We start from the raw sequence: 280,068 nt of genomic DNA, 5'->3' as shown, positions 1-280,068 counted from the left end.
TTATCTTGCCCCTCCCCACTTCCCTCTCCCCACTGGTAGCCACTAGTTTGTTTTCTATATCTGAGAGTCTGTTTCTTTTTTTGTAATATTAACTAGATTCCACATATAAGTGATAATATACAGTATTTGTCTTTCTCTCTCTGACTCTTTTTGCTTAGCATAATACCATGCAAGCCCATTCATGTTGTTGCAAATGGCAAAATTTCATTCCTTTTTATGTCTGAGTAGCATTCCACTGTAAATATATGTACCACATCTTCTTTGTCCATTCATCTGTTTACGGACACTCAGGTTGCTTCCATATCCTGGCTATTGTAAATAATGCTGCTATGAACATTGGGGTACATGTATCTTTTCGAATGAGTGTTTTTGGTTTTCTTCAGATACATACCCAGGAGTGGAATTTCTGGATCATTTATTGTTTTGATTACACTTTAATTTGCTTCTGTGCAAGGAGAACCATACTTATGGTAGGATCCACTCATTTACTCAATGATTGCTTATTGAGCAACTTCTCTGTGCCAGGCACTAAGAGTAAGATGAAGAATACTGTGGACTTTGTCCCTGACCTCAAGAATCTATAGTAAGGACTTCCCTGGTGGCGCAGTGGTTAAGAATACACCTGCCAATGCAGGGGACACGGCTTCGAGCCCTGGTCCAGGAAGATCCCGCATGCCATGGAGGAACTAAGCCTGTGCACCACAACCACTGAGCCTCGCACCACAACTACTGAAGCCCGCACACCTAGAGCCCATGCTCCGCAACAAGAGAAGCAACTGCAATGAGAAACCCGCGCACCTCAACCCAGAGTAGCCCCTGCTCGCTGCAACTGTAGAAATCCTGTGCACAGCAATGAAGACCCAATGCCTCCAAAAATAAATAAATTTAAAAAAAATTAATTAAAAAGAAAAAAGAATCTATAGTAAGAGTGGGGTTATGAGGTCAGGGTACGGAAAAACCAAAAAGCAAATCTTTGAGGCAACTGGAAACCACTGCTATTGGTTAAATACGCCCATACTTTGAGTTAAATTTTCACTTTCCCCCAAAACATTATCTTGACAACAATATAGTCCCAGAAAGTATTAGGGAAAGCAGTAATGAAACTGTGGCAGATCTTGTACCTTTGTAATGTTTGCCTTACTTGTGACCTTTGTGCATAAATGCTTCTGCCCACATGGCCAGTCAAAAAATAATCTGGTTGAACTGTTTTTCTGAAAGACCTTTGTCCGAATCTTTGATGGACAAACAGAGAATCATGTTTTCAAGAAAGAACTACTTACAAATACATGTTGAATGAATTGAGTGCATTCTAACTTTTCATGACATTAATTCAAAGAAAAGTAACTCAATGTTAAGTTTCTAATAGGGTAAGTCTCCTCTAAAAGTTAAAAGTTCAACTCAGCCCCTCACTACTGCTTATTGTTTGCTCAACTTTGGTCCACATGTCTTACTTTATTCTTTAATACATAACTACAAATGTTGAGGAGATAGAGAAGAAAAATGGACGAGTGCTAGGAAAGCATGGAACACAGAGACCTGATGCAGGGTAGAGAGGGAAGGCTCTATGAGGAAGTAGTATCTTGAAGCAGAGACCTGAAGGATGAGTAAAAAATGGTCTGGTGAAAAAGACTGAGGGGAAGAGATTTCCAGGTAGGACAAGCAGCATGGGACAGAGTATGTTTTGACTTTAATAAATTTCATATTGTGAAAAATCCAAAGTCCAAAATAGAAATTCAGCATCCCGTGACATGAGAAAATCTCATAACTTTGCTTTAGACTGGCCAGAAATGTGTCAGGCAGAAAACTTCAAAGAGGTAGATTTCATCTCTCTGGTTGGTAAACAAAATGCTCAGAACACTTCCCCAGCACTTGAGGTCAGTTTGTAATTACTCTTTTTCATCATCCCAGATGAATTCCCAGACTTTAGTAACCTAGTAAAACTTTTCTTCTGCCTTTGTAAATAGAGACACCACTACGAAATCTGGCTCAAAAGATAAAGCAAAGGGCAACTCAGGTCTTCAAAACATCATGTAAATATGAGTTACTCCCAAACAGTCATTAAAAACAAAAAGAATAAAATCAATTCACCAATGGCATGCTAGTGTGAGGTAGTAAAATGAAGCAACTCAGACCAGATGCTATAATTCACAAACAGGGCTGTCATCTGGGAGAAGGGTGAAGGGTGCAGTGGCCAAAGAAATATTAACAAGCAGTCATGCTGTCTGTCCTTTCTTTTTCCATTTTTGCCCTATTCAACTAACTTTATCCATCTGGGTTATTTAGCTGTGGCTATAAATCTTATATATGTATATATATATATATATATATATATACACACACACACATGATTGATGCCAAAGTCACCTGCTTAACAATACAAAGACTTCTTGCTAACCTGGGATTATAAATAGTCCTTTACTTTGCCAGACTTATGGAAAGGGTGTGTCCTCGAGCCCGTGGGGAGTGGGTAAGATGGTGACAGTGTCTGCATGTACTCACCTCACCCCACTGCTGCATCTCAAATCGTGGGTGGCACTGATGGTTAGTCAGCACGTGTTTGGAGATGGAAGAAAGCACACCTGTTCTTATTCAGAATCTCAGCTTTAAAAGGGACCTCAGAGAACACCTAATCCAAATCCTTATCTAATGCAGCGCCGTATTCTCCTAAAGGGCATGTATAAGTTGACTAAGCGTCATTCCCCACCTCCCCCCTATTCCAGCCCAGAATGGCAGTTCACTATTTCATGAGGCAGCTAATTCCCTTTCTGACAGTTGCCATCTTTAAAGGTTCTTCCTAATATCAAGATAAAGTCCATTTTCCTTTAACTTCCACAAAGAGCAGTAATAATACTATCTCTCGAGTACTTCTGTGCAGAAGAACTGAACCAAGGAGCTTCACATGCATTGTTTCCAGTGCTCCCAGCAATAGTGTCAGGAAGGGATCATCATGCACATTTTACAGGTGGGGAAACTGGTGCAAGGTCACACAGCAAAGAGGGGTGGATCCAGTCTGGCTAACTCCAACACCTAGGCTCCTGCCTCAACACCATGCATAATTCTGTTTCATATTTGTGTGTTTTAAGGCGTCTCAAACTCTTTTTCTTCGTTTTCTCATTCATATCTTATATGCATGCTTTCCGACGCTCTCAGGATAAACTGTGACTGAATCTTTATAAAAGGTATATATAGATCAAAAAAGTTATTGATTCCCAGAAAAATGCACACAGTACTCCAATAGAAAAGTGAGCATTGCAAAGAGACTTCTTCGAGTCTTTTATTAGTGGAATTTATTTTTCAACAATAACGGTAGCATATTAGTTAAGGCATGGATTTAGGTATGTTTAACTCCTGGGTTTTTTTTTGTTTTGTTTTGTTTTGTTTTTTAACTCCTGGTTTTGACACTGATAAGCTGTTGGACTCTGGAAATTGTATTTCCCAAATTATTAGTTTTCTCACCTATAACATGGAGATTATGATAATGATGCTGTTGATGATAGAGCCCACTTTTTTCAGAATTGTTGTGAGAATTGATATAATACATGTAAAGAACTCAGTATGATGCCAACTACTATGTTCAGTAAATATTAGTATTATTATCTCTTTATTTGCAGTAAACCAAAATCCCTATGACTGTTGTCAAGCCAGTCTTCCCCTGTACCATGATTGTAAATTTAAATCATAGATACACATATATAATTTTATAAATTCATGTTAACTTTCATCTAGCCAATAGTTCCACCTAGAATCTTATTCCTGTCATCTGACATGTTAGTAATACTTCCCATTTTGTGTCACCTGAAAATTGGCAAACATATTTTCAGTATTTCCTCCAAGTTGCTGCTAAGAGTGATTGCACAATGAAATCTATGTTTGTTTCCATTTAGTTAACTTAAGCTGTTCTATATTTGTGCCCATTTACTTATCAATACACTGGTCTCGGGATTTTGTGCTTGTTCTACAGCTACATATGACATTTTCTCTGTGCTTTTCTGTCTGTACCGTACACTTACTTGTTCTATCCCTTAGTGATCCCTGAGTTTTAAGCTGCCTCTGACCTATGATGCTGTAGATCTCCTGATATTGACATAGCTGAATCTATTAACTAGAATGGAGACTGGGACACTTGGGGCCTAGCACTAGCCCCTTCCCATACATGTACTTCAAACTCTCTGTAGCTCCATTTGTATACTTGTCAAACTGAGAAAATATTTGCCCTTTCCTTCGTTTCAGTGCTATGACGAAGAAGAAATAAAAAATGATAAAAGAACATCGTGTCCTTTTAAAAAAATGGAAGCATACCATTTACAGAGAAATTCCTCATCTAGTTGCTATCAAATCAGCTAAACAAGTAAACATTAGCAAGATAAGTATCTGAGCAGCAATGTAGATGACACCAAGTCTGTGTTTATCACCTGAATTTTACTCATAGACCTATACTCACTTATAGCCTCATTATACACATACATCTAATAAGCTTGTTTCTTTCATTTCCTAGTCCATAGCCAAGTAGAGGAGGAAAGTAAATTAAAAGTAGTGAAGGGCTTCCCTGGTGGCACAGTGGTTGAGAGTCCACCTGCTGAGGCAGGGGACATAGGTTCGTGCCCTGGTCCGGGAAGATCCCACATACCGCGGAGCGGCTGGGCCCGTGAGCCATGGTCGCTGAGCCTGCGCGTCCGGAACCTGTGCTCCGCAACGGGAGAGGCCACAACAGTGAGAGGCCCGCGTACCGCAAAAAAAAAAAAAAAAAAAAAAAGTAGTGAAGTAGGTAAATTGAAAGTACCCAGAGGAGGCAAATTGAAAATAGTGAGAAAGAAATAATCATTTTAAAAGAAAAAGAGAGATAAAAGAATTATAAAAATTAGAACTCCCAGAAGTACAGAAGTCTGAGACCATTAAGTGAAGGGGAAAAGTAACCTTGAACAGATGACTAGGTTCCAAGAACATCACTGGATTATACACTGGTGCTATAATTGATGTTCAAAATGATCACTAATTCTTGTGTTGGACCTCTGTGTTTTCAGGTGTCCAGCTTTCATTCTGCTTTCTTTTGGAAGCAGCACTGTGAGTTCCCTTTGGAAAACTACCCTTCCCAAGTTGTACTCAGTTCCAGTGGAACCATCACTTAAGGTGTCCTCTCCTCTCCTGGATAAGGTCGAGCATATCACCCAAGCCAGGTCAGTTGAGCTGTTTTCTTGCAGGAATATGGGTGTTGAGTAGAGTGACTCAAAGCTAGTGGAGCTGCTTTATCCTGGTGGTGGTACCCTGAAGAAATACTTCATTCTTCCCTTGCACGTAGACCACAGCTTCCTGCATGGTCCCTAATCTCTTCAAGGTTGGTTGTCCAGTTTTCCTTTAACTTGGGGTACTACTCTAAAACATCCCGATAAAATACTTTGCTTGTTTAAGGTAGCCAAAGGTATTTTTTGGCTGTTCACAATTTGTGATCCGTGATCGACTCAGATTCATTAAAGGAAAGGCTCAATTTTGTTCTGTATGCCACAGTATTTGGAATAAAATTTTTAAATATTTCCATCCAACTTTGTTAAAATAAAATTTAAACATTTTATATTAAAGAGATATTTCCATTCTAAAGAATTTACTAATTTCCTAATCATGTCAGATAAATGAATTGTTATTGCATACAAATCCAACAAATGATTACATTTTATTTTATTATTATTATTATTTTTTGCAGTACACGGGCCTCTCACTGTTGTGGCCTCTCCCGTTGCGGGGCACAGGCTCTGGACGCGCAGGCTCAGCGGCCATGGCTCATGGGCCCAGCCGCTCAGTGGCATGTGGGATCTTCCTGGACCGGGGCATGAACCCGTGTCCCCTGTATCGGCAGGCGGACTGTTAACCACTGCGCCACCAGGGAAGCCCTACATTTTATTTTTATAGCTTGAGGGTATCTTGGTTAACGCCTTTTCTTAGCATGGCTCTGGTTAGCACCTTATTTAAATGATGACTGATGTCATAGAATGACTTTAGGACACATCTAAAATGGACACCTTTTTGTTGTGGTCAAAATACTTTGAGCACTCAAATAATATCTGTATCTCTTTTGTGTGCTGTGCTAAGTTCCGGGATAAAGCAGTGAACAAGGTGGACGCAGTCCCAGCACTTGTGGAAGCTTCTGGTCTAATAGCCCAGCAGTGTATACGGAATGAAAGGAAGAGTGCCTTTGCTCATGATCAGCTCATTGCCCATGTCTTTGGCCTTGCATTTCTCCTGCCTAGAAAATCCAATATCTGACCTTTAACCACATCTTTTACCCATCCTTATCCCATTCTTTTTTCAAGGTCTGGGTCAAATAGCTTATTCTCCATTAAGCCTCATACACTAATAACAACAGTGATGGTAGCTAAACATTTATTGAGCAGGATGCCAACCTCTTCACTTGAGTTACATCATTTATTTGTCACAGTGCACTATGAGGTATTTATGTATGACTCTTTAGAAAACTAATTGATGGGAATATTAGGAAGATTTAAATTATCTAACTCGATGTTTTGTGACAACCTAGAGGGATGGGGTAGGGAGAGTGGGAGGGAGACGCAAGAGGGAGGGGATACGGGGACATACGTATACATATAGCTGATTCACTTTGTTGTACAGTAGAAACTAACACAGCATTGTAAAGCATTTATACTCCAATAAAGATGTGGAAAAAGAATAAAATATTGAATTCAGTATGCTCAGAATTATTGAGATCTTTATTTAGAATTACCTAGAATCTAAAATATGGGGTGGGAAGGAAACAGTTTTATATCTGACTGTGCCATCAGAATTGCCTTGGGGGACCTTTCAAAAAATAGAGATGCCTGACATTCTCAAAAATTCCCGTTTATTAAAAACACACAAGCACACAGACATAGAATACAGCACACAAAAAATCACCACAAATCCCATCTTTTTAAGATAATCGCAAAGAGCACTTGGTATGTTTCCATTAGGTCTTTGTTTTTTGTAGCTATAAACTTTTAAACATAACTTTGGAGTAAATGTTACCTTATCCTTGAGATCTTCACTGAGCACCTTATTTAAAACTATAACCTACTTCCATTCCCTCCCCCATTATGCTTAAGTTTTTTTCATAGAATTTCTTACCTGTTACTTATTAAAGACATTTTAATTCATTTATTTTTCTCCCCCAGAGTATCTTATTTCCTCCTGCCCTTTCCACCCTTGCCACTAGAATGTGAGCTCCAAAAGGGCAGAGAGTTTTTGTCCGCTTTGTTCATTGCAGTATCTACAGCCTCTAGAAGAGTGCCTGGCATGGAAAGAGGGCTTAATACGTCTTTGTCGAATGATGGATAAATGGATGAATGAAATTGCCAAATTGTTCTTCAGAAACGCTGCACTATTTCCACTCCTACAAGAAGTGTAAGGCAGTGTCCACGTTAGAGAAATAGTTTTGCTCAGTAGGACTCTGAGGCCTTGCTTGAATGCTTCCTAGGATCTCTGTGGAGGACATCAGGAGTCAGGAACCCTGCAGTACTAAAGCAGCAGGCGGTGCCTGGGGCCGCTTGGCCGACAGCAGGGGCTATGCACGGGGCAATGCCATGCGGAAGATCACCCGCCCTCAAACGAGTTCAATAGGAATATTTTTAAAAACATGTTCAGCCAGTTATTGGTTTCAGCATTGGAGAACATAACTTGTCCACATTATAAATTTTGAGACTTGCTCAGGACTATGTCCTGGTTCCTTTAGTTCACTTCTTTCTACCACCCAGATTGACTAATTTTTGAACTTTGGTGAGTAGAGTACTGCTTTCTGTGCTATTTAGTCATTTCCCACCACTCTCTGTCGCTTTAGAATAGCTTTTAAAGTCACTTGGGCCATTTCAGTAGAGTACATTGGATGACTATTTTTGTGCAACTAAATAAATGGGAGGCTTCTTGGTATTAGTAATGTTCAAAACATGCAACCCACACTCATATTATTCAACTGGAGGCTGTTTTGAGGGCATTCTTTAATTACAGAATTTCCAAATCAGGATCTATATCTGAAAATAGAAATTTGGAACTAATTACACAGAAAATCATGAAGGGCTTTTTATAAGAATTAAGAGGGGTAGCAGAGTTTAGTGGAAAATCAGCAGGGCTAGGACTCAGGAGATCTGAGTTCCACAGGCATCTCTGCCCATTATTAGCCCTGCAAGTCCCCCCATTTGGTTGGGAAATGGGGCTGCTTATCCTAACTCGTGAGCTTTGTTGTGGGGGACTTTATAGTTCCCCATCCACATATTTATATATGTGAAACACATGAAAACTGTAAAATTATGTTACATCTGAAAGGCTGCACAAATTTTCTTAAACACTGGAGAATGATGGTAGGATGGTAGAAAGAGGAATTTTGAAGGGTGTTAGAGTTCATTTTCTCAAACTGCTTTGCATGGCACGCTACTTTAGGGAGACGTGTTCAGTCAGCTTTTGCTGACTGCCAGCCTCAATATCACAGTGGCTTATCCTCCATGCACATTTATTTTTATGCTTACGGTCGGCAGTTCAACAACAGTTAGGCTGATCTAGACCGGGCTCCAACGGGTGGCTCTACTTCAGAGTTCCAGTCACCAAGGCTTCATTCCAAGCTACTGACTGGTTGGGTTCTGATCTTCTCTGTGTATCTGTCATCATTCTGGACAAGTGTCTAACCAGGACAGGTTCTCAGGGCAAAGGGAGAAGTGCAAGAGGGAAACTGATCTATGCAAGAACCATCTGAGGTCTCTGTTCTAATCATATCCCTAACATTGCATTGACCAAAGCAAGTCACATTTCCAAGCCCAACATCAATGGCTTTGGAAAGTATACTTTAGCTACAGTAGATGCAGAGGGAGTGACTGTTTGCTAAATATTAATCCAAACTTTCACGGATGTCCTTTGGAAAAAATAATGGGAGCGTGTTTGGGAATTTCTTAAATATTCCCAGTATACAATGGCATATTAAGTTTCTGAGGACTCCTGGTCTAAATAAACTTGTTTGCTTTTGCTTTGCATAGTGCTTCCCAAATTTATATGACCATAGTATCTTTCACCTGTACTTCACAAAGCCCATTTATATTTCATGGACTAGATGTTTGCTGAATCACTTTGGGAAATGCTTTTCCCAAGTATGCAATTAAACAATTATCGAGTAAGCTAGCTTTGGATCAACTAGACCTTCCTTTGACTCCTGGCTCTGAAATTATTTCAAGTATCTGGAATTCTTGCAGTAGACAGTAGGTTGTAGTAGAGTTGAAGGGTTTGTTTTTGTTTTTGTTTTGGAACAGAGAAAGGTTTATTGCAGGGTTATGCAAGGAGAATGGGTAGCTTGTGCTCAAAAATCCCCAAATGCTTTCAGCAAAGCAATTTTAAAGGCAAGGTGAGGGAGTAGAATTGAGTTTTGATTCTGGGAAGTGAAGATGGCTGTGTAACCTGTGCTAAAGCAATGAAAAAAAAAAAAAAAAAGAAGTTAGCTTTGGTAGTTTAGACCAGTGTTCTCATGATAGGTTCTGCACAACCCTAGTAAAAAATACTCTGCCATCATGGGGTTAGGTCCTAACTTAGGTAATATGGGCGATAAAGCCTCATCTTGGTAGGAGAAATTATATATGTGTAACTTTTAAGATTATTTTGACCTCTTTCCATTCCCAAATTTCTTTCACACATATTTAATGATGCCTGAGATTCCTTTACCAGGAAGACAAAGCTCTAGATAGTCTAGTGAATAAGAAAAATTTGATTTCATAGTATGACTAAAGTATTCATACTATATACTAAAATATAATTAGTCAATGAATTAATTGGTACAGGAACTAGCTCAATTTTGAGAAGAAAGAGTAGTGAGATGATAAGGAAAAGGACCCAGGAATTTGAAATGGAAGGTGCTATGGAGTAAATGTTTATGTGCCCCTGAAATTCATAAGTTGAAACCCTATGATACAAGATTATTTGTGTCATAAAAAGACCTGGGCTGCAAAAAATCACACTCACACACTGTTGTGGCAAATGTTGCATGTTTTATGTTATAGTTATGTGTAACTGCATGGTATGTATGTATATAGTTCATACACACATATATATATATAGTTCATACATATATATGTTATGTTATGGTAATGTGTAACTGCACTATATATGTATGTATAGTTCACACACACATATATAGTTCATACCTATATATGTTATGTTATAGTAATGTGTAACTGCGCTATATATGTATGTATGTAGTTCATACACACACATATATATAGTTCATACATATATATCACATGTATTTGTGTGTGTGTATCAGGCAATCAATTACATAATTAGCATTCTGTATTTCTACAGATCAATGAGAGAAAGACAAAACCATGAAAATGTACTCAAACTCATTAGTAATCTTGGGAATGCAAATTAAAACCACAATAAGATATTATTTCAAGCAGAAGCCTGGTGTTAAAGATGCCAGGCAGAGAGAATACGCTTGATGTGGAGCTGTATTCAGTAGTCAGAAACTAGTCAACTTTAAACTCCTGGTTTAAAACTTCTTGGGTTGAAATTCCAGTTCTGTCACTCCCCATCTGACTTTGAACAATTTACTGAACACCTCTAAGTCTCAATTTTCTTATCTATAAAATAGAATAGAACAATAAGAAAATGTAGGCAAAGCTGTCAGCACATTGCCCTGCGCATAAAAAGAACACTCACTGCATGTTCACTATTATGTAAATTTTGTAACTAGAGTATGTTGAGTGCTTGCCATGGACCAGGCACTGCACTGGGCTAAGTGCCATAGATGTATTATTCTCTTTTAGTCATCTGTGATGTAATTATATCCATTCTACAGATGAGGAAACAGGCATAGAGTAGAGAAGAGGGAGCCAGAACTCAAACCCACATCTGGTGGCTCCGAAATCTGCGTGTAAAAATCTTGGCTTTTTGTGCCTTCCACTGTTGCCATAGAGAGCATTGCATCTTAAGGGTTACAGATGATCTCCAAGGTTGCTTACGTAAATCCTTTATTACCATCACATGCACGCCCGTGCACACACACACAGCCTATTTCCCTTTCTGGTTAGAAGTTGTGTCATTTTTCAGTATTGTTCTAAAAACAGATTACTGACAATAGATCCTATAGTGCTTCTATTACCAATTTGTACAGTCAGCCTACAACATTACTCATAAAAATGTTGTTTTGGAGCCACTGTGGGTCTCTTTGAGCATATCTGCAATGCCGTCTGTACAGAGAGTACATCTGAGAAGAATGAGGATGGGGAATAACATAATTAAGCCTGTTGGGAAGCCCTCTCTCTGAGGTAAACTGGAGGTTCAGATGTGGGTATTATGATTGTGAACTCCGTTCCCTGATGCTCCATTTTGGAATTTTAGAGTTATAAGGGACTTTAGCAAGTATCTTAGTGCAACTTTTCTCCTCTGCCAGAATCGCTTTGACAGTATTCCTGATAGTTATATCACCACTTGTGATAGCTGGGGAGGGAGGTGCAATCTCATGGGATTTTTCATTTCATTTTTGGATTCCTCTGATGGTTAGATAGTTCATTCTTCTATCTTCATTTCTATAACTCTCACTCTCTGATGAGTTTTGCCTTCTAAAGCAGCATAGAATAACTATGTATTTTATACATGACAAACCTTTAAAATTTGAAGAGAGCAATCAGGTTTTGATCGTGAGGCAGGTTTCCTATGTGAGAAAGTTGGGTCTCATTTTGTGCTCCATTATAACCACAGCAACTAGAACAGTGTGGGAAATAAAGTAGGTAGGTACTCGTGAAATTTCTTGATGAATGACTGAATGAGTTTTCTCTTTTCTACACTAACAGCCTCAGAGTCTTGAACAATTCTTCATGAGATATGGCTTCTAAATTTCTCATGGACTTAGTGATTCATTTATGAACATGGTCTACTTTCTTGACATCTATTTCTTTGAATGTGAAACATGAAATATGACCATTAACTCTTCTTAAATGTGAGCTCTATGTGGTGAGGGAAAAGGTGAATGAGTGGTTGAATGAATAAATGCTTATGGGCTCTAGGCAGTTATTGGGTAACTTTTAACCCTGCCATGCTTGGCCACAACTGGTTGAGATAATGGTAAATATCTAATTTTGTTTGGGCCAATTAGATTCCTTTCCTGGGAATTTGGAATAAAGACCTATCTCTAAAGGAGAGGACCTGAAAGGTCTAGCATTGAGACTGAAGTAGAGACATGACTAGTTACAGCCTCATGGAGCAGAACCAAGAGCAACAGTGCAGTTCGACAGGGAGAAACACAGGAGAGACACAGCCCTATTGAGAAAAGACCACATAGCTGCCTACAGACCACGTGGCTCCCCAGTGCCTGGCTCCAGTTTCTATGAGGGTCAGCTCTCTCCACTTTGTGAGATCTCTGAATTCTTGCAGTAATCACTGTCCCACTCTGACAGAGGGATACACACACACACACACACACACACACACACACACACACACACACGCATTTATTAAAGGTTGCTTAGGTTAATTCTATTCCTTCCAAACTAGCATGGAACAGTTTATTCAACCTAATATAACATGAATTCTTTTTTAAAAAATTTTTACTGGAGTACAGTTGATTTAAAATGTTGTGTTAGTTTCAGGTGTACAGCAAAGAGAATCAGTTATACATATACATATGTCCACTCTTTTTTAGATTCTTTTCCCATATAGGCCACTGCAGAGTATTGAGTAGAGTTCCCTGTGCTATACAGTAGGTCCTTATTAGTTATCTGTTTTACATATAGTTGTGTGTACATGTCAATCCCAATCTCCCAATTTATCTCTCCCCTTCCTTTCCCCCTGGTAAACATAAGTTTGTATAACACTAATACTTGATTCATATTCTGAACACAGATAACTAAAAGGCCCAGGTTTTTTCACATGAATTGCTGCTAAAATAATTGTGTATTTGATTTTTTGGGAAAGTTTGCTCATTCACCCATTCTTTCAGCAGCAGTATATTAAGCTATTTACTATATGCGAATGTACTCTTTATAGTTTAGCTATTTGCCTGTCAATTGTCACTTTTTGCCGCTGACAAGGACTGTTGCCTCTAATAATATTCCCTTTCTATTAACTTCTTATCGGCAGTGGAAAAACAAACAAACAGGTTACCAAATACCGAGGTCGTGAGCAGTAACGAGTGGGATAAGAGCTCTTAGTGTGGGCACGCGCAGGGGTGACACAGTGCTCAAAGCACCTGATGTTTACTCTATTTATTTTGGGTGCAAAGAGAACATTTTGCCTACTTCCTGTTTTCCTTTTAGATTTTGGATTGTTGAAAGTGTAGTAAATGAATAGTGGATAACTGGAGTGTTATGTGAGATTTTATACATGCATATACATACACACATATTTCATATAAATGTCTACCTAAATGCATACACATAGTTAGGGAAAAACTGAGTAAGGTTTCTACCAGAATCCAACAGTGAGGAAGTTTCAATCACATTTAAATAAATTAAATTGGTTACATTTATGGACCAGCAGATGTACTTGGGACTTTTCCTCTTTTTTTTTTTTTTTTTTGCGGTACACGGGCCTCTCACTGTTGTGGCCTCTCCCGTTGCAGAGCACAGGCTCCGGATGCGCAGGCCCAACGGCCACGGCTCATGGGCCCAGCAGCTCCGCGGCATGTGGGATCTTCCCGGACCGGGGCACGAACACGTGTCCCCTGCATCGGCAGGCGGACCCTCAACCACTGCACCACCAGGGAAGCCCACTTTTCCTCTTTCATTATGCATCTTGAATAAAACTGAAAATTAAACTTGGCCCTTCATACCATTCTTTACTTCAGTCGAATTAACCAACATTGAAACACCCATTTCCAAGCTGCTTTTCAGCAATTCCAATTTGTATGGGACCCTCCTGGCCCCCATCACTTGTAGGTTCAGTTTTAGGGGTGAGAGGGACATGAGGAAGAAGCCTTTTTTTTTTGTAGCCCAAATGGCAGTGCAGTAGTCAAGCTTGTACTTGGTCCATCCTTCATTTTCATAGCAATGAAAACAGTACCGTGCTGGGATAAGAGATGAATCCTAGCTCTGTTATCTCTTAGCCATACAGCATTTCTGCAGTTCTCTTAATTTCTTCGCACTTCAGTTTCTTTACATCTAAAATGGAGTTAACACTACCAACTTATAGGAATTGCTATGAGGGTTAAAAGACTTCATGTTTATAAAACACTTAACATACTACCTGGCACCAGCAAGTGTTCAATAGATGGTGAGAGTCTGCTGTCAGTGCCCCCAAAGATAAATATAGAAAACACCATGTGAGGTAGAGGACTAAGAGACACATTTTATAAGAGGATAGTACATTTTCTGATAGTCCTGATGTTAGTTTAGAAAATCTTAAAAATTTGTCAGTGGTAATACAATTTATTTAGAGGCCCATCCTAGGGATAATGTGAATTCTCTTACGAGGACTGTCCCAGGCTTCTTCTTCTGTGAGAACAAATTCCCTTGTGCTTCTTAAATTTCTGTTTTTTGGTAGAGAGTCTGTTTTCCCTAATGCACCATGGGCTTTCTCAATGTTTCTCTTTTCAATCTTAGTAGTTTCAGTCTGTGCTGTGGCAAGAATGATATTTAGAGGAAAGAGGAGAAATAGTAGCTCTTTACCATGAACACTGTCTTAAGACCCCACATCATTTTCTACTAATCTTTTATCCCTTCTTAGACATTTTGCAGGAAATGGCCTATCCTGTGTATTTTTAATCCTTGGATCTAAGAAAAAGTTCTTACCAGCTAATTGCTGTGCATTTCAAGGCTGAAGTGCTTGTATTTACGTTTGCACCCTCTTGGATGACTTGTGGAAGTATTTTCCAACCTCCTGACGGAGTGAGTTTCCTCAGACTTCAACTAAGAATCAGAAAGGACTGTGATGATGTAGTTGATTTCAGAAGTGTAAATAATTGATCAAGTTCTTGGAATATTGGACCAAACTTGTAGGGGAGGCTGAGGAATCTGGATGTCCCTCGACTTTTAATAATAGGATGGAACACTATTTGGAACGCAGGGGATTGGATAAACCAGATGACTACAAAGTTACCACTACAAGATAAAAACTGTTGGTTGAGCAATATACAATCATATATATGGGTGTATCATGTGCTTCTGTTCCCTTACTCCAAACAAGTCCTTGCTGCTGGCAGGGAGATCAGCCTGGTCATCAAAATTTGCTGCTGCTAATTCAGATGTGAAGTGGTTAATATTTGTTATGCACTTAAAATCGCTTTATGGTAAATGGTACAGGGAATTAATTTCCTATATACACAGAATGTATCAAGGAGATCAAAGAACTTCAGAAGAGGTCCCACATCCAGCTAACAGGTCTGTATCTGTTTGTGCTTAGATTATAAAACTTCAGAGAAACCTCAAATTTCTCATGTTACTCTGAAGCAAGAAATGTGCTTTCTTGGTGAATATCTCACTAAGTAACTCACTTTTGTTAAATAACAGACTCTTAAGATAACCTTCACCTGCCCTTTAGTTTAAGACTTCAAAGAGAAGTGTCGTCAGATTTATCAATGTGATTCATTCTCTAACATTTTCTTTGCTAGGAGAGAGCCCCATTTTCCTCTGACTGACTGCCTAGGGGAATCTCTGGTATAAAGAGCAAACATCCTTTTTAGCAAATAGCCAGATATGACGGTAATGAGTATGTAGATCATCTTGATTATTTTGTCATCCATCAGGGCAGAGATGGAAACATTGTGAGCTGGGAACGCTGAGTTTCGTTTTTACCGGTATTCTTGCCTTTTAGAAGGTATCTGTTAGGAGTAGTTAAAGTAAAATGGATTGCTTCTAAAATTGTGAGATGAGCTATAGGGCAGCATTTCTATTTAATTAGCTTTTTTTCTTTTTGTATTTTCTGCTGAGAAAAATGGGGTGGGACCTAAGCTATCTATTCATTGAAGCATTCAGGTTGCTTAGAATCCTTTTAGGTTAAAAGGTTAGGTTCTTAAGTCAGCTAGGAACACTGTTTATGGGCACTCTAAAAAGTGTAGCTAGACAATTTGTAAATTCAATTTCATGTCAATTATAATCTACTTTTGTGCTTCTTTCTGTGCTGTAGGTATTTACCAAGCTCAACCAGAGTTTCTACCTCTAATGAGAAAGATTAGAGGTAAAAAATCTTTTCTACCCACAGGTGGAGATGGAAGACAGCATCTTCTCCCTTCCTTCTCAAAACATCCAAGCTCCTAATTTATTTATTTATTTATTTATTTATTTATTTATTTATGGCTGCCTTGGGTCTTCATTGCTGCGTGTGAGCTTTCTTTAGTTGTGGCGAGCAGGGGCTACTCTTTGTTGTAGTGCTCTGTCTTCTCATTGCGGTGCCTTCTCTTGTTGCGGAGCACGGACCCTAGGTGCACGGGCTTCAGTAGTTGTGGCACGTGGACTCAGTAGTTGTGGCTCGCAGGCTCTAGAGCACAGGCTCAGTAGTTGTGGCGCACAGGTTTAGTTGCTCTGCAGCATGTGGGATCTTCCTGGACCGGGGCTTGAACCCATGTCCCCTGCATTGGCAGGCAGATTCTTAACCACTGCACCACCCGGGAAGTCCCCAGGCTCCTAATTTCAAAATCATATATTCTTTCTCCGCTTCTAATCTAATATTAAATTACATTGATTTTGTCAATATTTTTTCTATTTGTTCCCCCACTTTCCATTACTATTGTCATTATCTTAGCCCAAGCCCTCTTACTTCATTCATTAAATGTGTACTCTGCATTAATTTATTCATTCAACAAGTATTTATTATTTACATACTATGTACTAGGGATTAGCAGCTGGAAATACCAGCAATAATCAAGATGAAACCTCATATCAGGTACAATCTTCTTAACTGAGTCGCTGCAAAATCCTTCAGATAGGTCTTTTATGTAGTCTCTCTACCTACATTACATTAAAAATACTACTGCCAGTTTAATTTTGTGTAATGCTTCATTCTGGCTTGCAGGACCAAGACTGTGTGGCTCTAGTGTTCTTTCCAGGGTAATCTGACATTATTCTCTTAATTTTCCTGCATTTTGGGTAAATTCATCTGCTAGGTATGCCACCATGATCCGTGGCCTTTCCTGGTTTCAGTGGTTATGTTGTTCTTTTCATATGGATTTCCCCTCTCGCATCCCATACGACAAAATCCATCCACTTTTAAAGTTCACTTTAATGATCACTTTCTTCAGAAAGATTTTCCTGATCTCCTTCCTCCTTCCTCTTTGGCAGATCCTTGGGATTTGTTTTCCAGCATTGGTTTTTATTATCTAGCTACCTAAACTCTGTCCCGACACATTCTGAATTGCTTACGTAACAACCTAGAAAGGAAGCTAAACTTGCCCTAAGCAGTTGTCAGCGACTGCCCCAGCAGTTTTTCTCTTATTTCTGGAACACTCTTGTTCTCTGCCAGTTCTCCTCAGACTCTGCCAGTTCTTTGCCCATCTCTGTCCTCTTTTCTCTGCACCTCTGGTTTTTTTTTTCTCTGGGTTTTAGGTATTTCTACTTGTTCTCTTGGCATTTGATAGTTGATTCCCCATACTGGATTTTGAACTAGTTTGTGTGTCATTTTTTTCTTAAAGTGGATACTCTTGGGTAAGATCCTCGTTGTCTTCCAATCTCTTCAAATTCCAATCTTCCTTGGAGCCAAACCAATGCTAACCTTCCCCTCTGTATTCCCCCAAGGTGGGGAGGTGGTCAATCAATTATCTTTTTCTCACACTCTTTTCCCTCTTTTAAAATCAAAAAAATTAATTGTGGGAAAATGCATGTAACATAAAATTTACCATCTTTATCATTTTTAAGTGTACAGTTCAGCAGTGTTAAGTACACTCATATTGTGCAACCAATGTTCAGAACTCTTTTCATCTTGCAAACTTACTTTGTATTTTTAAACAGCTATTTATTTGCTTGCTTTACCTCGCTTATTAGACTGGACATTTCTTGAGGACAAGGCTGTGTTACTGACTCTTGTATGCCTTATCAAACTACCTGTTATAATCAATGAATAACTGCTTCATAAAGTTGAATTGACCCAAGCTTCCCCTGTGTTCTCATCTAATGTGCTCTCCACAGGAACGTTGCTTTGCTAACAGACCTAGATTCTGCCATCAGTGAAATAGAGTGCATCTTGAAAACATTTCCACTTATGTAAGAAAGGGAGATGAACGTCAACAGAGTTAGAAGTTGGCCTAAGCGGTATTGCCTCTGCTTAGGAGGTTTTGCTTTTTGGCTTAACTGTTACATGGCGCTGTTGTGTTTGTTCTGGAAGATGGGAAGGCTGTTTTATTTATTTTAAGAAGGCAGAAAGCCAGGAACACATAATTGAAAGGAAATTTCTGTGCTGACATCTTATTATTGTAACTAAGATGGTTACAAATAAATTGAAACTTCCTTTTGTTTGAAGTGGTTGCTGTGAACTGGAGTTTAATATTTTACACTCGTGAAGTTGCCAAGTGACAAATACTTTCATGATTCCTGTTTTTTAAAAAAGCCTCTAAATTTACACTCTACTAGTAATGTGTTTCTTTACATAACAGCCTCACAGAATTATACTGTACACGTCACCCCTGTTCTCCAGACTTAGGGGAAACCCGTTATCTCCCTGCTTCCTGTCCATATCTTTGAAGGTACTCAGAGGGCTTATGTCTCACATAGTCACCTCTAGTTCCGTATTACTGCTTCTGGAATTCTTTTTTTAAAAAAATAAATTTATTTATTTATTTTTGCTTGCATTTGGTCTTTGTTGTTGGGTCTTCATTGCTGCATGAGGGCTTTCTCTAGTTGCGGTGAGTGGGGGCTACTCTTTGTTGCGGTGTGCGGGCTTCTCATTGCTTTGCCTTCTCTTGTTGCAGAGCCTGGGCTCTAGGCACATAGGTTTCAGTAGCTGTGGCACACAAGCTCAGTAGTTGTGGCTTGTGGGCTCTAGAGCGCAGGCTCAGTAGTTGTGGCACCCGGTCTTAGTTTCTCCACGGCATGTGGGATCTTCCCAGACCAGGGCTCGAACCCGTGTCCCCTGCATTGTCAGGTGGATTCTAAACCACTGTGCCACCAGGGAAGTCCCTGGAATTCTTTTTCTTGTCTGCATTTTGTCTCTTGTGGCTTTGTTCTCTTTCCTCTACCCAAAATGTGCCCCAAAGCATCCCATTTTCCTTGATTTCTCAAAAATACCAGGCAGCTGTCTAGAAGAGGTATTTAAATGGAGAAAGAGGTAGCACAGAGGTGGAGGTTACCTTACATAATGATGGTGCAAAACATTTTAAAATCAGATTTTAGGCACGATGTTCTTAAAATTCCTTAACCATTTTTACCACTGGAAATATTTTGGGGACTGACTTCACCCTTCAATTTCCAGGGTCTCTTGAAATATCACTGATTTCTGTCCACTTCCTTTTTTGCTCACCTCTGGGCCCCTAATGTCCTTCTGCAAGTTGGTTCTTGGAATATCACTCCCTCCAAATTTTGTCCTCTGTTTATCTTGCCCAAATTTCTATCTATCATGCCCTGGGACTATCATTCCATAATTATAGTGGCAAATATTTTTTGTTTGTTTTTACTAAAAAGATAATTATCTTCCTGAAAGGAATTTAGTTTTAAAAAACTTTTGTTTTAGAACAATTTTAGATCTAAAGAAAAATTGCAAAGATAGTACAGAGAGTTTCCGTGTACCTTGTACCCAGTTTCCCTTATTATTAAGATCTTACATTAATATGGTTCCTTTGTCACAATTGATGTGCTGCTATAGATACATGATCATAACTTAAGTCCACACTTTATTCAGATTTCCTTAATATTTTCCTAATGTCCCTTTCTGTTCCAGTATGCCATCCAGGATACCACATTACATTTAATTGTCACGTGTACTCAGACTCTTCATAGCTATGACAGTTTCTAAAACTTTATTTTTGATGACCTTGCCAGTTTTAAGAAGTACTGGTCAAGTATTTTGTAGAATGTCCCTCAGCTGAGATTGTGTGATGTTTTTCTTCATGATTACACTGGAGTTATGTGTTTTTGGGGGGAAGACCACAAAGGTAAAGCGTGATTTTCATCAACGTGACTTATCAGTGTGGATGTTGACCTTGATTACTTGGCTGAGGTAGTGTTTATTGGGTTTCTCCACAGTAAATGTACTCTTTTTTCCCCCTTTTCATATTGTACTCTTTGGAAGGAAGTCATTATGTGTAGCCTACACTTAAGAAGTGGGGAATTGTGCCCCACCTCTACAGAAATTATTTAGAGTCCTTCTGCATGGTAGATTTGTCTCTTCTCCCTCATTAATTTATTTATTCAATCATTTATTTATATCATTTGGACTCATGGATATTTATTTTATGCTCTGGGTTATAATCCAATGCTATTTTACTTATTTTATTTACAAAATTTTACTTATTTTGTTGCTTAAATTATTCCATTTTTAGCCATTGGGAGATTTTTCCATTGACTCCTGGGCTCCTGGTTCTCTTTGACATGCTCCTATCATTGTGGGGTTTTTGGTTTTTTATTTGTTTTAGGACTTCCTTACTTTCTGGTATTATAAGATGTTCTGCTACATCTTGTACATTTCCTGCTCCAGCTACAGAATCATTCATTTCTCCAAGGATTCTTGGTTCCTTTTATTGGATAATGGTATTAGAAACCTAGATCTAGGTGCTAGGTGAGTTCATTGCTACTGGGTTGTCATGGCTTCTAGGCCCTTTCAGCTGACAGAGCAAGGAAAAATATGTGTGTATACTAATACTTGTGTATACTTATATCTATAAATATTTACGTTTGTATCAACCTATATCTGTATTAAGCTAAACATGAGTTCATACTGATGTCTCCAGCTCTAATCCATTACCACATGGATCATTCTTCTCCTCCCACTCTGATGGTGAGAAACCTGGCTCTTGCCATCTGCTGTACATTTACTTAATTGTTCATGTATAGTAGTTTCAGAATTGTTAATCTGTTCCCCCATGGAATGCAACTTTATTAGCTAGAGTGCAATGCTTATGTTCAATTTCTTTTGCCTTTAGAGGCAAAAGTATCTCTTCCTCTCACTTCCAAAGATACTTAAGGCTGCACCTTTCTCCCTAACTCCCTTCAGTGAGGTAGTTTCATATATTTGTAATATAGTTAGATTGTTTTTTCACATTCTGAATTCCTTTCTGAGGTCACCTAAATAATTTTCTAAAATTTGCACACATAAAAGTTCACTCATCATGCTTAAAGTTCCATGGATTTTGACAAATGCATAATCCAAATGATATCCATGAGTACTATCATAAAGGATAATTTTAATGTCCTAAAAAGGTCCTTGTGTTTCACCTATCCATTTCTTGTCGCCTGCCTCTGAACCCTAGGAACCACTGATTTTTTACCATTTTATACTTTTGCCTTTTCCAGATGTCATATAATTGGTATATAGTATATAAAATTTTCAGACTGACTTTTTTTACTGAGAAATATACATTTGACATTAGTCTATGTTTTTTTCATGACTTGATAGCTCATTTCTTTTTACTGTTGAGTAGTATTCCATTGAATGAGTGTATGTGTATCATTTCCCTTTCCCCCTGAAGAACTTGTTATAATATTTCTTGCATCTCTAGTTCTGCTGGAGATGAATTCATTCAGTTTTGTCCATTTGAAGTCTTTATTTCTCCTTCACTTTTGAAGTATAATTCCACTGGATATAGAATTCTAGGTTTTTGGTTTTTTTCTTTCAACACTGAAATATTTCATTCCACTTTTTTCTTGGTTGCATGATTTCTGATGAGAAGTCCTTTGTAATTCTTAACCTTGTTTCTCTATACAGGTACATTGTTTTTTCTCTTTTGGCTTTTTAAAGATTTTGTCTTTGTCTTTGCTTGTCTGTAGTTTGAATATGATATGCTTATTTTTTAAAACAATGTTTTCTGCTTGATACACTCTGAGCTTCCTATGTTTTGGTCTGGTGACCTTCATTAATTTTGGAAAATTTTTATCCTTTAGCAATTTCTTCTGTTCCATTATCTCTTTCTTCTCTCTCTGCCATTACAATTTCACAAATATTACCCTTTTGAAATTGTCTCACACGTCTCAAATGTTCTGCTCTGGTTTTTTATTCTTTTACCTCTTTGAATTTCAGTTTAGGGAGTTTCTATTGACCTGTATTCAAGCTCATTCTTTTCCTGGCTGTGTTAAGTCTGTTGATATGCCCTTGGAAGGCCTTCTTCATTTCTATTACAGTGTTTTTGATTTCTAGCCTTTAAAAAATTCTTTCTTAGATTTTCCATCTCCCTACTTATATTACCGACCTTTGCATGTTGTCTGCTTCTCTTTTTCCCATTATACCTCTTAATATATTGTTCATAGTTGTTTTAAATTTCTGGTCTGATAATTTTAACATTTGTGTCATATTTGAGTCTGTTCCTGATAATTGTTTTCTCTCTTTAGACTGTGTTTTTCTTGCTATTTGTCATGTCTTGTAATTTTTTGTTGAAAGCTGGACATGTTATATTGGGCAATAAGAACTGAAATAAATAGGCCTTCAGTGTGAGGATTTATATTAACCTGGCTAAGATTAGGACTGTTTTCAATATTTGCCATAGCAACATGTACCAGAAACTTCAAATTCCTCTAGTATTCTTGTTTTTGTCTCCACACTTGATTTAGGGCTTCCCTAACTGCTGCTTCTCATAAAGAGTGTGTTGTGCAGCCATGCCTCTGGAAGACCAATCAGAGACTTGAAGCAAGTTGATTATATTGTACTTCATTCATCCTGGAAGGAGAGCAATTACATATTTATTGTAATTGACACATAGTCCAGGTATTGTTCTGTCTTTCCTACCTATAGTGTGTCAGTCAGCACCACTCCATGAGGGCTTAGAGAATGTTTAATACACTGACATAACAGCTAATAAAATACTGCATTGGATTAATGGACGCACTTTACAGCAAAGAAGAGGTGGCAGTGGGCACATGACCATGGGACCATTGGCTCTTTCATATTCTGTACCATTCAGAAACTGCTGGCCTGATGGAGTGTTGCAATGACCTTTGAAGGGGCAGCTGTGGTGACAGCTTAGAGATGATATCTTGCAATGATGGAGTGTTATCCTCCAGGATATCCTGGATATCCTCCAAAGTTCACTGATACACACCCTGCAGTAATTATTATTATATAGTGCTGTACTCTCAGTCAGTAGAATACGTGAGAAGCAAGGGGTAGAAGTAGGAATTTCCCTGTTTACCATCACTCCCAGTAATCCATTTGGTAAATTTATGCTTTTACAAGGGCTAGAGTTCCTGGAGGTCACACAGGGAACAATTTCTCAGCAAGTCCCTTTAAATGTTATGCTTCAGTTTACTCTGGCCGCTTTAGGCTTCTCATACCAGGAGACAAGCAGCAAAAAAGAGACACCATCCTGGTAGGGATGATTAACTCCTGGAAGTGGTAGGACTGTTAATGGTGACGTCAGGGAAAAGTAAATTTAGCATCCAGATAAACCACTAGGTTTCCTCTTGATACTCTCCTGCCTAAGTTGATAGTAAATGTACACGTGAAACAGCCATGGCCTGAGAAGGAGGTCATGGTAATCAGCGGCTCAGACATGTTAAGAATGCAAGTCTGGGTCACCCACGAGTTAAGCTACCTAGACTAACAGAGAGGCTAGCTGAGGAGAGGGAATTGAGAATGAGAAGTAGAGGAGGGTAATGATAAGAATCAACTGTGGTCCAGAGACCACCTGCAGTAGTGGAAGCTAGAGTCTGTCTCACAACCCTTCATCTTGAAAGTTTTTCCAAGAGAAAAGACTAACCAGAATTCTGGAAGAGCTCTTCCCAGGTGACGTAAATTTATTACATGAAGCAAATGGATTCAAGCAGCACAAGATGTGGATTGTAGCAGATGCTGTGTTATGTTGTACAGATTATACCCTGAGAAACGAGACTCTCATCTCTCCAGCTGCCAGGGGTGCTGACATCACACAGCTGAGTCCAACTCTAAGACTAGCCATTGGAGAGAGGAAGCCAACACATCCAAGATTACACCTCAGGAGCAACCGCATCCCATGGCTGATCAATGTGGACAGCATAAAGCCCTTTCCCCTCTCCTCTGTGAGGGACATCTCATATGGGTCACCCCAGCTTCAGAGTTCCTTTTTTTTTTTTTTTTTTTGCGGTACGCGGGCCTCTCACTGTTGTGGCCTCTCCCGTTGCGGAGCACAGTCTCCGGACGTGCAGGCTCAGCGGCCATGGCTCACGGGCCCAGCCGCTCTGCGGCATGTGGGATCCTCCTGGACCGGGGCACGAACCCGTGTCCCCTGCATCGGCAGGCACTCTCAACCACTGCGCCACCAGGGAAGCCCCAGAGTTCCTTGTGAAGTTGTCTCAGGCATCTGTGGCAGCTGAGTTGCGCTTCTTTCCCAGCTGTCCAATCCTGTTTCCCTCATTCCTTTGCAGGCAGTGTTCTGTGGATCACTCCCCCGTAAATCACCTGCATATCAATCTCCATCTCTGGGTCTGTTTCCCAGGAAACCCAATCTTTGATACACAACTAGGGGACCTGAGAATATATAAAGATATTTCAGCTTATCTTAATCTTTTCTTTAATGAATGAGCTTAAATCTTATATGGTAGGAATGGTGGGTTGAAGGATAGAAAATAAAGATGATATAGGGAAATGACCAAAGTATTGGACCTTGTGGTAAGAATGAGACAAAATAAGAGGATATTAATCAAAAATGGGCCTAGTGGTACTGAGTCTAGAAACACAGATAAAATATGATGGAGATCATCCAGGGAATTATTGAAGGGATTGAAAAAGAGTAATAGTGAGGTGCTGTACAGACCAGATTGTTGAAGAAAGAAATTTCTGGGTTAACTTTACACCAAAACTGAACACACAAGTGATATCAGCCTGCAGTGTCTTCCCCTGAGGTCTGTCTGCCTATTTTTGCTGTACGAAGGATTCTAAAGGGTCTAATGGGAAGTCTCTGTCCCATCTTACCAAGTGGGGGTGTGTGTGGAAAGGGTAGGTCAGCTGGTCAGGTAGTGAGTAGGTGGTGTTTTGAGAGTTTCTGTTTTGTTTGTAGACATTGGGGTGATTTAATCCTTGCTAATATCATACTTTCTTGGAGTGGGGTGAAAAGATAGCCTGTCAAAGTGTCAGGGTCATGCTGTCCATCCTAATAGAGCCAAAACTCCTTGGGAAATTCAGCAGTGCTCTTCTCTGCACTTGACACTTCAAATGATGGGTAGTTTTCCCCACCTTTTCAATTTCACTGTCATTGTCATCAGTTTCTCCTGATCATAGAGTCTTTGTCTGATAACTCAATGGGCTAATAGAAAATGAGATTTATCACATGGGTGTGCTGTGTACTATTCAGCTCGACTGTAACCTTTGGAAAGCAGGAATCATGTCTGTTTTGTTCATTGCTGGTTGTCCAACCCTAGGCCAGACCTTGGTTATGAGTAAGTGCTCAATAAATTCATTGTAGGACAGTGAATTTTGGGCAAGTCATTTAACGTCTAAGATCTTCTGTTTCCACATCTATTGAAGTGGGAAGAAAAGACTCATTTTACTTTCTTCATTATCTATGTGCAGCATTTTAATATTTAAAAGAAACAACCACATGTAAATCAATTCTTTTATAAAAAGCCCTGAATCAAACCATTTAGATTTGAAAGGGAACATGTAGCCCACTCTCACATGTGGTGCAGAAATACTTTCTGTTGTATTCCTGACAAATAGTTATTCAGCTTCTACTTAATAAATTGTTCCAGTAACTGGCAACCCAGTCTGTCCTAATGAGCTCCACTGTCAGAGAATTCTAGAGCAGTGATACATGAGATGTGGTCCTAGGACCAGCAACACCAGCACAACCTGGGATCTCATTAGAAATCAAGAATCTTGGGCCCCACACCAGGCCTGAGTCAGAATCTGCATTTAACAGGATCACCTGGTGATTCATCTGCACATTAAAATTCAAAAAGTATTGCCCCAGAGTTTTTGTTTATAATATCGATCTGCAAGTTTATTCTTTATAGTCTCCCCTCATTATCAGTCTCAATTTAGTTTCTCTTAACTTTATACAAATTGTCTATTCCTTATTCCACATGACAGCTGTTCAAATATTTGAAGGCAGAATTCAAATTGTTCTTGGGCTGGACTCTTCTCAGATTGTAAAGGCTGGAACCCTTCCTGTCCTGAGCTTTCCCATAGTACCTTTGTCCTGCAGGATTGTTTTAACAAGACTGTCAGTCTGTAACTGAAGCATTTATGAAAGGAAAGGCAGGCTACCTCATCCCTTTGCCTTCAAGATTGGTGGAATGCAATGAACAAGAAAGAACATTTGAGCTGATTGTTTATACACTCAAGCTTCGGGGCATATAAACAGGATGAAACCACTTATCTCACCCTATCTCACCCCTACTGATTGTTTCCTACAGATTGTGGCATTTTCCTAAATTTACTATCTTTTCAGGGACAGTTGTTCGAGTTCAGTCTTCTCTTTTCTAAACTAAAAACACCCTGTTTATTTAAGTACCTCTTGTATAGCAGGATTGGAATGGAAACTTTTTGAGAGAAGGGATAAAGTCTTACTCATATTTATATTTTAAATTTCAAGTTAGGTCAGTGCACTTAGCACATAATATGCTATTAATAAATATTTTTTGAATACACAAATGAATTAATGAATAGGGGAATAAATGTAGTTGTAGGCCTTTGTTACCATCTTTCAAAAACATGTTAGTGTGTCATGGCCGTGAAAAAATGTGACATCATGAATTGGGCAGAATACTCCAATGTGTTGCATGATTATTTTAAAGTAGTGGTATTATTAATTCCCCTAATTTAGACTTTATGCTTTGATGAGCTCAGCCTAATAATGACGAAAGAGAATAACTGTGTTTAGAAAGCCCTAATAGACCGCTACAAAGTTGATTTAGCTTATCAACAAGGTGAAGTTTGCTTTAAAGGGCATTTTTAGAGTTTTTTCCTTTTGGATCTGAGGGGGCTTTCCAAGATTAGGAATGCTTTTCTGGCTAAACAAACTGCTGAGATATTTCCCCTTACCTCCTTCTTTGCTTCCTGATTCCTCTGTCTGAAACCACTTCCTTCACCTGAGATCACTTCTTCACTAAGTATTAACTATGAAAAGAAACTGTGGGGAGAGTAGTAAGTGCAGAGCAGATGGGTAAACATAATGGTTCAAGAAAGGTGATGATGAAATATGACATTTTCTGGTGTTGGATATAATAAAGAGTAGAGACAGAGGAACGGGAAACAGACTGGCTCCTTTGCCATGGCAACAATAAGTGCATTTATTATATAAACAGAAGGAGGAAAGGCAATTATTTGGTCCCTATGTTTTTCTTTCCTAATCCTGTGTTTCTCTGGTTTTCGGTTTAGATTTCGGTTTAGATTCTCGAAAGATGGCAGCCAGTTACCTTGCAATGACATTGATCATTTCCTTAAATGCCCAAGATGTGCAGGTATACACTTGACTTTAATATTTTACTATTAAAAATAAATAAGGATTTCTTTAAAAGCTCATCAAAGAATAGCTTGTGTCCTATGTTGTCAAGCACAGAAGAGTACCCTCTTTAAAAGTTTGTATCTTTATTTTGATACAATAAACTTACAAGCAGAAATCAAGGTACCTTTTTCTTTCCAATTCAACATCATTAGAAAATTGTCTGATTCATTCAAGTATGTCTCAAGGTTAAATGGTCATCAGTGAGTGTGCAACAGAGAAACACTAAGTGATTCTAGTTTAAAAGGAAAACCAATGTGCATTGAATAGCTGCACTTGATACATAGTTCAAAAATGTACTTTCCTTTGCTATGTCAATATGCACCTGATGCTCTGTGGTACCAGTGGGAAAAGGAAAGCTATTAAATGTTTATGATAGTGAAACACTGTACTTTAGGAGATCGGATAAATGATGGGGACTGGGGGGTATACAGCAAACCAACTGCAATCCAAGAATACAGTACGTTTCCCAAAGAGAACTGGCATGTTTTCACAATATTCTTCCCTTCCTAGAAGGGGCTGTGCAAAATTGAAAAATGAAATAAGTTTTCTGAATAATTCAAAATTTGCAACATGAGCTGTAAGATAGATTGGGGTAAGTTTCTTACACAGCTAAATATAGTATTACCATATGATCCAGAAATTGATTCCTAGGGATTTACCCAGCTAATTTGAAAATTTATGTCCACACAGAAACCTGCCTGTGAAAGTTTATAGCAGTTCTACTCATAATCATCAAAACTTGGAAATAACCAAGATGTCCTCCAATAGGTAAATGGATAAACAAACTGGTAAGTACATACAATGAGGTACTATTTGGCAATAAAAAGAATGAGCTATCAAGTCACACAAGATATGGATGAATGGTAACTGTATATTTCTAGGTGAAAGAAGCCAGTCTGAAAGGGCTACATACTCCATGATTTTATATTCTGGAAAGGCAAAACTATATAGACAATAAATAGATCAGTTATTACTGGAGTTTTGGGACGAGGGAAGGTTAAATAGGTGAAGTACAGAGAATAATGGTGGTGAAATCATTCTGTATGATACTGTAATTGCGGTACCTGACACAATGCATTTGTCAAAACTCATAGAACTCTACAGCACAAAGAGTGAGCCTTAATGTATGCAAATTTAAAAAAATATTTAGGAGGTCAAGGGGTCTCAGGATGGAATTCAGACCATGACAAAATAATCTAACTATGTTATAAAAGTATGAATAAAACCTCAGTGTAAGGGGATTAGGGGAAAAGTTGGCTGACCTAAAAAACTTTGGAAAAGAGTGGAGTAAAAAAACCAATTGTGCATAAGCACTGTACTCCAGTTGATAAAGTCTTCCATGGGGGAATGGGTTGACAATTCTGAAACTACTATGATTGTATAATGGAATTAAAAAATTAAGTAAATGGATGTCAGCTAGTAGGAGCCAGGTTTCTTACTGTTGGAGTGAGAGTTTATGGGCAAGCAAGGGGAGGAGGAAGGAATGATCCCTGTGAATATGGCTTAGATTTGGAGACATAAGTATGAATTCATGGTTACCTTACCATAGATACAGATGTTTACATATACATGTGGGGATTTTATATATGTGGATTAGCTATATACACATATATTTTATTTTTTTGTTCTGTCAGCTGAAAGGGCCTAGAAGCAAGGTCACATGTATCACCCATATATTTGATTCTAATACTATTCTCCAATAAAAGGAACCAGGAATCCTTGGAGAAATGGCTGATTATAAGGAAATATACAAGATGAGCCAGAAGCATCTTAGAGTGCCAGAATGTGTAGACATGCCAACAAAAAAAATACCAAGAGTAATGGGGCATATCAAGGGAGACAAGAGCCAATGGAAGCAATTCCTAATGGCCAAAGATGGAACAATTTGAGTAATAAAGTAAAGTAGTATTGGATTATAATCCAGAATATTAAATAAATATCCATGAGTCCATGCTAATGTAAATAAATGATTGACTAAATAATTGTGAGAGAATAGATAAATCTCCCAGGCAGAATTCCAAATAATTTATATAGATCCTCTGTCCTTAAGGAGGTGGAACAAAGCTCCCTAGTTCTTAAGTGTGGGTTATGCATATTGACTTCCTCCCTAAGAATGCAGTATGGAAAGGGGGAAAAAGAGAAATTTTATAGTGGAGAAACCTGATCAAAACTATGTCAACCAGGTGCTCAGGATGGTAATGTCATGTTGATAGTATGTACTCCTGATATGATGTGATGAGAACAGCCCTTTACTTGTGATCTTCCCACATAACCTATAACCATGGTCTAAGCATGAGAAAAACATTAGACAGATCTAAGCATGAGAAAAACATTAAACAGAGGGATATTGTACAAAATAACTGACAAGTATTCCTCAGTGCTGTCAAGGCCATCAAAAACAAGAAAATTTTGAGAACTTATCACAGCCAAGAGGAGCTTACAGAGATGTGGTGACTAATTGTAATGTCGTACCCTGGGTGGAATCCTGGAACAAAAGAAGAACATGAATTAAATACTAATGAAAGCTGAATGAAGTATGGACTTTAGTTAAAATTATCTGTCAATATTCATTCATTGATTGTGACAAATGCATCGTACTAATGTAAGATGTTAATAACAGGGAAGTCTAAGTATGAGGTATATGGGAACTCTACTATCTTTACAACTTTTCTTTAAAATCTAAAACAGAAATAGAACATTTATTTAAAAATTCCTATTCCAAGTTTCACCCCATAGTGTTAAATCAGAATGTCTGTGGTGTGAGCTAGGCATCAGTATTTTATTTTTTAAGGTCTCAAGTGATAACAGCATGTAGCATAGTTTTGGAACCTCTGGGGTAGAAGTCTCTGAGGCATAGAGGCTGTATTTTGGCATTCCTTAATTTGCTCAAAATGTTCCAAACTAAATAAAAGTGTTGAGTGTTGCTTCTATTTTATACCTACATGAAATTGAATTTTTAATAATGAGTGTGGTAAAAATAAAGTACTGGAACAAGTTGCCTGTTTGAGCACCACTTGATGTCACACTATTGACTATGGAGCCACTAATAGACAAATGTATCAAGCATATAATTACAAACAATATTGTATCTTAAAATAAAATTTCTCTTGTAATTTTCCTGCAATTGAAGTGAAAAAAGAAATTCACACGTATACCCTTTCCTCTGTCTGGCCCCAGTCCCCCTCACCAGAGTATTATCATTATGTTCTAGTGGACCCATTTCCCACCCTTTTTTGACTTGTTCTGTGCTCCCTGAGGCTGACTCTATCGGTTGCAATAGGCAGGGCCTCTTGCCCTCTGATTTCCAGTTGGGTTCATGCAGGATGGAGGAGACGGATAGGTTATTGTGAGCCCCACTCTTTCCCTTCCTCATCATGGTTCTGGCAGTGGCTGCGTTTGTCCTAAGTCCAGTTTCTGTCATCTCCAGCTCTCACTTGGCTCTGGGGACACTGTCTTCTTTCTTCAGCCCTTCAGGCCCCAAGGAAGTAATGGCTTCCTGCTGTGGCTAGTCTCTGGGTAACTCATCATCTTTTGCTGGCTTTTTAAAAATTTTTGCCTGCACCTCAGTAAATAGTCTCTTCACTGAAATAGTTTTAGTTTAACCCTTAGAAGATGCCATCTGTTCCCTGTCAGAATTATGATGGAAACAGTGCACAGTTGTCTACTCTTTGTACTTGGAAATGATGAGCACTGCCCCCTTTTTAAAAAAAAGTTGGTATAATGTCCTGCATACTACTTTGGCCTTAAAATGTCCTTTATTTTGTGAAGGGATGTGAATAGGAGAGAACATTATTTTCCTTAAATCCTTACTTGGCAAAGAAAAAGTTGGCAAACCTATGCTGGTTCACCACACATTTTTGAAATTTCACTTTTGAAATCCAGAGTCTGGGAACTATTGATCTAAATGAGTATTTGACTTTGAAACATTCAGAGAATTCAGCTGTAACTCATCTTACCACAAGAATCTACAAATCTAGTGAAAGTTGCCAATGTGAAAGTTGTCATGGCAGGCGCTCAAGTTACTGGGGTTCTGTTGTTTGCATATCTGATTGTCCCACTCCTGATAAAGAGGGAAACAGTATCAGGGGAAAATAGAAGGAACGATAAAAATTGAAGTGGTTATCTTCTGCATCTTTCAGTATCGCATGTCATTGGATATCTGATTGGGGAAGGGATAGAGGAAGAAGATATGGGTGCATCTGGAAGTTTTTGCGAGAAGTTGAAAATACTCTTCCATCAATTGTGGAGTTTTGGTGATAGTGACTTAGAACTTCTATCTTCACAGATCCAGAAATATTTGTATTTGTTTTATTATAAATAGTTACGGAAAAAACATGGCAGGTAATATATCAAACTATTCCTCCACAGAGGAATTTATAAACGACTCCATCACTAAGCAAAACGCATTGGACATTTGTGTTTATTGGTGTTTCAAATGGAGTATGTTTCATGATGTCAAGTACAGCCAGTATATAACTGAAACACGATCTTTGAAGTGCCCTGTGCTTGGGCTAAGTAGAGGAACATAGGGTATATATTTATCACAGTTCAGTCTCCTTGACTTTAAAATTAATCTATGTTGGGAGTGTGATATCCTTCTTTGTTGTATTTTATTACATTTAATTTGGACTGCGAAGGCATTAACATGTGATTGGGGTTTTGTTTGCTTGTTTGTTTTCATCCATTTAAAAACATTCTCTTGTTTTTATTCTCATTACTTTCTTTTTTCATTTAACATAAGAAAAGACACAAAGCAACTTTTAATATTCATTCTTTGCTTTATATACTTTTTAAAAATACATCTTTATTGGAGTATAATTGCTTCACAATGCTGTGTTAGTTTCTGTTGTACAACAAAGTGAATCAGCCATATGCATACATATATCCCCAAATCCCCTCCCTCTTGAGCCTGCCTCCCACCCTCCCTATCCCACCCCTCTAGGTCATTGCAAAGCATCGAGCTGATCTCCCTGTGCTATGAGGCTGCTTCCCACTGCTTTATATACTTTTAAAAGGGAGCTTTAGAAGGGCTTTGTCATAGAGAAGAATTTTTTCTTCCCACACAGTTAAAATCCAAACACAAGCTATTGTTCACATAACATGAAAGAAGAATTGGTAAACTCAAGGATTTTCTTTCTCTTTACATTTCTACCACTGAAACAAATGAATAGAAACTTTAAACCTTGATATATTTCCTCCTTCATCTGGTGGCAAAGACCAATAGATGCAAAGCCTGGAAATGTCAGTAACTATATTTCCTACCTTGTAGAGAGATTTAGTCAGTAAGAGGGAGTGAACCCCACCCCTGTTGGGAAGCAGAGATAAGACATAGAGAAATTACTTGTGTTTTTAGGGTTCTTGAAGATCAGCTACGTGTCTGCTCTTTCTATTATTTGACTGTTCAATTCTACCTGATTCCATGAAATAAAAATTCCCCTTCTTGGCTAAGCTATTGTGTTGGATTAGCTAATTTAGATTGAATTTGTGTAAGTAAAAAGAGAGACTTAAGGGAAGATCCTGAGGAAGTTCACAGAATTAAAAGAAAAGTTGATCAGCGAGGCTTCAGGCAGACAGGAGCTGGCACTCATGGCGGGGACCCAGTGCCTAGGGCCAGGAGTTAGGTACCATCAAGACTCACTTTTCCCTCATGTGGCCTCTGTGGAGGAATAGTTTGATATATTACCTGCCATGTTTTTTCCCAGGTATTTACCCCTTAGCCCTCTTCCATTCATGGGCATTTTTGTGTCCATTGCCACAGAAGGAGATGTTATAGCAGGCTGTGTTTGAGTCTCAGAAACACCGACCAGGAGCCAATTCAAGCTCTGAACATTAAGAGAGCTTTCCCAAGTTAGGGGGAAAAGAAGAAGAGGGAAGCAGGGAGAGCTAAGTCGGAGTACCCCTGAGAAAGAGACCCTGCACCCAGTAGATGACTCCATCACTAAGCAACACACAATGACAATTTGTGTTTATTGGTATTTTAAATCAAATATGTTTCATCCTATCAAGTACGGCCAATCTATAATTGAAACAAAAATTTTGAAGTACCCTATGAAGTTTATATCAGAGGATTGAACCCTAAGGAAGAGCAATAACAGACACTCCCAATGAATCTAGGGGGACTCCAAGAACGGAGGAATCACAGAGTAGGAAGAGCCATTGCCCTTTAACCTAGATAGAGCTGGGGGTGGAGAGAAGGCCATAGGGCTCTTGGCAACTTGGGGCAGCATGGGGTAGTACATAGGAATTGCTGTGTGATAAGGCAGTCAAATCTAAAGCAACCTCGTAGAGTTCCAACTTGACTCACTTAAGGTATAGGAGCAGTAGAATAATTCCTGAGAGTAGCATAGATAATGGTTCTGGGCCTAGTAAAGCCTCATCTATAGCCCAGAGTGGTATTTGGTGAACACCTCTTAGTGTACTTCAGAAAGGCTTCAGGGGCAAAGCAAGGAGAGTCATTGATCCTGAAGTGACCTTTGGCATGGACCCACGTAGATCAACACCTGACAAACAGACAGGATGACGATTCAACAGATGCCAAATTCAACAGATGACAAAGATCAGGACCTTTGCTTATCCTGGGTCCAGTTTTCCTTCCCCTCCAATTGTCCCCTGCTTAGAAGTTAAGAAAAGGAAATAGGACCCGCAGTTTATTGGGGTTTAGCTTCTATTAGTTGGTAAAACAGGACTTCGTTGAAGAAATTAAGCTCACTGGCATAAAAAGAATGGACACACTTTCTCAACACCTGCTTATGTGGCTTCAAATTCAAATTCTGTCTTCTACTGTAGACTGTGTTCAGTCATGAGGCAGAGAACCTGGCTGCTGGCAGCCGCAGCTCACAACCACACAGATTCACCATCTGAGGCGAAAAAGCTCTCGAACACCCCTTTGACTCCCACCCCCTGGAACCCCCATCCCAGCTCCTGTTGCAAAGCCTTAGAGAACAACATTGACTGCCCTTTCTCTAGTCATGTTCCCACCCCACTGACCGATTACAGAGCCAGGAGTGTAAGAGTCTATGATAGATCCAGCTTGGATGACACGCTATGTAGCCTCTGAAGCCAGGATGCTATGACGGGCAGCCCCAACTAGACGCACGTGCCTGGAGTTGGGGAAGAGCAGTTCCTCTGCCAAAAGGAAATACTTTGACCAGAAGAAGAGAAGGGGAGCTTGCTGATAAAATAGTGTGTCCTCTATAATCTGTTTGTATTGGGTATCTCTCTGGTAGGACCAGGCTAATAAAGGTTTCCTTACTGTTACATTGATATAATCAAGGCAAGTAACTAAAATAATGAACAGGATACTATGTCTTTTACAACCTAGTAGCTCAGAACTAGAATCTGGGCTCTGAAAAAAACAAACAGAAAACCCCACAACACTTAGTCTTTTTCATTGTAAATCTGTAAACTTTGCAACAGCTTAACTATGAGACTTGGTTTATAGGCCAGCGAATACCCTGGTGCTGTTTGCTCTTAAATCCCATTATACTCCTGCAGAGGACAAAGTGCTTTGTGCTATGTGAAAATTGGCCTATAGAATGTGAGTACCAATCATCAGGGTTACCACATATATTGATCATTTTCCTTTAAGGTCCATAGGGACTTAAACTGAAACGCAATTTTATGAAAACGTCATTTAGCTGCATGATTCTGAAATGATTCTAGTCAACTGTTCATTCATAGCAGCCTCCCTCAGGCAACTGTCGAGGAGTAATTTCTCCACGTTTATTCTCTTAACTTTACTTCTTATTGTATTCTTTCAGATGCAAGGAAATAATTACTTTGGCTTAAGCATAGAATTTGGAGAACTTTGTAATTTCTCTTACACCCTGATGCCCACTTCTGGTAAAGAGGTAAATAGATAATAAATATGAAGATATAGCATGAAACACTGAAAAAATGTAAAAGATAAATTCCTTGAGGAAAAGTCATATTTTAGTCCAGGTTCTGGTACTAATTTAAAGGTTGGCGTGAAATAAGTTTTATTCTTGGTAGTAAATTGTAAACAAATAATCCAATTGATTTGCCTTTCAACTCGTAATAGCTTTTAGGTCACAGTTTAAATAGCTGCTGTGAAACTATTGGGGTTTAGATAGGTGCAAGGATGTATTGTACAGCACAAGGAATATAGCCAATATTTTGTAATAACTGTAAATGTAAAGTAAATTTTAAAAACTGTATAAAAATTTAAAAAAATAAAAATAAATAGCTGCTGTGAGTTTCATTGGTGTTATATAGCTTTTTAGGTAGTTGGGGGTAATACAATTCTCCCTTATTTATGCTGGTAGCATTTTAAAGAGAAAAAAAAAAATGTTCCAATAGATTAGGAGCCTAAAGGAGTTACAGATTGGGTCTGCTAGCCAGTGAACAGCACCTGACAGTAACTGGGCTACCCCAGGCCTTAAGGATCATCTGAATGGCTCTAGTTCTCAGGAATAGTTTTCAAAGAACACATGATCTTACATTTCCTCTGATCATATTATCCTTTTCAATAACTTGGAAAGGTACAAATAACTAAGAAAACAATCTCCTAAATTAGGTAATCTAAAGATAGCCACTGGAAACATTTCTGTGTATTTCTTGTCTTTTTTCCTATGCATATATAATTTAAAATCCATTGAGATTATGTTACATATATAATTCCTATAATATATATGCTTTGGAAATTTAGAATAAAAATCTCCCTCTGGTATGTGACTTTTAAACAGTGCAATAGGTCAATAATCATTGTAAAGTACTTATAAAAAAATTTTTGTTTTTGTTCCTTTTAATTATGCAAATGAAAAACTACAAGATTTGCTTCTTATACTTCAGCCCAATGCATATTAATTGAGCAATTTCTACATCCAAGATAATGTGAAAAACACTTTGGGAGATTAAAAACAGAACAAAACGTTTATAAGACACAACTTTTGCCCTCAAGGCATTTTATATAGATATATGCACAACTAACCATTAGATGAATCAGAGAGTGTTTCTTTATAAAATAGAGACTAAATACATTTCCAAATGATCATAGGCCATAGATAGAAGAGCTCCAGTTTGGAAGATTACAAAGATGGGTCAGTTGAGTTGGATCTTGGTATATGGCTAGGATTTCAACCCACAGATGGTGTTGATGGGTAATGGTTGAAGGAAGGGTGATGTGGAATGAAGGAAACACGTTCAGGATGGGATAGCATGAACAAAAGCAAGAAGTGAAAAATAATGAGTTGACCTCTGTAGTAGAAGAAAACACTGGTAAAGTAAATCTCAGACGATACACTAAAAACAAATTTGAATGCCAGACTGATTTTATATGTATGTTTTTCCTGTAGGCAGTGTAGAACCACAGATACTTTTGAAAAGGGGCATAAAATGATCAGGGCTATACCTTAAGAATATTATATGGGACATAAAATTCCTAGAAGGTATGATACGTCATTTGTGTGTAGGTTGGTGTTCATATAATGGTTTTCTAAATACCCTTTTAATTTTTTATTATAAATTGATATGTTTTTTTCTTTCTATACCCCAAAAAACCTTTTTAGAACTACTTAAAAGAGCATAAGAATTGCCTAAAATATTTTAATGTCTAAACTTCCTTGTCATTAGTATTTGTTTTTTATAATTTGCAACTTAACAATGAAGTGTTCATTTTTTCTGTATATATTTATTCCCATTGTCTCTCTTTCATGAAATGCTTCATTCACTCAAAAAGCATTTTTGGACAACTATATGAATAGAATATTGTGTTACATAATGAGTATTACAGGAGCTATGTGCCCTGGATAATTTGGGATAAATTCTGCCTGAAGATAGCATTTTAGTAAGGGGAATTTTGAATATCATTCATTTAAGGAAAATGCTAGCACTTGAGATAACCAAACCTTATTAGTTGATACTAATTATCCTGGTTATTAAATATTTGGAAATTTAGATTTCTCTTATTCTTTAATTTCCTTTCTAAATTTTTAAAATGTTTTCTTTCATTGCTTGTTAACCACTTATGATGCATACACATCATAAGTTGTCAAATTACTTAGTGGTTCTTTGAATGCTGGACTGAACTGGTTAAAGTCAAAGCCTGCATATGTATGTTTAAACAATCTGCATCAATTAATTTTCTTGTTTTAGGTTTACTGATTTACCCCAACTGGATTGAAAATAAGACAGATAGATAGATATATGGATAGACCTAGATACAATGAAGAACAGATGCTGGCAAAGTAAGTAAAGCAATCGTCACCTTTAGAGGGAAAAAATTGTTCATGCTTTGTGACTCAACTGTACTGTGGGTGGTAGGTAACACTTAAATTATGTAACATCATTTATACACAAAAACTTCTACATATAAATACTCTGAAGTTGCAGCTCCAAATCATAGATTATTTGGTGTGCTGGGGGCCTTAATTACCATCACTCTAGTCTAACCTCTTTCCCACCCAGTGTTGTCTTATAATATTTCTGATGGACAGTCTTTTAGTCCCTATTTAAAAATATCTAGTGATGAAGGGCTTAATGTCCCACCAGGTTGAGCGGCCACTAGGAGTTGGTGCCCAAGCCTCTCCTATTTTCTCCCCAGGTGGCACTGGAACCTCTCCTTGCCCTCAGCCTGGGCCTTCCCCAGTGGTGTTAAAGATAAGCATGATTCCTTATCTTCAGCTCTTTTCAGAGGCATTCGGCCCACAGTGCCCAGTCCTCAAGGGGCTCCAGTCAGGTGGCCAAGATTATCACTCATGCAGTTCATGGGGAACCAAAAACTAGCACTAAAATAAAGCTGAATGGTGGAAACAAAATTTTTTTGAATGTTTGATGTTTTTATCATTCCTTTCATTACCATCCTGTTAAGCTCAGTTTACAACTGAAAAGAGAAAGATAAATATATATTATGCAGTTAACTTACTGAGCATTACCTACAGAATACGTATGTACCTGTATCTCACATAAGAAAAATGTGATTTCTCAGTATTCATATTGACAATTGTTCCATGTAGGAATAATAGTCAACATAAGTACAACTCTATTTTCAGGCCAATCATGCATATTTAGATCAGAGCACTCATGGGACATTGCCTCTTAATCCCTAAATTTGCAGTCAAAATGTTTTCAGAAATAAATACCATGAAATTGATAAGCTAAAATAAATTCTTAAGACAAATAGCTATGAAACCTGGACAGAAGTCTCCTTAGTTTCTCATCTTCTATAAACAGCTTCACAAATCACTAGGAAAATCAGCCTAGAGATAAACATAATAAACCACATTTCCCATCCCTTCTTGAAGTTGATCTTTCTTGAGATGTGATCAAACAGTACTGCTTGTTGAAAACAGCAAGGAGGCCGGACCCTGATACTCAAGCTCTGATTCTGGATCAGTTTGTTGGCCTGCACTCACCAGGAAGCCCCTTATCACTTCTAATGGCTGTGAGAGCTAGAAAGTTACTTCTTTGATTTGGTTTAAATCTAGCTACCTATGCTTTCTATTCACGGATTTTAGTTTGATTTACAGGAGCTATATACAGAAAAATCTACCACATCTTTTGATGATTGTCTTTCCAGTGTTTGAGGTAAACTGTAATTCTTGCTTGCTTCTAAAAGCAAATTTTCTCTAGTTTCATTTGGCGTGCCTATTAAAATATAGAGTTCTGGGGACTTCCATTGTGGTACAGTGTTAAGAATTTGCCTTCCAATTCAGGGAACGCGGGTCAATCCCTGGCTGGGGAGCTAAGATCCCACATGCTGCGGGGCAATTAAGCCCATGTGCCACAACTAGAGAGAGGCCTGGGCTGCAGTGAAGATCCCACGTACTGCAACTAAGACCCAATGCAGCCAAAAATAAATAAATAGATATTAAAAAAAAAATACACAGTTCTGTTTCCCCATCTCCGGAGGCTTTTATTCATTAGGTCTGTGGTGGGCTCCAGGATTTTTGTATGAGCTGTGTTTGCAACTGAGTAGTTTTATCAGCCTGTTTCCTGAATGTAGTAATTGGGAGGTCCAACAGCTTTCTTCCATTTTGTATGCTGTCTCTTTAATTCCAAGCTGGTAGTGTTTCTACTGGTATAAAATTGTCAAGAATCTGTGAGGTCTCCTGCATATGTTATAGGAATTCACTCCAGAAGAACAGAGGCTTGTCTATAGATGTTCCCCAGATAATCCCATCTCTATATTGGAGCTTTGAGGGGAGCTATGAGTCAATCTCTCCAGAGAGATTTGTGGGACTGAATACTCTGATTTATTAATCTTTCTGAAGTATTAGCCAAAGGTTGACCAGCCACATTCTTGGCTTTTTCTCTGCAGAATGCTTTCCTGGTAGTGAATCTCTTAATTTTTGTGGTTTTTTTTTGAAACTGGATAAGCTGAGAACTTCTCAAATCAAGTCTTGGTTCCATTTTTTTTTTTTTTTTTTTTTTTGGTAGGTGGGTCTCTCACTGTTGTGGCCTCTCCCGTTGCGGAGCACAGGCTCCGGACGTGCAGGCTCAGCAGCCATGGCTCACGGGCCCAGCCGCTCTGCGGCATGTGGGATCCTCCTGGACCGGGGCACGAACCCGTGTCCCCAGTATCGGCAGGTGGACTCTCAACCACTGCGCCACGAGGGAAGCCCCCTGGTTCCTTTTTGTTTGAGTTCTTTCCTCAAGTTGGACAGCCACATGTAAATCAATGAAGTTAGAACACACCCTCACATCATATACAAAAATAAACTCAAGATGGCTTAAAGACTTAAACATAAGACATGACACCATAAAACTCCTAGAAGAGATCACAGGCAAAACATTCTCTGGCATAAATTGTACCAATGATTTCTTAGGTCAGTCTCCCAAGGCAATAGAAATAAAAACAAAAATAAACAAACGGGACCTAATCAAACTTAAAAGCTTTTGCACAGCAAAGGAAACCATAAACAAAATGAAAAGACAACCTACAGACTGGGAGAAAATATTTGTAAGCAATGTGACTGACAAGGGCCTAATTTCCAAAATATACAAACAGCTCATACGACTCAACAACAAAAAGGAAAACAAACAACCCAATCAAAAAATGGGAAAAAGGCCTAAATAGACATTTCTCAAAGAAGAAACACAAATGGCCAAGAGGCACATGAAAAGATGCTCCACATCACTAATTATTAGAGAAATGCAGATCAAAACTACAGTGAGGTATTACCTCACACCGGTCAGAATGGCTATCATTAAAAACTCTACAAATAGCAAATGCTGGAGAGGGTGTGGAGAAAAGGGGAACCTCCTACATTGTTGGTGGGAATGTAAGTTGGCGCAGCCATTATGGAAAACAGTAAGGAGGTTCCTCAGAAAACTAAAAATAGAATTATCGTACGATCCAGCAATCCCACTCCTGGGCATATATCCAGACAAAACTGTAATCCAAAAAGATACATGCACCCCTATGTTCATAGCAACATTATTCACAATAGCCAAGACATGGAAACAATGTTAATGTCCATTAACAGATGAATGGATAAAGAAGATGTGGTACATATATACAACGGAATACTACCCAGCCATAAAAAAGAACAAAGTAATGCATTTGCAGCAACATGGATGCAGCTAGAGATTATCACACTAAGTGAAGTAAGTCAGAAAGAGAAAGACACATACCATGTGATATCCTTTATATGTGGAACCTAAAATATGACACAAATGAACCTATTTACGAAACAGAAACAGACTCATGGACATAGAGAACATTCTTGTGGTTACCAATGGGGAGGGGATTGGGGGAGGATGGAGTGGGAGGTTGGCGTTAGTAGATGTAAGCTATTATATATGGAATGGATAAACAACAAGGTCCTACTTTATAGCATAGAGAACTATCTTCACTATCCTATGATAAACCATAATGGAAAAGAATGTTAAAAAAAGAAGGTATATAAATGTATAACTGAATCACTTTGCTGTACAGCAGAAATTAACACATTATAAATCAACTATACTTCAATAAAATAAAAAAAGAGTTCTTTTCTCAATTCAGCTCTTTCTTTCTGCAATTTACTATAGGCAGTAAGAAAAAGCCAGGATGCATATTCAACACTTTGCTTGGAAAGCTCCTCAGTTGTATGTCCAATTTCATTGTATACAAGTTCTATTTTCCACATAACTGCAGGACACAATTCTGCTAAGTTTTCAGCCACTGTGTAAAAAGGATCCCCCTTCTTCAAATTTCCAATTACAAATTCCTCACTTCCTTCTTAGTCTTTACCAGCAGTCACTTTAACGTCCATATTTCTACCAACAGTCTATAAGTGATGATTTAGCTACTCTCTAAGGTGATATATGTTTTTTTCTGTCATTTTCCTCACTTCCTTTTGAGTTATCGCTAGCAGAGTTGTTATCATTCATGTTTCTACTCACAGCTTTTTTAAGGCAAGATAGGTTTTTTCCATCATATTCCTTGAAATTCCTCCAGTTTCCGCCCACTGCCCAATTCCAAAGCCATGTCTACATTTTCAGTCTTTTTAATAGCAGCACACTGCTTCCAGTTACCAAAATTTGTTAGGGTTCAGCTAGAGAAGCAGAAACAGTAGAAGATACATAGTAAGATATTTATTGCAAAGCTCATGTGGTTGCAGGGCCTGGCTAGGCAAGTCCAAAATCCATAGAGCAGACTGCCAGGAACAGCAAGCTAGAACTCTTGGTCATGGTCTGAAGCTTCTGAAGCTTCTGTCCACAGGTGGAAGTTTTTCTTCAAAAGGGAAGCCTCAGCTCTGCTTTTATGGCCTTTCAACTGACTGAACCAGGACCATCTTGATTATTTAAGGTAACCTGTCTTACTTAAAGTCAACTGATTATGGACTTTAAACACATCTACAAAATATCTTCGTGGCAACACCTACATTAGAGTTTGATTGCGTAACTGGGGACTGTAGCCTTGCCAAGTTGACACATAAAGAAACCATTACAGTATACTGTATATACTGTATACACATACACCTAGTAATTTTCATTTGGATATTCATGCTTTAAAAGGATTTATTCTCAGAGATATTTTAAGGATAAAATAAAACAATTCTACCTTATTAGCTTGTTGTACGTAATACTTCTTCAATTGGCAGTTGTATAAGCTGCCAATTATTTCTCCATGAGGATTTAGAAGTTTGATGTCCATTACATATAAATTTCTTTTTGTTGGCAATGGCATTAGTGGTATTTAAGTAGTCTGTTGTCCTACTGGGGACTAGCAGTACTGACATCACCTGGATGCTTATTAGAAATATAGACTCCAGGGTCTCACCCCAGCACTCCTACAGTAGAGTCTGTGTTTTAAATATCCCAAGTTTGATTCGGTTGTACATTGAAGTTTGAGAAGCACTAGTCTACTGCAATGGCTTAGTTTCTTCACTGTCATCCCTGGCTCTAGGCTTATCTTCTACCTTTTCCGCCATACTTAACACACCCGGGATGTGCTTTCCTTCCTACAAAACTGAAAACATAGTTCCTAAGTCTAAAAGTTTCCAACATTTCATCATGCATAACAGTTAAAGTCCAGATGACCTTAAAAATCCACATGACCTTCAAAGTTCTTCCTATTAGACTTCTAAGTACTTTTCCAGGTATACTTTTCTGAACATACCCTAAGGTCTCACTATACGGCTTGAATTTCCCTAAGGTACCATGCCTTTCCTCCTCTGTGCCTTTCTTTCCACACTCTGTTCCCCTGCATGGAGTGCCCTATACCAACCTGGTTGAACTCTGGGAATCCTCACTTTACTCTTTTTGGGAATAAAGGACACATGCTCTTTATCTTGGTAATTGTACCTGATACACAATAGATATTGATTATCTATTAAGGGCAAAATAAATTATCAACGTGCAACAATGTACCAAAATGTTTTCCAGAGATGTTTGAAGACTAAATGAGATGAATAACAAGCAAGCATAATAGAGTACTAGGTAATAAGTACCATTCCAAAGGCATAGTGGCTATCTCATTACTTCTGATGACATTTCAGAGAGGTGGTTATTATCATCTCCATTTTACAAAAAAGGAAGCTGAGACAGAAAGAGGGTAAGGAACTTATTCAATGTCTCATAATATGTGTGCATAGAAACTTAGGCAATCAGATTCCAGAGCCCACGTGCTTGACTCTATGGCCTCCAATGCATATAAAAGCATTTTTCAAAGTCCTTGTAAATGTAAAATTCTAAGATTTGTGTGGTAATCAGACACATAATCAATAGTCACAATTGTCATTTCTTTAAAAATAACTTTCTATGAAACATTTAGAACACCATAAAAAGGGTGAAGTGCCAACTGTTTCAATTAAAACTATGTTCAGTTCACAGCAAAACTTTTTGAGTGTCTACTCTAGTGGATACGTATCTGTGCTTCTTTGCCCACTGCTCCTTCAGTAAGATCACCCTAATTTTATTTTGAGGTACCACTTTTCCCCCACTGTAAGTTATTTGGTTAGAGTGAGATCAATTCTCTTCCCATTTCTTGTTTTCCAGGAGTGCACAGGTGACTCACACCTGTACGGTCATCATATTCGAAGTTACTGGCCACCATGACTGATTCAGAGATGGGCTCATGACCCAAGTAAGTCCATGAGTGGGACTCAGTTTAGTAGATATTAACATATTGGTTGATGGTTTATAATTGTACGAGTAGAAGAGTAAGAAGGAAACTCAAAGAGGAAAGAGGTGAACGAGGAGAGAGTGGAGTCATTGAGATCATTGTTTGTAAAGAGTTTCAAGAAGTAATGCATCGATATAATGAAATTAATAGTTGAAACGATCAACCAAAATACTTGGACAAAATATTTTATTCACTTTCAGTAACCATAACTTCAGTTATGATTGATTGTTCCCAGCAGGATTTGTATCTGTGTAAATAGGCACATATTGATTTTTTTAAAAAAGAGAAGATAGGTGATCTCATTATTTTCTTTTTTAAATCAAAGGTTTCCTTTTAGGGATTTTTCCTTCACTCAGGAAAATACTGAATGAGTCACGGTGTTAATCTGTTTTGCTCTAATGAATCTTATCTTCTTATTATGGAGATGTTTTTCAGTGTGGTGATAATTGCCTAGTTGATTGATAGTGATTTATTTGTACTCATCTCTACATTCAATAACGCTTTATCAAGTTTCAGGTATGCATCAGACACTGTGCCAGAGGAAATGAGTTTCAAATGTGTCCCATAACCTAGAATGTAAGCTGCATAGGAGCCCATGACTCAGAGCCTGGTGCCTAGCAGACATTCAGTATTAGATCATACTATCAGAAATCCATACATATGGATGTGGAGTGTATTTCTGTATTAATTTAACAATGGTAGCTTCTGGCAAGCTATGCTTGGCCTTCAAATATTTCCTATGACTCAGATATGAATTAAAGGCTTGAGCCTCTGTACTTCTTTTCCTTATTACAGTTACTCCTCATAAGCCCAGGTTTAATGACACATTTTTAGAAGTTCACAATAAAATCATTAATTGTGCTTAGTATCAGTACAATTTTGAATAGTGGTCCTGGAATGGCACCCTGATTCCACAGTAGGCAATGATTTTGGCCCCTATTAGTTTACTAGCTTTAGTGGGTTGAATGGTGGCTTCTTCCCAAAATATGTCCACATCCTAAACTCTAGAATCTGTGAATGTGACCTTATTTGGAAAAGGGGTCTTTGCAGATTTAATTAGTAAGGATTTCGAGCTGAGATCACCCTGGATTACCTGGATGGTTTCCAATTCCAATGACAAATGTCTTTAAAGGAGACAGAAGAGAAGAAGACACAGACACAGAGAGGAAGGCCATGTGAAGATGGAGGCAGAGGTTGGAGAGATTTAGCCATAAGCCGATGGAGTCCTGGAGCCGCCAGAAGCTGAATGAGGCAAGGAAGGATTGTCTCCTAGGCCTTGGGGAAGTCTATGGACCTGACGACATCTCGCCTTTGGACTTCTGGCCTCCAGAATAGTGAACAAATATATTTCTCTTGTATTAATTGTTGAGCCTGTGGTCATTTGTTAAGGCAACCCTAGAAAACTCATACGCTAGTTCATAGCAACTATCTAATTAAGGATTCTCTTGGGTTGTTTTATTTCACAATAATTTGAGGAAGTCAGTATTTCTACTCCAATTCTTATTTTCATCCAGTGAAGACATTTGTCTCCATTAAAGTGACACTGACCCTGGGACAATATTCCTCTGGGGGATAAGTTCCGTTTACAAAGCTCCACAGGTTGGCCAAGTGTCTGGGTCAGGGAGCAGGGAGACATTGCTTCTGGCTCTACCCATCTCTGGGCTAAGTTCTTTCTGTGTCTCTGATGCTTCTTCCTATGAGGATGTTAGGCAAGTTCCGTTGAAAATTAACCATCCACCCAATCCAGAGTACTCTACTCCCCTTTATTCTTTCTTCCTCACTCTGTTGGTTTCTTTCATATCATCCATCACAACTGGTAATTATATGAATACTTGCTTGTCATAACTCCAAGTTCAAGGCACATAATAATTGCAACCTAGCATATTGTGTGGCACTCAGTAGGGCCTCAACAAAAATGTATTAATGAATAAATCAGTGAGTGAACATTTTGAGTGGAGAGCAAGAAAATGATTATTACTTTGGGGTCAGAATCAGACTGTTCAAGGACGGATTTTTTTTTTTTTTTTTAACTTACTACGTCAAACGCCATTGAATTTCAAGATTGAAAAGAATCATGACTTCCTGACAAATACGACCAAAATGCTTGGCTGAAACATTCTCGGTGACAGGAAACTCACTACCTCACTACTTCTGGTCTTTTCCATTTCGCTTTCCTTTCCCACTCCTCCCGCTTTTTACAATCTTTATTGCAGCATTTTGCACACCTGATGCACAGAGGCCTGTTAGTCTGTAAGTGGGAGGGACAGAGGGAACCCCAGGGCCCAGTCCAGGGCCTGAGACCCCCGGGCTCAGAGTGGGCGCGCGGTAGCTGACAGTTGGGTAAGGTAGCGGCGCCACCTTTCTGCCGAGTTCGCCTCGAGTCTCGGCTTCCCTGCGGGCAGAGGGTCCTTCTCTCCGGACTCCTCGCTTTTCCTCCCCCAGGCCCGGCGCCACGCGCAGCCGCATCCCCGCCGCCGCCCCCGTCACCTGCGCGCCAGCCCTGACGGCTCGGGGGCCACTCCTGCCGCCCCGGGAGCGGTGGCGGAGGGCGCGGGGCGCGCGGGCGGCGACCCGACCTTTCCTCCCTTCTCTCCCCCAACTCCCGCCTCTCCCTCCGCTCCCCCTCAGCTCCTCCTTCCACACTCCGCTGCCTCCTCTCTCTTGACAGCTGCCCGGCACCTTCGGCAGGGAGTTTGGAGCCGCCCCACCGCAGAGCCTACAGCCGGCCGAGCCCCCGCGCCGCCGCCATCTCTGCCTCCGCCTGGGTGGGACCTGGGCCTCGAGGTGGGACCCAACTCTCTCTCTCTCCTCTACCCGCTTCTGCCACCTCTTCCGTCTCCCGGCCACGCGAGGAGCCGGGCGCCGGGGCGCGCGTGGCTGGCCGGAGCCCGCTGGCCAAGTGGGGACCGGGAGGCCGGGGCGGGTCAGCCGGCGCCACCGGAGGGGCCCGCGCCATGGGGGAGGGGCGGCGGGGGCTCTCGTTCCCCCGGGGCAAGGCGCATCGGGGCGCGCGCCCGAGGGCAGCCAGCCCAGCCTGGGCGCGCACCTGCCGGGCGCCCCAGAAAGGACGTGCCACCTGGCCAACTTCTTTTCCAGGTCTCCTTCCTACTTTGGAAACTGAAGGGACTGCGACGGAAACCAGTAAGCCCTGGGGCCCGGAGGAAGGATTTGTTGGTTTGGATGACAAAAGGAAAAAAAATGTGCTCTAGGAATGGTTTAGCCCGGAGCTTCTGTTTCCACCATCTCCGGCTTTCCCCAAGCAAATTAATAAAACAAAACAAAAACAACAAAACCCAATCCCAACCAAAGCACTTATTTAAAGGGACTTGTAGGGATGTGAAAAAGAGACCCAACCGAGGAATCATTTTGGAAACCCCAGGTAGGATGAGGCCATTTGAGAAAGTGGGAATTTGGGGGTGTTATTTCTAGGACTTGGGTTTGCAAGCAGAAGAGGAGACTGGCTCTTGTAAGCCTGAGGGAGTTCCTTATATTGAGGGACTGCCTGGAGTGTCCTCTGTTAACTTTCATTTCCTTAAGTATTAAAGTATGTTGAAACAAATAGCTCTTTCAGAGCTCTGGACTTGGAGTCAGAACATCTGGCTTTTGGTATGATTTGCCATTTATGGTGACAGCTGTGGTTAGTTTAATTTCTTTGGGCCTCAGTTTCCTCATCTGTCAAGTTCTGAGGGCCTTTTAATAATATCTAAGATGTTTCCCAACTTAAAAATTTATAATTCTTTAACTTTTTAACATGTTACAAACATTGCTAGATTCATAATTTCATGAAATTTTAAAAATCTATACTGATCTTGGGATTTTTGTTCATATGCATTTAAGACTTATGATTTTAGGGTTTTCCAACCAAAACTTAAAGAGAAAAACACTTATAAAAGAGCTCAGAAATATGTAGTTTATATGTAAATATTTAGATCATCTCTGAGTCTAGCTTGAAGAATCATGTTCAACTTGAAGTTAATATTTGCAACACTGCAACAAAAACATGTGGCTTTAGTATAAGTACTTATGCACTTTCAGTATTGTATGTTTGGAGGAAATAAAAATTGTTTTGGAGGAAAACAAAAATTGCACCTTTCCTATCAATTTCTGCTCTTGAACAGTGTTACTTTTTAGCATGAAGTTGTGTGCAGGATATTAAAAAAATGGTTTCAGACCACTTTAGAGCCTCTCTGAAATTAAGTTCAGTAGCAGAGGTGCCAATTTTAGTAATGCATTTTAGTTGTCTTGGGATGAATCCTAGAAAAATAGCAGAGTTAACTAAACAGATAAACCAGAAATTAGGAATTGACACACAGACACACACAAAGTTGTACAAGAAGTGTGTACTATAAAGTGTCAGCGAGATTTTTATTTCCTTTTGATAAAAAACAACAAACAACTGTTGACTTGTTTTAGCAGACAGAATGTTAGAATAGCTTTTGTTGTTCCTTGTAATTCAAAATTATTTGAGACTTAGTCATCAGTAGTTGGGATAGGTTTAGAAGTGTCTCTGGCTCTTTTTGGTGGCTTTGATCTGAAATAAAACAATGTGTTCCCACCTAGCATGTGCTTTGTATTCCATTTGGAAGAGTGGTATAGATTTGAAGTACTCTTTTATGAACACATTTAAATTTATTTTCATTGCCTTTTCACCTTTGGACTGGAAGTGTCATCAGTTATTCAGGCATTTGTCTTCCATGATAGACTCTGGTGACGTAGATGATCATCTCCTTTGAAAGAGATGCCCAGAATGTTAAAGAAATTGGTTGTTGAATGAACAGAGAGTAGTAGAACTCAAATATCCCGGCTTCTAGTCGCTTGTTGGAAAACAACTGAAAACAGTGGATGGATCTGCGCATGGTCCAACTCATTCATGGCTTGGGAGAGCCATCATGGTTGGCAGAAGCTCTATTCCTCTTTTGTAATGAACTTAGCGAGAAAAAAACAGTGTGTCTTCGCAGTTAGATCACTATTATATAACGAAAAGGTTTGTGTTTGTGAAGTGCAGTATCCCAAGGGGGTCTTAGAAATAAAACTTAAAAAATATCCAGAAAAAGAAAAGAAATGCCTTGGCAGATATTGCACTGCATTTTTCCTGCTGAGAGCCAAACACATACTAAAAAACATGTCCTGTGGAGTTAAAAATGAAGAAAAGGGCTTACAGTCTGCCCTAATTCTTCTGAGATTTTTATGTGATTTACAAATTCCACTTTTAATTAAATCAGAAAGGCACAAGTGTTCGCCTCCTGGCCAGACCTAGTACATATAAACTTTTGGAGTTTCAGTTCAAATTTGGTCTGCTTATAATTTGAAATATTCCTCCTCAAATATTTTTTAAAACTTCTGTTAACTCCGTAGTGATATTACCTGTTGTCTTTTCATACACATCATCTTATTAATCTTTAAATTTTTTGAACTATGACATATACAGGGAGAAGAGTACATAAAACAAATGTACTGGTTGACAAATAATATAGCAAATCATTATAACAGATAATTACAAGGCAAATACCCATTATTTACCATACAAGTAAGAGAACATGCCAATACCCAGAAACCTCTTGCTTGTTCCTTCCTAATCACAATTTTCCTTTTACTTAAAAAAATTATACGAATATAGGAGGCACTCTTTCATAGATTCTTTTGCTTAACATTATGCTTATGAGACTAAGCCATATCCTCTCCATTTGAAAGCATAAACTTTTAAAAAGAGATGTCTATATTCCCTATCATTGATTCATTTCTTCACATTCTCTCTTAAACCTATTTCTATCACTCTTCTGTTTTCAGTACTCTGCCAAAACTATTCCTGTCACTGTCACTGGTGACATCACCTCTCCCAAATCCAGTAGTCAGTTGTCACCTTTGATCTTACTTCACCTGTTGGTAGCATTGTCACAGTTATCACTCTCTGCTCCTTGTAATATTTCTTTGTTGACCTCCAGGACACCATGTACTCTTTTTGATTTTTCCTTCTTCTTCACTAGCCATTGCTTTCTGTCCCCTTTGCTGATCTCTCTTCTGCTCTCAGAGGTTTTAACCTTAGAATATCTTAAGCTGTGGTCCTTGCGAGCTCATTCCTTTCTACGCTCTTTGATGATTTCATGCAATCTCTACATTTGTACACTGATGCCTCCAAAATGATAGCTCAAGCTTTGAGTTATCTCCTTGAACTTCAGACCTCTATGTCCACCTGCCTGCTCAACATTTCCATTTGAATGTCCAGTAGACATCTCCAGTTCAGCATGCTCCAAATGGAATCTTCATCTTGCCCAAGCCCACTCTATCTGCAGCCTTCCCTACCTTCATCCTTCACGTTGCTCATGCCCCAAAACTTGGAGTCATCTTTGATATCTCCCATTCCCTCATACCTTAGATGTCATGTGTCAGGAAGTCCTCTTTGCTCTATCTTCAAAATAATTCCTGAATATAATTACTTTCATCACCTGCATGGCTGCCATCCTAGTCTGAGCTGACACCATCTCCCACGTGGACTATTGCAAGAACCTCCTAACTGGTCTCCCCATTTTCATTCTTTTCCCTCCATAATCCAGTCTCAAAATTGCAATTAGAGCTCTTTTCTTGCAACATATGTCAGATCATGTCACTGTTTTCCTCCAAAATCTCCAGTGCCTTTCCAGTTCATACAGAGTAAAGTCTTAAAGGACCCAAATCCTTAGAATTACCTATAAGGTGCTACGTGTTTTTTTCTCTCCCATTTACCTATCTGATCTCATTTCTTGCTGTTTTTCTCATTCACTCAGTTCCAGCTACACTGGTCTCCTTGGTATTCTTTGAGTATATCGGGGACCATCTTTGCTCTGGCTGGAACACTCTTCTCCCAGATACCACAGGACTTACTCTGTTACTTTCACTTCTTTTAAATCTTTGTTCAGTTGTCTCCTTTTCAATGAAGGCTACTCTGATTATCACATTTAAAATTGTACATCTTACCTTGCAAAACACTTTCCCCTTTCCTTTGCTTTTCCGCATGTACTTACTACCTTTAAAAATACTGTATGACTTAATCATTTTTCCTGTCTCATTTCTATTAGAATGCAAACTCCATGAGGGTGGATTTTTTTTTCCTGTTTTGCTCCAAAATAGGGCCTAGTACCTGAAATAGAGCCAAGCGTATAAGGGGAGCTCAGTAATTTTTTTTGATGATTGAATGCTGTTGCTGACAGTGGATGTTGTTTGTTTGTTTTCATTACTGGATATATTTTATTATATGAATATAATACCTTTATTTTTTACTCATTCTGTTTCAGGATATTTGGGTCATTTCTGTCCTTCTCTCCTTCCCTCCCTCCCTTTTTCCTTTCTTCCTTCTTCTTCCCTCCCTCCCTTCCTTCCTCCCTCCCTCCTTCTGTCCCTTTCTTTCTTTCACTACCATAAATAAACCACCTATGATTCTTCTTCTACAAATGCCTTGGTGCTTAGATGCAGGAGTTTCTTTAGAGTATAAAACTGCTAGTCAAATTACTAGAACACAGGGCTTGCAGATATCAGCTTTATTAGATAATGCCACACTTTTCCAGCATGGTTCCACCAATTTATATTCCTACTTTCATTCCTCTACATCCCTGCCAAAATTTAGTATTATCATGACCTTTAATTTTTGCCCATCTGGTAGGTATGTATTATATCATTACTGTTTGTTTCCTCAATTACTAGTGAGATCGAGCCTAGTATCTGTAAAAATAGGCTAGGTTATGCTGCGGTAACAGATTATCCCCAAATCTCATTGACTTAATGCAATAAAGGTTTATTTTTCATTCAAGAAAAGTTTCCTCTGGATTAAGGCAACTTTCCAGGGCAACTATTGTCAGGTCTAAATTCAGGGAACCTCCATCATTCTGTAGCTCTACAATCTGGAACACAGGACTTTCCCAGTTGGTATAGTATGGGAAAATAAAGTGGGGGTAATCATGAACTAGCTTTAAATGCCTCCATCTGGAAGTGACATGAATGATTTACACTCATACTTTAGATGCAAAAGAAGTCATATGGTATGCCTAACTTCAAGGAGGTGGGGAAGGTTAACCTCTGTTCTAAAAGAAAAAATAAATCTGAGAATACTGGTGAGCAGCAATGTATTAGTTACCCACTTCTGTGTAACAAGTTACCCCCAAATTTAGTGGCTTAAAACAACAAATACTGTTTTCAAATATCAAGAGTTGATAATATGTTGGGTCTGTTTTGGGGCTCTGTATTTGTTCCTTTGACCTCTTTCTGTAATTACTACAGGTTTAAATTGTCTTGCTATCTGGTAGGTAGGGGAGTAAATCCTCCCACTTGGTGCAATTTTTTCAGGAGTGCTATAGCATTCCTTGGCCCTTTACCTTTCCATATACATTTTTTCAATCAGTTTGTCAAGTTCTAAAAAATTTGTTAGGAATTTAATGGAGATTCTATTGAGATTGTTTTGAGTCTATAAACAATTAAAAGGAAATTGATACCTTGTAAATATTCAGTTCTAGAATCCATGACTGTCTCTTAATATATTTAGGTCTTCTCTAATATGATAAATGTAAATATAGTCTCATTTTTCCCTTAGGAGTCCTTGAACATCTTCTTGTTTGATTTATTCACAGGAACTGCATATTTTTGAAGTTATTTTAAATGAATCTTTTCAAAAAATTCATTGTGTTTCTGTTACTGCCATAGAGAGATAAACTTGACCTTTAAAAGTATTTTAAAAATAATAGCTTTATTGGACTATAATTCACATATCATAAAATTCATCCTTTTATAGTGTACAAATCACTGGTTTTCAGTACGTTAACAGAGTTATATAACCATCACCACTATCTAATTTTAGAGCATTTTTGTCACTCCCAAAAGAAACCCCATACCCCTTGGCATTCACTCCCCATGCCCCCTCTTCCGATCCCTGGAAACCACTGATGTACTTTCTGTGTCTAAGGATTTGCCTATTCTGGACATTCTGGACGAATAAAATCATGGGGACTTTAGTGAACAGATTCTTTCACTTAGCATGTTTTTAAGGTTTATCCATGCTGTATCATGGATCAGTACTTCATTCTTTTTATGGCCAAATAATATTCCGTTATATGGATATATCACGTTTTATTCATTCATTCGTTAGTTGATGGACATTTGGGTAGTTTTCACTTTTTGGCTATTATGAATAGTGCTGCTACCAACATTTGCATACAAGTTTTTGTGTGAATGTATGTTTTCATCTCTTTTGGGTATATACCTGGGAGTAGAATTGTTCAGTCATATGTAACATTATGTTTAACATTTGAAAATCTGCCAAACTATTTTCCAAAGCAGTTTTCATCATTTTACATTCCCACCAGCAAGGTACAAGGGTTCCAATTTCTCCACCTCCTTGTCAAAATTTGTTACAGTTCAGAACCTTGATTAAGCTATCATAGTGGATGTGAAGTGATACTCATTATGGTTTTGATTTGCATTTTCTGATGACTGATGATATTGAGCACCTTTTCATGTGCTTATTGACCATTTATATATCTTTTTTTTGAGAAATGTTCTTTGCTTATTTTTAATTGGATTGTTTGTCTTTTTATTGTTGTGTTGTGAGAGTTCTTCATATAGTGTACAATCGCTTTTAAGATACAGGATTTCAAATATTTTCTCCCATTCTGTGAGTTTTCTCACTTTTTTGATGGTATCCTTTGAAGCCCAAGGGTTTTAACTTTGTCTAGTTTATCTATTTTTATACTTAATTTCAGTCTAAGAAGCCATTACCTAATTCAGGGTTGCAGAGCTTCATTTCTGTGTTTTACTTATAAGAATATTAGAGTTTTAGCTTTTATGTTTAGGTTTTTGATTACTTTGAATATATGGAATGAAGGAAAGGACCAATTTCATTCTTTCACATTTGGGTATCTACTTGTCCCACCACCATTTGTTGAAAAGACCATTCTTTCCCCATATCTAAGTGTCTTGTCAAAAATCATTTTGCCAAAAATGTAAAGGTTTACTTCTGGAATCTCAACTCTGTTCCAATGACCTATACTTCTATCTTTATACCAGGTACCACACTGTCTTGATTACTGTAGCTTTGAAGCAAGTTTTGAAATCAGAAGTGAATCCTCCAAATTTGTTCTTCTTTTTCAGTATTGTTTTAGCTATTCCCTTGCATATATCAATACATATGAATTTTAGAATCAGCTTGTCAATATATATACAAAATGTAGCTATAAACTTGAAGGGATTGCATTGAATCAATTTGGGAAATATTACAATCTTAATAAAATTGTTTTTCAGTCTATGAACGTGGGATGTTTTTCCATTTATTTAGGTATTCTTTAATTTCTTTCAGTGATGTTTTATAGCATTCAGTGTACAAATAATTGCATTTCTTTTGTTGAAAATATTCCTGAGTATTTTATTATTTCTGATGCTATAGGAAATGGAATTATGTTTTAATTGTATTTCAGATTGTTCATTGCTCATGCACAGAAATAGAAGTGATTTGTGTACATTGATCTTGTATTCTGCAACCTTGCAGAACTTACTTATTAGGTGCAATATAGTTTTTGTGAATTCCTTATTATTTTCTACATACAAGATCATGTAGTCTGAGAATAGAGATAGTTTTACTTCTTTGTTTCTAATCTGGATGCCTTCTATTTCTTTTTCTTGCTCAATTGCCCTGGCTAAAACCTCTAGTTGAATAGAAAGTGCAGGTGAATAACTTTGTCTTGTTCCTGATCTTAGCAGGGAAGCAGCCAGTCTTTCACCATTAAGTATGATGTTAGCTATGGGTTATTCATATGCTATTCCTAGTTGAATGTTTTTGTCATGAAATGGCATTGGAATTTGTCCAACCCTTTTTCTATGGACATGTCATGTCTTTTATTCTATTATTATGATTGATTGATTTTCACATTTTAAATCAAACTTGCATTCCTGAGGTAAATCATATTTGGTCATAGTGTATAATCCTTTTTATACATTGCTGGATTTGGTTTGCTAGTATTTTTGCATCTATATTCATAAAGGATTTTGGTCAGTAGTTTTCTTTTATTGTGATGTCTTTGTCTGGTTTTGGTATCAGAGTAATACTGGCTTCATATAATAAGTTGGGAAGGGTTTAAAATGCTTGGTTTTAGGTAGTTATATTTTCTACCAGCAATCTTGCTAAGTTTTGTAATTAAGTTAAACAGCTTACATATAGATACTTCGGGATTTTCCACTTTTCTTGTCATTCATGAATAATGACAGTTTTGTTTCTTCCTTTATATTCCTTAAACCTTTTCCACTTCTCTTTCTGCCTTGCCTAGGACCTCAGGTATAATGTTGATTTGAAGTGCTCACAGGTGAAGTCATGTCACATTAAGAATGATGTTTCTTTCTTTGAATTTCCTCTCAGTACTGCTTTATCTGCATGAAATAATTTAAGTTTTGAGATGCTTTTTTCACTATCATCAGTTTAAAATATATTATATCTTTTTTGCCCAGTGGCTTACTTTTTTTCTTAATGTCCTAGTATATGGCATTTGTGTAGTTATATTTTTGCTATTTTTTCTGTTTTAAAAACACCGTGGACAGAGAACATGGTCTGTATGATTTTAGTCCTTTGGATTTGTTTGTAACATACCTTATGGCTTTGTACGTGGTCAGTTTTTGTAAATGCCCCATTGGTGATTAAAAATAATATGCAGTCTACAGTTTGGGGGAGAAGAGTTCAATCTATGTCAAATTTGTTAATGTTTTTGTTCCAGTATCATTTGTTAGTATTATTTCAATCTCATATATCCTCATGTATTTGTGTCTGCTGTTCTATTCATTCTTTAGGAGAGTGTATTAAAATTTTCTACCATATATGTGGATATCTGTCTTTTTCCTTGTGGTACTCTGAATTTTCACCATATACCTTTCAAAGCTACATTATAATAAATATATGTTATTTTGAGGTTATACTACATGTACACATTTAAAATTATTATGTATTCCTGCTGAATGGATGCTTTCATTAATTTGGAGTGATTCTCGAGTTATATTTCTGTTTTTGTAGGGTTTTATTAAAGGGATACTACTTTAAAATATGTATTTATATGTTTAACAACCTTTTTCAGTAGTTCTGACTTATGATTATCCTCATGCTTCCTGTTGGCTTTAAAATGAAAACCAGAAATATCCACTCTTGTAACCCTTCAATCCACGTTGCTGGTGTGCCAAGCTTCAAGATGTGATTAATGCCATTGTAATATTTTTAAGTGAGATTCAGTAGATTTTTATAAGAAATATCAGACACAGAAATACTGGTTATGTAGTAAAACATCCCTGTCAAATTTAAGTGCCATCAACTTGGAAGTTTAAAATCTTTTTTTTTAAAAAAATATTTATTTATTTATTTGGCTGCATCAGGTCTTCGTTGCGGCATGCGGGATCTTCACTGCAGCATGCGGGATCTTTCGTTGCGGTGCGTGGGCTTCTCTAGTTGCGGTGCGTGGGCTTCTCTCTAGTTGTGGTGCCCAGGCTCCAGAGCACTTGGGCTCAGTAGTTGCAGCGCACAGGCTTAGTTGCCCCGTGGCATGTGGGATCCCAGTTCCCCGACCAGGGATTGAACCTGCGTCCCCTGCACTGGAAGGCAGATCCTTAACCACTGGGCCACAAGGGAAGTCCCTAAAATCTTTTCCAGAATGTGAACACTGAATATGTCTAAGGTAGGCTATGTGGAATTTTTGTGGATATTGATTCTCACTGAATGAAAGTCAGCAAGTCTCTTATTCTTCCATAGAATTGATAGGCTAGATTCTTCCCACTTATACAATTTTATCGTACCAATAAAGTGTCCTCCAAAGTGAATACAGCCCACTTTCAATTTTGCCTGGCATCAGCATCTTTAAGTGGTCCAGTCGGCAGGGTTAAAGCTGTGGCTTTGCTGAGCGTAGATGGAGACTCGCTGAGGAGAGAACAGAGCTGTGGGAACCATTGTCCGTGGATGGTCTTAAAGGAGAGAGTCACGCATATGAGAACTATTTTAATGAAATTTTCTGGTACCCTGTGGACCTACTTAAATCAGACTAGAGTACTATGGACTAGCAAACAAAAATGACCCAAATGGAGATACCCTAAAGGGGCATTGTGATGTTGATATTAATTTTTAAGTCTTTGCCAATTAGAGAGAAAATTCAGAAACAGTACAGACTTACAAATCTGTATATATATATGTGTGTATAACAGTGAATGAGAAAGATAAAGAGAGAAGGAGGAAGGGAGGGAATGGGGGGAAGAGAGAGAGACAGACAGATTGACGGACTGACTGACCGACTCTACTCTTGGGCTAATAATTTCTGTAATGTTTATGGAAATGTATAAATGTTTTATCTAGTTGTACTAGATAATAGCTAAAGATGTGAGCCAAGTAAGGATTCTCAGCGGCGTCTATAATGGTATTATAATAGGCTTTAAAATGTGAACTCATGTTTAAGAACAGCTGTTACCAAATAGCTGTTTGGTGAAGGCATAGGACAACTTAGTTTTTCTCAGAATTATATTTTCTCATTTTACTTTAGCACGTGTTATTTGGGTGTCTAAACCTATGAGATAATCAAATAATTAGACTTCTGTATGCACCAACAAAGTTTCTGAACCAAACTGGTCAGTGTGTAGGAGATGAAAGAGAAAATAAATTATACACACACATATATGTGTGTGTGTATATGTGTTTATGCATAAACAGAGAGAAAACATACTGGCACATACATAATAAGCACCTGATAATTGTAGTTGCTGTTATATTATGAAGATGTTATCTGTTAGGATCGTGACCTACCCAGGAGGTAGCTGAGTATTTCTCTAGTGACCTGGGTGTCTTGCGGTAACACTGCTGGTTACAGGTCTGATCTGAGAGAAGAAAAAGTTCTATAAGAAAACCTTTTAAAATAATACTTACGATATGCTTCACATTCCTCCCCATTCTTCAAGAGGCAGTTAAATCCTCACTCCTCTCTGAAATCTGTTATGATTTATCCAAATTAAAAATAATCTCTGATTCCTCCTAGTTACCGCTCTTTCTAGTTAGTTGTAATTCTTTAAGACATTGTGGATTTTTAAGATACACCACTGCTTTTGCACTGCTAAGAAAGAAAAAGCTCTGCCTATTTATTTTACAATGCTTTCTCATTGTTTAGAATTTTTGTTTTATGTCTACTGAAAGAGCTCTTTTAGAATTACTTAGGTAAAGATTTTTGTTTAAATCATATCACTCTCATAAGGAAAGTAAAAGTCAAAGAAATCCATTGAGGAATTCGTTTTCTTATTCAGAATCCGGTTTTTCTGAATCATTTTTCAACTCAGTGTTGTTGATGTCAGTATTTTCCCAAATGGTATCATACTCTGGGTTATCAAGACTATTTGTTATATAGCACTTCAAAAAAGAATGCTTCACTATGGTTTCTGAGGTTTTCTTTTTTTTTTTTTTTTTTTTCCATCGGTTCCCTTGGGAGAGGGGGACTGTGGCCCAGGGGAACGCTGTTTGTGGGCTCTTATTTTTTTTTGAATTTTGTTTTATTTATTTTTTTATACAGCAGGTTCTTATTAGTCATCCATTTTATACCCATCAGTCTATACATGTCAATCCAAATCTCCCAATTCATCCCACCCCCACCCCCACCCCCCCACTGCTTTCCCCCCTTGGTGTCCATACATTTGTGCTCTACATCTGTGTCTCAATTTCTGCCCTATAAACCGGTTCATCTGTACCATTTTTCTAGGTTCCATATATATGCATTAATATATGATATTTGTTTTTCTCTTTCTGACTTACTTCACTCTGTATGACAGTCTCTAGATCCATCCACGTCTCTACAAATGACCCAATTACGTTCCTTTTTATGGCTGAGTAATATTCCAGTGTATGTATGTACCACATCTTCTTTATCCATTCATCTGTTGACAGACACTTAGGTTGCTTCCATGTCCTGGAGATTGTAAATAGTGCTGCATTGAACACTGTGGTATATGACTCTTTTTGAATTATGGTTTTCTCAGGATATATGCCCAGTAGTGGGATTGCTGGGTCATATGGTAGTTCTATTTTTAGTTTTTTAAGGAACCTCCATACTGTTCTCCATAGTGGCTGTATCAATTTATATTCCCACCTACAGTGCAAGAGGGTTCCCTTTTCTCCACACCCTCTCCAGCATTTCTTGTTTGTAGATTTTTTGATGATGGCCACTCTGACTGGTGTGAGGTGATACCTCATTGTAGTTTTGATTTGCATTTCTCTCATGATTAGTGATGCTGAGCATTCTTTCATGTGTTTTTTGGCTATCTGTATATCTTCTTTGGAAATGTCTATTTAGGTGTTCTGTCCATTTTTGGATTGGGTTGTTTGCTTTTTTGATATTGAGTTGCATGAGCTGCTTGTAAATTTTGGAGGTGAATCCTTTGTCCGTTGATTCATTTGCAAATATTTTCTCCCATTCTGAGGGTTGTCTTTTCATCTTGTTTATGGTTTCCTTTGCTGTGCAAAAGCTTTTAAGTTTCATTAGGTCCCATTTGTTTATTTTTGTTTTTTTTTCCATTACTGTAGGAGGTGGGACAAAAAAGATCTTGCTGTGATTTATGTCAAAGCTTGTTCTTCCTGTTTTCCATTAAAAGTTTTATAGTGTCTGGTCTTACATTTAGGTCTCTAATCCATTTTGAATTTATTTTTGTGTATGGTGTTAGGAGTGTTCTAATTTCATTTTTTTTTGTGTGGTACGCGGGCCTCTCACTGCTGTGGCCTCTCCCGTTGCAGAGCACAGGCTCCGGATGCGCAGGCCCAGTGGCCATGGCTCACGGGCCCAGCTGCTCTATGGCACGTGGGATCCTCCCGGACTGGGGCACGAACCTGCGTCCCCTGCATCAGCAGGCGGACTCCCAACCACTGTGCCACCAGGGAAGCCCTCATTCTTTTACATGTAGCTGTCCAGTTTTCCCAACAGCACTTATTGAAGAGACTGTCTTTTCTCCATTGTGTATCCTTGCCTCCTTTGTCATCGACTAGTTGACTGTAGGTGTGTGGGTTTATCTCTGGGCTTTCTATCTTGTTCCATTGATCTATATTTTGTGCCAGTACCATATTGTCTTGGTGATTGTAACTTTGTAGTATAGTCTGAAGTCAGGGAGTCTGATTGCTCCAGCTCTGTTTTTTTCCCTCAAGACTGCTTTGGCTATTCGGGGTCTTTTAGGTCTCCATACAAATTTTAAGATTTTTTTGTTCTAGTCTGTAAAAAATGCCATTGGTAATTTGATAGGGATTGCATTGAATCTGTAGATTGCTTTGGGTAGTATAGTCATTTTCACAATGTTGATTCTTCCAGTCCAAGAACTTGGTATATCTCTCCCTCTGTTGGTATCATCTTTAATTTCTTTCATCAGTGTCTTGTAGTTTTCTGCATATAGGTCTTTTGTCTCCCTAGGTAGGTTTATTCCTAGGTATTTTATTCTTTTTGTTGCAGCAGTAAATGGGAGTGTTTCCTTAATTTCTCTTTCAGATTTTTCCTCATTAGTATATAGGAATGCAAGATATTTCTGTGCATTAATTTTGTATCCTGAAACTTTACCAAATTCATTGATTAGCTTTAGTAGTTTTCTGGTGGCATCTTTAGGATTCTCTATGTATAGTATCATGTCAAATGCCAACAGTGACAGTTTTACCTCTTCTTTTCCAATTTGTATTCCTTTTATTTCTTTTTCTTCTCTGATTGCCGTGGCTAGGACTTCCAAAACTATGTTGAATAGTGGTGAGAGTGGACATCCTTGTCTTGTTCCTGAACTTAGAGGAATTGCTTACAGTTTTTCACTATTGAGAATGATGTTTGCTGTGGGTTTGTCATATATGCCCTTTGTTATGTTGAGGTAGGTTCCCTCTATGCCTACTTTCTGGAGAGTTTTTATCACAAGTGGGTGTTGAATTTTGTCAAAAGCTTTTTTGCATCTATTGAGAGGATCATATGGTTTTTCATCTTCAATTTGTTAATATGGTGTATCACATTGGTTGATTTGTGTATATTGAAGAATACTTGCATCCCTGGGTTAAGTCCCACTTGATCATGATGTATGATCCTTTTAATATGTTGTTGGATTCTGTTTGCTAGTATTTTGTTGAGGATTTTTGCATCTATATTCATCAGTGATATTGGTCTGTAATTTTCTTTTTTTGTAGTATCTTTGTTTGTTTTTGGTATCAGGGTGATGGTGGCCTCATACAATGAGTTTGGGAGTGTTCCTTCCTCTGCAATTTTTGGAAGAGTTTGAGAAGGATGGGTGTTAGCTCTTCTCTAAATGTTTGATAGCATTCACTTGTGAAGCCCTCTGTTCCTGGACTTTTGTTTGTTGGAATATTTTTAATCACAGTTTCAATTTCATTACTTGTGATTGGTCTGTTCATATTTTCTACTTCTTCCTGGTTCAGTCTTGGAAGGTTATACCTTTCTAAGAATTTGTCCAGTTCTTCCAGGTTGTCCAGTTTATTGGCATAGAGTTGCTTGTAGTAGTCTCTTGAGATGCTTTGTATTTCTGTGGTGTCCGTTGTAACGTCTCCTTTTTTTTTCACTTTATTTTTTTTTTGTGGTACGCAGGCCTCTCACTGTTGTGGCCTCTCCCGTTGCGGAGCACAGGCTCTGGACGTGCAGGCTCAAGCGGCCATGGCTCACGGGCCCAGCCACTCCGCGGCACGTGGGATCTTCCCGGACCGGGGCACGAACCCATGTCCCCTGCATCGGTAGGCGGACTCTCAACCACTGCGCCACCAGGGAAGCCCCGTAACTTCTCCTTTTTTATTTCTAATTTTATTGATTTGAGTCCTCTCCCTATTTTTCTTGATGAGTCTTGCTAATGGTTTTTCAATTTTGTTTATCTTCTCAAAGAACCAGTTTTTAGTTTTATTCATCTTTGCTATTGTTTTCTTTGTTTCTATTTCATTTATTTCTGCTCTGATCTTTATGATTTCTTTCCTTCTGCTAACTTAGGGTTTTGTTTGTTCTTTCTCTAGTTCCTTTAGATGTAAGGTTAGATTGTTTATTTGAGAGATTTTTCTTGTTTCTTGAGGTAGGCTTGTATAGCTATAAACTTCGCTCTTAGAACTTCTTTTGTTGCATTCCATAGGTTTTGGATCATCGTGTTTTCCTTGTCATTTGTCTCTAGGTATTTTTTGATATCCTTTTTGATTTCTTCAGTGACCTCTTGGTTATTTAGTAATGTGTTGTTTAGCCTCCATGTGTTTGTGTTTTTTACGTTTTTTTCCCTGTAATTCATTTCTAATCTCATAGCATTGTGGTCAGAAAAGATGCTTGATATAATTTCAATTTTCTTAAATTTACTGAGGCTTGATTTGTCACCCAAGATATGATCTATCCTGGAGAGTGTTCCGTGCGCACTTGAGAGAAAGTGTAATCTGCTGTTTTTGGATGGAATGTCCTATAAATATCAATTAAATCTCTCTGGTCTATTGTGTCATTTAAGGCTTGTGTTTCCTTATTAATTTTCTGTTTGGATGATCTGTCCGTTGGTGTAAGTGAGATGTTAAATTCCCCCACTATTATTGTGTTAGTGTCGATTTCCTCTTTTATAGCTGTTAGCAGTTGCTTTATGTATTGATGTGCTCCTATGTTGGGTGCATATATATTTATAATTGTTATATCTTCTTCTTGGGTTGATCCCTTGATCATTATGTAGCGTCCTTCCTTGTCTCTGTTAATAGTCTTTGTTTTAAAGTCTATTTTGTGTGATATGAGAATTGCTACTCCAGCTTTATTTTGATTTCCATTTGCATGGAATATCTTTTTTATCCCTTCACTTTCAGTCTGTATGTTTCCCTAGGTCTGAAGTGGGTCTCTTGTAGAGCGTAGCATATATATGAGTCTTGTTTTTGTATCCATTCAGCAAGCCTGTGCCTTTTGGTTGGAGCATTTAATCCATTCACGTTTAATTATCAAAATGTATGTTCCTATGACCATTTCGTTAATTGTTTTGGGTTTGTTTTTGTAGGTCCTTTTCTTCTCTTGTGTTTCCCATTTAGAGAAGTTCCTTTAGCATTTGTTGTAGAGCTGGTTTGGTGGTGCTGAATTCTCTTAGCTTTTGCTTGTCTGTAAAGCCTTTGACTTCTTCATTGAATCTGAATGAGATCCTTGCCGGGTAGAGTAACCTTGGTTGTAGGTTCTTCCCTTTCATCACTTTAAGTATATCATGCTACTCCCTTCTGGCTTGTAGAGTTTCTGCTGAGAAATCAGCTATTAACCTCATGGGAGTTCCCTTGTATGTTATTTGTCGTTTTTTCCTTGTTGCTTTCAATAATATTTCTTTGGCTTTAATTTTTGCCAATTTGATTACTGTGTGTCTCGGCTTGCTTCTCCTTGGGCTTATCCTGTATGGGACTCTCTGCACTTCCTGGACTTGGGTGGCTATTTCCTTTTGCATGTTAGGGAAGTTTTTGACTATAATCTCTTTAAATATTTTCTCCGGTCCTTTCTCTCTCTCTTCTCCTTCTGGGACCCCTATAATGTGAATGTTGTTGCATTTAATGTTATCCCAGAGGTCTCTTAGGCTGTTTTCATTTCTTTTCATTCCTTTTTCTTTATTCTGTTCCGCAGCGGTGAATTCCACCATTCTGTCCTCCAGGTCACTTATCCATTCTTCTGCCTCAGTTTTTCTACTATTGATTCCTTCTAGTGTAGTTTTCAGTTATTGTATTGTTCATCTCTGTTTGTTTGTTACCTTAATTCTTGTAGATCTTTGTTAAACATTTCTTGCATCTTCTTGATCTTTGCCTCCATTCTGTTTCTGAGGTCCTGGATCATCTTCACTATCATTATTCTGAATTCTTTTTCTGGAAGGTTGCCTGTCTCCACTACATTTAGTTGTTTTTCTGGGGTTTTATCTTGTTCCTCCATCTGTTACATAGCCCTCTGCCTTTTCATCTTGTCTATCTTTCTGTGAATGTGGTTTTTGTTCCACAGGCTGCATGATTGTAGTTCTTCTTGCTTCTGCTGTCTGCCCTCTGGCGGATGAGGCTATTTACGGGGCTTGTGCAAGTTTCCTGATGGGAGGGAGTGGTGCTGGCTACAGCTGGCTGTTGCTCTGGTGAGCAGAGCTCAGTAAAACTTTAATCCACTTGACTGCTGATGGGTGGGGCTGGGTTCCCTCCCTGTTGGTTGTTTGGCCTGAGGCGACCCAACACTGTAGCCTACCCAGGCTCTTTGGTGGGGCTAATTGCTGACTCTGAGAGGGCTCCCGCCAAGGAGTACTTCCCAGAACTTCTGCTGCCAGTGTCCTTGTCCTCACGATGAGACAGAGCCACCCCCTGCCTCTGCAGGAGACCCTCCAACACTAGCAGGTAGGTCTGTTTTGGTCTCCTATGGGGTCACTGATCCTTCCCCTGGGTCCTGATGTGCACACTACTTTGTGTGTGCCCTCCAAGAGTGGAGTCTCTGTTTCCCCCAGTCCTGTTGAAGTCCTGCAATCAAATCCCACTAGCCTTCAAAGTCTGATTCTCTTGGAATTCCCCCTCCGTTGCCGGACCCCCAGGTTCGGAGGCCTGACGTGAGGCTCAGATCCTTCACTCCAGTGGGTGGACTTCTGTGGTATAAGTGTTCTCCAGTTTGTGAATCACCCACCCAGCAGTTATGAGATTTGATTTTATTGTGATTGTGCCCCTCCTACTGTCTCATTATGGCTTCTCCTTTGTCTTTGGATGTGGGGTATCTTTTTTGGTGAGTTCCAGTGTCTTCCTGTTGATGATTTTCAGCAGTTAGTTGTGATTCTGGTGTTCTCGCAGGAGGGAGTGAGAGCACATCCTTCTACTCCGCCATCTTGAACCAATCTCCGAAATTTTCTTTTAAGTTGGTTCATTTTGCAAATTTTATGCTGGCTCTGTATTGATCTTAGCAAAAGATGTCCACAGAAGGTTTTCAGATAGCACACAGGGCTCATATTCCTTCCTTCCTCAAATGGTCTTTCAATAGTTTGTTAACTGAAATATTGATGGATTAAAATTGTCCTGTCTGTCATTAGAAAAGCACCCCAGGTTTCTGTGTATGCAATCAATGACAACGAGATCACAGCTGCTACCAGGCCATCAGTGGTTGTAAGATGACATCGATTTTAACAAGGATCCTGGTGTCAGAGGTGTTAAAATATTGTGAATCTTAGAATAGAGGAAATACAATACTACTCTCTCCCTTTGTATTGTATTTCTTGGAGTTCAACTAATATGTCATTTCTGTGAACTTTTAATTAGCTCCTAGGACTTTGTTAGTAGCTACTTTCTTTGAAATCCATTAGCACTTAATTTAATTAAAAGGACAAAATAATAATTCTGCATGAAAAGAATCCATGCACATGGTTACAAAAACCTACTGTAATAAAACACAGTGGTTCCGTTGCCCCACTCCCTTCACTTTTTTATTCCTGACTTTGAGAACAACTAACTTTAATCATTTCTGGGTTTGTTTCCTCCATTGGCTACCTCTGTAGGGCTAAATAATATGCTTATATTGACTTTTTTTCCTTTTATTTTCATTTATCAACTTTAAACAGGTACCATAGTAGGAAAGAATTTAGCTTACTAATTTCACCTTCTTTCTCTGACCCTCTTCTACATATAATTATATTAATTTTCTGACCTCTTTTATTGGTTCCGTTTATAATTCCATGACCATTTCTTGTTCCATTCAGTACAGATGGTTTCTCTTGACTCCCTACTTTATGAGGTTGGGATATTTCACCCTTTGCCTTCTCACCATCTCTCCTTTTATAATTATACTACTCCAATTTTGACAGCTGTACAGTGAAAATATTGATAATATTTTATGCTAAATATTTGCAATTAAATTTTTCATTTTTGTCTATTGGTTAGGCCAAAAAGTTGAAAAATAAATAAATAGCAACATTAGTGTTATTGTGACTTTTTAAGTATTACTCATTGCAGAACTAGGAAGAGTTCTAGGATTATTTCATTCAATGTGACTTCTCAGCCACCCAAAGGAGAATGTTCCTAGAATCAAGGTTAAGGGGATTCTTTCTTCTTTCAAATGGATTTTTTAATTTCAGCATTTGCTCAAAATTGTGCCATATTTTATTTCAATTCGTATTTAGATCAGGACTTTTTAATAAGGCTTTTTCCATTAAGCTGAATTTTTTCTTATTGTGAGAAGATATGTGAGCCTTGTTCATTATGTCTTTAATTTTAAGTTTTTTCCTCATTCCCTTTATTTTTTGGAATCCATTTCATTCTTCTTTTTGAAGCTTATTGAATGCATATTCTTATTTGGACTAGTGGCTTCAATTTTGAACTAAGGCTTCCTTTTTTCCCTCATGTTATTCTGGTTTTTTGTTTGTTTTATTTTCAAATTTTTGCAGCTTCAGAATCATATTATGCATTAAGTTGCCTTCTGTCCTCACCTTTTTCTTGGCCATTTCCTTTCAGTGGTCATCTGTACCCCATCTACTATCTGGACAGTTCATTCTCAAGCCTGCAGAGTCATCAACTGAGTCGTAGTCAAGCTTTCCTGTATCGTGAGTCCCTGAATCCCTCTTTGTTGGTTTATTCCTCATTTTGCTGGAAGACGTCATAAAATTACCTCTGAGAAAGAGATTCACGGGATATAAATTTTCTAAATCATTGCATTATTGAAAATATATTTGTTTTGCTCTGATACTTGCTTGATTGGCTAATAGAATTTTAAACTATAATTTTCCATCAGCCATTACTGGATTGTTTTCTAGAATTCAGTGTTTTGAGATGAAACATTTGTTTTAATTCTGTTTACCGTTCCTTTAGTGATTTTTTTCTCTCTGGAAACTCTTCCTATCTTCTCTTCTTCTTTGCTCTTCTGCAATTTCTTAATGATATGCTTAGGAATGTATTTTTTTTTCCATTCCTCTTTCTTGGAAGTTGGTAGAATTTTTTTTTTTTTTTTTTTTTTTTTTTAAGTTTGAAGACTTATGTCTCTTATCAGCCCTGGGAAATTTTCTTATATTATTTCGCTGATCATTTTCTCTTTATTCTTTTTTTCTGTAAATGCTATTGGTTGGATATGAATCACTTGACTTTATTCCCCTCCCCCCACCTTGGGGAGGAATTAATTATGCCAATATGTTTTCTAACCTTTCCATTGGAAAAACTTTTTCGCAACTCTTCCTTTTTTTTTCCCCAAAGCTCTTTCTTCCTCTGATATTCCTTTGTCAGAACAATCTTTGAGTTTATGGGTGCAAAGTCTTTTGACACGTCCTCTTTAGCATTTGTTAAAGCTACTTTTTTTCCTCTGATTTATCTCTGTGTCCCCTGTGGTAGGTTTTCTTTTTTCTATCTTTCTTTATACAAAATTTTTCCATTATACTGAAGACTTTCTTCATGTCTTAGCTCATGTCTCCATTCAGGGTGGCTTTATGTGAAGAAATAAGAATGTGAATTCTGTGTGTATGGGCATTGTTTGCCATCTGACAGGCTTCATTTTTAGGCCCTTGAGTAAGGAGCTGCCATTTATGCTGAAGGCTTATCCCCTTAAGTATCAGGATGTGTAAGGTCTTTATCATGTTGGTGCCAAGCCTATACTAGAAGCCCAAGTTCTCCTCAGATAACTTGTATTTCCCCCCTTTATCATATAGGAGTATAAAGGACAATTCTTTATTTTCTTTGGCCATTTGACACCTTTGAATACTTTGCTTGTCTTTGGGAATTCCCCACATTATAGATCCATATTTTACCAAGTTTTCTGGCTGTCTGAAGGTAGATTGTGAATTAGGTTTTACCACTTAGAGGCATTCATGCCAGATTTTAGTTGAGAAGTGTGGGACATGAAGGGGCAGATGAGCTCAGAAGAACTCAGAGGTAGTAGGCACTATGGTTTCAGTCATAACATACAGTGTCCTGTTGTGGTGTCAGGGCTGTCTTTTCTAGAGCAATTCTACATTAGATGTTGGGTATGGTTCTTGACTGTGTGCTTTACTGGCTGGGTTCTCTGGTCCTCGCTGACGTTCTGTGAGGTACCCAGTAATCTTTAGTAAGTTCCTTTTCTACTGTTGACTAAAAAAAATGCACAATGTGAGAGTTGTAAGTTAAGTTTTATTTGGGGCAAAATGAGGACTATAGCCCGGGAGAGAGCCTCTCAGACAGCTCTAAGAAACTGCTCTGAAGAGGTGTGGGGGGCAGTATATATGTGATTTTGGTGAAGGGGGTACATGCAATCAAGCACACATTTTGGCAGAGGGTAGCTGCTAGTCACGAGGATCAGATGTCTCTGTTAGTGACTGTGCTTTTCTAGATGTGAGAAGATGCAAGAAATTGGGTTCATAAAGTCTTTTGAAAATATCTAACTATCTGAAGGCCTGTTCTGCCAGGTTTTCCCAGAGCACAGAGTGCCTCATTCCTGATCTCCACCCTGAACTCACTTCAGGGTGTGTTGAAGGTCAGCGACTACAGTGGCTAATGACTTCATTCCAGATGGCAAGTGACAATTTTCAGTTGGCACTACTTAAACTAGGCAGAGTTGATTTTGGTTATTTGTAAACCACTCCACTGACAGTTACAGAGAGCTAGATTTTGCTGTTTATGAGGGGATAAAAAAGTCAAACATTACATATAGAGACCAAACGATCCAACATCCAGGGTTCTCCCAAGCAAGTTTGTTTCCTCATTGATGACAGAGCCTTACCCAAATGTCCTAGGTAGTTCCTTCCTTCATTCTACTTTGTTAGTCTTTGTTTCATCTTCCAGAAGTTTAAATCTCTTTTTTGCTGCTGGTCCCGTCATTCTCTCGTTCTAAGTGGATTGACTTTACTATAATTCTAAAAGCATCTCAGGAGGAAAAGAAGATCAATTTGTTTAGTTTGCCATCTTGAATCTGAAGTCCCATGACACTTTATTCATACTGGAATTATAGTACTTTGACATGTAAAATAATAAAATAATGTCAGTATAAAATAAAAATTAAAAAATAATATTATTCTTAAAGTAAATGATGATTTCTTCTTAATTTCTGTATACGTAGTACCCCACGTAATAACTTACATTTTACCAAGTATTCAACTAATATTTAAATGAGTTGATTTATGTACAGATTTTAAGTTACTTCGTATATTGGTAAGATGCCTATTTTGACTCAGCTGTGTTGACTTTGGTACCTAGGTTAATAAATCATAGCTTATTAGTCTAATTTCAAGGAATCAATTTGCAACAAGAACACACAGTTAGAGTCATATCAGGAATTAAACTCAAAATTATGTTTTCAAAGGGACAAATGCTTATACCAGGATGAAGGAAGAAATTTATTGTTTAATAAAAAAACTAATTTAAGTCTATAACAGCTACTTAATGGGAATAACATGACCAATTTCCTTCCTAAGTGAAGAAATAAAAGTAAACATACTTAAAATAATGAGGTTAATAGAAATAGACCAGAGTATATTTGCTAAATTTTGACACTCTAAGAGTGTTTTTCATTTATATTTAAATAAAATGCTTAAATGTTGTTATTTAGGTGAAAGATACATGGCTGCTTCTCTAGCAGAAAGTAAAAGCAAAAATTAGTGGCAGATGGAGCTCATTGAGTTTGTTCATCAAAACAACAGTATTGCCAGAATTGCTTTTCTTACTTGTAAAATTTTCTACAAATCTAGAGACTTTTTGAGATCATTGGAGAAAGTTGTAGTTAATTTCTTTTCTGCCCAGAGATTCATTCAAACACTAATTGAGACTATTCTGTTTATATATAAGTAGAATTTGATACATAAAAATAACACAAAAATTCTCTACAATAGATATTAAAGTCTGATAAAATAATTTATGTAGAGTACAGATTTTAATTTTTCCTTTTGTTTTAAGTTTAGTAATAACTGAAGAGTTAGTGATATGTTTAATATGCTTTACTATGTTTGGTATATTATGCAAATTGAATTAGTGCCTGTACATCCAGATATAATGGATGTGTCATTTAGATCAGACTATGGGTGAATCTTTGTATAGTTTACTAAAGATTTCTTCAGATATTTCAGATAAGACACATTACTCCTTTTAACTATCAACGTAGAATGATTACATTCCAGGAGAAATGCTAGGCCGTATCATCTCAAGCTCCTCATAACTTGATGTCTATCAATGACTCAATTCATGGAGCTATAATTATAGAGGGATGTGCACTTCATTTACCTACATTAGGAATTCTTAATCTGGGAGCTTTGGATAAATTTCAGAGAGTTTATTAACCCCTTGAAATTATAGCCCTAATTTTAGGTATATGTGCCTCCTCCTGCCAGTTGGTACATTGCTCTCACCAAATTCTCAACAAGGTCAATGATCCAGAAGTAGTTAGGAATCACCATTCTGAAATTCTCTCTTATATTACGACAGTTTCTCAAAGAGCTGTATCTGGATGATTTAGAATGCCTCTTTTAAAGATTGCTTTTATTCAATTTTGTCTTGGTGTGATACCACCAGCCTGTTTCGAAGGCTATTTCAAGAAAGAGTCTTATCTTGACACTCATTTATTTATTTCTTCACTCATTCATTCAGTTACTACATATGGAGCACCTTCTGTATGAGAGGCAGGCTTCTATGTGGGAAAGATATCATGAAAAGGACACAGTCAAAAAATCCCTTGGTCTAGAGGAGTTTACATTCTAGCAGGAAGAGTTAGAAAATAAGCAAGAAAAATAATGAACCATATTCATGTTAGATAGTGTTAAGTAATAAGGAGAAAAAAAGTAAACAGAACAGCAGATATGACATGATGGGGTGGGGAAGGTGTTGGAATTTTAGGTAGGCTGTTCAGGGAAGGCTCCTCTGAGAAGGTGACTCGAGCAAAGGGGAGAGCAGCAGTTGATGAGATCAGAGGGGCACTAGAGATCCAGGACCTTGTAGTGTTGCACAGGACTGGGACTTTTACTCTGAGTGAAAAGGTGAGCACTGCAGTGTTTTGTAAAAGAGACATGGGCTGACCCATATGTTACCAAGACCATTCTGGCTGCTGCATTGGAAACAGACTTAATTGGGGAGCAAGGGCTGCAGCCAGCAGACCAGTTAGGAGGCCCTTCTCAAGAGACAATCGTGGCCTGGAGCAGGGTTTTGGCAGTGGAGGGAGTGAGAAATGATTGAATTTTGAACTTCCCGTGAAACTAGGTGCTGTTAGGATACCTATGAGGATGTTACTTGTTATCTTATGAAGTTACTCAGGCAAAATTTCTTTCTGTTCTTAGTGTTAGACTATTTTCCTAGATTATTCGTACTTTCCCCCTAAACTGTTGGTTTCACTTTTTCTCTGAATTTAAAAAAAACTTAAAACAAATTAAAAGCTCATCTGTAGGAAGTGAATTTCAATTAATGGCGTTTTGTATATTATACTCATTTTGGTCACCTTACCATTAATTTTTCCCTTTGCTTGATTTTTTTCCTCACAGTTTTGAGATATGTCATTTTTTCCCTATTATTTACGTTTTTATAAACCTCCTCGTATATTCCTTTCTGGTACAATTTAGGGTGGATATAAATATTTCTTTCTTTGTGTCTATGTAAATATCACCTTTCACAGTCTCTTCAATGTTACGGCTATGCCCTCTTGACGCTTGTGATTGTTACTCTGTTATAGAAGAGTGAAACCTGATTGCAGGAATTCAAACCTAAGAGTAGTTTGTGTTTCGCCTGGAACGTTAAATAAAAGAATGGTTGTCTTATGTAAGGAAGAACAATATGATGTATTGTTGATCCACTTGACTCAGTAGAACAGTTGAGTTAACAGTGAGTCAAATCAGTTGTTGGACTGAATTACTTAGTCATTAGTCACTTCAGTCGAAACACTTAGTCTAGTGATATGTTGCATTTATGACACATCCTGATTATGCAATTGACCTTGGGTTTGTTTATGAGACAATGTTGTATCAGAAACAGATAGCATAAAAAACCTGGGAGAACTTTGCACACATTTAATACCATTAGATAATTAAGATTGCACACTGAACTGATTTCTAGAAACCGTAAAGATACATTCTGATGTCAAGTGTGTAAAGAACCAAAATCCTGGTGAAAAACTCAGTCTGACAAACAAATTTACGAGACTACAAAATGGTCGTACTCATCCATCTTTTTCCTAAGAGTCATGTAAGTTGTGAACTAAACAAACACGTTTTTCTGTTTGCTCATCACATGCTACCAGTTCTCAAATATGACTTATGAGACATGTTTCTCACTCAATACTTTATAATATTCTTTGTGCTCAAGCTGTGATTACTGTTTTAAACCAAAGTCTCCCCAGAATCATAGGCAGCTCTGAAAGGGATTGTAGAGATCGTCCTTCAGTCTGATTTGTAGATGAGGAACCTGAGGTCTAGAGTGGTGACGTCCCAAGTCCTATAGCTGATTAGTCAAAGAGCCTTGATTGACACCCAACATTCCTGACGCTTAATTCAGGGTGTTTTACCTCAGATTAATTTTCATATAGTGAACTGAATTCCAAATATGAGATAATGAAAAAGACTCGGACATCAAAAGCCTTTAGTGTTTCCTTACAAATCTAAGTCCAATATGTTAACATAGTAGTACAAATAATCTTATTCATAATATATTCAAATTGAATAGAACTCATGGGAAAGTTTGTCTCTGAAGTCATCCCTATCATCTGCATATATGAAGCCATCAGACTTTCCTTCAACTACTGATAACTCGCCAATGTGAATGAATATTACCTCATTTACAAATGAACGGGGGTTTCTAAAAGCATATGGGAAAATGTCCTCATCTTTATTGGAAATAAATGTGCAGTGCATTACCTATGCTATAATCATTTGGCTTTGTAGTATCATAGTGAAGATAAAGGCTTTAGGAAATAAGAGAAATTTAAGAACTGAGCACACACAGAAAATGAAGAGTGTGATACTTATAATGTTAGATCAGCTGTACATATTTAATTAACATTGTGAGCACTTTTCTTTAGTTAAAAATTCAATCTCATCTGTGATACCTGTCCTGGTTTGTCATGTCATAAAGGAACATTGCCATTTTTTTTATTAAGCCATGTGTCAATGTATCGCTTATATTTTAACTAGGTAAAATAGCATGTGCGTAGGAATGAATCTATAACTTACAGTTTTACGTTAATGTTAAACACTGATACTGATCCAGAGTATTGTAGAGGATTACAATTTAAAGAATTCTTAATTATAATCCTTTTCCTTTTATATTTTTCCACAGACGGCTTGTGTATATGTCAGTTTTTTTATGTGCGTGTGTATTTGTTTTAGATTTACTGTTTTTCAGGTGCACTTCTCTGAAGTAAGATGAGTTGTCAAAAATTCTGTGTGGCTTTTTTACATTGGGGTAAGTTATTTGCTTTTTAAATATCCATATATGAGGTAGAGATTTTGCCCTTAGAGATGCTGTTTCCTTTAATGGCTAATCAAATTTCCCGTTTCCAGTTAGGAATTCTCTTGCTCATGGTTAAAAATGCAAACCAAACAAACGTATAAGTGTGAAAATGAGAACTCTTCCCAACCTCCTGGAAACAATGTGATGTGTATCCTCCCAGGAACATAACACACACACACACACACACACACACACACACACACACACACATTCATATCTCTAGTTGCAAAAATAGAACTGGTCTATACATTCTGCATTTTTCTTTCTTCCACTTAACAGCTTTTCAATTTATCATGACAACTATTTTGCCAGTGTTTACTGATTTACTTATTTGTTTAATGGTTGCATGACAATGAACTGTATGAATGTACCTTAAATTATAAATTTATTTGAACAACTCCCATTGATAGACAATTCTTTTTCCATAACAGATAATGCTACATTGAAATTCATATACATATATCTTTGTGTATTTAGAAGAGTATTTCTATAGATTAATTCCTAACGAGGAATTTCTGTGTTGAGTAGTAAGCACATGTTTGAATTTGATAGATACTGTGAAATCTTCTCCACAAAGCTCTGTGCCTTTTGCAGTCCCAACATGAGTATATGAGTGGTATTCCATTGTATTCCTGCCAAAGATGCATGTTATCATTCTTTTACCTTTTTGCCCTGTCAAAGCAAAATACAACATCTCACTTTAATTTTATTTATTTGGTTATTTGTGAGATTGAGTACTGTTTAGTGACCATTTCTATTTTTTTATGTGATTTTCTAATTCACATACTTTGACTATTTTGTTGTTGGATTTTATTTGTCTCAATTGATTTTTAGAAATTTCTAAAATGTAGATATTTAGCTCTGTATTAGTCAAGGTTCTCCAGAGAAGCAGGACCAATAGGATTTATATATATCTAGGATGAGGTTTATTATAAGGAATTGGCTCGCATGATTATGGAGACTGAGAAGTCCCAAGATTTGCAGTTGGCAAACTGGAGACCCAGGAGAGCTGATGGTGTAAGTTCCTGTCCAAACAATGGCAGGTTTGGGACCCAGGAAGAGTAAAGCTTCAGTTTGAGTCCAAAAGAAGGAAAAGACTGACGTCCCAGTTCACCTGTCAAACAGGAGGAGTTCCCTCTTACCCAGTCATTTTTGTTCTATTTAGGTCTTCAATTGATTGGATGAGGCCCACCCACATCAGGGATGGCATCTGCTTTACTCAGTCTACTGGTTCATCCAGGAACAGCCTCACAGACACACTCAGATTAACGTTTGACCAAATGTCTGAGCACCCCATGGGCCTAGTGAAGTTGACACATAGCATTAAACATCACAAGCCCTAAGAATTTATTATGTTTTGCAAATTTTTTTTCCTTGCCCATCATTTATTTTCTAACTTGGTTTTCTTTTACAGTTCAGAATATTTATACATACACATTAACAGCCTTATACATACTTGGAAACAAGATATCATGACATTTAAATATTTTAATTTTATTTAGCAAATGCAGCATTATTAAATTATGAATACATATATCAGATGATAGTCAAAACTTTAATTGTCTGTATCCAGGAGCAGTTTACTTGGTGATAATATTTAAAATAAATGGCTACCATACAGAATAACAGATTTGTTCTAAAATGGAAAGGAAATGTCATTTTAAATGGTATTCCCCATTATGACTAGTAAACAATGACAAGATAATGTTATAAGGGGATATTATCAAGGGATGGTGTATACCTTGGGAATTCCCACCTTGACTATCACCAGAAGAATGCTTTCAAAAATTAAATGTATACTAGTCTTCCTCCTACCTATTCCTATCTCTCGAATATCCTCGAGAGAAAGCTTAATAGACATTTTTTTAGAATCTTGTGTTTTAAATTTCTGTGAAGCATAGCAGGCTTCTGTTGGAAAGTAGTCACACAATGCCAGTGACTTTTGAGTATATAGTTGACCCTCGAAGAGCATGGGTTTTCGCAGGTCCACTTATACTCAGATTTTTTTCAATAGTAAATACTGCAGTACTGCACGATCCAAGGTTAGTTGAATCTGCAGATGCAGAAGAACTGTGTATACAGAGGAACCGTGTATAGGGAGGGCCAACTATAAGTTATATGCAAATTTTCCACTGCTCAGAGGGTCAGTGCCCTTAACCTCCGCATTGTACTATTCTCAGTTGTTTCTTACAGCATTCTAGAGATATTTTGATTTTTTTTAACTCAACTCATTTATTTAGACTGTGTTCCAAGTTTTTGAAATTAAAGTCAAGCCATCTTTAACAAAACCTGTTTTCTCTGGCAACGATTACCTGTGTGTCAGCTAGTTCTGGGCATCTTTTTGGCTACTCTAATCTTTTTTTTAATTTTTATTTTATATTGGAGTATAGTTTATTAACAATGATGTGTTAGTTTCAGGTGTACAGCAAAGAGATTCAGTTATACATATACATGTATCTATTCTTTTTCAAATTCTTTTTCCATTTAGATTATTTCAGAGTATTGAGCAGAGTTCCCTGTGCTGTAAAGTAGGTCCTTGTTGGTTATCTGTTTTAAATATAGCAGTGTGTACATGTCAATCCCAAACTTCCAATCTTTAAAAGTGCTCTTGGAGCTTTCCTTGTTATATATACTGTTCTTTGTCATTTTAGCCGTATATATATTTACTGAAAATATCCAGGATAATTCCACTGTTACAAATTTCAGAAAAACTAGACCACAGGGGGCTATCAAAGAGTGGTAACATTCTCTCTTACATTCTCTATCTAATTTTTATTAGGCTCCATGCTAATGTTTCACATTGGCTTTCCAAAAGGTTTGTGGTTTTGTCAAGCTTTGTGAATTGGAAGAGGTCTGGGGCCTTGTATAACACATGATAGGATGATAACAGGTGTCATATGATAACATGATAACATAAGCCTCCAGGTGAATATATATTTCCCTCTTTGGAGGGAAAGAAATATCATTTGCAAAGGAAGCATGTAAACAAAATAGAATCATCTTTTAATTAAACTGATTCAGTAGTTACTATGTCTAAGACATTCATTATTACATTTTAAGTTTTAAATAGTTCTTTGAGGATTTTAGGCTAATTTCAATTCAGCCAACCAAATCTTCCATGTGCAGCTATAAAATATAATGCTTTTAATTAGTACCAATACATATTCTTGGTTTTGTAAAATGGAAGAAATACCCAGTTCTCTTTTTAGTGAGTTCTAATTTCAGAAATAAATGTTAGAAGGATTGAAGTCCAAAGGAACATAGTTGCAGTGAGGATTCACTTTTGGTGATGTTATAATACCTAATTGTTATCAGTGTGGGAAAAATAATGCTAGTCGTGTTAATCATTTTTGCCTTAAATTTTGCATCTGATACATGTTTATATTAATTAACATTAATAGAAAGTTCTAGAAGCCAAATTGTTAACAGTCATTGTGTATTTGAATATTTTTACATGTATTACTTTTGTAATTTAGAACAATACTTTTGTGAATTTTAAAAAAAATTTCTATTTTCTTACATTTTTATGTTTACCATAATCCTTCAAAAGTCTCATTCTATACAAAACCATGAAAAATTCTTAGAATTTTCATTCTTCATTACTTTGTATATGAGGAAACACAGCTGTTGGATCGTTAAGGTAACTTATAAAAGAAAGAATTATGGAGAATTCATTATTTTATTATCAAACAACTACTCATTAAAATACAAGTATCACTTCTGAGGATTTTTGCGGGGGGTACAGGATTATAAAATTGTTCTTAATTTTATGTGTCTAAAAAGTGATAAATTGTCTTTAATCAGCAGTGGACGTTTCCTGTAAGAAGTCTGTCATTGTGCATCAATTATTGGAGAATGCATTAAGGACATGTCTTATATGATGTCATATATCTGGAGAACCATGGGCAGATTCAGGAAATCATCCAGCTGTCCTGATGTTGAAGACAAACCCTTTCTAAAAGCACTCAGTGAAAGTAGTGTTAACATTTTGGTGTTATTCTCATTAAGAAATATTAAAACAGCACGTTAATGTTTGCTTATATAATTGCACATCCAGATACTTACCATTTATGCTGGAAGTTCATTAGAATAATTTATTTTTTACAAAAGGAAATTGGAATATTTAGCTATAATTTCCTATCATTAAAATATAATTATGAGATGTTAGATTAATGAGGAAAATGAATTGTGAATTTCCAAAAAAGGGGTGCTAAGGAGTGAAGTTACCTCTATAAATAAATGCACCCTCTTAAGTGTAACACTTTGTTCAGTGGAAGCACAGAGCTATGCATTAGGCACTGATTGAGCACTTAGAAAGTTAAGTAATTACTGTTGAGCACTACGTGGCTTAATCTTAGATACTTCCTATTTATGTCTAGTCAAAATGATTAATTGCTTTTCTGTGTGTCTTTTAAATGTCCTAACAGAATTTATTTATGTGATAACTGCATTTAACTTGGCATATCCAATTACTCCCTGGAAATTTAAGTTGTCTTGCATGCCACGAAATACAACATATGACTTCCTCTTGCCTGCTGGAATCTCAAAGAACACTTCAAATTTGAGTGGACATTATGAGGCACTTGTTGAAACTAAACTTAATTCAAGTGGTACCTACTTATCTAACTTATCATCCAGAACAACTTTCCACTGTTGCTTTTGGAGCGAGGAAGATAAAAACTGCTCTGTACATGCAGACAACATTGAAGGGAAGGCATTTGTTTCAACAGTAAATTCTTTAGTTTTTCAACAAACAAGTAAGTATTTTAATGTTCCAAACATTACCTCTTACTTAACTGTATTGAACAAAATGGTTCTGTTCTCTGAAACCTGTGTGAAATAGATGTATTATGGATGTGATTCTGAGCACACATTATTATTTTATATTAGTAATAAAATTAGGACCAAACTAATAAGTCCCCAATTATTTTCTATCCCCTAAAAATAAAATAAAAATGTAATGAGGGAACTTTTTAACCTTAACATACATTTCTTGTAGTCTTCTAAATTGGCTTTAAAATAGAAAAAGTACAACTTATTTTTGTTAAGTAGATAAAATATCAAATGGCAGATAATACTGTTGAGCTAGTTAAAGCAAGCAAGGAATCTCTCCGTAACCAAGGAGAGATCAAAAAAACCAAATCAAGGTTTTTTTTGTTGTTTAAGTATAATGCATACTAAGTATAGCTCATGTTGTTAATAATTCTGCATGTGGAAATCTAAACAACAAAATTATCTCCAAGCCTCTGGAAAAGCTAAATAGAGCAGAGACAATTGACTTAACATTGTAGAGACCTACAGTATGAAAATAAAGACGTACGTAATATAACACTCCTATGTAGGGTTAGTCAGAATTTCTCAACCTCAAAATTATTGACGTTGTGGGCCAGATAATTCTTGGTTATGGGGGACTGTTCTGTGCATCGTGGGATGTTCGAAGCATCCCCGCCTTCTGCCCACTTAATGTCTGTTAACACTCACTCCCCAGTTGTGACAATCAAAACATATCTCTAGACTTTGCCAGATGTCCCTTGGAGGGCCAAAGCACCACTGATTAGATGGAAGAAACACTCAGTTTGTTGAAATCAGGTTAGGAGTAAGGATAAAGCATAATTGTGCAATAAAATCAGAGGTTTTTTTTGTTTGTTTTGTTTTTTGCGGTACGCGGGCCTCTCACTGTTGTGGCCCCTCTTGCTGCGGAGCACAGAGGCTCCGGATGCGCAGGCCCAGCGGCCATGGCTCATGGGCCCAGCCGCTCCGCGGCATGTGGGATCCTCCCGGATCGGGACACGAACACGTGTCCCCTGCATCGGTAGGTGGACTGTCAACCACTGCGCCACCAGGGAAGCCCCTAAAATCAGAGTTTTAAAACAAGTTAGAAATAATAACTCCCAGTGTCTCCAACTGACTCTATAAGCATTTAAGTTAATTTTAAATGACACAGTTCTTTAATTTGTAAGGGAACTTAACTTAGCCATTCCAATGATTATTAAATATATTAAGAATGAACTTAAAATGTTAGGGTCCCTGTGATGAGCTGTAAAATGATCAAAAAATGTTAGCACTTTTTTCGATTATCAAGTGAAATGATTTTGATGCAGATTTTAATTTTACGTATATATATAAAGGCTAATAATTCATTATTTTTAAATGAGTTTAAGTTTTTGTAACTAAAATTACTAGGTTAAGTGGTGGTTATTCAGGATTTCCATTTAATATTCTGCCATATGGGCTGTTTGCATAGGGCTCAACCTATGCAAAGTCCCTACTAGCTAGAAATCCTTCAAATGGGGAAATATGTTAGTGGTGCTTAAAGATAAGTATTAGTGTTGTCTTAAGTTAGTCATGATTTTCAACTATTGCTATTCTTGCTCTCTAAATTACAAATCACTAATAGTTTATCATTGTCAGGTGAGTTTTTCAGTGTACAGTGAAATATACTCATATAAGTTGTATGTGGGGTCTATAATATTACAATAACAAGAATTTGAGGGTTTCCCTGGTGGCGCAGTGGTTGAGAGTCCGCCTGCCGATGCAGGGGACACGGGTTCGTGCCCCGGTCCGGGAAGATCCCACATGCCGTGGAGCGGCTGGGCCCGTGAGCCATGGCTGCTGAGCCTGCGCGTCTGGAGCCTGTGCTCCGCAATGGGAGAGGCCACAACAGTGAGAGGCCCGGGTACCGGAAAAAAAAAAAAAAAAAAATTTAAGATGTGCATCTTAGTTCCAATGTGAATCACCATGCTTTATTGCTAAAGCAGACACTTAAATACTGCCCCAAATGTGCTTGTACCTTGATATTTCATGTTCTCTCGTCTCTTGGAAAGTGAGGATGAACTGAGCTAGGTGAGTTTTGGGGTCTTCTGTCCTACTTAAGTGGTTCAGGATTTTAAAAATGTTTGAGAAACAATAATTGAATTTAATTATCTTACTTTCTGAAAAAGGAAACTGAAGGCCAAAGGGACTAAATGGGCAAACACACACGATCAGTTAGAGCCTGTTCTTTTTCTTTCAGAATGGGCAGTGAAAGTTGTATTGGAACACTGGTAAATTTAATTTAGCTCTTCTCTTTCACTGAGTTGTTCAGAATGTTTTTCTCGGGTTTCATTTAGTTTATTTTTAATTCAGGTGCAAACTGGAACATACAGTGCTGGATGAAAGAGGACTTGAAATTATTCATCTGTTATATGGAGTCATTATTTAAGAGTCCTTTCAAGAATTATGACCTTAAGGTCCATGTTTTATATCTTCTGTAAGTACCAAATAAATAAATTTGGACATTTCCATGACACAAGTTTTTTTGAAATGCAAGAGTTTCCATATACAGAAGTAGATTATGAAAGCTCTTCTATCTCTGCATTTCCTTTTATATCAATGTACATTTCTGTACTTTTTATACAACCTTCTTCTCCATTAGGTTTCCTCTTTTCTCCTCATGTTGGTTCAGGTAGCAAAGCATTGCAGATGTGGATGGGCATATATTCTCAAAGAAGCGTGAACTCAATTCAGTAGTGTTAGATATTTGAGTGGAGAAGGGGAAATAGTTTATATTTATTTTTCTGGTGGATTTTTCTCTCATATTTGATCTTTTTATTATCTTAAAATGTTAGTGCTTTTTATTTATTTGTGCTCGGTAGAGAGCCATGATGGTGGTTTCAAACAGCCATACACTTATGATTCTAACAGCTAATATGTCATTCAAGTTTTCTAATAATTCCAGTGATAATACATACCATTTCTATTTGAATTTTAACTCTTTAAAATTCATTCTCATTTGTTCTTTTATTTGATGCTTGAGAAGAATGTCGCTCACCTCCCTCAGTTCTGCAGTTATTGAGGTCATATAATTAAGGGGCAGTGTGCTAGAAACTGTCCATATAAAGATGAATAGAGACAGAAAGTAGAATGATGGCTACCAGGGACTAGGGGAGGGGTAATGAAGAGTTCTTGTTTAAATGGGTTCAGAGTTTCAGTTTGGGGAGATGAAAAAAGTTCTGAAGTTGAATGGTAGGGATTGTTACCCAACAATGTGAATGTACTTAATATCATGAACTGTACACTTAAAATGGTAAATGTTATGTTATGTATATTTTACCACAGTAAAAAAATTTTAAAGAAACAAAGATGTCAAGAAAAAGATGTATTCATAGACTTTACTAAATGTGTATTTTTTTAATCAATTTATTTATTTATTTTTGGCTGTGTTGGGTCTTCGTTTCTGTGCGAGGACTTTCTCTAGTTGTGGCGAGCAGGGGCCACTCTTCATCGCGGTGCACGGACCTCTCACTGTCGCTGCCTCTCTTGTTGCGGAGCATAGGCTCCAGACGCGCAGGCTCAGTAATTGTGGCTCACAGGCCCAGTTGCTCCGCAGTATGTGGGATCCTCCCAGACCAGGGCTCGAACCCGTGTCCCCTGCATTGGCAGGCAGATTCTCAACCACTGTGTCACCAGGGAAGCCCCACTAGATGTGTATTTTACATCAACTTTTTAAAATAACTGCAATGGTTGCAGTTACATCAACTTTTTAAAATAACTGCAAACTTCACTGTTTTGCCGTATGTTGTTCTATGTATTTTTAGACTATGTTGTTGGGTGGATCTATGTTCTTAGTTGTTACATCTTCTTGATGTATTTTCCCATTAACCTTTATACAACATTCTTCTTTGTTTTGTATCTTGCCTTTAGTTTTAAAAATATATTTTGTCTTATATATATATATTTTATTATTTTTGTTTATATATTTATTTATTTTTCGGTACACGGGCCTCTCACTGTTGTGGCCTCTCCCATTGCAGAGCAACAGGCTCCGGACGCACAGGCTCAGCGGCCATGGCCCACGGGCCCAGCCGCTCTGTGGCATGTGGGATCTTCCCGGACCGGGCCATGAACCCATGTCCCCTGCATCGGCAGGCGGACTCTCAACTGCTGCGCCACCAGGGAAGCCCGTCTTATATTTTTTTAAAAAAAGAATAGTTATGATCTCTGCTCTTGAGCCACTCACAGGCTAGTGGTTGGGACAGATATGTACAAATATGTATCAAAATAGGGCTTCAGTTTTAGTGGTTACTGATGTGCACTTGGTAGGCACATGAAGGTGTGGGAGCACAAGAATGGTGTGAGAGCCTTATGTGGGGATGTCTAGAGCACTGGTGGCAAGAGGAGTGAAGGTTTCCCAAGGAGGGAGATAGCTAAGTTGAAACTTCAGGAATGAATAAGAGCTAATAACAAAAATATGTGGGCAGGTAGCATTGAGAAGCATATCAACATCACCTGGAAATATTTTAGAAATTTAAATTTGATAACTCTGTCCCAGAACTAGAATCAGAAATTTTGGGAGTGAGGCCCATCAATCTGTATTTTATCAAGCCCTTTAGATGAATCTGATGGAACTAAAATTTGAAAATTTCTGGTGTGAAGGTAAATAAGACAAATTTTAGAAGAAAATTTGCATAGCTGCTACCATCCTCATTATGTACTGATTATCAGACTGTAGTTAATATTTATAACTTACGTTAGACTGCTGGACTAATTTTTTTTTTGGCCTCGCTGCAAGGCTTGTGGAATCTTAGTTCCCCACCAAGGGATTGAACCCGGGCCTCCAGCAGTGAAAGTGCTGAGTCCTAACCATTGGACCTCCAGGAAATTCCCTGGACTAATTCTTAAAGTCACCCCGCAGGAGTAGCCCAGATAGGGTGCCCCTGCTGTCACATCTGGTCATTGAGTGTCTCTGTGATGATTTCCACCTCTAATGCTGGTCACTAGATGAATCTAGAAGCCCCTGCTAGCCCCTGCTGCTTTAATGAGTGCAGTTCTCATTAGGGCCAGTGTCTTGAATGGGAGTATCCGATTGGTGAGAATGTGCCGTAGCTGCTAGTGTTTCAGCCTAACAGAAGAGTAGATTTCCCAGGCAGATGCTGGGCAGCCAGGTGGATAAATGTTCACAACAGAATGACTGGGCTATAAATCTCTAGAGGCCCAAGAAGCCTGCTGAAGTAGTAAAGTGAGAAGGTAGAGGAGTAATGGGCAAATGCACAGCCAAAGGTGAACATGTAAAGGATGGGAAAGAATGAGCTCGTTTCTAGTCTATAGAAAATGACCCAGCAGGGAGAGAAAAATTGAAGATGTGGTAGAAGGGGACCCATTGAAGATACATGACAGAGGGTGAATGGTTCAATAGGCAAGTTCCAGAAAAAGAGCACAGATGAAGGGTTGGTCTTAAAACGTATTGAGATAAGAAAGGAAGCACTGTGGTGGATGAGGATATATTTGACGTCTGGGCAGAAAGTTTCCTGCTTTATTAACCAAGACAGATTTTAGCTCAGAGAAAAGAATTCCTTTGCGATGTAGTACATTTTTGTGATGACCTGAATACTTTGGTTAAAAGTATTTGGTTAAAATCTCACTAGGTGCCTATTCAAGAGAATTTCAAATATTGTCAGTGGGCTAGGGTAATGTGCTCAGTTTTAAAGCTCTGTGACTATGTGTAAGGATTTATATTTTATAATTTTTATAATGTATAGGCCATAGTTATGTCTGAGGTCTGCATTTTCTGAAAAAGATATTATATATGAATATGCCAGAACATTACAAAATTGCCTAGTAAGTTAGCTACAGCTGCGAATTTGAACTTCAGTCAGCTAAGTAGTCATTGGTCTGTTCATCTAAATGGTAAGACCCAGAAAAATGAGAAAATTATGATAAACTAAATAGATTTTTCAACTTGCTCATATGATGAACTTAGTAGATTCTTCTGACCTGCTTTTATTTGAACTTAGGTTTCTGAAAAATATTAATACAGGAAAACCTAATTGCATGCAATTTGAGAAGCATTTTCTTTTCTTTTCTTTTTTTCTTGCCACTTTAATTGTTCTCTCCATTGTATGATTTGGTTAGTTTTGCCAATTGTCACATACTATTTCCACCTTGAATTCTATTTTTGTGTGCATCTTTGGGCAATATATCTCCAAAAATTTAAATAAGACTCTTCAGATCAGGAGGAAGAGCTGGCCCATATAACAAATGAAACCTCGGTGGAAGAGGAAATCCATAAGGATGGTTACTATAGAAAAGTTTTCATCAAAATCACCTCCCCAAGACATTAGAGAATTCATGAGAGAAGTCTTTCAAATGCTTCCATGTGTAAATAAGTATGTATTTAAAAGGAACTAAAACCTAATGTTTATAAGGGACCTAAAGCCCTATAAATATGTCCCTTAAGGGGAAGCATTGTTTAAGGTCAGATATTAATGTTTGTCCGAGAAACTGAAGGAGAGATACCGTACAAATGTGTTATTTTTGAATTTTCTCTTAGACCTAGGAAGGAAATCCTCTTCTTCCTTTGTGAGGTGCCTATGTGTACATCAGACACTGAGCTGAGTGTAGGGAACAGTGTTAAACAGCTCAGACTCAACCCTTGCCTTCTTGGAGCTGATAGTAAAGACAAAGAACATAATAAAGTTTGAAAATGCTGTGATGTAATAAATATGGGGACTTTGAGAAACATATGCTAGAAGTATCTGCCTAGATTATAAGGGGGCAGAGAAGAATGAGCCAGAGAGAATGAAGAGCATTTGCAAAGGAACACAGTCACGTATAGACATTTGAGGACTTGAAAAGTTCTGTGTTTGGGAAGCTGGGGAATGAGGAGAAATCAAGGTGGATGAATAAGCAAGGGTTGTCCAGGGAGTTTGGACTTTTGTAACTGCTAATACCTAGTTTACTTTGTCTCTTCACTGTCACTCTTGTCAGCATTCTTGGTGATTTCAGCATCAATCTGGATGATCTTCAATTTCTTGAAAGCTTTACTTTTACTCTTCTCTTTTTCATCCAGCCTAGCTTACCCATTCTCATGGCTCTTGTCATTAGCTGATAAGCTTGCTCTTTCTTTAATCTCAGTTTCAAGGATCCCACTCTTTGACCTTCTCTCCCCCTACCCGTCATGTCAGGCCTAGTCCCTCTGTCACCTCAGCCTCAGGAGTAAATCTCCATGCCCTTGGCTCTGCTCTCTGGGCCCTTGCTTCTGCCCTCTGATTCGCCTTCCATTTTTTTAATGAAAAGTTACACATCTCTGCAGCTGAGTAGTTTTCTCAGCATGCTTCCGGTTGGCACAATTTTGGGAATCCAGTGGCTTTGTTTCATTTTGTACTCCTTCAGTCTAAGCTAGCAGTGTTTCTGCTACTGTAATTCTCTCACAAGATCGCACAGCCTCCTGGGAATCTTACTGGGGTTCACTCCATTAGATAAAAGCCCGCAGGTCTCTTAGAAATAAGCTCTTCTCTTTGCTTAGAAGCCATTTCAAACATCCTTAGCCATCTGGAGAGGCTGGGAATTTTACAACTTTCAAGTCCTACTTCCTTTGTTTAACAGCCCTTTTGTCAATGAATATCTCTCCTCTTGAAACAGTAAGGAACCAAGAGGCATTTTCAGCACTTGTTTGGAAGTCTCCTGAAATAGATCACCAGATCAGTGGGCACATTCTACACTGTCCACAGAACTGCCGATGTGTTACTTAGCTTTCGACCACTATGTAAGAAAGATTCTCTTTCCTCCAGTTTCCAATATCATGTTCCTCACTTCTTTTTGTGTCCTCGCTGGCAGTGTCCTCAAACTGTAGACTTCTACTAACAGTCTGTTCAAGGTGTTTTAGGCTTTCTCCATCATGCCTCTTCAAATACTTCCAGCCTGTGTCCATCACCTAGCTCCAAAGCCACACCCACATTTTTAGGTATTTGTTATGGCAGCATCCCACTTCCAGGTACCAATATCTTCCTTGGCTATCTATGCCATATGATAAATTACCCAAAATTTAGTGGCTTAAAACAACAGTTATTCATCATTTCACAGTTTCTGTGGGTCAGGAATCTAGGTGCAGCTTAGCTGGGACATCTGCCTTAAGGTCTTTCACAAGGTTGCATTGCAGATGTCAGGTAGGAGTGCAGTTATTTCAAGGTTCAACTTCAGGAGGATCTGTTTCCAAGCTCACTCCCTAGGCTTCCAAATTCCTCATGGGCCACTAGACAGAAAGCCTTAGTTCCTCCCAGGCTGTGACTGGAGGCCTTCTTCAGTTCTTTGTCCTGTGTATTCTCCATAGAGCATCTTACAACATGGCAGCTGGCTTCCCTTAGAGAGAGCCAGAGAGACCTGCTGATGACCTTGTTTTTGATTTTCACTGGGAAAGCAGGAGGTGGAGGGGGCGGGTTCAAGTTTTTGCTTTTCTCACCAAAATCTACCAGCCTGCTCATGTCAGTGCCTATGCAGTTTCCTTGTTTTCTTTAGTTGCTGATGAATTCTCTGGGTTCCAATAGAAAATGAACCCTTTCTTCTGTGTTTTGAGTCCCATCCCCTGTTGTCACTCAAGGACTTTGTTCTGGCAATTATCCCCTCTCTCTCCTGCATCATCAAGTTTTCCTCTCAGCCGATACACATGCTGCAGTAACTCCCACTTAAAACATAGATTTCCTTGATCACACATTTCCATCAAGTCATCACCCCATTTCACTACTCCCTTTAAAGAAAACCAAGTTTTGAACTATGTGAATACATATCTTCAGAAGTTAATATAAAAAGTCAGCAAAAGTGACTTCTGGCCATGAGGGAATAATAAGTTCTAGGATTACTCTTCTGTCATAAACAACTAGAAAAGTCGATAAAAGTAGAAAACATCTATTTTCAGATATTGGACAAAGGCAGAACAGAACGTGATTCCTGAGAGGAGGAAACAAAGTAAGTTCTATTTTACTCAGGTTTTCCGGGCTGGAGGCAATTTCCAGGACATGGCACAAGGCTGGGGAACTCAAGCAGAGCCCAGCAATATTGCTGAATTGAGGAGACAGAGAGAAGAGTTCAGAGGGTAAAAGGGGGCTTGATTCATAGGGCAGGGTACCTGAAGCAGGGAGGTACACAGGAGTTAGCACTGGGGTCCCCTTGATTCTTTGGCTGAATACCCGTCTGTCTATGATCTTGGGCAAGAAAACTTCTAGGAAGAGAACAACTACCAGGAGCTGTAATCTAAGCAATTCCCAGAGGTCACACAGGGCCAGGAATAATGAAAGTTTCCAACAGGGAGACTTGGAGAGACCTTGTTGAATATCACTGACATTCAGTAGAAACCCCATAATAGCCACACTTTAAAAGTGGGGCCAGATTAGCCCTACAGTCAAGGCTATTCTATACGCCCCCCAAAAAAGCTTAAAAGAAGCTTAAAAGGTTCACACTTAAGTCACCCAAGTAACTTAGCTGATTGTCAGAACAAAATCCAACATTCTTTAAGGCAAAACAACATAATCCAACACTCAATTGTAATATTCACAATGTCTGGCATCCAGTAAAAAATGGTACATATATGAAGGAAGAGGAAAATATAACCCCAAAAGAAAAAATAGACAATAGAAGCAGACCCAGAAATGGCAGAGATAATAGAATTAGCAGACAGTTAGTTTTAGCATGCTCCACATGCTCAAGGATATAAAGGAAAACATGAACATAATGAGGAGAGAAATTGACAATATAAAAAAGAACAACTAAAATTTTTAGAGAAGAAAGATGCATTATTTATAAACAAACGTGCTCAATGTTAATTGGGACATTTTAGGCATAGTGTTATTTAATTAAGAAACAGTGTGTGCAGGCCACAGTGCTAGTCTCTGTGAGAAGTACACTTTCCATTCTTTCTCTCTTACCTTTTTTCTTTCCTTCCCCCTCCTTTTTTCCTCCTCCCTCGCTCCCTCCCTTCCTTCCTTCCTTTCTTCCTTCCTATCAAGATGGACTCATGGATTATTATTTTATTTTGTGAGCTATATTTAGTTACTATCATTATTCATTTTATTGCTTACACTGTCCCATATTTGGCAGTGGGTGCTTATGTAAACTGGCCTCTGTGTCCTTTTGATGTGTTAGATCTTTTTTTTTTTTTTTTAAATAGGACTCCTTACTTTCTAGCACTACAAGATGTTTCAGGTTGATTTTATACTTTTCCTGCTCTGACACTGGTATCAGCCATTTTTCCAAGGAGCCCTGATTCCTTTCTGTTGGAGAATGATGTTTACAAAGTGGTATCGGGGGGCTAGATGCTCACTGTTACTTGGGTGGTATTGTTTCTAGGCCCACTCAGCTACATAGTTATATGTATACATACACACAGTACACACATAATGTGTATATATAATACTCACAAGTCTATATTTTTATATCTCTCTGTATATACACATATTAAAAGCATATTAAAACCCAAAGAATGTTGGATTTTGTTCTGGCAATACTAATGTCTCTTGTTCTAGTTCAAAACCACAGGATCTATCCTAGCCTTTCTTTTCTTTCTTTTTTTTTTTGTAACTCCTTTTTCTAGCAGTGAGAAATCTTGCTTCCCTTTCCAACAATATATTACCTAGTTGCTCAGTCCTAGAATACACACAAAGTAGTTTTGGAATAGCTAAGCCATACCACCATAGAAAACAAATAGAGTAACTAGAGTGCAATGTTTGTTTAGACTCATTTTGCCTTTGCTAAAATTCTGTGTTCTGAAGTTAATTAGGATATCCCCTCCCCTTCTGCCTCAGGTGGTTGTATTGTTAACTTGATGTACATTTAGGTCTATTTGTTTTCGTTTGCATTCCTTTTTTATTTTCTTTCTTTTTTCTTCCTCCCTCTCATCCTTGTTGATTTTCCATTTGTTTGGTGATGTTGTACATCTGATGAGTACTTTGTGTTTTACAGAATGCTTCTTAAATTTGTCTCCTTGATGAAATACATCTAAGTCAACTTCTTACCTGGGCCTAATTCATGAGGTCTGGACAGGATTTGCATTTCTATCAATTTCCAGATGATGCTGATGTTACTGGCTTGGGGACCATACTTTGAGAACCGCTGGTCTATGACACTTATTAAAAACAGATTCCTTGGCCCCAGACCTACTGAATTCTCCATGGAGGGTCCAGGAATCTATTATGATGAGACTAGTCTGGGACACTAACCTGTTCTTTGAAATTACTTGGGATTGGTAAACTAGATTTTGGGGAGTAACATTTGTATAGGTTACCAGTCTGAGATTTAAAATGTGACTTGATTAAATTATACACAAAGCTAATGCTAAATTTTCCAATTCATGTTTATTGGTTTGCCCACTATGTTTTGCTCTCAGTTTATGTCACAATCAAGAACACTCATTTGGTGTTATTCCTATAATAATTTAGTATAGATCTTTGCTTAGAGAAACATTAATATATTCATAGAAAAATTTGAGGGGAACAAGTAATTTGATCAAAGGTCAGATGATAGAATGTGCTTTCTATAAACCATTTGTGGCTAAAAGATGAAATTTCAGTACTAATTATATATCTAATTTTTGAGTAGAAATATTGCCAAAATTGTGAAATTTGCAAAGAAGCCAAATTTAAAATTTATTTGACCATTTTTTTCACTATTTTCACTTGCAAGTAAAGTTTACTCACATATAGAGAAATTAAATAAATAGTGACACTGAATTTGTGTGTGTGTGTGTTGGCAATGCATAAAATATTTTGCTGCATAAACATTTTTCAAGAATTTCAGAAATTCTTAAGTTTTGGTTATTTTAAGCCAGTGTATCTCTTTCTTATTTTAAAAATTTGATCACCATTTTAACTTATACTACTTTAAAATTTTGATGGTTTAAAAATAGCATTATCAAAATTTTAAAGTATCATTTGATGTTCATGAATACTTAAAACTTTTTTTTTTTTTGCGGTACATGGGCCTCTCACTGTTGTGGCCTCTCCCGTTGCGGAGCACAGGCTCTGGATGCGCAGGCTCAGCGGCCATGGCTCACGGGGCCCAGCCGCTCCACGGCATGTGGGATCTTACCGGACCGGGGCATGAACCCGTGTCCCCTGCATTGGCAGGTGGACTCTCAACCACTGCACCACCAGGGAAGCCCCTGATGTTCATAAATACTTAAAACTTTAAAAAATCTTTTGGAAGGTAATAGAAGTTCTTATGCTGACTTTGGCAAGTAACAAGGCTGGTGTATTACAGGTTTCACACAAACTTGGAAAAACTTCTGCTGTCATGAGAAATATCTAATGTTTTCCTCAAGGAAAAAATAATTTGAAATAATTCTGTAATTCTCTAATATTCTGATTTATAGAAATATTAACATAATTCAGATTATAATTATTCTTTAGTTGTGGCCATTAAAGTTTTTATCAATCCCCTAAATAAGATGACAATGGTAAAAGTGAAAGTTATCTTGTAATGATAAGACAGCTTGTAATGATAAGACAGCTTGGGTGTGATGAAACAAGCACTGAACGTGGAAGTATGAGACTTAAGATGAATTCCAGGTCTACGTTCTCTTTGAGCTCAGTTTTTTACTTGTAAAGTAGGTGTTATTAGTTCCCTCATAAGGGAACTAATAAGGTGGCTTGAAAAATTGAATTAGTGATCCTCAAGGTGTTTCGTGTACATTGCAAATATGTTATATAATGAAATTTGATGATATATTTAATGTGGTTTCCTTATTTTTGTGTCTTTTGCCCATCAAATACCCACCTGTAGGGAGTACAAAATGTTTTTGGCCTATAGCTGGGATTAAAAATTTTTTTCTTAAAAGTCTAGAGAGTAAATATTTTAGACTTTGCCCACCATACTGTCTCTATCACAACCTTGTAGTCACAATTAATATGTAAATGAATGAGCACGACTGTGTTTATGGACGCTGAAATTTGAATTTCATATAATTTACGTGAATCATGGTATATTCTTCCTCTTTTCTTTGTATTGTTTTAAACCATTGGTTAATGTAAGAAGTCCTTCTAAAAATGGGTGTTATTTGGGCTGCAGGTTTCTCACCCCTGTTTAGAGCATTTGAAAACTAGGTTTAGGTTCATTCTTAGACTTTCATGATGGGGTTATCTGTTGGAGTGGTTTGGGAAATTACTGAATGGAGTTTGTTTTTTTTTTAAAAAACACAAATTATGAAATACTACAATATATGTTGTATATATACATACTATATAATATATAATCATTGTATATAGTCATTATTATGAATATATATATTTGCGTATATTTAAATTGTAAAGAAAATGAAAATAGATTGATTAAATAGAACACAACAGTGAAGTGGTAGAGAAACCACAGAGTTAATTTCATTGGTAATCAGCCGTATTCTACAAATGTCCACTGTATTTAGAAAAAGATGGCATTGGTGAGACCGTGTAAAGTAAGACAGTGTGATTCTAACTTTTCTTTTTGTTTTAAAAAAGAAAAATATCACCAGAATTTCCTATCCTTTAAAAAATATTACTGAAGTGTATGTGTCTTGTTTTCTGTTCAGTTCTATTTGTGGCTTAAAATTTGGGAGTTCTTCAGTCAAAGCATAATACAAGCTGCAAGCATATTTCTGACATAAATAACCACAATTCATTTAATTTGTTCCATACTCTTCTGATAAAAGCTTTTATTTTAATATTTGAAAAACACATAAAAGCCATGGTGTGATATTTTTAAAAATAACATTTCATTGGATTTGTTTAAAGATTTAGATAAAGTTGAAAGTGCTAAGTCATTCCACCTCCAATTCAAAATGGAATTTCATGGGTGTATAGCCCTTTAAAGTTTTTAAAAATACTTTTATGGGGCTTCCCTGGTGGTGCAGTGGTTTAGAGTCCGCCTGCCGATGCGGGGGAAGCAGGTTCATGCCCGGGTCTGGGAGGATCCCACGTGCCGCCGAGAGGCTGGGCCCGTGGGCCATGGCCGCTGAGCCTGCGCGTCCGGAGCCTGTGCTCCGCAAAGGGAGAGGCCACAACAGTGAGAGGCCCGCGTACTGCAAAAAAAAAAAAAAAACTTTTATGTAATTGTCTTTTATATTCACAAAAACTTAATAAAGACAGATGGTTCAGGCATTTTCTCTGTTTTACTGTTTAAGGAGACCAAGGCTTACAAAGATGAACTTACTTGTCTATGGTCTTATGGTTCATAAGCAAACAGAAAAACCTGATTTAGGTCTCAATGTTAATTTAGTGTGCTTCTTACAATAACAGTATCCCTTCCACAGTGCCCAGGATATTGCTTTGCACATTAAAATGTCTTGTAAATGTTGTTTCCTGATTGATGTTTTTTCTTTAGGACTAAAGGAATACTAAAGTCTAGCTCAGGAAACTTGAAAACATCTATCATAATTCAAAACACTTAATAATTCGTGGGGTGTGTTTGGAAAGGTTAGGGTCCGTTTCTCTCATGTGTTTATATCTGAATCCTCATGTATAGGCTAGTTAGCACAGTTTCTAAAGCAACACTTTCTCCACGTTGAATTTTTAGTTAGTATATTTATCTCTTACAGCTTTTTCCTCCAAAAGGACTGAGGTCTTTTCTGAAGGCAGTGATCATGCCTAAATATTAATACTCTCTCCCTGTCCCCAGGTTCTTTAAAAAGCGTGCAGTGGCTTGGATACGAGGCAGCAGGTGTTTATGGACAGAATGGGGGTAGCTCAAGCAAGACAGGGAATATGAGGCATGGATACTCCCCGCCCCTGCCATGAACTTCCACCCTAAAGACTTCTCGTTTATACCAAGGCTTAGACTCTCCATGGGATGAGGCAGATTAAAAAAACAAACATGAAAAAATCAGAAATAACAACTGTCTGTGTCTTGGTTGCAGGCTGTTATTCTCTATGCCTTGAGTTGGGTAACCCTATAAGATAATTACAGTTATTTTTTAAAGTTAACCCATTCATTTGTAGGTTTACAGTGATAGGCAAAGTATTGCTTAAAAACTTTTCCCTAGATTTCCTTTTTTTTGTAAACAGCTTTTTTGCCATATAAGAATATAAAATAAACTGTACATATTTAGTGTAGACTTATAAGTTTTGATATATGAAACCACTCATAAAGTCTTCACCATAATAAAGAAAATGAATCTATTGTCAATCACAAAATTTCTTCTTGCCCCTTTGTAATCCCACCCTCTACTCCTACCTGTGGTACCCTACCACCAGCCCCACCTCCCATCCTCCACTGTCCCCAGACAATGACTGATCTGACCCTTTCTGTAACCAAAGGTTTCTTTGCATTTTCTAGAATTTTATATAAATGCATTCCTACAGAACTTTTGTCTTGCTTTCACATGGCATGATTATTTTGAGATTCATTAATGCTGTGTGAATCTACTGGCAGTCCATTCCTTTTCAGTGCTGAGTAGCATTCCATTATATGAATATACCACAGTTTGTTTGTCTACTCACCTATTGATTGATAAATGAGTTGTTTACAGGTTTTGGCTCTTACAAAGAAAGCTGCTACAATTCTCTGTACTTGTTTGTGTACATATCTCTGTAAGGATATATGCTTTTACTTCTCCTGGATGAATACCTGGGAATGGAATATGTAAATTATATAGTAGGTGTATGTTTAACAACTTAAGAAATTGCAAAACTGTTTTCCAAAGTTGTATCATTTTACATTCCTACCAGCAGTGTATTAGAGTTCCAGTTCCTGCATACCTCTTCAATATGTGATATGATGAATCTTTTCAATTTTGACCATTCTAATATGTGGATAGTAGTATTGGGGTTTTAATTTGCATTTCCTGAATAACTAGTGATTTGGGGCTTCTTTTCACATGTTTCTTTTCATTCTATGTATTCTGTGGAGAAGTGACTATTGACATTTTGGCCTATTTTTAATTGGATTTTTTAATATTATTATTGAGTTATGAAAGTTCTTTATATCTTCTGGATTCAAGTCCTTTATTAGAGAGATGACTGGCAAATGTATTCTCTCAGTCTGTGACTTGTCTTTTGTTATTTTTTATCTTTCACAGTGTCTTTTGAAGAACAGAAGTTTTCAATCTTGATAGAAGTCCAATTATCAATTTGTTCTTTTTCTTTTTTAACATCTTTATTGGAGTATAATTGCTTTACAGTGGTGTGTTAGTTTCTACTTTGTAACAATATCAATTTGTTCTTTTATGGATCATGCTTTTGTGTTTCATCTAAGAAATTCTTATCCAAACCAAGGCCACAAAAATTTTTTCCCTTATTTTCTTCTAAAAGATTCATAGCTTTAGACTTGACATTTGGATTGATGATCCATTTTGAATTAATTTTTAGGTCTGGTGGGGGGTATGGATTAAAGTTGCTTTTTGGGGTGGGGAGCATGTAGATATCCCACTGTTCCAGCACAATTTATTGAAAAGATTACTTTTTCTCCACAGAACTGCTTGTACCTTTGTAGAAAATTGATTGTACATATAGGTGCTGGTGCCTCTTCTGTTCCATTAATCTATTTTCCTATCTTTACACTCATACTCCAATGGCTGATTATCGTAGCTTATTAGCTGTAACTTCTTGTTTTATGACTTTAGTGGTGGCTTTAGGATTTAGAATATAGGTCTTTGACTTATTATAGTCGAACTGATATTATACCTCTAGCTGCTATGACACCACTTTGTGTATAATAGAAGAACATTACAACTGTGTACTTACAGATCTCCCCCTTCCCCAAGTTTGGTACTAATGTCATACAGTTTACTTCTACCTATGTTATAAACCCAACACTACACGGTTATTATTTTTGCTTTAATCAGTCAATAAAGATCTACCCTTTTAGTTAAATTTCATTTCTTTGTGTGGAACCAGACTTCTATCTACGATCATTTTCTTTTTGCCTGAAGGACTTCCTTTAGCATTTTTTATAATGCAGGTCTGATGATAATGAGTTATTTCCATTTTGGCGTGTCTGAAAAAGCCTTTATTGCATGTTTATTTTGAAAGATATTTTTACTGCATATAGGGTTTAGGATCACAATTTTTCTTTCCTTTCAGTACTTCACTGTCTTCTTGTTTATATTATTTTTTCTATTTTTTCTTTTTTTTTTTTTTTGCGGTACGTGGGCCTCTCAACTGTTGTGGCCTCTCCCGCTGCGGAGCACAGGCTCCGGACGCACAGGCCCAGAGGCCATGGCTCACGGGCCCAGCCGCTCTGCGGGATGTGGGATCCTCCCAGACCGGGGCACAAACCCGTGTCCCCTGCATCGGCAGGCGGACTCTCAACCACTGCGCCGCCAGGGAAGCCCATTGTTTATATTATTTCTGATAGCTAACCTGCTTTAACCCTTGTCTTTGTATCCTTGTTATAATGTATCTTTTTTCCCCAGATGCTCTTTAAGCTGAGTGTGCAGAATAGCTGCCCTCAATTTGGATATTGTGTCCTACATTTTAAATATATCCAGTGCTTTCACATCTGTGTTAATATTTAGCTCTTCTTTTTCCATATAGGCTTGAAGTATTAGAAGAGTCACCTCTGCTCCCTCAGAAAAGCAGTTTTCAGATTGTTCAGTGCAACTGCAGTGTTCATGAATGTTGTGAATGTCATGTGCCTGTGCCAACAGTCAAAATCAATTACACCCTTCTTATGTATTTGAAAATCACATCTGGTGGAGTAATTTTTCACTCACCTCCAATGTCAGTTCAGCCCATTAATGTTGGTAAGTTGTGCATAAAAAAGATAATAGATATCAACATCAGTCATACAAACAGGTTGAAGATTGCTTACAAAATTTTTCACTAGCTTATCTTGCTTTGACCAACACTCTAAAGATGGTAAGTGTAGTTCTAGGGAGTATTAAAAGCAGCTTCTGGAATGATTTAACAGCAGTATAGATATCTCTGCAATTGTAACTTAAATTCTTTTTGAAAACAGTTTGATTTCTTTAAATCCTGGATCCATCTAATGGATATTTATTGCTTGGTTATTACTTTTTCACATCTTGGATAACTATTTCTGAAAATAATTGAAAGCTTGTTATTATCTGAATTTATGCCTTCAGTAAGCATTTCTTAGAGGCTCATGCGTGTCAGCCACTGACCTAGGAGCTGGGGAAACAATGGTGAATGCCTCACAGAACAGGGGCAGACGGCAGAGAGAAACAGTAAAAACATAAATAATTTGCTGTACAAATCTGACCTTAAGAAAAACTCAAATAATAGGCAAAGGCCCATATTTTCAGTGCAAAGATTCTCCAAATTTATTTGATCAACTGGAATGTATAATTACATATATTCAGTGTATTCAGTTATTCAGTGTGAATAATATAGGCAAATGTTAACAAACTATTTAATTTATTAACTCAGTTTTTTATGTGTATGTTAAATTATATATTACATATGATACATAATTTAATGGTGTTACTATTTTACATTTACATTTCCTGAAACGATTGTATACAAACTCTTTTTTTTTTTTTTTTTTTTGCGATACACGGGCCTCTCACTGTTGTGGCCTCTCCCGTTGCGGAGCACAGGCTCCAGACACGCTGGCTCAGCGGCCATGGCTCACGGGCCCAGCCGCTCCGTGGCACATGGGATCCTCCCGGACCAGGGCACGAACCCGTGTCCCCTGCATCGGCAGGCGGACTCTCAACCACTGCGCCACCAGCGAAGCCCTTAAATTCTCGTTATTGTAATATTATAGACCTGTATACAAACTCTTTATATGCATCTCTGCATCATTGATTTTGACATCACTAGAGCCACTTTTCCAAGTATCTGACACACTTTCCCACACAGCTTTACCTTCACTTCTAAGTTACTGAGGAAATAGCACTTTTTGAATCTGCATATGACATCATATTTAACATTAGGACTTTAAAATAACTTGTCCTCTAGGGATATATTTGTGATCTCCACAATGTAATTACAATGATATCCAAGGAATTCAGTCATGACGTTATACCACAGGGAAAAATACAAAATCTATAAAGTATCATCATTTTCTCTTTTTAAAACCAGTTCTATCAGGTGATTTTTAGAAATATTTAGAGCCAGCATTGAATTAAATTGTTTTTAAAAGTAAAGTAGTTAAGAGAAGTTGCTGCGATAGACTTTATAAGAACCTTAAAAATGATTTTGTCTTATTTCGGATAATTTTGGGGAAAAAAATCTTTCCTCGTATTGGGATATATTTGATAATATTTTTAAAAGTGCTATGAAAGAAATAAGAGAAGTTGTGTGATGGAGAAAGTCAGGTGTAGGGGCTATTATCTCAGTTATAGATGTCCTCTTTTAGAAGATAGCATTTAAGCTGAAAGAAAAGAGATAGCCATGCGAAAACAAAAGGTGCTCCAAGCAGGAAGAATAGCACTCATAAAATTCCTGGGATGGAATGAGCTTGGAAGTTGGAAGAACCAAATACAAGACTCTTTTGCATGGAATGAATGAAGTAGGAGAATATTTAGAGATGTGGTTAGAGAGTCATCTGGGTCCAGGTCATACCATAAACCAGGGTTACAACTTTTGGATTTTATTCTAGTTGCAGTGGAGGCATTTGAACCAGGAGAATGATATGATCAAGGGTGTGTGTGAGTGTGTGTGTGCATGTGTGCGTGTGTAAGCATGCATATGTTTAAAATTTATGCTGCATGTGAAGAAGGAAATTGATGAGGAAGGAAGGAAGGATAGTTGCAAGAGTAGAAGCAGAGGAATCAGATAGGAAGCTGTTGGAATTGTCCCATTGGCTTAGGGTTGTTGCAGTGGAGAAGTAAAGAAATGATCAGGCTTGGGATCTATTTAGGAGATGGTGCTGACTGAACGTTCTAGTGGATTGGGTATGGAGTGTGAAGGACAGAGAGGAATCAAGGATAATAGTTAGGCTTGGACCTGGGTGGTACCAGAATAGTGGTACCAGATGCTGAGATGGGGATATTAGAGAGGATTAGGTGTGTGACATATTATGGTTGAGATGCTTATTAGAAACCGAAGAGATGTTGAGTATGTAGTTGGATATATGAGCCTGGAGTTCAGGGGAGATATATATTTGGGAGTCTGTAGCATACAGATGTTTATGGGATTGTATGAGATCACATATTTAGAGTTCAGTGAGAGAAAGACTGAGGGATGATCAGAGAGAAAAGAGGAGTAAAGGAGGGTGGTGGCCTGGAAGCCAAGTGAAAAAAGTATTTCAGCTACTCACGGAACAAGCAGTAGGAATACTGCTGAGAGATGGAGTAAAATGAATCAGACAGTTGACATTGGATTTGGCAAAGTGTAGTGACCTTGGTAAGAGTAGTTTCAGTGGACTAGTGAGAAGAAAGACCTGATCAGAATAGGTTGCTCAGGAAAATGGGATGCAAAGTGGAGAAAGTGAGTATGCCAGCTCTTTGGAGGAATTTTCCTCTGAAAGAAGCAGGTAGATGAGGTCTGGGACTGAGTACATAGGGGGTCCAGGGAAAGATTTATTTTTAGATTTCTAATATGAAGACATATATGTATGCAAATAGGAAGTGTAAAATAGTTTATAATTTTGTGATTTCATGTCTGTTTGGTGTCTTTGTTTTCTGTCTTATTGGTCACGAGAACTCAGTGAATTTCACCTGTTGTTTCTGGACTTTACGGTTTAGATATACCTGCTTTAAAGTAACTAAAATTTGTAATATGTCACAGAAAGTAAAAACTTCATTAATTTTGACTCAAGGAAAGAAAAAAAACTATGACTAAATTCATGAAAATATGGAATGTGTAAAGAATGTGGCATTTTTTTTCTTGAAAATAAAAGTCAGTAAATATTCCAATGTAATGGTGATTTCTGTGTTCATGAATAATTCCTGTTAATCACAAAAATCTTGAAAGCATAGAGATGCACAAAGAAGAAAAATTATTTTATTCATTTATTATCTACTATTTTGGCATTTATTTCTATTTTACAAATATCCTTTAATTTGTAAATTTTAATAAATCAGGAATCCAACTATAGATGTTGTTTAATAAACTTTTAAAACTAACAGTATTAAACATTTTCAATATTATTCTCTAATATGATTTTTAAAGGCTGTATAGATTTCCCTTAAAGGGATGAATCATTATTTATTCAATCAATCCTTTATTGTAAGATGTTTGCTTTGTTTCTACAAATGATTTAAAGGTTATATTCTATGTTTAAAGCCACACACACACAAATCTCCATGTATTAATATACACAAATGCATAGGTGTACATAAAAACACATATACACATGAACTCAGAAATTATAAACTGAGTTAAATACCCCATTAGGATAAGAAACTCCATCCCCATTTCTGGTGACAAGCCAGGGCCTGCTAATGCTGTGTTTACTGCGTGTAAACTGTGCATGGTTTGGGCTATTTGAATGGGTATATCTGGATTTGTTGTATTTTAAAAGTAATAAATATACTGAATTTGCATGCATATTTACATGAATTTGCATGAATATGTGCATTGATTTTTGCATGCAAAATTTATATGCATTTTCCAAATAGTGCTCTGTAATATACTTTTCCACTTGTCATTTGCTAAAACAGTGGGTTTTGTCAGGGGAGGATTCAAATAAGCATAGCAAAAGCTAGGTTAAATAAAGTAAGGCAGGCTTTTTTGCAGCAGGAATTCACATTTATCAAATAACATCATTTACTGATTTATAGTTTTTACCATGTAGGGAAAAGGAAATGAAGATACATGGATTGCTATAGTAAGGTACAGGAGTAGAACCAATATTTTGGTTCTGTAAGTAGCCTTTGAATAAAGACACTTTAGTTGAAAGAATAGGATATGCTAAAAACTCATTTTGACTTCACTTTATGATTATCATGAAAATGACATGACTTAAAAGTGTTCTTTTTTTTTTCTTAAGTGAAGCCTGATCCACCATTAGGTTTGTGTATGAAAATCACAGATACTGGTAATTTAAAGATTTCTTGGTCCAGCCCAACCTTGGTACCATTTCAACTTCAATATCAAGTGAAATATTCAGAGAATTCTACAAAAAATATGAGAAAAGTAAGTATATTTTAGTAAATAAAATGAAAAGTTGAGAAGCAATTAAGGAAAGATGAGATCCCCTTCAAATCCCATACAGAACACCTCTGCATACCAAATGTGCATACTGCTTCTGGAGCAGAATCAGTCATAATTTAATGTCATACCATTGGCTTTCATTCAGGAGCAGCGTAAGAAATGAGCATATATACAGCATTTCTGCATCTTCCATAAAATGATTTTAGAAAAATTGTTTGATGTTACTCAATATGTCTTACATGTAGATCCATGTTATATTTTGAGGAGCATGACAAATTCCTCCCAGAATTTACTGCGAGGAAAAGTTTCTTTTCCAAAAGTTTATGTATATTAGATTAATTCTCTGTCTCTCTCTCTTTCTCTTCTTCACACCCTTCCTCTCACTCTCCTTCTCCCTCTCCCTCTCATTAACACCACACACACACACCACACACACACACACACACACACACACACACACACACGCACAACTAATGGCTACAAGAAGTCCAGATACAGAATTATTGAATTCATAACTATAATATTTTCACCTAAAGACCTTCTCTGGTTTCTGATTTTATATGTCATCCTTATTTTTTCTTATTGCTCAATATATTTGTTTACATGCAGTACAAACATGTATAGTGTGTCAAATCCTTTCTTCGTTCTTTCAGTAAGTATTGAGCGCCTACTACGTGCCAAGAACTCAGGATCCATTGTGTAGTAGAACAGGATGAGGGGAGCTTGGGAATGCTAGCGGGAGAGGGTGGGTTGAAATATTAAATGGAGGTAGGGGAAGCTCTCCTTGAGAAGGTGATATTTGAGCAGGGATTTGAAGGAAGTGGTGATGTAGATATCTGGGAGAATTGGAGTCTAAATAGGGAAAATAGCAATTCAGAGGCCCTAAGCTGGATGAGAAGCTGGAGGCCAGGGTGGTGAGTGAGGGCAATAGTATTAGTGGATGGTCAAAGAGGGGGAGCGGAGGAGGAGGTCATAAAGAGCCTTGTGGGCCATGCAAAGACTTCGGCACTATAATTTGTGAAACTAATTGTTATCTAATTTAGAGGTAAAGACCTGTCTTTTTAGATCTGGGCTAATTTTTTAAGACTTTACATTCATAAAGAACAGAATGAGAATCCAGTGTCATGTATGGAAAAAGCAGTTGAGGCTTCTCTGGGCTTTAGCTTTCTCATCTGTAAAATGGAGATAATAGGATTTTAACTACAGGTGATCTGAAATTGTTTAATGCATTTCTGATGCTTTTCGCCATTTTTAGTCTGCGGTGCTCCACAGTCTTAATGAGCCAGGGAGTTCAATATCTCTGGAGTACATCATTGGTTGTTTCATGCAGTTAGGTCTCTTCGATATTTTGATTCACTATAGCTGATCATCAGCCTTGGGTCCTTAAAATTATTCATGCCCTCCTTCTGGGACACTTTGCTCTAGGAATGCTTATAGTTCTCTGTTCACCCCTGTGCGTCATCTTCTACCATGTGTGTTACAGATGTCAGCAGAGGCTTGAAGCTTCCCACTGACTTTAGCTGTATCTCTCAAATTCTGAGAGGTCAGCATTCGTTATCATTCAGTTAAATGCTGATTATCATTGTGATTTTTTTCCTTGGACTTGCAGGCTATTTAAAATTTTATTGACTATTGTCAGTCAAACATTTGTTATTGGGTTATTGATCTCTTTTAAATTCCACTGTGGCCAGCTAACTACTCTGTAAGATTTTAATTCTGTGAGATTAGTTGAGACCTGCTTGTGATCAATTTTGGTGAAGGTTTCACACCGACCTGATGCTCTGATGTTTTCAAATAATATTTAACAGGCTGATGAGATTGTCTCAGCTACATCTCTGCTAGTAGACAGTGTGCTTCCTGGGTCTTCATATGAGGTTCAGGTGAGGAGCAAGAGACTGGATGGCCCAGGAATCTGGAGTGACTGGAGCACCCCCCTTACCTTTACCACACAAGGTAGGTTTTATAAGAGTCACTTCTACTGACAGGGGAATATGGTTCTTGAATTTGCCTTTGGCATATTATATGCATCTTAAATTTTGTGGCAGTAAACCTAAAGGAGGAACACCATATTAACTTTTAATTTAAATTTTGAACAATTTAAATTTTTAACCTGTTAATGAAAACTTGTGTGAGAGCTCCCACATTTATGTGCACCCATAGCAGTATCTTGCTGAATTACTCTTTCTTACCCAAAAGATAGAGTTAATATAATAGTTCCAAATTTACAAATTCAGAACACTACTTGTATTGACAGCTCCTGAATTTACACTTGAAAATCAGGTATATTTATTTGGCAGAGATTTTTAAGTATTAAAATTTTATTTGAGTATTACATATATAATTAAGCAATTCTTTTCACTCCAGATGCTTGCTTTTCAGAGTTTTTACTTTCAATTTTCTTCTCTTTTTTTTTTTTGTGGTACGCGGGCCTGTCACTGTTGTGGCCTCTCCCGTTGCGGAGCACAGGCTCCGGACGCACAGGCTCAGCGGCCATGGCTCACGGGCCCAGCCGCTCCGCGGCATGTGGGATCTTCCCGGACCGGGGCATAAACCCGTGTCCCCTGCATCAGCAGGCGGACTCTCACCACTGCGCCACCAAGAAAGTCCCAGTTTTCATATTTTTAAAGGTATCTTTAACATCAGAAAAACTGCAATTTATTCACAGCTCCCTCGTGGAGTTGAGGTGCAATATTTTACATAGAGGTCCAGGAGTCTAATGGTGCTAGCCCTGGCACAAACCAGGTTGTGACTATAGGAAGGCAGTTCATGGTCCTTTGACTAGTTGTCTGATGTGTCAAATGTGCAAAAATTATTCCTACTCAAACTCACTCAGGTTGATTATGGATATATGGAGATAGCAAGTACCATGTAAAACACTCAGCAGATATTCAACACGTTTAACTTGTGCAATATCCAACAATATTACCATTAACAGCTAGCCTTTTACTTATTCAACACAGGTGTGTCCCTCTAGTGACTGTAGACATCCCAAACAGAAAAACCGGAAAATAAGTGAGAAATAAATCCAGACAGTGAGCAAACGGCTGCTCCAAAGGGCAGAATTTGTTGATTTAGCAGTGAGCGTAAAGTTAAGCTTACTAATTTAACAAACTTGGATAGCTCCTATGCCACTAAGTGGTACCATGCGATTATTAAGGGAAAGACAGAAACTTGCCAAATAGAAAGTAGACTAGGACACCAAGAGTGGGGAGAAAATCTTATACATTTTAGTATCTCCCAAGCACATTTCTCTATCACAGTATTGTCTACTGTAATGATGTAATGCGTATTGAATCACAAATAAAAGGTAGAAGTAGATTGATAATTCCTTATTGATTAATAATAATAATATTGACAATTATAGGGTGCCTCCTGTGTTTAGGCACTGTTCTAAGTGCTTTGCACGTACTATCATTTTATCCTTTCAACAACCCTGTGAGATAGGTACTGTTATTCCTGTTTCATAGACAAAGAAATTGAGAGTTAGATAGGGTTAAATAACTTGTAAAAGTTAATGCAGTTAGAAAGTAGCCTAATTCCAAAGTTCATGTTTGTAACCACTAGTAAAACAGTTAAGTGCATAAATGTATAATTATGCAAGATTTCTGGTGGCACTAAAAATTGATTCTTAGGGCTTCCCTGGTGGCGCAGTGGTTGAGAGTCCGCCTGCCGATGCAGGGGACACGGGTTCGTGCCCCGGTCCGGGAGGATCCCACATGCCACGGAGCTGCTGGGCCCGTGAGCCATGGCCGCAGGGCCTGTGCGTCCGGAGCCTGTGCTCCGCAGCGGGAGAGGCCACAACAGTGAGAGGCCCGCGTACCGCAAAAAAATAAATAAATAAAAAATAAAATTGATTCTTAAAGCTAGTAAGCAGTAAGCTTAATTACATAGAGCATTTTAGTGGAACACCTCATTTCCTTCATGATTCCTGGTAAATGAGGTTTTAGTGCTGCTTAGGTTTTTTAGGTTTAGGTTTGCTGAGTTACGTTGGCTGCAATGTCTGCACTTCACAGTGCTGACCACACTTGAGGTTTATTCCCTGAAAGGTGTGCAACAGCAAAGTATGTCTCCAAACTCGGGGACTTCCTGTTCTTGTGTAAAGGAATTTGAATCCTTGTCCTTTAAGTCTAGTTACCTAATATTATTAGATTCACCTCCATTGTTCACTAATAGGTGCTGTAACGGCATCCACCAAACAGAAACATTCTGTAAGATTGAGGTGTTAATTTGTTTAGAATGAATTAGCACACCCACCTTATCATTTTCAAACAGTTTGGGTTTGTTTTTTTTAAAAAAAACAGAGGTTACTTGATGTATTACTGCAGACAGAATGCTAATTCTCAGTACCTTTGTAACTACTACTTTTTATTCATTAATATATTAAAAGTGAACCTACCAAGTTCACAGTTAATGAAGCATTGACTATTCCTAGTCAAGGAATTATTATGGATTCTTTTATTTATTTTTAAATGGGGTATGAATCCCTTTATTTTCTAATTTTGTAGGTCTTATGTCTTTTTTAAAAAAAATTAGTTTGTGTTTTTGGTCACCCGCCATGTGGGACCTTAGTTCCCCAACCAGGGATGGAACCCGCGCCCCCAGCATTGGAAATGTGGAGTCTTAACCACTGGACCGCCAGGGAAGTTGCATCTTATGGATTCTTTTAAAATGAATTGGATAGGTTCTTTCTCTATAGCTGTTGGGAGATCTTGGGCTTTTAGAGGAAAACTCAGGACCTTCCCAGAACTTATAAAGTACAAGAATATTGCAATTTACATACTAAAAACAACTTTAGAATTGCTGAATTCTTGTAGTACCTTTATTAACTGCATTCTTGTTGCTGTGAAAGAAGAGGAGAAACAGATATTAGATAATTTCTACACTTCCTGTGCAGCTCTTATACCAGGTTAAAGAAAATATTTTGTCCTTAAAGAAAGATAGGTAATCTTCTCCAAGAATTAAAAAAAAAGCTATTTTCTGGAGCTATGATAACACATTTTAAAATAACTTATCTAAAATGTTTTGATCCATGATTTATGTTCTTTTGAGTAATTCACTAATATTTATCAATAGAATTTCCTTTTTTAATAAAATTTATTAATGTAGGTCCTGTAAAGGTATTGATACTTGGTCATGAGAAGAAAATCATTATTGTTTCCTTATTTTACAATAAAGAAATAAATTTTTTCCTGTTTATGCTTGACTGTAGACATACAAGATGCAAATATCTTATATGGATTATAAATATAAAGGCATTGGAGTTTAACATGCTATTACTGAAAAGAGAAAAATAATAAAAACTAGTCAAGGCTTTTTTGGACTTGTTTTGAGGGTAATCCAAATATGTATGAAAACAGATATTCATATTATATCAGCAGAAAATAGCTTACCTTAAATTGTACAACTGAAATACCCTGTCTTTGTAATACACTATGGCAGAAATAATTCCGTCCTATGTAAACATTCATTTATTTTTATTGTTTCTAATAAAACATAGAGACAAACTATGTTTCCAACAATAGGAGACTGAAAGAGTAGTATGGAATAGTGTATAGGCATTGAAAATGATATTTTAGAAAAATACGGATTCCCCTTGTCCTCAACCACAGGGTACTGGCACTAAATAACTTAAAATGATACGACAGAACAGTATTTACAGTTTTGCCTGCTTTGTTTACTGGTGCATCATTGATTTTACATTTCCTAACAAGTTTTCTTATTTAAAGCTTATTTCTCTACCTGCTTACTTGAAATTTTCATGTATCCAAACGAGACAGTGGCTATCACCATTTATTCTTCAGGATTTTGTTTTGTAGGGATTTGACTTAAGAACTTGCTCTAAGGTTCACTGATTCTGAAAGCAGAGTCTGATGGAAGACATACCATTGTGGAATTAGACTACATTTCATTTTCATTAATTTCCTGCCTATCAGTTAGCAAGTGACAATTACTGTCTAAAACATATTTTATAATGCATAAGTCTCTGTGTTTAGAAAATACTGAGGACATTTATGGAGGCTCAAGTCACTTGGGAATGGGAGTACTTGGGACACTTACTAACTGTACACGAACAGGCAGCTACAGTTCTGCAGTCTCTCAGCGCACTCATTTTATTTTGGGCAGTATAATCCTGAATGCCTTGTGAATCTTTTTTACATGGTATCAATTGCTTACGTGATGTTTTCTGTCTTCATCTAACATCCTACCTTTGTTTTCCCCATTACAGATGTCATATACTTTCCACCTAAAATTCTGACAACCGTTGGGTCTAACGTTTCTTTTCACTGCATCTATAAAAATGAAAACAAGATAATTTCCTCAAAAAAGATTGTTTGGTGGATGAATTTAGCTGAGAAAATTCCCCAAAGCCAGTATGATGTTGTGGGTGACCATGTTAGCAAAGTTACTTTTCCTAATTTGAATGCAACCAAACCCCGAGGAAAGTTCACCTATGACGCAGTGTACTGCTGCAATGAGCATGAGTGCCACCATCGCTATGCTGAGTTATATGTGATTGGTAAGAATCCCGGGATTTTCTTCATTTTATTCCATGAGATACATTTTTATTATGGGCTCTATCTTAGAGTCCCATTGAAGATGTTAAGGAAATTTTATTTTCATTAAAAATGTTTTGGTGCTTTTGCTTTATAGTAATATTTTAATGTGTTTTAAATAGATGTCAATATCAATATATCATGTGAAACTGATGGGTACTTAACTAAAATGACTTGCAGATGGTCACCCAGTGCAATCCAATCACTTGTGGGAAGCACTTTGCAGTTGAGGTATCAGAGGTATGTATATTTTTGCTGTTTTATTTTTCTGTGGATATGGTGAGATAAACATCTCCTGTAGAATATCACCATAGCAGTAGTCTTGTAGATTTATTCCCAAAAGAGGAAGGTAGAATATTCTTAATTAGGAAATTTTTAGAGGGTTAAATAAATTGGTGATTCTTGAAAAAATTCACACACAAAAAGATTGTAATTTGTTTTTGCTTCAGATTATTTTTTTCTGATGATCAGTTAATTCTCCACAGTTGCATTTTAGTTAGTAAATGAAATCCAAAAAATTAATGTCTATACATTTTAATTTGACTTGGAGAATTGGCTAGAGGAGAATATCAAGGATTATAGAAGCCTTGTATCATTTGCTGAAGATTAATGTTTTAGAAAAAGGTTGGAGGTAGTGGTACAGATATTGTAAGAGATAATATGAATGGTCTTTAGAAATAGGTAAGATTATTATTATTTTTTAATTGAAATATAGTTGATTTACAATGTTCAGGTGTACAGCAAAGTGATTCAGTTATATATATATATGTATATATATATGTATCTATTCTTTTTCAAATTCTTTTCATTATAGGTTATTATAAGATACTGAATATAATTCTCTGTGCTATATAGTAAATCCTTGTTGTTTATCTATTATATATATAATACTGGGTATCTGTTAATCCCAAACTCCTAAATTATCCCTCCCTCCCCGCCCTTTCCCCTTTGGTAACTATAACTTTGTTTACTTAATAAGGATTAAACAATTCTAGTAAAGAGTAATTTGCGTGGCTTTTTTTTTTTTTTTACCATTCTCTGATTTGAAAAGAATTAAAGTCATCGTCTTCCTATAGTATTCTTCTCTCTACAGAGACCTTTATCTAAAATAATAACACTCTTGATTAGGACAATTTTTATAACATTCTTTAGTAGTTTTCAAGTGTGTGTACTACTCTTAAACACCCTGTCTCAGTTTGTACTGGGACTTTCAATTTGTATAGCTTGTGCTCATTTATTCTTAAAATCTAAAATTTCTGCTTGAAAAACAAATCCATTTCCTCAAATACTGTGTTCTGATTCCTATTGCTAATGCTCCCAGTCTATTCTTAAGTAATATTAGAAAAAAATGAGGCAATTTCTTTGTTTCTCACGTGGGAATCATAGCTGTCTTCATCTTACCTGATATGAGAACTTTAAAATCAATAGAATATTCATGGCATACCATTTTACTTTTGTAATCTGTCTTTACTTTCTTTCCATGGCATTTTCACATTAAAAATGGTGTTTGTGGACAACTATTCCATAAGCATTTGGACTCATTTATCTTCCTAATATTTATAGAAGAACCATGAAACTAGCTGAATATATGTGTTCAAGTTTTTTTAACCTCTCTAAGGCCTCAATTTCCTTGTCTGTAAAATGGAATGAATAATAGGACTTGCAGGGTTTCTGTGAGAATTAATGACATTTTATTTAATTATAGTTAAGTGATATGATTTCTGCTGGTAAACATTCAATAAATGGTTATATCTGTCGTGACGATAATGATGCTAACCTTTGGATTCCAAGTGGACTATTAGTGTGCTTCTGTACAAGGTCATGGTTCTTATTTTTTATGCACAGATGACTCTTCATCCCTCTTTCTCATTTAACCCCACCCACCACACTGATTCTCACACACACACACACACACACACACACACACATACAGACAAACACTTGTAATTTTGAGGAAATAGGAAGAAAAAGGAGTCACAAAAAATGGAAAATGAAAGACAGAAAAATATAGATTTTTCATTTTCTTGTAACCTCCTTACTCCCATTCTTATGGAAACAGTAACTGCTACTTTAGCCACTTAAATACCATATTTAAAGCAAATAATGGCAGAAGGGCTATTGCAAAGAAGAAGAGAAATGCTTTGTATTCTCTGAGGTGGAGTGTTGATTGGGATGTAGTGATAAAAAAATATTTTCTTAATTTTCTTCTCTGAGAAAATAAGTGATATACCTGACTATATGATCCATATAGAAGTCAATAATTAATATTATTTTAATTATATTGCTTTGAGCTAGAAAAGATTAGGACAATGTCAAGTAAGCTACAATCTACTATCATTATGTTTTCAATTTGTTTTGTGGAATTTAAAGTGCAAGGAATTTATCTTCCTTTCCATATCAGGAATTCCCCATTACCACTTGTGATCTTTATTTTAAAAATTCGATCACTTCGGTATATTAGCGTAGCTTCCAAAGTGTTGTAAGTTCTATCTCCAATTGGATCCCTACCTCCCCGTTAGAACATTGCCATTTATTTCATTTGCGTACCCACTTACTGTCTAGTGATATATTTAAGAAGGGTTATTTTCTCTTTTCATGGAAAGATTGTGATATAGCTGAGAATTCAAAAATGCCTTTCTAATAAGAACAACTACTTTTAGATGGAGCAAAAACTGTCTATTTTAAACAACAAAGCAGAATTCTCAAATATTGCTTTCATCAGTGTTGTATATTTATTGATTGTTTTTGTATCTTTTAAGGAGCAGCCTTTACTGTTCTGATGTTCCATCTATCCATCCCATATCTGAACCCAAAGATTGCCACTTGCAGAGAGATGGTTTTTATGAATGCCTATTTCAGCCAATCTTTCTATTATCCGGCTATACAATGTGGATTAGAATTAATCACTCCTTGGGTTCACTGGACTCTCCACCAACATGTGTCATTCCTGACTCCGTGGGTATGTCAAAAACTATATGTATGTCTTCATTTTTATTAGCATATTTGGATTCAGGTTGGTTCAGGGTAACTGTTGAATTTTCTGATCACACTAGATTAAAAAATTTTTTTTCCTACTTACAGTGGAATTGAAAAGACAGTTAGCCTTAGAAAGTTTTATACTTTTGGCTTTATTTTAAATCAATAATAGGAAGATTTTCAGCATATAATTTGATGAATTATATTGATCACTGGGTATAAATTTAGTAGTAATATTATTCTAAATAATGCACTATTTTATGTTTTTTTCCCAATGTACTTATGAAAATATTTGATGCTTTTAATCTAAAAGTTTAATTTGGATATTCTGACGGCTTTTGTAATCTGAGTAGTCATAGCTCAAGGCTTTAATTTGTAAGGCTGGGTAGGAAGCAGAAGGATTCACAATAACTCAAGTGAAATAAAGAGAAAATAGACAAGGATGATGACATCCATTATAACATTTTAAACATTCTTTTAAAAGGATATTTTGATTTCAAAGGAATAAGAGACCCCTTGGAGATTTTGATATGCTACTCTAAGTATCACTGTGAAATCCTTTTTTTTTTTTCGGTACGCGGGCCTCTCACTGTTGTGGCCTCTCCCGTTGCGGAGCACAGGCTCCGGATGCGCAGGCTCAGCGGCCATGGCTCACTGGGCTCAGCTGCTCTGCAGCATGTGGGATCTTCCCGGACCGGGGCACGAACCCGTGTCCCCTGCATCGGCAGGCGGACTCTCAACCACTGCACCACCAGGGAAGCCCCACTGTGAAATCTTTGGGAAATGATCCATTTATGATTTTGCAGCAAATGTAGAAGAGTATCTTTTGATGCTATATAATATTTTGTTGGCGAATTGTACCAGAAATTAACATTTGATCCATTGTATTTTCAAATAATTAGTACACATCTGAATTCAAATCTACATTTTGTTAAATATAGCATAAAGTTGTCATAATTAAAAAAAGTTTTTCAATATGAAGTCCCAGTTAATTGATCTGCCCTCTCTGCCCCTTCCTGTTTAGTTTCGTTCCATTTTAAATGAGTTTACTGTAAGCAATACTTCTCTGGTACTAAATATCCTAAGATAGCAAGGAACTGTCCTACTTCCCTACCCTACAGACATGCACAGATATACCCTCACATGTATTATACGACAACTGCAACATGGATTCAGTTCGATATCTGAACAATTTTTGATGTTATTCTTTTCAGTACTAACATAAGGCATTTAAATTGCACTTATATTGCCTACCGAGTACTAGAAAACAATGTGAAAATTCAACTTTGGAATCCAAATGCCAGCTCCACTTATTACTAGCTTTGTAAACGTGGGCTGGTCACTTAAGTGCTCCGTGACTATTTTGTCACCTATAGAATGTGGAAAGCTCCTTTTACCTCCCTAATGTGGGTATTGTGGGGATCACATAAACCATTGTACTTCAAAGCATTCTTTCTATAAACTAGATATTCATGGAATATATACACGTGATAGCCATATGATTCCGTCAAGTGCAATCACAGCTTTAATGTGTTTGGGTCTCTTGAATGCTCATACTTCCTTTCCTGAAGAGGAATTATCTTTTCAAGAGATGAAATATATGTCATCTTACTGGTTGGTGAAGAACGTCTTCTTGGCATATGAGGAATTGAATAAGCATGAGATACTGTATAGTAATTAAAAAGTTTAGGTGTTTTGGCCATCAGTAGTCTAAGGAAGTATTGTTGATGAAGTCTGTAGCTTCAGAGGTTCACACTGTTGTGCTTGAGCTGTGAGATGTTAGTTCCCAAATACGTTGAGTTTGCATGTTGCCTTTTATTATTTTTTAAAGCCCTTGCTGTTCTGTTCATCTTTGCCTCTATTTCTACCCTTTAAAAAGCTTATTTTCCTCAGATTGTAGAGAACCAAGGCTTTACTCTGGAAGACTTCCTCTGACCTTGACCTAGAAATACCTAACAACAGACAGTAGAAGATTTTGAAAATCACACATGTGGAAATGAATGTGGTGTATAGTTTTTTGCTTTTAATGAAAGCTCTATATAGAACAGAGTTTGCTACTGATATTCTTCATATGATCAGTATGGTATCTTTTGCATGCAGAGCCAATGGTTCCATTTCTAATCGGGTCTTACAGTTAACGTGCAGAGTGACGTGGACGATGCATTGATCTTTCTTCAATCAACCTCTCTATTTTCAAAATAGAGATAATCCCTTTCTTATGTATCACATAAAGTTGTAGGGGATCAAATGAGATAATGAAGGAGAAGGTTTTGAGAAAGAGATGTTACTTTACAAATAGAAGATATGGAATATTATAACATCATAATAACATTTTAAAAGTATTGTTACTGTTTAAATTACTGTTATATAATACTTTAAAAAAATTTTCTAGTGAAACCACTGCCTCCATCTAGTGTGAAAGCAGAAATTACTGTAAAAATTGGATTATTGAAAATATCTTGGGAGAAGCCAGTCTTTCCAGAGAATAATCTTCAGTTCCAGATTCGCTATGGTTTAAGTGGAAAAAAAGTACAATGGAAGGTACCTTTTACCTGGAAATTTCTTCAGCTTGCCTCACTAAATATTATTTCTTATAACTGTTTAAGAATTTTATTGCATAAGGTTTATTTTATTGGCATAAAAGTACATCCTCCTGTATTCCATAGCTCTTTTTATTAAATAGATTGATCTAATTCTAACCCTTTTAAGAAATGAACTTTCCTGCTATTTATCATTTCCCAAAATGTGTTTTGTAGTACATTGGTCCCATACAATGTTTCTTGAAGAAAGATCACATGGCTTAATAAAGTTTAAGAAACCCTGAATCACCATATGTCCCTAGTGTAGAATCATGGTATATTACATATTAAAGGTTTAGAGAAGTCCTGAATTTAAGAAACATTTGTAACTTTATTTCATCCTATGTTTCTCAAACTCATTTTACCAAGGAATCTTTTTCCCTTTAACAATGTTCTTTAGTACACGCATGTTCAGTGGGACACATTTTGGAAGAAGCTGCTTTTATCAAACAACCAGAATCACACACATAGTGGCAAGTGTGCATATGATGCCTTCCTGTGTCAGTTTTCTGATGGCAGCCTGCAAAGACCTAGAAATAGCAGGAACCCTAGAATAGAATTAGATCACAATGAGTTCAGCTGTAATAAATGTGACGGTTTACTTGCTTATTGAGGAGACTGGATATCAAAGATTCTCTGCAGCAGGCCCTTTCTAACCACTAGGTTAAAATTCTTAAAAGTCTTTGTGTATAGAGGATTAGTGGACAGAGATTAGTAATAGGGTAAAAGAGTGATTGGGAAGTGAGGTTGCAAGTGGACCAGTCCAGATCTTGTCACGAGATGGAAATAACAAGATGACTGAGGCAATCCTTAACTTGAAGGAGCTCATGATTCAAGCCTAATAAGAGTATTTATAAAGCCAGAAAACACAGTCAGTTCTCTCTTAATTTTGGAATAGTGTTAGGGTTTAAAATAAAATGCACTTCAGGGCCCTTTAGCTACATATGTGTTAGTAATGATCAATCTAATAGTTTGACTTATTTTATAGGTATTTGAGGTGTATGATGCAAAATTAAAATCTGCCAGTTTCCCGGTGCCAGACCTGTGTGCAGTCTATGCTGTCCAGGTGCGCTGTAAGAGGCTAGATGGACTGGGATATTGGAGTAATTGGAGTACTCCAGCCTACACAATTGTCACGGATATAAAAGGTTTGCAAAGATTTTGTGAACGTGTCTTAAAAATGCACAAGTATGTGCTTCCAATGTGACTGAAAGGTAATCCTTCCAAGAACACATATACAACTTGGGCTCCTTGTTATTTTGCAGTTCCTATCAGAGGACCTGAATTTTGGAGAATAATTAATGAAGACAACACTAAAAAAGAGAGAAATGTCACTTTGCTTTGGAAGGTATTCCTGATTTTTATGTTATTCTTAAATTTTACTTCTATACTCTTGAAAGATTTGTTTCATTGTAAAAAAGACTTCATTGTAAAAAAGACTTACTTAATAATTCTATCATTTTTGGTCTCTGCAATCCCAAGTTTATTTCAATTTGGAGAAGTGATTACAGAGAGCCAAGGTGTAGAATGGAGGGAGCACTGGCCTGGAGTTTGGAGACTTTAATTCTATTCTTGGCTTGACATAGTATAGTTAATCAGTGCTATTTTGACAAGGTCACTTAGACCCTTCAACCTCAGTTTCCTCATCTGTGTCAACATAAGATTGGACTGGATGATATCTAGTGTTCCTTCAAGTCCAAAAATTCCATTTGTATTTAATTCTAAACAGAGTAAACGTGGCCTTCCCTACATATCTCAAGGGCATTTAGATTATTCTTTTTTTTTTTTTTTTTTTTTTTTTTGCTACACGGGCCTCTCACTGTTGTGGACTCTCCCGTTGCGGAGCACAGGCTCCAGACGCGCAGGCTCAGTGGCCACGGCTCACAGGCCCAGCTGCTCCGCGGCATGTGGGATCCTCCCGGACCGGGGCACGAACCCGTGTCCCCTGCATCAGCAGGCAGACTCTCAACCACTGCGCCACCAGGGAAGCCCGATTATTCTTTTTGTATGATGGCAAATACACAATGGATATTTCCAAGAACAATGAGTATACAGCTTAGAAATTTTCAAAGTGTTCTCTCCCCCAAATGAATTGATTTCTATCCCAAGTGAATGTATTTTTTTTTTTGGTCCGAATTTTAGGGAGACACAAACATTCAATCCATAGCAAACATCATTTGTCATTAGGGAAATACATATTAGAACAACAATGAGATACCACTACACACTTATTAGAATGGTTAAAATCCAAAAAAACTGACAAATTGCTGGCTAGCATGCAAAGCAACAGGAACTTTTATTCTCTGCTGGTGGGAATGGAAAATGGTATAGCCACTTTTGGATATAGTTTGGTAGCTTCTTACAAAAAACTTTGGTACTTTCATACAATGGAATATTATTCAGCGATAAAAAGAAACTGCTCTAAAGCCACAAAAAGATATGGATGACTCTTAAATGAATGTTGTTAAGAGCTAGAAGGCTGCCTAAAGGGCTACATTATGATTCCATTTACAGGACATTCAAGAAAAGGCATAACTGTAGAGATGGCAAAAAGATCAGTGGTTTCCAGGGGTTTGGTTGATGGGGAAAGGTTTGAATGGGTGAAGAACAGGGGATTTTTTATGATGGTGAATCTATTCTGTATAATATTGTCCTGGTGAGTACATAGCATTATGCATTTGCCAAAACTCATAAAACCTTATACCACAAAGAAAACACCTTAGTGTATACAAATTAAAGATAAATCGTTAAGAGGTTGGAGAATCCCAGGATGGAATCCAGACTGCAGTAAGAGAAACTAACTGTATTACAAGTGTATGGAACAGTCTTACTGAAGGAGTTGGGAGAAAAAGGTTCAGGCCTAGGTAACCTTGTTAATGAGTAGATTCTTAAGACTAAAGGCAAAAGAAACTGTACCTAACCACCGTGTCCTAGCTGATAAAGTCATTTCTCTCACGAGGTATGGGTTAACTGTTCTTGTATCATTAGATATGCAAACTGGAATTGAACAATTAAGCATAGGATGATGGATGGTAGGAAGGACCCAGGTTTCTCACTGTCGAATTGGTTACAGACAAGCAAGGAGAAGACCGGAATGGTCCGTGTGGTAATGGATTAGGGTTGGAGACATCAGTATGAACTCATGTTTAGCTTAATATGGATACAGATGGATTCACTTAGAAAATTTCATAGATATGTGTGTATACAGATGTAGTATACACAGACGTATTTCCTTGATCTGTAAGCTGAGAAATCCATATTCTGGTAGTAAGGAGTATTCCCAGATTTGTTTCTAATACTATTCTCCAATGAAAGGAACTAAGGCTCTGTGAAAAAATGCTCGGTTATAGGGCTGGGGCAGGAAATAACACAAGATGAGCCTAGAGCAGCTTGTAGGACTAGAAAGTAAGGACTTTATCATCAATTTTACTTGATGGTTACGAAAGTAAATATTTGTATATGAAAACTGACAGATTTTTTAAAAAAACAAAATGTAAAATTTGCATGAGTTTTCGGACATTTATTTGTTGCAGAGGCTGCTAAAATCTTACCACCTACCCAGGTTCTTCCACGCCCTGCAGGGACATATTTATGTTTCTCAATTTCTGACTTAGAAGAATCTCAATGACAAAAATTGGGAAGCACTGTTCTAGTCTATTGTATAGAGTTAAGCTTTCTAAGCGTTTACAAGGGATTGGTAGCACTTAAATCTTACCTGAAACAGGTGAAGGTGATGGGGGAAGTGGGACATATTGTTATATTCTGTAGAACAGATGAATACAATTGGACTAATTATATATTTTACACTGAATCATCAGTGACCTGGTATGATATTTTTTTAACTAAAGACACAAATTCTGGGGTTCCATGTACACTGTCCTGATAGCCTCTGTTACTGGAAGGGGCAGCATATCAAGGGAAGAAAAAAAATGAGTGACCAGTCTCACCAGGATTAATAGAAGTGATGATTAATATCTTTTCAACTCTCTCTAGTTATTGCTTTATGAAAACAGAGGGTTATTCCTTTTTTGCTTTTTAGATGAAGAAACTCTCAACTCTCTTTCAGTCTTTCTTTTCTCTAGAATTAGAGTGAAACTTCCAGGTGGAAAAGTGTCCTATTTGTATCCATACTTCATTATCTTCAATTGATTTAGTCTTTGAGTCTTAAAAAAAAAAAACCAAAAGGGGGGAGATAAGTTTCCCATGCTCCATAGCCACCCAGACGGCTTCAGGGAGACTGTGGTCAGAGCCCCATACCTCAGCCTTGAATTCAGCAGTGCTTGCTCTGGCCCGGCCCCTGCTTACCAATGGGAAATGTTTAATAGGAGTTCCGTGAGCTCAGTCAGTATAAAAAGCACTGTAGCCCTTGAGCTAATCAATTTTTATGTTTACCGCAGCCCCTGATGAAAAATGACTCATTGTGCAGTGTGAGAAGATATGTGGTGAAACATCATACTTCCCGCAATGGAACATGGTCAGAAGATGTAGGAAATCACACTAAATTCACTTTCCTTTGGACAGAGCAAGCACACTCTGTTACCATTCTGGCCGTCAATTCAATTGGTGCTTCTTCTGCAAATTTTAATCTAACATTCTCATGGCCTATGAGCAAAGGTAAGAAAAGGTACACCTCACTTTGCATTCACAGAGCCCAATAGATGAGACAAACATTAATCAAATAATCATGCAAGTTAATGCCTATTTACAAACTGAGAAGAGTGTTCCCAGGAAAAGAGTATAATTTTATAAAAGAAAAGAAAAGAAGAGCCTAACCTGGTATTGAGTGTCAGAGAAGCTTTCTTGAGGATACAGTAGAGGAATTAAACTTCCCCAGAAGGTCGGGGGAAGTGCTCCCGCGAGAGGAAAAATCTGACCAAAAGTCCTGTAGTCCAGGAGAGGATATGAAGGAAGACCTGGTTGGCGCTGGTGCAAAAAAAGTCCAGAAAGGCCGACAGAGGCTCTGAGGCATGGCCCTCAGGGAATTGTAGGCATGATAGGAATTTTGTTCTCACGTGCGGAAGTCTGGAGGCTTTTAAGTGGGACTCTGAGGAGAGTGTGTTAAAATGATCAGATTTGTGCTTTGAAAGCACTGACTCCATCAGCGGGAGAGAAGATTTGGAGGGAATTAGAATGATTCATAGGCTTGTACAGTATTACAGAGAGAACACCTTTTGACCATATCCAAAAATCTCTTTTTTGGATTTTAGGTAGAATCTTATTTCTCCTCATAGCGTATATTCCCACATCTCTCTGCTTATATGACTCTTGTGATACAAAAATAATTGCCATGTATAAATGTCTGCTTTCTCTTCCTTCTCCCCTTTTCAGTAGGTTATATGTTCCTAAAGGCAATTAGGAGATCTTCATTGATTTTGAATTTAAAAATAAATTTCCTTGTTTTCCCCACAGTAAATATCGTGCAGTCACTCAGTGCATATCCTTTAAACAGCAGTTGTGTAATTCTTTCCTGGATGCTATCACCCAGTGATTACAATCTGATGTATTTTATTCTTGAGTGGAAAATTCTTCATGAAGACAATGAAATTAAATGGCTTAGAATCCCTTCCTCTGTTAAGAAGTATTATGTCCACGGTAAGCTTACTGTACTTTAATTAAGTTTCTCCTATGGATTAGTATGACGCTACAGATTATTAATTCAAATAAGATAGTTGATGAAAACTTCAAAAATATAGATGATATATCTTGCTGCCTAAATTGTCATCCTATTACAAACATTTAATTCTATTTCATTTGATCCTTTTCCATTTAAATATTTTATGTAGTTGTAATCATATCATCTACCACTTTTCTTATGGTTTGTTCCTTTGATATATCACAAGCATGTTTCTATTTTGTTCACAATCCTTATAACTATTTTTTAAATGATTGTATAGCATTTTATTCCAGAATCTACATAAACCATTTATTTATTTGAGAATATTTATGTTGCTTCCAGCTTAACGTTTTTTTAAAACCATTTTAATGACTTTTGATAGCTACTGACAAATTGTTTTCCCAAATTGTGTACCAACTTATGATGCCACTAGCAATGAGTGAGAGGGCCAGGCTGAAGGTCTGAGGATCATAAGCCAGCATAATATTCCCAAAGAAGACCAGTTACCCCACAAGGTGATTAAAATACAAAATATTAGTGCACAATACAGAGTCTCCAAGTCTGAGTAAGGTTTAAGCAGGGAAGCTAAGGATTGACATGTTCTTATTTACAACATCATCCCAAAGGCACATACTTCTATTTCATTGCAAAGACCCTAGACTTTAGCATCAAGGTAGATAGAAACAAATTATTGATAGAGAACTAAATCCAGTTCATTACTATACTGTTGTCTAGGTGGTTGCTCTCTGTACTTCAAAGAGATTTATCTCTTGTGGAATAATATTTATATCTTACTAGCATTTGTAAAACTGATAGATCACTGATAGATCCATTTTGAGCTTTGCTATGAAGGTGATCATCCTCCGTAGATCTAGACGTCTGGATATATAAGGTAATTCCTGGTCCCCACTCCCATCTTCTCTGCATGGGATTTCATGAGACTTTAGTCTCCCAGCTGCCTTGAATGGGGAGGCTAAGTAAACTAAATTCTTATGAAAAGGGAATATTGCTGGCTTTGGTCTTAGGAGGTAGAGAGTATTGTCCTGGAAAGGGAAACAAAACAACTCCTACACCCTGAACTTGAACAAACTGGCTATCACTGGAACATGCCTTTGAAAAATTGCAATCTTCTATCTTTGGGTAAGATTTTAAAACATTATTTGTGAAATTATTGTCATTACAGTAGAATTGGTAGTGCTTAGATTGTCTTTGAAACTCCCTAATTATCAGTTTCAATCCATAGGTAACAATCATCAGTTTTTAATCCATCAGTTTCAACCCATAAGTCATCAATTTTACATCCATGGAAATATAAGAGTCACTTAACATTTTTGTACATAGATTTCACTCATTTATATTAATTCAGTGGGAATGACTCTTTAAAATATTTTTTCTCCTCAGATCATTTTATCCCCATTGAGAAGTATCAGTTCAGTCTTTACCCGATATTTATGGAGGGAGTGGGGAAACCGAAGATAATTGATAGTTTCACCCAAGGTAAAAATGTTTACTTTTAGTTTCTTTTTACACAGATTTGTGGTTTCCTCCTTAGCTAGCAGTAATGCTGCCATCTGATTCTTTTCTTTCTGATGGAATCATGGAATAGCCCAGAGTCTTATGTAGATGCTCATGGGTGACTGCAGTAAGGGTACATGGTTCCATGGTGGTGGTAAGAAGAATAATCAGGCGTGGTATTGTATTCTTGTATTGGTAAGTAAAAATTTCAGTCTAAAAGTTGATGGAAACAAAATAAAGGGAAGTATCCAGCTATACAATAAAATACATCATCATAAAGATTAATTGGAAAAATATTAATTTTCTGTACAATTAATATAAATACACCTACCCCAGACAATATGTTTTGACTCATATTTATGAGTCTTTAAATTTTAATCATCTTCTAAAGGAAATCTTTTTCTAAAAATAAAACTATAGCAATAATTATAGAAAAAAGTTCACAGGGTGTCTTATATTTCTGATTCACCTTACTGTACTTGAAGTGGGAACATTTTGATTCTGCTGTTACTTTTCAGATTGTCTTCAAATCCAAGCAACCCAATAATGAAGTTTCAAGAGAGAAACATTTCACCTGGTTTTAGAATTAAAATAATTATAAAGCTTCATTCATGTATTGTTCAACAAATATACACTGAACACTGTTCTAAGCACTAGGGATTGAACAGTGAACATAAGTCTGTGCCCTAAATGGAGCTTAAACTCCAGTACTCTAATAAGAATGACAGACAATAAACAAATCATGTATAATATAATGTCAGATAGAAATAAGTGCATGAAGCAAAATAAAATGAAGGGATGGAGTTAAAATGTGGTGCTTTAGTAAGGGTGGCCCCAAACGGTCTTTTTCTCTGTGAAGGTGATATTTGGGTAAAGCCCTGCAAGAACAAAGGGGAAGAGCATTTCAGCAAGGGGATAGCAAGTGCAAAGGCCCTGAAGAGTGAGCGTGCTTTGTGGTTCAAGAAACAGTAAGGAGGTCAATGTGTCTGGAGTGAGCAAGATAGAGGTTGGTGGGTGTTGTAGGTTGCCTTCTCTAAAAGCAGATGCTGAAACAAAGAGTCATCATAACAACTTTTATTGACACTTGGACTCATATAATCTAAAAGTGACCAGATGGAGAGAGCTGGCAAATAAATAATTTTGAAAAAATGTTTTGCTAAATTACAAGAAGCATAATTCTGACCAAAATAATAATTTTATTAATGTGATCAAAGCTATACTTTTATCTTCCTCTTTCTGATTTTTATATCTTTAAAGGTCATTCAGATTTATGTTGAAATCAGAAAAAAAGTCTATTATAATTTCTGATTCAGAAAGATGTTATTTCCTCAAGCTTCAGAGTTGTGTGAATTTTTTCTTTTTCAGATGATGAAAAACACCAGCATGATGCAGGTCTATATGTAATTGTGCCAATAATTATTTCCTCTTCCATCTTATTGCTTGGAACACTGTTAATATCACACCAAAGGTATTGTACTTGGTGTCAAAATCTTGAACATATTTAAACCTAGATTTTAGATCCAAATCAGAAACACTGAAGTGTTCTAAATATTTGTATATGTATTTGATGGCAATGAGATGGCGTAAAAAGAAAAAACCTGATTTCAGGAAACCACACTCGGTTTTGCTAGTACACATAAGCCTCAGGAAAGAAATTAGTTTTTTTGTTTTTTGTTTTTTTTTTTACTGTATATACATTCATGAAATAACAAGCTTATAATAGGAAATCCTAGGCGGTATGTTCTTAGAGGTGAGAAGAATGGCTTTCAAAGTTGTACAATCTAGGTTGAGAACCTTTAGTGGTGAAGATTTATCTGAAGCCGTCAGTTCACTTATGGTCAGTAGGCATTCTGCTTTTTAAACGTCAGCGCTGAATGGCTCCATTCTGTTTGGTTTGGCAAATGGCCTTGAATTTCTTGGATGGTTCTTTGGGTGCCCCATTACTCTGTGCTGAGAGGTCCGGACCATTGAGGTTATTTCACACATGCCAAATCTCTACAGAAAATTTTGTCTTCTAGCAGTGAAGAGGGAAAAGTGATTTTACAATCTGAATTTACCTTTCAGTCAAGTGAGCTGATCGGGCCATATCCAGTAGAATTGTTTCTGACACTCAATTGATGGCCATATTTAATATTTAATTTTCTCTGAGAAAAACCTGTGCAAAGCATTTAGCACAGTGCCTGGTAAACAGTTTTTAATAAGAGTTGGCTATGTTTATTATAGTGATCATTAACTTTGGTCTAGACAGAAAGTTGGTGGAGATCTTCATGGTAGAGCATGTGAAAGTGAATCTGATCCTACTGAGGCATAACCAGTCTGGTAGATAAATTTCTAGTTTGTACATTTATTAACTGTTAACATTTTCAATGTGAATGTTTTTCGTTACTTCTAATGCCTTGTTTATCTTTTGTAGGATGAAAAAGCTGTTTTGGGAAGATGTTCCAAACCCCAAGAATTGTTCCTGGGCACAAGGACTTAATTTTCAGAAGGTCCCTTTTTCAGTTTTTAAACCCCAGAATATATAAGATCACATTTTAGATGCTATATGCCTTCTAGAGCTTCAAACATTTTTAAGGTTTAAAACATTTTAAGGATAAGGTTTAAATCTTATTTTATTCAATTCATCTTAATATGAGTCTATTTAATCTGTTATTTGTTTTCAAGAATAGCAAGATGCAGGAATTTGAAACCAGGACAAAAAAAATTCAATAGGTAGTTTATCATCTGAGTTAACAAATACATATCTTTCTTCTGTGTCACAGTATATAATAAAATAAATATTAGAATATTAGAGTCAAATCTGGTGGAGAACAAATATTTGTATATACTTTTTTGGTATAAATTGATTGTCCTTAGGAAAAGGCTGGAATCAATATTTTTAACCCTTGTAATTATCTCCATAATTACTTAAATCAGTTAAAAACTATATAAATAATCCTTTCCTCAAATACTGCAATCTGAAAAATGCAATTATCATAATAAAACTTACATTTATGAAGATAGTTCCTTTCAAGCTACTTTATGAAACAATTAGTCAACTCTAATAAAATAATTTGCACTTTATAATAGAATTTCTCAGAAAACTCTAGAGTTTAACAAATGTATCATTAATTCCCATAATTTCCCTTGAAGCAAGGTTGGTTTTCCACCCATAAAATTGGGAAAATAGAATTCAATTTTCATGGCAAAGTATCTTCACGCTGTTTTGAACAATAATCATATGGAGGTTATGATGCAGTCTCAGTAATTGTGTCATCATTAGTCACTGTTACAAGTCTTCAGTGGTTTTCTTTTAGTTACAAGATCAAGTACTCAATGACTTCTCTCTACAATCTGTTATCAACCTACAGATTCATTTTTTCTGTCCGTGGGCCTTAGTCATGCCTATGCTATTCTCCTCATCTCTACAGACCCTTCCACGTCAATGAAGACCTTGCTCTAAGCTCTTCTTTCCCCAAGCCTTTTGTGAACAAATGTAGTTCAGAAGAATTTCTGCCCCCTTTAAGTTCCTGGAGCATTTTATTTTTTATTGTGAAGAGTGTTCCGAGTTCAAGGGCTGTGTTTTACCAATCACAACTATTGTTGAGCTTCTCCTGCTAAAGGCAAAGTACTAGGGTCAGGATTTATTAATGACTTGCTGCTATCTTATAATAATGTCCATTTATTTATGTGCAAATGACTGAGATATATATTCTTACACTCATTAAGATTTTTACTTCAATTCTCAGTATCTCTGTTTCCTCTCCTGTAAAATGAGGTTTAATAGAACTTACCTCATTGGGTTGTTTGGGGGACTAAAGAAGATAGTACTTCTAACATAGTATTGTCTCAACGAATATTAGTTATCATTATTTTACATATTTACATGTTTTATGTTATTCTTTCAGTTACCCTGTGGGATAAGTATTATAATCTCCATTTTATAGAAGAAAAAACCTAAAGCTTATAATGGTTAGGTAACTTGTTTTAGAGTCTGGCTTAGTTTTCTAATTTGTCTGACTTTGGAGCCTGTTCTATTAGTAAGTGTTCTCTCTGGCTTTCGATTTTTTTTTTTTTTTTTGACCATGACCCACAGTGAGAAAAATGCTTTACCTTGCAACCTAGTAAATGAGTAGATGTAGATAATATGCAAAACTGAAACAAAAGATGCTCAAAACAGTTTTACTATTTGCAACACCCTCTGTTTTCAAAATTCTGTTTCATTTCAAAAATACTGGTTACAACCCTCTACATTCATTCACATAGTAACAGATATGATTTGCGGTTAGAAAACACTGCTCTACAGTTTACCGATGAATGAATTAGTGAACAGATATGTAATAATGTGGGCAAAATAATGCAGACATTTAAATTGTAATCTTTCAGTGGAAGAGACAGTGCCATATCTTCAGACATGGTAGCAGTGTAGTTTTACATATGGTCATTCTCGTTATAGAAACTTCACTTAGCCTGAACCTAACCAGCCCCACACCCATACACTTCTCAGCTATGCCCTTACTCACTGTAAGACACGGAGTCTCCTTTCATTAAAGCAGAGCTGATGGTTTTTTCAATTAGTAAAGTATTTATTCCTCTTCTTTCTCTTCCGTTATGAATTCTTACAGTGACGTTTATTGTAGTGATAGTGATATTTCAGCCATATGTATTTGTTTGTCATTCATTCAGCAAAAAGCACAAAATGAGAATAAGTATTTACATGTAAGTCTAGGATGTTGCTAGGCTCTGGGAAAACAATTTGTAAGAGATTTTCCTTACCATCTAGGCAGTAAGACAGTGAGGTCATAGAGGAGTGACTTGGTTAAAAGCAGAATAGGAAGAACTTTTCTTTTCTCTCTCTAAAATGTTTTATTTTAAAATTCATTACTTCATTCCATCCATTCATTCAAGGGGTATTTATTGAATAGTTATCCTATGCCAGTCACTATGCTAGGCCTTAGGGTTAAAATGGTCAGAAAACAGGAACTCTTGGAGTGTGCAGTCTATGGGGAAGATAAGCATTAATCGATTTATAACTGAAATAACAAATAATATACATTATATATGTTATATGTAATATATATTATGATAATATTACAGACACTAATAATGATAAACTACGTGTTGTGAAAGAAAGGGCCCAGTGTGCTGAGTGTCGTGTGTGGGATGGGGGTGAGCTGAGATCTGGAAAATGAGCAGTCATTAACTAAGATTTGTGGTGGAGGGTAGAGCCCAGCAAGTCCGCTGGTGAATACAAAGCCCTGCGGTAGGAAGTACCTTAGCACATTTGCAAGCTGAAAGCAGGGAGATTAAAAGACAAAGAGTAAGGAGATTATTTTTCTTAAATATTGGGGTTTTTTCATCTTTTAATGTGAGAGGAGTTTTGTCTAAAAAATCTAAATACCTATCTAAATAAAAAATTAAAAGCTTCACCATGTCAGTACATATAAATGTAGGGAATAACCATCTTACTGTCTCTTTCAGAGAAGCTCAAACACTCTGTCTTCAATATGTTAAGCTCTGAAATCTCCTCTATGAACCACCGGGAAAATGGTTTCTAAGTGTTTACCAGGGCAGGGAAATGATTAGGCCCACCTAAGCAAAATGCAGTTTGAACCTGCACCAAATGGCTTTTCCCTTTTCCAGAAAATGCCTGACACAAAGGAACCACTTGGTGGATGTAGGTTCAGTCAGTGACTGTTTTTAGCCTATGCGCTACCCCGGCTGAGCTCCCTGAGGAGGAGTGTAATGCCACAGCAGATCATCTGGCAGACATATACAATAGACGGAAATATCATCACATTTCCCCAGGTTCTGGTAAACTGAGGAAGTGTGAAGAATTTTTTAAGTACAGTAGGTGTGAATGTCCTTATTTGTAAGACTGATTTTTTTTTTTTTTTTACTTTTGCCAGTGTTAGACTTCATAATCTTGTTAAGATATTCTTTAAGCATAACTAGCCCTCAAGATGCTTAGTTTATTACTAGGGTTTAACAGGTACACAATTAGGAATAAATCAGTTTTGGGGATATTTGAAGAGTAAAGAAGAATATAATTTCAAAGGTTTTACTAATGATAAAAATCTAATCTTCTAAAATTAAATAACTTCTTAAAATTTCATCTTCTACTTTAATCTCCTAAATAACTAAAATATATTTTTTTAGGGAAAAATAATATAATATAATTCACATTATATTTCTAAAGAGGACAAGACAAATTTACTATCTGCTCCGTACTTTCATATTCATATTATTTTATTTAATTATCTCATAGACCTAATAGCCTTATATTTTCTGATGACAAAACTGAGGCACAGAGTGGTTCTGTAGCTTGTCTTGATCATCCAGCCTGTAGGTGTGAAAATCTTGGTTAACCTCAGGTCCATTGGACTCACATTGATACCCTAGCCATCGATTCCATATTAACAATGTATTGCTTAATGTACTAATGCCCCTAAATTGTACACTTAAAAATAGTTGAAATGGTAAATTTTATGTTACGCATATCAACACGCAAAAAAATTGGCAAAGGAGCTGAATAGACATTTCTGCAAAGAAGATGTACCAATAGCCATAAGCACAAATGAATATATATGTGCTCAACATCATTAGCGATTAGGGGAATGCAAACCAAAAACACAAGGTAGCACTTTACACTAGCTAGGATGGCTATAATTAAAATGACAGATAATAAGTGTTGGTGAGAATGTGGAGAAATTGTAACTCTCCTACACTGCTGATGGGAATGTGAAAATGGTGCAGCGCTTTTGGAAAATAGTCTGACAGTTCTCCAACAGTTAAACATAGAATTACCATATGACCCAACAATCCACTGCTAGGTATATATCCAATGGAAATGAAGTCATATATCTACACAGAAGCTTGTATATGAATGTTCATAGCAACAGTGTTCATAATGGTCAAAACATGGAAACAACCCAAATAGCCATCAAATGATGAAATGGATAAGCAAAATTTGAGATTTCCAATTCTAAAACAAAAGGAAACACAAAAAACCCACAACGCATTGCAAAGCAAACAGACTATGGGAGCCCATTGTTTTTAAAAACAATTCAAATACAGTATTGTTTAAAAGGAGGTAATAATTTTTGTATAAACTATTTCCCTTAATTTGTTCTTCAAATTCGGATCTTTTTGAACATTGATTTTTATCTATACCTGTAATTTCTAGACAATAAACCCTGATTTCTAAAATGTCCCCTAAAATTAATTAATTAATTTCTTCCACTTTTTAAGCTATCATTCTCCTTCCCTTTATAGTAAATCAAAATCCATACTAAACCTGTAAGTATTCAAATCAAAGATGAAAAAAACCAGTATTCTGAGGTATTTCCCAAAAAACCCACATTTGTTTAAAACAACGTCAGTATAGGATGATACCATATGTGATGAAAATTCTCTCACATAATTTCCCCTTGATTTTCTTTCTTTTGTATGTTCCGTTTCCTTTTACCCTTTAAAATTATTTTAAGACAATATAAGTACATAAAATGGAGTAATATAAAAACGTCTGTGTACTAACACAATATCTTAAAATTTTCTCATATTTGCCTCATATATTTTTATTAATAAAAATTATAGATAAAGTTTGTCCTGCTTGTTGCCCTTACTAGTTTTAGTCTCTCCTTCCCTTCCTAGGGCACGCACTTTCAAGAATATAGTATGTATTTGTCTAGTTCATGCTTTTATACAACACCTTTTTTCTTACATCTGCATGTATGTATCCATGACCAATGAACAATAATACATTTGGTTATTGTTAATATTAATCTCCCATATCATTCAAAAATTATTATTTTCTCAGCATTCTTTTTTTTTCAGCATTCTTTTTGAGATATCTTCATGTTGATATATTTCATTTCGTTTAATAATTTGATCCATAATATTTCATCCTATGAATATATACCACAATTCATATATCCATTCCCCTGCTGATGGATAGAAAACTATTTTCTATTTATTATAAACAATGCTACAGGACACATGGTTGTATATGCCTCTTTGTTCTCTGGGAGTATACGCCTTGATATGTCCCATTATTTTAAAAAATCATTTTGCATTACAGTATGCCTAGTGTGCATGGTTTAATAGTGAAATAGTATGGAAAAACATTTATTGGACAGTATAGTCTCTTCTGCACCCTTCTCTACCTTTAGTCTTGCTTCCCAAGTGCCATTACTTTAAACTGGTTTGCTTTTAATTTTTCTGGCAGGTCACCTTTATATTTCTAAAAATAATATGCTTATGGCATTATGAAATGTAGACATTATTTACTGATCTCTGGCTATAATGAGGATTTACTTATACATATACTTTTTCTCCCCTTCTTTCCCCATGCTCCTACCATATATAGTTTGTCACTTTTTTTCAGTTCCTTCAGTAATCACTCTGCAACCTCAGAAGAATCTTCTTAAACTCCATTTCTTGTTCAACGAAATAGAGACTGTTTCTTGGAGCTCCCCTTCCCCCATTTTTTCTTTTTAATAAAATAAAGACATTAGCACTCTTACCCTTCCCTCCATTTCTCCCTCCACTTCCCAATCTCTGTCAACTGTAACTTTACACTTTTACTTAAGTCAGGGTTGATATGTTCTGTGCTATAATTTGTCTATGGGTTCATTTTAAAAAATAAAAAACCCAGTAAACTGCATTTGCATTTTTATGAGTATGTAAGTATTGTTCCTTGCAGAAGCAAGTAATATGTGATTATATTACCACACTTTTTGGTGGTTCCAGTGTCACAGGAGAATGTTTTTCAAAAAAATTTTAGAAACATTCCACCCTGTTGATTTAAATTGTGCCAAATTTTACTTGGCTTCATTTTTAGTTTTTATGTTTTGTTTTGTGTTTGTTTTGCTTTTTCTGGAGTTTCTAATTGCTTCTTTTAAAAAAAAATTTTTTTAACCTTCTGTGTGCTGCTATTATATAAGCTTCTTCACTGAGACCTGTTCCCAGGGCACCCTGTCCAGGAAACCCGTTATCCTCCTGCTGCAATCTGGATTAGGCCTTTTCTAAAATTGCTGCAAACCATCACTCTGAATTTTCCCTTAACTGGTTTCTAACGGATACTGTTTTCTAGATATTTTTCCCTTCCTCCTTATTGATTAACTAATTCCTTATATGACCTGCCAGGAAATATTGTGTAAGTCGGAATCTGTGCATGCCTGAAATTCTTTTTATTGTGCATTCCTCGCTTGATAGTTTGGTGGAATATCAATTTCCAGGTCGACGAGCCTTTCCAATAAAACTTTGAGACAATTCCTGCCTTATCATTTAGCATCAGTATCACTTCTGAGAAGTCAGATGCCATTCTGATTTTTACTCCTCACTGGTTACTTGCAGATTTCTGACTTTTAAAATATCCTCCCCATTATTGATGTTCTAAAATTTTAGAGATAGGTCTAAATCTATTTAGGGGGGTTCTTTTTCATGTAACTTTGTCCTCATTTGAAGACACTTTTGATTCCATGTCTCCTGTCAACTCTAAGCAATTATATTATTTCTTTGATAACTTCCTCTCCTCTTATCTTTTTGGATCTCTTTCTAGAATCCGTATTAGATGGATGTTAAACTTCTGCATAGATCTTCTATATTTCTTATCACTTCACTAATATGTTTGTTTTACGTTTGAGACCTTGCCGTACCCTGTTTTTTCAGTGCTTCTATTAAACATTTATTTGCTATTTATATTTGTAAATTTCCAAATATTCATTTTCATTGTATTCTGTTCTGGTTTTATGCATGAAATATTTTCTTAAGTCTTACTAGAAATACAAATTTAGAGGATCATTGTTTGTTTTAGAAATTCTCTTTTCTTTTATTCCCTGAATTCTCTGTTTCTGCTAGGATCATGTTCTCCTCCTATTTATCTTGGCTTTATTTTTTTTTAATCTCACAATTTCCCCATATATCTAGAAACCCTTTGTTTTTCTTTCATGTTTAAGAATAAAATAATAGACAGGCTGACTGGGAAAGCATGATGCACATAAGCAGGGATTGTTGGCCTAAATGGGTGGACAGGGCTCTGGCTAGATGAGGAGAGATATGGTCATAGACACCAGTACCTCACAGCTGCTAGATTCCTCCCCAGATAATGTCCTTTTTTTTTTTTTTGTATTTATTTATTTAACATCTTTATTGGAGTATAATTGTTTTAAAATGGTGTTCTAGTTTCTGCCTTACAGCAAAGTGAATCAGCTATACATACACACACATCCCCATATCTCCCCCTTCATGTGTCTCCCCCCAACGCTCCCTATCCCACCCCTCCAGGCAGTCACAAAGCACCAAGGTGATCTCGCTGTGCCATGCGGCCGCCTCCCACTCGCTGTCTATTTTACATTTCGTAGTGTATATATGTCCATGCCAATCTCTGACTTTGTCCCAGCTTATCCTTCCCCCTCCCTGTGTCCTCAAGTCCATTCTCTACATCTGGGTCGTTATGCTTGTCCTGCCCCTAGGTTCTTCAGAACCTTATTTATTTTTTTATTTAATTCCATATATATTGTTAGCATACGGTATTTGTTTATCTCTTTCTGACTTACTTCACTGTATATGACAGACTATAGGTCCGTCCACTTCACTACAAATAAATCAATTTTGTTTCTTTTTATGGCTGAGTAATATTCCATTGTATATATGTGCCACATCTTCTTTATCCATTCATCTGTAAATGGACACTTAGGTTGCTTCCATGTCCTGGCTATTGTGAATAGAGCTGCAATGAACATTGTGGTACATGACTCTTTTTGAATTATGGTTTTCGCAGGTTATATGCCCAGTAGTGGGATTGCTGGGTCATATGGTAGTTCTATTTGTAGTTTTTTAAGGAACCTCCATACTGTTCTCCATAGTGGCTGTACCAATTCACATTCCCACCAGCAGTGCAGGAGTGTTCCATTTTCTCCACACCCTCTCCAGTATTTATTGTTTGCAGATTTTTTGATGATGGCCATTCTGACTGGTGTGAGATGATATCTCATTGTAGTTTTGATTTGCATTTCCCTAATGATTAGTGATGTTGAGCATTCTTTCATGTGTTTGTTGGCAGTCTGTATATCTTCTTTGCAGAAATGTCTATTTAGGTCTTCTGCCCAGTTTTGGATTGGGTTGTTTGTTTTTTTGATATTGAGCTGCATGAGCTGCTTGTAAATTTTGGAAATTAATCCTTTGTCAGTTGCTTCATTTGCAAATATTTTCTCCCATTCTGAGGGTTGTCTTTTGGTCTTATTTATGGTTTCCTTTGCTGTGCAAAAGCTTTGAAGTTTCATTAGGTCCCATTGGTTTTTGTTTTTATTTCCATTTCTCTAGGAGGTTGGTCAAAAAGGATCTTGCTGTGATTTGTCATAGAGTGTTCTGCCTATGTTTTCTTCTAAGAGTTTGATCGTTTCTGGCCTTACATTTAGGTCTTTAATCCATTTTCAGCTTATTTTTGTGTACAGTGTTAGGGAGTGATCTAATCTCATACTTTTACATGTACCTGTCCAGTTTTCCAGGCACCAGTTATTAAAAAGGCTGTCCTTTCTCCACTGTACATTCCTGCCTCCTTTATCAAAGATAAGGTGACCATATGTGCATGGGTTTATCTCTGGAATTTCTATCCTGTTCCATTGATCTATCTTTCTGTTTTTGTGCCAGTACCATATTGTCTTGATTACTGTAGCTTTGTAGTATAGTCTGAAGTCAGGGAGCCTGATTCCTCCAGCTCCGTTTTTCTTTCTCAAGATTGCTTTGGCTATTCGGGGTCTTTTGTGTTTCCATACAAATTGTGAAATTTTTTTGTTCTAGTTCATTGAAAAATACCAGTGGTAGTTTGATAGGGATTGCATTGAATCTGTAGATTGCTTTGGGTAGTAGAGTCATTTTCACAATGTTGATTCTTCGCATCCAAGAACATGGTATATCTCTCCATCTATTTGTATCAGCTTTAATTTCTTTCATCAGTGTCTTATAATTTTCTGCATACAAGTCTTTTGTCTCCTTAGGTAGGTTTATTCCTAGATATTTTATTCTTTTTGTTGCAGTGGTAAATGGGAGTCTTTTCTTGTTTTCACTTTCAGATTTTTCATCATTAGTATATAGGAATGCAAGAGATTTCTGAGCATTAATTTTGTATCCTGCAACTTTACCAGATTCATTGATTAGATCTAGTAATTTTCTGGTAACATCTTTAGGATTCTCTATGTATAGTATCATGTTATCTGCAAACAGTGACAGCTTTACTTCTTCTTTTCCAATTTGGATTCCTTTTATTTCCTTTTCTTCTCTGATCGCTGTGGCTAAAACTTCCAAAACTATATTGAATAAGAGTGGTGAAAGTGGGCAACCTTGTCTTGTTACTGATCTTAGTGGAAATGCTTTCAGTTTTTCACCATTGAGGATGATGTTGGCTGTGGGTTTGTCATATATGGCCTTTATTATGTTGAGGAAAGTTCCCTCTATGCCTACTTTCTGGAGGATTTTTATCATAAATGCGTGTTGAATTTTGTCAAAAGCTTTCTCTGCATCTATTGGTTTTTCTCCTTCAATTTGGTAATATGGTTTATCACATTGATTGATTTGTGTATATTGAAGAATCCTTGCATTGCTGGCATAAACCCCACTTGATCATGGTGTATGATCCTTTTAATGTGCTGTTGGGTTCTGTTTGCTAATATTTTGTTGAGGATTTTTGCATCTATGTTCATCAGTGATATTGGCCTGTAGTTTTCTTTCTTTGTGACATTCTTGTCTGGTTTTGGTATCAAGGTGATGGTGGCCTCGTAGAATGAATTTGGGAGTGTTATTCCCTCTGCTATATTTTGGAAGAGTTTGAGAAGGATAGGTGTTAGCTCTTCTCTAAATGTTTGATAGAATTTGCCTGTGAAGCCATCTAGTCCTGGGTTTTTGTTTGTTGGAATATTTTTAATCACAGTTTCAATTTCAGTGCTTGTGATTGGTCTGTTCATATTTTTTATTTCTTCCTGATTCAGTCTTGGCAGGTTGTGCATTTCTAAGAATTTGTCCATATCTTCCCAGTTGTCCATTTTATTGGCATAGAGTTGCTTGTAGTAATCTCTTATGATCTTTTGTATTTCTGCAGTGTCAGTTGTTACTTCTCCTTTTCCATTTCTAATTGTATTGATTTGAGTCTTCTCCCTTTTTTTCTTGATGAGTCTGGCTAATGGTTTATCTATTTTGTTTATCTTCTCAAAGAACCAGCTTTTAGTTTTATTGATCTTTGCTATTGTTTCCTTCATTTCTTTTTCATTTATTTCTGATCTGATTTTTGTGATTTCTTTCCTTCTGCTAACTTTGGGGGTTTTTTGTTCTTTCTCTAATTGCTTTAGGTGCAAGGTTAGGTTGTTTATTCGAGATGTTTCCTGTTTCTTAAGGTGGGCTTGTATTGCTATAAACTTCCCTCTTAGAACTGCTTTTGCTGCATCCCATAGGTTTTGGGTCGTTGTGTCTCCATTGTCATTTGTTTCTAGGTATTTTTTTATTTCCTCTTTGATTTCTGCAGTGATCACTTCGTTATTAAGTAGTGTATTGTTTAGCCTCCATGTGTTTGTATTTTTTACACATCTTTTCCTGTAATTGATATCTAGTCTTATGGTGTTGTGGTCAGAAAAGTTACTTGATACAATTTAAGTTTTCTTATTTTTGCCAAGGCTTGATTTGTGACCCAAGATATCATCTATCCTGGAGAATGTTCCATGAGCACTTGAGAAGAAAGTGTATTCTGTTGTTTTGGGATGGAATGTCCTATAAATATCAATTAAGTCCATCTTGTTTAATGTATCATTTAAAGCTCATGTTTCCTTATTTATTTTCATTTTGGATGATCTGTCCATGGGTGAAAGTGGGGTGTTAAAGTCTCCTACTATGAATGTGTTACTGTCGATTTCCCCTTTTATGGCTGTTAGTATTTGCCTTATGTATTGAGGTGCTCCTATGTTGGGTGCATAAATATTTACAATTGTTATATCTTCTTCTTGGATCGATCCCTTGATCATTATGTAGTGTCCTTCTTTGTCTCTTCTAATAGTCTTTATTTTAAAGTATGTTTTGTCAGATACGAGAATTGCTACTCCAGCTTTCTTTTGGTTTCCATTTGCATGGAATATCTTTTTCCATCCCCTTACTTTCAGTCTGTATGTGTCCTTAGTTCTGAAGTGGGTCTCTTGTAGACAGCATATATATGGGTCTTGTTTTTGTATCCATTCAGCCAATCTGTGTCTTTTGGTGGGAGCATTTAGTCCATTTACATTTAAGGTAATTATCGATATGTATGTTCCTATTCCCATTTTCTAAATTGTTTTGAGTTTGTTACTGTAGGTCTTTTCCTTCTCTTGTGTTTCTTGCCTAGAGTAGTTCCTTTAGCATTTGTTGTAAAGCTGGTTTGGTGGTGCTGAACTCTCTCAGCTTTTGCTTGTCTGTAAAGTTTTTAATTTCTCCATCAAATCTGAGATGAGATGAGATCCTTGCTGGGTAGAGTAATCTTGGTTGCAGGTTTTTCTCCTTCATCACTTTCAGTATGTCCCGCCACTCCCTTCTGGCTTGCAGAGTTTCTGCTGAGAGATCAGCTGTTAACCTTATGGGGATTCCCTTGTGTGTTATTTGTTGTTTTCCCTTGCTGCTTTTAATATGCTTTCTTTGTATTTAATTTTTGACAGTTTGATTAGTATGTGTCTTGGTGCATTTCTCCTTGGATTTATCCTGTATGGGATTCTCTGTGCTTCCTGGACTTGATTAACTATTTCCTTTCCCAGATTAGGGAAGTTTTCAACTATAATCTCTTCAAATATTTTCTCAGTTCCTTTCTTTTTCTCTTCTTCTTCTGGAACCCCTATAATTTGAATGTTCATGCGTTTAATGTTGTCCCAGAGGTCTCTGAGACTGTCCTCAGTTCTTTTCATTCTTTTTTCTTTATTCTGCTCTGCAGTAGTTATTTCCACTATTTTATCTTCCAGGTCACTTATCCGTTCTTGTGCCTCAGTTATTCTGCTATTGATCCCATCTAGAGTATTTTTCATTTCATTTATTCTGTTGTTCATCATTGTTTGTTTGCTCTTTAGTTCTTCTAGGTCCTTGTTAAATGTTTCTTGCATTTTGTCTATTCTATTTCCAAGATTTTGGATCATCTTAGTATCATTATTCTGAATTCTTTTTCAGGTAGACTGCCTATTTCCTCTTCATGTGTTAGGTCTGGTGGGTTTTTATCTTGCTCCTTCATCTGCTGTGTGTTTTTCTGTCTTCTCATTTTGCTTATCTTACTGTGTTTGGGGTCTCCTTTTTGCAGGCTGCAGGTTCGTAGTTCCCGTTGTTTTTGGTGTCTGCCCCCAGTGGCTAAGGTTGGTTCAGTGGGTTGTGTAGGCTTCCTGGTGGAGGGGACTAGTGCCTGTGTTCTGGTGGATGAGTCTGGATCTTGTCTCTCTGGTGGGCAGGTCCATGTCTGGTAGTGTGTTTTGGGGTGTCTGTGGACTTATTATGATTTTAGGCAGCCTCTCTGCTAATGGGTGGGGTTGTGTTCCTGTTTTGCTGGTTGTTTGGCATATGGTGTCCAGCACTGTAGCTTGCTGGTCATTGAGTGAAGCTGGGTGCTGGTGTTGAGATAGAGATCTCTGGGAGATTTTCGCCTTTTGATATTATGTGGAGCTGGGAGGTCTCTTTTTCACCAGTGTCCTGAAGTTGGCTCTCCCGCCTCAGAGGCACAGCACTGACTCCTGGCTGCAGCACCAAGAGCCTTTCATCCACACAGCTCAGAATAAAAGGGAGAAAAAGTAGAGAGAAAGAATTAGTAGAAGTAGGAAGAAAGAAAGAAAGGAGGGAAGGAAGGAGGGAAGGAAAGAAGGAGGGAAAAAAGAAAGGAAGAAAGAAAAAAGGAAAGAAAGAAAGAAAGGAGGGAGGGAAGGATGGTGGGAGAAGGGAAGGAAGGAGGGAAGGAAGGAAAAAAGAGAGAAATAAGATAAAGTAAAATAAAATAAAGTAAAATATAATAAAGTTATTAAATTAAAAAATAATTAGTAAAAAAAATAAAAATAAAAAAAACGGACAGATAGAACCTTAGGACAAATGGTGGAATCAAAGCTATACAGACAAAATCTCACAGAGAAGCATATACATACACACTCACAAAAAGAGAAAAAGGGGAAAAAAATCATAAATCTTGCTCTCAAAGTCCACCTCCTGGAGGGAAGGAAGGAAAGAGAGAGACAGAGAGAGAAAGAAAGAAGATAAAGTAAAATTAAAGTTATTAAAATTAATTATTAAGAAAAAATAAATTAAAAAACAAACAAAAAAAAACAGATGGATATAACCCTAGGACAAATGGTGGAAGCAAAGCTATACAGACAAAATCTCACACAGAAGCATACACATACACACTCATAATAAGAGGAAAAGGGGAAAATATCATAGATCTTGCTCTCGAAGCCCACCTCCTCAATTTGGAATGACTCGTTGTCTATTCATGTATTCCACAGATGCAGGGTACATCAAGTTGATTGTGGAGCTTTAATCCGCTGCTTCTGAGGCTGCTGGGAGATATTTCCCTTTCTCTTCGTTGTTCTCACAGCTCCCAGGGGCTCAGCTTTGGATTTGGCCCCGCCTCTGTGTGTAGGTCGCTGGAGGGCGTCTGTTTTTTGTTCAGACAGGACGGGGTTAAAGGAGCCACTGATTCGGGGCTCTGGCTCACTCAGGCCAGGGGGAAGGGAGGGGCACGGAGTGATGGGCGAGCCTGTGGCGGCAGAGGCCGGCATGACGTTGCACCAGCCTGAGTCCCGCCATGCGTTCTCCCGGGGAAGTTGTCCTTGGATCCCGGGAACCTGGCAGTGGCGGGCTGCACTGGCTCCCCTGAAGAGGGGTGTGGATAGTGACCTGTGCTTGCACACAGGCCCCTTGGTGGCGGCAGCAGCAGCCTTAGCGTCTCCCACCCGTCTCTGGGGTCCATGGTTTTAGCTGCGGCTCGTGCCCGTCTCTGTAGCTCCTTTTCTCCCATTCTGAGGGTTGTCTTTTGGTCTTGTTTATGGTGTGCTTTGCTGTGTGAAAGCTTTTAAGTTTCATTAGGTCCCATTTGGGTTTTTTTGTTTCTATTTCCATTACACTAGGAGGTGGGTCAAAAAGGATCTTGCTATGATTTATGTCATAGAGTGTTCTGCCTGTGTTTTCCTCTAAGAGTTTGATAGTGTCTGGCCTTACATTTAGGTCTTTAATCCATTTTGTGTTGATTTTGTGTACGGTGTTAGAGAGTGTTCTAATTTCATTCTTTTACATGTAGCTGTCCAGTTTTCCCAGCACCACTTATTGAAGAGGCTGTCCTTTCTCCACTGTACATTCCTGCCTCCTTTATCAAAGATAAGGTGACCATATGTGCGTGGGTTTATCTATGGGCTTTCTATCCTGTTCCATTGATCTATCTTTATGTTTTTGTGTCAGTACCATACTGTCTTGATTACTGTAGCTTTGTAGTACAGTCTGAAGTCAGGGAGCCTGATTCCTCCAGCTCCGTTTTTCTTTCTCAAGATTGCTTTGGCTATTCGGGGTCTTTTGTGTTTCCAAACAAATTGTGAAATTTTTTGTTCTAGTTCATTGAAAAATGCCATTGGTAGTTTGATAAGGAATGCATTGAATCTGTAGATTGCTTTGGTTAGTAGAGTCATTTTCACAATGTTGATTCTTCCAATCCAAGAACATGGTATATCTCTCCATCTGTTTGTATCATCTTTAATTTCTTTCATCAGTGTCTTAGAGTTTTCTACATACTGGTCTTTTGTCTCCTTAGGTAAGTTTATTCCTAGGTATTTTGTTCTTTTTGTAGCAATGGTAAATGTGAGTGTTTGCTTAATTTCTGTTTCAGATTTTTCATAATTAGTGTATAGGAATGCAAGAGATTTCTGTGCATTAATTTTGTATCCTGCTACTTTACCAAATTCACTGATTAGCTTTAGTAGTTTTCTGATAGCATCTTTAGGATTCTCTATGTATAGTATCATGTTATCTGCAAACAGTGACTGTTTTACTTCTTCTTTTCCGATTTGGATTCCTTTATTTCTTTTTCTTGTCTGATTACTGTAGCTAAAACTTCCAAAACTATGTTGAATAATAGTGGTGACAGTGGACAGCCTTGTCTTGTTCCTAATCTTAGAGGAAATGGTTTCAGTTTTTCACCATTGAGAACGATGTTGGCTGTGGGTTTGTCATATATGGCCTTTATTATGTTGAGGTAAGTTCCCTGCATGCCTACTTTCTGGAGAGTTTTTATTATAAATGGGTGTTGAATTTTGTCGAAAGCTTTCTCTGCATCTATTGAGATGATCATATGGTTTTTCTCCTTCAATTTGTTAATATGGTTTATTGCATTGATTGATTTGCATATATTGAAGAATCCTTGCATTCCTTGGATAAACCCCACTTGATCATGGTGTATGATCCTTTTAATGTGCTGTTGGATTCTCTTTACTAGTATTTTGTTGAGGATTTTGCATCTATGTTCAACAGTGATATTGGCCTGTAGTTTTCTTTCTTTGTGACATCTTTGTCTGGTTTTGGTATCAGGGTGATGGTGGCCTTGTCGAATGAGTTTTGGATTGTTCCTCCCTCTGCTCTATTTCAGAAGAATTTGAGAAGGATTAGTGTTGGCTCTTCTCTAAATGTTTGATAGAATTCGCCTGTGAAGCCATCTGGTCCTGGGCTTTTGTTTGTTGGAAGATTTTTAATCACAATCTCAATTTCAGTGCTTGTGATTGGTCTGTTTATGTTTTCGATTTCTTCCTGATTCAGTCTCGGAAGGTTGTGCTTTTCTAAGAATTTGTCCATTTCTTCCAGGTTGTCCATTTTATTGGCATATAGTTGCTTGTAGTAATCTCTCATAATCCTTTGTGTTTCTGCAGTGTTGGTTGTTATTTCTCCTTTTTCATTTCTAATTCTGTTGACTTGAGTCTTCTCCCTTTTTTTCTCGATGCGTCTGGCTAATGGTTTATCAATTTTGTTTATCTTCTCAAAGAACCAGCTTTTAGTTTCATTGATCTTTGCTGTCGTTTCCTTCATTTCTTTATCATTTATTTCAGATCTGATCTTTATGATGATTTCTTTCCTTCTGCTAACTTTGGGGGTGTTTTGTTCTTCTTTCTCTTAGGTGTAGGGTTAGGTTGTTTATTTGAGATGTTTGTTGTTTCTTGAGGTAGGGTTGTATTGCTACAAACTTCTCTGTTAGAACTGTTTTTGCTGCATCACATAGGTTTTGGGTCATCCTGTTTTCATTGTCATCTGTTTCTAGGTATTTTTTGATTTTCTCTTTGATTTCTTCAGTGATCTCTTGGTTATTTAGTAGTGTATTGTTTAGCCTCCATGTTTTTGTATTTTGTATGGATTTTTTTCCTGTAATTGATATCTAGTCTCATAGCATTGTGGGTGGAAAAGATACTTGATATGATTTCAATTTTCTTAAATTTACCAAGGCTTGATTTATGACCCAAATATCATCTATCCTGGAGAATGTTCCATGAGCGCTTGAGAAGAAAGTGTATTCTGTTGTTTTGGGATGGAATGTTCTATAAATATCAATTAAGTCCATCTTGTTTAATGTATCATTTAAAGCTCATGTTTCCTTATTTATTTTCATTTTGGATGATGTGTCCATGGGTGAAAGTGGGGTGTTAAAGTCCCCTACTATGAATGTGTTACTGTCGATTTCCCCTTTTATGGCTGTTAGTATTTGCCTTATGTATTGAGGTGCTCCTATGTTGGGTGCATAAATATTTACAATTGTTATATCTTCTTCTTGGATCGATCCCTTGATCGTTATGTGGTGTCCTTCTTTGTCTCTTGTAATAGTCTTTCTTTTAAAGTCTATGTTTTTGATATGCGAATTGCTACTCCAGCTTTCTTTTGATTTCCATTTGCATGGAATATCTTTTTCCATCCCCTCACTTTCAGTGTATGTGTCCTTAGGCCTGCAGTGGGTCTCTTTTAGACAGCATATATATGGGTCCTGTTTCTGTATCTATTCAGCCAGTCTGTGTCTTTTGGTGGGAGCATTTAATCCATTTACATTTAAGGTAATTATCAATATGTATGTTCCTATTACCATTTTATTAATTGTTTGGGGTTTGTTTTTGTAGGTCTTTTCCTTCTCTTGTGTTTCCTGCCCAGAGAAGTTCCTTTAGCATTTGTTGTAAAGCTGGTTTGGTGGTGCTGAATTCTCTTAGCTTTTGCTTGTCTGTAAAGGTTTTAATTTCTATGCTGTATCTGAATGAGATCCTTGCTGGGTAGAGTAATCTTGGTTGTAGGTTTTTCCCTTTCATCATTTTAAATATGTCCTACCACTCGCTTCTGGCTTGCAGAGTTTCTGCTGAAATTTCAGTTGTTAGCCTTATGGGGATTCCCTTGTATGTTATTTGTTGTTTTTCCCTTGCTGCTTTTAATATTTTTCTTTGTATTTAATTTTTGAAGTTTGATTAATAAGTGTCTTGGTGTTTTTCTCCTTGCATTTATCCTGTATGGGACTCGCTGTGCTTCCTGGACTGGATTAACTATTTCCTTTCCCATATTAGGGAAGTTTTCAACTATAATCTCTTCAAATATTTTCTCAGTCCCTTTCTTTTTCTCTTCTTCTTCTGGCACCCCTATAATTTGAATATTGGTGCATTTAATGTTGTCCCAGAGGTCTCTAAGACTGTCCTCAATTCTTTTCATTCTGTTTTCTTTATTCTGCTCTGCAGTAGCTATTTCCACTATTTTATCTTCCAGGTCACTTATCCGTTCTTTTGCCTCAGTTATTCTGCTATTGATTCCTTCTAGAGAATTTTATTTTCATTTTTTGTGTTGTTCATCATTGTTTGTTTGCTCTTTAGTTATTCTAGGTCCTTGTTAAATGTTTCTTGTATTTTCTCTATTCTATTTCCAAGATTTTGGTTCATCTTTACTATCATTACTCTGAATTATTTTTCAGGTAGACTACCTATTTCCTCTACATTTGTTTGGTCTGGTGGGTTTTTACGTTGCTCCTTCATCTGCTGTGTATTTCTCTGTCTTCTCATTTTGCTTTACTTACTGTGTTTGGCATCTCCTTTTCACAGGCTGCAGGTTTGTAGTTCCCGTTGTTTTTGGTGTCTGCCCCCAGTGGCTAAGGCTGGTTCAGTGGGTTGTGTAGGCTTCCTGGTGGAGGGGACTAGTGCCTGTGTTCTGGTGGATGCGGCTGTATCTTGTCTTTCTGGTGGGCAGTTCCGTGTCTAGTGGTGTGTTTTGGGGTGTCTGTGACCTTATTATTATTTTAGGCAGCCTCTCTGATAATGGGTGGGATTGTGTTCCTGTCTTGCTAGTTGTTTGGCATATGGTGTCCAGCACTGTAGCTTGCTGGTCGTTGAGTGGGGCTGGGTCTTAACGTTTAGATAGAGATCTCTGGGAGAGCTTTCGCCATTTGATATTACGTGGAGCCAGGAGGTCTCTGGTGGACCCATGTCCTGAGCTCGTCTCTCCCACCTCAGAGGCACAGGCCTGTCCCCCGGCCAGAGCACCAAGACCCTGTCAGCCTCATGGCTCAGAAGAAAAGGAAGAAAAAAAGAAAGAAAATAAAGTTATTAAAATAAAAAATAATTATTAAAATAAAAAAATTAAAAAGTAATTTAAAAAAGAGAAAAAAAAAAAAGAGAAGAGAGCAACCAAACCAAAAAACCAATCCACCAATTATAACAAGTGCTAAAATCTATACTTAAAAAAAAAAAAAAAAAACCAAAAACGGGCCGAACACTAGGACACATGGTAAAAGCAAAGATATACAGACAAAATCACACAAAGAAGCGTACACATACACAGTCACAAACAGAGAAAAAGGAAAAAATATATACAAACTATATTAAAAAAAAAGGAGGGAGAGAGCAACCAAATCAATAAAGAAATCTACCAATGATAATAAATTCGAAATACTACACCAAGTTAAATATAAAACCAGAAACACATTAGATGCAGAAAGCAAACCCCAAATCTACAGTTGCTCCCAAAGTCCACTGCCTCAATTTTGGAGTGATTCATTGTCTATTCAGGTATTCCACAGATGCAGGGTACATCAAGTTGATTGTGGAGATTGAATCCACTACTCCTGAGGCTGGGGAGAGATTTCCCTTTCTGTTTTTTGTTCGCACAGCACCCATGGGCTCAGCTTTAGATTTGGCCTCGCCTCTGCATGTAGGTCGCCTGAGGGCGTGTGTTCTTCGCTCAGACAGGACGGGGTTGAAGGAGCAGCTGATTCGAGGGCTCTGGCTCACTCAGGATTGGGGGAGGGAGAGGTACGGAATGCGGGGCAAGCCTGCGGCCGCAGAGACTGACATAACATTGCCCTAGCCTGAGGCGTGCCGTGTGTTCTGCCGGGGAAGTTGTGACTGGATCACGGGACCCTGGCAGTAGCGGCTGCACAGGCTCCCCGGAGGGGAGGTGTGGATAGTGACCTGTGCTTGCACACAGGCTTCTTGGTGGCTGCAGTAGCAGCCTTATCATCTCATGCCCGTCTCTGGGGTCTGCGCTGATAGCCGCAGCTCGAGCCCGTCTCTGGAGCTCGTTTAGGCGGTCCTCTGAATCCCCTCTCCTCGTGCACCCTGAAACTATTGTCTCTTGCCTCTTCGGCAGGTCCAGACTTTTTCCTGTACTTCCTCCCAGCTAGCTGTGGCGCACTAGCCCCCTTCAGGCTGTGTTCACGCCGCCAACCCCAGTCCTTTCCCTGGGATCCGACCTCCGAAGCCAGAGCCTAACCTTCCAGCCCCCATCCGCCCCGGCGGGTGAGCAGACAAGCCTCTCGGGCTGGTGAGTGCTGGTCGGCACCGATCCTCTGTGCGGGAATCTCTCCGCTTTGCCCTCTGCATCCCTGTTGCTGCGCTCTCCTCCATGGCTCTGAAGCTTCCCCCCGCCCCCCTCCCCCCCCCCCCGCCCCCGTCTCCGCCAGTGAAGGGGCTTCTAGTGTGTGGAAAACTTTCCCCCTTCACAGCTCCCTCCCACTGGTGCAGGTCCCATCCCTATCCTTTTGTCTGCTTTTTTCTTTTTTGTTTTGCCCTATCCCGGTACGTGGGGAGTTTCTTGCTTTTTGGGAAGTCTGAGGTCTTCTGCCAGCGTTCAATAGGTGTTCTGTAGGAGTTGTTCCACATGTAGATGTATTTCTGATGTATTTGTGGGGAGGAAGGTGATCTCCACATCTTACTCTTCTGCTATCTTGAAGGTCTCCTCCCCAGATAATTTCTTAATTACTTTTGAGAATAAAACCTCAATTTGGGTGTGGCTCTTCCCTGTGCAGTAGAGTTAGAAGAGCCCCATTCATATGCAGAGTTTCCAGTTTTCAGCCAAAGGTCTCATTTCTTCCTGTGTTTTTACCTTCCATTTTTTCACCCCCCCCCCCCCCCCCCCCCCCACTGCCCTCCCTCCCATCTCCACTGTATTCAACAGGGCAAACTGTCTTTTTCAGCTATAGCCCACTCTGGAGATATTCTGCTCTGCAGCTTCCTTTGTTCATCTCCTTCGGTTTTCCATCTTTTAGAAATTCAAAATCTCATAACCTCTTAACCTTCTCAGACTATCTTCTTTGTTGTGGGTATATATTTGATTTATTCATGTACTTTCATCCTAACAGAGTCTCTACAGAGATAAGACAGCTTGAGCCAGAATACTTCTCTACACCATTTCTCATGATACTTTAGAAATCAGAATCTTTAAGAACATTGTAAATCAATTATACTTCAATAAAATAAATGAAAAAATCAGAATCTCTTAAAAAGCTTTTAAAGAGGATAAAAATAAAAATTTTAAACAAAGGTTGAATTCTTGTGGTAGGAAAATGTATTGCAGTGAGTCAATAACCTTGCTTTTCTTCTAATTCATATTTCACAGTGTTTAAAAGACTGTAGCCAATTTGTTTTTGTTTTACCTTTTTCTTTAGCATTTTTGCCTAAAATATTACTTTCTTCCTCTAAATCCAAGCCATCTATATTTGAGGTGGGGGGAGTCTATCCCTGCTCCTTTGTTGTCTACATTTATGACTATTTCCATAAGAGTGTACTCCACTTAACACCCTACTTTAGAGTGTTAAATCTAAAAACAAATGGATATTTTTTTTGTGGTTCAAAGACCATCCTAGATTCCTCAGCCTGTTCTAGCTCTCCAAATAAGAAGCTCAGCAACCCACAAGCTCCCAGAACACCATTCTCATGGATCTGAGGCAGAGCATCCCTGAAATTGCTAGAATGGCTTTACAGAAGTGTAGAAGAGCTGGTGCAGCTTTGAGTAAGAAGTTCTTTCTAGAAGGGCACATGACTGGGCTTAGAAGTATATATTTCACTTCCCTAAAATATGACTTCAGTTTTCTCTATTTTCTTGTTCTTCTTAATGTCTATATATATGCCCTTGGGTTATAAGGAACCAGAAGAGAGGATGAATTTAATCAGCTCAAATCTATGACAACAAATAGAAAAAGCAAAACAACATGTTCTCCTCCCTACTTGTGTTTGGAATATCTTTTCATCTTCCATTGTATTATAGAAAGCTTGTTGGAGTAGAAAAAAAGTCAGGGGCCTCACTCTGCTATAATTAGCTGTGCAACTTTAAGCCTTGATTGCTTTGTCTATAAAAAGGGAGAAATGTGGACCAGATGATTTCTTAGAACATTTCTCTAGATTTAAAAAATCATGATAATGATTCTGTCATTCTATTCTTCTTCACTATTTCAACTCTTCTTTCTTTTAATGTTTAAATATTTGTTTTCAGAGATACACTCTTTTACTCTTTCTTCTTCCAAACTCTTTAATAGTGCTGTTCCTCTACTTCCTTTTTATTTTTCCAGCTCTTTGTTTTTCCTCATTCTACTTATTCTGTTATTCCTCTATAGTTTTTCCTTTTCTGGGATCATTAAGGCTGTCCTTAGAGTGTGATATTAGGGCATGCATTAAGAAAACGCAAGAGGCCACCTTAATTCAGAATTTTATCTTTTCCTAAAAACATGCATTACTGTAGTATAACACAAGAATTTATAATCCAGAACTCATGCTTGACAGAACATCTTTTTGAAATCTTTTATCTTTTGCTTTCTGAGTGATTTTTTTATTTTTCTTTCTTATTTTGTTTTATTTTATCTGAACAGAGAATGGACATTCTTTGAAGTCTAATCATGATCACTACAGATGAACCCAATCTACCAACTTCCCAACATTCTATAGAGTATTAGAAGATTTTTACATTTTGAAGAAGGGGAGACAATCTAAAAAATTTTGGTGGAACTATTGAGAACTAAAATATGGTGGATTATGTTGATTTAGAACTTAAAATAGATGGGTAAATTTGGGGTCAAGGTATACGTCTGAGTCTAATTCAGTTTGGATGTATGATTACTTTTCAAGTCATCTAAAGTTTAACAAGTAATATTTATGATATCTAGCTTTTGATTTGTCATTTGGTCATAAAACATTAAAGAATTATGACTGTTGCTCTTACCACAGATTTATTAGACATCATCAAATATATAGTAGACTATGCTGTGACTAGGTGAAAACTGCAACTTCTGACACATAGCTTTGCAAATACAATGGCTCTAAATATAGAATGCAGTCAAAATATTTAGTTCATATTTTATGTCCAAAATTTTCCATTTTATATTCTTTTAGACACTTCAGCCTATAAACTGACCCATTTGGGTATTCTTTTGAATGTCTTATATTGATAGCTTTTATGTATGTCTAACTTTGATCAATATGGGAATTTTCATTTTCAATAGCCTTAAAAATGGCTTAAGTGCTAACTTCCATTTCAGTTCAAAGAAAGACAGTTTGTTCTGGTCAAAGGCCAGTAGAAGTTACAGTTTGTACCAGGATGACCTGACATATCCAGGTCAGACTGACCAGATCAGAAAACACATCAGCCTCCAATTCAACCTCCTCATGAAATTCTTTACTAAATTTAATTTATTTGCACTGAACCACCCAAAGCTTCTGGCAGTCAGGTAAGTGGGCAGTGATGCAAAAAAAGAGACTCTCTGGAGTTTTTAGAACTAGTCCAAGGCAAACATAGGACTTTTCTACCTGAAAAAAAGACCACCTGCTATTTCTATGAATTTAACTTGTGTGGTATATTGCTCACATTCAGAATAAACCAAAGCCTCTGTTTGATGAACCCAAATAACTCAGATTTAGGCTACATATATATTACTTACATTTAGATTTCATTCATAGTTTGATTTGAATCTAAAAAAAAAAACTCCAAAAATCAGGAAGAATGTGTCCTTTCCCCCTTCACTGACTTTTAATAGACATCATTGTAATGTAAAATTGAAGTGTGAAAATATGAAAGGATATTCTTTAATTCTTACCAGCTGAATACATATTCAATATGCTTCCAGACTGTTCTAAAATCTTGAAAAGTTAGATGCATATGGTGATTGAAATGATTTTTTAATAAGCATACTTTTAATAAATGTTTGTGACCCATTTATAAAATATACTTTAATAATATATGGATATGTGATTTCTTAATTATTAGTGAAATCTTTCATCAAATGCATTTGAAGACATGTAAATTATTTGACATAATAATTAGTTACCAATTATGAAGTTTTAGAGGGCATGAAATATGCCAAACACGTCATTTGAAGAACAGCTGTGAGTTTGACTGTATGCTATGTGCTATTTGTATTTTTTGTTTTCATGTTGATAGCATGACATTCCTTTATTTGGAGATCTTAATTTCTAGGTTACTTTAAATTTTAAGAAATTCTCTACATATGTAGTCAAAACCTTAAGAAACACAAAATAAGCAAGAAAATATTTGAAGGAAATTATAAATCTAATAGATTTCTGTCAGAAAGAAAATAGGCACAGGAGCAGTTTTCTCTTCACATACTATGTTCATAGAATAAGAGAAAAGGTTGTGTTAATATAGTATTTGTTATTATGCAGTATTTTAATATCTGTATAAGTCTATTCCATTATATTTGGTGTTTCATATATTTATTCCTTTATGGCTATAATCACCAATATATTTCATTTAAGAGTTCAAAACTATGTTAAATGAGTTGTGTTTTTATATGGAATATATTTGCCATTATGAAGAATAGTTGGTTATATTATTTCAAGCAATAAATCTGAATTCATTCTATTAGTTTAAAAATTGTAAAATTCAAAAGTTTAATTATATGTGTAACAAAACTTGAGCACATTTTCTATAGCACTTCATTTAGTTGTGTTAATTTTTTAATGTGATGTGTCTACAGTATTTTTTATTTTGCATTTATTTTTTCAACGTGTTTACATTGTATGAGTTGAGCTTTTTTTATGCACAGATTCTAGCTTGTAGCTGCTTGGCAGAATTTTTTGTTGTGATGTAACCACTGTTCTTATAAAAAATATGATGTGCATTTGTTTTGCATCTTTGTCTTCATTCCACATGTCCTATAGTTTGTATTTTTATATGAAGTTATTTATAAGGAATGGTAATTTAAAAGGCTATGATCATCTCTTTCACCTTCATTGTTTTCACAAACAGATATTCTTAGTTCTTACTTTCTGATAGTCATAAACAGATTTTTAGTATGATGTAAGGCAGATAAGGCCACATATAGTTTACCTTCATATCATATCTTATGTCATGGAGTACTTATTTTAGCTATCTTTAGACAAGTTGTTTTGCTCATTCAATTTTATATCAATTTACTTTTTAAACTTGGGTTAAATTTTCTAGTTCATGGAAGTGTAATTTGCTATAAAATATTAGGAATTCTTCTGAAGATAGCACTTTCTAATTACAGTAACCAATCTTTATTGAGAGCTAAGCACTTTCAGACACTATCTAATTTATTCCTTGCACAACACCATGAAGTAAATATTGAACACAATTTTACAGATGAGGAAACTGAAAGGCAGAGAGGTTAATGTACTTGTCCGTGGTCATAGAAACAGAATGACTCACGTCTGTCTCATCCCACTTTTAAACACTATCTTATACTGCCTCTCCCTTATGATTTTTGATCTGTTTATTTCAGACCAAAACCAGTTAATTTGTGCTTGACTTATATCCTTTAGTATTAACCTTTCACACTTCTATTTCTTCCATGATATCACAGTGAAGCAAAAAGAAAAAAAATGAACACAATTGAGTATTAAAATATGTCTTTTCTTTTAGCCAGAAACATTTGAGCATCTTTTTATCAAGCATACAGAATCAGTGACATTTGGTCCTCTTCTTTTGGAGCCTGAAACCATTTCAGAAGATATCAGTGTTGATACATCATGGAAAAATAAAGATGAGATGGTACCACCAACTACAGTCTCTCTACTTTTGATGACTCGGGATCTTGAAAAGGGTTCTATTTGTATTAGTGACCAATGCAACAGTGCTCACTTCTCTGAGGTTGAGAGCACAGAGATAACCTGTGAGGAGGAAAGTAGGAGACAACCCTCTGTTAAATATGCCACCCTGCTCAGCAACTCTAAATCAGGTGAAACTGAGGAAGAGCAAAGGCTTGTAAATAGCGCAGTCAGCAAATGCTTCTCTAGCAACAATTCTCTACCTAAGGATTCTTTCTCTAATAACTCATGGGAGATAGAAACCCAGGCATTTTTTATATTATCAGATCAGCATCCCAATATAATTTCACCACACCTTCCATTCTCAGGAGGATTGGATGAACTTTTGAAACTCGAGGGAAATTTCCCTGAAGAAAATCATGACGAAAGGTCTGTCTATTATTTAGGAGTCACTTCAATCAAAAAGAGAGAGAGTGATGTGCTTTTGACTGATGAGTCAAGAGTGTTGTCCCCATTCCCATCCCACTGTTTATTCACCGACATCAGAATCCTCCAGGACAGTTGCTCACACCTTGTAGAAAATAACTTCAATTTAGGAACTTCTGATCAGAAGACTTTTGTATCTTACATACCTCAATTTCAGACTTGTTCTACTCGGACTCAGAAAATAGTAGAAAACAAGATGTGTGACCTAACTGTCTAATTTCATTCCAGACACATCTCAGATTTATGATGTAATGAGTCATATGAAGGGTAATATATTCCACTATAGTGTTGGTTAGGGGAGAGAAAAGAAAACTGTCAGAGGCAAATTTGAAAATGATTGTTTCAAAACTAATGGTATCTGTTTGTCCTCACTCAGTAATATAGACAAAAAATGTGAGAAAGCCTTCAAGAGCCTAGCAGTGTAGACCGACTCTTATAATGATTAATCAGCACCTTGGGAAGGTCTCCAGTGGCTTGTGTCTAGCTAGCCGTAAACCCAACAGTACTATTTTCTTTGAACATTGAACCCATGTGGAAACAGCTAGTCATCTGAATTACACTCACATCTGAAAGAACACTTCACACTAACACTTGTGAAATGTAACTGTATTTTCAAGGGTGTGGTTATTTTACCTTGAGTTGTCTTTTCTGTGCACTAATTTACACATACACACAATTATACCTAATAGGCATCCTTGTGCATTTTAAAAGTGTGCAATGTATTTGTATTTTGTGCTACTAGACTGTGTGATTTGAAGATGTTTCGATTTCACATATTTTCCCTGAGTACTTACTCTGTGGTAGGCACTCAACTGAATGTTGCAGATAGATGATTTAGCCCTGGTCTAGGGGATATACTTGTGAAGATATACAAGAAACAAATGTTTATGTATCAAATCTAAGATCTGTACCATAGAATGAAACTACCTGTTAGAATGGTGATACCCACAACAAGTATTTTGATGAGAACACAAGCCCTTGTGAAAACATAATGTCTGCTTCACCTCTTCTCTATAAAAGATGTTGAAATGCTCACTTTCTGCTACAGTTAGACTGCTAAATGTTACTGTGTATCACTCTGGAATCATCTTCCCCATTCCCACTTGCATGTACATTGTTTTTTTCCTCACTGAGCATTCTTCCTGTATATAAATCAACCACTGTGCTAATATTTTCCATACTTTAGCTCAATTAATTATTGAAATAATTGTATGAGACATGTACTACTATTACATTCCTTTTAAAGATTAGAAGATTAAGTAATTTGCCCAAGGTCACAGAGTTAGTGGAATCCATATATAAACCCGGATCTTTTGAATGCTAGTGATTATGTTTTTAACCCATACCTTACATTATCATCCATTAAAAAAAACTGACTTGTAATCAAATAAAATTTATTAAGTAGAAATATAACACTGGATGAAAATTAAGTGAGAATTACGCAGATGTTGTCTTTGCCTTTAGAGACTTTATTGTTTATTTCAGTTCTTGGTACGGCAAGAAAACCCAGACAGCATATTGAACAGCAAACTAAATTAAGAAACCTGCAGAGATAGTTGCTCAATGGCAATAAGAATTTCAAGATTATCAGTATCGTCAAAATAAATACTTCAGTCCTCAAAAATATTCCTATGAGTTGTTAAACATCACTAGTTTCATACTTAGACTGAGAGAGGATTCCACTGATTTACTATTACCATAAACAAAATCCTCCCCCTTTCTCTATTCCAGTTGTGACCATATGAAATGAGCTGTTCAGACCCCAACTGATAGATATTTTTTCACACCTTTCATGATCATTTGCCAACTAGAAATCAATAAAGCTGTTTCATGACACAAGTATTGTTGAGGTATCTCAGGATCTCACACACTCAACCAGTGACTCTCTTACAAGAGAAAGGTAGAGGACCCATATCAACTCACTGAATAATTCTATACAAAGAGAAAAAATTTTTTTCAATGATTTTTCAGTGATTTATAGTTTCAGAAACAGAATTATTACATGTATTGAAATTTTAGTAAAATTGACCATTATTTTTAATACTGCTCACAGAATATACATAGATAGAAAATTACATTTTGCCCCATTCTGCATATAATTAGAGATTAAACACTCAGCAAGTCCTCTGAGATATGACATCCTCCCATTCTCCTGTGGTGTGGGACCCAGAACAACAGGGAAGAGAAACTGATAAATGTTCCAGTCAGCCCAAGGTTTTGCCATGCTCTGTGTACTCTGTAGTGAATTCAGACATCCCAGGACCACCGTAGTGCTGCAGGTCTGAGTTAAAGGAATTTTGTGACAGCACCTTAAACCTGAGATCACTGATACCATTCTGGTGCAGCTTCAGTTACCAAAACAAACAAAAACATTTCAGAAACTGAAATTCCAAGGGACTTTCTTTTCATAGAGCAGGTTGAAGTGGTGCAGTCTGGCCTATTGGTATATATAAATTTAGATCATATTTACTGTCAGTGTGCTAGGGCTCTGATTTTCACTTTCAAAAGTTCATTTCACTGTATGTATTACTGTATATTATTGGGTCTTTATGAAAATTACCATTTAGATGAAAATTTAGAATATTTTGTACTTCAGTTTGGTTAGATATTCTCCATTTCTTTGCAGAGATTCTGTAAAAAAAAAATTTTAAGGGAGAGAGGAGCTGAAATATAGGTTTGGACTTTTAAACTTAGGATAAATCTGGAATTTTGAGTATTTCATTTAAAGGCCTAAAATTGCAACACAAGCTGTGAATCAGTCTCTCTAAATCTGAGCTTCATGAAAATCAACTCAGAAATTAATAATTTGAGCTATGGCTTCAAGTTTAAACAGATTGTTTGAAGATAAATCATTTGTCAGGGTTAATGAGATTATAGATGTCCTAGGTTAAAGCCCCCAAGAACAAAGAAGAAGAAAGAAGACGAGATACACATCAGTATGAATAGGGGCCTCCTATTGGAGCCCTGTGTTCCCATTTAGAGATGAGCTACATAGTGACAAGAGGAATAGGAACAGATAGTCTTTTATTTTTAAACCTAGTCTCGAGTAGTAAAAAGACCTGGATGAAAGTCCCAAACCAGTGGGTGATCCTGGACCTATAATAAGGTTTTATGACCCTAAGCATGACATTCTTCTACCTCCTCTCATCCATTTCCAATGAAACCAACTCCCTCTTTCCATATATCAAACATATGGTCATATTCTCTTAGGAATATCCATTTTAACTACTCATAAGTTGACAGAAGATAAACTTCCTCCACAAATTGATACCAGATTCCAAAGCTACTTTCGTTGGCACAATATAAAGATTAGGCTGTAAGAGTTGTGCCCACGGGTCTCCCGTGGGCTTGGACGACGTGCTAAATGAATCAAGACATACTGCAACCATATGTCACGTAGACTTGCCTGAAAAAAAACCTCTCTCTAAATTATTTCCTGTAGTTTTTAAAAGAAATGTGTTCTACCTTTCATCTTCCAAGGGTCATCTTGATAGTTACAGACTCTTCTAAAGTGTTTACTATTGAGAAAACACATTCTCAAATTTTAAAACACAAAATTAAAATTGTCCACTCTATTATGATTAAAAGAAGCCACATTTGAGAAAAAAATTTAAACATAGTTACCAAAAATGTGAAGAACTGTTTATAAAAAGAAACTGGGTAAGTGAGTAGTTTTACTCCTTCTTGAACAATTGTTTAAAGCTGGAAAGTGTTCCTGTACCTCATCATGATGTTGGGAGAGCAGCTTAGAATACAACAGACTGCTTTAGAACTGAAATATTGTTACTTGCATTTGTATGAACATTAAGAAATTGTTTTCATGGGTTTTTATATTGAATGAAATATTTTTATACACAGTTTATCAATCAATATTTATTGTGGAAAGTTGCTGTCTATTTTTCAAAATTAATTATACGTAAAATGTATGGCATCAACTTCAATTTTGTAAGGATCTTTGACAGGATATTTTAAATAACATGTCCACTCAAAAAGTCTGAACTGAGAATAAAATTGGAAGATATTTAATTTTGTAGTGAAATACTTATATTGTAGATATTGTACTTTTTAAACTTGTCATTAAGTATTTAGCATGCAGATAACACTTTCTCTTTAGTCACAATTGGTATGTTAATAAACGTTATAAACATAAGTGCTGAGACATGCATCACTAATTGTTTTATAAAGTTTAATTAGCCTAATTCTCCTTTTTTGTCCCTAAAGTCATAAAGAAAGACGTGTAAATTATGACTATGAAATTTTTATCATTATAAATCATAAGCAATGTTGGAATTGATATGAGATCAAATATGAGAAATGGAAAGTCCAAGTAAAATTTTTATGAGTTTAAGTTATTTTAGGATTATTTTATGTTTGTATGATTACTACTTTCAGCAAAGATTTGGAAAATATGAAGTAATCCTTGTATTTTATGTGAATAGTTACTATATTATTTTTACCCATTGTTAGCATTTGTGTTTTTAAAATTGTTACAAACATGCCTTGCCTTTGGAAGGGATTTGTAAACATTTTAGATCCAGCTGTCTCTCTTTACTGTTATTCTCTCTGTATTCTCAATATATCACCCACACCAAATACTTGCTGGCATTACAGCCACTTGCAATGAAAAATTACTCATTTTAAACATCAAGAGCTCTGTAGTTTGATTCTTTACTTCCTTTAGAAATCTTGATTTACAGTCATTTGTGAACATTTGTTTCATCACTTAATTTTCTAGCAATTTGAGTTTGGGGGCTAGTATTTGGGCTAGGATTCAGATATGTTCTCCTTGCTTAGTTTTAAAATGTAAGTGAAATGAACATAAAAAATTTCAAATAGTACATGGAAATATAAAATAAAAATTGTTGTCTCCCTCCATTCTCAATCTTTAGTTCCTGTTCCCTAAAAATAACCTGTTATTATTATACCACATACATTTTAAGTTTTTATATAGTTGGGATCATATTCTGCTTGATGTTATAAAATTACCCTTTTCCCTTAATATATCTTAGTGATATTTCCATAGAAACTCAAATATACCTACTTTATTATTTTAATGGTTACATAGTTATTCCACTATATCAAAGTACAATGATTTATGTAAATGATTCAAACTTGGTGAACATTTAGGTTGTTTCTAATCTTTTATTTTTATGGACAATACTGAAGTGAGCATTCTCATACATAATTATGTCTTGGCATACTTTTACAAATCTACTTGTCAGGACTCTTGTGTAAGAAAGTGTAAGAAACTTACAAGTGTAAGAAACCAACTGAAATTGTCTAAAGTATCTTTTTGCTATTTTAATTTTAACTTGATGAATGAAGTTGAGCATATTTTCATGTTTATAAGCCATTTGTTTTTCTCTACCTTCCTATTCTTTGCCTAATTTTCTACTGGGCTATTATAATTTTATTGCTTTCTTATCATTATTTTTCATATATGTGATCTAAGTTTTCTTAATTAAGATATGACTTATGGGGCTTCCCTGGTGGCGCTGTGGTTGAGAGTCCGCCTGCCGATGCAGGGGACGCGGGTTCGTGCCCCGGTCCGGGAGGATCCCACATGCCGCGGAGCGACTGGGCCCGTGAGCCGTGGCCGCTGAGCCTGCGCGTCCGGAGCCTGTGCTCCGCAGCGGGAGAGGCCACAGCGGTGAGAGGCCCGCGTACCGCAAAAAAAAAAAAAAAAAAAAAAAGATATGACTTATGTACTGTAATGTACACAAGTCTTCAGTGTAAGCTTAATGAATTTTTACATACTTCATATCTGAGTAAAATCACTGAATCACAGGATAGGTTTTAGTTTAGCTTTAATAGATACATACTGCCAAATACATATGTAAATACATACTAATTTACACTGCTGTCAGTAAGGTAGAAGAGTTCTGTTGCTTTATATACCAATTCCTAATCAACATTGATACTGTCAGCCTTTTGAATTTTAGTCAGTCTGATGGTGTGTAAGGGTTTCTTAGAGTTTATTTTGCACTTCTCTAATATGTAATAATTTTGAGAGACACTTAACGAATCCCTCTCCTATTTCTGTGTATTTCATAAACATCTAAAATATTGTTACATTGCTGCTTTAGGCAGTACCGAGTCTTTCAAATTTCCCTTTTGTACTGTTTGTTTATTACTTCTTGCATCTTTGTGCTTCCATCTGGGATAATTTCCCTTCATCCAAAAGAACTTTCTTGTACTGTGGATCAGCTGTGACAAATTCTTTCAGGCTTTGTTTGGGAACATCTATATTTTATCTTCAATTTTGATAGATATTTTTGCTCAATATTGAATTCTAAGTTTGCAGTTATTTTCCATCTTTGTAAGTTGTCTTTTTATTGTCTTCCAGTGTCTGGTATCCATTGTTACTGTTGAGAAGTTAGCCATCATTTTAATTGTTGTTTCCTTAAGGTAATTTCTCCTTGTTTATTTGTTTTTAAGATTTTTCTCTTTATCTTTTGTTTTTAGTTGTTTGACTATTATAAGTCTAGGTGTGCTTTCTTTTTTACTTGTCCAGATTGGTATTCATTGAGCTTCTTTTATTTGACCACCAATAGGTTTTATTAGACTTGAAAATTCTCAGCCATTATTTCTTCACATGTCAATGTCGTCCCATTTTATTTATCCTTCCCTTGTGAAACTTGTTTTTTAACATCTTTATTGGAGTATAATTGCTTTATAATGTTGTGTTAGTTTCTGTATAACAAAATGAATCAGCTATATGCATATGTATATCCCCATATCCCCTCCCTCTTGTGTCTCCCTCCAACACCCCTAATCCCACCCCTCTAGGTGGTCGCAAAGCTCCGAGCTGATCTCCCTGTGCTATGCAGCTGCTACCCACTAGCTATCTATTTTACATTTCGTAGTGTATATATGTCAATGTTACTCTCTCACTTTGTCCCAGTTTACCCTTCCAACTCCCTGCATCCTCAAGTCCATTCTCTATGTCTGCGGCTTTATTCCTGTCGTGGCCCTAGGTTCATCAGAACAATTTTGTTTTTAGATTCCATATATATGTGTTAACATATAGTATTTGTTTTTCTCTTTCTGACTTACTTTACTCTGTAAGACAGCCTCTAAATCCATCCACCTCACTACAAATAACTCAATTTCGTTTCTTTTTATGGCTGAGTAATATTCCATTGTATATATGTGCCACATCTTCCTTATCCATTCATCTATTGACGGACACTTAGGTTGCTTCCATGTCCTGGCAATTGTAAATAGTGCTGCAGTGAACACTGTGGTACATGACTCTTTTTGAATTATGGTTTTCTCAGGGTATATGCCCAGTAGTGGGATTGCTGGATCGTATGGTAGTTCTATTTTTAGTTTTTAAGGAACCTCCATACTGTTCTTCATAGTGGCTGTATCAATTTATATTCCCACCAACAGTGCAAGAGGGTTCCCTTTTCTCCACACCCTCTCCAGCATTTATTGTTTGTAGATTATTTGATGATGGCCATTCTGAAAGGTGTGAGGTGATACCTCATTGTAGTTTTGATTTGCATTTCTCTCATGATTAGTGATGTTGAGCAACTTTTCACGTGTTTGTTGGCAGTCTGTATAGCTTCTTAGGAGAAATGTCTGTTTAGGTCTTCTGCCCAGTTTTGGATTGGGTTATTTGTTTTTTTGACATTGAGCTTCATGAGCTGCTTGTATATGTTGGTGATTAATCCTTTGTCAGTGTCTTCATTTGCAAACATTTTCTCCCATTCTGAGGGTTGTCTTTTCGTCTTGCTTATGGTTTCCTTTGCTGTGCAAAAGCTTTTAAGTTTCACTAGGTCCCATTTGTTTATTTTTGTTTTTATTTCCATTTATTTCCATTTCTCTAGGAGGTGGGTCAAAAAGGATCTTGCTGTTATTTATGTCATAGAGAGTTCTGCCTATGTTTTCCTCTAAGAGTTTCATACTGTCTGGCCTTACATTTAGGTCTTTAATCCATTTTGAGTTTATTTCTGTGTATGGTGTTAGGAAGTGTTCTGATTTCATTCTTTTACGTATAGCTGTCCAGTTTTCCCAGCACCACTTATTGAAGAGGGTGTCTTTTCTCCATTGTATACTTTTTGCCTCCTTTATCAAAAAATAAGATGACCGTATGTGCATGGGTTTATCTCTGGACTTTCTATCCTGTTCCATTGATCTATATTTCTTGTTTTGTGCCAGTACCATACTGTCCTGATTACTGTAGTATTGTAGTATAGCCTGAAGCCAGGGAGCCTGATTCGTCCAGCTCCATTTTTACTTCGCAAGATTGTTTTGGCTGTTTGGGGTCTTTGGGGTTTCCATACAAATTGTGCAATTTTTTGTTCTAGTTCTGTGAAAAATGCCATTGGTAGTTTGATAGGGATTGTATTGAATCTGTAGATTGCTTTAGGTAGTATAGTCATTTGTACAATGTTGATTTTTCCAATCCAAGAACATGGTATATCTCCCCATCTGTTCGTATCATCTTTAATTTCTTTCATTGGTGTCCTATAGTTTTCTGCATACAGGTCTTTTTTCTCCATAGGTAGGTTTATTCCTAGGTATTTTATTCTTTTGTTGCAATGGCAAATGTGAGTGTTTCCTTAATTTCTCTTTCAGATTTTTCATCATTAGTGTATAGGAATGCAAGAGATTTCTGTGCATTAATTTTATATCCTGCTAGTCTACCAAATTCACTGATTAGCTCTAGTAGTTTTCTGGTAGCATCATTAGGGTTCTCTATGTATAGTATCTTGTCATCTGCAAACAGTGACAGCTTTACTTCTTCTTTTCTGATTTGGATTCCTTTGATTTCTTTTACTTGTCTGATTGCTATGGCCAAAACTTCCAAAACTATGTTGAATGATAGTGGTGAGAGTGGGTAACCTTTTCTTGTTCCTGATCTTAGAGGAAATGGTTTCAGTTTTTCACCTTTAAGGATGATGTTGGCTGTGGGTTTGTCATATATGGCCTTTATTATGCTGAGGTAGGTTCCCTCTCTGCCTGCTTTCTGGAAAGTTTTTATCATAAATGGGTGTTGAATTTTGTCAAAAGCTTTTTCTACATCTATTGAGATGATCATATGGTTTTTCTCCTTCAGTTTGTTAATATGGTGTATCACATTGATTCCTTTGCATATATTGAAGAATCCTTGCATTCCTGGGATAAACCCCACTTGATCATGGTGTATGATCCTGTTAATGTGCTGTTGGATTCTGTTTGCTAGTATTTTCTTGAGGATTTTTGCATCTATGTTCATCAGAGATATTGGCCTATAGTTTTCTTTTTTTGTGACATCTTTGTTTGGTTTTAGATGGTGGCCTCGCAGAATGACTTTGGGAGTGTTCCTCCCTCTGCTATATTTTGGAAGAGTATGAGAAGTTAGCCCTTCTCTAAATGCTTGATCGACTTTGCCTGTGAAGCCATCTGGTCCTGGGCTTTTGTTTTTTGGAAGATTTTTAATCACAGGTTCAATTTCAGTGCCTGTGATTGGTTTGTTTATATTTTCTATTTCTTCCTGGTTCAGTCTTGGAAGCTTGTCCTTTTCTAAGAATTTGTCCATTTCTTCTAGGATGTCCATTTTATTGGCATATAGTTGCTTGTAGTAATCTCTCATGATCCTTTGTATTTCTGCAGTGTCAATTGTTACTCCTTTTTCATTTTTAGTTCTGTTGATTTGAGTCTTCTCCCTTTTTTTCTTGATGAGTCTGGCTAGTGGTTTATCAATTTTGTTTATCTTCTCAAAGGAGCAGCTTTTAGTTTTATTGATCTTTGATGTTGTTTCCGTCATTTCTTTTTCATTTATTTCTGATCAGAACTTTATGATTTCTTTCCTTCTGCTATCTTTGGGGTTTTTTTGTTCTTTTTATAATTGCTTTAGGTGTAAGGTTAGGTTGTTTGAGATTTTTCTTTTTTCTTGAGGTAGGATTATAATGCTATAAACTTCTGTCTTAAAACTGCTTTTGCTGCATCCCATAGGTTTTGAGTCGTCATGTTTTCATTGTCATTTTTTTCAGGTATTTTTTTATTTCCTCTTTGATTTCTTCCATGATCTTGGTTATTTAGTAACGTATTGTTTAGCTGCCACGTGTTTGTATTTTTTACAGTTCTTTTCCTGTAATTGATATCTAGTCTCGTAGCATTGTGGTCAGAAAAGATATTTGATATGATTTCAATTTTCTTAAATTTACCAAAGCTTGATTTCTGACCCAGGTGTGGTCTATCCCGGAGAATGTTACATGAGCACTTGAGCAGAAAGTGTATTCTGTTGTTTTTGGATGAAATGTCCTATAAATATCATTCAAATCCATCTTGTTTAATGTATCATTTAAAGCTTGTGTTTCCTTATTTATTTTCATCTTGGGTGATCTGTCCATTGGTGAAAGTTGGGTGTTAAAGTCCCTTAGTATTATTGTGTTACTGTTGATTTCCCCTTTTGTGGCTGTCAGCATTTGCCTTATGTATTGAGGTGCTCCTATGTGGGGTGCATAAATATTTACAATTGTTATATCTTCTTCTTGGATTGATCCCTTGATTGTTATGTAGTGTCCTTCTCTGTCTCTTGTAATACTCTTTGTTTTGAAGTCTATTTTGTCTGATATGAGAATTGCTACTCCAGCTTTCTTTTGGTTTCCATTTGCATGGAATATCTTTTTCCATCCCCTCACTTTCAGTCTGTATGTGTCCCTAAGTCTGAAGTGGGTCTCTTGTAGATAACATATATATGGGTCTTGTTTTTGTATCCATTCAGCCAGTCTACATGTCTTTTGGTTGGAGCATTTAATCCATTTACATTTAAGGTAATTATGAATTTTTATGCTCCTATTACCATTTTCTTAATTGTTTGGGGTTTGTTTTTGTAGGTCTTTTCCTTCTCTTGTGTTTCCTGCCCAGAGAAGTTCCTTTAGCATTTGTTGTAAAGCTGGTTTGGTGGTGCTGAATTCTCTTAACTTTTGCTTGTCTGTAAAGGTTTTAATTTCTCCATCGAATCTGTATGAGATCCTTGCTGGGTAGAGTAGTCTTGGTTGTAGATTTTTCCCTTTCATCACTTTAAATATATCCTGCTACTCCCCTCTGGCTTGCAGAGTTTCTACTGAAAGATCAGCTGCTAACCTTAAGGGGATTCCTTGTATGTTATTTGTTGCTTTTCCTTGCTGCTTTTAATATTTTTTCTTTGTATTTAATTTTTGATAGTTTGATTAATATGTGTCTTGGCCTGTTTCTCTTTGGGTTTTTCCTGAATGGTACTCTCTGTGCTTCCTGGACTTGATCGACTATATCCTTTCCCGTGTTAGGGAAGTTTTTGACTATAATCTATTCAAATATTTTCTCACACCCTTTCTTTTTCTCTTCTTCTTCTGGGACCCCTATAATTCAAATATTGGTGCATTTAATGTTGTCCCAGAGGTCTCTAAGACTGTCCTCAATTCTTTTCATTCTGTTTTCTTCATTCTGCTCTGCAGTAGTTATTTCCACCATTTTATCTTCCAACTCACTTATCCATTCTTCTGCCTCAGTTATTCTGCTATTGATTCCTTCTAGAGTATTTTTAATTTCAGTAATTGTGTTGTTCATCTGTTTGTTTGCTCTTTAGTTCTTCTAGATACTTGTTAAATGTTGCTTGTATTTTCTCCGTTCTGTTTCTGAGATTTTGGATCATCTTTACTGTCATTACTCTGAATTCTTTTTCAGGTAGGTTGCCTATTTTGTCTTCATTTATTTGGTCTTGTAGGTTTTTATGTTGCTCCTTCATCTGTAACATATTTTTTGCCATTTATTTATTTATTTATTTATTTTGATGGGTGGTGCTATATTCTTATCTTAGTGGTTGTTTGGGCTGAGACGTCCAGCACTGGAGTTTGAATGCAGTTGCATACAGCCAGGTGAGGACCTCCAGGAGGCCTCACTTCAATTAATATTCCCTGGGGTCTGAGGTTCTCTGTTAGTCAGGTGGTTTGGATTTGGAGCTCCCACCACAGGAGCTCGGGCCCAACCTCCAGCCTGGGAACCAATATCCCACAAGCTTTGTGGCACGGTAAAAAAGAAAGAAAGAAAAAAAGGAGCAGTACAATATCAAAGAATAAAAAACAAAATAAAATTAGAAAGATAAAAAAATTAGGTAAAATAAAACTATAATTGAAACAACTGCAACAAGGTCAAATAAAACCACAACAGAAAAAAGAAAAAAGGAGAAAAATAAAAGGAGGGGGGGTAACAAGCCAAAAGGAGAGAACAATAACAAAGTATTAAGAATAAAATAAAATTAGAAAAATAAAGATTTATTAGGAAAAATAACCATATAAAAGAATCAACAACAATGAATCAACAAGGTAAAACAGAACCCCAATCTAAAAGAGGAAGAAAGAAAGAAAAAAAAGCCTTGTCTATGGTGGCAGAGTTTAGGCAGGTGTGGGACTTAGGTGGGGCAGGGTTTAGGGTGGGAAGGGGCCTAGGTGGGTGGAAGGGTGACGTTTGAGCTTGAGGCGGGGCCTAGGCAGGGTGATGTTCAAGTGTGGGGTGGGGCCTCTACTTAGGACCTGCACGGAAGGGGAGATGCAGCATGTAGAAAGGAGGGCCTCTGGAGTGTGAAGTTCCTGAGTTTGGAGGTAGGGCCCTGAGTGAGGGTGTGTGGTTGGGATTTAGGCCCAGCACATTGAAGGGGGTCTCCGAGTGTAGAGATAGGGCTCTGGGTGGGGGTGTAGGGGTGGGGCTTGGGTTCTGCACAGCAGGAGGGAGACTCCGAGGGCAGAGGATTAGGCCCAGGAGCCCAACAGCCTCCCCAGTGCTTAAGTGGACAGGGAAAGCACTGGCCGCGTTCCCTTCGCACCACTCCCCCACCGTCTCCCCGAGGGTCTCCCCCATCGCCGCTGGACCCCAAACTGTGGGTGCATCCCACTGGGTGTAGGAACTCCTCCCCGCCCCCAGCCACCCCTCAGGGGTGTCAGTCCCAGAGGTCCGGCCTTTACTTTTGCTCCCCCTTCCCTCCCTCCCACTCCCTCAGGATGCACGTGGCTGGAGCAGGTCTTGGTGGGCAGAGGATCAGGCCTGGCATCTCAGCAGGTTCCTGGGGGCCCAAGTGAGCAGGGGAGACTTGGCCACACTCCCTTTTGATCCTCTACCCTCCCAATGGTTCCCCAATTTCCCCCTTCAGGTGTGGGATCCCTTCCCCTCCCCCAGCCGCCCCTCAGGGGCACCAGCCCCATCCCCCCTCCACTTCTCTGCTCCCTTCACTCCTCCCATGCCCCACGTCCTACCTGGTCACTGGGGGTTCCTCCCGTCCCATTAGGTGTCTGTGGTCCCCCCACTGGTGCCTGGTAGGTGCCTTAGTTGTGCCCCCTTCTGAAACTCTTGAGTCACATGTTAGTTATTCTGGTCTAGGTCCACATGTCTATTTCTTTCCCAATCTTTTTTTGTCCTTATTCTTAGTTTTGTTTATTTTTTCTTGATCTGTCTTTGAGGTCACTAGTTAATGTCATTTCATGAACACTGTGTAGTTAAAACTATCCAATGTGTTCTAGTTCTTTTAATTCTTTTTTATAGCTTTTAATAGTCTCTTGAAATGTTACACTTTTCCTCTACTTTGTCCAGATTTTCTTCTATTTCCTTTTTGTTAATTATAATTATTTTAACATGTTTCTCTAACTTCAATGTGTGAATTTCTGAGCCTGCTTCCATTAATTGGTTTACCTCCTGATTTCCTGTTTTTTTTCACATATGTAGTAATTTTTGCTTGTATGCTGGATATTATGAATAATATGCTGTAGGGGCTCTGGATTGTGTTATCTTTTCCCTCCAAATGTTGAGTTTCATTCTTTTTAGCAGTTAAAGAATTTATGGATCACTTGGATCTTATTTACATTTGTTTTAGGCTACTTGAGGAGGGTCTATTTCAGTTTTGTCCCATCCTAGGTTTTAGTCTTTACTATTATTCCTAGGTATGACCTTTCTAGAGTTACAACTAAATCTCCTGGGTGTTGTTCAGTGTCTTTTCATTATGGCTGGGATGAAATTCTAAACTTTCCCCAATATTGTGCTATTATTACTAATCAGCTCTTAATTCACAAGCAGCTCTTTTCTACTAGGGATATTAGAGTTTCACCCCGTAAATATACAGCTTAGAATTTGGCCAAGGACCCAAGGAACTGCACCTCATGTGGAGTTTTGAAGATTCTTAACAACTTGTTCCTATTGAGTATCTTGCCCTCTAAATACCAACTGCCTTACCACTCAAACTTTGACACTCCCAGAAACACTGATGCTCTCTTCTGGGCTTAATTTTCTTGTGCTTAGAGAACAAGGGAGAAAGCTATGTTAAATATGGGGTTTCTCCACGTGCTTCCTTCCCTCATCTCCTTGTGATAGCTTCTGTCTAATGCCAGAAAGCAGTTGTGTTAAGTTTTATAGTTGTTTATGGGAGAGTAAATCTGATAAGACTCTGCCATGGCTACTACTAGAAGTATGCAATAATTCTTTTATTAAAAATCTGTTCCTTTTCTTGAAACATTTGTTACAGTTTTTCACTTGTATTTTGACTTTGTAGTATTATTCCATTCATACATTTTGCATCCTTACATTTTTCAACTTTTCCTTCATTCCTTCTGGGTTTTGCATTATACTTAGAAAAATATACCAAATTCTAACACTTCATTGATAATTAATTTGTCTTATATTTATGCTGCTATTTGGGGGTTAATATTTTTCATTTATTTGGAATTAATTTTGACATAAGGAGTGGAATAATGAGTGGAATAATGATTTAGCTTTTATGTTTTCCAAGTGGCTAATCAGTTGTCCCAGCACAATTTGTTTCTGGGAAAAAAAACTTTTTTTCACTCACATAAAATGCCACATTTATCACCTACTAATCCTCAAGTATATTTTTATTTCCGGGCTCTCTATTCTTTTTTTTTTTTTTTTTTTTTTTGCGGTACGCGGGCCTCTCACTGTTGTGGCCTCTCCCATTGCGGAGCACAGGCTCCGGACGCGCAGGCTCAGCGGCCATGGCTCACGGGCCCAGCCGCTCCGCGGCATGTGGGATCTTCCCGGACCGGGGCACGAACCCGTGTCCCCTGCATCAGCAGGCGGACTCTCAACCACTGCGCCACCAGGGAAGCCCTCTATTCTTTTTTATTGATTGTTCAATCTATTTTCCTCTACTACTAAATTTATTAATTATCACCAGCTACTCAATATTTTAATATCTGAATGGTTGGATCCCTCAGCTCTGCTCATTATACCTCACTGATATCTTTCTAGACCAACTGTAGTTTAATTAAATTTTTGTAAAAAAAATTCTTTTGGTATTTCATTCAGAGTTAAGATAAAAATACTGAAAAATGTCATCACTGCAGTATTTAGTTGCCCAAGATTATCTGTCAATTTTTAAATGTTGAGAGCAAAATATTACTTTTATCTTCCTAAATAATAAAGACAAATAATTCATATCTATAATATTAAACTCTTCCCAAAATTCACCTTTGATACTAGAGAATAGAAATGTGATAGGTGCTCTAAACTTTGTGCTTTAGATGTGGAGTTATAAATAAGGTGATTATCCATCTCACTGTGTCTGGCCTACTCTCCCTTTATGTATATATGAGATGCCTTTCAAGCTTATAAGTGTTTCAGTTTCGACAACAGAGTATATGTTCATACTGTAAAGAACTAGCCTTGTTGACAATAATTGTTACCATTGCTTTTTTTCTCTTCTATCTCAGTTTTTATCAAATTTTTTCAGGTGTAGAACATTCGGAAATCATGGAACACTTTAAAGAACATCAAGATATTGCTTTAATTTTCTTGTTTTATCACCTGGAAACAACTGTCTATTAGCAAATTACTATTATTTGTATATATGTATCTCCTTCTCAAAAATAACATAAAAGCTCTCTTTATTCATCAATACAGTAAACTAGATGTTCAGAGAAATCTCTCCCAATATATAGCATAGCTAAGAAAAAATGCTAGATTAAAACATCATTTTAGGGCTTCCCTGGTGGTGCAGTGGTTGAGAGTCTGCCTGCCCATGCAGGGAACACGGGTTCGTGCCCCGGTCCGGGAAAATCCCACGTGCTGCGGAGCGGCTGGGCCCGTGAACCATGGCCGCTGAGCCTGCGCGTCCGGAGCCTGTGCTCCGCAACGGGAGAGGCCACAACAGTGAGAGGCCCGCGTATCGCAACAAAGCAAAACAAAACAAAACAAACAAACAAAACAAACAAACAAAAAACCCCATCATTTTAATGTATGGTTACACTGAAGAGAAAGTAAGAAAACCCCAGAGGAGTATGCTAACTTTGGAGTCAACTGATTTCCATGACCTTTAACCTAGTTTTGAGAGGGCGACATCTAGGGAGAGAAAGAGTGGGGAGACCTTCCCATGAGTTGAGGACCTCAGAGGTGAACAGGATAAAATCGTGCTCAGCAGAGAAAAATGGTGGGGTTTACGTTTTTATCTCAGCCATTGCTCAGGACTGAGTCGAAAAAAGAAAAGGAAAAAGAAAAGCTGCTCTGAGTATTCCTACCTCAGGTTTCCGTCCCCCTCAGATTTCTGTCCTCAGATTTCCCATCACATGGATTTGGGGTCAAAATTCATACTACTTGTGTGGCCCAGCAAAACATAAGCAGAATATTTAGTCTTAAGTGTCTCAGATTGGTTGAGAATTGCTTGCAATTTCACACAGACTATTTTGGCAACACATTGGGGTACATGACAGAGAGAAATATGTGTGTGTGTGTGTGTGTGTGTGTGTGTGTATAAATAGAGGTAGTTTTGTATGTATATATTTTAAAGCAAAATGATATACTTATAAAACAAGACACCAGAGTACATTAAATGAATATTGATGGCCTATCTTTATGAAAATCTCTTTACTAAATATTTTGTCTACAGCCTCAAAGTCTGATATTTCAAGACACTGTGAATTCATGGGAAGGCTATCAGGGAATATTTTTGAATCTGTAATGGTTTTCAAGTCCCTCTACCACCATTCTAATCCAGGCTTCCATGATATCTCATTACATGATGGCAATTGTCTGTTTATTTCAGGCATCTGGGTGAATGTGTAATAGTATGGTAGACCAATGTTTTGCATTTCTCTGATGAGAAATGAGATTAAGCATCGTTTCTTATATGTTTTGGTCATTCAGATAATCTTCTTTTTAAAAGTATTTGACTAAGTCTTCTGCCTATTCTACTTGGTCATTTGCTTTTGTTTTCAATTGATTTGTAAAATTTTTAAAATATATTCTGGATGTGAATCTTTTGTCACATATGTGAATTTACAAACATAATCGTAATATAGTATAGTTTATTATTTTTCTCAATAGTTAGCATTTTTGGAGTTCTGTTTAAGAACTTTTAACCTATCCTAGGGTCATCAATATATTCTTCTACTTATTTCCACAATCCATCTAGAGTTAGTTTTTTTGTGTTTGTTTGTTTTTCTTGTTTGTTTTTTTTTTTGTATGGTATCAGTTAAGATTCTCTGTATTAGTTTTTTATTTCTGTGTACAAATCACCATAAATATAGTAGCTTAAAACAACACATATTTTATTATCTCATAGTTTCCATGAGTCAGCAGTCGTTGAAATTGCTTAGCTGGGTCTTCCACTCAGAAAGCTACAATCAAGGTGTAAACTGGGCTAGGGGCTCATCTGAGGTTCGACGTCCTCTTCCAAGCTAATACGGCAGCAGCATTAATTTTCTTGCAGCTTTGAATCATGGCAGCTTGTTTCTTCAAAGTCAGCTAAGGAGAGGGGGATATTTGGCTTGTTTGGGTTGTTCACCCCTAGATCCTATTGTAAAAGGCTCTCTTGGTTAGGTGAGGCCCACTCAGGATTATCTGCCCTTTGGTTAATTTAAAGTCCACTGATTAGAGAACTTAATAACCTCAAAAAAAATCCCTTAACCTTTGCCATATTCTATTGATTAAAAGCAAGTTACAGGTCCTGCCAACAGTCAAGGGGAAGGGAATTTACAAAGGCATGGATACCAGGGGGTAGAAATCATGGGAGACCATTCTTAGTACTCTGCTTACCACAATTCTCTATTTTTTTCCCATGGTATAATAGACTCAGGTCCATTTATTGAAGAAACTATCATCTCCCTCACTGAATTATAGTATCACTTTGTCTTAAACATACTATGTGTGGGCTTGTATCTGGACACCATTCTGTTCCATTATTTTCTGTCTGCCCTTGTGCCAGTATCCATATTGTTTCATGACTGTAGCTTTACCATAAATCTTGATATCTGATAATATAAGTCCCTCACCTTTGTTCCTTCTCAGATTACATTGACTGATCTTGGTCCTTTATATTTCCATACAAATCCTATACAGTAGGTCCCCTACCTACGAATCTTCAAGTTGTGAACTTTCAAAGATGCGAACATGCGTTCCATCAACATCAGCATGAGTGAACTTGAAGCTTGCCCTCCGTCTCCTATTGCTGATGATCCTTCAGCTCCACCATCTCCCACCTCCTCTTCCTCTTCCAGTCAGTAACTCTTCTTGCCTGTTCACTCGATGCCAGCCCCTGTATGCCGGCTGTTGTACTGTACTACTGTGCTTTTCAAGGTGCTGTACTGTAAGATTAAAAATGTTTTATTTTTTGTGTTTGTTTGTTTTTTATGTATTATTTGTGTGGAAAGTATTATAAACCTATTACAGTACAGTACAATATAGTTGACTGTGTTAGTTGGGTACCTAGGCTAACTTTGTTGGACTAATGAACAAATTGGACTTACAAATGTACTCTTGGAATGGAACTGGTTCATATGTAGGGGACTTACTGTAATCAACTGGTTAATTTCCCAAATCAGTGTGTCAAAAATTTTGAGGGGAATTTCCTTGACTTTATATTTCAAAAGTATCAGATATTCAGGGCTTCCCTGGTGGCGCAGTGGTTGAGAGTCTGCCTGCCGATGCAAGGGACACGGGTTCATGCTCCGGTCTGGGAAGATCCCACATGCTGCGGAGCAGCTAGGCCCGTGAGCCATGGCCGCTGAGCCTGCGCGTCCGGAGCCTGTGCTCCGCAATGGGAGAGGCCACAACAGTGAGAGGCCCGCGTACCGCAAAAAAAAAAAAAGTATCAGATATTCCAATGCATGAACATGGTATAGCTCTTCATTCATTTAGATTTCCTGTAATTTGACTCAATAATTAATTTTTTCAGTGTGGAGGTTCATATATAATTTTCTTAGATTTATTACTAGATATTTGATGGTTTTTTGATGCTATTTATTGTAAGTGATATAATTTAAAAATATTTATTTCCTATTAGTATTGTCAGTATATAGGAATACATTTGGCTTTGTATACAAACCTTATAGTGTCTATAAATATATTGATTAATTCTAATTAATAAAAGGTCTGTAGATCCTTTTGGATTTTCTACATCCACAATGACTTAATTTGTGAATAGTGACAGTTTTATTTGTTCTCATACATTCTTTTTTTTAATTTTATTTATTTATTTTTGGCTGTGTTGGGTCTTCATTGCTGCATGTGGGCTTTCCCTATTTGCAGTGAGTGGGGGCTACTCTTTGTTGTGGTGCAGAGGCTTCTCATTGCAGTGGCTTCTCTTGTTGTGGAGCGTGGGCTCTAGGTGTGTTGGCTTCAGTAGATGTGGCACGTAGGCTCTGCAGTTGTGGTTTGTGGGCTCTAGAGTGCAGGCTCAGTAGTTGTGGAGCACGGGCTTAGTTGCTCTGCAGCATGTGGGATCTTCCTGGACCAGGGCTCGAACCTATGTCTCCTGCATTGGCAGGTGGATTCTTAACCACTGCACCACCAGGGAAGCCCTGTTCTCATACATTCTTAATCCATTTATTTCTTTTTCTTGTTTTATTTCACTGGCTAGCTCCTCCATTACAATGTTGAATAGAAGTGGTGAGAAGAAGCATCTTTATCTCATTACCAATACCGGGGGGATCTTTCAACAATTTACTGTTAAATATAATATTTTCAGTAGGTTTCTTCTGGCAGTTTCTTTTATCAAGATGAAATATGTAAGAGCTACACCTGATCATAGCAACCTATTTTAAACATAAAGACACAAATAAGCTAAAAGTAAAATGATGAAACAAGTTATATGACGCTAACACTAATTAAAAGAAAGCTGAAGTGCCTAAAATAATATCAGACACAGTAGATTTTAAGGCAAAAAAGTAATAAAGACCTAAGCAGAAAACAATGATTATAAACATTCTTTTCTCAGTAAAATCAGTACCTAGATGACATGGAAAAATTCCTTGAATGACCCAAACTACCAAAGATCCCTCAAGTAGAAGTAGATAATTTAAACATCGTAATAACTATTAAAGAAATTAAATTTGTAGTTAAAAATCTTCACACAAAGAGAATTCCTGGCCCACTTAACTTCACCAGTGAATCCTACTAAATATTTAAGGAATAAATAGTACTAATTCTACAGAAATTCCTCAGGAAAAATGAAAGTAGAGGGACTTTTTCCCTACTCACACAAGAAATAAAACCAGTTTTTCCTGATGCCAAAATCAAGAAAAAGACCTTACGACTAAATAAAACTACACAATAACATCCTCCTGAATGTAAATTCAAAAATTTCTAATAAAATTTTACCTAGTTATTTCAACAATATATAAAGGAATTATATATCATATCCAAGTGAGATTTATTCCAAACCTGCAAGGTTGCTTTAACATTCTTAAAATGTTATATACACTTCACAAATGATCCAGCCATTTCACCCAGAGAAATAAAAGCACATGTTCATACAAAGATTTGTGCACCAACGTTTTTAATATATACCAACGTCTGTAATATATACAGTAACATGGATATATCTTTTTTTATTGAAGTATAGTTGATTTACAATATTGTGTTAATTTCTGCTGTACAGCAAAGTGATTCAGTTATATATATATATATATATATATATATATATATATATATATACACACATTTTTTTAAAAATATTCTTTTCCATTATGGTTTGTCATAGGATACTGAATATAGTTCCCTGTGCTATACAGTAGGACCTTGCTGTTTATCCATTCCATACATAACAGCTTATATCTGCTAACCCCAACATCCCATTCCATCCCTCCCCCAACTCCCTCCCCCTTTGCAACCACAAGTCTGTTCTCTATATCTGTGATTCTATTTCTGTTTTGTAGATAGGTTCTTTTGTGTCATGTTTTAGGTTCCACATATAAGTGTATCATATGGTATTTGTCTTTCTCTTTCTGACTTACTTCACTTCGTATGATGATCTCTATTCGCATCCTAACATGGATGAATCTTAACATAATTTTATTGAGTGAAAAAAACCAGACCCCACCACCACCACCACCACCACCAAAACAAAAAAGAGTATATATCATATAATTTTATTTATTTAAAATTCTGGAAAATTCAAAGTAATTTATGGTTACAGAAAGTAGGACAACGTATGCCTGGGGTCAGTGGGTTGGGGAGGGGTGAGAGGAGGAATTACCAAGGAGCACACTTAGGTCTAAGTTCTTGTCAATAAAACATGAACAGAATAGAAGTATACCACTTCCAGGATGGAAATGTAAGGCTTATTCATAACTCCTCCATTCTCTCTTCTCCCTTCTAGCTATCTGGAACCCATGACAACTCACTACCCCATCTATAGATGAAAACAGGGACCTGGAGGATAGTGTATCCCTGAATGGCCAAATGAAATAGAGGCTCAACGTTTACCTTGAACACTCCCTCAGACTATTATGTGGGAGGAAAGTAAACTTTAGTCTCCTTTATGGCACTGAATTATTGTTGGATCTTTTTGTTAGAGTAGCCTAGCCTTATTGTACCAAATATTTATTGAATTTTAAATTTCAATGACATTAGTTTTTAACTTGAGGAATCCTTTTTCAAATCTTCTAGGCATTTTTATTGTATCTTGTTTTATGCTTATTTTAAAAATCTCAATACCTATTTTTAACATAGCTTATTAGTAATTACCTTATATTCGGTAGCTGATAATGTCAATATTTGGAGTCCTAGGTCATCTAAATCTATTTTTATTTCTGTTAACTCTAACTCATAGTGGCTTGTTTACTGTCGCATGTTTTTTAAAATTGTGGAATCTTTTTTTTTTTTTTTTTTTTTTTTGCGGTACGCGGGCCTCTCACCACTGTGGCCTCTCCCATTGCAGAGCACAGGCTCCGGACGCGCAGGCCCAGCAGCCATGGCTCACGGGCCCAGCAGCTCCGTGGCACGTGGGATCCTCCCGGACCGGGGCACGAACCCGTGTCCCCTGCATCGGCAGGCGGACTCTCAACAACTACGCCACCAGGAAAGCCCTGTGGAATCATTTTTGATTGAACTTCATTTTTGGAAACGATAAGAGATCTGAGTTAAACATGCTTTCCCTCAGAGTGAATTTGCATCGTCTTCTGAGCCAGGGGCTCTACCAAGCTTTTAGAACTTTAATTTCACCCACCAAACTGTAAATACAAATTGAATTCCAGTCCATGTTCTCATGGGGAGACTTACTAGGGTTATGTTTTTTTTTTTTTTTCTAATCAGAGATATAGGAGAGACAGACATATTTCCCTATTGGTTCCCTTGGACAGAAAGAGGGTCCTAGCTTTGTGTGAAGCTCCCAGGTTTAGCCCCCACTGTTTGCAAATACAAAGCCTAAGCCCAGTAGCATATAAGCAGTAACCATTTGGTCCTGGGACAGTGTTGTCAGACAAAATACAGGTCACTCGGTTATATATGAATTTAGGATGAACAATGGGTAATTTTTTAGTACAAGCATGTCCCATAAAATAATTTTTTTTCACCTAAAATTCAAATTTAACTGGATGTTCTATATTTTTATTTGCTAAATTTAATACCTGAAGTTTGATTTTCTTATCTTTCTTGTTTCAGCTCCCTCGTCAAGTTTTTAGACCTTGAGGATTTCATTAACTTTTTGTCCAGCATTAAGTGTTTTGCAGTGGGATGTCTATTTGTTTGAGAATCTCTAGTCTACACTCCTGTTTAAAGCAGAATCCCCACTTCTGCTTTATGTAATACTTTATTTAGTCTTGGACCTTACCTAATTACTTTAAGGTGTTATATATCTCTGAGTGAGATAAGCTCTTTGATTTCAAAGAATAGTTAGGAGAATTTAAGGAAATAAGTGTTTATTTTTAGGAAATAACCTTAGCCAGATAGATCTTCTATGGTATGTTTCCCAATTATTCTGGGAATAATGGAGCTACAAAAGAATCACTTTATCAACCTTACTATTTCAGACCTAATGTAAATCTCCCAAACTCAAGAAGTTTTTATATGCAAGAATCTTTCCTACTTACTACTTTAGTTGGCTCCAACTGTATGTAAAATCTTTCATCTTTGCAGAACTGATATTATTTGAATGAATGGAGATACTTTAGATTTAATTTTGAAAAATTACATTCTTAGTGACCTTAGTACTGAGCCCCTGGGCTCTTAGTCTGCCCCTTTTGATTTCCCTGTGATGATCCATGACCACCCACCTATCCGGCCAACTACTTCAGATTAAGATTGGAGCTGGCACTGGAACCAGAACTGGAAGCTTGTCAGCGACTGAGGCAGCTCCAGGAGATGCTAATTTCATGATCTCTGTCCCAACTCCAGGGCAGGTTGTCTTTCAGGCATCTCTTTTTCTGAATATGTGTAGATTCAAGGTCTTCTCTGTATTCTACTCTCTGAATAACAGAGGGAGATAGTTTGATTGGTTTCACTAATTTCCAGCACTCCTATTAGGCAGTTCTATCTGCTTGGATGCATGTCGCCTTTAGTCATGCACCCACCACTGATACAGTCGTTGGGTATCACTGTGGAAAGAATTACCTGTTGTTTCTTCCCTGGGGTAGGGTTGGGAGGAAGCTTAAAAGTAGAAGGTCACTTTGAGTGCTGTGTGCTCTAAAGCCCTCTGTGCCACATAGAATTATCACATTTTTATGCTTCTTAATATCATCAAAACATCAGAGGAAAGGATGATTGTATCTAACAAATGAGGTCATTTAAATAGGAAAATGCCGAAAGGAAATGAAAGCCTGGTGAAGTGGATGAGAGGTGCACAGGAGGCAGCTATACTTTCTCAGCTCTGAGGTACTGGATCTGCAGTAGAGGGCACTTGAAGTGAGAAGTGTTCATCATTTTCGCCAGGGCAACTGACCCATTAGAGTCCTTGTAGCAAATTGCCTGCCTCAAATTCCCCTTTCAGTAACTTCAGCAATATGTTCTCAGCATTTTCTGGTACAAGCCTATATGCCCTGCGTGCTCTGGTCATGAAGACTGAGCACAGAAACTGCTCCCAGCTGAGATTTGCAGATAGATTCAATAGCTCCACCAGATGTGTAGGCCAAGCCTGCTGGCGAGTAAGGGGATTAACAGGTGTTTTGGCCATGGAGAGTATAGCATAGCACAAGAGAGAGAATATTTAGAGAGAAAAACCAGACTGGGAAGGAGGAGATTCATGCTGTGTAGTACCTGAAAGTATAGAAATGCAGGTCAGCCATATCAGCCTTAACTTCATCAGAAATACGCACACTTACAGCTAAAAATAAAAATTCCTTACAGACATGTAATGTTAATCCTATATTAAATAGCTAACATATTATGATCATTACTTTTGAAATCTTACCCAGTTAAAGACTAGCATCTCAAGCACTGGGAGGCATATGCCAGGGAATTTAAAAATTGAAAAATGAAGCCATTGGCTTTATAGTCATGGCAAAATGTTAACTGGAGCTGAACTGTAGCTCTGAATGGCTTGATGTGAATCAGGCCAAGATGGTGTTTTTGTATATTTGTGTTGTCTGCTTTATTACAGCTAGGGTATACATCAGCTTTCTAGACCAACTCACTTATACCACTTGTGGCTACCTTAGGAGCTGGCTAGCTAGGTGCACATTCATGAAACATGGCTGGGAAATAAAGAGAGGCAGACTCAGGGCTCATGCCCTCAGTCCTAAGGTGACTATCACAGGTAGTTTTTGAAAGCCTAAATCAAAAGTATAACTATTCATTTTCTGTAATAATATCAGTTCTGCAAGGATTAAAAAGTTTACGTGCAGTTGGAACCAACTAACATTCTAAATAGGAAACATTATAGCATATAAAAATTTGTTGAGTTTGGGAGATTTATATTAGATCTGAAAAACTGAGGTTGATAAAGTGACTCTTGCAGCTCCAATATCCTCACATACTGGAAAATGAAGAATATTTATTTAGATTATATCCTTCTTTTCAAGGGCTTTTTGTACAAATAATGAAATAACCATCCCCTTCTTCCAAAGCTTTGTCATACTAAAAACATCCAATATCAACCAAGAGTGTTCTCTTTATCTAAAACTGCTAAGCGTGTGGGGAAATCTATAATACACACTTGGACATTTACAAATGGACTGGAAATTAGATGGTATCTGGGAATTATTGTTCAACGTTCTTAGGTTATGTAGGAAAATGTCTTTATTCTTAGGTGAGGTACAAAATGTCTACAACTTACTTTCAAATGATTGTATATAAGTATACATACAAATACATACATATATAATCTCTTTATGCATACATATCATTTAAAATGTAGAAAAATGTAAACAATTATTGAATCCAGGTGGTAGATTTGTAGGTGTGCATGATATCATTCTTTTAACTTTCTATTTGAACTTTTTGTAATAAAATGTTGAAAGAAAGAGAACCATATTTAAAAAAGAAGATACTGGAAAAGATAAGCCTTATTAGCCAGTATATTGTGAACTATTACCTGACATACTTTTTCTTCCCAGTAATCTCCTGACTTCCTTATTCCACAGCCATGTTCCTATTAACACTAAGTCATGGGCTAAAGTTCATTAGTCCAGGGAGTGGGGAAGATATATACAGCTCAAAGAGGTCACTTTTCAGCTTTGACTTTACAAATAAAATTTTTAAGACTGTGGCCAAAATAATAGTCTTTTAAGACTATGGACAAAACAAGAGTCTGGAAAGCCAGAACTTCATTTAAAAGAGCCATGCTTTGCTGGTGGTGATAAAGTGCTGTGTACAAAGAGCCATAGCTTAGAGGGTTAATATTAGAATTATATTCTAAATAATGCAGAAGGAGGTCTCTTCACCCAGCATTAGAGTAGGTTAAATAAGTTAAACATTCTTCTTATTAAAAAAACTAGAAATACTCATTAATTATGATAAATATCTTTTTAAATGCTTAGATAATCCCACAGAAATGAAGACATATCTTTGTGGGCTTAAAACAAATAGGAACTGAAAACCAGAACCGTAAGCACCTGAACTTCTGCTGCTGATTCTCTGCACTGTTTGCTGGTCTAACACAGGAGTTTGATGTTTTAGTAGCATCTTAGGGGCAAATGAGATGTCAAGTCTTTGGGAGACATAGATTTAGAACTAAGATCAGGTTCCTTGAAGAACTCCACCACCAGTGAAAATATTAGATAAAATTTTGCTATTAGCAAGGGGGAATAACAGTAACCTTGTCTATTTTGTCCTGGGATATGAGTAGGAAAAAAATCTTCCCAGAGAATTTATAACCAGAGTTCTGTCCTGGCACAAGTTTGGGAAATAAATTTACACCCTTTGCAAGGTCTATAACCAACAAGTCAAGATGTTAATATACATGTGGTCCTGTGTAATATCCTTACAGCTTTTGCCAAAAGCAAATTCAAAACTACTCTAGAGGGATATATCTTCAATCCAGACTCCACAGGATTACATAGATTCAAACCAGCCAAACATGAACTCACAGTCCAAAATTATGAAACACATGAGGACACAACCATCCATGAATAAGAGAGAGAAGAAAAACATCACAATTAGACCCTTCAAGAATTTAAGAAATTGGAATTATCAGACTCTAAGATGAATGAGAGTAACTTAATTGAAGTAACAAAGGAATAAAATATATGAGATAAGAAAGAGATATTAACAAAGATCAGGCAGATCTGAAGAACACACAAGTACAACTTACAGAAATAAAATATATAGTTATTGAAGTTAAAAAGTAGTGACTGCCACTGGTAAATCTAAGGTACACAGCAGGAGCAATTGCCTTCAACTGAGCTACACCTGATTCCCACAGATAACTTTCACTAAAGAGAAGCTCACAATCAAAAGAATAAACCATGCACTATGGGAATAAGTTATCATACCCAATGAAAACCAGGTGAGATACATAAGAACTTTAAAATTAGCGTGCTGATGATAACTAAAGATATAAAATAAAAAATGGAAAGTGACACAGAAAATCATTATTACTAATCAAACACGTGGATTCTAAAAAGAACCAAATTAACTTCCAGAAAGTAAAACAATAGTCATTACAATTTTAAAAGTAATGGAAAATTCAACAACAGAATAAACACAATCAAAGAGAGATTTAGTGAGCTAGGAGAGAAAGCTCATGCATTTACCCAGAATGTTGCCTCTAGAAACAAAGAAAAAGAATATATGAAAGAGGAGTTAAAAGATATGGAGGTGAAGAGAAAAGGTGTGTAATAGGAATTCTAGGAAGAGATAATGAAGAGAATAAAAGAACAGTACTATTCAAAGAGTTGTCTGACAGACAATGGCTCAGAATTAGAGAAAAACATGAATCTTAAAACCCAGGAATCACAAGGCCAAATTGTAAATAAAACTATATCCATACCCAGACATATGATGAAACTTCCAAACCATGAACACAAAGAAAAGATACTAAAAGAAACTGGAGAAAAAATGACAATCTATGAAGGAAGAACAATTAAACTTTAAATAGACTTCTCAAAAGCAACAGTGGGAACCAAAATAGAATAATATCTGTGAAGTCATGAGAGAAAAGAACAGAGCACCTAGAGTTTACCACTGACAGATCTTTGCTAAAAGAGCCACCCAGTAACATTGATAAGAAAGAAATGGGGCTACCCTGGTGGCGCAGTGGTTGGGAGTCTGCCTGCCAATGCAGGGGACGTGGGTTCGAGCCCTGGTCGGGGAAGATCCCACATGCCGTGGAGCAACTAAGCCCGTGTGCCTCAACTGCTGAGCCTGCTGTCTAGAGCTCGCAAGCCACAACTACTGAACCCGCAAGCCACAATTACTGAAGCCCGTGTGACTAGAGCCTGTGCTCCTCAACAGGGGAAGCCACCGCAATGAGAAGCCCGTGCACCGCAACGAAGAGCACCCCCCGCTCACGGCAACTGGAGAAAGCCTGTGCGCACCAACGAACACCCAACGCAGCTAAAAATAAATAAATAAAAATAAATGTATATGAAAAAAAAGAAAGAAAGAAATGGAATCCAGAAGGACAGAGTGAGATACAAGATGTATTCTTCAGCAAACAAATTGGTAAGCATATGGGTAAACTGACTGAATTAAACAATAATACAAATGCTGACTAACTCCCAAGGAGAAATTTCTGCATATAATATTAGAGCATTACCTTGCAAATTTTTTATATCCATAGGCACTGCAATGTAAACCTTAAACCTTACCACAAATTCCCAAGCTCTTCCTTGAAATCAACAAACTCAAATGGTGGGTATCCCTAACAAACCTCAGATATTTCTCATGTTCAAGACCATGACTGGGTTTACCTTCAGACTTTTAACCAAAGAACATTCTTTCCTCTTCTGTGATGTCAGACCTACTAATTTGATAGGGAAAGCAGAATTGCAGGATTGTTTTAACCACGAGGATCTGTGGTGATGGCTAACTGATAACAGTCGCTAGAAATGAAATGGATGGGCAGCCTAGTAAGCTGTTGCTTGACATATATAGGATGAAACTTTGGGGGTTTGCTGAGAAGACATGGGGGCCCATAGTGGAGATTCACGACTTCTTACCAGAATTAAGCCAGTTTATAGAACCAAAGACCATTGACAAAGAGAAGCTGCAGCCATGTACTAAGTTAACGGTGCACTGCAGACAGGTAAATACCCAGATCTTCCAAATGTTATTAGATACTCTCTGTAAATTTCCACTGATTCCCAGAGATCAGAAACATCACCGTGTTCCATGATTAGAGTTTATGGAGATCAGTGATGGGGGAGTCTTGGCCTGAGCCTCAGATTCACGTTATTTCTTTTCCCGGTCCCAGATTATGGAGTGGGCATAGACTTTCTTTGTAACTGTCAGAATCACCATGTTTGTTCTCCGACCCAAGGAGTGAGAGCTATTATGGTGGGAAAGGCCAAGTGGAAGGCCTTGGAGCTGCTCCACCCAGGAGGACAATTGTAGAGCTAACTGCCACCATGACAGCTGCAACAGTGGTGCTTCCTACCAGACCTCAAGCTGGGGATTCTTGGGAATCTTCTGGAAACCTATGGTCTCCTTTAAGATGACAGGTCTCACCCTAGACCCTCAAACCTTCAAACATGCAGATGACTGCATGAAATATATAAATCTTTTTCTCCAGATTCAATGAACAAGACATAGATTGTCATGCTTAAATCTTCATTCTTTTGTTCTTTATTTTCCTAGCTATCTTCTTTCTTCATTTTCTAGTTTAAGGCTACTGTTAAATACTCGGATTAACTCTCTGTCCGGCGGCTTACAGTAGCATTTGTGCCACTTTATTGCTTTTCTTTTTTTTTTGCGGTACGCGGGCCTCTCACTGTTGTGGCCTCTCCCATTGCAGAGCACAGGCTCCGGACACGCAGGCTCAGTGGCCATGGCTCACGGGCCCAGCCGCTTTGCGGCATGTGGGATCTTCCCAGACCGGGGCACGAACCTGTCTCCCTTGCATCGGGCAGGTGGACTCTCAACCACTGCGCCACCAGGGAAGCCTTGCTTTTCTTAAGTGCCATCTCCTGGCCTCTACCACACCCATATCTATTTTTCCCATTGAAGCCAGGAACCCAATTCCACAGCATCATACGGCATGGTCATTTCCAGTCCCAGAGGAGTCACCACCGAGCTCTTCAAGGATGCAGGTGCCTCTTCACAAGGACTTGGTTAGTGAAGGGAGGGTCCTCAAGTCCTCTGAGGGGGGTGTGATAAGAGATCCTGAGCAGGTCGCCCATCATATATCCATTCCAACCCACCTATTTCTCTAAGACTTTGGTCTCCTTTTTCAAAAGGATGCCATGAAAATAACAAAACTGTTACTGTCCTGGGTCCCAAGAGATGAGGGCATGGAGCTCCCACCTGAGAACATGAGAGAGAGAGACAGAGAGAGAAAGAACCAGCCACATTGAGAGGAGCAGTGGGGTTGGCTGAGGGACACAGAAAACTGGAGGCCTTGCAGCTCCCCTCAGTGAGAGATCCAGGGAATAACCACGTCAACACCGCTCTCCTCACCTCCCTCCAGTTTCCTCTCAGAGCTTCAACCAGCCAAACCCAACCTGAGAAAGAGGACTTGGAGCCCTGTTGCTGCAGTTCATACAGGTCAGCCTTCTGGGGCAAAGAGAAGTGTGGAAAAGAGGGGCGCAAGGCAAAAGAAAGGCAGAGAAATGTTTGTATCCTCTCAGAAGAAAAGAAATGGAAATTCATAAGTTAGTGTCTTTGTAGAAAGAAAAACGTTACATTTCTTCCAACATGGCAGTAATGTATGTTAAAATGGGCTGCATGCGTATTTTTCTGCTCTTCCTAAAGACAGCTAAAGAAAAACACAAATAAGGAGGACCCACAAAGGTCCTTGTCAAGAGGTCAGATAAATTAACCTGGATAAGGACATATTGAGAGTCAGACTGTCAGAACACTGACACCCTGGTTCTCACTTAGGACCTGTGAACCCGAAATGCTCCAATCTGTTTGTGGGTCACTGCCTCAATTCAGGCAGATCTCTGCTCAAGTTGATTGCCTCACTTCAGAGAGACCATCCAAAACCAAACTAGCTAAGGTGTGCCTTTTCAAGTCATTCTTCTTCTTTTTTTAAAAAATAAAACCATTCTTTAAAGTTATATTAACTTATTTTTTATAGCCTGTATATTTCATTAAAATGTAATCTTATAAGTTTCAAAGGGCATGGGATTGTTTTTTCAATTTTATATCCTTAATGCCTAGAACAGTGCCTGAAATAAAGTACACCCATCATTTTTTTCCCCCCAAATAAATACATATTGAGCTGCCAGAAGCCCAACCATAATCTCAGCGTCACCGGGCTCCTCACCACATTTCAAGTCAGGTGCTTTTCAAAGTCAGTCTTTTTCTAGGTGTTATTTTCTGCCCATTGTGCTCTCTGTTTAATAGCTCAGAGTGACACAACTCAATAAAAATTTAGAGAGTACAACAACTTACATGAATTTTACCAATTCCTTGAAAAACACAAACTACTAAAGCTTAGTCGAGAAGGAATAGTTAACCTGATCAGTTCTATATCTATTAAAGACATTGAATTTGTTGTTAAAAATTTTCCCACAGGGCTTCCCTGGTGGCGCAGTGGTTGAGAGTCCGCCTGCCAATGCAGGGGACACGGGTTGGTGCCCCGGTCCGGGAGGATCCCACATGCCGCGGAGCGGCTGGGCCCGTGAGCCATGGCCACTGAACCTGCGCGTCCGGAGCCTGTGCTCCGCAACGGGAGAGGCCACAACAGTGAGAGGCCCGCGTACCGAAAAAAAAAAAAAAAAAAAAAAAAAAAAAGTTATACATGAGGTGAAAAGAGCATCCATCAATTAAAAAAAAAAAAAAAATCATGATGGTTTCAACTTCTCTTTCCCAGATCTTGCCCACAGCCCTCCTGATTTGAGTTGTGCTCTGCTACCACCTGCTGGTCATCTATGGGAAGCATGTGAAGCTGTCATTACCAGTCCAGCCCTACAGAGTGACTACAGCGTCACCTGCAGTTGTTCTTAAGGGGCTGGTTTTGAAATCCTTGGCTTGTCTCTATTTTTCAGGTGTTTCTGAAAAATTCAGAGTGAAGGACTTCTCCCCAGAGTCTGACGTTCCGGCCGGCCTTCAAAAGCAGGATGCCGACGGAGGCCTCTCCACTGCGTCCCCTGAACCTTTGATATAAATAATGGTTCACTCAGCAGTGCCTGACTGGCACATAGTGGGCGTTTTCCAAATGAGAGTTCTTCATTCTTCTCTCCGTCCTCCCCAACTATCCCCCGCTCCAAAGGAAATGCTTGGCCCTTGTAGTCCTCCCATTTGGAGCACGCTTAAAGCCTGAAATAGTCCCAAGAATTTGGAGACTTCTTGCTGGCATTTAGGATTCCCTAGCTGAAAAAATCTGTCATGGACTTATGCAAGAGAGACCCTCCTCATTTGGGGTGTGTGCACCACTGCAGAGTTTGCAGGCAGCTGACCTGGTTATGCCAGGGCTTTAGCTAGGTGGGCTTTTGAGGTCAGCAGGGGACTCAGACTCCAGATTGTGCGGTAGGACTGAAAAACATCCATTAGTGACTTCAGAAGACTGACCATTATTTTTTTCCACCTAAAATCTGGGAGAAACATTAAGAAATAATGTGTGAATGCATATATTCACATATATACAAATAATATAAATTTCTGATAAAAGACAAAATATCAACAGTACTTATCTGAGAAGACAGGTGATGAGATTATTATTTTCCCTTACTGCATTTTCTAGGTGTTTTTTTTTTCTTTCCCCCTAAAGTGAACATTTATTACTGGTGAAACATTTTTTAACCTAAAAAAACCCCCAATATTTCTTAATCAGAGACCTGGCACTTGGGAATTTTTGCTGTGGGTAGGATGGATACAGGTCTCCCAGGCTGGAGATGGGAAAGCAGAAAAGGGAATTCTGGGGAGTTCCCTGGTGGCCTAGTGGTTAGGATTCCAGGCTTACACTGCTGTGTCCTGGGTTCAATTCCTGGTCCAGGAACGGAGATGCCACAAGCTGCACGGAGGCCAAAAGAAAAAAAGAAAAGAAAAGAAAAGGCAATTCTATTTCATGATTGCAGCTCACTCACATCAGCAATTTGAAGATGGTAGACAGTTATGCAGCCTCTTTTATGCCACCACTAGCTTGTCTTGGATGGCATGCTGCTGGCCCTGGAGTCCAGAGACCTGGCACTGCCTTGTGTCCCCTCCTGTTTTCATTCCTGCTTCACCCATGATCTCCTGCCACTTCCTCTGTCCCTAACCCTCCCTGCTAATGGTAATCGTCCCATCCTCACTATGACATCTCTTTCCATCGCCTGGGGAAATGTTCACAAACAAGTGGCTAGAGACAGACATTGATCATTCAGTATTAAGTCAAGGGAGAGAGGGAGGGAACCACAAGGACATTTTTTACCATTGGAGATGTTTGTGAATATCAAAGTCTAAGACTTATGAACCCATACAATTTAGCATGAGCTGAGAGAGGCTAAAATCGAGGATCTCCCCATTAGCAACTGAAATACCACGAGTGAAATTGGACCCAGCTTCTCCTCACTCCCAATGAACTCATTTTTTCTCCTCTTCGCCTTTCTGAAAATGGGGCCATCACCCTTCAAGAAACCTACGCATAAAGTCTGGGAGTTAGTTTTGCCTCTTCTCCCCAACTAAACAAGTATTCAGCGTTGAAGATTCTGTCTCCAGGATATTTGTATCTTCTCTCCTTCCCACTGTGCTTTCCTTCCTCCATTCCATTGCCTCTGCTCACCCCATACCACTGGTTTCCTAAGAGGTTTCATGTTCCCAGTCTGCCTTGGTCCAGTCCATCTAACTACGAGAAGGGTCAGTTTTCACCATGCTGTCAAAAACATTCGCAAGTTACCCAGTGTGGACTAAGAATGTCGCCTGCCATATCAGTAAAGAAAAGGATGTTGCGGCCATCAAGCCATCAGCCATGGCAGCTGCCCCAGACTGTGCACTCTGAGGGGATTCAGGATGAAGGAAAGCAGGATACTGGCCCAGCAGTTAAGGTGCAGATCAAAGGAATGATTTCAGTGAGCCCAGGCTTTTGCATCCTCCCATACATAGAAAAGCGCTAAATTCATTAACTTGAGATGTTTTATTTAATTATCGGTAGTCTTTTTTTTTGAATCTTATTATTATTTTTTTATACAGCATGTTCTCATTAGTTATCTAGTTTATACATATTAGTGTATACATGTCAATCCCAGTCTCCCAGTTCATCCCACCACCACCACCACACCCCCATCAGTAGTCTTTTACGTTCCTTTTTTTTTTTTTTTTTTTGCAGAAACTCCTATATCCTGGCTCCTCTCTTACCTCTTTAGGGCAGTCCCTCAGAACTATCTGAGAAGCTTCCAGGCTTAAGTCCTCAGCAAGTCCGCCAAAGAAAATATAATTCTCAACTTTTAGGTTGTGTATTTTTTTTCAGTCGACACCCAGTACTGACCAAATAAAATCTGAATTCCACAGCTGGACATATAAGTCCTTCCACAATCCAATCTCAGGCTTATCATCTCTACTCCCCTCCTTGTAACTTCTTAGTCAACAGCCAGATTTGACGATTATGTTCCGGGCATGCTAATGGCCCCTGGGGCTGTGGACACAAGTGAGACACAGTGCATGCCCACCAGCAGCCCCAAGTTCTGTTAGAGAAGCAGCCACAGTGTAATAAGGGATGCCCAAGGCTCTTCAGGAGTCCAAGCTGGAGAGTGTCAGGCTGGGGACAGGTAAGGAATGGGAATTAGCTCACCGACTTGGAGTAGATAAAGGGGCTGGGGAATCGGTGGACATTTCAGGCAGAGGCAACAGACGCACAGATGCGTGGAATTGGAAGAGTACATGGCGAGTACATGGCAGGTTTAGCATGGCTAAAGCAGTTTAGGATGCCAGCTGCTTCTCTGTTCGGTTTTGCCAATAGGAGGCACTAGAAAGCGCTGGAGAACGAAAGAAGGAGAAAGTTGACTTCTCCTGTTGTCCATGTTTCTCGAGAGTCATGGACAGTTGGCTCCAGCCTTTCCAAGGCCCCTTGGGTGCCAGCAGCTGCTGGGTTGTAACCCCTTTGACAATCAGTGAGCCAGCCCCGCTGGTCCTTCACCAGATAAGCCTTAAAATTCCTTGATAATTAATCGAAGCCTCTGCTGGATTCTCCTTCCTCGGCGGTCTGAGTACCAGCTTTGCAGAGCTTCCTCCAAGAAGTCTAAATTCCAGGCTCTCAGAACTCCTCCTTTAAGTTCTCTGGTTCTGGAAACATCATCTTTCCCTTTAGGTTCCCCGTTCTGAGGAGGAGCTCTTGCTTCCTGCAGTTCTCACTCTCCAGGTTATCGTCCTGTTCCCCTTTACACTCTCAGCCTGCCAGCACTTGAGTGACCAACTCCTGATCCTAAGTGCCTCTGTTTAAAAAACTTCATGTGTCCTGAGCAGATCTCAATTATTACATCATGTTCATGACTATTTCTCTGTAGGGAAAAGTGAGTTTTTGAAGACATTTAGGCAGAAAAGTGACTCCTCGCCGCAGACCTTATTTTATTTCATCTTTTGGCAGCATTTGACTCTGTGGGTAACTTTTCCTTCCTTTAAATATTACATCATCTTGGCTTCTATAATGTCATACTCTCATAGTTCCTCAATAGCTTGACTAGATGGATCAGGAGGCAATGCATGGAACTAGGTTTGACTTTGTTACTTCCAGTGACTCAGGTAGGGTACGGTGCTTTCTGTCCTCACAACCTTCAGTTCTGCTATGTGAGAGGTCCTGATTCCCAGGGGAGTGGGAGAGCCCCCCCCCCCCCCCTTTCAGGACAGGCCTCTGCACAGTTTCCTGAACTGGAAGCAGTGACAGCCACCTGGCCACATTGGGCGCCTCATGCATGTAAGCCGTCCAGTAAGTAAAGGAATTACTATATTGATTGTCACAGTGGACCCTGATTACCATGAGGGGCTAGTATTGCTGCTACACAATGGGGAGGGGTAGGAAGGAGTATGTTTGAAACTCAGAGAATTCATTGAATTTATTCAAGCCTCTAGATTAGCAATTGGCAAACGTTTTCTTGAAGGGCCAGAGAGTAAATATTTTCAGCGTTTCAGGCAATACAGTCTCTGTCATAACTATTTAACTCTACTGATGTAGTAGTCATAGACAAGACGTAAACAAACGAGCATGGCCGTGTTCCAAAAACAGTTATTTACAAAAACAGGTAGCTGGCCTATAGTTTTGGCCTATGGTTTGCTGACTTCTCCTCTAAATTTAACCTCAAGTAACCAAGAATTACAGAGCATAGAGGAAGATGTCAAATGATACCATGAAGTTGCCATCAGCCAAATCCAGAATGTGAGAAATTCCACAAAACAAATGACTTGTTTTCTTCAACAGATACGTGATATGAAAACAAAGGAGGAAGAGCTTCTATCTATTGAAATATACCTAAGAAACATATTAATAAAATTCAATATGTGGACCTTCAATTATAAAAAAATATCTTTATATTATCAGGAAAAATCAAACACAGGTTGGGAATTACATGATTTTGAAGAATTGAAAAAAATTTTATTAGATGTTATATTGATATTGTGGTTATGTTCATGTCATATATAGCGTATATGCAAATATATATACAGAGAAAGAATGCACTATCTGGGATTTGTTTTAATATAGTCCAGCCAAAGGAAAAAAAATTGTGTTTGTGTGTGTGTGTGTGTGTGTACTGTGTGTGTGTGGGTAGGTATCAGTGAAATAATAATAATGGCAAAATATTGATATTAGTTGAAACTGGTTGATGGACACTTCATTATACTATTCTCTCTGCTTTTGTGAATGTGTGAAAAATTCCATAATAAAGACTTTAAAGAACAGCGAAAATGATTTAAATTGAAGGAAAATGTTGAAGATGTTGCCATGCCAAATTTCCGATCACTTTGCTCATTTATTATTTAGGTACACACCGACCGAAAAAAATGTTGGATGCTCAATTCTTTAGGTGCACATCTTTCTCAGTTTTTCCTGTTGTAGTTGGGTTTCTGATCTAAACCTTTGAGTAAATAACTTATTCTACTAAATTGTAATTTCCACAAGGAATTCTTTAATCTTTTTATGAAGCTAAAGTATGTCTGCTGAATATGTACAAGAGGACATGAGAGATAACATCCTCTCCCTTCCTTGAGTCTCTCAGTGAAAAATTTAGGGAAAGAAAATGTTCATTCACTTGCTTTTTTCCATTTGAACCTTGGGCACATACACTCCCTGTGCTACACACTCCACATGTCCAGTTATTTTATAACTGGCCGTTTCCAACATTAACCTTACCAGCCTGGCCCCTAAAGGCATTTGAGCTTGGACCCCTCTGTGCTACCACCTTTGATACCTAGAAGGTATCTGTCCCTGCCAGGCTGGCATGTGCTCTAACGTTCAATCTCTTTTATAATGCCATTTTTAGATTAGGGAGACTCTTCATCTTTAGCTTCCCTCCCCCATCTTTTTAGTGATTTGTATTGACTCAAGCTTTCAACACCCATGATGAAGGTAATGAACCCCCAAGCCCAAGGATCTTTCAAGTACATATCTTGGGAAAAGTTCAGCCTTAGAGGTTTCAACCTTCATCTTTATTGAAAGCCAGAAAAGATAGAGAATAAAGGCTATTAATTAGAAAGTGAGTGGTGGGCTAAGGAATTTAGCCCCCCTGAATATGATTTGGAGGGACTGCCTGATGAAGGGCAGGGGGAATCCAGGGGAGAAGCCCAGACCTCTCAACCTTGAGCCTTTAAACTCACCCCACACAGAACCTCAGACCCAACCTCAGTCCTCCATGGCTTAGGAAGGCAGCTTCTTAGCTCTGACGCCCCTCCGCCTACCTTCCATCACATGCTGAATCCTAACTGGAAGTACAAAGGCCTTGAATTTAACCCAAGAAGGGTGAGCATTTTTAAAAATTCAATTGCCTAGAGGGAGGCACCTTTGTTCAATTTTGTAGGACAGCCCTAAAGCCAAAATCTCTAGGTCCAACTTGCCGAGAGCTTATGAAAATATTCAAGGCCTGAAGAACAAAACACATTGGCCTCAAAACACACACACACAAAACTGCAAAATTGAAATGAATAAATGAGTAATTACATGTCTTTCCCGGAAAAGTTTGCCACTCAACTGAAACATATTGCACTTGCATTAAATGTAATATGGGATGTGGGTGCTTGTAATATGCTTGGTATTTGAAGGGTGGGCTCTTCAAAAGTAAGAGAGCTCAGGCCTCTAAAGACTAGAAAACAGCCCCACAGGACACAACAACACTGGGGTCCCACTTCTTCTCTGGAGTCAACATAGATTCCATTATAGCCCTTCAGGAATCAGAACACTGAGTGTCTCACGCCAGGCTCAAAGTGAGAATTTTACTCTGCCCTGGAGTTTTGTCATCTTCCACTCTCAGTGTGGCCCTGGCTTCGTGTATTCCCCTTTCTGAGTTTCCATTTCCTTCAAGGAAGTAGACTAGGTTCAGAAGGAAGCCTGGGTGTGGGTTCAGGAAGAAGAATTGTTTTTTGTTTTGTTTTGTTTTTTAACATCTTTATTGGAGTATAATTGCTTTACAATGGTGTGTTAGTTTCTGCTTTATAACAAAGTGGATCAGTTAAGCATATACACATGTTCCCATATCTCTTCCCTCTTGCGTCTCCCTCCCTCCCACACTCCCTATCCCACCCCTCTAGGTGGTCACAAATCACCGAGCTGATCTCCTTGTGCTACGCTGCTGCTTCCCACTAGCTATCTATTTTATGTTTGGTAGTGTATATGTGCCCATGCCGCTCTCTCACGTTGTCACAGCTTACCCTTCCCCCTCGCCGTGTCCTCAAGTCCATGCTCTAGTAGTTCTGTGTCTTTATTCCCATCTTACCCCTAGGTTCTTCATGACCTTTTTTTTTTTCTTAGATTCCATACATATGTGTTAGCATATGGTATTTGTTTTACTCTTTCTGACTTACTTCGCTCTGTATGACAGACTCTAGGTCCATCCACCTCACTACAAATAACTCAATTTCGTTTCTTCTTATGGCTAAGTAATATTCCATTGTATATATGTGCCACATCTTCTTTATCCATTCATTTGTCAATGGACACTTAGGTTGCTTCCATGTCCTGGCTATTGTAAATAGAGCTGCAGTGAACATTTTGGTACATGACCCTTTTTGAATTATGGTTTTCTCAAGAATAGTTTGAAGGTCAGAGCTGAACGCAGCTCTCCAGCCAGTAGAGGTAATCTGGAGCAGAAGGCTCCTCCCACTCCCACAAGGAGTGTCAAGAAGCGAATCTCCTTCTCACACCTCCTAATCTTAACATCCACTTCACCTCCACCACACACACTCCAAGAAGTCTGTTCAGCTCTGGGTTTCTAGTGCAAATGAAGTGTCTTGGCTGAAATTGATCTGAAGTTTTGCATAGGACTCTAGCCAGGAGCCTTGAAACCAAGACCTGAACCCCAATCCCAAAGTGATATTCTGATTTCATTTGTCATCTCAGTGAGTGGCTACCTGGTGGTATCTTGGCAAAAGAAAAGAATAAAGTGGCATCTGAAAACAGCCTGTACTTTTAAATGTCTCATTTAACAAACAAATAGTAGCCAAACACCTACTCTGTGCCAGGTTCTTGGCTGCTCATGTCCCCTGTCTTTCCCAAGGCACCAAACCACTCCTTCCTCAGCCCTTTATTTACTTATTTATTTTAATTAATTAATTAATTTTTGGCTGCGTTGCATCTTCGTTGGCTATGCGCAGGCTTTCTCTAGTTGCGGCAAGTAGGGGTTACTCTTCGGTGTGGTGCCCGGGTTTCTCATTGCAGTGGCTTCTCTCGTTGCAGAGCACGGGGTCTAGGCATGCAGGCTCAGTAGTTGTGGCACGCAGGCTCAGTAGTTGTGGCATGTGGGCTTCAGTAGTTGTGGCATGCGGGCTCAGCCGTTGTGGCACGCAGGCTCTAGAGTGCAGGCTCAGTACTTGTGGCGCATGGGCTTCATTGCTCCCCGGCATGTGAGATCTTCCCAGACCAGGGCTAGAATCCGTGTCCCCTGCATTGGCAGGTGGATTCCCAACCACTGTGCCACCAGGGAAGCCCCAGCCCTTTATATTTTAATTTAAGTGTTTAGCACATCAATCCAGATGGTACCCAAAGGAGCAAAGGAAAAAGACTGGAGAGCCTGATAGAATATGCCTGTGTGGAGTTCGCATTTGTGGGCGCCTCCATTTCAAGGAGGTGGTGGGAGCAGGAGGGAGCTTGGAATTCAGCAGGTTGTGGGTGGAGCCCCTGCTTTGCAAGTTATCTGCAGCAGGGTCACATAGGTCACTTAATCTTCTTGAGTTCCAATTACATCCTTTAAAAATAGCAATGACTATAATAACTATCTAGACAGTAATTGAGGGATTAAATTATATATGTAGGCAAATTGCTGGGCCGTAGTAGATGCTTAACAAATATTAGATCCTTCCCACCCTTCCAACCTCCAGCATGGTCTCACTGAATATTTACCGTGCACCACAAAAGTGCTTTTTATTGAAAAGTTTAAACTGACCCTTCCGATGTCACCGAACTCAGGTTCGGCAGCTTGCTGCTTGAAAGCCAATTCTTGAGAGCCAAGTGTTAGTTGGAAAGGAAAGTTTGCTTTGTTCCGCAGCCCAGCAACCTGGGGAGAAGGTGGACTCATGTCCAGGAACCAACTCCCAAGATTCTGCTCGACCATGAAAGTTTTTAAAGGGAGAATCATTTGGGGAGTGGGGTCAGAGTCTTCGTTATCTTCCATCATGTGCAAACTTTCTTCTGATTGGTTGGTGGTGAGGTAACAGGGTGGTGGTCCAGGACTCTTGTGTTCAGCCTGAAGTCACCATCCTCCACCTGGTTGGGCCTTAGTTCCTGCAGAAGGACTCAAAGACAGTGTCCTGCTTGGTTTCACCAAGAGCTACCTAACAGCAAAGGTGGAAATTCACTTTCATACACACACTCCCAGTGAAGTGACAAGTGAACAGGACTAGGCAGAAAGTATTGTAGTCACTAATGGGAATGGACTAGAGGTGATACAAATTAATTGACCAAATACAAGGAATGTCATTTTATGAAAGAAATACATGACCAGAAATGCCACTGAACATTTGTGTCATTTTCCTCACCTCTTGGCTTTTATCTTTTCTTCTAGACATGGGATAAATTTTGCTGTGTCCCCAGTTAGGTATGCATTCAGGTTTCACCCACAAATTGTCCTTACTCTTGGACAGATGCGTAACCTCCAGCAAGTGCCTGCATTATTGTGATGAAAAATGACACCCAGTGAGTTCTCTATTTATAATACAAACTTTCTGAAGAGTATCTTTGAAACCAAGCAGGACCCTCGCAGGGGTCCTCCTGGGTACAAATCCTTTCTGGGTCTCCCACTTCCTGTTTGCCGGAAAAAAGCTTCCGCCTCCTAGACCTTCCCTGAGTTCCAAAGGGCCGATTCAAATAGTGGCTAATCAGAAAGGTGAGGGAATGCAGAAACAAAGGAGGAACAATGAAGAAACAATAATGCAGTGATAAAGCAGGGTCCTGGTTTCTCCTCAAGGGATACACATAACAATACCTTTGAGTTCTTCTGCAGGAACTAAGTCCCCCACAGAGGTAGAGGAGCCCAAGAGTCCTGGAGCACCGCACTCTTACCTCACCGCCAGCCAAACAGAAGAAAGTCTACGCAGGGTGGGAAGACAACGAAGACTCTGACCCCCTCCCCAAACGATTAACTGCGATCAACTTCCCCTTTCTCCCTTTAAAAACTTTCATGGTCAAGTAGACTCTTTGGAGTTGGTTCCTGGACATGAGTCCATTTTCTCCCCAGGTTTCTGGCCTCCTGAACAACAAAGAAACCTTTCCTTTCCAACCAACACTTGTTACACGAATTCGGTAACACCTTGACTGTACGTATACATCGAAAGCCTTAAAATGGATATACTCCTTAACTTGGCAATTCTAATTCTAGGAAATCATTCAAAGGAAATAATTAAAATGTGCTAAAAATGTATGAACAGCATGCTATTTATAAATTAACATGGGATGTTATGTAGCTGTTAAAAATGTGCTGTGGAAGAATAATGACATGGGGAAATATTCATAATGAACTTCTATTCTGAAAAGCAATTAGGCCTTATGAAGTCTAGAAAGAAATAGGCAAATTATTTAGTGATTATTTCTGGATAATAAAAATGTCAGGGAGAAAAATTTTCCTCTGTCCTCCTAGGTTCTGGCTTGTCTAAGAATTAAATTGATGTGAGACAAACAGGAGAAAAACAAAAGTTTAGTAACATTTATACATGGGAGAGTAGGGGAGTAGAGTTTGCCACCCTAAAATATGTGTCTTTGGCATACTCATTGTTTTAGTGTGGTTATTTTTTGAGAAACAGCAGACATGGGAAGGGCTCTGAAAACCAACTAGAAGTTGCCCTTTTTTAAGAAACACATCTGTAAAGGAAACCTCCACTTAAGTGTGTCTCCCTCTCTGTACCTGGAAGAGGATGATGACCAAATCTCTAGAAACTCTTATCACGAAGAAGGCTACAACTTAAATCTGCATCACAATCACCCTTGTTTACTGTGCTTCTCCTAGAAACCTCCCATAACTGACTCTCTCCACCCTCAACATTCTCTTCTGTCTTTAAGTACAGAATGAATATTTATTATGATAGAGAAGAAGTAGAAGGAAGGGGAGAAGAAGGAGAAAGAGGAAAGAGAAGGGGAAGAAACAAAGAGGCAGAACAGGAAAAATAGGATTGCAGAGAGAATAAAAAGTATGTGAAGCTTTGGGATCACACAACTGACAACCCACTCACCTCTGCTTTGCAGAAATCCTCATTCAGTGATTTAAAACAATTTTTTTAAAGCTTCAGACTTTTTTTTTTTCATCAAGTGACATGTTGTACTGAACACTAACATATAAAATGGATGAGACTGGGATGGAACTTGCTGTACTCATCCAGGTAATTCCTAGCCTGCCCTGGCCCTCCTCCAGCTCTGAGACACCTCTGAAGAATTGTTAGGATCTGAGAAAAATTGGAAAGCCACTGACTTAATTCATTTCTAGGTGATGGTCACAGGAGTGCCTTTGTGAGTAGAACCCTTATCTCCTATAGGATCAATGTTAAAATTTGTGATCTGTTTCTGAGACCCCATTTCAAACCATACTAAATCTAAGATCGGTCATTAAAATAAGGGTAAAGAAAAATGAAAGTTATGAACATGGAATTCACATTAAAAATGTTCCCTTTGGAAGACTTTTTCCTACATGAGTTTTATTGGCTGAAGAATTTATTTAACTTGAACCTGATAAACATTTCTACACCAAGTATAGGTCGTCTCATTGCTCCAAGGATTTTCAAACTGTTTTCAATATTAGTATTATTTATCCAGAAATTTTTTATGGTTAATTGATATGCATGAATGCCTCAGAAAACATTTGAATGAAATAAGAGAAGGTGAGGGAGATTTTCCAAGGTCACTTTACCTTCTTCATTGATTCCTTGCTCAAAACACAGAGTGTATCTGACTTCAACCAGGTAATCTATTTATTGCCAAGCAGGATCCATGATAGAATTGCCCAAAGTCATTAGCATTTATACATAAAAGTGCTGATCATTACAATGGGGTTTTATTTATGGTAAGGAAGATTATGGAAGCAAGATTTTTTGGGTCAAATTAATATACTGGCTTTATCCTGTACATTAGTCTATAGCTACTGAGTGAAGCAGATGTAATTTTATTTCAGCCATAACACGCATGGGGAGGTCTTGAGAATGGTATTTATAGATGATGTGGAGGAGATATTTATGTAACATAGGTTATGTTGCAAATGTCTTCTATACCAGTTTACACATCTGGGACATGATGTGTGAAGTATAATATAGCTTCCTTGATAGTAGGCTAGCTTGTGGTAAATTCACATCATTAACTAGAAAGGACTCTCCAAGTATCTACCTTATAATCATGTATCCTTTAAATAAGCACTGTATTTGCAAATTAACTTTGATGTATCTTTGATATTTCAATTGTTTTATGAATCAGGAAAATAGCTGCCATTTATTACTTTCTAAATGCAATCATGGTCTCATTAATTTGACATGCGTCATCTGATTTTTATCCTCAAGACAACTCTATGAGTAGGTACCATTAATGTCCATTTATAAAAATGGCTCATAGTCTTTGACTTGCCCAAGGTGACACAGGTGGTAAGAAGGGTAGGGGTGGAAAAATTTTCCCTTCTTCCCTTCTGGGTTCTTTGGCTGGTCTGATAATTAAATTGACATAAGACAGAGTAACAGAAGAAAAACAAATTTAATTTTGTATATACTGGAGTCCCAAAGATATGAGACCCAAGGGCAAGTTGAGACTTATATGCCATCCTGGGATAGGGGCCTGGGGCTTCAAAGGGGAGGAGAAAACTTCACAGAACAATAAAAAGAGCAGATGTTTGGTAATTAGATGTCTACCCTGCCATTTCAGATAAAAAAGTTATCTCTGGTATTAGCTCTCTTTCCGGGTCAGGCCCACTATATAAATTCTTTTCCTTTTTTTTTTTTTTTTTTTTTTGCGGTACGCGGGCCTCTCACCGTTGTGGCCTCTCCCGTTGCGGAGCACAGGCTCCGGACGCGCAGGCTCAGCGGCCATGGCTCAGGGGCCCAGCCGCTCCGCGGCATGTGGGATCTTCCCGGACCGGGGCACGAACCCGTGTCCCCTGCATCGGCAGGCGGACTCTCAACCACTGCACCACCAGGGAAGCCCAAGTCTGCTGAATCTTGATTGCCTTTGGTTCAAAACAATCCACATGCCAAAGTGACATATTTTGGGGTCACATATTCTGCTCCCCATTAGAAGCATGGTCAGAAATCAAACCAGTCCATCTGACTCTTACGCCCACCCTCTTGACTGCTCTGCAAAATGGATGCTTGCAATGTTTTCCAGTTAGAACTGTATCTTTATTCATTGTACTTATTCTTCCACAGTCTAGCACATATGCATTTAAGAAATATTTGTTTAGTGAATTAATGAATAAAAATGATGATTTGAATTGTGAATAACCAAAATAATATACCAATTACTTCTTAAATACATCTAGACTCTATTTACTTTTTTCCATTTGTATTGTCAACATTAGCCCAAGCCCGCATCCGTTTTGCTTAGACTTCTTCAAACTTGGCTTCCTCCAATCTATTCTCACTGTAGCAACCAGAAAGTACATTCCAAAATGCAAAACCTTTCCCCCTTTGATGCAGAAAAGAGAGTGGGGTGCGACAGGATGGTCCCAGGTCATGTCCTAGTCCTTGGGACGGCCACCAAGTGTGGGTTCTTAGCTTTGCACAGGAAAGAATTCAAGAATGAGCCATAGTAAAATGAAAGAAGATTTATTCATGGAGATGCACACTCCATAGACAGAGTGTGGGCCATCTCGGAAGGTGAGAGTGACACCAGGGTATGGGGGTTGTCAGTTTTTATGGGGGTGGGTAATTTCATAGGCTAATGAGTGGATGGAGTATTCTAGCCGTTTTGAGGAAGGGGGATGGACTTCCAGGAATTGGGCCACCACCTACTTTTGACCTTTATGGTCAGCCTTGGAACTGTCATGGCCCCTGTGGGTGTGTCACTTAGCGTGCTGATGTGTTCCAAAGAGCATATACTGAGGCTCAAGGTCTAGGGGAAGTCAACCCATCTTGGACCTTCTTGGTTCCAATCAGTTTATGTCATGTCCTTGGGCTATGTCATTCTTTTAAAGGTTGTGCCCTGCCCCCTTCCTGTCTCACCTTCACCCTCAGAAAAATTCTTAAATGGTTTTCCCTTGCCTCTAGGATCAAGTCCCAAATCCTTAACACAGGATACAAATGCCTTTCAGCCTCATCTCATACTGTGTCCCCTATGGCTCTCATAATCCCCCTGTTTGGGCCTTCGGTCCTCACGGTGCTGTTTCTGACCTCAGGAATTTGCCCGTGCTCTTCCATGTGTTGGAAATATACTTTCCTCTTCCTTCCATCCTCCACCTCTAGTAATTCTTCTTCATCTTTTAGATCTCAGGTCAATTGTCCTTGCTCAGAAAAGACCTCCTAGACCCCTTAGTCTAGATCACATTCTTCTAAAATTCCCCCTTTTGGCACCTTGAACTTCTCCTTGTTAGCACTGATCACTATTACAAATTCACACTCATTTGACTTATTTTCCCCCATTTAAAGGCAACTTCCAAGGGGCAGGGCTATGACCATTTTTATTCACTTTTATGAAGACCATCAGTGTCTGTCCCATAGTAATCACTCAATAGCTACTTAACATTCAAAGATTTGTTTGTTTGTTTTCTGCTGCACGCGGGCCTCTCACTGCTGTGGCCTCTCCCGTTGCGGAGCACAGGCTCCGGACGCGCAGGCTCAGCGGCCATGGATCACGGGCCCAGCCGCTCCGCAGCATGTGGGATCTTCCCAGACCGGGGCACGAACCCGTGTCCCCTGCATCGGCAGGCGGACTCTCAACCACTGCGCCACCAGGGAAGCCCCAAAGATTTGTTTGAATGTAAGAATACAATCAAGATATTGTGAGCTTAGGTTTTCTCATGTTCCCATCCTCCACCCTTATGATCATGATCGAACACTTCTGGAGCAACTATTTTGCTCAGGGCACAGCGATGTTTAGAGTGGATTTTAAAACTATCAGCACATCTGCTGCCAGGGCTCAATGCTAGGGAAGCTCACAGAGTTAGGAATAGAAAAAGCAAAGCACTTGTGTGATAGGCAGGTCATAAAGGGAGGCAACGGTCCCAGCATGGCTGGGTCACTGACCACCTGTGAGCTGCCTTCACTTTCTTCTCATTACCACCCTCTATTTTCCTTCAAGTGGGAGGAAAGGCAAGTACAGAATGCACACTGCCTGCTGGCCTGGGTGCTGCTGAGAGCCACTGATTAAAGCGGGGGAGGAAACTCTTTTTCTCAGTTTCATCTTCTTGATCCTCATACCAGCTGTGTTTCAAGCTGAGCTACCACACACCTGCTGGAAGCCGTTTGCTACCTGATGTTATGAAAAGGATGACATTTAGTCCTTCAAGTGAGAGAGATGATCAGCTCATTAGGAGGCCAGAGGAAGAAAAAAATTTTTAATTTGGTGTGCGTCTTTCACCCTGTGACCAGTTGAAGGGTTAAGAACAAAAGCACAAGTGTGTGTGTGCGTGTGCGTGTGTGTGTGTGAGAAGCAGTGTTGATGTGAGGTTCTCTATTTCCAAAGCATCTATCACTGTGGGCAAATTTAATTTCATGAAATTGAAATGGTGGGTATCGTGCTGGCTCTTGAAAGCGCCGCTGGCCTGAAGCTCTGGAGTCCTTCCTATGCTTTGTCTCTGACACCTCTGGCTCCACTTGTAGAACTAGAATCTAAAGAGGCAGAGTGTTCGCACCCTCCTTGACTACATTATCAAAAAGCATGATTACTTACCAAAAAGGAACAGAGAGAAGCCAAAGAGAAGAACAAAGCTTTTCTCTACTGGGCACAGCATGTTTTCTAAGACCTTTTAGAACTCACCCTAGAGAAAAGAAAGAATTCAATATGCAGTTATCTTTCTAAGGGAAAAAATGAACTGTGCTAAGATGGATATTTCTATTCAAATTTGCACATCATATCTGCCCTGAATGATTAGCGCTCTCAAGGAGTATGAATTTTCTTATTTTTACTTTTTTTGTTTTTGTTTTTGCAGTATGTGGGCCTCTCACTGTTGTGGCCTCTCCCGTTGCAGAGCACACGCTCCGGACGCGCAGGCTCAGCGGCCATGGCTCACGGGCCCAGCCGCTCCGTGGCATGTGGGATCTTCCCGGACCGGGGCATGAACCTGTGTCCCCTGCATCGGCAGGCTGACTCTCAACCACTGCGCCACCAGGGAAGCCCTTATTTTTACTTTTTTAAAAAAGCTTCTTTTAAGATTTGAATTTAGAAGTGTTAGATTAGGTGCTGCCTAGGGTTGAGAGCTTTGGGGTCAGATCGTGAAATTTATAACCTAAATATTTCCCACCCTGATTTCTAGGATACCAGCCAAACAAATTTGTGGAAGTCAGCAGCTCCCTTTCAAAGTAAAGAGCATTTACCTTTCTACATGGTCACTACAAGTTTTTAAGGGTGGTAAATTTGGAATATTGCGTAGTTTTCATCTGGACCTGCTAGACCATGTCTGTCTTGGTCTCTATTGCATTCCCATTGTAAAGCATAGTGCTTAGGTCACACGAAACCCTCAAGAAAATGTTCTGATGGGATGAATAATTAAATGATTCTTTCATCATCGTGATCATCATCAACACTATCCTCTTGAGCACCCAAATTTTGTAGGGAACCCAGGAAGGTCCTTGTTCCTTCCGCTCTGCTTAGCTATAGACATCAATGATCATCATCCCATAGATCAGTACCCTACTCCATCCCTGAGTTTGTGTTAGGAGACTTTGCCATATATCACTTCCTTACCAGGGGGTGGATTCTGGAGTAAATCTCGTTGCCGTAAGCCCAGCATCTGTTGTATCTGGATGAAACCTCAGAGTGAGATGCCTGGAGGTGCTTGACCTCCCAGTCTCGTTTCTGTGCTTGGGAGTATGTCCCTCTTTTACTGTCTAGCAGGGGTTTTGCTGCAACAATGGCTAACTAATAAACAGCCTTAAAAAATCTGACTGCAAGTTCCACCTCTGCCTGGTGCCTCCTACCAGGCTACGTGCACAGACTTGGCCTTGTAACTCAGAGAAATTAACAAACATAACCAATACTTACCGAGCATTTATATACTTGGTATAATTCTAAATGTGTTGTCTATTCTAGCATATTTAATCTTCTCAACAACACTGTGAAGAAAACACTATTTTTATACACCCTTTAAAGATAAGGAGATTGAGTGCAAAGAAGATTTTTCTATAGTTAAACAGCCACATGATTCAATGCAGTTTATTTAATTGAAGAGCTCATATCCCTATATTTATGCCATAACTAGTACCCCCTTAGGCAGAGAGAATATTCAGCCATTACATGCAGCCATTATAGCTGGTGTCCATTCTGATTGTTTGGGAGTCCATTCTGCTTCAGTATTTTGAGTATCAGCTCTTCTCCTTGTGAGGGAGATTCTTGGCCATCTTTCAGAACCTGCTGTGTAGCTAAGCTCCATGATGCCACTCCAGCCGGGTATTGATTTCATTCCTTCTCAACTCATTCCACACTGAGAGTATGTGGCTATAGGACAAATGGAGAGGAATGAGGCAAGGTCCTTGATCTCAGTGCTGTTAAGACAGGTCTTGAATATCAAATAATAGATAATGCTTGGTTAGGGGTAGCTACAGGTCACAAGACACCAGTTCAGAGGTATAGACAAGGCCACACAGAATTTCAGAGAGGGAGTTATCACTGAGACTTCTCACAAAGGAGGTGGACTTGAGCTGAGTGTTGGGGGAAAATTTGGGCCAATAGTATAGAGACTTGTATCTTTGGCATCAGCTATTTCTTAAGTAACTTTAATTCAAAATAATATGTTCCTGAGGTATATTTTGAGACTGCCTGCCCTGGGCTCCAACACTATCATTAAGTCTGCCATTGGGGCTTCCCTGCTGGCACAGTGGTTAAGAATCCGTCTGCCAATGCAGGGGACACGGGTTTGAGCCCTGGCCCGGGAAGATCCCACATGCCGCGGAGCAACTAAGCCTGTGAGTCACAACTACTGAGTTCCCGCATCACAACTACTAAAGCCCGCGCACCTAGAGCCAGTGCTCCGCAGCAAGAGAAGCCACTGCAATGAGAAGCCCACACACCGCGACGAAGAGTAGTCTCCGCTCGCCACAACTAGAGAAAGCCTGCGCACAGCAACAAAGACCCAACGCAGCCAAAAATAAATAAATAGCGTTATATATTAAAAAAATAGTCCACCATTTTTCTCGTAAATATTTTTATTTTTTGGAGAGGAAATAGTGCCCTTTTCTTGGATAAAACTTTATTTCTGTCAGGTCCCAAGAGACAATTCTCATTAATTTTCAAATCAGTCTGGATCATAAGTTTAAAATATCCAGTCCAAAATATTGATTTTCCCTTATAGGTTAACTGAAAAGTTGGACTTCTTCTAGTTGGTGAGCCACCAGCTTCCAGGGCTTCTGCTCTCTGTTCACTTCCTGCTATTTCTGACCTTGGCCACATAGTTTCACAATCTTCAAGTGGACTCACTTTTTGGGGGGCTTTTGTGGCCTCAGTGCAGCTCCCTGATGCAGGCAATGCTTTGCCTTTCACTCTCCACCCAATGCCACCATGCCATGCCAGTTCCTAGTTTTCCAGCCCTCTCTCCAGCAGATTCTCCTTATTGGAGTTCTTCACCCTTCTAGATATTCCTCTAGAAGGGGCTTAGCATAGCTCCAGGCTGGCCTTCTCTCTTGTCTGGTTCATATCAGACCCACAAGGGACAGGCACTCATGGCTCACCCCGACAGTCTGGGAGTGTTGGGTCATAAGAAGGCAGCGACTTTTATCCTTTACCTGCAGGTCATGTTAATCTTTCTCATATGAGGGTTAAGGCAACATTCCTTAGTGTTCTTCAGCTTTAGAGAACAATTTAAAGTTCTTGCAGGACTTGCAAGTAGCTAAAGGGGACAGAGATGAACCCTTTTTTCATTTTGGGTGGAGTAGGTTGGGGTATCACAGAAAAGCCAAGCTCTTTCCAAAGAAAACTCTCTACAAGTCCTGTCTCTATATCCACACCTCACCCCCTTTATAGGCTGAACTTGTAGTCTGATACCTGCTATGTACCACATTAGTCAAAACTGAGATAAAGGGCTTCCCTGGAGGTCCAGTGGTTAAGACTCCGCGCTTCCACTGCAGGAAGCACAGGTTTGATCCCTGGTCAGGGAACTAAGATCCCACATGCCACATGGAGCAGCCAAAAAAACAAAAAACAAAACAAAACCCCCCAAAACCCCTGAGATAAAAAGATCTCATTTTAACGTTCTGTCATTATTATTTTTTTTAATCACAACTGAGAACAGGAAAACCTACAGAATTATATTTCTCCCTTCTGCCATATCAAGGACCTGGAGATTCAGCTGAAGAAAAATATCTGGTACTCTTTCCAGTTTGAAGAATACTGGTGAAGAATCACCTATATAGAAGCAGTTAGAAGTTAAAAAAAAAAAAAAAAACAACGCTGGGTCAAATCTCAGTCAGAAGATGGTAGAAGTCCCAAGACTTAAACTGGCAGCTCAATTTAAGCTTCTTTTCTATGTTGCTTATTTCCTTAAACCACTGGGAAAGGATGCCAATATTCAGCCTTACAGACTTGGTTAAAAGCTTTTTAGATTGATAATTGCAGGATCTTGAAATGAATAGTATTCTCAGGTTTAATAGTGGCTTTGCTGTAAACAAACAATTCTTAAAACATTTCATTTAACTACAGGAATAATTAAGAATATGGATTTATATTACTATGAGTTAGAGATTGAGAGGGGGCTCCATGATGGTTCAGTAAATGGGGAACAACCAACAGACCTTTTGTAATTTTCAAAAATGATATGATCTTTCTTTCTTTGTTCTTTTAACCCATAGCAACCACTTTGATAATAAAAATATGCCCTTTAGGAGTGAATTAGCATAAGTATGTAAATACTTGGTATTGACGAAGTGTAGGTATATAGGAACTTTTACATAATACACGTGGAAGTGTAATTGTTACAACCTTTTGAAAGAATAATTTGACAAAATGCATCAACAGCCTTAAAAATTTCCTACTCTTAAACCCAGTAATTCTCTTCTAGAAATCTATCCTACAGAAAGAAAAAACATGCAGAGGTATTTTTTAAATGACATTTTTGTAAGTGAAGCAATCTTAGTGCTCAACAATAAAGGTTTTACTAAATTATCACATATATATATCATGAAATTTTATGGAATCCTATGAGTCTATATTTATCAATACAAAAAATGTTCAAATGAAAGCAGGTACAGAAGAATATGTAGAATCAAATATCATGTTTGTTTTACATATTGTATATTAATTCATGATACACAGGTCAGGAAGAACCAACATTTAAACAGGGGTTGTCTCTGAGTAGTAGAATTTTGAATGGTTCACCTTTTCTGTCTACTGGTATTTTATAATTTTTCCATAACAGATATGAATTAAGAACACTTAAAAAGAAGAAAGTAATTAGAAGAGGTTTTATGTGGTCCAGAAGCAAGAAAAAAAATCAAAAGATGAAAAAATACATCTACCTAACATTAAATAAGAGAAAAATATAGCTTAGTGCTCTGGAAAAAGCAAAACTGGCATCTTCTTCTCAATGAATGTTATTGATCACCTGTTAACTATATGGTTCTGTGCAGCAGAGAATCCCTGAGATACCTAAGGCAAAAAGGTGAGGTAAAAGGAGCTTTTATTTTTCTTAATAAGGACACATTTTATATTTGAATGAAGAGTTCAATTAAATTTCCTAGATTCTGTCCCCAATAATTCATCTACTAATGTCAATAGATTTTGAATTCTATCTTACTTTTTTTTTAACTGAATTAGGAACATTGGTCTTTTATTTTTGCATGTTTCCCTTCTACAATAGAAGATATCAGTTATGTATAATTAACATAGGGTGCATGGTAGTTTCATTCCATCTGAGTTCAGCTAAAGCCTCCAGAATGACCCTTATACCAAACTCCCATCTACAATGCAAGTGTATTCTTCTGCAAGGCAAATATTTCTAAGGAAACTTTATGGAAATGGAAAAGCTCCAAACATACCATCTTCTATCCAAAGGAGAAAATGACACACTCATTAATAACAAATGTGATTGTCTCAGGCTCAGTGAAGTAAGAATTTGTTGTTGCTGTTCAGCATGGAAACCAGTAATAAAAAGGGATTCCCTAGCTCTGTTTCTTATGCCAACGAGAGAAATGTGCTCACATTAAATCTTATCTATAAATCATGAAAAGGAGAAAGTGTTTGTGGGAATAAATGGAAACCATTAGCAGGTTTCTGTTAAGAGGGCAAGGGAGCTAATGCATTAAGGCCAAACTGGCTTCTCAAAATATGTTTATCAGCTCTATCACCCTCTTCCATCAACCTTCTCAGTCTCTTCGCTTTCTCTTTTCAGTTGATCTGAAGCCTCGGCCTGTAAGAGAAAGATGTTATTAATACCTAAATTCTATTGGTAAAATAGGTGAACCAACCCAGAATAGCCAATATGATATTGCAAGAGAAGAACAAAGTTGGAGAACTGACACTACCTAACATTAAGACTTATTATAAAGCCACAGTAATCAAGAAAAGTACAGTATAGGAATAGACCAAAAAAAAAAAAAAAAAAAAAAAAAAAAGAATAGACTAAAATATCAATGGAACAGAGTAGAAAGCCCAGAAATAGACCTTCATAGATATAGCCAACTGATCCTTGACAAAGGAGCAAAGGCAATGCAATGAAGCAAAGACAATCTCTTCAACAAATGGTGCTAGTACAACTGGACATCCACATGCAAAAAAAAAGAATCTAGACACAGACCTTACACTCTTCACAAAATTTAACTCAAAATGAATCATAGACCTAAATGCAAAGCACAAAAATATAAAACTCCTTTAAGATAACATAGAAAAAAACCTAGTTGACCTTGGTTATGGTGATGCCTTTTTATATACAACACCAAAGATATGATCCATAAAAGAAATCATTCAAAAGCTGGATTTTGTTAAAATTGAAAATGTCTGTTCTGCAAAATACAATGCCAAGGGAATGAGAAGACAAGCCATAGACTGGGAGAAAATATTTTCAAAGGCCATATCTGATAAAGGACTGTTATCCAAAGTATACAAAGAACTCTTAAAAGTTAACAGTAAGAAAATAACTTGATTAAAAAATAGGTCATGGACCTTAACAGATGCCTCCCCAAGGAAGATACATAAGTGGCAAATAAGCAAGTGAAAAGATGTCCCATCTCATATTTCATCAGGAAAATTAAGACAATGGGATACCACATCTATTAGAATGGCTAAAATATGGAACACTGACAACATTGAATGCTGGTGAGGATGTGGAGAAACAGGAAATCTCATACATTCTGGTAAAAATGTAAAATGATATAGCTACTTTGGAAGACAGTTTGGTAGTTTCTTACAAACTAAACATACTCTTATCATAAGATCTAGCAATTTCATTTCGTGGTATTTACCCAAAGAGGTTGAAAACTTATGTCTACACAAAAATCTGCATGAGGATGTTTATGGCTACTTTATTCATAATTGCCAAAACTTGGAAGCAACTGAGATGTCCTCCAGTAGGTAAATGGACAAATAAACTCTGGAACACCCAAACAATGGAATATTATTTAGTACTAAAAAGAAATAGTTATCAAGTCATGAAAAGACATGGAGGAACCTGAATTGCATATTGCTAAGTGAAAGAAGCCAATTTGAAAAGGCTATGGATGCATTGATTTCAACTATTTGATCTCTGGAAAAGGTAAAAATATAGATGGTGAAAAGATCAGTGGTTGCTAGGGCAGAAGGGATGAATTGGCAGAGCACAGAGGATTTTTAGGGCAGTGAAATACGCTACATGATATTATAATGATGGATACATGTTATTATATATTTGCCCAAACCCATAGAATGTACATCACCAAGAATGAACTCTAAGGTAAAATATGGACTTTGGGTGATTATGATGTATAAGATAGGTTCAACCTTGGTAACAAATGTACCACTCTTGAGTGGTGTTGATAATGGGGGAGGCTATGCTTGTGTAGGAGCAGGGAGTGTACATCTCTGTATCTTCTTTTCATTTTTGTTTTGAACCTAAAACTGCTCAAAAAAATTAAATTAAAAAAAGAAAAAAGCTGAACCACACAGTCAGTTATCTACACACCTGTAACTAAAGTAGGAAGAGAAAAGAACCCTCTCCTGGCAGTCCAGTGGTTAAGACTCTGCGTTCCCAATGCAGGGGACACTGGTTGATCCCTGGTCTGGGAACTAAGATCCCGCATGCCACAAGGTGCGGCCAAAAAAAAAAAAAAAAAAACCCTCTCCTTAGAATGGGCTTTATACAAAGTGATGTATTCTGAGATTAAAGGACGGAGAGACTGATCCGTGGTATGTGCACTATACAGGCGGTAACTGACAGATAATTTGGTCAGTTTTTAAGATAGATGACATTTAGTTATGGGACATAAAAGAATTTAAATCCATTTAGTGATGTATCTTGCTCCAAGATGGGAAGTTGCATTATTGTAAAAATGTTAACCATCCCCAGATCAATTTGACCCTTGATGGAATTCCAATGAAATTCCCCCACAGCAAAATGATTCTAATATATATTTAGAACAAGGGTCTGCAAGCTGAGGCCCAGGGATCAAACTTGGCCAGATATTACTTTTGTAAAAAAGTTTTATTGGAACACATTTATTTGTTTACGTATGCTCTATGGTGCCTATTGCTCTACAAATGCAGAATTCAGTAGTGTGACAGAAACCATTAGGCCTGCAAAACCTAAAATATTCACTATTCATAGAAAATTACTACAGCTCACTGATCTACAAGGAAAAACAGGTAAAATAGATAAGAATACATTGAAATAAAAATGAGAGGGTGCATGTACTTCCACATTTTAATTCACAATAAACAGCTTTAAGATCCAAAGTTTCTTGTTTCCCATAAACACATATTTTCTCACCATTTTAATGTCCTGAAACTAATGTGAATGTTACAATAGATATCAAAATAAACTTGTCATTCACCAGATAGAATAAGTGCCACAGTTGTTACTGCCTATACTTGTATAAATTTGACATTCTGTAGAAAATCTTTCATCTTCTCCACCTTATAGAAGTTACGCATGTGGTTAACAGTAATACACTGTTCAGTTGTAAAAAATTTGAGGTCACTTCTTTACATTAAAAACATAAACATTCTATAAATATGTCCTAAAGAAAAAATGACACAGGCATAAAGATGAATTTGTAAGGTTGATAATGAGGGAGCCTATGCATGTGTGAAGACAAGGGTACACGGGAAATACCTCCAATTTCCCCTCAGTTTTGCTGTGATCCAAAAATTGCTCTAAAAAGGTAAAGTATTAATTTTTAAAAAGTGAAAAAAAAGATGAATTTGTAAGGATAGTAGTGCAAATGTTGCAGACTACAAAACAGCAAATGTGATCCAGCTTTTATAAAATGATATATGTGTACCTGTTTGTACATACACATTTCTATATATCCATCTATCAAGGTTGGATGGATATACAACAAAATCGTATCAGTTGTTGTCTCCAAACTGGGAAATTACTTGAGATATCTCACTCTTTTCTTATACTTTTAGTTATTTTCTGATTTAAAAAATGGTACATATATTTTAAAAGGAATAAAAGCTAAATATTTTCATTAAGAAGTAAAAGGCAAATGGAAAATTGAAATTTTTCGTAATGGATATAGCAAATTATTATCCTACTTTATCATGTGTTACAAATCAACATCAAAAGATGACTCTCCAAATAAACATAGTTAAAAGTCAGGAGGAGAAAATTTACAAAATAATAAAAAGTTCATCCTTCTAGTAACCAAAGTAATGCATTAAAATGACCCCCTTTTCTAAGTGTTCTCATCACAAGGAAAAAATGCATATATATATATTTTCTATTTCACTAATTTTGTAACTATATGAGATAATAGATATTCACTAAACCTACTGTCATCATCATTTCATGATGTATATAAGTCAAATCATTATGTTGAACACCTTAAACTTAGGCAGTGCCACATGTCAATTATATCTCAATAAAACTAGGAAAAGAGGAAATCGACAATAACACAATAATAGTGGGGGACTTTAACACCTCACTTACACCCATGGACAGATCATCCAGACAGAAAATTAGTAAGGAAACACAAGTTTTAAGTGACACAGTAGACCAGATTTAATTGATATCTATAAGACATTCCATCTGAAAACAGCAGATTACACTTTCTTCTCAAGTGCACATGGAACATTCTCTAGGATAGATCACATCTTGGGTCACAAATCAAGCCTCAGTAAATTTCAGAAAACTGAAATCATATCAAGCATCTTTTCTGACCACAACATTATGAGATTAGAAATCAATTACAGGGAAAAAAACGTGAAAAACACAAACACATGGAGGCTAAACAATACGTTTCTAAATAACAAAGAGATCACTGAAGAAATCAAAGAGGAAATCAAAAAATACATAGTGACAAATGACAATGAAAACACGATGACCCAAAACCTATGGGGTGCAGCAAAAGCAGTTCTAAGAGGGAAATTTATAGCAATACAAACCTACCTCAAGGAACAAGAAAAATCTCAAATAAACAATCTAACCTCACACCCAAAGGAATTAGAGAAAGAAGAACAAACAAAACCCAAGGTCAGTAGAATGAAAGAAATCATAAAGATCAGAGCAGAAATAAATGAAATAGAAACAAAGAAAACAATAGCAATAATACTAAAAGCTGGTCCTTTGAGAAGATAAACAAAATTAATAAACCTTTAGCTAGACTCACCAAGAAAGAGATGGAGAGAACTCAAATCAATAAATTTAGAAATGAAAATGGAGAAGTTACAATGGACAGCACAGAAATACAAAGTATCATAAGAGAATACTACAAGCAACTCTATGCCAATAAAATGGACAACCTGGAAGAAATGGACAAATTCTTAGAAAGGTATAAACTTCCAAAACTGAACCAGGAAGAAATAGAAAATATGAACAGACCAATCACAAGTAATGAAATTGAGAGTGTGATTAAAAATCTTCCAACAAACAAAAGTCCAGGACTAGATGGCTTTACAGGTAAATTCTATCAAACATTTAGAGAAGAGATAACACCCATCCTTCTCAAACTCTTCCAAAAAATTGCAGAGAAGGAACACTCCCAAACTCATTCTATGAGGCCACCATCACCCTGATACTAAAACCAGACAGAGATACTACAAAAAAAGAAAAGACCAATATCACTGAAGAACAGAGATGCAAAAATCCTCAACAAAATACTAGCAAACAGAATCCAACAACACATTAAAAGGATCATACACCATGATCAAGTGGGATTTATTCCAGGGATGCACGGATTCTTCAACACATGCAAATCAATCAATGTGATACACCATATTAACAAACTCAAAGAATAAAAACCATATGATCATCTCAATAGATGCAGAAAAAGTTTTTGATAAAATTCAACACCTATTTATGATAAAAACTCTCCAGAAAGTGGGCACAGAGGGAATCTACCTCAACATAATAAAGGCCATATATGACAAACCCACAGCAAACATCATTCTCAATGGTGAAAAATTGAAAGCATTTCCTCGAAGATCAGGAACAAGACAAGGATGTCCACTCTCACCACTATTATTCAACATAGTTTTGGAAGTCCTAACCATGGCAATCAGAGAAGAAAAAGAAATAAAAGGAATACAAATTGGAAAAGAAGCAGTAAAACTGTCACTGTTTGCAGATGACTGGATACTATACATAGAAAATCCTAAAGGTGCCACCCAAAAGCTACTAGAGCTAATCAATGAGTTTGGTAAATTTGCAGGATACAAAATAAATGCATAGAAATCTCTTGCATTCCTACTCACTAACAACGAAAGATCAGAAAGAGAAATTAAGGAAGCAATCCCATTCACCACTGCAACAAAAAGAATAAAATACCTAGGAATAAACCTACCTAAGGAAGTAAAAGACCTGTACTCAGAAAACTATAAGACACTGATGAAAGACATCAAAGGTGACACAAACAGATGTAGAGATATACCACGTTCTTGGATTGGAAGAATCAACACTGTGCAAATGACTATACTACCCTAAGCAATCTACAGATTCAATGCAATCCCTATCAAATTACCGCATTTTTTACAGAACTAGAGCAAAAAATCTTAAAATTTATATGGAGACACAAAAGACCCCAAATAGCCAAAGCAATCTTGAGGGGAAAGAACGGAGCTGGAGGAATCAGACTCCCTGACTTCAGACTATGCTACAGTAATCAAGACAATATGGTACTGGGACAAAAACAGAAATATAGGTCAATGGAACAGAATAGAAAGCCCAGAGATAAACCCATGTACCTATGGTCAACTAATGTATGACAAAGGAGGCAAGGATATACAATGGAGAAAAGACAGTCTCTTCAATAAGTGGTGCTGGAAAAACTGGACAGCTACATGTAAAAGGATGAAATTAGAATGCTCCTTAACACCATACACAAAAATAAACTCAGAATGAATTAAAGACCTAAATGTAAGGCCAGACACTGTAAAACTCTTAGAGGAAAACATAGGCAGAACACTCTATGACATAAATCACAGCAAGATCTTTTTTGACCCACCTCCTAGAGTAATGGAAATAAAAACAAAAATAAACAAATGGGACCTAATGAAACTTGAAAGCTTTTGCACAACAAAGGAAACTATAAACAGACAAAAAGAATGGGAGAAAAAATTTGCAAATGAATCAATGGACAAAAGGATTAATCTCCAAAATATATAAACAGCTCATGCAGCTCAATATTAAAAAAACAAACAACCCAATCCAAAAATGGGCAGAAGACCTAAATAGAGATTTCTCCAAAGAAGACATACAGATGGCCAAGAGGCACATGAAAAGGTGCTCAACATCACTAATTAGTAGAGAAATGCAAATCAAAACTACAGTGAGGTCTCACCTCACACTAGTTAGAATGGGCATCATCAGAAAATCTACAAAAAACAAATGATGGAGAAGGTGTGGAGAAAAGGGAATCCTCTTGCACTGTTGGTGGGAATGTCAATTGATACAGCCACTATGGAGAACAGTATGGAGGTTCCTTAAAAAACTAACAATAGAATTACCATATGACCCAGCAACCCCACTACTGGGCATATACCCAGAGAAAACCATAATTCAAAAAGACACATGCACCCCAATGTTCATTGCAGCACTATTTACAATAGCCAGGTCATAGAAGCAACCTAAATGCCCATCGACAGACAAATGGATAAAGAAGATGTGGTACATATGTACAATGGAATATTACTCAGCCATAGAAAGGAACACGTCTTTGTAGAGACATGGGTGGACATAGAGTATGTCATACAGAGTGAAGTAAGTCAGAAAAAGAAAAACCAATATCGTATAGTAACACATATATGTGGAATCTAGAGAAATGGTATAGATGAACCAGTTTGCAAGTCAGAAATAGAGACACAGCTATAGAGAACAAATGTATGGACACGAAGAGGGGAAAGCAGGGGATGGAATTGTGGTGGTGGTGGGATGAATTGGGAGATTGGGATTGACATATATACACTAATATACATAAAATAGTTAACTAATAATATGTATAAAATAGTTAACTAATAAGAAAAATAAAATAAAATTAATCCATACTATGGAAAGAAAACCAAAAAATAAGAAAGGAAGTAGAGGAATGGACAAAATATGTGTATACAAATGTTTAGCATAGTCTTATTTATGATAGCAAAAATTGTTACCAAGCAAAGGGCTCACTGTCGACACCCACAGAAGTCAATAGCATGGCACTGGCTTTTGAGAAAAGAAAGAGCTTTATTGCGAGGTCGACCAGCAAGGAGACAGGAGAAAGGACTTAAATCTCTCTCCCCATCTGGGGTTCAATGAAATTTTTATAAGTTAGGGGAGGATAGTTGATATATGAAGCGCTGGTGGACAGATTTTGGTTGAATGGTTTGGAACTTGGCAATTTATGGTAAGGTATGGTTAAGAGACTTCAGCACCTGATCTTCCAGATCTGCCTTTAGGTTCTGGTCATATCCTAGTCCTTTGGTTACGTGGTGGGGGTCGGACGTGGGGAGAAAACTTTGATTCCCGTCATTATTCGAGGTCAAAATTTTCCTCTCTGCACATGCTTTTGCTGCATGACTTGTGGTTTTGTTCTGTTGTCTCTGAAAAACAACTCAGTATCTTGTTAGAAACAGGAAAGGACCAGTTTGGTCTGGTTCTGCTGTTACAAAATTGGAAAAAACAAATGACCAACTATGTAGGATAATTAAGAAAAATATATTTGTATATCATAAAAGGGTATTAAAAATCATGTTGTGGAAGAGTATTTTTGGTGGGGGAAACTGTTCACTATATATTGCTTTATTTTAAAAATGAGCTACAGAATGGTGCATGCAATATGATACCAACTTTGCAATGCATTTATAAATCTTATAAGCTTGAATTAAAAAATACTGGTGGGCTTCCCTGGTGGTGCAGTGGTTGAGAGTCTGCATGCCGATGCAGGGGACATGGGTTCATGCCCCGTTCCGGGAAGATCCCACATGCTGCGGAGCGGCTGGGCCCGTGAGTCATGGCCAGTGAGCCTGCGCATCCGGAGCCCGTGCTCCACAATGGGAGAGGCCACAACAGTGAGAGGCCTGTGTACCGCAAAAAAAACCAAAACCAAAAAAACCCAAAAAATACTGGTAGAACACATATGAAAATATTGATAGTAGTTACTTTTAGATTATAAGAGATAATTATTTCTCTTTTGATTTTCCAAGTTTTATAATGTATTAATAAGGTAATTAGAAAAATATTGCTCAAATATAATTGAATGTAGATATAGCAGATTAATAACCTTAATTTATTATTATATTTATAAAAGCTTTCTTTCCATAGAATACCAGTTAGTAATTATGTTCATGTTTAAAAGAATTTTTATATATAAGGAAGAAAAAATTCTAATTAAAATGACTGAATGTACCACAGATCAAAAAGAAGTGGGTTAATGTCCTGGCTTTGTTATTTGTATGAATTTATATCTTCTAAAGCTCAGGGGATTATAATACATACTTGCAGAACTGTGGAGGATGAAAGATCATTCATAAATCAGTGAGCCTGAGATGAAATATGATCTCAACAAATGGTTAACATATTATTATTAAAGCACAATGAAGGCATTTAGAAGAAAGGGGTGGCTTTCACCTGGGGTCTTTTTAAGAAAATGGGAATTCTTTTCCCATAAGTCTTCCGGCCAACTTCCTCTCATGTCTCATTTGCCAGAACAGATTTCCTTTTCTAAGCCTATGCTTAGAAAAAGGAATGAGGACTTCCCTGGCAGCACAGTGGTTAAGAATCCACCTGGCAATGCAGGGGACATGGGTTTGAGCCCTCTTCCGGGAAGATCCCACATGCTGAGGAGCAACTAAGCCCGTAGCGCCACAACTACTGAGCCTGTGCTCTAGAGCCCGTGAGCCACAACTACCGAGACTGCGTGCCACAACTACTGAAGCCCGTGTGCCTAGAGCCCATGCTCTGCAACAAGAGAAGCCACTGCAATGAAGAGTAGCCACCGCTTGCCTCAACTAGAGAAAGACCCCACGCAACAACGAAGACCCAACGCAGCCAAAAATAAATTAATTAATTAATTTAAAAAGAAAAAAGAAAAAGGAATGAGATGATTTTAGGTAGCTTACAGTACTTAGGAGTCACCCAAGGGGAGCTCATTTCTTCTGAAGCACATGGCTTTGTGGAGTAATGGTGGTTACTTGAACCAGATCAGAGTTGTTCTAGAAATAAAGAAAGTGAGAGTAATGGAGGTTGGGTAAGCAAGGAACTGTGTCTACGTCAGCTTCTATAGAGCTAAACACTAAGCTCTATAGGAACGAGGGAATACCCAGATGCTAGGGAAAAAGAGGAGAAGTTAGGAAAGAATGAGAGAAAAGATGGAGTATTCCCAAAGAGAGAACACAGAAGGGAACTCACGGTACAAGAATGGTGTACCAAAAGTGTTTGCACAGAAGGTGTGAGCCCTGGTAAAAGTGGTTCTGAGAAGGCCCTCTGAAGAGGCAGCAGGATGCAGAGAACTCAAGATTTAGAGAGATACAGGGCACAGTTGGAAGAGTGTCTGAAGAGAGATAAGGAATAAAGTGATGAAAGGAAAGGAAATAAAGGGATGAGAAGCCCTGCTGGCCTGTAATTAGTCAGGGGAAGGTGCTGTTGCTGGGATACCTGTTCAAGGGCTGCTGGGAATTACAGTTTCTGCCAGCTGGGTTCTGAAAAGAAGGAGTGGCTCTTAAATGGCTGGCATCCTTTGTGCCTCTGGTCATTAAAAACACCATTTAATAATGAGGAATTCAGCAGAGGTGTGATTCTGAGGCTATTACCTTGTGCTTACTGTCTGGTAAGAGAAGTTTCCCATTCTTCTGTTTTGCTCCTGGCTGAATTTAAAGCTGGAGCATTTGAGTGTGTGGGAGCTCAACACTGCAGTGAGTAGCATCTTAGTTTCTCCCCGAATTTTCCCAGAATGTCTATGTTACTAAACCATAAACCACCACTGTGTTCCTCTGGAACGCTTTCTGGGACTATCACTGTACAGATGGTTCCAAGGAACCTTCCAATCCTCAGACCTCCATCTCCTGTGATTTGTTATGTTGTATTTTAAGTTTAGGTCTATAGTACCTGACAGCATTAAGATCAGATATACAATGATCTGTGAATGCATATGTCAGCTTCATAGGTATCTTATGATCTAGGTATGATATCAAGTGTATAACAAGTGGCTATCTGGTGTTTGCATTTAAATGCAGCTGACTTGTCTAAGCATAAGGCTGCAAAAAGATGGGAAAAGCTAGCCTTAGAAAACAGCCCTTTTTCTGGTACCTGCTTAACCTATCATTGTTTGGCTCTTTGAGTCTCACATGTATATTCCAACTGCTATCTCCTGGCTGTGGTTTCATTTTCTGTAACCTGTTTAGATTCTGTAGATAGTCTTAATCTCTCAGTCCCATTCTCAACTTTCCATTCAAAATTTTCCTCTACTTCAAGCTCCCATGGGTTTCTATAAAAGAAATTTCCTGTAACAGCCCCGGCTATGACGGCCTTAGCTCCAGACCTTATAGAAGAAGGGTCAGATAGCTGGTATAAATGTTCCTGTTGGAAACATCTCTTTGCCTTTCAAGAGCCAAGCACTGAATGTATCCAGCAGATGTGTTAGGCTGATTGTTTTTAGGATGTATTTAAATTAGGATTGAACCATATGCACCACCTGTGATCTTGGGCACAAAGCAGGGGAGAGACTAGTTTTTCTTTGGAAAGTCAAGATTCATTACCAGGAGAAGAAAACACAGATGCTGGGCGTCAAGATAATAGGTAACTACCGTAATCACCCACATAGAAGTTTCAGTAATTTAGTGGGTTATCAGCCCTAAGTGTTTACATTTCAAACCTGCAACTGGATTTTTGAATTTTGAAATAAAGTTCAGATCATGGGGTCTGAGAAACCCTAGATCCTTTATAACCAGCGGTCTCCAACCTTTTTTGGCACCAGGGACCAGTTTCATGGAAGACAATTTTAAAGCGGAGGCTGGGGACCCCTGCTTTATAAAATACATCTTGGAAACCTCACCTTTCCTCTTGGTTTTATAAATTATGTATATAAAAAAGGCATTATATTTGACTGACTTACATTTTAAAAATAAAAAATCATGTTACATTCTTTGAGAGACCAATACTAATTTTTTCTTAGATTACAGAGTCAAGGAGAGCTTCTGCTACACCTCATTATGTTGTACAAATACATCGATTTCCACACTTGCTAAGTTGGAATAATTCCACAAAATATACGATACCATCAAAAGTGACAAAGCAAGTAGTTTAATATATATTTAAACTTTACTGTACACGTATAAAGCAATCTGGAGTTTAATTTACATGTATAATGCAATCTTCTCAAGAGAAATGTGGAGCTCATTGCAACCTGTGATTTAGTTTCACTGTATAACAGAGTATAACAGACTACATTTATTGCAAAGAAATACCTTAACTAATAGTGGGGTGTTATTATGCAGAAATTTGTATTTCTGATTAGAGAACAAATACCAAGTGTTTACCTGCTCTACCGAGACATTCTAGTTTTTCATACTGGGCACATACCCGGCTACATGCATGGCAGCACTCAATCTGGAAAGCACTATGCTACTTGATAACATCCCCATATCTGCTCCATAACAACTGAAGGGATTGCCAATCACACTCAGTCTTGACAACGCTCTTTGCACAAGCAAGAATAAGAACTAATGGTCATATCATCTTTTCTTTGCGAAATACTCAGGGTAAACTAGGCTTTAGGGCATAACGAGGTCTGTAATCTCAACAGCTCCTCTTTCCTATCTCTGGATGTTTGCAGAGGCCAAAGGGACTCCTCTGAAAGCTGAAGAATCTGGAGATAAATAAAATTCAGAGATAACTACTTAGTTAATAAAGTAGAATTTCTTTGTTTTCTTGTTTTTGTAGAATCCACATATGGATGTCAATCTATATCAATTACTTTTTTTTTTTTGGAAAGAAGATGTCAGGGGTAGGAGTTTATTAATTAATTAATTAATTTTTGCTGTGTTGGGTCTTCGTTTCTGTGCGAGGGCTTTCTCTAGTTGCGGCGAGCGGGGGCCACTCTTCATCGCGGTGCACGGGCCTCTCACTGTCGCGGCTTCTCCTGTTGCGGAGCACAGGCTCCAAACACGCAGGCTCAGTAGTTGTGACTCACGGGCCTAGTTGCTCCAGGCATGTGGGATCCTCCCAGACTAGGGCTCGAACCCGCGTCCCCTGCATTAGCAGGCAGACTCTCAACCACTGCGCCACGAGGGAAGCCCGACAGTGTTTTTGAAGTAGAGAGTCCAACAGAGAGGCAGAAAAGATCTTCAAAAATGTTTTTGAAATGAAAGAACCAAATATGAAGATTGATAAGTAGGAAAATCTATGTATAATGAATGACACGGACTTTTTAAAATCCCTTGAATATTAAGAAAAAAAAAAAAAAGAAGTGAGAAGTTGAAACCAGAAACCCTTAGAAAGAGTCTCCATGTTTCTATAGGATATACGAGTACTTCTCATGGATTGTTTTCAGCTTTGGGTCTTTGACTGAAATGTTGACAGACAAAAGCAAAAGTTCTGTTCTTTAATCTGTCCCCACACATATGTACAAGAGGTATTGGCTATTACATTGTTCTCAATGGGTAGAGGAATGTGACTCAGATATTTTAAAAAATTCCATGTATTATTTATAATGAGCCTGTAAAATGTGTTACAAAATTAATTTGCCATTATTCTTAAAAAATGTCTACAGAATATATAAACAATTTTCCTAAAATTGTTTTTGTACTTATATATAGAACAGTAGCTATTATTTACAATATCCTTCAAGGAGTCCTAGGAAAGACAAAAGAACTGAGCTCCAGTGTCTGCCTCTGCCAGCCTTCTGATAGTACCTTGGGCCAAGTCACTCACTCTTCCTGTTCTTCATTTTCTTTACCCGTCAAATGGGTAGGTATTACTATCCTCACTTTACAGAAGAGCAAACATGCTTAGAGAGACTGAATGACTTGTCCAAATGCAGACTAAACTTTCTGATTCAAGACATTGTGACTTATCCATTGTACTACGTGTACTACATTGTACTACGTGTTGAAATTAATGGTTTGAAAAGTGATTCTCAAAGGAAAACAATGTATGCAACGTTTATAGTATCAATTTTGTGGTGGCATTATAGTCAATGGAACTTAGAAGTAACGTCATGGTTTTTACCTTTTTATTTTATTATTATTATTTTTATAAATTTATTTTATTTTATTTATTTTTGGCTGCATTGGGTCTTTGTTGCTGCCCGCGGGCTTTCTCTAGTTGTGGCAAGCGGGAGCTACTCTTCTTTGTGGTGCGCAGGCTGCTCATTGCGGTGGCTTCTCTTGTTGTGGAGCACGGGCTCTAGGTGCATGGGCTTCAGTAGTCGTGGCACGCGGGCTCAGTAGTTGTGGCTCGCAGGCTTAGTTGCTCCACGGCATGTGGGATCTTCCTGGACCAGGGCTCGAACCTGTGTCCCATGCTTTGACAGGCAGATTCTTAACCACTGCACCACCAGGGAAGTCCCTATTTTATTATTTTTTTAAATATTAAAGTAAAGCCAAGTGCATGTTTCTATACCAATGTAAAAGAGAATATTTTCCTATTCATTTTATAGTGTTTTATGTTCTAAAAGAATTTTGGGAGCTGGACACTAGTAAGAAATACAGGTAAAAGATGATTTCCTTCTTATTTAAAACTGGTAAATAAAGAAGCATTGTATTTCTGTGAGGCTCATTTCTATTGGCTCCACTTACTCCCTAGACCCCAGCTTTAACCATGTAACAGAGGACACACTGTTATTTGTCCTCCTCTCCCTTTGTTTGTATGGAGCGATCTTCATTTATAATGATATCTGATCACAGAGAGCAGCAAAAATACATTCTCAGGCATGGGGGAAATGATGGCTCTTCCTGTTTCTTCTTTCCACTCCCAAACTGTAGCTACTTCACCCAATAGGAAGAAGGGAGATGGAGTTTACTAACACATCAATACATGGAATGGAAAAAAAATAAAAAAAAACCCACCAGGAAGAAGGCTTCCAGAAGCAACATTATGATAGCAACATTATGTACTTTTATTAAATAAAAGTACATTGAAACATATCTCATCCCTAAAAATCCAATTAAAACATACAGCCTTGATGAACTTGGTATTTCCGAACCAATTCTTGTCTTACTTTCTTGAAGCTATCCAGACAACACCAGTTTAGGATCATTGCAGTGTTGTAAACAAAACAAAACAAAACATCACTACTAACAAAATCCTGTGTTTTCTGTATACTGTTTAAAAAATGTTATTCTTGAATCATTCATTCAATTAATTCATTAATTCATATTCAATTCAATTCATGAATCAATCATTAAGTTCCTACTGTGTGTCAGGTACTAAATTAAATAAGAAAATTTTCATTGGCAGCAACATGGATGGACCTAGAGATTGTCATACTGAGTGAAGTAAGTCAGACAAAGACAAATATCATATGATATCGCTTATATGTGGAATCTAATAAAAGGGTACAAATGAACTTATTTACAAAACAGAAATGGAGTCATAGGTGTAGAAAACAATCTTATGGTTACCAAGGGGAAAAGAAGAGAGAGGGATAAATTGGGAGTTTGGGATTGACATATACACACTACTGTATATAAAATTGAAAACTAATTAGGACCTAATGTATAGCACAGGGAATTCCACACAGTACTGTGTAATGACCTATATGGGAAAAGAATCTAAAAAAGAGTGGATATATGTATCAATATATGTATAACTGATCCACTTTGCTGTACAGCAGAAACTAACACAACATTGTAAATCAGCTATACTCCAATAAAAATTTAAAACACACACACACATAAGAAAATGTTAATATATTCAACAAGGCACTCTGCCTGTTGCTAATGGGTGAGACTGATTAGTCTCATAGGGCTGATCAGTAGGGACTCTCTTGGCTCACCTACACCACAGAAGAGCCAAGCTGGCAGGAACTGTGTCCTGGTCTCAGGGGAGGCTGCATACAGGGACTTGACTGTTGTATTCCCTGTCTTTTTCCTCTCGCTTCCGTGCTCTCCCTCCTGTACTCCCTTTCTCCCTTTCCATCTAAAGATCTCCTATTTCTCTCTAGATGTTAACTTTGTTCTCCCAGGCTACCTAGTCCCATAAGCATACAACTACAGCCACAGGGAGTTCTGGATTTATATCTTTACAGGTTTGTTTCTGGAGAAGAAATTATACTTTTCCCAACCAGCTTTAGTTAAATAGAAGGTTCCTACATGACCTAAGGATGTGCCCAGCTTTTGACCGGTTGGTTGGGTACATTATTAGCCCACTCATTGTCATATGCTCACCTCCCTGGGGCCAGGAAGGTAGGGTCTGTTACCAGGCTATAAGGGTGGGGAGAGGAGGAAAAGGGTACAATGTTATGGAACGAATAGCCATCACAAAGACAACATTTCACTAGTGTTCTGTTCTAAGACATGCCATGAGAAAAACCATCTAAAATTATACATTGTCTGTTTAAAAGCAGATGCAAGTTTCAATTAAAAGTGTACAGAACACATGATCATGAAGTCTATAAATGAAGAAATAAAATTTCCAAAAACAATCTTAAAAATGTCTCACCAACTAACACTAATCACCAAGACTCAGCTTAACACTTTAAGTATTCACTCCACACCCAAGACTGGATAGGTCTTCCTTGTTATCCTGGTACTCCCTTGCAGTACCAGTACTTTTCTTCCCTCACTGTTGACACAATAGTAATTAATTAGTTATTTGTGTAAAGTCTTTCTCTGGTGAGATTATAACCTCCATAAAAGCAGGGACAAATCCAGAGTCTAACCTAATGCTGAACAGTAAGCACTCAATAGATGATAATTTAATGAATGAAATGAGATGAAAGCAACAGTTTGATATAATTCTTGCGTTCAAAATTTGCAAGGAGTTTTAAACTGATAATTTTCAGTGTTAGTGAAGTCATTAAAAAGGACATTCTTATACACTGCTGGTGAATTTGTAAATCGATGCCTCATCTCTAGAGGGTAATTTGACAATTGGATCTAGAGCTCAAAAACGTTCATAGCCTTTGAATTTTATTCAGAAATATAACTTAAGGAAATAATCAGAGTTACACAGAAGGCCATTCTTGCAAATGCAGTAACTTTCTCGCTGGTATCTTCTTAACCACCCCCATCCCCAGCTTTAAACATATTTAAGTAGAATATACCACCTGCTACCATTTCTTGTGCAATTTTTTAAAGATTGTGAATTATTCCCTCTCACTCAAAGATTTGATCTCCTGACTCACTACCAATATCTCAAGCACTGCTCCTGCATCAAATCTTAGTGACTTCAATATCTGTATCGACAATCCTTTCAAAACCCTGACCTCTTAGTTACTAAACCTCTTCTCTTCCAATGGTTTTTATCTCCATCCCACCTGAGATTTCCATTGCCATTGTTACCTCCTAGACTTTGTCATGCTGCCCAAGAGCATAGTCTCAGTTCTGAACATCCTAATTCTTTGAACACCACTTGTGTCTTTACAATTAATTCCCTCTAAGATAACTTTAGAAAGACTGTTAGCGTTAAGATAACCCAGTTCTAACAATTCATAAGCCCCTCCAACACCTACGACCTACCTTGTCCTTTTCATGTCCTAATTTCTTCCTCTCTCCGTTCAGTTCAATGTTCCTTCATTAGAGGCATTCTCCTGACTTTTTCTCCCTCTGCTGTACTCATGTGGCTCAAAGAGAATTCTGGTTGAAGCAACTTCTCCAGGTATTCCATCTTTGTATTCGAGCTGCTGAATTGGCTGGAGAAAAATGAGAAGTTTTGTGACTGCTCGCAGTTTAATTTTATGACCTGTAGCCACAAGGGGGCTCATATTGCCTGGCAATTCTATTATTGTACACTCAGCTTTTTACTTTCCCAACAGCTTGCTAAATCTCTATCATCCTCTCCTTCCTCCTCTCTCACATTTGCAGCTCTTGCTTCCCATATCTGCTCTTGATTTCTCTCCAGGGAGCGTTCCTTTCCACCACTCCAGAGAAATAGCTTTTATAAAACCCATCAGTGACCACCTTGTTTCTAGAGCTAGAGATCAATTCTTAGTCTTCAGCTTATTTGACCCAGCAGTAAGCATTTGACATAGTTAATCATTCCTTTTTGAACCACTTTTTTTCACCTTAGCTTCAGGAATATTACTCTTTTGGTTTTCTTCCTTCTTCAATGGTCATGCATGTCTCTTTTCTTTTTTTTTTTAAGAAGATGTTGGGGGGTAGAAGTTTATTAATTAACTAATTTATTTTTGCTGTGTTAGGTCTTCGTTTCTGTGCGAGGGCTTTCTCTAGTTGTGGCAAGCGGGGACCACTCTTCATCGCGGTGCACGGGCCTCTCACTATCGTGGCCTCTCGTTGCGGAGCACAGGCTCCAGACGAGCAGGCTTAGTAGTTGTGGCTCACGGGCCTAGTTGCTCCACAGCATGTGGGATTCTCCCAGACAAGGGCTTGAACCCATGTCCCCTGCATTAGCAGGCAGATTCTCAACCACTGTGCCGCCTGGGAAGCCCCTGCATTTCTCTTTTTCCTGGTTTCTCCTCATGTCCTGACTTCTAAATATTGGAATACCCTAGGACTCAGTCCTAACATATTTTCTCTCTGTGCTTCCTTCCAAGGTTATTTTATCCATCCTCATGGTTTTAAATATCATGTTAATGCTGATGACTTCTGAATTATTTCTTTATGCCAGACCAGTCCCTTGAACTCCAGGCTCAAATATCCATCTTCCTACTTGACCTCTCCACTTGGGGGATTAATTTGCATATCAATTTTATCTGAAGAAAACCTGCCCATATGATTGTCCCATCTTGCTCTTCCCAATCTCATTAAATGACAACTCGATTCTTCCAGCAGTCAAGGTCTAGACCTTAAATTTATCACTAACTTCTCTTTCTGTCAATATCCAGAATCTGACTCCTTCTCACTAGTTTCCCCACTATCTCTCTAGCTCCAACTATTTTCATCTCTTATCTAGACTACTGCACTCTTATCCCATTTTAGTTCACTCAGTACAGCATCCAGAGTGATCTTTTAAAAATGTAAGTCTGATCATATCTCTCCTATGTGTTAAACTTTCTAAGTCTCCCCATCTCCCTCAGGTTGAAAGTCTTAGTTTTCACCAGTGCTCCCTATTATCTGGCCACTAACTCTCTGACCACTACACTTACCATTTACTTCTTGGTCCATTTATCATTTACTCTAGCCACACTGATCTCCTTGTTCTTTGAACACATAAGTAAAAGCCCATCTCAGGACATTTGCACTGGCACTGCTTGAAATGCTTTCCATCAGACATACATATAGCTCGCTCCTTAACTCTTAAAGTTCTCTGTTCAAACAGCACATCAGATGACACCTTACATTACCAGGCTATTTAAATTGTAACCCATTTTTCTAGAAATTCTTGTTCCTATTCCCTATCTTGCATCTTCTGTAATTCTTATATAACATATATTTTGCTTGTTTGTTATATATTTTACTAGAAATGTAAACTCCATGAGGCAGGAATTTTGTCTCTATCATCTACAATACTGCCTGTTGCATATTGGCACTCGATATATTTTTGTCAAATAAATGAATGAATACAACATCTTTAGAGAAGTTGAAGAGTTAGAGATATTTATTTATTCAATAATATGATAAGGACTAAATGAATCATGGCATAGCTAAATGATTAAACAAATACATTCATCAAAATTAACATTAAAAGAATATTTGGTGGGCTTCCCTGGTGGGGCAGTGGTTGAGAGTCCGCCTGCTGATGCAGGGGACACGGGTTCATGCCCCGGTCTGGGAGTATCCCACATGCCGCAGAGCGGCTGGGCCCGTTAGCCATGGCCGATGGGCCTGCGTGTCCGGAACCTGTGCTCCGCAACGGGAGAGGCCACAACAGTGAGAGGTCTGCGCACTGAAAGAAAAAAAAAAAAAAAAAAATATATATATATATATATATATATATATTTGGTGAAAGGGACATGCACTATCTGTAAACTGAAGAAAAATAAAATTCAAAAATTTCTGTAGAATAAAAATTCTGTTAAAATGTGCAGACAAAATACTTTGTAAAATAATTTATAATATATAAATTTTATTATCTTTGCAAATACATAAGAATAAAAAGGTTGAAAAGAAGTACAGCGAAATAATAATAGTGACTACTAATTCTATTGTTTAATATTTCTGCAAAAGGATTAGTTAATGCAATTAGACAAGATAATTATGTTAGCAATATAAATGAAGAAAAAGAGGAAGCAAAATTATCTTTATTTGCAAATGCTATGATTATATAAAATAGAAAAACTAAGTATATCTGAAAAGCCATTAGAGGCAAAAGGAATCAGTAAGGTGATGGACTGAAAACTTATTAAACAAAAATAAATAACTTCCCAGTATACGCCCCCCAAAAAAGCCCCTGTCAATAAGAAAATAGAATCAAAGAATAAATACCAACCAGAATAATGGATATCTAGAAGTAAATCTTATAAGGAATGTATAGGACTTGTATAAAGAAAATGTTTAAGCTCTCTGAGGGAGGTAAAAGAACACTTAAGTAAATGAAGAACAAAGACCATGCAATATAAATTCTAATACAACAACAACAAACCTGGAGAATGAAGAAAATAATACTAAAATTAATCTGGAAAAATAAACGTCCAAGAATATCCTGAAAAACCCTGGGGGGAGGGGGAAAGATTAATGAGGATGGCATTGACTTATTACTTAACAAAATATCAAAACAAATTAGGACACTACAAAAACAAAACCATTTCAGAATAAGAAATAGAAGTTTAATGGAATAGGGTCCAGATATAGACTCAGATATATATCAGAATTTAATTTATTTTAAATAAGTAATTTCAAATAAAGTGGAATAAATGGGTTTATTCAATTAATGGTGCAGGAGCAATTGATTAATAGTACTTTTTTTTTTTTTTTTGCGGTATGCGTTTCCTCTCACTGTTGTGGCCTCTCCTGTTGCGGAGCACAGGCTCCGGACACGCAGGCTCAGCGGCCATGACTCAGGGGTCTAGCCGCTCCGTGGCATGTGGGATCTTCCCGGACCGGGGCACAAACTCATGTCTCCTGCATCGGCAGGCGGACTCTCAACCACTGCACCACCAGAGAAGCCCCAATAGTACATTTTTAAAAAGATCTATTTACATCCAAAACCCAAAGAAAATATCCACATCAAAAACATTTCAGATGAACTGTAATTTTTATGTGTACAAAATGATAAAGGTTTTTGGATAAATCATGGATAAATTTATTTTAATCTTGAAGTTGGGAAGGCTTTTCTAAAAGGCTATATAATAAAGAAACCATAAAAGATAGGACTGACACAGAAGGTTGACAAAGGGTTGACTCTTGGATTCACACATAGCACATCTAAATCAATAAGAAAAAATAAGAAATAGTTAACAGAAAATGTTAAGGGGGATAGCATGAAGAGAATGCTTATAGAAAAAATTAATGTCCAATGCACATACTGAAAAATGCTCATTCTCACTCATAATAAATCCAAGTCACAATAAATGTGACAATGAGATCATTTTTATTCACCTTTCTTAGTGGGATAAGTTACAGACTTTGATGAGACTCAGTGCTTGTGGTGACATGAAGAGTGCTGTCATAATTTTGGTGAGAATGGACATTATTGTAACTTATTTAAATTTAATAGTTCAAACTATTAAATTTATAGTTCAAACAAAATTTTATGTTGTTTTATAGTTCAAACAAAATTTTATTTAAATATGTCTTCTGAATCTGACTGCCAAGAATTTACTCAATGGATATATGCACAAAATTCAGTAAGATGCATAACGATATTTGTTAAAATATTATTAGTATTGATAAAATAAAATATAATTATAAATGTTCATCAGTGGGAAATTAGTTAAATAAAATGAACTTTCAAGTAATGGAATATAATGCTGCCAGGAAAAAAGAGTAAGATGGCTCCTTCCATGTATTAGCATAAAAGGATCAGCAAAAAAGAAACATACAAGATATGTTTTTATTATTTTATAAATTTATGTGTATATATGACTATTTTGTACAAATAATGAAAAATATATATGGAAATATATATCCTGGTGTATACATAAAATTTTTCTGAAAATAAACAAAGAAGTATTCCAAAGCTTTTCTTGGGAGGAGCAGCTGTTGGGAAGTGTATGGGAGAACTTAAAATTTTCATTTTCCACCCTCTGGATTGTTTGAATATTAAAACAACTTTCATGTTTTATTTTAATTTTCTTAACAGTGTCATCATGTGTTTCCTACATGATGGAATAATGGTCTTCTTTTACTTTTGTTTCTTTATATATGTAAGAATTTTTAAAATAATGAATTCTACTCAGTTTTTTTATTTTTCTTTTAAATCCCAGTAGTTTGGGGTCTGGATAATCCTACATCCTGTATACCCTTCAAGATAACTCTATAAGATGTGTATCTATGTTAATGAGTAGGGAAATCTGTTCTAAAGAACTTTAGAAGACAAATACAAAAAGATTAATCTTTAGTTTGAGAATCGTTCATCTGTAGCTGTTCTCTCTGCAATAATCAGGTAATAGGAATAGCTGATGTAAAAGTCACTCCTAGATGATGGTATAAAATCATTTTCTCTGTGATAAAGTGATATGAATCTTATTGTCCTTTATAGTAAAAAACATGCAATCATGTTATCCTAATAGACTCAAGTTCACTTAAGAACACTTAAAAGGTATAGAATTCCACATTAGAATGTTTTCACTGCCAATTTTTAACCTCTTTTATTGAAAATGGGCACTAAAGAAAAAAGTCTTCACTGATCTCATGTTCAAAAGCTAAAGAAAGCATATTTACCCAGTATATTATTGTGGTTTCAAAAATAATATAGAAATAAAGATCTTTAGCATACACTAATTCATTTAGATTTTCAGAACAACCCTTTGAAATTGGTATTATTATTTTATTATCACATCCCTTTTATGGATGGCAACCTGGGGCTTGAAGGAAGTAAGCCTTAGGGGAAGGTTTCAGCACCAAGGACAGTACCTGGAAACCACAGCCAGCAGTAATATATTTAGTGAATGAATAACTTCCTATTATCATAGTGACAGTAAACCAAGGGCAGAGATAGGAAACATATAATGATCACTGATTATGCATTATTAACATACTAAGCCTTTTACATGTGATAAATCATTTAATCCTCACAACAACCCCATGAAGTAAACACCATCATTACCTGATTTGACAAACAGGGAAATAGAATCTGAGCAAGGTTAAGTAAGTTGTTCATGTTCTCACAGCATATATGGGCAGCAGTGGCATAGCCAGAAGCCTCAGGCAGACCAGTTCCTTACCTATTCTCCTCACCCCATGTGCACATACACGGTGGGCCCCATGGAGCAGGCCATCCAGCAAACCAGCCACCTGACTTTTGTCTTGTGCAGCAGCCTAGACCCACTACAGCCTAAGCAAAACACAGAAGTTCACTAGGCTTATGAAGGAGGTCTTTCCAGTTCCCAGTTCTAGAAGCACCCACAGTGGCACCTTACTCCCTCCGCATGCTTATTCATCAGCCTTGGATTTACTGCACCACTGGAAATTTGCTTTCCATGCCCTTCTGATGCAGACATCGTGTGCTTCAGGGCACACATGGACAGTAGTTCTTGTTTCCTTCTGAACTCACTCTGTCTGTGTATCTGCCTCCAATCTCAGCTTGCCTGCATCCCACTAGGTCATTTGTCCTTTCCTAGAGATTAGGGGCAGTGAAACTCAGGGAACCTCTCCACTATCCATTACTTTCTTCAGTAAGGTATGAATTGCCCTTCCAAGTTTGTTCTTCTTTGAGTATTCTCCCTCAGTCCTAAAGTATCCTTGAGAGTTCTCTTTCCAACCTTATACTTAATCTCATATGGTGACTCAACAATTCTTTATATTAAAATGTTCCTGTTTAAATTACTCTAGTTTTTGTCTTCTGACTGAAATGTACCTATAGAGAGGGCTTGAAAGGACAGTAAAATCCTCATTTTTATGCTACAACACCCCAACCATTTTTCTAGACTCAAGCATTCATACCTGACTCATTGGTTATTGATCTTTAATATCTCTTTATTCCAACCAACTAAGGTAGAAACATATTGATAATTACAATTTACTTACTCCTTGCAAGATAATATACATGAAAATGATTGGGCAATAAATAAACCAGGCCTTTTAATCTTATTGCATACAAATTATGATTGTATTTCTTTAACAAACTTCAGGGCTATTTTGTGTTTATATTTAAGTCTCAGACATAATAATTAGATATGTTGGGCTTCCCTGATGACGCAGTGGTTGAGAATCTGCCTGCTAATGCAGGGGACACGGGTTCGAGCCCTGGTCTGGGAGGATTCCACATGCCACCGAGCAACTAGGCCTGTGAGCCACAACTACTGAGCCTGCACGTCTGGAGCCTGTGCTCCGCAACAAGAGAGGCCGCGATAGTGAGAGGCCCACGCAACGCAATGAAGAGTGGCCCCTGCTTGCCACAACTAGAGAAAGCCCTCACACAGAAACGAAGACCCAACACACCAAAAATAAATTAATTAATTAATAAACTCCTACCCCCAACATCTAAAAAAATAAAAAATAACTAGATATGTTTCTCAATAGTAAGTTCCTTTCCATGTAAATAGTGAGACAAGAGTTTGCAAATGGTATCCTAGTTGATCATTTCATTTTATTTCTGTTTTGACAGAATTAATGACATTTCTCGTTAGCCAAGGTTGCTGAACTGCAAGGCTGCTGAACTGCAGCCATGCTTAAGGGATCCCTAACAGTTTAATGTGGCTTGACTCTGATTAATCTAGCATAAAGTACAAGAGAGCTAAACAGCTTGATGTATTGTCAAAGAACACCTTTAGTATATTTAGGGTAGGATGTTTTGTTTACTATAGTTACACTCTGTAACTCCCCTTTATGTCAACATTTTTTGTTGACCTGTGCTGTCATCCACCAAAAGAAACCTCAAGACATTGGGAAAGAGATACAAATAAGCAAGGCAACGTATATCCTCCATCTGTTGGAAAGTCCAGGCAATGAAGATCACTGAAAACACAGGATAGTCTAATACTATGTTAACATCTATGGGGCATGTGCTCTGTGCCAAGCACTGTGTTAGCTCTTACAGGAAATATATCTCATGGATTCCTGCAAAGCTCATTTATTGTACAAATATTTCTGAATTTCCATTACGTATAAGACACTACTGTTCTAGGTTCAGAAGATATAGCAGTGAATTAAATAGAGTTCTTGATGCTATGTTTGTGCCAAAGTCAACTAGTCTACTAAAGACTAAGACCCCCTTCAAGAAGGTAGCAATATTATTGAATGTTGAGAAGTGGTTACTGAGACAGGGAATACGTCTTCCAATTCTCCCTCCCCCTCCAACCAGGAGGGCTCATGTGACTCAGTCTTGCCAATAGAATGTGGATAGAAATATTGCGTGTCCCTTCCAGGGCTAAGCCATAAAAACCTTCCATATAGTCTCCAAGTGCGCTCTCTTTCCCAAGCGACTGGCTAGATATTGCAGCCTAGAGCAACCATTAAAGACTACGAAGGCTTCAATGACTGGGTTCTTTTTTTTAACATCTTTACTGGAGTATAATTGCTTTACAATGGTGTCTTAGTTTCTGCTTTATAACAAAGTGAATCAGTTATACATATACATATGTTCCCATATCTCTTCCCTCTTCCATCTCCCTCCCTCTCACCCTCCCTATCCCACCCATATAGGTGGTCACAAAGCACCGAGCTGATCTCCCTGTGCTATGCGGCTGCTTCCCACTAGCTATCTATTTGACGTTTGGTAGTGTATATATGTCCATGCCACTCTCTCGCTTTGTCACAGCTTACCCTTCCCCCTCCCCATAGCCTCAAGTCCATTCTCTAGTAGGTCTGTGTCTTTATTCCTGTCTTACCCCTAGGTTCTTCATGACATTTTTTTTTTCTTAGATTCCATATATATGTGTTAGCATACAGTAACTGTCTTTCTCTTTCTGACTTACTTCACTCTGTATGACAGACTATAGGTCCATCCACCTCACTACAAATAACTCAATTTCGTTTCTTTTTATGGCTGAGTAATATTCCATTGTATATATGTGCCACATCTTCTTTATCCATTCATCTGATGATGGACACTTAGGTTGTTTCCATCTCCTGGCTATTGGAAATAGAGCTGCAATGAACATTTTGGTACATGACTCTTTTTGAATTATGGTTTTCTCAGGGTATATGCCCAGTAGTGGGATTGCTGGGTCATATGGTAGTTCTATTTGTAGTTTTTAAGGAACCTCCATACTGTTCTCCATAGTGGCTGTACCAATTCACATTCCCACCAGCAGTGCAAGAGTGTTCCCTTTTCTCCACACCCTCTCCAGCATTTATTGTTTCTAGATTTTTTGATGATGGCTATTCTGACCGGTGTAAGATGATATCTCATTGTAGTTTTGATTTGCATTTCTCTAATGATTAGTGATGTTGAGCATCGTTTCATGTGTTTGTTGGCAATCTGTATATCTTCTTTGGAGAAATGTCTATTTAGGTCTGCCCACTTATGGATTGGGCTGTTTGTTTTTTTGTTATTGAGCTGCATGAGCTGCTTGTAAATTTTGGAGATCAATCCTTTGTCAGTTGATTCATTTGAAAATATATTCTCCCATTGTGAGGGTTGTCTATTGGTCTTGTTTATGAGTTCCTTTGCTGTGCAAAGGCTTTGAAGTTTCATTAGGTCCCAATTGTTTATTTTTATTTCCATTTCTCTAGGAGGTGGGTCAAAAAGGGTCTTGCTGTGATTTATGTCATAGAGTGTTCTGCCTATGTTTTCCTCTAAGAGTTTGATAGTTTCTGGCCTTACATGTAGGTCTTTAATCCATTTTGAGCTTATTTTTGTGTATGGTGTTAGGGAGTGTTCTAATCTCATACTTTTACATGTAGCTGTCCACGTTTCCCAGTACAACTTATTGAAGAGTCTGTCCTTTCTCCACTGTACATTCCTGCCTCCTTTATCAAAGATAAAGTGACCATATGTGCGTGGGTTTTTCTCTGGGCTTTCTATCCTGTTCCATTGATCTATATTCCTGTTTTTGTGCCAGTACCATACTGTCCTGATTACTGTAGCTTTGTAGTATAGTCTGAAGTCAGGGAGCCTGATTCCTCCAGCTCTGTTTTTCATTCTCAAGATTGCTTTGGCTATTCGGGGTCTTTTGTGCTTCCATACAAATTGTGAAATTTTTTGTTCTAGTTCTGTGAAAAATGCCAGTGGTAGTTTGATAGGGATTGCATTGAATCTGTAGATTGCTTTGGGTAGTAAAGTCATTTTCAAAATGTTGATTCTTCCAATCCAAGAACATGGTATATCTCTCCATCTATTTGTATCATCTTTAATTTCTTTCATCAGTGTCTTATAATTTTCAGCATACAGGTCTTTTGTCTCCTTAGGTAGGTTTATTCCTAGATATTTTATTCTTTTTGTTGCAATGGTAAATGGGAGTTTTTTCTTGATTTCACTTTTAGATTTTTCATCATTAGTGTATAGGAATGCCAGAGATTTCTGTGCATTAATTTTGTATCCTGCTACTTTACCAAATTCATTGTTTAGCTCTAGTAGTTTTCTGGTAGCATCTTTAGGTTTCTCTATGTATAGTATCATGTCATCTGCAAACAGTGACAGCTTTACTTCTTCTTTTCCGATTTGGATTCCTTTTATTTCCTTTTCTTCTCTGATTGCTGTGGCTAAAACTTCCAAAACTATATTGAATAAAAGTGGTGAGAGTGGGCAACCTTGTCTTGTTCCTGATCTTACTGGAAATGCTTTCAGTTTTTCACCATTGAGGACGATGTTGGCTGTGGGTTTGTCATATGTGGCCTTTATTATGTTGAGGAAAGTTCCCTCTATGCCTACTTCCTGGAGGGTTTTTATCAGAAATGGGTGTTGAATTTTATCGAAAGCTTTCTCTGTATCTATTGAGATGACCATATGGTTTTTCTCCTTCAGTTTGTTAATATGGTGTATCACATTGATTGATTTGCGTATATTGAAGAATCCTTGCATTCCTGGAATAAACCCCACTTGATCATGGTGTATGATCCTTTTAATGTGCTGTTGGATTCTGTTTGCTAGTATTTTGTTGAGGATTTTTGCAACTATGTTCATCAGTGATATTGGCCTGTAGTTTTCTTTCTTTGTGACATCCTTGTCTGGTTTTGGTATCAGGGTGATGGTGGACTCATAGAAGGAGTTTCAGAGTGTTCCTCCCTCTGCTATATTTTGAAGGAGTTTGAGAAGGATAGGTGTTATCTCTTCTCTAAATTTTTGATAGAATTCGCCTGTGAAGCCATCTGGTCCTGGGCTTTTGTTTGTTGGAAGATTTTTTTTTTTTTAAGAAGATGTTGGGGGTAGGAGTTTATTAATTAATTAATTAATTAATTTTTGCTGTGCTGGGTCTTCGTTTCTGTGTGAGGGCTTTCTCTAGTTGTGGCAAGTGGGGGCCACTCTTCATCACAGTGTGCGGACTTCTCACTATCATGGCCCCTCTTGTTGCGGAGCACAGGCTCCAGACGCGCAGGCTCAGCAGTTGTGGCTCACGGGCCTAGTTGCTCCGCAGCATGTGGGTTCCTCCCAGACCAGGGCTCGAACCCGTGTCCCCTGCATTAGCAGGCAGATTCTCAACCACTGTGCCACCAGGGAAGGCCTGTTGGAAGATTTTTAATCACAGTTTCAATTTCAGTGCTTGTGATTGGTCTGTTCGTATTTTCTATTTCTTCCTGATTCAGTCTTGGCAGTTTGTGCATTTCTAAGAATTTGTCCATTTCTTCCAGGTTGTCCATTTTATTGGCCTAGAGTTGCTTGTAGTAATCTCTCATGATATTTTGTATTTCTGCAGTGTCAGTTGTTACTTCTCCTTTTTCATTTCCAAATCTATTGATTTGAGTCTTCTCCCTTTTTTCTTTTTTTTCTGTATGCGGGCCTCTCGCTGTTGTGGAGCACAGGCTCCGGACACACAGGTTCAGTGGCCATGGCTCACGGTCCCAGCCGCTCCACGGCATGTGGGATCTTCCCAGACTGGGGCACCAACCCGTGTCCCCTGCATCGGCAGGCAGACTCTCAACCACTGCACCACCAGGGAAGCCCTTCCTTTTTTTTCTTGATGAGTCTGGCTAATGGTTTATCAATTTTGTTTATCTTCTCAAAGAACCATCCTTTAGTTTTATTGATCTTTGCTATCATTTCTTTCATTTCTTTTTTATTTATTTCTTATCTGATCTTTATGATTTCTTTCCTTCTGCTAACTTTGGGGTTTTTTTGTTCTTCTTTCTCTAATTGCTTTAGGTGCAAGGTTAGGTTGTTTATTTGAGATGTTTCCTGTTTCTTAAGATAGTATTGTATTGCTATAAACTTCCCTCTTAGAACTGCTTTTGCCGCATCCCATAGGTTTTGAGTTGTCGTGTTTCCATTGTCATTTGTTTCTAGGTATTTTTTTATTTTCTCTTTGATTTCTTCAGTGATCACTTCGTTATTAAGTAGTGTATTGTTTAGCCTCCATGTGTTTGTATTTTTTACAGATCTTTTCCTGTAATTGATATCTAGTCTCATAGCGTTGTGGTTGGAAAAGATACTTGATACAATTTCAATTTTCTAAAATTTACCAAGGCTTGATTTGTGACCAAGGATATGTTCTATCCTGGAGAATGTTCCATGAGCACTTGAGAAAAATGTGTATTCTGTTGTTTTTGGATGGAATGTCTTATAAATATCAATTAAGTCCATCTTGTTTAATGTATCATTTAAAGCTTGTGTTTCCTTATTTATTTTCATTTTGGATGATCTGTCCATTGGTGAAAGTGGGGTGTTAAAGTCCCCTACTATGAATGTGTTATTGTCAATTTCCCCTTTTATGGCTGTTAGTATTTGCCTTATGTATTGAGGTGCTCCTATGTTGAGTGCATAAATATTTACAATTGTTATATCTTCTTCTTGCATCGATCCATTGATCATTATGTAATGTCCTTTGTCTCTTGTAATAGTCTTTATTTTTAAATCTATTTTGTCAGATATGAGAATTGCTACTCCAGCTTTCTTTTGGTTTCCATTTGCATGGAATATCTTTTTCCATCCCCTCACTTTCAGTTTGTATGTGTCTCTAGGTCTGAAGTGGGTCTCTTGTAGATAGCAAATATATGGGTCTTGTTTTGTATCCATTCAGCCAGTCCGTGTCTTTTGGTGGGAGCATTTAATCCATTTACATTTAAGGTAATTATCAATATGTATGTTCCTATTCCCATTTTCTTAAGTGTTTTGGGTTTGTTATTGTAGGTCTTTTCCTTCTCTTGTGTTTCTTGCCTAGAGAAGTTCCTTTAGCATTTGTTGTAAAGCTGGTTTGGTGGTGCTGAACTCTCTCAGCTTTTGGTTGTCTGTAAAGTTTTTAATTTCTCCATCAAATCTGAATGAGATCCTTACTGGGTAGAGTAATCCTGGTTGTAGTTTTTTCTCCCTCATCACTTTAAATATGTCCTGCCAGTCCCTTCTGGCTTGCAGAGTTTCTGCTGAAAGATCAGTTGTTTACCTCATGGGATTCCCTTGTGTGTTATTTTTGCCTTGCGCTTTTAATATGTTTTCTTTGTATTTAATTTTTGACAGTTTGATTAATATGTGTCTTGGCATGTTTCTCCTTGGATTTATTCTGTATGTGACTCTTTGTGCTTCCTGGACTTGATTAACTATTTCCTTTCCAAGATTAGGGAAGTTTTCAACTATAATCTCTTCAAATATTTTCTCAGTCCCGTTCTTTTTCTCTTCTTCTTCTGGAACCCCTATAATTTGAATGTTTGTGCATTTAATGTTGTCCCAGTGGTCTCTGAGACTGTCCTCAGTTCTGTTCATTCTTTTTTCTTTATTCTGCTCTGCAGTAGTTATTTCCACTATTTTATCTTCCAGGTCACTTATCCATTCTTCTGCCTCAGTTATTCTGCTATTGATCCCTTCTAGAGTATTTTTAATTTCATTTATTGTGTTGTTCATCGTTGCTTGTTTCATCTTTAGTTCTTCTAGGTCCTTGTTAAATGTACCTTGCATTTTGTCTATTCTGTTTCCAAGATTTTGGATCATCTTTACTATCATTATTCTGAAATCTTTTTCAGGTAGACTGCCTCTTTCCTCTTCATTTGTTAGGTCTGGTGGGTTTTTATCTTGCTCCATCATCTGCTGTGTGTTTTTCTGTCTTCTCATTTTGTTTATCTTACTGTGTTTGGGGTCTCCTTTTTGCAGGCTGCAGGTTCGTAGTTCCTGTTGTTTTTGGTGTCTGTCCCCAGTGGCTAAAGTTGGTTCAGTGGGTTGTGTAGGTTTCCTGGTGGAGGGGAGTAGTGTCTGTGTACTGGTGAATGAGGCTGGATCTTGTCTCTCTGGTGGGCAGGTCCACGTCTGGTGGTGTGTTTTGGGGTGTCTGTGGACTTATTATGATTTTAGGCAGCCTCTCTGCTAATGGGTGGGGTTGTGTTCCTGTCTTGCTTGTTGTTTGGCACAGGGTGTCCAGCACTGTAGCTTCCTGGTCGTTGAGTGAAGCTGGATCCTGACATGGAGATGGAGCTCTCTGGGAGATTTTCACTGTTTGATATTACATGAAGCTGGGAGATCTCTTGTGGACCAGTGTCCTGAAGTTGGCTCTCCCACCTCAGAGGCACAGCACTGACTCCTGGCTGGAGCACCAAGAGCCTTTCTTCCACACGGCTCAGAATAAAAGGGAGAAAAAGTAGAAAGAAAGAAAGAAAGAAAGAAAGAAAGAAAGAAGAGAGGATAAAAGAAAATAAAATAAAGTACGATAAAATAAAGTTATTAAAATAAAAATTAATTATTAAGAAAAAAAATTTTTTTAAGTAAAAAAAACAAAAACGAACAGATAGAACCCTAGGACAAATGGTAAAAGCAAAGCTATACAGACAAAATCTCACACAGAAGCATAAACATACACACTCACAAAACAAGGAAAAGGGGAAAAAATAATAAATCTTGCTCTCAAAGTCCACCTCCTCTATTTTGGATGATTCGTTGTCTATTCAGGTATTCCACAGATGCAGGGTACATCAAGTTGACTGTGGAGATTTAATCCGCTGCTCCTGAGGCTGCTGGGAGAAATTTCCCTTTCTCTTCTTTTTTTGCACAGCTCCCATGGGCTCAGCTTTAATTTTGGCCCCACCTCTGCGTGTAGGTCGCTGGAGGGCGTCTGTTCTTCGCCCAGACAGGACAGGGTTAAAGGAGCCGCTGATTCGTGGGCTGTGGCTCCCTCAGGCCGGGGGGAGGGAGGGAACGGAGTGCGCGGCGAGCCTGCGGCGGCAGAGACTGAGGCGCGCCGTGTGTTCCCCCCGGTGATGTTGTCCCTGGATCCCAGGACCCTGGCAGTGGTGGGCTGCACAGGCTCCCCTGAAGGGAGGTGTGGATAGTGACCTGTGCTCGCACACAGGCTTCTTGGTGGCGGCAGCAGCAGCCTTAGCGTCTCATGCCCGCCTCTGGGGTCCGTGCTCTTAGCCGCGGCTCACGCCCGTCTCTGGAGCTCCTTTAAGCGGCGCTCTTAATCCCCTCTCCTCGCGCACCAGGAAGCAAAGAGGGAAGAAAATGTCTCTTGCCTCTTCGGCAGGTTCAGACTTTTCCCCGGACTCCCTCCCGGCTAGCCGTGGTGCACTAACCCCTTCAGGCTGTGTTCATGCAGCCAGTCCGCTGCCTGCGAAGCCCGAGCCTCACCTCGCAGCCCTGCCCGCCCCGGCGGGTGAGCAGACAAGCCTCTCGGGCTGGTGAGTGCTGGGTGGCACTGATCCTCTGTGTGGGAATCTCTCCGCTTTGCCCTCCGCACCCATGTTGCTGTGCTCTCCTCCGCGGCACCAAAGCTTCCCCCCTCCGCCCCCCGCAGTCTCCACCCGCGAAGGGGCTTCCTAGTGTGTGGAAACCTTTTCTCCTTCACAACTCCCTCCCACTGGTGCAGGTCCCGTCCCTATTCTTTTGTCTCTGTTTATTCTTTTTTCTTTTGCCCTACCCAGGTACGTGGGGACTTTCTTGCCTTTTGGGAGGTCTGAGGTCTTCTGCCAGCTTTCAGTGGGTGTTCTGTAGAAGCAGTTCCACGTGTAGATGTATTTCTGTTGTATCTGTGGGGAGGAAGGTGATCTCCGCGTCTTACTCTTCCGCCATCTTCAAAAGTCGGTTATGACTGGGTTCTTAAAGAAATAATTGGCAGAAAGCCTTTATCTGTTGCAGTGTTATCTGACATATTTTATAATGTTTATCTGAGACTTCTATGGAGAAAAGAATTAAAGAGGTGAGGCTGAAAGCAGGGATACCATGTAGAAGGCTATTGCAATAAAGTGACAAATGATGGTGGCTTGGTGCAGGAGGTAGTGGCAGAAGTGGTGGTAGTAGTGATGTCTTTTACTCTTAAGCCTGACCTATTAAACCCTTACATGAACTCTGCTTGCTATCTCCCTTCAGTCAGGTCTTTTGAAGGTAGACTTGACAGCTACCATCATTTTATAGACAAAGGTATATATACATGGTTACACAGTTGAGGAAGATGGGACTTGAACATAGGTCAGACTGTAGAGCCTGTGTATAATGAGTCACCTGAGTAAATCACTGTGGACATTTTAAAAGTAGCAGTTAAGTCTTGGCAAGAAAATGCTTATTTTGCTTCATTGTCAAATTGGGAACACTGCAGCAAGTGTAATTAATATACTCAGAGCATGACCTTGTTGCTCTTCAGCTTTTGGATCTGTCCATGTAGGCTGGCCAGAGAAACAATTGACTCTGACGTGATTCAACCCCTTAAAGCAGAGACTGTCATGAAGAAAGCAACACAAATCTTTAGTTGAGCATAGTTTCCAAATAGGCAACCAAGAGATGCACTTACTAATGTACTAGATGGACTACTGATAATCTATGAAGCAAATAGGCTATGTTTCCAAAGGTTTTGAAGCAATTCAGGAAAGATAACACTGAAAAGTTATAATTGGGCTCTTTGAGAGATGTGTTTTGATCAAGGAATCTTTTGGTGCCCTCATACTTGTGATTTCTTACATTTACGTAGCAAATTAAAACTTGGTTCTTTATAGTTTACTTGTGTTATCACATGGGTTTTCTCTCTTGAGCTGTGAAAAAATGATGTGAAGTAGGCAGGAAGGTATTCCTCCATAGAAGAGGAAATTAAGTTTAAGATGAGTTACATATTTGGTCCAAAGAGACCAAATGGAAACAGTACTCATGTCTGTACATTTCTACCCATGAATTCTCTCCACTACACCACACTGTCTCTCAAATACTACCACCTGGGCATCAGCCTGGCTTTCTTTTTCTCTTATGTAGGAAACCAACCCTGATTGCCAGTATCAAGTCATCCCACAGAGAAGGATTTATTATTGCAGAGGGCAACATATGCTATAAAACTCAGAAAATGTGAAGAAAGCCCTGTGGATTAAAGAAGTGTTTCACCTTTTTATTGGTTTATTATTCATACTCAGAGGCTATGATCTGCTGGTGTGCTATACACGGTGTGAGCCACATTCCATGTGGCTATCTATCTTATTAATTTTGTACTCAGTCACTTTTTCTCTCTTTCACTGCATACAATAACATTCAGTACTGCACACTCAAAATTATTCTGCCACCATGCTGTGAAAGCTCACCCCTTTAAAAACATGTGGACATTAATATATTACTGTTTAAAAACTCTGAAGAAGTTTGGATAGTATATATATAAATCATCTAGGCATTCAACAGGAATTAATTGTTTTCAAATTCCAAGAATGCTCAATAAACAGCTGATGAAAGATAAAAGGGTATCTTAGCAGAGGTAAATTATCAGGAAAGTGGGATCTTACTGTGTGATTGGTCTGTTATGAAAGCATTAGTGAGCTGTTTAATTCTTTATAAGATCTGACTCCAAGGGAATAAGAAACATTAACCTTTTATTTTTTGAAAATAAGAATTCTTATAAAATAGATCCTGAAAGGAATAATTTAATCATCTTGCTTTTTTCACTGAGAAATCTGATACAGCATAAAGAATAAACACCAAACTTACCAATGTCTTTTCTTTAGAGCAGAGGTAAGACTACAAGCCTTGATTTCTAAACCTACCAGTCATCATTTTAACTTTCTTTTATTGGTCTATTGGTTACCTAAATTTCCAGAGTTGTTTTTCTTAAATTAGTTTTTAAAGATCTACTCCTTAAGTATCACACCTAATTTATCTGTTCCATAGCCATCATTTCAAACACGTGGGTGTTCTCAACAGGAAACCATATAAGAACATCAGAATCACCTATGAAGCATTTCAAAACACACCTCTCTTTTCTTTTTCTCTTCTCTACCATGCTCTTACCCTACCCCTGAAGACCATTTCTGAAGTCACTTCTTATAAATGTCCTTGGAATAAATTAATGGAAACACCAGTTAGATCTTTCCCTCCTAAGCCTTTTTGACTGCATAATCACCAAGAGAGCAAAAATTTTTACCGACTAGGAACAAAAGTCACACATCACCCAAGCATAGTGAAACACAGACTATAAACTAAGATAATAAAATATGAGAAACAAATTATATTTTAATATTCTTTTCATGTTAATAATCTCTAAACTGTTACTGAAAATAGTTACAAAGAATTTTAAAATGTATTACCTCTGTACATTCATGCTCCAAACAGTTTACTATAATATTTTAATTTTGCAGAGTTTTTCTAATACATTCCTCCAAGATATCAATACTTTGCAGAATAACTAAGAGATAGTAAGTGCCTATTCCACATACTCTATGGTGTTCATCATTAAGCTCCGAATACCTAGACCTGGAGAGCTGAGCTCACTCACTATACTTAAAAATTAACTGGGTGGAAGAAAAAGTAAGTGTAAGTACCTTAGAGACAGCTTGGTGTTTCCCAGAAGAAAGGCCTTGAATTGGGTGTGGGCCAGGAAAAGTTAAGGAGGCAGGTTCAGGATGTATGAGAAGAGTGAAAAGGAAGCAGAAAGAACTAGTGTCTGATGTTAGATACCCCTGACTTTGCTTATGGAGTGTCCTTTTTCTAAGTCGGAAATATCTGAAAAGTCCTGCCCTCTCTGAGGTCTTCTTCCCACAGGTGACTGATTCTCTTCTTGATGTATTATTACTACATATATTGAACACTGTACCTGCCCTACTCTATCTCCTTACTTAAGGAACACTCTCCACTCACTGCCATTGCTGTCCCCCTGCCTATAGCTAATTAGACCAGAAGAAGAAAACGGATATAAAAGATTTCATCCATAGCCTGGCCAAACCCCCTGACTTCGAGTGAAAGTATGGGCCAGGGATTTTGGGATGGAAATCAAGTTCCTGGAAAGAGAGAGCCAAGATGGAAAATCATGAAAACTCAAAGGCTGAGTCGAAATCAATAAAAGAAAAGACTGTATACTTACTAATTTTATGCAAGGTAAAAAGTGGTATTACAACAGAAAATAGGGAATCAGAAAAATTATCTAAAACATAGAAATGTTTTAGGAAAAAGAGATTTTTGGGCATTCCTTCAGGGTGCTACTGGCTGGGTTTTTATTGACTCGGGTATTTTATAACTCAGTGGGAGCAGAAGTTAAGTTGTAGATTTTTGTATGGTATAGAGGCAAATAATTTCCATCCAGTGGAACAGATACAGCAAAGCTTACAATTTGTTGCCCTGGAAGACTTTAACCACTCTTGTATCATATCCAGCTATCTTATCCTAACATTTTGGATTAAATTCCCTATGTATATATATTGTTATTAAAGTGTTCTTTGGGCCAGTTTTAATATCTTTAATAACCTTCTCATTAATTAATGAATTAAATAAAAAATATGACATGTGTTTGTCTTGTATTTGTATGAAATCATGATTTTTAATCTCTCAAGAATTAGACCTTGGGCTTCCCCGATGGCACAGTGGTTGGTTGAGAGTCCGCCTGCCAATGCAGGGGACACGGGTTCGTGCCCCGGTCCGGGAGGATCCCACGTGCCATGGAGCGGCTGGGCCCATGAGCCATGGCCACTGAGCCTGCGCGTCCGGAGCCTGTGCTCCGCAACAGGAGAGGCCACAACAGTGAGAGGCCCGCATAGCGCAAAAAAAAAAAAAAAAAAAAAAAAAAAAATAGACCTTTAACAATTTTGGAGTTCATCCACCAAGGTGACCGATAAAACTCACCTGGCATAAACAAGTGAATTGTGTTGACAGAGATGTACACTTCATGGGCTACTAAGCCCACACACATCTTTTCTTGGCTCCTAGGGTGAATTTCAGTGACTTTGCCGAATCTCTCGGTGTTTTCCTCTCCAGTTTCATCCCCCACCTCCTCCCCTCACAGCCCCGCTTTGTCCTTTCCTGGCTGGTAAGTTATTCTTTGTGTGTAGCAGTTAAAATTGTGTATTTGGCTTTATGATCTGATCACTTGGAAAGTTGATGCAGATCTATTCTCTGCTGGGTGAGAGAAAACAGAATCCAGTTGGGTTGTGTTTTTTGTCTATTAGTGAGCTCAAATCAATTAAAAATTTCATGCACACTAGGAAGAAAAACAGTTGTTTGAGATCTAGACCAGTGAGGTTTTGTATTTTTACGTTGACATCTGACCTGTGACTGAGTTGTAAAACAAGCTAAAAACTCTCTGTTTCTGTGTGCCTGTGATCAGAAAAGTAGTTTCCTAACTGCAGAACGTGTTAATAGATTAGATAATTGTCTCTTAAAATATACGAACTTTGTTTGGATTCATTTGATGAGATAAATAAGTGCTTTATGAAATAAAATATTTACCAAATTCACAAATAAAAAGAAGCTCAATTTCTAATGACTGTAAATGTGCTAGACCGTTAAGGGAAAAAAAATTCTTCTTACATAAGCTGCTGGCTTAGGACAATGTTTGTAGAACTTAAGAACTTAAGTTTACTGGGACTTCCCTGGTGGTCCAGTGGGTAAGCCTCCATGCTTCCAATGCAGGGGCCCCGGGTTCGATCCCTGGTCGGGGAACTAGATCCTGCATGCCACAACTAAAAAAGATCCCGTATGCCGCAACTAAAGCATGCCACAACGAAGATCCTACATGCCACAGCTAAGACCTGTTGCAGCCTAAATAAATAAATATTTTTTAAATAAAAGAACTTAAGTTTACATAATTTTGATGAATATTTGAACAAATTAGACTGGTTTGGTGATTTTGGTTTTAAAAAACAATAATAGCTTTTTGCCTTTTCTTTAAATGAATCATTATGGAGTATGAAGTAAGCATACGTTAAAAAAATAAGGTTTGGATTTTTTTTTCTCATGAAAAGACTAGTTAAGCTAAATATTTTAAACTTCATATATTGGTTTCTTGATCAAATAAGTTAACATTACTCCTACATACAGTTTAAGGTTATGAATAGGGCAAATTTGTGTTCAACTGAATTGAATAATAATTCCAACAAACATTTTAATAGCAATAACCATGTTTTGTAGTGTGCCAACTGAAAATTAAGTTCCAAGATCCTTAGATAACTTAAATATCTGTATTAATGTCAAGTTAAGTTATTTTTGAATAATCTTTGAATAGCTGGATAATTTGGAATACTGAAACATTGATTACTAAGCATAATTGTAAGTTTATAAACTTTTGCTTCTTATTTTTACATACTCTACAGAGTGGATATATATTTTAGGATTATATTAATGAAAATGTTTATTTTTGTTTCTTTAAGAGAACATCAAATGGATGAAAAAAAGAGGCATTAAATTTATTGAATTATGTGTATTCATGAGATTTGCTGGTTGGCTAAAAGACTTGTGAATGATGGACTGTTACGAATTACCTACCTTTTGGTTTCTCTGTAAAATAAGAGTAGTTACTTTAATTAAAAGTTATAATCAATATGGGTGGTTGAGACTATCTTTGGAGACATACAACTGGGTATATGATTTTGTTTTTCAAGGAAAAGGAGAGTCCTTTTCTCCTAAAGTAAAAGCACATCCTGTTCCAGAACAAGAAAAAGCCTAGTAAAGGAGAAAACGTGGGGGAGTAGGTGAACGTAGGTTTAAAAGTGATGAATCTATTTGCTTTGATTTATAATAGTACATAAATCTGTAAAGGACCTATGAAATGTGTTAAATTTGGCAAATTTTATATAATTTTGATGGGCATATTCACAAAGTTAAGGAAGAAAGAGAGCTGATGAAACCTTTATTACTAAATATATGCATATATATATGTATTCTACTGTCTCTGTGCCTTCTCTTAGCTCCCAGGCCAACAGTGGCCAAATCCTTAGTGATAGACAGTGATGTCTGCCCACATCCCAGCCTGGTACCTGGACCTTCACCAGGTGAAAAGATGTGTTCTTAGAGTTGTCCCAGGAGGCCTGGAGCCTTGACAGTCAGTCTTCTCCGTGCCTTGCCTCCTGATGTTTTCTTAGAGCAAAGTCACTTCTCCATCACAACCAGATTTGAGGTTGGCACTCAGTGGCTGGGTCCTTGGGCTCAGCCAGTCCTCCTCTCAGCCTCTGACTGTAGAAGGGACCATTGGCGGAACAGGCCCTGGTCCCTGCTGTTCCTGGTGGCTAGGCCTAGCAGGGGAACTTGCTCTTGAAGTTCAGGACTGGCCATTGACCAAGTGGGTCTATGCTCACTCCCACGTGCTCCCATCCACTCAAGGCCACAGTTGCCCAAGGGATGCTCTTTTCCAGGACAGATGGGCCCCATGCCTTAGGGAGATAGCGGGGGCAGCTTTTAGAGGCAGCTTACTCCCACCTTCCCCAGTCATGCACTGGGATAAGATTTGGAGGGATGGGGAGGGTTTTAAGGATTAGGTATGTATCTTTTCTAAATGTTATTACTTGTAAATAAAGTCTATTTTTCTCCCTTGGGGGGAAAATGTTACTAAATACAAAACTAGAATTTGGCTATCTCTGTAAGATAATAAATTGGTGTTAGAGCTTTACTGTTCAGGTAATGCCCCCAAATAGCAGGAACTCTACATCTCACCAGAATAAGCTCTGCCTTGTCTTTGGTCGATTGTATCATATGCTTGTTTTGTTGCTGTTGCTATCTTTTATGGTTTCCTTTGCTGTGCCAAAGCTTTTAAGTTTCATTAGGTCCCATTTGCTATTGTTTTTAAGGAACAAAATTTCCTCACTTGTAAAAGAGCTGTTTCCACATTGTGCTTCTATATCTATTTGAAAATATTTTATTGTCAATTTGACTACCTAGGTAGCCAAGTGTTATTTCTCAGGGATCCAGGATGCAGTCTTTTTAAAACTGGGATATAATTGATGTAAAACCTTATATTAGTTTCAGGAGCACAATATAATGACTCAGTATTCACATATATTGTGAAATGCTCACCACAATAAGCCTAGTTAATGTCCATCACTGTATATAGTTACAAATATTTTTCTTGTGATGAGAACTTTTAAGACTTACTCTCTTAGCAGCTTTCAAATATGCAATACAGTATTAGTAATTATAGTCACCATGCAGTCCATGATATCCCCATGACTTAGTTTATAACTAGGAGTTTATATCTTTTCACCACCTTCACCATTTCATCCACCTCTGATTTGTCTTAATCAAACAACCACATTTTCTCATACTTTTGTTTTTCCTTTTTCATTCTCAAGACTAGATTCTAAATTTAAAAAAAAGAAAAAACAGAAAAAAATTTTCAGGATATTTTTCAAACCTGAAATTATTTTTGAGTTTTCTTAAAGCCCCTGGAATTTGCAAAAGTTGGTTATTGTGCTTTATAAAAATAGGAATGCTAAAAATAGGTTTGTTTGATTTGCTCCATATTTCTTAATTAGGTTAACACTATTGTAACTGCTTACTGGGAAGAATCCTCAAATTAGAAAAGATGCTCAATCTTTCCCACGTTAAGTTTATATAGAAAGCGTGCTATTCATAGAGACATTTCACAAAATTTACACTTCGTGGCAAGGCCCTGGAGATTTTTCGGTTTTCATAATCTATAATATGCTCTTACCCTTAAGGGGAATTTTGATTAACCTCCTGGAAAATAGTAATGTACTATCAATAGAAAATTTTACTTTCCTCCATTCTGAGATTACTGGTCACTGGATTAAAATAATCACAACCACTCAGTCTCATTCTCCAACAGGTTTTTGTGTCCCTCTCATACTGGCTTAAAGATCCTGCTATGTAAGCTTTAGTATAAAATTTATATCTTCAACATATATAGACACACATGGAACCTTGAAGAAAGTACTGTTCCAGGTTCTCTGAACAATTGATGCTTTGAAAAATAAAATCTTGGGTAAAGCCCTCTCAGCTGACATCACTTAGACAATTTTCAGACTGTATCAGTGTACTGAGTCAGCATTTTCAGGATTTTTTCCAGTCTAGAAGTAGATGTACTTCCCAAAAGCTGACTGCTTACACAAGATCTAGATCATAACAGGACTGAAGAGGGAAATTTAATTGGAGTTTGCTTGGATTATTGTTGTTGATATTACCTTTAATATCACTTACATTACCTATCATTCTCACCATAGCCTACATAGAAAGTATTTTCCCTGTTTTACTGGTAAGAAAATTGAGTCTCGGGGAAAATTGAGTCTCCAAGTTGTACAGCTTGTAAATGGCAAAACAGTTTTAATTCAAGTTTGTTTGATTAGAAAGCTAGTCTCTTCCTCTCTAATGATCGGTCTACTATGCTACTCACCCTCCATTATTCCAGTTCCTATTTTCAAGGTGCTCATCAAACAAAAAGGAAGAATTTTTTTTTTTTTCTTTTCGGTACGTGGGCCTCTCACTGTTGTGGCCTCTCCCGTTGCGGAGCACAGGTTCCGGATGCGCAGGCTCAGCAGCCATGGCTCAGGGGCCCAGCCGCTCCTTGGCATGTGGGATCTTCCCGGACCGGGGCACGGACTCGTGTCCCCTGCATCGGCAGGTGGACTCTCAACCACTGAGCCACCAGGGAAGCCCAAGAATTTTTTATGTGTGCAAAAATGTCTGCAATATCTACTTCTGGAATGATGGAATAAAGACCTCCAAATATCTATTCCTCCATAAAAGCAACAAGAACACTGGCAAAATCTGTCAAAATCAACCTTTTCAAACTCAGAAAATTAAAGATTTGTAACAATCCAAAGAGCGTTTATTCAAGAAAAATGGCTACATCTCAATAAAACTGAGCCTTTTAACTTGCACTAACCCCATATCCCTTTCCCCAGCTCCATGGTAGCCTTGAAAATAATCAACTCTGTGTGAAGAGAAAACAGCTATTTTGAGTTGCTGCCTAGGCACTTTACAGTATGACAACCCTGCTCACACCAAGCATGGACATTTAGATAAGGACCTGAGTTTAGGATTCCTGCCACAAGTTCCTGCCTTGTTTTCCCCAGCGCATCTTTTAAAATAACTGGAGGTGAGCCCATGAAAAGTCAGTGACTGTCGCCCCAACCACCTTGTAAGTAATAGGTGTTTGCTACTCTGCTCTCTTATCTCCAGCCCACTGGTGACCTGGGACAGAGGACTGCCCTTCCCCCTGCTCGTTGCACTCTCCCAACCCTACCCTCCCATGTCTAGAATTTGTAAGTAATAAATCTTGTGACTTTACTTCCTTTGTGTGGGTATAAAGAAACATCACTTTCAATCAAAAAGGCCCTGAAGTTTCCATTTCCCTGAAGTGGGAGCTTGGGCGTTGAGGGACCTACCTGCTGACCCCACGTGGGTGGCTTGTACCTCCTCATTTTACAGGTCATAATCTGCATAAGTTTAATTTAATGCACCAGCTACAAGCCCAACAACACACCCTGCAAATATAGTCTCTGTGAAACTAGCAACCTAGTAGCCAATGAAAGGTTCAGAACAGGTTTTGAGCTCTCTAAAAGCCCCATCTAAAGAGGATTGTTACTATTGACCTGTCTGGAAGTTCATTGAAAAACTCTGTTCTCCAGGTCTTTTACTTGGCCTGATTCAGAGCTCTGCTCTGTGCAAACAGCCTTCCCCACAGGCCATTTGTTGAATAGAATTAGCAGCAGTTATTTAGCATAACGACTGCCTGCAGTGGCATTACCAGTTGGGGCTAATAAGAAACTGACCAAAAATCTTTAAAGAAAACCTGGGGAAAAATAAGTCTATAAGAGTTTTGAAAAGCTCCAAATATTCCTGAGAATCTAGAAAATCACACTCATATACAGGGCTATGGACATGCAGCAGAAAAACTTGAGAAGGCCCTACACTCTCACATATAGTTGTCCTTGAGGCTTTGTGCAAGCAGGAAGTGAAGCTAAGGCAGAACATTAAACTGACTCTGGGGTGTTGAAGGCATGCCCCCATGCACATACAGAGTCCTTCAACAAAGGCTGGGAGACCGAATGAGTCAAGACATTAAAGAAATCCCTGTCCAGTAGTTACCTGACCACACTAAGATGACTGAGCAGAATGCAAAGTGGTTGTACATGATAAAGAATACAGATTTCATACCATTGGTCCAGGAAAGTCACTAAACTAACAAACAGAAAAGACAAAAACAACAAGCAGCAATAACAACAAACACTGAGGGGTGGGGGATCTGATTTCTCAGAATTAATACAATATATTATTTTAAACATCCAGTTTTCAACAAAAATTTATGATACATGCAAAGAAATGGGAATGTATGGGCCATACACAGGAAAATAAAAACACCAAATAGAAAGTATGCTGAGGAAGCCCCAATGTTGGACCTATCACACAAAGACTTTAAATGAGCTATTAATATCTCCAAAGAACTAAAGGAAATCATGTCTAGAGAATAAGAGGATAGTATGAAAAAAAGTACACGAATGATGTCTCACCAAATAGAGAAGATAAAGAGAACTATATAGGAGGACTTGGAGGCTTCAGGAGAGTGGCTTTCTCAGAGACAGCAAAGAAGCTCTGTGCCATTTCCCCAGACCTTGCCCTATGCATTGCTTCCATTTGGCTGTTCCTCTTTGTAACAAAAATAAGATTTCCAACTTGGGGAAAAAACCTGTTATCTTTCTGTGAAAATGGTTTAAAAAAACCAAATTTTGGAGAGATTGGCTCAAGATGGCAGAGTAGAAGGACGTGCGATCACTCCGTCTTGTGAGAGCACTGGAATCACAACTAACTGCTGAACAGTCATTGACAGGAAGACACTGGAACTCACAGAAAAAGATACCCCACATCCAAAGACAAAGGAGAAACCACAATGAGACGGTAAGAGGGGCACAATCACAATAAAATCAAATCCCATAACTGCTGGGTGGATGACTCACAAACTGGAGAACACTTATACCACAGAAATCCACCCACTGGAGTGAAGGTTCTGAGCCCCACGTCAGGCTTCACAACCTGGGGGTCCCGCAATGGGAGGAGGAATTCCCAGAGAATCAGACTCTGAAGGCTAGTGAGATTTGATTGCAAGACTTTGACAAAACTGGGGTAAACAGAGACTCCAATCTTGGAGGGCACACACAAAGTGGTGTGCGCATCGGGACCCAGGGGAAGCAGTGATGCCATAGGAGACTGAACGAGACCTACCTGCTACTGTTGGAGGGTCACCTGCAGAGGTGGAGGGTGACCGTGGCTCACTATGAGGACAAGAACACTGGCAGCAGAAGTTCTGGGGAGTACTCCTTGGCATGAGCCTTCCTAGAGTCTGCCTTTAGCCCCACCAAAGAGCCAGGTAGGCTCCAGTGTTGGGTCGCCTCAGGCCAAACAACCAACAGGGAGGGAGCCCAACCTCACTTATCAGAAGACAAGCGGATTAAAGTCTTACTGAGCTCTGCGCAACAGAGCAACAGCCAGCTCTACTCACCACCAGTTCCTCCCATCAGGAAGCTTGCACAAGCCTCTTAGATAGCCTCATCCAGCAGAGGGCAGACAGCAGAAGCAAGAAGAACTACAATCCTGCAGCCTGTGGAACAAACACCACATTCACAGAAAGATAGACAAGATGAAAAGGTAGAGGGCTATGTACCAGATGAAGGAACAAGATAAAACCCCAGAAAAACAACTAAACAAAGTGGAGATAGGAAACATTCCAGAAAAAGAATTCCGAATAATGATAGTGAAGATGATCCAGGACCTCGGAAAAGATGGAGGCAAAGATCGAGAAGATGCAAGAAATGTTTAACAAAGACCTAGAAGAATTAAAGAACAAACACAGGGAGGAATTAAAGAACAAACAAACAGAGATGAACAATACAATAACTGAAATGAAAACTACACTAGAAGTAATCCATAGCAGAATAACTGAGGCAGAAGAACGGATAAGTGACCTGGAAGACATAATGGTGGAATTCACTGCCACAGAACAGAATAAAGAAAAAAAATGAAAAGAAATTAAGACAGCCTAAGAGACCTCTGGGACAACATTAAACACAACAACATTCACAGTATAGGGGTCCCAGAGGGAGAAGAGAGAGAGAAAGGACCCGAGAACATATTTGAAGAGATTATAGTTGAAAAATTCCCTAACATGAGAAAGGAAATAGCCACCCAAGTCCAGGAAGCGCAGAGAGTCCCAGGCAGAATAAACACAAGGAGAAACAAGCCGAGACACATAGTAATCAAACTGACAAAATAACATACAAGGGAACTCCCATAAGGTTAACAGCTGATTTCTCAGCAGAAACTCTACAAGTCAGAAGGGAGTGGCATGATATATTTAAAGTGATGAAAGGGAAGAACCTACAACCAAGATTACTCTAACTGGCAAGGATCTCATTCAGATTTGACGGAGAAATCAAAAGCTTTACAGACAAGCAAATGCTAAGAGAATTCAGCACCACCAAACCAGCTCTACAATAAATGCTAAAGGAACTTCTCTAAGTGGGAAACACAAGAGAAAAAAAGGACCTACAAAAACAAACCCATAACAATTAACAAAATGTTCATAGGAACATACATATCAATAATTACCTGAAATGTGAATGGATTAAATGCTCCAACCAAAAGACACAGGCTCGCTGAATGGATACAAAAACAAGACCCATATATATGCTGTCTACAAGAGACCCACTTCAGACCTAGGGAAACACACAGAGTGAAAGTGAGGGGATGGAAAAAGATATTCCATGCAAATGGAAATCAAAAGAAAGCTGGAGTAGCAATACTCCTATCAGATAAAACAGACTTTAAAATAAAGAATGTTACAAGAGACAAGGAAGGACAATACATAATGACCAAGGGATCAATCCAAGAAGAAGATATAACAATTATATATGCACCAACATAGGAGCACCTCAATACATAAGGCAACTGCTAACAGCTATAAAAGAGGAAATCAACAGTAACAGAATAATAGTGGGGGACTTTAAAACTTCACTTACACCAATGGATGGATCATCCAAACAGAAAATTAATAAGGAAACACAAGCTTTAAATGACACAATAGACCAGATAGTTGTAATTGATATTTATAGGACATTCCATCCAAAAACAGCAGATTATACTTTCTTCTTAAGTGCACATGGAACATTCTCCAGGATAGGTCACATCTTGGGTCACAAATCAAGCCTCAGCAAATTTAAGAAAATTGAAATCATATCAAGCATCTTTTCTGACCACCATGATATGAGATTAGAAATCAATTACAGGGAAAAAAAACATATAAAACACAAACATATATAGGCTAAGCAATATGTTACTAAATAACCAAGAGATCACTGAAGAAATCAAAGAGGAAATCAAAAAGTACCTAGAGACAAATGACAATGAAAACACGATGATCCAAAACCTATGGAATGCAGCAAAAGCAGTTTTAAGAGGGGAGTTTATAGCAATACAAGCCTACCTCAAGAAACAAGACACATCTCAAATAAACAATCTAACCTTACACCTAAAGGAACTAGAGAAAGAAGAACAAACAAAACCCAAAGTTAGTACAAGGAAAGAAATCATAAAGATCAGAGCAGAAATAAATGAAATAGAAACAAAGAAAAAAATAGCAAAGATCAATAAAACTAAAACCTGGTTCTTTTTTTTTTAAACATCTTTTTTTGGAGTATAATTGCTTTACAATGGTGTGATAGTTTCTGCTTTATAACAAAGTGAATCAGTTATACATATACATATGTCCCCATATCTCTTCCCTCTTGCGTCTCCCTCCCTCCCACCCTCCCTATCCCACCCCTCTAGGTGGTCACAAAGTACGGAGCTGATCTCCCTGTGCTATGCGGCTGCTTCCCACTAGCTATCTATTGGACGTTTGGCAGTGTATATATGTCCATGCCACTCTCACAAAAGCTGGTCCTTTGAGAAGATAAACAAAATTGATAAACCATTAGCCAGACTCATCAAGAAAAAAAGAGGGAGAGGACTCAAATCAATAAAATTAGAAATGAAAAAGGAGAATTTACACCAGACACTGCAGAAATACAAAGCACCCTAAGAGACTACTACAAACAGCTCTATGCCAATAAAATGGACAACCTGGAAGAAATGGACAAATTCTTAGAAAGATATAACCTTCAAAGACTGAACCAGGAAGAAATAGAAAATATGAACAGACCAATCACAAGTAATGAAATTGAAACTGTGATTAAAAATCTTCCAACAAACAGAAGTCCAGGAACAGAGGGATTCACAGGTGAATTCTATCAAACATTTAGAGAAGAGCTAACGCCATCCTTCTCAAACTCTTCCAAAATATAGCAGAGGGAGGAACACTCACAAACTCATTTTACAAGGCCACCATTACCCTGACAACAAAACCAGACAGAGATACTACAAAAAAAGAAAATTACAGACCAGTATCACTAATGAATATAGATGCAAAAATCCCCAACAAAATACTAGCAATCAAAATCCAACAACACATTAAAAGGATCATACACCATGATCAAGTGGGATTTATTCCAGGGATGCAAGGATTCTTCAATATACACAAATCAATCAATGTGACACACCATAATAACAAATTGAAGAATAAAAACCATATGATCATCTCAATAGATGCAGAAGAAGGTTTTGACAAAATTTAACAACCATTTATGATAGAAACTCTCCAGAAATTGGGCATAGAGGGAACCTACCTTAACATAATAAAGGCCATATATGACAAACCCACAGGAAACATCATTCTCAACAGTGAAAAACTGAAAGCATTTCCTCTAAGATCAGGAACAAGACAAGGATGTCCACTCTCGCCACTATTACTAAACATAATTTTGGAAGTTTTAGCCACGGCAATCAGAGAAAAAAAAGAAATAAAAGGAATCCAAATCGGAAAAGAGGAAGTAAAACTGTCACTCTTTGCAGATGACATGATAATATACATAGAGAATCCTAAAGATGCCACCAGAAAACTACTAGAGCTAATCAATGAATTTGGTAAAATTGCAGGATACAAAATTAATGCACAGAAATCTCTTGCATTCCTATACACTAGTGATGAAAATCTGAAACAGAAATTCAGGAAACACTCATATTTACCATTGCAACAAAAAGAATAAAATACCTAGGAATAAATCTACCTAGGTAGAAAAAAGACCTGTATGCAGAAAACTATAAGACACTGATGAAAGAAATTAAAGATGATACAAACAGATGGAGAGATATACCATGTTCTTGGATTGTAAGAATCAATATTGTGAAAATGACTATATTACCCAAAGCAATCTACAGATTCAATGCAATCCCTATCCAACTACCAATGGCATTATATACAGAACTAGAACAAAAATCTTAAAATTTGTATGGAGACAAAAAGACCCCAAATAGCCAAAGCAGTCTTGAGGGAAAAAAACAGAGCTGGAGGAATCAGACTCCCTGACTTCAGACTGTACTACAAAGCTACAGTAATCAAGATAAATGGTAGTGGCACAAAAACAGAAATACGGATCAGTGGAACAGGATAGAAAGCCCAGAGGTAATGCCATCCACCTATGGTCAACTAATCTATGACAAAGGAGGCAAGGATATACAATGGAGAAAAGATAGTCTCTTCAATAATTGGTGCTGGGAAAACTGGACAGTGACATGTAAAAGAACGAAATTAGAACATTCCCAGACACTATACACAAAAATAAACTCAAAATTGATTAGAGACCTAAATGTAAGACTGGATACTATAAAACTCTTAGAGAAAACATAGGAAGAACATTCTTTGACATAAATCACAGCAAGATCTTTTTCGATCCACCTCCTAGAGTAATGGAAATAAAAACAAAAATAAAGGAGCTTCAAGATGGCAAAAGAGTAAGACGTGGAGATCACCTTCCTCCCCACAAATACATCAGAAATACATCTACATGCGGAGCAACTCCTACAGAACACCTACTGAACGCTGGCAGAAGGCCTCAGACCTCCCGAAAGGCAAGAAACTCCCCATGTACCTGGGTAGGGCAAAAGAAAAAAGAAAAAACAGAGACAAAAGAATAGGGATGGGATCTGCACCAGTGGGAGGGAGCTGTGAAGGAGCAAAGATTTCCACACACTAGGAAGCCCCTTCACGGGCAGATACTGCGGGTGGCGGAGGGGGGAAGCTTTGGAGCCACGGAGGAGAACGCAGCAACAGTGGTACAGAGGGCAAAGCGGAGAGATTCCCACACAGAGGATCGGTGTCACCCAGCACTCACCAGCCCAAGAGGCTTGTCTGCTCACCCGCCGGGACGGGCGGGGGCTGGGAGCAGAGGCTCTGGCTTCTGTCGAATCCCAGGGAGAGGACTGGGGTTGGCTGTGTGAGCACAGTCTGAAGGGGGCTAGTGGGCCACAGCTAGACGGGAGGGAGTCCGGAAAAAGGTCTGGAACTGCCGAAGGGGCAAGAGACTTTTTCTTGTCTCTTTGTTTTCTGTTGGGCGAGGAGAGGGGATTCAGAGCGCCGCTTAAAGGAGCTCCAGAGACTGGCGCGAGCTGTGGTTAACAGCGCGGACCCCAGAGATGGGCATGAGATGCTAAGGCTGCTGCTGCCACCACCAAGAAGCCTGTGTGCGAGCACAGGTCACTCTCCACACCTCCCTTCCGGGAGCCTGTGCAGTCCACCACTGCCAGGGTCCTGTGATCCGGGGACAACTTCCCTGGGAAAACGCACGGCGCGCGTCATGCTGGTGCAACATCACGCTGGCCTCTGCCACTATAGGATCGCCCCCAACTGCATACCCCTGCCTCCCCCCCGGCCTGAGTGCGCCAGAGTCCCCTAATCAGCTGCTCTTTTAACCCCGTCCTATCTGGCCTCGAACAGATGCCTTCAGGCGACCTACAGGCAGAGGCAGACCCAAATCCAAAGCTGAATCCCAGGAGCTGTTCGAACAAAGAAGAGAGAGTGAAATCTCTCCCAGCAGCCTCAGGAGCAGTGGATTAAATCTCCACAGTGAACCTGATGTACCTGCATCTGTGGAATACCTGAATAGACAACCAATCATCCCAAAATTGAGGAGGTGGACTTTGGGAGCAATGATATATATATATACTTTTCCTTTTTCTCTTTCTGTGAGTGTGTATGTGTATGCTTCTGTGTGTGATTTTGTCTGTATAGCTTTGCTTTTACCATTTGTCCTAGGGCTCTGTCTGTCTTTTTTTTTTTTTTTTTTAGTATAGTTTTCAGCACTTCCTATCATTGGTGGAGTTTTTTTGGTTTGGTTGTTCTTTCTTTCTTTTTTTTAAAATTACTTAAAAAAATTTTTAGTAATTATTTTTTGTTTTTTATTTTAATAACTTTTTATTTTATCTTATTTTATCTTTTTCTTTCTTTCTCCCTTTTATTCTGAGCCGTGTGGATGAAAGGCTCTTGGTGCTCCAGCCAGGCGTCAAGGCTGTGCCTCTGAGGTGAGAGAGCCAAGTTCAGAACATTGGTCCACCAGAGACCTCCCAGCTCCACGTAATATTAAATGGGGAAAATCTCCCAGAGATCTCCATCTCAACGCCAAGACCCAGCTCCACTCAACGACCAGCAAGCTACAGTGCTGGACACCCTATGCCAAACAACTAGCAAGACAGGAACAGAACCCCACCCATTAGCAGAGAGGCTGCCTAAAATCATAATACAGCCACAGACACCCTAAAACACAACAACAGAGTTGGACCTGTCCACCAGAAAGACAAGATCCAGCCTCATCCACCAGAACAGAGGCACTAGTCCCCACCAGCGGGAAGCCTACACAACCCACTGAACCAACCTTAGTCACTGGGCGCAGACACCAAAAACAACGGGAACTATGAACCTGCAGCCTGTGAAAAGGAGACCCCAAACACAGTAAGTTAAGCAAAATGAGAAGACAGAGAAACACACAGCAGATGAAGGAGCAAGGTAAAAACCAACCAGACCTAACAAATGAAGAGGAAAGAGGCAGTCTACCTGAAAATGAATTCAGAATAATGATAGTAAAGATGATCCAAAATCTTGGAAATAGAATGGAGAAAATACAAGAAACATTTAACAAGGACCTAGGAGAACTAAAGAGCAAACAAACAATCATGAACAACACAATAAATGAAATTAAAAATTCTCTAGAAGGAATCAATAGCAGCATAACTGAGGCAGAAGAACGGATAACTGACCTGGAAGATAAAATAGTGGAAATAACTACTGCACAGCAGAATAAAGAAAAAAGAATGAAAAGAATTGAAGACAGTCTCAGAGACCTCTGGGAGAATATTAAATGCACCAACATTCGAATTATAGGGGTCCCAGAAGAAGAAGAGAAAAAGAAAGGGACTGAGAAAATACTTGAAGAGATTATAGTTGAAAACTTCCCTAATATGGTTAAGGAAATAGTCAAATCCAGGAAACGCAGAGCATCCCATACAGGATAAATCGAAGGAAAAACATGCCAAGGCACATATTAATCAAACTATCAAAAATTAAATACAAATAAAAAATATTAAAAGCAACAAGGGAAAAACAACAAATAACATAGAAGGGAATCCCTATAAGGTTAACAGCTGATCTTTCAGCAGAAACTCTGCAAGCCAGAAGGGACTGGCAGGACATATTTAAAGTGATAAAAGGGAAAAACCTACAACCAAGATTACTCTATCCAGCAAGGATCTCATTCAGATTTGAAAGAGAAATTATAACCTTTACAGACAAGGAAAAGCTAAGAGACTTCAGCACCACCAAACCAGCTTTACAACAAATGCTAGAGGAACTTTTCTAGGCAAGAAACAAAAGAGAAGGAAAAGACCTACAATAACAAACACAAAACACTTAAGAAAATGGGAATAGGAACATACACATTGATAATTACCTTAAATGTAAATGGATTAAGTTTAACTTTATTAAACTTAATAGCTTTTGCACAGCAAAGGAAACCATAAACTAGACAAAAAGACCACCCTCAGAGTGGGAGAAAATATTTTCAAATGAAACAACAGACAAAGGATTAATCTCCAAAATTTACAAGCAGCTCATGCAGTTCAATATCAAAACAACAAACACCCCAGTCCAAAAATGGGCAGAAGACCTAAATAGACATTTCTCCAAAGCTGATATACAGATTGCCAACAAACACATGAAAGAATGCTCAACATCATTAATCATTAGAGAAATGCAAATCAAAAGAAATGCAAATGCAAATCATTAGAGAAATGTAAATCAAAAGAAATGCAAATCATTAGAGAAATTCAAATCATTTCTCACTGGGCAGAATGGCCATCATCAAAAAATCTTCAAACAATAAATGCTGGAGAGGTTGTGGAGAAAAGGGAAGCCTCATACACTGTTGGTGGGAATGTCAATTGATACAGCCACTGTGGAGAACAGCATGGAGGTTCCTTAAAAAACTAAAAATAGAACTACCATACGACCAAGCAATCCCACTACTGGTCATATACCCTGAGAAAACCATAACTCAAAAAGAGTCATGTACCAAAATGTTCATTGCAGCTCTATTTACAATATCCGGGACATGGAAGCAACCTAAGTGTCCATTGACAGATGAATGGATAAAGAAGATGTGGCACATATATACACTGGAATATTACTCAGCCATAAAAAGGAACAGAACTGAGTTATTTGTAGTGAGGTGGATGGACCTAGAGTCTGTCATACAGAATGAAGTAAGTCAGAAAGAGAAAAACAAATACCATGTGCTAACACATGTATATGGAATCTTAAAAAAAAAAAAAGTGTTCTGAAGAACCTAGGGGCAGGCCACGAATAAAGATGAAGACATAGAGAATGGACTTGAGGACTCGGGCAGGGGAAGGGTAAGCTTGGATGAAGTGAGAGAGTGATATTGACAATATACACTACCAAATGTAAAATCGATAGCTAGTGGGAAGCAGCTGCATAGCACAGGGAGATCAGCTTGGTGCTTTATGACCACCTGGAGGGATGGGATAGGGAGGGTGTGAGGGAGACACAAGAAGGGGGGGATACGGTGATATATGTATACATATAGCTGATTCACTTTGTTATAAAGCAGAAACTAACACACCATTGTAAAGCAATTATACTCCAATAAAGATGTTAAAAGAAATTAAAAAAAAACCTGTTGAATGCCTTTTTATGTGTTCATACTTCTTCTGTGTCCTTCAGTAGTCTACCAAAGTTTTCTATGTATAGATCTTATACATTTCCTGTTTATTGTATCCTTGGATATTTCAGCTTTTTTGTTGCTAATATAAATTAGATATTATATTCATTATATTGTCTAACTGTTATTTATATATGTAAAAATATTTTTATATTGATATACTGCTTATTATTTGTAATAGTTTTCAATTTAGTTGCTTCGGTTTTCCAGATATACTCTCATATTTTCTACAAATTGTGATGGTTTTGCAGCCTTAATTGATGAAAAATGGCCATATATTAAGCCATAAAAAAACTTCAATAAAATCTAAAAATAAGGAATTATGGACCCAATCTATGCTGAAAATGCAATAAAACTAGAAATCCATAGAAAATCAGAAAATCAAAAATCTTTCCACCTGGAAATTATTAAGAAATTCTCTTACATACTCATGAACAAAAATTGAAGGATTTTTAGAAAATAATGATAAAAGAAAACACTACCTAGCAGGACTCTGTGACACAGCATTAGCTAAATTAATTAAATAAGCATCAACTCAAAAATGTAGAAAAACACTACTAAGTAAAAAGAAGGAAAACAGAAACAAAGAACTAAGTCATTTAGAAGAAGAAAAGAAAGTGATTAGAATTAATACATAATTCTAAAAGCTGGGTTTTTATCATTATAAAAATATAACATCTAAAATACTGTTAAATTAATCAAGAAAAGAGATACAAACTACTAAGTATAAAATAGATAAGCAACAAGGATCTATGGATCTATTGTACAGTACAGGGAAATATAGTCATTACTTTGCAGTAACTTTAAATAGAGTATAATCTATAAATGTACTGAATCACTATGTTGTACATCTGAAATCAATACAATATTGTAAATCAACTATACTTCAATTAAAAAAATAAAAAAGATATAAATACTAAGAATTAGAAATGATAAAGGGTTAAAGCACAGAAAGAGAATGCTAATATAATCCTAAGGATTACTCTAATCTACTATAATCTAATTGAATATAATGTGTCCCCATAATTTTTTTTCATTTTTGTCCCCCCAAGAGAAAATTTTAACTTAATTTCTCCCTAGCAAGAGAAATTAAATTGTAAGAAATAATATGTCTTGAGTTAACTATCATAAACCAACTTTCTTTAGTGCATGTTGTTTACTTTCAACATTTAGATTCAGGACTTTTTTTTTAATTTCAGGAAAATTCTTTCATAATTCTGTTTGAAAGTATTTGCTCTGTCCCGCTGCTAAGGTTTTCTCCTTCAGAGACTCTGATTTTAGGTATGCTGGCTCTTCATTATATTTCTTCTATTGCTGTCATTTTCATGTAATACTTTAAAAATATATTTCTCATTATTTTCATTTAATGTTGGCCATTCTTCTTATACCTGTCTTCACTGTTACTTACTTATCCACAGTGCTTATTCCTCTCTGTTTCTTCCAATTTGTGTTGTCTTCATTTTTGTGATGGTTTTGTTCTTTTTCTTCTTCATACCTGATTTATATCAGCTCATTTCAACCTCGTCTCTTTTCTTTGTTTCTTCGTTTATGCTGTTATCTTTCATAATAGACCATATTGCTTCGTTAACATAATTGTAAATATATTTCATTTAGGGAGGCAATATAGCTTAACAAATAAGTTTTACAGACACTGGAGAAAGAATGAGTGGGTTTCAATACTGGCTCCTCCTCTGACTAGCTGTGTGATCTTGAACAAGTTATTTTAGTTTTAAGTACCTTAGTTCTTTTCATATACATAATAGGAAAAACAATCATGCCTAATTTACAGAGTTGTATTGAGAATCTATTGTGTTCATATCTGCAAAGTGGTTAGAATATTGCCTGGCAACAATAAATCCTATTCATGTTTTATCTATTGGATTCTTTTTCTTTGCAAAATACATAGTCACAAGTTTCATTGGCTCTGTGGCAACTCTTTTTTCCTCATCTCTTGGTAAATTTTGATGCTTCTTTTTAAATGGTGTCTTTGTATCCTTTTATAGTATCTTTGTATCCTTTTTGTGCCAGTTTCTTCTTTATCACTCCTCACTACTGAATGAATTATATTTTTCTGGTCAGTCCTTGTAGAAAGTTCCTGACATGGAGGCTTCAAGGTAGCTTTCCTGTTCTCTCAGTCAAAAAGCTCTTACTTTCTGTGGTAGATTGTTGTATTAAAGACCTGCAACAATGACACCGTTCCATATCCATGCCCTCCCACAATGACTCTATTCTTAGCTGTATGACTTGCTTTAGCCAATGACACATTAGCAAACATGACACATGCAGAATTCTGAAAGGGTGTGAACATTGGGACCTCCCTCTCTCTTGCTACTGGGAACTCTTTCACCTCCATGTGAAAAAGCCTGAACTAGCTTTCTGGAAAGAGTCTCCAGGTGTCCAAGCCTTTCCTCCTGAGGCCCAAATACATGAGACCTGCTGACTCCACATGGAGCAGAGACCAGCCATCCCAGTTGAGCCCACCCTGATTTGTCATCTCACTGAATTGTAGGCCAATAACTGGTAGCTTCTTAAACCATTGTTTTGGGTGGTTTGTCATGCAGCAGTACATTACAGATTCACTTTTATTGCTGCCTCAAAAACAGACTGCTTCCAGTAATGATGACTTCTCTGTAAACGTACTCCCTTTGAGTCCCTGAAGTAAATTTGGTTCAGGAGACCTTTTGCTAACAGCTCCGTGCTCCCCAGTTCTTGCAAACAAGGAATAGGGCTCCTACATCTCATAGCAACTACCTCATCTTCAAGGATTATAGTTTTGTTGACCCTGAGACCTGCTACTGGGTTCCCTGGAAACCCTCTGTGCCTCTTATCCCCTCCATGTGTGCCTCTTCTGCCTTATAGTTTAATCGATGACATCATCTTCATACTGGAGTCCATTTAATTCTTTTTTTGCAACAAGAACACTTTGGACATATTTTTCAGAAGACAATATAATAACCTAGAGTGCTTTAGTAATCGTTAATACTTTTCAAAGTTCTAATATTCAGAGAGGGGGAGCGTGCCACTCAGACTGGTTCTTTTTTTCTGAGAATGAATCACAGTTTAGGTTCCCATCCCACGCTCTGTTCGGGCAACGGTGTCTTTATATTTAATGAGTCTGACTAATTAATCATCACTGGATTTCAGGAAAAAGAGATTATATTGTCATCATTTTACAAAGACTGTGTCAGAACCATGACCGCGTTGCAGGATTTATTGGCTTCTCTCCAGATGCTCATTGCTTCCATATTATTAATTTTTGGCTTTGGGCTCAATTTCAAGCTAATAGGTAAGGTAGATGGTATAGGATGTAAAGCAACAGGTCCAAGAAGGCAGCATCTCAGCTGGGGAGGACCAGGTGTTCTACACTCCAAGGGCTAGTGTTTGGTAATGTTTCCTCCGAAACTGTAACTGGGAAACAGTGCAGGGCAGTTCATTACTTATCTACATTAATAAGCTCTCAGGTGTGACTTTGAATGAGTGGGTATGTAAAGCTGGTTTGGATTAATTGCTGAATAATAGAAGGTTATTGCCACTTCTTTGGGACACTGCTATTTGCCCCTTAATGCACAGTTCAAAAGGAATCTAATTCCATGACCCATTCCCCTTCCAGCTAGAGAAAATTCCTCCCACTAATGTAATTGGTATGTGTTTCTGTAGTGTAATACTTGTATCGTCAGTTCTGGGCTTTCATAGTTGCTTCTCCCACTAGGCTGTGAGCTCCTTGGGTTTAGGAACTGTGTCCTAATCATCTCTGTACCCCAGCATCTGGCACAGTATGTTGTGCTCACTGCAAATGGGTGTGCCCTAATATTTATTGGCATAAACTGAGAAATAAGCCAATTTTATCCATTAAGGTCTTTCTGGTCTCGAGCTTGTTGGAGCAGCTCAGTAGGCAGAGTTAACTGCATTCCTATCTTTCTCTTTTCCTTGCCAGCTTTCTTCTCTCTTTCCATGACTGCAAGGGTTGGACAACTGGGGAAAAGGAAGGCTGTGTTTCTCACATCGCCCCCCGCCCCCCAAGACCCCCATAGCTGGCAGGCCTCCACGCAGCTGCGTTCTTTCAAGGTGGGGCAGTCAGGCTCCCGGGTGCCTGTTGCTGGGTCACACGAATTCCCAAGTTTTGGGACCCACTCCCAGGGTATCTTGGTGGGGCACCTCCGCGGTTGTGATCTGACCGGTTGGCTCAGTAGCACTGCGCTGATCCACTCTTGGACCTCCTTTGTGCAACCAGAGAGCAGCGGGCTCTCACCCTCCCTCGGGCTCCTTCCAGGTAATTGCCCCACTCACTCCCTCGCCTCCCCGCACCCGAGCTCTGAGTGCCCTCCCTCCCCATCCCTCTTTGTGTCACCCTTGGCTGCGGAGCCTCGAGCACCGTATTCACGGCGAGTGACTGACACGTTCCAGGGACTGCCAATCGCGGCGAGCGCGGCCAGCGGGGGGAGGGTGCGTAGTGGCAGACGGCCGCTGGGATTATGAATGGGAGCGGGGGGGCCGGCGAGTGTGGGGTTCAAACCAGGCTTTTCGGCATCCGGCTTTGGCTAGGCATGCAGGACTGCGCGTAATCCTTCAGCCGGGGAGGGAAGGGAGATGCCGCGAGCTTCCAGCTGAGAGTGAGGGTTATTTTGCAAAACTCCCTTGGTCTAGTGCTGGTGGAGTACTGCGGGCGGTCGGCGAGGTAGGTGGGGGAGGAAAATAAGCGGGGTGGGGAATCGGGGAGAGGCCAGACGACTGGGGACCGTGTGCCTTGCTCCTTAGGATTGACAGGTGGCCGCCGCAGCAGTTACAACCTACTACACAGCATCTAGTCCGTGCAATAAGATCCAATTGTTATTCCCCGCGCCGGGCTGAAGAGCGCAGCGCGGCAGACCAAGTGCCGCCGGCGAGCTGTCTCTCCGGCGGAGCGGGGCAGTACAGAGCGGGAGTTTGGGGGGCCAGCTGAGGAGACAGGAGCTCGGGGCCGCGGCGCGGCCGTCCGTGTCGCCCCTGCGGGGTCCTCCACGCCGGCGGGTCCGCGCGCGCTCCGCAGCTGCCCCTGGTTTGTGCGCGCCTTTCCGGGGCTGCCGGCCCCGCTTCCGCGGTGGCTGCGGGCTGTGGATCGCCGGCCGAGCTGCACGCGAGCGGCGCACCAGCGTCTCGCCAGCGTCTCCCCGCTGCCTCTTGTGCCCCGCGCAGGGAAGCCCGGAGGGCTCGCTCGCCTCGCACGGACTAGCTGCGCCGGGCGGAGCCGCCGCCGGAGCCCGCACGTCCAGAGCGCGGCGGCCGCGGCAGTGCAGCGGCGGCGCGTCGAACAGGACGAGGGCGGCTTCCGCGAGGGTAGCCTGAGGTAAGGGCTGTCCCGTGGGCTGCGGGTTTGTTTCCCCCCGTCTCTTACTCGGTCACACAGCGAAGCCGAAATGGAGAGTGTGGGTGCTGCGGCGCTGGTAGGGAGCGCGGGGGGAATATGGGGCCGCGCCAGGATGGTCGCCTTGACCGCAACGTTCCTACCCCTGTGGTAAATCCGCCAGCCGGCCCTTACTCTTCGCTCGCTCCTCCTCAGCCTCTGCCTTCGGCCCTGAACTCTTTGGAAAGTCCCTGGGAAGGAGAGAGCCAAGGGGGGATGGGGAAAAGCAGAAGAATTCGCCCGGGAGTGGGCGAAGGGTTGGCGCGCTGTGCCGGGTGATTGACAGCGGGCACGTGAGGGAGCCTGAAGTACCCGAGAGTTTGCAGGGCTGCGGCCCCAGGATGGTCCTGCCTGCCCGGGGTTTGGGGCACAAGTGGGTGCACCCAGGCCACGGCTTAACGAAGGCTCCGCTAGGAACTTTTGGGAAGCGTTGTCTCATGTTTGGGGAGGGGTGCTGGGGTGTGTTTAGGGCCTGGCCCTTTCTAAGCTACGAGTGTGTGTGAGTGTGAGTGAGTGTGTGTGTGTGTGTGTGTGTGTGTGTGTGTGTGTGTAGTGTTTTTTCCCGCTTCCTTCCTGCCTTCCCTCCTCTTCCATCTTCCTCTTTTGCTTCCTTCCTTCCCTTTTTCACAGGCCACCCCCCTTCCAAGTGCTGTATTTCAAAATATTCTGAACCTACTGTAGTCAATGGCTTTTAAAGCAAGTATGAAGAAGAGAGCACAGAGGAATAGCTCTTAAATAGTGTGGTTCATTTTAAAGACAAATATATGTGTATACACATGCCTGGGATAAATTTAAAGAAATATTTTGAGGCTCCTGCCTAAAATTACATTACATTTACATTATGTTTACATCACATGTATATGATATTACTAAACAGAAATGATAAATGTGTGCATTTTGTCTCTTCGATCTGTATGAGATACAACTGTTAATTTGAATCACATCCATCTTTTAAATTCAGAGGTTTCTGGCTACTTGAAAGCCCTGGGCTACAGTGTAAGAATAAAAGGCACATTAAATTTAAAAAAAGTACAGATGCTGGTTTCTTTTTAGTGGACCACCCACGTTCCCCATCTTCCTTTTACTAAAAGCTGGTTGTTATGCCAGTAATTTTCATAAAAGCAAGAATAATCTGGGGACTTTTACCTAGTGTTTTTACCTAAGCCTGAGGTGTAGGGAGGGGTCTGGAAGTTATCTGTGCATGAATTCCACATGAAGGTGGATAAGGTAAATGATTTCACTTCAGGTGAAAGGAAATTCAGCTGCACTTCCCTCTGAGGGTACCTCATTTACATTACAATGTGCCAAGAGAAATCCCCTTAATGTCAACATGTGTCTTCAGCATAACAATGGTCTATTCAACTCTTCAAACCTGTACTTGTAGGATGTGGCTAGTAACATATTTGCTGGCTGTTTGTGTTCTTTTTCAACAACAGAATCCCAATTACAAAAAATGAGTAAAGTTGTTGAGTAGACTGGAATGGTTGAGAGGGCATGATTGTTACATTGAGGCCATCTGTCTGTATATCTATCGTCTCTCTGTATTTCTTATAACTGTTGTGAGGTAATCAATTTTGCAATACGTCTACTTGTATTTTTTTTCTCAGTCGATCTGCTTTTTAGTTTATTTCTGACTTGACATATTTTGCAAAGATAAATTATATTGAATTTCTCTAGAGGGTACCCACTTAAGCATGCTTGTTTCTTTTGGATAGAACTGGTTTTGATATGAGGAATGAGATATCAATCATATATGGTTTTCTGATCTTGGAGTCTTTTGCCTGTCTAGAGACAGGTATTTAATAATAGTACTGTGCCCGAGTAAGGATTTGTGTTTGATAAAAATATTAGACACAGAAATGGTATTTTCATGTTGTTTACAAACTGAAGCTTTAAAATTGTGAAGGAATAAAGAGTCCCAGGTTGCTCTTAATCTCTTATTTGGCTTACTTTGCTTAGGGAGCAAGAGGTACATGATGTAGTCTTGAGTTAGAAGGATTTGGGGGTTAGCAATTTGGAATTATCTTTTATTATTATGGCATAAAACGTCATTGCTCTTTCCAAGATAATTTGAGCAGCAGGCTTCAGAGAAAGTGTTGGGGATGTTGATCATGGGACAAATGGGTTCCTTTGAGTGCTGTTGTTTTGCAGTCACCTTGTGGTAATATGGCAGATGCTGTGATGTGCCAAACCCCCCTTCAAGGAGAGCTTGTTGCCCCAGCTTGTGGGAGTGCTATCAGCAGACGGTCTTTGAGGGCCAGTCCCTTTGAAGATTGCCTGAACTGTAGAAAGCCCCTTTGTCCAAGGTCACACCAGTTTCCAGGGCAGCTCACATCCAATGGCTGATCCATGTTAGAGTATAAAGGCTTGGCCATCTCAGTCCAGCTCCAGGTAACTCTGAAGGACCATTCTGGCTCTGGAAACCCCCATGGGGCTTGTGTTGCAGCACCAAGTCTCCCTTTGCCCATTTCTGCTTCCTTCCCCATTCTCAGATGTTGATAGCAAGGCAGTGCTTAATAAAATTGCATGCTCAACTTCATCTTGGAGTCGGCTGCCCTGGGGAAGCCATCCTATAGCAACACCTCCTTCATGCACATTAGTTTTGCCTGTTTTAATCTTTTAAAATATAGTGTCACTTCTCACTGGAGGACATTTCTATGTCCTTGATCCTCTTCTGTCCCTCCTTGTTATACCATTCTTTCCTTTTAGTGGACTTATACTTCTTTTACTCTCTTTTCGGTCTATTGATTTAAATATTGTATATATTTCTAATATTTTAGAAATATTTCTAATATATTTCTAATAGATATTTTTATGTTTTCAACATTCATGTTTTGTCTTAACAGATGATATTAATCAAAATAGCTACTCTCCTCTCGAATACTAAAAGGCTCTACAATGTTATAATTCTGATCATACTTCATGTTTCATAATATTGTATAGTGATATAGTTCTACTACATTTTTTACAGCCATTATGTCATTTTTTATATATTTAGTTTTTCCTTTTTTTTTGATTGTTTTCATAGTCAATGCTCATTTAAATTTACCCATGTTTTCTATGTTCGCTATTGCTTCTTGCATCCCTCTCTTTCCTTCTAGATTAAAATTCCTCTTTATTAGAAGTATGTAGCTATTTGGTAAGCATATACAGATAAAACTCTGAATCTTTTTACTGTTGTTGTTTGTTTGAAACTGTATTTCATCCTAACACTTGAATAACCGACTATCTGAGAGCAGGATTCTAACTTGACAATTATTTATCTCATCATTTTGAAGATATTGTCTCTCTTGTTGATGATGAGTAGTTCCTTCATTGCTTTTAAGATTACTCTATAAATTAGAAGTTTGGGATTAACAGAGACACACTACTATATAGAAAACAGGTAAACAAGGCCCTACTGTATAGCACAGGGAACTATATTTAATATCTTGTAATAACCTATAATGGGAAAGAATCTGAAAAACTATACGTATGTGTGTGTATATATATATATATATATATATATATATGTATAACTGAACCACTTTGCTGTGCACCTGAGACTAACACAGCATTGTAAATCAACTATACTCCAATTTACAAAAAAGAGATTACTCTGTCTTTGGTGTTCTGCAGTTTTACTGAGGTATGCCCAGGTGTGGGTTTATTTTTACGTTTTCTTCATGGGATTTCTTATGCTTCTTTAATCAGATGACTCTTCTGTTTCTTGAATTATTAAAAATTCATAGCATATCTCATCATACATTATGTTGCCTTCATTGTCTCTTTTTATTTTTTGCGGTACACGGGGCTATCACTGTTGTGGACTCTCCCGTTGCGGAGCACAGGCTCCGGACGCGCAGGCTCAGCAGCCAGGCTCACGGGCCCAGCTGCTCCGTGGCATGTGGGATCTTCCCAGACCGGGGCACGAACCCATGTCCCCTGCATCGGCAGGCAGACTCTCAACCACTGCGCCACCAGGGAAGCCCCATTGTCTCTATTTTTCCCACTGGAATTCTTAGATATATGTTGGACCTTCCTGTTTTATGTCTCGTGTCTGTTACCTCTGTATTATTTTCTATTAAGAAATATTTCAAAAAGGCATTTGGTTAATTATTCAGGACTATTTTCCAGCTAACTAATTCTTCATTGATATCTATTGCTTAAATTTCCATTGAGCTATGAATTATTTTTTTATTTCTAGGAGTGCTATTTGATGCCTTTTCATATCTTCCTGTTTTTTCCCTGAGTTTTTCTATCCTTTTATTTTGGATTCTATTCATATTTTCTCTTTAATAATTATACATGTACTTGTTTTATAATAAGTATCAGATTGCTTTCTTACTGGAATTCTTCTGGGAGTTACTCGTCCCAGTGGTTGGGTCTACTGGTTCTTCCAGAACTATATATCCGCTTAAAGGAGGATCCTTTCCTCATGTGGTTTATTATTGGGATTATGGATTCATCTTCAGCTGGGTTTCTGCTTTTGGTTTTTCCCTGTGATAGCCATATTCTTCCTAGTTTTTGGAAGTTTCCCTGTAGAGTGATATTGTGTTTGCTTCTGTAGATTAACCTAGGGATTTTGCTGGTCTAGGATCTGTCAGATTTAAAAAATTATTAAGGTATAATTGACATGTAATATAATTGACATTTTATTAGTTTCAGGTGTACAGCATAACGATTTGCTATTTGTATGTATTGTGAAATGATCACCACGTTAAGTCTAGATCATCCGTAGAATTGGCTTTTTCATTAATTTCTTGGCTTGAGATTCCTATACCATGCAGGTGATGTAAATTCAAACTGTGTGGGGGGAGGTTGTTTAGGGATTTAATTCAAAGAATCCTTTTTCTTTTTCTTCTATCCAGAGCCCCAGGAAGAGACAAACCTTCTTGCTGCTTCCAGGCCAAACTTCTAATCCTTCTTAAACTAAATGGTCAATTCTTTCAGGGTTCTTAGGCAGAGGTCTCAGCTCCTTCTTTTCATGGGTCCCAAACTAAGTTTCCTGTCCCTAAACACATGTGAAATGTCCAGCCTCTTGGCATTTGTGCCTGCATTTAAGTTGTGTATAATTTTGGGTTGCTGTATTACCGATTTCTGTGCCTGCTATTACCATATCTGTTTCCTTTCTGTTCTGACAGCTACAGATTACCTTTCTTTTTTTTTTCTTCAGGCTTAACACTTTAACCTATTTCAATTTTTCCGGTCTTTTAAAAATCTAAGTATATATGTGTTTGTAGTGGAAGGGAATTTGGTTCACATGAACTCAGTCTGCCTTGCTGGTGGCATAAGACGTCTTTCTGTGACTGTATAACACTCTGAGAATCAACTCTTTTCAGTTATTGTCTTTTTTTTATGCTATCCTCACATTATTTTTAAAAGCTTAATTTATGCTAGTCCCCTTGTCTATTTTTTCTTTTTGTGACATTAATATTTATGTTGAGTCCAGGTCAGTTGACTTACAGAGTGTCTCTAACTATGGATTTGTCTAATGGCTTACTCACTTGGTTAGGTTCAGGTTAAATATTTTCAGCAAGAATACTCCTAAATTGGTGATACGTACTTCCTATTGTATCACAACAGGAGAGTCTGTTTGTCCCATTACTGGTGACTAAGTCAGAGCACTTGAAAGATGGTCGCTACCAAATTGATCCTTTTATTTTCCTTTGAGGTTAATATAGACTCTGTACAGTGATACTTTGAGACTATGTGAAAGACCAGCTTCCCCACAACTTTCACCCAGTATTCTTTCTAATTAAATTTTTTATTTTGAGACAATTGTAGATTTACATGCAGTTGTGAGAAATAGTACAGACAGATCCTGTGTACCCCTCATTCAGTGTTCCCGAAGAGTAACATCTTGGAAAAGTATAACACAATATCACAACCAGGAGACTGACACGATATAGTCTGCAACTCTTATTCGGATTTACCAGTTTTACACTTATTTGTGTAAGTGTTTAGTTCTATGCAATTTCATCTCATATGTAGGTTCCTGTATTCACCACCACAGTCAAGATAACAGAATAGCTCCATCACCACAAGGAGCCCTGGTGCTGCCCTTTTTATAACTACACCCACCTCCCTCGCACTCCCTGTCCCATTCCTAACCTCTGACAACCACTAATCTGCTCTTTATCACTATAAATTTTTCATTTCCAAAGTGTTATATAAATGGAATCATAGGTTATATAATCTTTGAGGTTGTTTTTGTCCTCCACTCACCATAATTCCCCAGAGAATCATCCAAGATGTCATATGTGTCAATGGTTTGTTCATTTTTATTGCTGAGTACGGTCCCATTGTATGGGTGTACCCCAGCTTGTTTAGGCATTGAAGGACATTTGGGTTGTTTCCAGTTTTTGGCTATTATGATTAAAGCTGGTATGCACACGTGTGTACAGGTGTTTGTGTGGATATAAGTTTTCACTTCTCTGGGATAAATGCCCATGGGTGTGATTGTTGGGTCCTATGATAATTGCATGTTTAGTTTTATAAGAAACTGCCAAACCATTTTCCAGGGGGGCTGTATCTTTACATTCCGACCAGCAATGTATGAGCGATCCGATTTCTTTGCATTATGTTAGCGTTTAAGTCTGCCATTTTATTATGTTTTCTCTTTGTTTCCTCTGTTTCTTGTTCCTTTATTTCTCTTTTCTTCTCTTCCTGTGAGTTACTTGAACATTTTATAGGATTCCATTTTGATTTATTTATAGTGTTTTTGAGTGTATCTCTTTGTACAGTTTTCTCAGTGGTTGCTCTGGCTATTACTATATGTATTTAGGTCTCTTCTCTTGGTTCTATTTAAATGCTGTTGTTCTGAGTGTAAGACAGTGTTATGTTTTTCATTTCACTCATTGAATATTATTTAAACAACTCATATTGGGAAAGAATTTGTGGTTGACAGTTCTTTTCTCTCAGCACTTGAAAAATGTGCCACTTCCTTTAGGCCCCTGTGGTTTCTGACGAGAAAACTGTTGTCATTTGAATTGATGCTCTGCTAAAGGCAATGTGCCATTTCTCTCGGGCTAGTTTAAGATACTTTCATTGTCTTTAGGTTTTTAGAAGCTTAGTGATGTTGTGTATTGGTATAGATTTCTTTGGGTTTATTCTGTTTGAGATTTGATCAGCTTCTTAAATCTATAGGTTTGTGTCTTGCACCAAATTTTTCCTAGCATTATTTCATTATTTCTTCAAATACTCTTCAGCTCTACTGCCTTTCTCATGTCATTCTGGGAAGTGATGATATGAATACTGGATCTTTTGTTACTGTCCCACAGGACCCTGAGGCTCTGTTCTTCTTCTCCTTTTCCTTCTCCTCCTCCTTTTTTTTTTGTCTAGTTTCTCTCTGTTGTTCAGATTGGATAAACTCTATTGATCTATTCTGAAGTTCACTGATTCTATCCTCTGTCATCTCCACTATTGAACCCATCCAGTGAGTGTTTTATTTTGGTTATTGTATTTTTTAGTTCTATAATTGCTATTTGGCAATTAGAACTTATTAGAACGTATGCATCTTCGTGGAAATTTTCCATTCTTTTTTTTTTCTTCAGAGAATTTGAATTTGCTTGTTGAAGCACTTTTATAATGGCTGCTCTAAAATTCTTACTAGATAATTCCAAATTCTAACATCTGATTCATTTCAGTGTTGGTTTTAGTTGATTGTCTTTTCTCATTCCAGTTGTGATCATGTCTTGGGTATTTTGCCTACCATGTTAAAAGGGTCTGGGTCCTATTGAAATCTTATACTTCAGCAGACAGTCACCCTGTGTAGGTTTAGTACACATGTCCAGGATTACTTTGTGGGCTGTGGTTCCAATGACAATTTATTTTGCAGAAGCTTTATGGTGCTGCTTCGGTCTGCCTGGCTTGACTGGTGCTTCTGGAGCTCCCACTGAACCCTGCTGATGCCCCTGAAGGGGGCAGAAGGGGCCTGCCAAGGCCAGTCCCCCTGATGCCTGTAGGTGAGGGAAGGGATTTTTCAGCCTGCAGGAATAAGGAGCACTCCCGGGCCTGGAGCTTGTTATGGCAGGAATCCCCCTGCCAGTGCTGAGAGGCCATCTGGTGTTGTTGGCTGGATCGCAGTTAGACACAAGGGAGGAATGTAAGCTCACCTGTATCACCTACTGCTAGATTCGGGGGGTTGGGAGACCCTGGACCTGCATAACCTGCTATTGGGTAGGGGGTCATAAGGTACCTTCTGCTCTGTTGTTCCTCTAGTCCAAGGCCAGTAACCAGTCCACCTCCTTTTCACTGTTCTGAGTCCTCCTTTGGTTGTCTCTTTCCTTATTTTCAAGGTTTAGCGTTATATTAAGTGGGGAGGAGGAAAGTATATGCTGTCTTGTCTGCACTGGAAGTATATGCTTTTTAAAAAAACTCTTAACTCCTCAGCCACGTTATCTGTTAATATAGTAGAAAACACTAGTTTGACTTGTGTTCTCCTGTAATTTGCATTTGTTTTAGAGACACAGTATAACCTCAGTTTAAAAAATCAGTACATATCTTATTTACTTTAATAAATATTACTATAATTGAATAATTTAATGTTAAGTCACATCTTGCCAGTGGAATATAAGACAAAAAAATCTATGTATACTGTATTTTCTGTATTGAATATTTTTCTCTAAGTTGCCTTAAAGCATTTGAAAAATATTAATATATTTTATCTGTTGCCATCTCTGGGAATTGCTAAAAGAAGTCCTATATCAGATGGACTTTAAACAGTAGAGAAAATAAATGACATTATTTGCGCAAGCAACATACTGATATTTCGTGTAGATTAAGGAAAAGATAACAGGATTCTGTTTTTGGCTATCCTGGTTTATACCACAGTGCTGACTCATAGAATTACAGCCTTTCTAAACTGAAAGCGAACTTAGAGATCGCCTATTTCAATCCTATTGTTTTATAGTTAAGAACATTGATACCTTGAAAGGCCATAGGGAGCTTAATTTCCTTTAATTCAATAATGGCAGGGCTTGTTTATTATAAGTTCTTAGCATTTCTTAATTTTATGTTTTCTTTAAGAAATCAGAATCACTTTCTTTTGAGAAGACTTAAAATTTTATATTGAGGCATGGGTTCTCAGTACCCTTTTCTAAAGAGAAAATAATACTTTAATAAGTTGGGATGGCATGATGGTACTCTTTAAAAAATAAGTATGTTTGAAAATCTGATGAACATATGGACCAATTATCCTGCAAAATTAACATAAACTCAAAAGTTTGCATATAATCTTGGAGATTTATGAACTCCTGAGGAAGAGTCCTAGATTCTGTTTTTGTATTGTTTGTACCATGTGATGATATCTGTGGATGGTCTTTGCTGGGAAAGTGACTTAAATGTCTCATTTTATAGACAGACTTACCTTTAAAGGCTTGTGGGTTGTGGCACCATGCACTGGTGTGCTGAGGAATTTGTTTTCCTGCAGGTTCTAGAGAGCCAGTAGGTGAGAAGGATATAGCAAGACCAGCAGATGTTAAAACAGACTGTGGGAAATAAAAACAGGCAGCTCAGCCTACAATACTTGCTCCTGCCTCCTCCATACACACACATACACAGATCTCTAGATTCCTTGGAAAGATTCTTCCTCTGCTCCTGTCTCCTTTCACTCTCTCACTATAGAGAGAAACATTGCCCTTGGAGGCTATTCTCCCTTCCTCTAGTAAGGCTGCTCTGGTGGTCATTTTAACCTAATTTCACCCATATCAAATGTTATAGGTTGAAAGAAGAAAGCATAGAGTGGCATTTGATGTATTGACTGACTGGGGACTTTTTGAGAGTAAGAAGAAAATGACATCCATGGTTTTTCTATATTATAGATCATAATAATTTAAGAACACAGAATGATACATGTCTCTAAATTCAGAGATCAGGAAGTATTTGTTAGAGTAGTTGAAATTACTTTTAGGAAGCTACCTATATATCCTTAAAGGAAGCTACTCTGTACTTCTCTGTAACTAAGACCCTGGAATGACTTGCAGTGCCATGATGTATACTATGGTGAAAAACTCAATGCAGAAAAATGAGGTGGTTGTAGGGAAACAAATAATAGAATGACAGGTTTTTCTTCCTAGTGATTTTACATCTTTTAAAAGAGTGAAAGGGGGTTTGTTTTTAGGGTTGCTCTTTAATAACTGCATAAATGAGGACTTGGAATAAGAAGCCCTGAGTTTCTGTTCTGCTTTGCAACTAAGTGGGTAAATGACATCCCCTGGGTAAGGCTCAGGGTATAATTAAGACTTTGAATTACGATAATTTCTAAGATTCTTTCTAGCATTACGATTTGGTGAAACTTTAGATTAAAAGGTATTATTTGACACAAAATTAGTGGAATTTTTGGATAAGCCTCTGTAATTAAGCATAGTCAATATCCGTAGTTTCCCACACCCACCGTTGAATGAGGGCTGACCTACTACGTGGATGTGGAGTCTGTGGATACTGAAGTGCCACTGTACTATGCCATTATATATAAAGGACATGATCATTCACATATTTTGGTATCTGTGGGGGTCCTGAAGCCAATTTCCCCACCCTCTTCCATCCCCACAAACTGAGGGACCACTGTATTATTCATAAGAAAGCACTCCAGGGAATCAGATTTTTAGTTTGAAGTTATTATAATATAATACCTTGATTTGGTCCGAAATTTACAATAATTAGAGAGGTCATGGTTGGATGAGGACTACCCAACTGTATGGATACAACACAACACAATTTGGGGAACAACACTTTAATGCTGATGGTGATAATTACAATAGTGAGGATGCTGATGAGGATGGCTCTAGATTTAATTGGTCTGGGGGTGTAGCGATATTGTGGATCGCTCCTTTAGCATCCGTTCACCCTCTTTCTCTTTCATCTTGCTCTGCTATACAAGATGGAAAGGAAATTATTCAACTTCCCAGTCTCCCTCGAATCTCGGATTGGCCCACATTACAAAGATTAGATGGAGATTTCTGGGGACCACGTACATTTTTTTTTTTTTTTTTTTTTTTTCGGTACGCGGGCCTCTCACTGTTGTGACCTCTCCCGTTGCGGAGCACAGGCTCCAGACACACAGGCTCAGCGGCCATGGCTCATGGGCCCAGCCGCTCCGCGGCATGTGGGATCTTCCCGGACCGGGGCACGAACCCGTGTCCCCTGCATCGGCAGGCGGACTCCCAACCACTGCGCCACCAGGGAAGCCCCCACGTACATTTTTGAAAAGGCAAAATTTCTCAAGGAGAAGGCCCTTGCCCTTGACCCTTATCACGTTTTTGCTTTGAGGTGAGCAGCTATCTTGCAAGCATGAGGAATAAAACCACAAACTGAGGATGATAAAACTCAGATTTTTGATGACATCTTAAAGTGGATATATCAGCTCTGCACTGCCTACCTCCAGTCTATTATTCCAAGAGAAAAAAAATTAAAACTCCTGACTATTTCTTCCACTATTTATTAGGTTCTCTGTTACTCCCAGCCAAATACATTCCCAACTGAATACGTGAAGTGATTGTTATGACTTTGCATTTTACATTTTTGAAGGATAAAATTAGTGTTTACAGATCTTTGTAATTAACGATCTTGGACTGTGAAATTTAGGCTAGCTGGTATAAATATTATCATTATGAGGAATCTTGGGTGTGAAAATTTTGGATAATTTGTAAAATTTTATTTTATTGTTCATAGCATGAAGAATAGCATAAGACTCCAAAAGTGTCTATTTTGTATTGCTCAGAGAATATTGCAGATTTTATTCAATGGGTGAAATTTATGTGAGGAAAACTATTTCTGTGAGTCACACCTCCTACTTATCTATAATCTTCAGTAAGATGGAGATACAGCTGGAGAATACCAATGAGTCTTGGAAAAAAATGTTTTCCTCATTTGGTTTATAGGCAAAAATGTATAGCAGAGTTGGTTACGCTCTTTGCTGTTTAGTCTAGGTTTGTTTCCTTCTGACTTCACACTTTCACATGAATGAGAAATACTTTAAAGCCAGACTTTAAAGGTTAAAGAAGGATGGCCATTCACAGTAAGTGAATATAAAAGATGGAAAATAATTTATTGTGTGACAGAGTATCTGCCCACTTTTCATTTGGATTTGCCTTTCCTAAGTGTAGGGGATTAATTTTTGCATTAAGCCATTTGATGAGAGGAAAGAAGAATTCAATTGGGATATATTTGTTATTTTATCAGGATTGTATTCATTTGAGAGTAAAATTTGACATGTAATAGTAACAAGGAAGGAGTTTATTTATTTTCAAAATTTTTAATTTTTAAATTTTATATTGGCATATAGCTGATTTACAATGTTGTGTTAGTTTCAGGTGTACAGCAAAGTGATTTAGTTATACATATTCATATATCTATTCTTTTTCTGATTCTTTTCCCGTACAGGTTATTACAGAGTATTGAGTATAGTTCCCTGTGCTATACAGTAGGTCCTTGTTGATTATCTATTTTACATATACTAGTGAGCATGTGCCAGTCCCAGCCTCCCAATTCATCCCTCCCCTTCATCTTTTCCCCTTGGCAATCACAAGTAAGGAGTTTATTATTGTTTTACATGCCATGAGATATCTGGAGGGAGAGAGTACAAGGCAGGAGCAACTGCACCATCCTTGAGGTAATCAAGAATTCAGGCTCCTTCTTGCTTTTGGCCCTACCACCGTTAGTGTATGGCTTTCCCTCTCTTGGTGGAAAGACAGTTAGTGAGCCTCCAAGCATGGCTTCTGTACTACAGGCAGGAAGAAGCGGCTGGACAAAAGGCGAGGCACACATCAGCTGATAGTCCTTTTAATAAGGAAAATGATAGCTCCCAGGAAGATGCATCTGGTAGACTTCCACTAATATCTTATTGACCAGAGCTATGCCAGTGCCCATCCTTAATGGCAGGGAGGTCTGAGAAATAGAAGGTTTAAAAAAAATTTTTTTTTTAATCTGGGGAAATCAGTACTTCCCCAACTGCCAGGATTCCATTATTATTAAGAAAGAAGGGGAGATTGGATATTGGGTAAGCAACCATCATTGTCATTGCATATGAAGAATATTTTTCAGCTTTAAAAACATTTGTTGTGTTGTATCAGTAATGTATAATCTGGAGATTTCTTAAAATATGACAGTTTTAAAATAGTTATTATTACTTGTCTTAAAGTCCTAGACGTTATAGTCCTTTAAAGTTTTGTATAAGTTGTCACTTTGTGTCAAGATAGCTGGCTGACGTATAAAACTCAAAGTATATATTAATAGAAATTAGTATTAAGCTAATGGTGGGTGGAAAAGGTCATAATTTCCTTCTGCAAAGACATCTGTAAGCGTGAAATTCTGACAAATCAGACAATGACAATATTATATACTATTCATTCGTGAACTACTGTGCTTTATTTTTTGTGTAAATTTGCATTTAGTTATTTTGGGCTATTTTGTTGTTCTAAAAATTTTAATGACATATATGAATAATATCCAAGAACAGATATTTATCTTAAAAAGAATAAAATTGGCTGAATTCCAGCATTTCTACTTTGCTACTCTCATTCAGGGTATTGACAGAAATATTCTGTAACTGAGGGTTTATTCTCTAATTGATGTAGGCACTCTACTTAGAAGCTGTTTATCCACATCAAGGATAATAGATCTTTTCTGGTTAAGTTTTTTTCCATTAAAACAGGGTGAGGCAACTGCTCTCACTACACTTCAGAGGGAGAGTACAAAGATAAATGAGATAATGGATGTGAAGTGCATTTTTCTTTCTCTGAAAGAAGGTGTTATATAAATTCTATTAATAGTATCAGTACTGTGTAAATAAGATAATGGGTGAGCACTTCCGAAAGTGAGTATCATAACCAGGAATTTTGAGTGCTGTCTTTAGTGTCTGTTTTTTTCAATGAAGAGCAATATAGCAACACACTCTTACATTCTTGCATTGAAATATCAAAGGTAAACATCATTGTGAGGGGAAGAGAATATATAGAAAGAGTTTCAAAGAGAGGGGTTTATTGAATAATGCAATATAGTAATAAGTTTTGTCCAGATATAAAAGGTCTTTGGTTCTCTTAAATGGTTGAAGAAATGGGGAAACTGTGATTAAAATGTGAATGTTGGTTACAACCTAGAATGCAACTTTCAATGGCTCTCTCTTGAAAACAATGAGGCTCTGCCTGACTCATAAAAATCTTCAAAAAAGGTTTTTGTAATATCTTCAGTAAAGGTTTTGTCATCTCCTTGGCCACAAGATTTTTTCCTTGAAAGAAAATTTGAGAAAGGCAGTTTTTTCCTTATTTCCAGCTTAACTGCCATGCTTTTTATGTGCTGATCCGCAGTAAAGATGAATTGAATTGTATGGTGATAAGAACCCTTGACTTTGAGCCAGGGAGTAAGGTTCCTGTCTCAGGTTTGCTACTGATTTATCTTTGTAACTGGGAAAGATTTTCAATTGCTCTTTGTGAAGAAACACCTTCAGGCCATATCCTTCTCCTCTTCCGCCATTCTAGACTTAAGTTGCTAAAGTTGACCAATTGAGGTCACAGGAGAAAGTCATATTTCTGTGGGAAGAATGCTGGGCCTCTTTCATGTCAGTCTTTTGGGATGTGTGTTCAGTCGTGAAACTGGCCTGTGAAAGCTGGTCTGGAAATGGGTATGAGGAAGGAAGCTTTGCTTTTTTCTGTGTCTTATTCCTTTGGGTGATTTGTGGAAGGTAAGTGTTTCATTTTGGGCTCATTGGTGGTATATACTAAACAGACAGTAGCTAAAATGGAACAAAGTTTGCAGGTTAAGGAAAGCATGTCCTACTTTGTAAAGATTATCCAGATTATTTTTTATCTATCTATCATCTATCTATCTATCTATCTATCTATCTATCTTCCAAATCTGTAGAAAGTCTTGTTTAATTGTCTTATCTGTTTTATGAAAATTAAGAGGAATATCCAATCCGGCAATAGCTATAGGTGGGAAGAGTGCCCCCAGCCCAAACCAGTGTGGTAATAGCAGAGGAGATTATGGTGGAAATTGAGGAGATGTGGCTGCCAAACACTCGAGGTCTAGCTCCATTTTTCAAATGAAGGCTCTTCTTCCACTGCACTTTAAAAGCTTTACTTTTGTGGAAGACGGTAGCAGATTCCCAGAAGAGTTGCAGTTTTCTTATCTAGAAGATGAAAGGATTAGGCCTGGTTAGTTTCACAGCCATTTTTATTTCCCCCCTCTGAGTCCCTTGTTTTGAAATATTTTATGTATCAAATTATTTCCATAATTATATCTTTTAAAAGTAATCAGCAGCATATAAAGCTGCCAATTAGAGCGTCCAATTAACATGAGAAAAGTAGTGTTACCTTTTGGAGAAGTTATAATTCAGCCTAAAGCAAACAAATTTGGTGTTTTTGTTCAATCAAGAATGTAATACATGTTGGAACATTTATCAAATTGCAGGTTTACAGTTTGATATGTCATCGAAAGCAGTGGTTCCCATTGCCCTGTTGTACCCTTTTGCATCTCTGATTCTTACTTCCTAGAGGGATTATCTTCAAATAGTTTACTGTTTTTTCATGTTTGCCTCCATTTTGTGAAAACAAGATGCTTATGATGCTATTTCTTGGTTTTTTTAGTTTTCTTCTCTATGTAGTTATTTCCTGCTATGGAAGATGACACACATACGTTCACCTACTTTGCTTCCTCAATTTAATTTTTAAATTGCTCTGACTGTAACTATCACTCACAGCTGAATCCTTTGGCGTATTATGATATGATTACATTTCCTTTCTTATAAAAGTTTTTATTGGGTTAGCCGAAAGGTTCGTTCGGGTTTTTCTGTAACATCTTTCAGAAAAACCCGAACGAACCTTTCGGCCAACCCAATATTTTCCCCATATTTTATGACTGTTTTAATTATTTTATTTTGCTCAGTTTTCGAAGTCTCACTATTTTACCGTCAAAATTTCCATCTAAATTGTAAATCTCTTCTTAATATATTTAGTTTAATCAGACAACCTATACATTCGTCTTTTTCTTGGCCACATGCATCCTCAAGCTGTTCATACATTTGCTCATTGTTGTCATTTTGGAATCTTCCTTTTACATCTAAATTAGTTACGGTAATCTTAGGCTGAGGGAACAAGTAGTCCACAAATGGATAATGGTTCAAACACAACAGAAGTACACTTCGCACTCATGTAAAACTACTGAGCTCTTCTAGGTGAATAGGGTGGGGTGCTGCTTTGTTTCCTGCGGTCACTCAGGGACCCTGGTTAGAGGTACTACTATTTTCAGTACATGGATTCCACAGTTTTCATGGTCAACTCCGTTCAGTCAGGCATGGACATAGTCCTGGGAGTGGCTCACACTCCTCTCACTTGGATATCATTGTCTAGAACTCAGTCTTGTGGCCAAGTCTAATTTCAAGGGTGGCTGAGATAATGTCTAACTGTGTGTCCAGAGAAGAGGGAATGGGTTTTGGTGGAGAGCTAATAGTATCTGCAGTGCAATCATTCTGCAGATTTCTTTACCTCTTTCTTATGTTGGATCCCTTGTTTCCTGATTTCCATATCTTTTGCTTTTCCTTAATTTAGTCTCTTGTTTCAATGAATGAAGCGCATCCTCCAGTATCTTCCTAAGAAAGGATATGTTGAGGTGAAGTTTTTGAGACGTTTTATATCTGAGAATATTTTTATTCTGTTTTACACCTGATGGATAGTTTTTCTGGTTGTAGGATTCTTGTTGGAGGTCATTTTCCCTCAGCATTTTGATGGAGTATTTCATTGTCTTCTTGCTGCCATTTTTAGCTATAGAGAAGTCTGATGCTATTCTGAATCTTGAACATTTTTTTCCCCCAATTTGAAGCTTTTAGCATCATCTTATTATCTTTGGAATTTTGAAATTTCAAGATGATGTGCCTGGGTGTATGTCATTTTTAATTGATTGTGTGGGGGAAGGAATGGATCTTTTCCTTTTGGACGTATGCCTTTCAGTTCCGATATTTTTCTTGCATTACTGATTTGATCAGTTGTAAAGTCAACTTCCCCCTGCAATTTAACATCTCAAATCAGGATGCATATTAAATTGATGGTGTCTTATAATAGCCATCAGCCAGGTGGCAGTCATGACATGGCTGTGTAAAAAAACATTCTGTTGACACTTTCTTGTATGATAAGAAAAGGGCCAGCATCAAAGAATCTTAGGTTCCATGAAATAATGTAAATTCTTTCATTTGGTTTTCTTGGTTCCCTCTTTCTAGAACTTGTATTCCTATATTTCAATTAATCTACTATGCTTTCTGTTGTAAGATACACCATTATTTTATGTATCACTAAGAAAAACATACTTTCAATTAAACTATAGAAATGTTTTGTTATCGCTTAGAATGTTAATTTTATTCTGATTCAAAGCATATGTTTAAACTTAATTAAATATAAAATGTATCATATATTTCTCCTGTGGGTGCATAAAAAAGAACATGCACTAAAATAAATTGGATAAGTTATTCTAAAAACTTATTCATATTCAGAATTCATCTCTTCTGAATCCCTTTTGAATTCCTAGTCATGCATTTCTGTGCCCATTCATGCACTATCACTTTGTGTGCCAGGAATAGCGCTGGTCCTGAAAAGATGCTTAGCAATCATGTAGAGTGAGCTTGCTTTGTGATTCCTTCTACAAGAATGTTGTTAAAAATGCTTGATTCTCCACTCTTCCTTTTGCTTCCTCACAAGCATATGGTTTCTAGATGTTAAAACAGTGTTCCATTATTGTCTCTTGGGTTTTCTTGCAACCAAACTGACACTCATTCTGCAGGTTTTCATAAATGTGCAGGCCATGACAACTAGCTCATTACTGCTGCCTCTCTGAGAACAATTGTAAGATACTACCGATTGTGAGATGTATCTGATTTGAGGGCTATAATAATGTGGAAAATGTGCATGATATTTAGATGTTGAACCAGATGGGCGAATCCTCTAGAAATGTCTTATCTTTTAAAATTCAGTTTTCACATCTTACGTGTTGTTATAAATGACATTTTAGTATAGATAGACAGACACTCTCCTACTGTGTGCCTTAATTGTACGGAAGAAGAACTTGAATTTTCTCAAGATGAAATGGTAAAGATCCTGGGGGTCCTTGACCTCTAAAAGCAGCACATGTGCCAGAAGACGCACCTGAACTTGGAGGTGATCAATACAAAAGAAGTACCACATTTATGGTTCAGGCATCCTTTTACAGGTGCATCAGGGAACCATGCCTAAAAGCAGTGGAAAACATTTTTCCAGCTGTCGCTCTGTATAGATTCACAATCATAGTGTATATGCTATAGTATAACTGGATCTATTCACCCAAAATTGAATGAAAAATATAGATTTCCTGCATCTTTATGAATGGCTGCATAGTATTTTGTTGAATAAATGCATGGTGCTTTATTTAATCCTTTCTTTATTGTTGATCACTAAATTGCTTCCATTGTAATTTTTGCAATTAAACAATGCTTTGATAAACATCCTAATACAAATGTTTGTAGCTTGCTGAGTTAAAGGCTATACACATTTTAAAGGCTTTTTGCCACCAAATTGCCTTTCAGACTAGGTTACACCAATTTACATTTTCACAACTGTCCATCAACATGATCATTTCCCCAGATCCCAATAATGCTGAGTTTTGTCAGTCTTCTGTTAATGTGAGGAGAAAAAAATGATCTCCTTGCTGTTTTCAGTTTGTTTTCTTTGATTACTAGGGAGCCTGAAGAACGTTCTTATGTGCCATGGTGTCCTGTGAAAGAGTAGGAGGCTGCTTAAGCAGGTGGTTGGAGCAGGGCAGCTGGAGTGGCTTTTGGGTTGTTGTCAGTAGAAGGTATCTGGCAGGGAATGGGTAATTACTGCTTCGGAGACTTGGAAGGTCTGGGGAACTCTGTGGTTTAAACCCTGCAACCTTCACAGGGATCCTTTTCATTGACTTCCCTAAGTGCTGGATGCCTTCCAGATACCATAGGTTTTGTTACTTTGCCTGTGGTGTCTTTGAGGACGTAACTGCAACCTCCAGACTGTATTATCCTCACTGATCCCACAGACTGAGTGGCCTTGGGGCAATAAGTAGGGGAGGTGTAAGTGGGGCTTTGAGTCAATAGAGAGTAAAGGGAGGGTCTACCAAGTAGGTGAAGAGCACAAGCGTTTGAAAGCAGACAATATAACGCAGAGTGAGGGAAGTTTAACTCTAGACAATTGTCCACATAGGAAAGGAAGGGAGGATGTGTTTGAAAGGTGAAATGAGGTCACATTGTAAACTTGAGTGTGCCTTGAATGTGAGTCTATGGAGTATGTTATTTATCTTAAGGGCAGAGGGGGACTTATAAGATTTTTGGAGTCCTAGTATGGTAAGACCTGACAAATGTCATGATTTTGGAAAGTTAATAGCATTAGATCGCATTGGAAATGGATGCAGGCAATACAAAAGGTTGTATTCCTGGTTTCTACATGTATCTTACAGTTGATAAAGGCTAGAACCTTTCCTTTTGTTTTCTTTTCTTTAATTTTATTTTTTGGCCATGATGCATGGCATATGGGATCTTAGTTCCCCGACCAGCGATTGAACCTGTCCCCTGTACAGTGGAAGTGGGGAATCTTTTTTTTTTTTGCGCTACGTGGGCCTCTCACTGTTGTGGCCTCTCCCGTTGCGGAGCACAGGCTCTGGACGCGCAGGCTCAGCGGCCATGGCTCACAGGCCCAGCCGCTCCGCGGCATATGGGATCCTCCCGGACCGGGGCACGAACCGTGCCCCCTGCATCGGCAGGCGGACTCTCAACCACTGCGCCACCAGAGAAGCCCCGGAAGCGGGGAATCTTAACCACTGGACCTAGAACCTTTTCCATGTGGCTGATTTATGTTCAGAATGACATAGAATCACGTGAATGCATCCAGTGCAGGGTTGTTATTCTCTATTTCCCAGAAAGGAAGGTAGGAAGTAGTTCATTTTTGACAGACAGGTGAGGCATTTAGAATATGTATAGGTTGTAACAGAAAGTAAAATTGGTTTTGAACGTGTCATGTGGTAGGTGGGTAGATATTGGGTGTATGAAAAGGCAAAATGAATTCAGAAACTGCGTCAGAGAATCATATAGACTTACCATAAGATCATCAACTTTGCCAAATGGCAGCTAATGTGTAATTTCAAATGGAAAATGCACTCATTAAGCCATTTAGACTGGCAAAGTTATATGTGTTATATTTTTTATTTCATTTGTATATGGACACATCTTTCATACTTGAAATACTAGAGTAAATGAGATCTAAACATTGTCTTCATTTGATTGGGAAATTATCTTAAGCACAATGGTACAGGATATTTAAAAAGGCCTTAACGTTAATAGCTTAGAATTGGATGGTTTATGATTATTTTCTTATTTTCATTGAAATTTAAACTGTGTTTTCTGAAATAGCATTTATTATACTCTTAGATATAGTCTGCCTTGGCAGTCAGTAACTGAATAGGTAATTTCATCTCTGGTATTACTGCCTGACAAACTGATTTTCAGAGATGGTCGTAAGCCTCATTAATGATTATTTTTTAGAGGAAGAATGGCAGATGTCTTCTAATCAATCGTGCGTTGTGCTTAGCTCATTTATGAAGAGTTATTGCTGTGGATCTTCTTGGTTCTCATAAAATGCAGTTACATTTGTAGTTGAAGAATTCAATTTCTGTTCTTCCAGTAAGTGCAGCCAAGGGCTGTGCTCTCTTTGGGCCTAGGTAAGTCACAGTGGCATTCCTAGGCCAGAAGAAGGATGCTTGTTGAAAGCTGAAGAGTGGTGTGAAGGAGATACGGTGTATGTGTAACTTCCCTTTCAAATGCAGAGGGCTTCTCCAAGGTGGACTGTTTGTAAATTATGGAGTATTCCCTGTCCTTCTCAGGCCAGACTTTCTGCTCTAGCAAAGGCAATTTTTATTATTTGTTTCAACCTTGGTACCTTTA

The 280,068-nt window shown here is 38.0% G+C and overlaps 1 protein-coding gene across 4 annotated transcripts; it reads left to right on the top strand.

The window, feature by feature from the left end:
• Window positions 1-46,574: 46,574 nt before the first annotated feature.
• LEPR (leptin receptor) lies at window positions 46,575-150,606 on the top strand. 4 transcript variants are annotated; one of them, XM_073788722.1, is made up of 21 exons: window positions 46,577-46,856; window positions 47,169-47,213; window positions 73,240-73,365; window positions 77,218-77,387; window positions 77,841-78,170; window positions 80,539-80,662; window positions 95,661-95,869; window positions 100,027-100,172; window positions 101,999-102,143; window positions 106,417-106,707; window positions 106,867-106,984; window positions 109,504-109,703; window positions 112,113-112,261; window positions 113,288-113,447; window positions 113,565-113,647; window positions 116,697-116,913; window positions 117,709-117,891; window positions 119,315-119,410; window positions 120,794-120,896; window positions 121,842-121,917; window positions 147,545-150,599. In XM_073788722.1, exons 4-21 carry the CDS (start codon window positions 77,282-77,284, stop codon window positions 148,370-148,372), a joined length of 3,564 nt encoding a protein of 1,187 aa, XP_073644823.1. In that variant the 5' UTR covers window positions 46,577-46,856; window positions 47,169-47,213; window positions 73,240-73,365; window positions 77,218-77,281; the 3' UTR covers window positions 148,373-150,599. The 4 variants fall into 4 exon arrangements, with proteins under 4 accessions (XP_073644831.1, XP_073644823.1, XP_073644830.1 ...); XM_073788730.1 differs by lacking the exon at window positions 119,315-119,410 and having other exon boundaries at window positions 46,575-46,856; window positions 147,545-150,606; XM_073788729.1 differs by lacking the exon at window positions 77,218-77,387.
• Window positions 150,607-280,068: the final 129,462 nt, after the last annotated feature.

The sequence above is a fragment of the Tursiops truncatus genome, chromosome 1 (genome assembly GCF_011762595.2).
Source record: "Tursiops truncatus isolate mTurTru1 chromosome 1, mTurTru1.mat.Y, whole genome shotgun sequence".
Lineage (NCBI taxonomy): Eukaryota > Metazoa > Chordata > Mammalia > Artiodactyla > Delphinidae > Tursiops > Tursiops truncatus.
The sequence above is the reverse complement of the archived record's forward strand: the minus strand, read 5'-3'. Positions and strand labels throughout refer to the sequence as shown.

What these genes read in the sequence shown, in the direction of transcription:
- LEPR (XM_073788722.1), top strand. Translation starts at nt 77,282, where the DNA reads ATGTCTTATATGATGTCATATATCTGGAGAACCATGGGCAGATTCAGG. An exon ending in AGTTCAGCCCATTAATGTTG is followed by an intron (nt 95,870 to 100,026) that starts GTAAGTTGTGCA and finishes TTTTTTCTTAAG; the next exon opens with TGAAGCCTGATCCACCATTA. An exon ending in CTCATGGCCTATGAGCAAAG is followed by an intron (nt 116,914 to 117,708) that starts GTAAGAAAAGGT and finishes TTTTCCCCACAG; the next exon opens with TAAATATCGTGCAGTCACTC.